Raw genomic sequence first — 288,358 nt, 5'->3', positions numbered from 1 at the left:
ACTCTTTGGCCAGTCAGATATGTAAATCCGCCCGTAATTTCTGTCGGAGGGAAGACAAATGTGTCTTCACATGCACCTGAACCCCCAGTTCCAGAGATATTTCTTCATCTTCTCCTCCTTCAGTAGTCGAAGGAAAACTTTTTGTTTTCAGACCAGCTCAGCCTCAATGTGTCATGTATGTTTTTCTTCAAAACATACAAACTCCTGAACACTCTCCATGTAGGAAATAAAAGCATTGACTCCTTTTCTCCTTTAGAATGTATCATGCTAATAGGAGGGTTATTCTGAGTAGACTGTTTTCTTTGATACCTCCTTGGCTCTGATCTTGGTGGCTGCCAATGCAAACAGGGCCATCCTATAAGCTACAAAGGAGTTAGTGTCTGAATGCAAAAAGTTTAGTTTATTGAAGTCAGGATACTGTATTCCATTTAAAAACTTGGAAAGGGATTTAAACCTTAGTTCTACATTCAGAGGGCAATCTAAAAGTGAGGCAGATCTTTCGCCATTCTTTCACACATACAGAGACACTGTCACAGTGGTTTTTGAGAGTAGAGTCCGGCTAAGTACTTCCATTGGCATTATTTGAAAATGTAACAATGTTAGTGCCTTTCTGATGTTATGTTGTGAGACATCCACCAGATAAAAAGCTCTGAGATGATCTTTTTTGATTTCTCCATACCAGGGAGAGAATTTGGACTGTGTAATTATATTTTTATCAATTAACGTATCACCCTTGAAGACCCAGTTGGGCAGGTCGTCCAGTTATGAAAAGGAAGAGTGTTGTGTGGATTACTGACTAGGCAACAAAACCAGTAGGTATTCTTAGGATTTGTTTTTGACGTTCAGCTTAGCCTGACTCAATATGGGCTTGAAGCCCATCAGCTTCCATATGTCATATGTCACACTTCCATGTCTGATTTGAAAGAATGTAATTGTTTCTGGAAGGATACTCTGCAAGAGCATTCTTCAAAAACCTCTTTCAGCTCCGCCATTTTGCACCATGGGGCCTATTTAGCAAATGTTGAAGTGGAAAAGGAAAAAAGTAATCAACCCTGGACCTTTGTCGATTTGGTGAATTAAATTAGCATGATCTTGCACCATTAAAAGGCTTTTAACACTGTCAAGTATTGAGAAGAATTTTAATTGTTGATTTTATACTTCTCTGTAATGTATATTGGGTTTTTTAAATCTTTTTTTCTATATTATAAAGACCTAAGGCTATACAATAAAATCTTTGATGATGGTGGTGACGTTAACTAGACTATCACTGTCAGTGGGATTTATCTTGTTGGGTCTTGCTTAACAATTGTCCGTCACACACCAACAATTCAGTCAAAGGACATGTTGTAAGCTGAATCATAAGATACATAAATTGTTTCCAATGAAAACTAGCTTAAAAATCTTAACACACCTGTGCAGATTTGTTTCCCTTAATGAATCACAATGCAGTCAAGTATACATTTATATCTGTTACATACTTCATTTATAAGGTAGCCTGGAGCTTATTATAAAAGATGCTTAAGCTACTGGATCAAAACACATTTTAACTGTTTCTGGAGACTGCTTTCTGGGAATCTTTTATAGAACCTTCTTCAAATAATCCTTGACACATAATGATGAATATCCTTCCTGGCTGAGTTATCTTTTGCCAGATATCCAAGGGATGTGAAAACATGTGCTGCTTCTCATAAGTAAGTGATACGAGGTCAGCACCAACTGTTTTAAAAAGCCATTCATGGGTAGAAAGTTTTGTCTGCAGCTGGAAGTTGATTTCCATGGTGAACATGAAAGATATTCACAATGATGGGTGCCCAGCTATTTCACTACAGGAAAAACTCAGCATCTAGCAAAACAAAATAATATATTACATTTCAGGAAATTTAGTTTTCATCTTTAAAAATAGTGACTCTGAGCAAGGATTTGGGCATAGTTGAAATATGGAGACAGGAAATTAGATTCCTTTAATTACCTGCTTTTAGGGATTGACTTCAAGTTCTCAGGCACTGGGTTAGAGCATTCACTTTTGACATATTTCCCACTGACCCCATACACCCTCCACAGAGACAGCACAACCGCTCAGAATTGTGCCATTGTCCCATGTTATGAAATTAATAAAAGCTTATAGATTTGCAGTTCAGGTCTGCCAGGTTGATAAGCAGGGAGAGTTATTAATATAATACAATAATGAACAAATAACTGACCCTTCATTTAAAATTAGGTAATATGTAAAGAATGTAACCTGGAGAACTGGGTTTGATTCCCCATGCCACCACATTAAAGGCGGTGGGGTGACCTGCAGCAAGTCTCAGTTCTCTCAGAACTCTCTCAGCCCACAAAGAGGCAGGCAATAGCAAACCACCTCTGAATGTCTCTTGCCTTGAAAACCCTATGGAGTTGCTATAGGTCAACTGTGACTTGATGGCACACACACAGAGAGAGTATATAAAGTGGTTAATTTTTGACTTGGCATAGTGATTACAGTCTTCAGCTGGGCATAAGAAAAATGCAGGTCTCTGCTCTTCTCCAAACTTACTATGTGACCGTGGACAAACCACACAGTTCTTTGTCTAGCCTAATCTGCCTCCTAGGGCTGTTGTGTATGTGAAGCAAAATGACACAGAATGATTTATTCCACACAACAAGCATGTGAGAGTTGTCCAAAACTGCTCTGAAAAAGAACAGAATGTAATCAATAGGCAACTGCCTGGTCTTGATTTTTGGTGTTTGCAATGGGAGCTGTCTGGACACCAAGTGAATTATTTCCACTTAACCTGCATTGCAATAATATTTATATGATTTTCTCTGTTTACTGGAATGTGACTTTTCTTTTAAAATGAAACCTGAGAATTCAGGAAATCTAAACAGCACCTTAGATGCTTACTTTGGCTCTGCAACATGGCAGCAAAATTATTGGACGTTAATGTGGTGTTATTTGGACCTCTAAATGCAGATGCCACAGTCTATTCTGATGCTTACTTAGAGATGATTGGGCTTGGAGTTGTGCAGTTTGACAATTCTGTAACTATTTATCTCAGCTAATTGTTTAAAATCATTTTGCAATGGCCAAACAAACAAAATTATACCTTGGACGCCTGGAAAAATCTTTTTACTGGCCGAAGCCAACTGTGTCTTCACACTAGTTCTTCACGGAGCAGGCTGTGCATGGTTGTGTTTGAAATACAATCCCAGCTTCATTTAACAGGTCTGCTCCTATAAGATGTGCAAAGACAGTGTTTTGGATTCATGTTCGTGCAGGTCCCTTCACATTACAGGGGCAGCATAATTTAGAAGAGACAGCACCCGTTAAAAGGAAATAACTCTGCTAAATATCTTCGACAATAGTTGGAAAGACATTTATTGTACCTTGGTGACTGCTTTATGTCATCAGTGACATTTCTGCAGCAAAAATGATGTGTTTGAAAATAAAGTAGCATACCATGCTCACTGCTGAATTTAAATAAGATAGATTCCAGAAATAAGTGTGGTAACTACATCTTAATTCAGAGAATGACTTGTAGCTGGGAATGCGCAATTCAGATTTCAGAATGCGCCAAATTATACCGCATTGGGAATATTCCAAGAGTCCAAATATTAGACTTTCAGAGTCTCAGAAGCATTCTGAATATGTGGAAAGATGAGCTGCCTGGAAAAGGGAGTGAAACCTATCCCCCAGACAGCTTGGCAACAAGGGGTTGTGCTTACACTAGTCCCCTGACTAGTGGTGGCATGGTATTGCCAAGGAAAGAAGACCTGGGGTGAAGACCAAGTTGTGATTGATGTCTGCCTATACTTACAGATTACTAAAGCAGGAGCACTTTAACACTGGTCCTTTCCAAATCAAAGGCAGGCTAGACTTGTCAAATCTCGAAGCTAAGCAGGATCAATGCTGCTATTTGGATGGGAGACCTCAAAGGAATACCAGGGTTGTGATGCAGAGGCAGGCAATGGCAAACCACTTCCAAACTCTTGTTTTGAAAGTCCTATGGGGTTTGCCATAAGTCATCTGTGTCATGATATATTTAAAAAAAGAAAGGTTCACAAAAGGAGCATCTTCTAGTCAGCAGAAGTTTGCCCAACAGAGGCCGGAGACAGTCAGTCTAGGGACAAGAAGTAGCAACAGTTGACCTTTAACATGATTGGTGAGTTCAACTGTGACTCTAGACCAATGAGAGGCTGTTGCCGGGGCAAGGGAAAGTATCCTTGGTTGAATGTATAAAATGCAAAGCATTGTATAAGCTAAGTTCAGTGACTGAGTCTAAGTTTAGTTCAGTGCATGTGTTCAATGTGTTCTTGCTGAAGAGTTCTGTATAGCTTTATAGTCTTGTATAGCATAGACTTCTGTAACCTTGCAACTGCTAAAGTAAAACCTTCCTATGGAAAGAACATCTTGTGTAGAGAGTATTCTTTTCCAAGAGTGGTAGAAGGCTTCAGTGAGTGCAAGAAGACTACTAGACCTTCTCATCTTACTAGAGTAGCTCCGCTTTAAACTCTGCTGATAATCTGTGACTTGACAGCAAGAAAGAAAGAAAGAAAGAAAGAAAGAAAGAAAGAAAGAAAGAAAGAAAGAAAGAAAGAAAGAAAGAAAGAAAGAAAGAAAGAAAGAAAGAAAGAAAGAAAGAAAGAAAGAAAGAAAGATTCTACTCTTGGGCACTCTGCAAAACTTATTTCTAAGAGACCATGGTTGACAATGGCAATTGACCCAGCTTTGTCACTTGTGTATGCATGCTTAAGTGTTTTCGTTAAGTTTTATTTCAAATATTTTATTCATACTTGTTTTTTAAAGACTTTTAAATGTTTGAAATGGTTTCCATGTTTGTTGACTTGGGGATCTGATTTTGATAAAACGTTTTTGATAAAAAGATTTTGATAAAAAGTTTTAAATTGAAACATGTACAAATGCACACACACACATAAATATATGTATTACTAGGGGGGCCCAGCCACGCGTTGCTGTGGCAATTGTCCTTCTCATCACAGTCCGCAACCCACACAGATGTCCATGCAGGTCCAATGATCCCCAGCATAGCCTTTTGGGGTGATCAAATGGAATCCCTCTTTCCCTTTTCAATGCACGCTGCTTATATAGGGAAAGGCTGTGCTTGTTTTTTTTTTAGTATAAGGTAAACCCCTTCCCATTCCACACAACGGAACTGTCCCAGAGTGTGAATCTTGCTGTTATCCATGAGGCTGGTTGACAGCGCACCCAGTCCTGGTTTGGGAAGGCCAAGAACTGGGAGCAAGCAAGGCCTATCTGATCCCAGTCTGGCAGCTAGAGGCAGAGTGAGTGGGAAGGGCACTCAGATCAAGAGCCAGCTCCCTGGGATTCGTAGAAGGCTATGTGCGTAATAAAGAAGCGGAGCCTTGGAATGAGTGTTAGAGGTTAGCCCCACCCCTGCGGGATCTTCTTACAAGAAAAGGTGCAAAGGCTCCAACTTGCTTTTAGTAAAGAGAGCTGTAGCGAGATATGGGTGAGGAAGTGGGTGAGTGAGTGGTTGGATGTGAGGGAGGGCAGAGTGAGGTGTATGAGGATGAGCTGGATGTGTGTTGTGTGGTAGCAGTGGGTGAGGCACAGAGAGTGAAAGTTACCTGCGTGTGAGGGGGGAACCCCACCTGACGTCTCACACGGCAAAGTGTGTATGACTGTTTCACTTCCACTTTCGTATTTACCTTAACAGTATTTACCCTCAATTAACTGTTTTGCTAGCTACTCAAAATACCTCAGCCCCATTTGCACGAACATTCTAAGCCCTCAGGCCATAGACAGACAGGCTGCACGAACATTCTAAGGGTGCCAGTTAAACAGAGGCAGCTTCATGGCCTGGTGAGCCAGGAAAAAGACGTTTTACCTGGCTCAGATATGGACTTTCAGCCATTTGAAGGTCCGAGTACCTGCCAGCAACAGGGAGGGACGTCCTGTGAAAATTTGGGGGCAATCCGTCCAGCAGCTTCTGAGGGACACCATCAGGGACAAACACACTGTTAGATTTTTATATATATAGATTGTGCTGCTCGTGGCCAAAGACCACCTAAATCCATACACCATAACAAAATGTAACATCTGGATGAATACTTAAATAGTTGCACTGTAATGTTCACTAAGCTATCCCACTTACATATTAAATATATATTTAAAAGTTACAGCACAAGTTGAGCTTTTTAAATGTACCTTTAAGTAAACATTCGATAGCAATAAGATGATCTCAAAGACAAAGCACTTTATAACATTTTTATATGCTGGACTCAAATTTTCATAACTGCCAGAGAATATGCAGTCCTCTTGCTTGTGAGGGAAGTAAATATTTGCACTAAGGTTTCCATTTGTGAAAGGTTGTAAAAAGAAATTTAATCCTATATCAGCTGTATAAAAGCCATGTTCACATAGTGAAGAATATGTCAGTTGCCTACTGCAGATCCACAAAAAAAACCCCCCAAACCCCACTTTGATTGACAGGTTAATGAATTCTCTTCCAACTTGTAGACAAACTCTGTGTCAGCAAGAAAGAATTTAAACAGTTAAACTGACTCATTATATAGAATCCAAAAGCCTATTTATGTAGTTTTCTAAATAAGGTAGGGTCATTAAAGTTCTTAGAATTTCCCCTGGTTCCAAATGTGACTGCCCAATTTTTGAGGGGGGTACCATTTGATCATACCCAGTCTCTAATCAAAGGCCGTTTTCGCAGGGCCAGCTGAGTGGGGGTGCATCGGCATACTTCATAGCACGGGCCGTGATGCACCTGAACGTCTCCTACCTCCTGTCACCTTCCGTCACTCTGTGGAGGCCAAGGGACACACCCCCATGGCCAGAGCGACATAGGAGGCATCCGAGAGCAGCATGGGAAATAAGCTGGCTTCCACCTGGTGCTGTTTGCTTGGCACCGGATAGAAGCTGGCGTTTTCCAAAAACCTCGCTCAGGGAGTGAGGCATAAAAACACCGGTTTTTGGCGAGGAGAGCAACGCTGCATTGATTTGGTGGTGGCGCCTGTGCAAAGCCCCCCCCCCCCCCCACACACACACATTGTTTTTACTGGGCCAAAATTGGTGATTTCAGCCCATGGAGAAATGGCCTTAGAGTTACATCCTTCTAAGTCAGGTAATGTCAATAGATTTTTGAGGTAGTGGAAAATCCTGTCAAATCATAGCTGACCGATGACAACTTTGTATGGTTTTTGAGGCAAGAAACATTTGGAGGGGGTTTGCCATTGCCTACCTCTGCGTGAGCTGAAAAACGTCTGACAGAACTGTGACTAGCGTAAGGTCACTCAGTAGGCTTCATGTGGAGGAGAGGGGAATCCAACCCAGTTCTGCGATTATAGTCCACCATTGTTAACCACTACACCTTGCTAACTCTCAATAGATGGGTAGCCAAATCCAGAGAGGGGGGATGAATCCCCCTTTGGAGCCGGCACATTCTGTGCTAGCATGACTTCCCATTCGACTAGTGTAAGGAGAAAATGCGCCAATGGGGGGGGGGGGCAACTTACCCAGGCAGCCAGTACCACACAGCTCCACAGCCCTGACCTGAAAGCATCCTCAGTCGTCCAGGCCCACTGGCACAAAATGCTGCACTACTGTGGCCAGAGGGGCATTCTGGGGGTGTTCCACAGGTAGGGCCAACCTTAGATGGCCTCCTCCAGAGCCCGATTTGCCCTTGTGCACAGGTGAAACTGCTGACAGAGCTATGCCATGATTTTTGTGGAGTTTTTCTATTCTCCCCTATGGAGGATTTTAAGGTGAGTTTTAAAAAACTTTCTCAGGCTTCCCACACCACAGGAAAGCCCTGTGGAGCAGGTGACATGGGACTGGAGAAGCACCGACCCAGCCCGCCAGCCCTGTCTGGATTGGGATGTTAGAAGGGTATTATTCTGTTTAGGAATGTACTGATCATTGCTTACCAAACTCTAGTTACAAAAGTAGCCACTGTTTTAAAAAGCACAGTGTAAATAAAAAGATACTTCATTAAAGTTTTTTTTAAATTATATAAATACAACTAAGTATTTTTCAGTTTGGAAGAAAATGCATATACCATAGTATGAAGAGCAACCGTTTAAAAACTGTTTCCAATTCCCTTCTACCTTCTTAATGCAATAGGGATGAGAAGTCAAAATACAGGAATAAAAAGAGTTCTGTGATATGACCCAAGAATTTCTGTTATTCCCAGAAGAAACCTGGTCTTGCAAGATTTCTCGCCCAGCTTTGCAGATACTAGATCCTTAGATAAGCATCTGTACTTTTAAAAGCTTGACCAAACCTTGCCCAGATTCCAAACCTTTGGAGAGTCATCAATCAATATGAATTTCCCCCATTATATGATTCTGACAGACCCCTTTAACCCTAACATTTTCAGAGGGATTTAAAGAGTTTAACCAGGCAACCCCCATGTAACTCCACAGGAATTAGGTGACTAAATTCCATTTCCTCCTTAGAAGTTAGGCCTAACTTTTGCTTCAAGAGGTGTTCCTGTCGTGAACTAACATACAGAAAGGGAATTTGCTGCTGCTATGCAAAAGTATGCTCTGGGCACCTCTTAGAAATTTTAGAGCCCCCCAAGGGCCATGTTTCAGGCAGAGAAGTCCAAGATGGATTTCTTTCAGCGTTGATTCTGCTTTGTAATAGTGGTATAATCAAAGACAAACAAATACCTCATGCCAGCCAGTATGCATATGAATAGCTATGATAGGAAATACATATTCATTCACTTTCTGAAAGGCTTTTAATGTTCTCCAACTATTGGGTCAGTTTTAAAGCAGAGTAGTGGGTTGTGTTCTACAAGGACACGACTCCCATTTATTTAATTCTATATTTAATCTTTTTCATTTGTTGTTTCTTATGTCCGTACTAGGTCTTAGCCAACTCCATTGCAAATCCTGGTAGGATTGAGGCTGAAGCTTAATGGACTGCTGGTACAAATTCACATATATGAAACTGGCTACATTTGTTTCCCAATGACAGAATATTCACCGCTGTTGAAGTTCTTCATTGTTTACAAGAACATATGTGACTTGTGAGCTACCCTTCAGTGGTTCTGATAAATTATGATTTATATCATAAATAGCTGGTTTTTGTTTTTGTTTTTTTCTTCTGCATTCTCTTTTTCCAACTGGCCATTGTTTTAATACCCAGTTTTTTACTTAGAAGTACTTCATTAAATGGCTCTATCCATTCTGAGATCTCAAATTGAGTGCTATGATGTCACGATGCCAATGAGTCAATTAGACTTGTGGATATATTGTCCATATTTGTAATTATGAAGGGAAAGGGGAGCTCATTGGCCTTACATTTTATGTTATAGCAATGTTTCTATTTCATATTTGAATGCTGTCCTTCAGCTATTTTTTGCTTGAATGAAAAACTTCAAGCGACGGAGGGCTGGAGAAGTAAATAATAGTATTTTCATTTCTGAAACAACTTGTTTTTGATTAATTTTCATATATTAAGTGATGCATAGCTTAAGTGTAGTATAGTGTCCCAAATTACAGACTTATCAGGGACCAGGTGAAAGGAAAAAAATCCAGGAATTCCTAACAATTATCTGAAGAATCCAAGGGTTTGCATCATCAAGGTCCTACATTCTTTGGTATGTGGAATTCTTCATTGACCCTCTGAAAGCCCATGAGTGCTATTCAAGGAGGAGGAAACGTACTTTGGAGGGCAAACATGTACACTAATTAGTTACTTAGTTATATTTATTACAGTCAATAAACCCATGTACACAAAACAAACCATATACCAAATATGTACAATGATTAATTATATTAAAATGATCTTTCTTGATCACTTGGATAACTGCCATTGAAGTAGCAAAACCTTGTGGCTTATGAAACACAACATGGATTAATGTCTTTTTCGACTGTATCATTGTTGCTGCAATACTAACATATGAGAATAACTTTAAGGCTCCATTAGTATACTGAGAAATATTGGGAATGAGCCCTTAAGTTTGAATTGCTAATTGGTATTCTTTATGCTATTGATGCCTCATTCTTTTGCATCTTTCTCCCCCAACCCCATTTGTTTTAATGTCATAGGTGAAAGGCTATCAGATTCAGCCTTGAGTGTAAGGAGATACAACTTCTTTCCGTATTTGTGGCTGACCTGGTTATTCCGAGTGATGTAAGCCGAGCTGGTTTCCTCTCTCTCGCTCTTTCTCTCTCATTTTCTTCACAGCTCAGGTTGCATTTTTGTGATGTGCAGCTGAAAGCTTCCCCTGTCATGCTGGAGAAATAAGAAAAGTCGTGCCCTTAATTCTCTAGGAGAATGTCATGTCACAGGTTTTGTTTATGTTTGCTAATATGTGTATAACAAGTGTGTATTACAGGGAAATTCCTGCTTTTTTATTGAGATGTGAAGTGATGGACAATAACACATTTGAAAGGGTGCAAACAAAGTAATGTTTAACCTGTTATTTATTTGTTTGTTTTTTAAAGTCTGACATTTTCATGAAGGTCCCTGAGATGACTGACACACTATTCAAAAAACATAGAATTGGATCCTTTCTGCTAATCCAAAAAACAGCCCCGCAGGATTGGATCCTTTCTAAGGAAAGAGTCTTTTCCTCCACTTCAAGACTCTTTCTGGAGCAAGTCTTGCCATTTAGTGGATAAGAGACATAGGAGTCAACCCATGGAATACCCAAAGGAATATAATACCTTTAAATATCAATAGGCTGAGACCTGCCAATCTGCTCAGGTAATGCAGCACTTTCTGTTGGTGTGAGGCAAAATCTTCTGATGCAGGAATCTATCGTAGCCATGGGGCCCTCAGAACTAGGACAAAGAGGCTTAGAGGCCCTCAGAACCATCGTAGCCATGGGGCCCTCAGAACTAGGACAAAGAGGCTTAGAGACAGCTTCTACTCTAGAGCTGTGGCTATGCTAAACTCCACTGCTTCATATTGATGTATTTGGGGCTGTGTAGGGATGGGTGGAGGATGATGATGTATGAGTCTGAAATTGTGTGCATCGAGGAATGCTGCTGTAAATTTCGTTGTGCGTGCACAATGACAATAAAATGCTTATGCTTATGCTTATGCTTATGGAATGTTGATGGAACATAGTTGCCCGTAGGTAAGTAGAGTGGTAGGATACAACCCACTAACAATACCAAAAAAGCTTGGGAGTCAGAATAAAACCCACAATAATCTTAAAAACATCAGCAGGTAAGAGTAAAAAGGAACAACAGGTCAACTGAGGTAAAACCCAGAAAAAGTATCTAGAAACGCAAGCCCACAGAAACATAAAATTGAGGGGAGGGGCTGCAAAAAATTCCTTGCAACAGTGTGCCTAGAATGACAGTTAAGTCTTGATTTGGCAAAGAAAACTTTAAAGATTCAGTACCAGGCATAGGGAGAAAGGCAGTCTGTAACTGAGAGGAGCACTTCTGTGACAGGACTACATTTGATGCCCTTGCCTCCAAAAAAAAGGAGGTAGGTGGAAGTTTGTGGAACAGGTTCCCTGGAATAGAAAATAACTGCTGATCTAGTTCATAGGAGAGTTGTATTTTGGCCTTGAAATGTCACAAGAAGCATTTGGCACAGTTCCAGGAATTCAGCCCATGCAGTTGTTGGAAAACTGATTTCTCTCATTGCCTCCAGTCAGGGATCTGGCCATTGCATTTTGCATTCACTGACATGTTGGAACCATCTTCGAAATTGGTTTTACAAAGAGTGCATTGCAGTGCTCTCTGCACTCCAAGCCTGCTTGAGCCATACACAACATGGATAAAGCATACGGGCTAAATCATAGGTAAAGGTGAGCAAGCTGGAAATACGCTTAAGCTCTGGCCCTTTCCGCATGGGCCAAAAGCAACATTGTCAGGCCAAGTTAAAAGCTTACCCGTTTTGGGGGGGGACTCCTTCGCGACATACGCTGGCTGCCAAATTGCTGCTGGCGGCGCTCCTGTTCCCGCTTTATAAAGCCCGGTAGCTTTTCAAACCTAAAGCTCGAGGAATGGAGGCGAGGTTTTTAGCAAACACCAGCTTCCATTCGGTGCCATGCAAACGGCACCGGGTGGAAGCCGGCATTTCTCCCCTTGCTCTCCCAAACGTTGCTTACCTCCAATCTCCTTCCATCATGTTGTGCAGGCCAGGAGACATGCCTCCTGGCCTCCGACTCCAGGGTCATCACTCTGGCCGGGGGGGTGTGTCCCCTGGCCTCCACAGCCTAAATGCTTGGAAGTTGAGACGTGGGAAGATGAAACAAGCGTTTGGGGAAGTGAAGCGCAGCTCCCCTGTCTTGCGAAGGCTGTGCCGCAGGCAATGCGCCCAGCAGGATTGTCTGTGCAAATGGTCCCATGGGGGTGCATCAGCATAAACTATGCAGATGCACCCCCGCAAGCTTGCCGTGCAGAAAGGGTCTAAAGCTGTGTTTTTAAAAGCTAGAAACTATAGAAGAGACCTGGGCCTCTTTCTGTGTACCTGTGTCTAACAACACCAACAAATTGCAAACCTGCTGTTTAGGGCACTATCCAGAATGGGCGGAATCCTCTATCCATAACAAACACCAGACAGTCATGTTACTGATCAACAGCACCTGTCTTATCTGTCCTCATTGTGCTGGAAAATCTGCTTCTTTGGTTGATACCCTACATACCCGTTGTGAGAAGGGAGCTGGAAGTTTGACAGGCTGTTCAGATTAATCCACGCAAATGTGGAGGTGCTTATTGGCATGATTACACTCTTTCTGGTTGGATAGCTTTCTCACAGCAGTCGCCACCACCTCCAGCACTCATCCGTCCCTGCCACAATTGTTGTCTGCCCATGAACCTAGTGACTCTTGTGATATGTTCTTGAGTTGAATAGACTGCATAGGCACAAAAGAAAGGCATTTATGATTTACGGAATGTTTTCAATGTGCTTACATGGCCTGAGCCTGACCTTGGTCAAAAAGGGCAGGATATAAATTTAATAAAATAAAATACTCCCAGCAGCCTCAATGGTTTATGTAACGAGCATGGGAGCTGTAATGAAACCATGAGGGATGCCATAGCCTGAATGCCATGGACCCAAAGGGTTTTTGTCCACTGCCACCTTCTGATTCTTGTTGACTATATAAAAATTATTTAAAATTCTAATTGATACCTCCCCTGTCTACCAAATGAAGATCCAAAATAGCATATTTGGAGATCCAAAATAGCATATATCTCTTTCTCACAATACTAGAACCAGGGGGCATACATTGAAAATGCTGGGGGGAAGAATTAGGACTAATAAAAGGAAATACTTCTTCACGCAACGTGTGATTGGTGTTTGGAATATGCTGCCACAGGAGGTGGTGATGGCCACTAACCTGGATAGCTTTAAAAGGGAGACTTGGACAGATACATTCCTATGGAGGGAGAAGTCGATTTATGGTCACTGAAATCTTGATCCCTCTTTGATCTAGAGATTTACGCAAATGTACACCTTAACAGTCCAGGTGCTTTCGGGGAGCAAGCAGCCGCATGAGAGAGCCATTAGCTTCGTGATCCTGCATCTGAGCTCCCAAAGGGGCACCTGAGGTGGGCTCATTACAATTGCTAGTAGCGCAGAGAGCTGGAACTAAGATGGACTCTGAGATTCTGGGATCCAGCTGGCTTGTTCTTATGTTCTTATGTTCATATATAATTGCCCTCTCTTTCATTTTATGCTTACAACTACCCTGTAAGGAAGGTAGGGTTGACAGTGTGTGACTGGTCCAAGATCATCCAGTGTCCATCACAGAGTGGAAATTCAAACCTGGGTCTCGTATCCTATTCCAGCAGTCTAACCACTACACCATGAATTAAATCACTAAAGAGCAGTGTCCATGTTACCCATTCCAAATAACCATTCCCAAACAATATTATGCTGAGTGGTATAAAAAGCTAGGCTACCAGCGTGGTGCAGTGGTTAAAAGCCTCAGACTCTAATCTGGGGAATCGGGTTTGTTTCCCCACTCCTCCACATGCAGCCTGATGGGTGACCTTGAGTTGGACCCAGTTCTCACAGAACTCTTTCAGCCCCACCTATCTCACACATTGTAAGGAGGGGAAAGGATTGTGATTTTAAGTCAATTTGAGATTCCTTTCGTTAGAAAAAAGCAGGATATAAAAAAAATATTTTTCTAAGTCTAGCCCAGTGGGTATATTTCAAACAAGAGGTGTCTTCCTTCCTCCAGTTTTCAGTTCCTGCAAGAGAAAAATCCCAAATCCTGTGATTTAATTAAACAAGGCAAGTGTGCATGTATTTACATATGTTTTCTCCTCTTAATCATAGGTGCAACTGATTAACGTGGCTGTGTACCAAAAAGCAAAACGAAATGGGCTATATGGGTCCATTAAAAAAGGATTTGCCGTCCATGTGGTCTAATTTGACTGCCAATGATAGCTTTGAAGACTGAGAAGGGTTTGGAAACAGTGTGTGGGAACAAGCAGAGAGACATTAATACTACAATAATACACATTCCTCTAGTTTTCAGTTTGATTCGAGAAAACCATCCATCATCATCTGATCTGCCAGCTGGTGGCTCTGGCCTCAATCCCAGCTGCAAAAAAAGAAAAAGAGGTGGCATGATACAATATGGCGGGTGTGGCCAGCTGTGATTGGTGATGCATGCTGTTAAGTTGGCACTGTAAGGGCACTGCCATGCACTGTTGACACTGTGGCTATGCTCTTAATTATAGCACGTCAGGGCAGGGAAGAGCTATTTAGGAACTCCGGTGCCTGTGCACTGGAAACTCTGATCAAATCCTGTGCTGGCATCTAAAATTTCTAAGGCAAAGTAAAATGATCCCGTGCCTCCCACCATGGTTTCCAGCTTCCTTGCATTGGAATAGATCCAAAGAACCGAGCAGAAGGGAAGGAGTCACTGACTGTAGGTTGTATAAGCGAAACATCTTTGGATTTAGTTTCCTTAGGAGTATGGTGACAGGAACTACACACACATGCACACATATGCATGTGCAATGTCATTGGAAGTTACAGCAGATAAAGTGATCTGAGGTGAGTTGACATTTTGGTTGCCCATGACAAGCAAGAGGAAGCAATGGGTCCTTAGGACTGAGAGTTCACTTTGTATCATAATAATAATAATAATAATAATAATAATAATAAGAAGAAGAAGAAGAAGAAGAAGAAGAAGAAGAAGAAGAAGAAGAGGAGGAGGAGGAGGAGGAGGAGGAGGAGGAGGAGGAGGAAGAATTTGGATTTATATCCCCGCTTTCTCTCCTGTAGGAGACTCAAAGGGGCTGACAATCTCCTTGCCCTTCCCCCCTCACAACAAGCACCCTGTGAGGTGGGTGGGGCTGAGAGAGATCCCAGAAGCTATGACTAGCTCAAGGTCACCCAGCTGGCGTGTGTGGGAGTGCACAGGCTAATCTGAATTCCCCAGATAAGCCTCCATAGCTCAGGCAGCAGAGCGGGGAATCAAACCTGGTTCCTCCAGATTAGAATGCACCTGCTCTAAACCACTACGCCACTGCTGCTCCTTACTATGCCAATCAAATAAAAAGTGAAAAGCTGAAGTGTCCCATGCCATGCTATTAGGGGAAGGGCCTTGACTCAGTGGTAGAACATCTACTTGGCATGCAGAGGGTCCCAGGTTCAATCCTCAGCACCTCCAGTTAAAAGACCAGGCAACAGGATGTGAAAACCCTCAGCCTGAGACCCTGGACAGCCACTGCCAGTCTAAGTACTGACTTTGATGGTACAATGATCTGCTTCTGTACAAAGCAGCTTCTTGTGTCCATGTAACTGCAGCAGAATGGATAGGAAGAGTTGTTATGAAGAAGAACGTTGGTCAAAGAGAAATTTCAAAATGTTTCTGCTACAGTTTCGGCTGGCTGCTGTTCTTTCATAATTTCTCATGGAGTGCCACTCCCCCCACTCCCAACACACACAGATCTGTGAATACTATTAAACTATTCCCTGTTTGGGACTGTTAAAGGCAACACAGCATTTTCAATTAATTAATCAGGAGCAAAAAATATATATTTGCTGCATTCCTTTTATATTTCCTCCATCTTTGCAAAGGTGGTTTATATTTCGTCCATCTTTGCAAGCTCAGTTTTGGGGTGTACACAATATTATTTTCCATGCTTGTGCAAGCAGAGAGATTCCTGACTTTAGTATACTGACTAATGAATTGCTTTTTTTTCTTGTGCTAAACAACACACACACAAAATTTTCTCCTGGAAACGTATTCTTTTGTTCACTTGGCCTTCTCCAAAGTGTTTCCTTACCAAAGAGTTTAATCCACCACATGTTCTATTTAATGGTGAGTTTTTCACCACTCCACTGAGCCTTGAGGGAGCTTTCATTTTATTTACAAAGCCGCCTTGCAAATTTTGTGCTGTAGTCAAATATCTCATGTACTTTTGTGAAATGTAAACAACATTTTGACAGAACGTTCTGAAATAACATCTTGAAGGGCTGGTGAATGTTCCTCTTCAGAATTTAAATCTGATTAACCAAATCGTATTATTTGACTGGATTGTATATATCAGTGTTCTAGGAAATTTTCTGCATAAATTGCATCAAGTTTCAAGTCTTCAAAAGATATCCAATGTTACATATTAATGCTTGCATTCTTTGGGGCATTCTGAACTTTTCTCATGGTCTACTCTGTTCCCCCTTTACTCTTGAAGCAAGAACTTCCATTGGAGCAACCAAAAGTTCTGAAATTCCTCTGTCTCTTTCTATGAATCCTTGGCCTTTGCTTCTCTCTTTGTAATTTATAATCTAGTTGAATAGTCTTTGTGTACACTACCAAACTATATGGTGATGCCAGAAAGCATAATCTCTGTGAGATGATCTGCCCTTTGGGAACAAGCCCTGACCATTTCAGAAGAATTGCGGTGCTGATCTCCTACAGACTCTCACATGCATCTGAGAATGCCAACAGACTAGGATATCTATCTCATGATGCCAAAAAATATTTATGCAGCAGACAAAGGCATGAACAGCAAGAGGCTTGTAGCAGGATTTATCTGGCATCAGGCACAGACAACAAATTGACAGCTGGCGATAGACCTCAAATTGGATGAGATTTGCAGGACCTGGGAGAGCTCCCAGTGATGTCTCCCATACAAGAAAGGTGTCCAACAGAATCCAGATGAGGTCCTAAATCAGGGGTCTGCAGTCTGAGGCTCCAAGAGCCAAACGTGGATGAGTACAGAACCAAACATGGCTCTTTAAAATAGAAAATAGCACCTCAAAGCAAAAGGTATATTTGGTGAGGTAGGTGGGGTGATAGAATAACCAATATGTGAAGCCACAGGCAGGCAAAGATGTTTACAGGACTAGAGTCCTAATAGAGCTCACGTGAGCCCAATTTCATCAGAGCCTGGAAGTTAAGCAGGGTTAGTACTTGGATAGGAGACCACCAAAGAAGACTGGGCTGTGATACAGAGGAAGACAGTTGCAAACCACCTCTGCTCATGAAAACCCCATGAGTCAGTTGTGGCTCAATGACAGACTCTGGAGTCCTATGCAGCTGCTTTATGCTGAATCAGACAGTTGGTCCCCCAAGATCATTATTATCTACTCAAACTGCCAGGATTTTGCCATGGTGAGTGCAGCCACAAAATGGCTGCCACAAAATGGGAGCTTCAGGAGGCTGAGCTGGCCACAAAATGGCTGCAGCAGCTTACCTTTTCTTTTTTAAAAACTCCATGGATTTGATGCCAGGAGTCTTCAAAGCTTAGTTAGAGACCTTTCATGTCATCTGCATACTGAGCACTTCTTTTAAAAACTGGAGATGTCTGGGGTTGAATCTGGGAGCATCTGCATGGCAAACTGGTACCCTACCACTAATCCACAGCCCCTCCCCATTTACTTGACTTAAAGGACTTCTCAGAAATGCTTTACAGAAAGAGAAGCTATAGAAGTAAACAGTTGCCAGCAGTCCAAGTATGAATCATGCGTCAGTGCACTGAAACAATTGCTTGGGGCGTTCCTATGTATATTTGTTACTCATTGTGAGGCCCTATGTGTGCCACTTCCTACAACTTTTGGTGTTTGGACAGTGGAAACTTAAGGAATCATTAATTATCAGTGTGACAATTATCCATACAGCTCTCCTGTAAGGATAAGCTATTAAGCTGTATAATTTCATTTATGCAAATAGGCTTTCTCATACTAGTACCTTATGGATCTCTTGCTCTGACTTTTGACATCATTTGGCTCTTTAATTGTTAAAGGTTTCAGACTTGTTTCCTAAGTGGTGAAATAGAAAATTGTGCATCTAAGTTTTGGTACTCTGCTGGGCATTAGCAAGAACATAAGGGAAAGAGGCCTAGGTGGAAGTCACGCACTCTGACATTGCTGGAGTCCCGCTAGACATGCCCCGGAAGGAAACCCCAATGAATTCTTCTTGTTTTGACTATCAAGATTTAATTCTCACAAGGTGTTTGAAGTTCATCAATCCTTCACATAGCTATACTAATAAACAGAGACATTGCAAATCACAGAGCCATGCCAAAATTTCAAACACAAGGAGAACATGTTGCATAGACACTAACGTTATTACAATATATTAAACATATTAATCTCACTCTGTCTAGACCTGTTCATGAAGAACTGAGAACATGATTGTTTGGTGTACTGAACCTGCCAAACAAGAATCCCCTGATCATTGTGGCTGTGAAAATAATTTATTTCTGTTATCCCCTCACCTGTAGAACAACATAGTTTAGCAAACCTTCATCTTGTTTAATTCAGTTTACATCTTTTCAGGAAAGTGCATATAATGAGGAAGTGAACACACGTGCAAACACAAACACAGGCCTGTACAGCCTGGGAATAAACTATATTGAGCACTACTTTCTCCCATATGAACCTACCTGTTCACTCCTGTCACCTTCAGACACCTTGCTTCAGTTGCCCTACCATCTGAGGCTAGACAGTGTGCAACACTAGAAACGGCTTCCTTGATTGTGCCACCAAAGTTCTGAAACTTCCTCCCTCAGGAAATTTGTCTGTCTCCTTTTATCAGAGTCTTGCTTTAGTCACAGTTCTCTCTGAACTCTCTTATCCCCACCTATCTTACAGGGTGCCAGTTGTGGGTAAGGGAAATGAAGGCAATTATAAGCTGCTTTGAGACTCCTTGAAGGTAGAGAAAAGTGGGGTATATAAAAGTCAACTATTCTTCTTCCAGTAAATGGAGACTTTTTTGTTTCATTGGCATACTCCCAAATATTGGCCCTTCTCCCTGTTGTTTTTCATGTGTTTTTATTGAATTATTTTAGAATTTTAAATGCTCTTTTTAACTCTCCAAGTTAAGCAAAGCAAAAGGGCCTAATAACAGAAGAAGTAGGTTGGGATGATTTCACCCAATTTCCTCTCCTTATGTCAGACCCCACCCCCACCCAGGTCCAAGTTTTCTCATCCATGAGGTTTACCCATCTTACCTGTGTCAGCTTTTTGGTGTACTCAGGAGGAGCAGGAAGAAGGGGAGGGCTGGGAAGCTCTGCATTAATGAGTCCTTGTGGCTTACAGTTCATTGGATCCAGGAATGTTTTGTTATATGATATATATTCTTCCTTCATTTGATGGATTCCCCTTTAAATGTAAGAAATTTCTGTATTAGCAATGGAATAGGGAGGATATGTCATTCATTGTGGTATGTTTTACATTACAGATATTGTATGGTACTACATGTTTAAATAAATAGATTAATTTTAAAAAGACATTCTCCAGGGATCTGCAAGGCAAGCTGGCTCCAACCTGCAGTGAAACTAGATACAATAATGTTTTACTTTTTTATTTAGAAAACTGAAATGCCACCTCTCTAGAGACCTAATATCATGATGCCCATCCCTGTTCTATACATCCGATCTTAGAATGTGAAGATAAGTATTCCATTAATTGATTGTCACATGTAATAGCCACTGAGAAACCAGTTATCCATTATTCCACAGGTGTCAAACTTGCGGGCCTCCAGATGTTATGGACTACAGTTCCCATCACCCCCTGCCAGCATCATGCTGGCAGGGGATGATGGGAACTGTAGTCCATAACATCTGGAGGCCCGCATGTTTGACACCTGTGCATTATTCCCCTCCAATCAACTTTTAAAGATGGACACAGTGAGTTGGATCCAACCAGTTTTTCCACTTGTCAAAGAAGAGAAGAGGTGGTCCTCTTTGACTATAAAAAAAGCTGTTCTGCACGTCATGTTACCCATAGGGAGAAAAATCAGTGGGACTGGGACTGCACTATGTAGGGAAAACAGGTGAGGCCAAATGAAAGAGCTGGCCGGATGACTGAACAATAAACATCTCAGTTATAAGTGTCTGGTCATGTCTAGACAGCAAGGGCTGACAGAGATTTAACAGGGCATGTTTTTCACTAATGATGTGAATGCATCAAGCACTTTAATATTATATTGGCTGGTATCCAAAAGTAGATTATCCTGGAGAGTATCCAAAACGTTGGTTGCTTATCAGAATCTCATTGAGATGTTGCCTGTCAGTTAATTAAACGAGATATCATCCAACCGATTCAAAGTTCCACAAAATTTCTGCCCGAACCATGCCCTGTATTTACATAATCCCCAAATGGGATACAAAATGGATAATATTTAAGAACCAAGTGAAATTGTATCTAATGTTATATTGTATTTCACTGCAGGTGAGAACTGGTAGATATAGAGGTGGAGTGTACCGAAGAAGGAAGTTCACTGACTTTCTAACCTCCATACCCTCTCGAATGTTGATGAGGCAGGGGGCCCTATTTCCTCCACCTGCACACTAGCACTGTGCAATACCAGATTAGTAAGGCACGAAACCACACAACTGTATGACCTTTGCTTGAGCCCATATGAGTAAACATTACTGACTTTGATGGGCCAAAGGTTGGATTCAGTGTAAGACAGATTCATGTGTTCAATAGGTCAGTACTTAATTCATCTAGATTCATTGTGTGCACTGGTGATTTGAGGAAGAAGTGATAAAAGGGAAAAATACTTGCATTTTGAAATAATGTGGATAGTTTGACCCCACTGAAGAATGTAAAGAACAATAGACTTTTTCATGTGTGACATGACTAGTTCCAAGTGAAGAATAACACTTATTTAAATGAAATGCCAGTTTTTTTAAGAAGAAGAAGAAGAGTTTGGATTTATTTCCCCCCTTTCTCTCCTGCAGGAGACTCAAAGGGGCTTACAATCTCCTTGCCCTTCCCCCCTGTGAGGGGGGGTGGGGCTGAGAGAGCTCCGAGAAGCTGTGACTAGCCCAAGGTCTCCTTGCCCTTCCCCCCCTGTGAGGTGGGTGGGGCTGAGAGAGCTCCGAGAAGCTGTGACTAGCCCAAGGTCACCCAGCTGGCATGTGTGGGAGTGTACAGGCTAATCTGAATTCCCCAGATAAGCCTCCACAGCTCAGGCGGCAGAGCGGGGAATCAAACCCGGTTCCTCCAGATTAGATACACGAGCTCTTAACCTCCTACGCCACTGCTGCTTTAAGTGCTCCCTCCAAGTGATCATTGCTCCCTCCACGTTTTGCTGCTCAAAACTCCACTATATTACCCTCCCTATCTTTGCCTAGCCACATTTCTTCTAGCCTCAAGGTAGGACTGAGGGGCTTCCTTAACATTTCCCTGCTGATTTCCTATCATATAAATTCAGCCACCATTTTGGTGGCCCAGGCAACTGGCTTAATTCTCATGACAAGAGGGAATCTTACAAGAGTGGGTGATATAGAAGGTTGATGCCCCACCCCAAAAAAATCTGAGGCAACTTAGGTTAACTGAGGCAACTGATATTAACTATCTGTGGTTGAGCTGTCACAGAATGTTCATCAACATTCCAACTGCTGAAAAAGGAAGAAGGATTACTGATCACTGATCAGTAGTGCAGGTGCTGTGAGAAAACAGAATGCAGGTTTGTCTGGAAGAAATACAGGCAATGTTGAAAGAACTGTTTAGCATGGCAGAGGGAACTGAAGAGAGATGGGAAGCTGAGAACTGAGAAAGAACAAAAGACTCAATGGAAAAGGGATGGATCGAGACGAAATGTGAGGACACTACGTCTAGGTTCACAAGGAGGTACTTACTGGTTTAGGGAATGGGTACAGATGCCTGAATGTCGCACATTAACACAAAATGCTGTCAAAACTTTGCTTCTAAGTCTCTGGTCTACTAGATATTTCTGTTGGACTGTAGAAATGCAGGCCTCCCATGTATGTATTCTTTTAGAATATCTGCTGAGATTGTTGGCCGAATATCAGGAAAGAGGTCTGTTATATATTTCCCTGAAGGGTCACACTGCATGATGGTTTTAATTTTGATAAACTTTCATGATTGTATAGCTCTCTTGAATTCGTGTTATGGAAAGATCTGCTTTTTTGTAGGCACACATTCTTTCACATGTTTTTACCAAGAAATTGTTTGAGGCTGACATGTATTGTATTCTGGACAATTCCTCTCACTCCCTAAGAACACAGCATGCTCTCATAGGAAAGGAGGTGGTAACCATCAGTTGGGTATCAGAGGATCAACCAGCCATCAGGATGAAGAAGTCGAGACCCAGACTGACATTCTGAGATACATCATTCTAGAAGCTTTTGGGCTTAGTTAATTCCAGGCAATTCTGGATTAGCTATACCAAATTTTGCAAAAGCCAGTGTACACAATACCAGTCTGCATTTATTTCTATATAATGAATATCCTTAGCTGCCATCAGACCCATTGTCTGTGTCTGGAGGAAACATTGTCTGCATAAACATTGTCTGTGTCGTCATGAATACACATGAAGCTACACTGAATCAGACCATTAGTTCATCAGGATCAGCATGTCTATCCAGACTGGTAGAAGTTCTCCAGGGTCTCAGGCAGAGGTCTTTCCCATCATTTACTGCCTAGTCCTTTTAATTGGAGGTGTTGGGAATTGAACCGGGGACCTTCTGCATGCAAAACAAAGGCCCTTCCACTGAGTCACAACTCTTCTCCATTCCATCTGGTTTGGTATGATTGTAGGGCATCTGATACTGTAACCTTACTAAAGCAAAGCAAGTCTGGGTATGACCAGTCTTTGGACTGTAAGACCTGAGGGAACCCTGTTGTAAGCTGCCCGGAACCCATGATGGAAGAAAAGATATGAGCAGAATTAATAAAACAATTTCCTCTGACCTGGATATTCATTACTTAAAAAGAGCCTTGCTGGATCAGACCAGTGGTCCATCTGGTCTAGCACATTGTTTCCCACAGTGACCAAGCAGATGCCCTGAAGGTCCAACAGTGGCCAAGCAGATGCCTGAAGGCCCAACAGAGGGCAAGGTGCTGTCTTCTCACACTAATATTCAAAGGTTTGCTGCCTCTGGATATAAATGTCCCATTCTGTCACCGTAACTTATAGCTATTATGAAACAATACATGAATCTGTTTAACTCACTTCCAAAGTCCTCTAAGATCCAGGCCATGTTAACTGTTCTGCTTGTAGATTGGGGTAGATACTTCCAAATCAGTATTACTCTTCACCATTATCATCCACAACAGAGGAGAGCAATTCTATGAAGGCCCCTTTCATGTGGATTCTAACTGGCCACCAGATATCTGATTGGGGCAGTAACTATGTAGCAGACCTAACTTTTATTGGATACAGACACTGATTTTAACTCTTGCTTTATTGTATTTATGTTGATGTTGTATTTCCATATTGTTGGAAGCCACTCTGAGAGCCCATAAGGAGAAGGGCAGCCTATAAACATAATAAATAAACATAATAATAATAACAGCAATAATAATTTTGCTTTCCATTCCACTCCTGGATTGTATGAGAGGGGGCTTATTTTTGTTACCCTGCTAACATTTCAAAGTTGATCCCAAACAAGATGCCAGCCCCCTGGAGGGACCCTGAGGCATGGACATCAGACATGCCAGCTTGTTTGTCCTAGGGTTGAAGATCAACATGTGGGAAGTCCACTTTAAGAACATAAGAACATAAGAACAAGTCAGCTGGATCAGACCAGAGTCCATTTAGTCCAGCTCTCTGCTACTCGCAGTGGCCCACCAGGTGCCTTTGGGAGCTCACATGCAGGATGTGAAAGCAATGGCCTTCACTTTGCTTCGATAACAGACCATAGCTGTTCACACATATCTGTAATCCACCTTAGCACATGGAAATAAATAATACCTTCCCATCTGTGCAGAATGAAGACGGTGGAAGACTTCTGGACTGCAGGTGCAGAGATTACATGCTGGCAAAAAAAATGTTATTTGCAGGGACTGTGCAAGCAGAATGTGAAATGATATGGATAGATCACAGAAGCTAAGCATAGTTAGTACTCAGATGGGAGGCCATCAAGGAAAACTCTGCAGAAGAAGGCAATGGCAAACCACTTCTGCTTCCCACTTGGTTTGAGAGCCCATTGCTGGAGTCACCATAAGTCCGTTGGAACTTGAAGGCACATGTGCATGTAAAATGTTAGTACATTATGGAAAGATCTTCTGTCTCAAAACACTTCTTGGTGTGTTTTACACCAACGAACAACAAGATGAGGGCAATTATAACAGCTGGGGGGAAGTTAAGAGTACCCTAACAGGATTTTGTTCTAGTATATATTTTTTAGGATGAAAGCCCACTTTCCTATATGCTATGTGACAACTGTGTGGCCAGAGTTATCTCCCATATGGGAAGAAAAAGGATGCTTTGCTTTGTCATTTGGGGACCAAATTGATCTGAATGCAGATTAATTCCACCATTTCTTTCAGGGGTTATAGTGAAGCAGACTCTTTTCCATAAATGATTAGAGGGTTGAAGTGGAGCTCTTTAAAGTGAAATTTTTGCAAGCTATACTGAGTAAAGGCAGAGTTTCCATAGATTGGTTTTCATTGCTCCCAAGGAGATAGCTACTAGCCATCCAGATTTTTTCTTCAGATTGTCACACTTCTCAGTCTTCATTATTTTTCCAAGAGGTCTGAAATTCAGTACAATGCACGTCACACCTTGGCCTTGATTAATGTGGATGGCAAAGTGGGGGTGGAGGAATGCAGCCCATGAAAAGCAGATTGTGTGAAAGTGACGACGAATAAGATCTGGAAAGCAGGAAGCTTTTATTGAAACATGAAGAATGAGCTGCAAAAATGTGTGAGAGGGGGAAACCGCAGGTCTTTGTGAGGCCGTTCTATTTCCATCATACAGCCCCCATAACACATCGATTGTTTATCTTTATATCAGATTTGATTAATGAGTTCAAGCTGGCGAGAAGTATCACCTACTAGGAGCACATGTTCACTAAAGCCGAGATGGAAGCTGCACATCCCAGAATACAGATGTCTAGCACACAACTCTACATCTGTTTGAGAACCCTTAAAAATTCTGCTTTCCTCACTTATAAGGACTCTCTCGTTCTCTTTGTTTTGGAGGGCCCCTGTTCATTAAGAAAGAACCCTTCTCTCTTCCTCCACTGAGATAGAAAAAAATACCATATACTCATGGAAGCTGGTGTGTATGAAAGCTCCACACTGGAGCTCCACACAGTTGGCAGACACCATGATGCCCATGGACACCATATTGGAAACCCCTACATTACAGCAATAATTCACGACTGGATTTTCTATTGTGAACAGACCAATTCAGTAGTGAATGCTGTAGCACAACAGCGAAATACCCAGCAACGTGGGGGTTCTGTCTTGGAGGCAAGAAATACTTGTCACTCAACATCTCCATAACTTTCATGGTCATCACTGTGACTTCTTGCTACATCTACATTAGAATATGCAGGTTCACTGAGAAAAGTGTTTCCATATCAAATTGTCCCCCACAGATTTTTCAGCCATAAAATTAAATGTTCAGCAGTGTGTCTCGGCTCTTTAGCATGAATTACAAGCCATCTCTCCTGTATCAGCATAAAAGAGGTCAGAAACCTCAGAGGAGTGATAAAATGGCCCCCACCATGCCAAGCTCCTTCGGCCATCCTTGTATTTCATTTCCAAGACACTGGCCTAATTGGGATATGCCCTGTGCCAAAATGACTTCTCCAGACCTAATTTTCATTAATCTGCAGAGATTTTGTTGATGCCGAGCGAACATGTGCCAGATTTTTACTAAACCAGATGTAACCAATGGTTAGCTGTCAAGGCATGCAGCCATTAAATGGAATATATTTCCAATATTTCTGGCTGTTTAATGAGAGGCAATCCCTTGATGGTAAAAAAATCTTGTTTCTAGGAGGTCCTGGGAAACCGTCCAGAGGGAACACAATGTACGTACGAAATGTCACAGTGTATCATCTATTTATTTCAGTGAGACTGTTAAACTTCAAGAAAGGAAACACAGCAACTGCTTTAAGGAACGTTCACCCGGCCTAATGGCTCTCCTCTTTCTTAAAGCAGGTTAATCAAATGGGGAAAGTTTAATCAAACTGTGTAAACCAGCAGGGGAGCCATTTAGGGGGAAAGTACCTCAAAGCACTTTTGTTCAACAAAAACTCTGCCCAACTCATTGATTCGGTACATTGGCTTGCATCCTACAATGTGTGAATAGAACAGAATTCATGGAATTCTGTCACCTTCCACTGAAAATTCCTTGTGAGGGTCAGGAGAAACTTACGAATGTCATAAGACTAGAGTAGTTCCAGATTGGTCAGTTCTGCAAGCTAACATCCATTTCAGTTCAAGGTTTCCTCCTGATTTTCTCTGGGGTTCCAATAAAGATATTGTTTTATACCTTCTGAATAGCTTTGACAATGGTTAGAAAACAGCTTTTGTTTCTCTTGCTTCATGCCACAGTGAGAATGATCCAAACACAGGCTATTATTTACTCCCCACCCCCCACTTCTTAAATTCACACATCAATTACAGTTATGGACATTAATTCTTTTTTTAAAAAACTTTTTTGTATAACCCTTTTTTATGGGGATAATTCAGGATCATCTTCCTTTCTGGTATATCTTTTTAACTTTTAAAAGTCAGATATCAAGTGAAAAGAGAAAAAAAACCAAGCTCTTTACTAGTGACTAAGCTAACGGTGCAATCCTAAAATGAGATACATCTAAATTCATTGAAGTTACCGGCGTAAAAGGATCATAATACAGGAGAAAATGTTCAACCGGCAGATATTTTATGTTCACAGATCCCTAAAAAGGGAATCAGCAGGGAGTGCCTAAGAACAAAACCACTAGATAGCCCCCTATTCGCATTCTAATCCAAATTATAGCTTTTTTCTTAAAAACAAAACAAAACCCCTCAACATTTAGACTTGGAATGCTGATTCCACTCTCCATTTCAATCTAGGCATTCTGAAAAAGAAACAGGACTCTGTTGTTCATGTTATTTGTTGACATATATATTACATTTTCCAGCATTCTGCAAAACCTTCTGGTGAAAGCAAATTTCCTAATACATAATAATAACAAACTGATCCTCTGGTTTCAGAAACAATGTACATTTCTTGTTGTATGCCTAAACAGAGGCAAAATAAAGACCTACTTTATTCTTCAAGAAGCATTTGAAATGAGAGTGTTTTTTTCCCATTTCAAGAGTGTTCTTTCCTATGTATCTGCACATGCATCTCTGTTTACACAATCTTTACATTGTATATTCATAAATATCATTAAAATATAATGGACGATAGCCTGGTTTGATTTTTTTTTAATGGAATGACTGAGCTGGGTAATAAAGCACTTCAGAACAAAGAGGATTAATCTACATTTTCCAATTCTATTTTTTGTGTCCTTTAATTAGCATTAATCATTGCAAAATTAGCCACTGTAGCCTGAAGTCAGAGATTTCCTTAGCAGGCTCATTTGACACATGAAGGAGAATGGGAGTCCATGGTTTGATTTTACAAAAAAACACACACTTTCTTTGGGCCTTCGAACAGCCTAACAAAATCAAACAATGGACAAAACCCATTTGGGCTACGACAGATAGATTTAGCAGCAGGTGTTAGCCAAGATGAATAAATGGGAGCTTCATGGTCAGAAGCAGGATACCACCGAGTGTCAGTTGCTTGGGGGCAGCGACAGGGCAAAGCTTTGGTCTCTGTTGTAAACAGGATATGGAGAACCATTGTCTGATTCCACGGGGATATTATTATGTCTTTACATACTTTCATATTCATTGGGCCCAGCCCCACTCAAGTCTGAGCTCCTTCAGTCACAAAATAAGATTTGGGTAGCCCTGGCCAAGCTGCCAATACAATACAACAACATATTGTCGAAGGCTTTCACGGCCGGAATCACTGGGGTGCTGTGTGGTTTCTGGGCTGTATGGCCGTGTTCTAGCAGCATTCTCTCCTGACATTTCGCCTGTGGCTGGCATCTTCAGAGGATCTGCATCTTCAGATGCAGGCGAAATGTCAGGAGAGAATGCTTCTAGAACACGGCCATACAGCCCAGAAACCACACAGCACAATACAACAACCTTTATTAGGCATATTAAAATAGGCTCCAGAGCATTACAGACATTTCTGAAGTACAAATCAAAAGTACATTCAAAACACAGACAGATAAACTGTATCTAGCATTGGCCATTACTTAGAAAGTTCTGTCACTTGTAAAAGAAATTTTGCTACTTTTTCCAAGAGCACGGCCTCTGTATTATTTAACAAAAGCTCCACAACAGAGTTGTCAGAGTCTCCTTCAGGTTTGTCTAAGACCAGTCCAGGAGAGAAATTCCTAATACCCACATATCTCAGACAGTCAAGTATAATGTGAGCAAAAGTCTCCACTTGGTTTTTACAGTGTGGACAGACCCGATCCTGGACAGGGATAGATAGGTAGCAATCCTTTGTAATGGCCGATGGGAAAGTATTGCATCTGGCCCTTGTAATAATCCATCTCTGTTGGGGTTCAGTTAATAGTTCAAGATATTTGGCTATGTGCCCTGTTCTGGTACTATTCCAACAGAAAGGGGTGAGCATGATTTATTTGCTGGCCAAGCTGCCATCAGGCAACCCGATGTGTGTGTGTAGCAAAAAGTGAAAGGCTGCTGAGCCATCCCCAGCATCTGTTTCTTCCTTTCTCCCCCTCAGGTGATTAATCCTGATAGACTGACTTTGTTGCACGCACGTACGGGCTGTCAAGTTGCAACTGGCTTATGGCAACCCCAGCAAGGGGCTTTCAAGGCAAGTGACAAGCAGAGGTCGTTTGCCACTGCTTTCCTCTGCAGGGTTGTCCCTGGTGGTATCCCTTCCAAATGCCAGCCCTTCTTAACTTCTGAGAGCTGACAACATCAGATACCATGCCACCATATAGATTATATGCCCGGACTCCACAATTGTAAGTCATGCTGCTGAAAACAGAGCTCCTGTAATTCATGGCAAACGATCAAGTACCCAGTTTTACTGCCTACCCAGAATTACAAAAGTAGACACATTATCAAGTGTTTTGCAAGTGGCCATATATCAATGATGTGTGCCATTCCTCTCGGTAGGAGCATATTATGACTAGTGTCTTGTCTTCAGCACTGATCTCAGGGGGCTGTACATGATCTTATGTCTATAGGAGTAGAGTTACTTCCTCTATACCACAGCCTTCAGCCGAAGCAATGTAGTTGTTGATGCAGGACCTGACAACATGGTGCAGCCAGAACTGACTGCTCATAAGGAAGAGCAGGCAGCAGCGCCAACTCCCAGCCCTTTCCTGCCTGATGCCGTGCAGATGGAAGAGCCTGCAGATCTCCCTAAGGAACCCAGTGATGAGCCAGCTGTGCACAGAAGGCTGAAGCAGAGGCAGCTGCTGCAGCAGCAAAGGAGAAGTGCTCGTCTTGCAGCAAAATATGGGAAGATAGAGGTGTCTGCATCTGAAGAGGATTAACTCCTTGCAGAATCCCAGCCCCATGGGCAAGGCCCTGTGTGTAAGCCTTGCCTTGAGCTTGGTTCTGCCTGGGTGCAAAGAGTGTGTTACACGTTGCTTCTGCGTGCCTGGTCTACCACTGATTCCCAGCCTGTTTGTTGGATCTCCTGTACCGTGACCTGTGGACTGTCTTTTGACTATGCTTTTGCCTGCTGCCTGCCCTGACCCAGTGGACTGTTCTCTGACTATGCTGCTATCTGCCACCTGTTTGGCCCTGCGAGGCTAGACCTGACCATGCCCTGCCTGCCAGCAGCACAGGAGCCAATTGGTATGTAGGATTGGCTGTTTCAGGTCAGAGAACTTGACTCACTGCTTCAAAAATCCTTTTGGGTTAGGAATGCTGGATCCAGAATTCAGAAATAAACAACAAATGCAGTATGAAGCACACAATTACATGGACATAAAGGTCATTACAATAGAGAGGGCTCAGGGCGAAACATGATGAGATACGAGGAAATCTGTGATTGGCTTGCCTGAGTGTTTTTCATCAGCCAATAGCAGCCTCAGGGGATGGGGAGTGGGTGTGATCTACTATTATGAAAAGTTTTAATGTCATTCTTAAAAATCCTCTAAATAGCATAACCACAAATAGAACAAGTAATGTTTAGATGTGAAAAGAAGATCCACAAGACATTTGTGAAAACTGTTCCCTTTTTTAAGGCCACTCAAAATTTGGGATCCAAATTTTTGTGAAATGAAAGCAACGTAAGCGGCCAAATCCTGAAATAATTCTTCACTTTTCACCTAGGCAGAGTCCCATTACAGTGACTTCCATTGCAGAAACAGCAAAAATAATAAAAAGGACCTCTACGGTCAGCTGAAAGCAAGACATGTAAGCTGATATCTACAGCATGCATGCGTAATCTTTGAAAAGGACCAGTGAGAATATATCATTGCATTTTGGCCCTGGCTGCATTTGATACAAGCAATGATAAAAGACCCCTGAGCAAATAGGAGGCAGTAATTTAGATGGAGCACTGCTGACTTTAAATCCATTAGTTCACATGGTTTAAGAACGGGAGCAATTCTCAATAGTGATTCTTCTATTAGCTCTTGTATTCTGTACTGGTACTGATAGATGGGGTTTACTCTGATTTCCATGCTGTGTCTTGTAAACAGTACAAAGATGGAGGATATTGGTCAGACAAAGATATAAAGAACCCCGTGACAAATTTCTTGTCACCGGGCTATTTGCCTGGAACAGAAGCAGACCATGCGACCCAATCGTAGCGACACAACTCACACTTGCACAACGTCAGTGTGAGAACTGCTTCCTAATAGCATTGTCCCTACAAACTTGGTACTATATAGGTATGCTGGCAGGGCCAGTTTCATGGATCCTTCTCACCTAATCATTGCCTGACTGAGAATAAGTCAAGGTGGGTTTACAGAATCCAAACTAACGGCTGTTTTTGTTGTTACCCCCACTTTTGATTGGGGTTCTAATATTGCCATAATAGTTTTAGCACAATCCAGAGGGCTGCGGTGACCAGGGAGGTTGCTGCTGCCACATCCCTGCCCCACCCCCAGAGGGATTCCAGGAGTCAGTGGAAAGAAGAAAATCCCTAGCTACCTGAAATGTCTCTGTTGTGGCAAACAGACTTAAGCTACTCTTTTGACTCCTGGACTGCAGACCAACTAAGTCAGTGGTGGGATCCAAAATTTTTAGTAACAGGTTCCCATGGTGATGGGATTCAAACTGTGGTGTAGTGCCAATGAGGCTGGGTGGGGCACGACGGGGGTGTGGCTGGGGATTCCGGGGGCGGGGCACTCCTAGGCGGGGCTGTGGCAAGGACGCAGCCGCTGTGCCGGTCCTTGGGTGGGAAACGAATACACACAGGTGCAGGCTGCCAGGCACGCCGGTGCACCTCCTGCTAGACTGCTTCAAGTTCTGTGCGCTACTGCTGAGAGGAGGGGCGTAACTAAGGCAAAAATCATGTGGCAAAATCACCAATTAGTAACCCCCCCCTTGGCGCACACAAATAATTAGTAACCTACTCTCGGGAACCTGTGAGAACCTGCTGGATCCCACCTCTGAACTAAGTTCAGCTCCACCCCCGGGAATGCCCCTAGCTTGTCCCCAGCTGTGCCAGAGGCCAGGTTTAGGCAGGCGCAGCTCTGAGGCTGGAGTCTGCTTCTGGGTTGGGCACCACAAAGCTCCACAGTGCCTGACCTCCTCCCTGACTGCCCTCCCCTGCTCCGCCGCCACCAGAGTAAGTACTATTTATGCCAGCAGGGTGAGCAAACATGCCAGCACATCCCTGCGCTGGTTCCAAGAGCCAATCCCACCACCCTGGATTGAGCTGCCTCCCTCATGAGGTGTCATTATAATGTGTTGTCTCTCACAAATACTGCCTGTATTATGTTTGTGTTAGACCAGTAGTGGTGAACCTATGGCACGGATGCCAGAGGTGGCACTCAGAGCCCTCTCTGTGGGCACACACAAACAGAGTCACCCCCCCCCCCCACACACACACATCTAAGCTGGCCTGGGCTGTTGGGCTCAATTATTAGCAGTGTAGGTAACCCTGTTAAGCGCTGTTAAACCTCACTGATTTTAATGCGAAGAACTAAAGCATGATCCTTTACCTTGGAGTAAGCTCGGTTGCTGGCAATGGGCCGTGATTCACCTGTTGGAAGAGTTGCATGTTTGCCTCAAAGCAAAACCACCGACTACCAACAAGCTTACTCCCGAGTAACGCACGCCTTGGAGCCAACCATTTTTTCTAAACTAAAACCTCAGTATTCAGGTTAAATTGCCGTGTTGGCACTTTGTGACAAATAAGTGGCTTTTGGGTTGCAATTTGGGCACTCGGTCTCGAAAAGCTCCACTATCATTGTGTTAGACAGTGAATTATAGACAGCAGTATGTTTGTGTAAGTCCATTGCTTTCCTCTTTGAAGCAGATCTGGAGTCCCACCTATGGCTGTATGAGCCTTATCATTTTGACAAGATAAATTATGAACAAGTCTTTAGGACTGGATCTCTTGCCCCGTTCTTGCTGTTATTTGTAGACCACTTTTTGAAGCACCAAGTCCCTTTCTTCTCATTTAGAAATATCCAGAGAAGCCTGTCTAGTGTTGTGGTTAGGTGTTAGAGGAAATAAATGTGAGAGATCCAGATTTGAATCCCCACTCTGCCATAAAGCTTGCTGAGAGACTGTAGGCCAGTCATTTTCTGTCAACCTAATTTACCTCACAGGACTGCTGTCATAAGGATGAAATGGAGTGGGGTGGGGAAAGAACAATGTTGTAAGCCACTTTGGATCCCCATCAAGAAAAGCAGGATATAAATAAACAATGAAGCAAAAAAGAAGTCTCCTGCTTCAGTGCATGGCATTGGTCCAGATGACCTTCAGCCAAACCATTTTAGTGTTCAAATGCAACCATAGGCCTCACAGAAATCTGGTTAGTTGCCAGAACAACTGTTTCCATCATTATTAATGAGTATGTTGAAAAAACTCTTTCAGCTCTATGTGTGAAGATCGATAAGAGGGGAATGAACTCCAGAAAACAAGAACCTTGGAGACCATGGAGCAATCATGGAATCTTTCCAAGCAAAGAACTGTTCAGAACTATGGTAGAAACATTTCCCATTCAACATGGGATTCAATGAAAACCATCAAAGACCATCAAAGAATGAGAAACAGGGAGGAGATCAGACACCACTGGACCACAACGCAAGGAACCCACCAGAAAAGGAAGTCTCCGACGTCAACATGTGGTGTTTCATGGCAATGGGGGTAACATACCAGTGGACCCATGCTAAGGACTCAGGATCAGAGTTCAGTGGCTGAAAGATTCATGCCCCAGCAGCTCCAGCTAATGCCAGCCAGGGAAAGAGATCTTTGAGGCCTCCAAGAGAAACAGTGGGTCAACATCTTAGGCTCCATCAAATGAACACATGAAGCCACCTTATACTGAATCAGCCCCTGGTTCCAACAAGGTCCATCCTGTCAACTCAGACTGGCAGTGGCTGTCCAGGATACGAGACAGAGGTATATTCTCCTACCTGGTTCTTTTAACTGGAGATGCCAGGGATTGAATTTAGACCCTTTTGCATGTCATGCAGATGCTCTACCACTGAGCCATGGTCCTTCCCCCATCAGGGGCATCCCACCTTTCCACCATTCAGGTTTTGGGATCTTCAGTGCTTGCACAGATGACAGAACATCAGAGGGGCAGCTTTTTAATGTGTAGTATTAACTGCTAGAATTCCCTCATCCTCCATAAATATTAAAACTAAAGATGTGTTGATATTAGACTTCTAAGCTCTGATATTAGACATCTGACTATTGCTGGGAGGACTATTAGCACTCCTATGGGTAAGCCACAGTTTTGTGGGCAAAAAAACGGGATTCAAATAGGGATTCTGCTTTTAGACAGTGGAAACCATCTGCTTTTAGATAGTGAAGGATTAAACCCCTTTCCCTTACCGGTACAGTCCTAAAATAGTCAGAGGCTACATGAGCCTGCAATTCGTATTATGGACAGAAAAAGAAATATAATCTTTATATGGTTTGTTCAAACCTAAATAAACTCAGCCCTAGAATGGACAATACCTGGCAGTGTTCATTCACACTTTTGTCCCCCGAACTTGAGTACTGTTGCATTAACATGACAGATTGCAAAACAGAACAAAGGGAAATGTATGGTCTTCTACCTAGTGGTGATACAGCCAGAGAAGAGATGACATTTTGGTACTACACCCACTAAAGTCAATGTTGTAGCCTTTGTACCATCCTCAGTACACAGGAAAAAGTAGTACTATATTTTCTTCATGACTGCATTTTGGAACCTCTATTTTGGTATATGGTGCCAATATACAAAGTATCATTTTTCAAAAGGAATCTTGTAATTCTGGCTTTGAGAATGATCATTACAAGATGTGTATTTAATATAAATATGACAATGTCAGGCAAGTTTGAAAATAACCATGGCATCTTTTTTAAAAAAACAGGCTGAAATAATTGTAGGGAATGCTAAAGATAGCTGCACTCTTTAATGGAGCCATTATTTACCTATTATTCTCTGAATGGTCACCTCTATTAAATTGTCAAGAACTAATATATGTTTCTGCATGGACATATTTCTTGAAGGCTCTCTTTCTGTATCTTTCAAATGGATGCAAAGCAATGAAGTGCTTCCGTTGGGATTACTCAGTGTTCAAGCTGGATGTGCACTGTTGATACCCCTATAAAGCACTCTGAAGATTTTCCCAGCACCCCGCCATCGGAGGAGGTCATCCAGAGTTCTGTTTCTTCAGAGGGTTGATAAATCAAGATTGAATAGTTAGTGGAATGAGACGCAGAAGAGAACGGCCAGCGATTCCCATCAACAAACGATTATTAAATCCCCCTGATATCAACCAATATCTTTATCTGGAGATTTATTGCTTTACATAGCTTTATATCTATACCAAATTGTTACCTACTGCATCATGAAGGCTCACAAAATAGATGTATACAAAATATAGATGTAAACAAATGGATAGCCTGTGTATAGATTAACAAATGTTAAGATCCACAACAGCTTCTCTCTGGCCTCCGAAGGCCATCTGCATTCACAAAGATGAATATTGCCATCTGTTTTAGGAATTTTAACATTGGGTTATAGCTTTTAAACTGTTTAAACTGTATTGTCGAAGGTTTTCACGGCCAGACTCAACTGGTTGTTATGGGCTTTCCGGGCTGTGTGGCCATGGTCTGGTAGATCTTGTTCCTAAGATCTTGTTCCTAAGTGTAACTATTACCCTTCCTCCATCTGGCTAAAGAAACACCTCTGCAGAAGAATCACCAGCCCACACCGGAAATGCAGAATTGAGAACGTTAGGGGAACAAAGGGTCCTCTACCAGACTATGGCCACACAGCCCAGAAAGCCCACCTGTCTGAATTGTATTTTATATTGTTATTATTAATCTCATGTAAGCTGCCCTGAGCACAGAAGCGGAAGGGTGACATAAAAATCTCATAAAATAAAATAAAAATAATAGAAAATTTAACATGCCTTCTTGAAAGATGCATAGACTTAAACTTTGACAACATTCTAAGAAAAGGGTACGTTGGTCTGGGAGTGGTTAGCAAGTTCATTTTTCCTACACATCCATCCCATTAGTGCGAGCATGGTCCCCTAAAACAAATAAAGATGCTTGCATATGTCTGTGGTATAAAGTGACATTAAGTCTCAGCTGACTTTGGTGAATCCATAGAATTTTCAAGGCAAGGGATGTTCAGAGGTGGTTTACCATTTTCTTTTTCTGCGTGGAGACCCTGGATTTCCTTGGTGGTTTCCCATCCAAGTAGTAACCAGGGCCAACCCAGCTTAGCTTCTGAGAGGTGACGAGATCAGTCTAGCCTGGATTATCCAAGGATGTTGAAGCAGTAACATGATGCACGTTAAACTCCACCCACATTGCAACTTGCTTGCCGAGTTCACGCTGCCTGCTGCTTCGGAGAAGAATGTAAAAAATAGTAAAAGATAAATGAATTCTGTGTAAATTTTGTTCTAAAGTGCTAACTGACTGGAATCCTTCTCTACTTGTCTGATCAAAGTTAGTGGCTGCCAGTAGGGAAAGATTCCCTGGGGTCATCCCAGGGGCCCAACATGTGGCTTTAGGAAGACCCTGTCATTCCCCTCCTGTCACAACGGCACTCTAGGAATGACACTGTTAAAGCTTTGTATTCTCCACCCTGAAGACCCACTGCCAGTCTGAGTGGACAATGTGGAACTCGATGGACCAAGTGTCGAGTTACTCTAAGGCAGTTTTGTGTGTTCATGGGTGCAGTATGCCTGTATCTGCAGGACTCTGCACATGGATATTGTTGAAAAAATCCTAAGGAAGTTGTCATTTTACACACAAACACATATGCAGAGGTTATAATTTAATTCCATGACCCGACTATCCATGACTCTGTGAGGATACTGATTTTATGTTGTAGAAGTGCAAAAGAAACCGCAAGCAGAAGACAATGAAACTCCACCACCACAGCAAGTGTACCACAGCAAAGCTGTGTCTGAGCTTGGCTTTGTAAAATGTCAAGCCAGTCCTGAGTTTAATTACATTATTATCTAGGGCTACTTTTACAACTGGCAAGGAGAACTCCTGCAAAATCCAATTGTTGTATTTTCTCTCGCAGAAACGCCTGCTCGCCCAAATGGAAAACAATACCACTGGAGATGTCATTCAGGGAGCAAGCAGCTTTTTCAAATTAACGGTAAGATATTGCAAGGCTAGTATATCTAAGCTTACACCAGGGCTGTCTGTCAGAGGTTTTCTGTCAACAAATAGGAAACTTGAGACATCAGGGCTGTCAAAGTTTGCATCTTTAGGGAGCAATAAAGATACATGAAATCCCAAAGGAAAAATAGACACAATGCTAAGAATGCTACCCATTTTTTTTCTATCTTAAGAAAACAAAAGGAAACTACTGACAAGGGGTCCCCCCCCCACAAGGTGGCCCTCCAATGCAAATTGCTGATTTACCACTGCAAACCATCTGCGAATCACCTCAAGCCCACCAATATAAAGGGAAACATCTGCTGCATGCTCTTGGAATAAACAGCCCTTTTCAGATGTTCTGAGGATAAACAGTGAACAGGATAAGGAGCAAGCTCACTGGAATATAAGTACAGAGCTGGTACACGTACAAATGTATGCATACGTGGTTCTCTCCACATTGCTAGGAGCTCAACTTGTTCAAAGTACCTGACTGAACAGACAGAAGTGTACACATATGCATGCACAGGCTTTTTTGCATGTATATTCCAACGTACAAAGCAGACCTCATAGGAAGGAATACCAGTGATGAACAAAGGTAGTAAGGTTTGGATTTATATCCCCCTTTCTCTCCTGTAAGGAGACTCAAAGGGGCTTACAATCTCCTTTCCCTTCCCCCTCCCCCACGACAAGCACCCTGTGAGGTGGGTGGGGCTGAGAGAGCTCCAAAGAACTGTGACTAGCCCAAGGTCACCCAGCTGGCATGTGTTGGAGTGCACAAGCTAATCTGGTTCAACCAGATAAGCCTCTACAGCTCAAGTGGCAGAGAAGTGAATCAAACCCGGTTCTCCAGATTAGAGTGCACCTGCTCTTAATGACTACACCACGCTGGCTGTTCAGACAAAGTAAGTATATGATTTCTGAGTCATGGAACCAGCCCTTTGAACTGAACCCAGAAACAAACAAGGAACTATTGCTCTGACCAAAAGATGAGCAGCTATATTCTATTCCAGCTGAAGTCCCTGGATTGTCCTCAAGGATGTGCACTGCTGTAGTCCAGCCTCAAGGTTAGTCCAGCCTCATGGTTAGATCGCAGAGTCAAGGAGAGAAGAGAATGTTCAAGCAAGATGCAATTGGAAGAAAGTATTTTTGTTAGCCTGATTTTGTTAAGAGTAAGACCGGTTCTAGAGGAACCTCTTTGGTTTCTTTGTTACAGAGTTGTCAAATGAGAAGATCATGTGCCATGAGGTTCATAAAGAACCAGATCTGACAGCAAAAAAAATATATGACAGGGACATTTACTAGAGACGCTCATGTGAAGAATTCAGAGGGATGCTCAGCTACCAGTAAGATTACAGCTCAACTATGTACACGTGGAAGCAGAGTTTGTTTGAGCAGGGACATCAACATGAGGTTTATACACCCAGCTAAAAGCTATTTTCATTATTATAGCACCACTCTTTTGAACAGCTACGTGTGAGTTATGTGCCATCCAATTGCTTATGGAGACCCTTTGAATGAATGCCTTCCAAAATGTCCTATCATTAACAGCCTTGCTCAGGTCTTGAAAACGGAAGGCCGTGGCTTCCTTTACTGAGTTTATCTATCTCATGCTGGGTCTTCCTCTTTTCCTGCTGCCTTCATCCTTTCCCAGTGTTACTGCTTGTGCCTAATTTTCCAGTTGCAAACAAAAGGAAATTACAAATGTTCAAGTTTGTATGCATCATGCTTTAAAATGCTCTCTGTCACTGAAAATATATGGACAATTGAGCTTGTGATGCAATTAAACTATTAATTTTACAAGAGTGAAAGTTCTAGAATTCATTTAGCCTTATCTTGCAGGTCACCGTGGGAAACGGGATGATGGACTAGAGGTATCTTTGGTCTGATCCGGCAGGGTTCTTCTTATCACCAAAGTCCTAAATACTAGGACAGTCGGCTGATTAAAGAACATTTGTAGAATAAACATTTTCCTCCAAACTGACCAGTCATTTAATTACCTGATTAAATGTAAAAAAAAAAAGTTTAAAAGGTTGTAGAGTACTTTCTAAACCGATGTGAGAGAAACCCAACAGAGGTTGAGAAGTATCTGTTTCAAGATAATGTGCCCTTTGGTAGGATGATCAGAATTATCTGTGTCTTTGGACAGGGGAGACATTGAAACAATGCCAATAGACAGCCAAGGAAACAGACAGAAGGATTATAACAAAACATGTGAAACAGCCATATAAACAGAGAAAACTGGGCTGGATCCAAGCAGCATTTCCACAGCTGAAGAAGGCAGAAGAGAGTCCCCAATGATCATCCAAGATCATGGAACATGCATGGACAAAAGCAATGTGGGACAGGGGCTGTAAGTAAGGGTAGGAATTGCATGCCACTGAGAGGGAAAATGGGCTGGATTCATCCTATATATGAAACAAATGGTTAAGAGAGTGGTGTAGTGGTTAAGAGTAGTGGACTCTAATCTGGAGAACTAGGTTCAATTCCCCCACTCCTCCACATGCAGCCTGTTGAGTGACTTTGGGTTAGTCACATTTCTCTCTGAACTCTCTCAGCCCCACCTACCTGGTGCAGGTTTTATTGCCATCTTTTACAGTTGAAGTTCCTTTAGTATTTATTGTTGGTTTTTAAATGGTTTTAAATTGAAATAGTTTTAATGCTTTTATAGTTTTGTGTTGTACACCGCCCTGAGCCCTTCAGGGGAGGGCGGTTTAAAAATTGAATGTATAAATAAATAAAAATAAACTAAAATACCTCACAAGGTGCCTGTTGTAGGGAGAGGACGGGAAAGGAGTTCGTCAGCCATAACAGCAACCCCAATCAGGATAACAAAAATAACACCCTGCCCCAAATCTGTATCTGAAGGAAATACACATTTTTTTAAAAATGCACACCCGTAAGGGATTCAGTGTCCAGCCGGGATATAAAATTTACAATAAAGACGAGGTAGATGATTTTATAGATCAAATGCTGATTAAAGAATTGAAGTGAGGGGTAAGAATAATTAGCTTGTTTTCACCTCATGGAAGATAAGCAGGGATTCTCCTCAGGATAATGTCCTATCATTAGCCGCTCTGAGCCCTTCGGGGATAGGGCGGGGTACAAATATAATTGAAATGAAAAAAAATGAAAAAGGATATACATTGGAACTAAAAGTATTATATATTCACAATTGGCACAAATGACCTGGAGTCAGTGAGGCCTGAACTGAACGATATACTAACCATATTCAAGGTGGAGACATAATATCTGGCAAGAATCCCTGATATGAATGTTGATCACTGCAGATGTTAATAGGCTATAAATTGTGGAAAGATGCTTGTTTGTGGTATGTGTATTTTCAACACCATGCCATAGATACCTTGGTTGGCAGCAGTGGCATAGGAGGTTAGAGCTCATGTATCTAATCTGGAGGAACCGGGTTTGATTCCCAGCTCTGCTGCCTGAGCTGTGGAGGCTTATCTGGGGAATTCAGATTAGCCTGTGCACTCCCACACACGCCAGCTGGGTGACCTTGGGCTAGTCACAGCTTCTTGGAGCTCTCTCATCCCCACCTACCTCACAGGGTGTTTGTGGTGAGGGGGGAAGGGCAAGGAGATTGTAAGCCCCTTTGAGTCTCCTGCAGGAGAGAAAGGGGGGATATAAATCCAAACTCCTCCTCCTCCTCCTCCTCCTCCTCCTCCTCCTCCTCCTCTTCTTCTTCTTCTAGACATGTGTAAACATATCAAATTCTATTTTTGTTAAGCTACCACTGATAGTTTAAATAAAATACCTTATTAAAATGTGCTTTCTTTCATATTGTCACAGCAACATATCAAATATAAGCAAGTATACGATCAATATGGGGAATATCGCCGCCCACTGATCAATCATCTAATTGTTTAACCGTCCCAATGAACTGATTTAAAAGAACTGAGGTGATGATCATTTTAATCACTCCAACCTCTTGGAGTGTCCTACTTGGACAAATATGATTCAGCTACTGAACCTGTTAATTCAGTACAACATTTGCCAAAACACTTCCTAAGAAAATATTGCAATGATATATGAATGAGAAGGGATGTAAGACCTTCATTTCATAACAACTTTATACATCAGGCTGCCAGAGAAATATTTACAGTTCACCCAAGAGTGAGCTGAACATATTGGTCTTAAGTGAGGAAAACCTTTTCCAGACACCAAGATTGTGAAATGTTTTAACCTTCAAGAGCTTGCTTCTAAATTGCATGGGTTGGAGAGGGGGAAGAGAAAAGGACAGACACTATTCTCGTGACATTCTGGATCAAACTGATGCTCTTATCACACTGAAAGTGTCTATAACAGCAGTTCATTTTTTTGCAGTTATACAATTTCAGGTTGAATAAAGTACTGAAAGGTATTTCAGAAGCTGCAGCACTGAACCTAACATCTTATGCTCTGGATTTTTGTGTTCTTCTAAGCTTCTTGTGTTTATGGGCTGGTTTTTAACTGCTGTAAATCTTAACAATTTTGCATTTTATTATTTTATCTTGTATGTTGCGAGCCTCATTGAGCAAGCCTCTGAGGTTGCCTCACGCCCTCCCATGGCAGGTAAACTCCTGTCCCATCCTCAGTTGTCTGCTTCGATCAGGTGAGAAGCAGGAACAAAATTGAGGGAGAAAATGACATCACAGCAATCACTACATTAACCTCCCCAGGAAATGATATCGTAGCATTTGTGACATTTTCCCCTCTCAGGGTCCGTTCTCCAAAAGTTCCAGGATTTGCTAGTCCTGCAAAATAGTGTCAAAATCCTGGATGGTTCTGTTTGCTTTCAGAGGGAAACCTTCATTCCTTCACGGTTCTTTTTTTAGCTCAGTAGATATTAACTGCCAGCAGAATGGAACGTGATATTGTGAATTCCCATTGCTGTCTCTTACCAAAGAGATAATTGATGTAGCAGTCCTCTCACTCTTATCTCCCGGGAGTGTTTAACTGCAAAAATTCAAGCTCCATTTTGATTTGTTGCAGCTTCATCTGGGTGGGCTGAACAGCTCAGGGGAAGGTGTTAACAACCAGATAGCCATTTCTTTTGTAATGCACAGAGACAAAATTGTTGTGAATTCACAGCTTTATTATTGCAACACGGCAATAGAGCTGTCTTGGGATTAGACTGGAAGGCTGTACACCTGACAATATTTGTTTTAAACAGGATTTGCTTTCCCCCTTGAAACACAAAGTACTTCCAATTCATTTCTATTAAAGAAAAAAGTAACTCCAATAAGATACTAACAAAGGGTGATGTGAACTAATCCAGCAAACTTAATCCGCATCAAAGATGCCGAGATAAAATTTATTTATTGTGCCATGGCTCCCCCCCACTTCCTCCAGCCCAGTAAACTATGTTAAAACATTGCTCAAGAAAGAAAAGGCAGCGATGATTGAGGACCGGACGGAGTTGAGGGCCAGGACGAGGCAGACAGATTGAGACCAGGCCAGGGAGACGGAAGAACTTGAAGAAGGAAGGAAGGAAGGAAGGAAGGAAGGAAGGAAGAAAGAAAGAAAGAAAGAAAGAAAGAAAGAAAGAAAGAAAGAAAGAAAGAAAGAAAGAAAGAAAGAAAGAAAGAAAGAAAGAAAGAAAGAAAGAAAGAAAGAAAGAAAGAAAGGCAAATGGGAGTATTTGTGCTCTTAAAGGATTCAGTTATTTAACACTGTAGTTAGTTACACTGTAGCAAACAGTTAATATAATTTAGTAACACCATTCACAACTGACAGAATAAAGAGTGATAACTGAGCAATGGAGGAAAAAGTGATTGACCACCCGGCCTTCTTCCATTTCCTTCTACTCCCTCTCCTCTGTTTTATCTCTCTGTCACAGCACCTGATCAGAAAAAGAGGCCATGAACATCTATTTATCAAATCCTACCCACATTTGAAGATGTGTGAAAATGTAGAGTAAGAGCCAGAATATCACTTACTCTGACCCCCTGACATGGTGTGGACCTCGGGCATAAAATGATGGTTTGTTCTGGGGTGAAGACCTGCACGGGAAATTCCAACCTACTGAAATTGGAACCGATATATGAAAACAGCTTCACTGTGCAATCCTAAGAAGGTCTACTCTGAATGCTACTTAAATGGGGCTGACTCCTAGGAAAGTGTCCTTAGAATTGGAAACCCAATTGACGGGAAGGGGAAGAATATAAATGTTTGAAACTGTTAATTAACTGTGGGAGATTTAAAGACTTTGCTCCTGTAGATCCATCTTGGCTGTGTGGGTGTATTCAATTTCTCATATTATTAGGAATTCCAGCCTCCAGGTGGGGCCTCAACTCCAGACTATAGAGACCAGTTCCCCTGGAGAAATGGCTGATTTTAAGGGTGGGATCTATCACATTGTACCCTACTGAGGCACCTGTCAGGCTCCACCTCCAAATCTGCAGGAGTATCTCAACCTAGATCTGGTAACTCTACACCCCCATCCCCTCCCACAGAGGCCAAGGGGGACCTGGAAATCCTGCATATATGTTTCCTTCATCCACAGATATGGGCATAACTCACAAGACTAAACTAATCTCTGCTCTTGGCAGAGTCATTTAAACTTCCAGTAGTCGAGAGAAAAGTCCTGATCTGGATGGTCCACATTAGCCTGATCTCATCAGATCTCAGAAGCTAGGTTGGCCCTGCTTAGTACTTGGTTGGGAGACTGCCAAGGAAGTCCAGGTTGCTGCACAGAGGCAGAAAATAGAAACCACCACGGAATGTTTCTTTCCTTGAATACCCTATGGCAAGGGTCTGCAACCTGCGGCTCCAGAGCCTCATGCGGCTGTTTCAGCCTTATACTGCGGCTCCGTGTAGCCTGGAGGTCGGAGGGTAGCGTGGACATGTCCCTCCAGCCCTCCAGAGCAGCGCTGGAATAAAAGGTGAGTGGAGGGGCCAAACCAGAGGTGGCTCCGTGCGGTGTTGCCTCTCCAGCTCGGTAGATCTTCAGGGCCGTGGAAAACGGGTCCAAATGGCTCTTTGAATGGTAAAGGTTGCCTAACCCTGCCCTATGGGGTTGCCATAAGATGACTGTAACATGATGGAACTTTCCACCAGCAGCCAAGGAAAGAGTCATGGACTGTCCTCCATCATCCATGCTGTGGTGAACATCCTCAGTTGCCAGGGGCAGCAATTTAGGACAACCCTCAAGTATCTATCTTCAAAAATTGCTGATTGATAATGCCAGGCATTTGAGCCATGTTCTCTCAACCTAACCTACTTCAGAGGGCTGCTGTGAGGACCAAATAGGCATAAAAAATAGGAAGGGCTTAATAAAGATTCAGTAGATGTACAGATGACATAATTGGTATCAGGTTCTGGAAAGATGGATTACTGTTATTGCTTCTCATAGGGACCTGAACGGCCCTGGTGCGCTTATAAAGGTCTAGAAAGGAAAGCATAAATAATCTGCCTCACTGAAAAAAAATAATTAACTTGGATCTGCTCACACTCTTTAGCTTCAAATTACAAAATAGACAGAAGCCGGGCAAGTGCGCATTATGGGTTTTAGTTCAGCAAACAAATCAAGAACATTTGAGCAATAGGTTCAGAGCTCACATCGAGCCCGTTGATGACCTCCAAGGGTAGGATTGGTATGCTGGGTGATGACAGGTGGGATAGTGACATTTGAGTCTATTAAGCTGGAAATGGAGTGATTGCTAGCATGTGTGAGAACACAGATAGAGAGCTTTGAACAGGGAAGCGCTGGGAAACAGGAATTGCTGTGGTTTCTTTTCTAGAACTGTAAGAAACAGGTTGCAAGCTATATTGGGGCTTGTGTGGAGTTCCTCCAGGCACATTTATCATGTTTGTCTACTAAGGTTCAGAATATTCATTGTTAAGAGCTGAACATTTTGAAAGAATGAAACAGCTGCAAAGAAAAATCTGCTTTTTGTAGTATTTACAAAAACACAATTCCAGTTAAGTCCGAGCACCAGGAATCAACTTGTCTTGGCCTCCATGAATCAAAAGGGCTGAACTGTTTCAACCAGCCTGTTGGCCAAATCCTCATTACAAAGTGTTGTTTACTATTCATTTTGTTCCACATCACGACAATTCTAAGAGTACTGGTAATGCTATTTCCTGATTTTACTCACAAAGAAGTTCAACCCAGATGCTGCGGCAGATGTGAGACAGAAACCGTTAGCCCCATATCCATTTCCCCATTTTCTTCTGCAGGGGAAGAAGAAGAAGAACAGGTTTTATACCTTCCCTCCCCCCCTTTCATGTGGGGCTGAGAGAGTTCAGAGAGAACTGAGACTGGTCCAATGTCACCCAAAGGCTTCATGTGGGGAAGCAAACCCTGTTCTCCGGATTAGAGTCCACTGCTCTTAACCACTATACCATGCTCGCTGCAATGAAGAAGAAGAGTTTGGATTTATATCCTCCCTTTCTCTCCTGTAGGAGACTCAAAGGGGCTTACAATCTCCTTGCCCTTCCCCCCCTTACAACAAACACCCTGTGAGGTGGGTGGGACTGAGAGAGCTCTGACTTGCCCCACAAGATGTGGGATGTGATGTAGCAGGAACTAGAGATCCAGAAATTAATTGCTCAGGTTTCTGCTTAGTATTTTCCTTGATATGCTAGATCAGGGGTCCCCAAACTACGGCCCAGGGGCCAAATGTGGCCCCCTGAAGGCATTTATCTGGCCCGCCAGGCATTGCGGCGATGGCTCCATTCAAGTGCAGTGGGGGCTCGAGGGAGAGGAGGAACCGGCCCCAACGGCTGTTATGATGGCACCCCCAAATCTCCATGAATTTTCTGACCCAGAGTTGGAAACCTTACATGTGGCAACGCCTGCTCCGCCCTTCCCTCTCAGCTACTCCATGTGTTGCTCTCAGGCTTTCTGTTCCACCTCACTCCCATTGGCATCAGCCAGGCTGGCGAATCGCTCGCTGGCTGCTAGGGAGGAAAGAACCCAGGAAGATATCTGATCCTGGGTTAGATGGAATGTTTCATTGGGAAAGTTCTGCTTTTTTTTTTTACAGGGGAAGGTATTCCACAGCCTCCCCAACAATATTTGGAGCCCACCCTGTACTTGACATACTTTGGTCACTGTTCTAAAAATAGACCATGACAGAAAGGCTGAAAGGTGAAATCAAACATTTTACAATCATTTGTGCATTGGAATTTGTTCATAGTTTTTTTTAGTCCGGCCCTCCAATAGTCTGAGGGACAGTGAACTGGCCCCCTGTTTAAAAAGTTTGGCGACCCCTGTACTAGATTTCTATATGCAAGTATTTTCTGAGATGGGAGGAGAATCTGAACCTAGCTTTTTAATGTGCAGTCCCAGGAAGACTGTGCCATGTGCCAGGAAGACTGTAACATTTCATTGGAACAAAAATCCCTTCCTTTTCCAGATACCTGCCAGGGTTAGGTTGGCCAATTACTTTTATGGGGGCAACCCAGGTGTCATGCCCCCACAGAGACCTTTGTTATTTCCCCATTAAGCTTCAGTTTCCCCATAGTTAGCATGGGTTTAGTTCATTGTAAAGTCTTCTAAGGGAGGGAATTTTAGTTAGCCCCTGTCCCTTTAAGACATTTTCCAAAAGGCAGTCTTTCTTCTTTACCCAGCAATCCCCTGTTTTAGCTCTAACCAGTCAGAGAGAGGTGCCAAGGGTAGCTGGACACTGTAATATTCATGACATATAGGGTGCTCCATAGTAGTCTATGGTGATATGTAGAGCACAAGTTGAGGTTAACAACAATTAGAACCAGACAAAGACTGAAAGAACTAAAAGAAGAAAGACACAGTGGACTTTCTTGAAAGCAGCCAAGAGAAGACACAGTCTACAGCTTCAAATCTGCTCACAACAAGCAAGTACTCTGATTTAGACAGACCCAAGGGAGGAGTTAGGGTCTTAATTCTCTTAAGTAACAAACCTATTGTTGAACTGTTGAACCTGGCTTGTGTCTCCCCCACTCTGTCCTAGCCAAGTACAGGGCACCAAAAACAAATTCACTTGGGGGGCAGAACACCAGGTGACCTGTTGTCCTAAGCTCCATACACCCCAAAGTGAGGCCAGTGAAGAAGAGCACAGGATACAGTGGCACTTTGTTTCATTGCTAGCATTTCCCTTTGCTGGTCCCACTGTAGCCAGGCCAGTGAGGAGGAACAAGGGCACAATAGAACTTGGCTTGGCGAAACAGCCAGTGAAGCCCACCATTCTTAGGCTGGTGAGGAGGAGCATAGGCACAGCAGTGCCTGGATTTGCCCTGCCTAGAGAGCAACAGCATGGCAGCACCCAACTTTGTCCTGCTGACTTGGATAAGGTATGGCCAGCAAGGAGGAGTGGTGCCTCCTTTCTCTTCAGCTGGCTTTCTGCCCCCCCCCCCCCATAATGTGAGGGGCACGTGGCAGCAGGATGGGGAATGGCCCTTTTCCAGGGCCATTTTTGCTTCCCGTGCCTGTTTTCTCCAGGTGTTATGATGATTTCCCAAAATGGAGATGCTGCCAGTATTAGAAAAGGGGCTAACATTTCTGAGGAAACAGGGCTGGGGCCGCTGGGGGCGCTGTCCAATCAGAGCTCTTGATTCAGATTAGCCCAATCTTGTCAGATTTTGGAAGCTAAGTACGTTTGGCCCTGGTTAGTATTTCGGTGGGAAACTACCACAGAATCCAAGACTTGCTACACAGAAGTAGGCCAAGGAAAACCACCTGTGAATGTCTCCTGCCTTGAAAACCCTACGGCAGTGGTGGTGAACCTATGGCACTCCAGATGTTCATGGACTACAATTAGCCATGCTGGCAGGGGCTGATGGGAATTGTAGTCCATGAACATCTGGAGTGCCATAGGTTCGCCACCACAGCCCTACAGGGTTGCCATAAGTTGGCTGCGACTCGATGGCAGAAAAAAAAATGCTTTAAAAAAGCACACCAGGCTTTTAAATTTGAAACCTTCTATTCCATACTGAGAGCTTGTTTTTAGAATAGGGAAGTAATCTGATGAAGAGAGGATCAGGGGTGGATGGTGCGCTGGCCAGTCCTTCACTGTTAAGATTGCTTCCAAGATGTCCATTAGCAGTTTTTTTCCCCTCAAGATCATAATCATCCTAATGCTTAAGTGATTCTGAAAATCCAGACTGAGCACGGTATCATTCTTGCAAGAGGTTAAAGAACTTAAGAGAGTTACAGTTCATATAAAAAGAGTTCTTATTACAAGTGCATAAAAGTTTTCAAACATTAACTATGCTTCTCATGTTTCTGATAGGAACAGTTCATAAATACTAACATGTTTGTGCCCTGAGCTGGATGGTCCAGGCTAGCCTGATCTTGTCTGATCTCTGATGCTAAGGAGGGTTCAGTCCTGGTTAGTACTTGGATGGGAGACCACCAAAAAAGGTCTTGGGTCCCTATGCAGATCCGGGTAATGGCAAGTCACCTCTGTGAGTGTTTTGTCTTGGAAACCCCATGGGGGTTGCCAGGAGTTGGGTATGAATTGCTGGCACTTTAGAATCATAGAGTTGGAGGAGACTCCAAGGGCCATCAAGTCCAACCCCCTGCAATGCAGGAACACATACCGGGAATCAAAGCACTCCTGACAGATGGCTGTCCAGCCTCTCTTTAAAAACCTCCAAAGAAGGAGTCTCCACCACACACACAAAGTATGTCTATAGCCATCTGAGCTTGGTAAAAGGTTTCTAGAGGTTACTTGATTATTTTTCATTCATGTTTTCAGTCCACCTAGATGCACAGTAGCTCTGCTCAGGAAAGAAAACTGCCTCGGGTCCTGTCTGCAAAGAATCCTTCTAGTTTCAGAGGCAGCTGTTCCTTCAGCGATGAGTAAGATGTGCTGTGCCTGTTTGCCCAGAGAATTTGCTATTCTTTGTCTCTGAACCAGAACGTAATCTAATTCACCCCAGGTGAAAATAATAATCCATGTTTGACAAGGTAATTCTGCCCTATTATACGTTTATTCGGAGCATTGGTTTCCACAATGGTTACGATTCAATTCATTTTGCTCCGTCAAGATGAACTCAAAAGGTATTAAAGCTTCCAGTAGCTTCTGTAGTAGTGTTTGGGATGCTCAAACATTATAAACCACGATCATGCTGAGTAAGTGTATAATGTTACCAATGCGGGAACAGAAAGATGGCAATTTGTCTTGGAAAACAGCCATTGCCTTGGTTCTTTATTGTGAAGGTTTCACAATTGGTTAATAATTTTAGTGCATAGGAAAGAGCCAGCTGTACTAGATTGCATGGTTTACATACAGGAGAGATCAAATTATGACACAATAGCTCAGTTCAGACATAACACAAAACCATTGTTTAGTGTTAACTGTGGTTCATTTGTGAAACTAGATTGCTTTGACTAATGTAGATTTCACCCTCTTTATTTTTTTCTCCATCTCTCCAGCTGTAAGACCTGGCTGCTGATGCATCCTATCAGGTACAAACCAGGATTATTCCAGGATGTTTTCATTCAATACATTACCTAAAACCACATTGAAGACTAATCGGGGTCAATAAACTATCTTCAAGCACTGGTTCCAGATTGAAGTTTGACCTACCACAGATAGAGTTTAATTAATTACACTGTGATTTCAGAAATATGGGGTAGTATGTAAGAGCCACTTGGATGTGGACTTTGCAAAGAACAGTTTTAAAGTAAGAGTGCAAAGAAGTCAAATGATCATTCAGAATCTACCCTATTTGAAACCAAAACATATCAAATATTTCAGGGGGTCTTACCCAAAATAGATTATTGATGGTTATGACGATTAAAAAAACAGAAAACACTGGAGCATGGGTTATTCTGCCTTGCACTACAGAAACGTATCTTTACAGCTTGTTTGGAGGTTCTAGCAGGGGAGGCTGACCGCTAACTATAGTCATTATACTCTTGAAGCCCGAGAAGAAGAAGCGGGATGAGGTCGATCTTCTTCCACCCGAGTTAAACTAGAGTCTTGGGAGGGACGCACATGGAGCGGTGAGGGAGGTAGGGGACACCTGCCTAGCCAGCCAGATCAGTCAAATCAACCCTGGCGATCAACGGGGTGACAGATGTCGCAGCCAGATCGCCCTCACATCTTTACAAAAGGACCTGCAATGCCAACTAACGTGGCCACTGATAATGTGTGGGGGGATTTTCAGTTTAAAAGCTACTATAGAGTTAAGATAGCTGAGTTTTCCTAGTGCTCGGTCATTATGAATAAACATTTACTTCAGTTGTACTATATCCCTGCAAAAAAAATGAAGAAATAAAAGTTCGGTGTCATTTCTGGAAGATGTGGAAATGCAGTTCTAAAGATATTCAGCAGTATTGCAAAACTATGCAGAGATATTTGAAGAATGTTTTTGAAGGAGCAGACTGGATCCAAGATCCTGCAGATGTGCATGGAGGGAGAAATCTACTGCCCAACTGCATAAGATTTTCTGTTTAAATAATCTAATCAGTTAACTGATCAATGCTGCTTACCTAACTCTAAAATTGTACCCAGGTTAACATGCGTTTTCCAAGACATGCCAAAAACAGCAGAGCAAAGTGAGCCTGTTTCAATAAGTAGAGCTGCAAGAATATGCAGGGAGAGATGTTTCCCCCTTTTATATACTGGGAAAAAAATTTTATCCCTTCCTTCAGAGCTGCATTTGGATCTTTTTTTTTGATCCAAGCTTGGATATTTCTTTGCCATAAGTCCTATAGCCTGGTGTCTTACTTCAGAGGAAATCTATTGCACAAGCTTTGCACTGTAAGGTCAATGTGTAAGTGCTCAAGGCTCATATCTGCGGTGATTCCAGTCATCTCCCTGGGTTTGGCTCAGGTTAGGAATTCTGTGCTATCTCAAGCAACACTCACTCCACAGTTTCCATCCCTGCTGCTATTTTATGCTGCCCTCCTAATAATCCCTAACACAGTTTGCCATTAAAATGGCAGTTTACAATTACGTTGAAGTTTACAGGGTTACTTAAGCAGCGCAGAATAGTGCAGAAGTCATTTACAGCCAGGTGGAATAAGTAAAGCTGACGTTATTTTCTTGCAATGCGATCATGTTGCAGCCTGAAATTCATCCCCTGGTTTTGTGCTCATTCAACATTTTTCACTTCATTTAAACCTGCATATTGTACAGTTCTGCAGATGACAGCACGCTCATGGCACAAAATAGCAAAGACTTGAAACAGCTACTGGTGAAGGTCAAAGCCAAAAGTGTCAATGCAGGATTATAGCTGGATGTCAAGAAGACAAAAGATATAACTTCAAGGATGACGATGAAGAAACTGTAAGTGTTCGAGATTTTCTATTCCTTGGCTGCATCATAAACCAGAAGGGAGACTGCAACCAAGAAATCAGAGGAAGATTGAGATGAAAGGAGCTAGAAGAGACCTCGAAGGGTAAGGATGTGCCACTGATGACCAAAATCAAGATGATACATACAGAGGCGTAGCGCCAAGTGGACAAGAGGGGACGTGACGCGCTGGGCAGGTGCCCCTGTGGAGGCATTCTGGGGGTGTGGCAGGGGCGGGACAGGGCATTCTGGGATGTGACGGGGGCAGGACGGGGTGTTCCGGGGGCTTGGAGGGGCACACGCGCACTGGGCGCACTTCCCCCTCGCTCCATCCCTGGATACATATTACAGTACTATGTATGAATGTGAAAGTTGAATAATGAAGAAAGCTGACAGGAAGAATTCTGATTCCTTTGGAATGGGATGTTGGAGAGAAGTTTTACAGATTCCATAGACAGCAGAAAAAACAAGTAGGTTCTAGATCAAATGAAGCCTGAACTCTCCCTAGAAGCTAAAATGACCAAGCTGAAGATACCACACTTTGGTCACATTGTGAGAAGAAAAGACTCATTGGAAAAGACAATAACATTAGGAAAAAATGAAGGGGGCAAGAAAAGAGGAAGGCCTAACATGATATTGATTGACTCTATAAAGGAAACCACAGCCCTTAGTTTGCAAGATCTGAGAAAAGTTGCTAATACTAGCAGGATTTTGAAGTAATTCATAAGGTTGCCATAAATTGAAAGTGACTTGACTAGTTAATGGAGGTGTTATCTTTTTGGCCCCTTCCGCACACACAGAATGATGTACTTTCAATCCACTTTTAATGCATGTTGCAGCTGGATTTTATTGTGAAGAACAGCAAAATCCACTTACAAACAATTGTGAAAGTGAATTGAAAGTGCATTATTCTGCATGTGCGGAAGGCGCCTCTTTCCATGCCATTTCCCCACTGAAGCATTCCTTCATAGGTCAGCATTAAGCCATGTTAGGGTTTAAAATAGTGTGAGGTAGCGAGATTGGGCCCATTTAATCCTGACTAGGTCCTCAGTAGTTGCTATTGAGAGGCATGTAGCAAGTGTTCTAGACGTGGAATTCCAGTACCATGTGTTGTAGACATCAGAGTGAACACTGACTCTTGCTCGCTTTAACTTTACAAAAGAAAACCACAGCATTGTCAACAGTTAAACACACATCCTCTTTTTCTTAAATCAAGAAGCTTCATTGTTAGGAAAGTTCAGTGGCAAACGTCGCTTATCATGCCTTCAAACTAGAGCATCAAAACCGCACTTCTTTCCCCTTCCCCTCCAGTTCACTGGAGTGCCTTTACAGCGAACTTTCACCCAAAACAAGGTATATATCCCCTAATGGCCCATTTCCAGAACACTGCAGGAAGAAGATTATCCATTATTTGTTTCTGGTTTATGTGCCTCTGCTCTTCTCTTGTCTGGCATGTTTATTTTTTTGTCCGATGCTGTTTATTTTTTTGTTAAGGATATTACTTAAAACGAAGCCAGGCCAATAATGTGTTTACACCAGTCGAGCATGTTTGCCGTTCCACATGAATGGCTTTTTATTGGTTGCCTTCGCTGTAATGCTTGCAAGGAGATTAGCAGAAATGGTTTAAATTTAGGTCCCTTTGCGCTAGCCTCTCACCATACATCTTGTCTATTCAGTTCTGTGTTTAGCTAAGAGTCGCATTGTATTACACTGAAAAGGGTTTGGCTCCGTTTCATAACATCAACACTACAAGGCTCATAATGCATTGATTTATTATCTGTAAGAAGATCTCAGAGAATCTATAGGAGTCCTAACGCTGAAGCCTGCTAGGACCCAGGTCTAGATAAGAGCATATAGAACACAGTGCTTGGAGTGCAACCAAAGTCTCATTAAGGTTTTTTCATTCCTTCTCCATTGCTTCCTTCAATATTCTTCATTACTTAGTAATCTGCAGTGTAATTAAAGGGAACAAATACCTTACCTTCTCTTCTTGTAACCAGAAGAGATACAAAACCCAAATCAACTGAGTAAGGGTATTTCTTTTGGTAGAAGAGTGAAAGAAGAATAGCTCCGCTGGATTAGATCAGTGGTCTATCTAGTCCAACATCCTGTCTCATACAGTGACCAAACAGTTCCTCTAGTAGTCCAACAACAGAGCGCAGAAGCTGAGGACGTTCCCTGATGTCACCTGCTGGCACTGGTATCCAGAGGTTTACTGCCTAAGAATGTGGAGTCACCATGGCAGTAGCTACACATGGACGTCTCATTCATGAATCCATTTAAAGTCATCTGTGTCTGTGACCATTACTACATCCTCTGGCAGTGACTACCACACTTTAATCACTTGTTGTGTAAAGAAGTATTTCCTTTGGTTCATGCCCGACCGCTTCATTGGAGGCACTCAAGTTCTTCTGGTATTTTGGGAGAGGGAGAAAAGTTCTCTTTGTCTGGTGAATAGCTTAAATTTTAGAGTTGTTATCTGAAGAACAAAATAAAGAATATTCTGGGTTGGCTCCAACAGATCTATTTTGCTAATAATGATGCCTTGAAGTGCCAGAAACTTTCTCCGATGCAAGAAGACTTCTTGCCCCAGACAGAATTTCCATCATTAGTGGGCAAATTTATGGGGTCCAGTTCACTGACCGTAAGAAACCAACATATTCTGTGGGTCATCCAGAGTCTTTTAAAATGACAAGTCACATAGGGACAGAAGCACGTTGGAAGGAGTGAAACAGAACGGACCCTTCTTCCCTAATGTTGTGTCTCATGAAAGCTGCTGGAAGTCCTTCTGGCACTTTCCTATTTATTCCAAGAACTTCCAGGTTTAACAAGGAAGCCCTGAAGTGATGGTTATAGGATGGATGTGGGTCAGTGAACTGAAGTTCAATCCGGACAACAGAGTTGAGGTGTTATTAGTCAATGACAAAGCTTCTTAAGAACTGAGGAACCAGCTTGTCTCTGAGCAGGTTGAACTCCTGCAGAAGGAACAGGTTCATAGCTTGGAGGTATGACTGGATTCTGGCTTGTGGTTGGAGTCTCAGGTCTCCTCAATGGCACAAAGCTTCAGCTGATACGCCAGCTGTGGCTATTCTTTGAGAAGGGTGTTCTGGCTAAGGTGAACCGTGCTCTGGTCACAACCAAGTAAGGTAACTCGTGGTCGGAGAAGGAGGAGAACAGTGAAGCACTCTCAGCATCATTCAGCTGAGGACTGCAGTCCATCCCACCTGAGATGCACATACATGTGCTTAATGGCTGAAAGCAGTGGTGGGATCCAAAAATTTTAGTAACAAGTTCCCTCACCAGCCCCCCCTCAGCAAAGGGGGCAGAGGCATACATAGGCTCAGCCCTGGGCAAAACCTGAGTTGGATGCCCCCCCATGGGCAGCCACCCCACCACGACCCCCCCCCCAAATTTTTTTGCACCAGGTCATTTCTAAATCATCATCACATTATAGAAAATGCCCCAACTCACAAATCTGAACACAGCAATGGTGAAACACACAGGTTCTTTGATAGAGACTGGTGAGATAAAAGGTACAAAAGGCTGAGAATCCATGAATTGCAGTACCTGAAAGGCATTAATCCAGTTCAGGGAGTTACATTATTAGTCACAATTGCTATATGGAATCTTCACGTTCAAAGGCAGCATGCCTCTCGGGGAGGCGAGGGCGTGGAGATGGAAAAGCGGACCCAATTAGCAACCCCCTCTCGGCGCACACAAATAATTAGTAACCCAATCTCGGGAACTGGTGAGAACCTGCTGGATCCCACCTCTAGCTGGAAGAATCCTGGCACCATGAGGAGAGTGTTTCTGCACAAGTTATGGACCTTTAAAGGGGTCTAGTAAAGTTGTTCTTAACACCAACCCAATGTTTGAGTTCATTGTGGGTAGCATGACATGGGGATCAGAAGGAATCTTTGCCTTGGGGCCAGACTAGCATTCTCATGGTTGCAAAGATTTCCACCCACCATCCCATACAGGGTTGCCAACCCCGAGTTGGAAAATACCACAAAATTTGGGGTGAAGATATGTGAAGGCAGGATTTGAGAAAGGAAGGGTCTTCAATGGGGTATAACGCTGTACAGTCCGCCCTCCAAAGCAGACATTTTCTCCTGGGAAACTGATCTCTGCAGTCCAGATATCAGGTTTAATTCCGGGAGATCTCAGGCCCCTAATCAGTGTGGTGTGGTGGTAAGGAATAGGTGAAATTTAATCTGGAGAACTGGGTTTGATTCCTCACTCCTCCACCTAAGTGGCAGAGGCTTATCTGTGTTTCTGCACTCCTGCATTCCTGCTGGATGACCTTGGGCTAGTCACAGTTCTTTGGAACTCTCTCAGTCCTACCTACCTCACAAGATGTCTGTTGTGGGGAGAGGAAGAGAAAAGGAGTTTGTAAGCCACCTTGAGAGAGGAGTTTGTAAGACACCTTACAGGAGAGAAAGGTGGGATATAAATCCAAACTCCTCCTCTTCCTCCACCTCCATCCTCCTCCTTCTTCTCCTGTGGCCTACAGGAACAGGATTTGGGGAAACTGGGGGTTTTGTAAGAGGGGGGTAATGAGAAAGTCATTCTCTGCTGGCAGAAATTCTTGCTGCTATGAAAAGTCTGGTCTGGTCCGCATCACGCCTTTGATATTTCTTCGTCCCACAATCCCAGATATTAATACAGCTTTTGGAAGCAAACCCATTTTGAGGTGGCTGTTACCTATCTGAGCTCCAGATGCAGCAACTTGGACATGCCTTAAGGCACGTCAGCTTAGAAGATCTGAGCATGGATCGTAAAGCTGACAGCACCAATTTACTTGCTTCACTCATTTGGAAATGGTGGCAACAGAGAAACCAGAAGAAGGGAACACCACTGTTTCCAAAGCGTCAGCTCACCCCAAGCAGTCTCCAATGAAGCAGGTCTCCCAGTGTGCAATATGAAAGTAAAAAGAAGCCGAAACAGAACAATTTCTTTACGGCCCCTGCCATACCGTATAAGCGAAGCGATAAAAAACGCAGGCTTTTGTTTCTGTTATTTCATCCTGTTACATCATGACAGAAATTGGAAGATGTTTCCTTCTAGCGCCATGTTCATTCTGCTCCATGAACCATGACTGCTCCTGGCAGACGAGGACAGCTAAATAAACCAAAAAGTATTAATAAAATTGAATTTGTCAGAGGTAGACCCATAGAGCACTTGTGGAAGTTCTAACAAGCCCAAGTCCTGGCAGCGCTCTTTGGCAAACACTGCAAATTGAGTTTGGCACCGGCATGGATTTCTGTCATAATTTAACTTGTCAGGCCCATCCTGCAGTGAACTTTGTGTACTTTGTTTTAAATTGGTTTATATCGTACTGGACACAAAATCTGGATCCAAGTAGGGGAAAACTCTTTACTACATGGAAGTAAGGATAGACTGAGGCAGCGGGACAGCCGGCCAAGCAGGTGATTCATGTTTTAAAAATATGCCAATTTCTTAGCAACTTGAAATGTAACTTCCTTCTGTTATGATATTTTGAGACAAAGACATACCACAGAGTCATTAGTGGATTATGTGATTTCCTTCGGCCTGATTCTTGCATCTGACAAGAAAGTTGTATGCAGCCCAAACTTTGGCTTCTCCAAGGAAGAAGAGGAGTTTGGATTTATACCCTCTAGCGTAAGGAGTTTCAAAGCCGCTTACAAACTCCTTTCCCTTCCTCTCTTTATCACAGACACCCTTGAGATGTAGGTGGGGCTGAGAGAGTTCTGAGAGAACTGTAACTTGCTCAGGATCACCCAGCAGGCTTCATGTGTAGTGCCAAGAAGTTTCCCTAAGCCAAGGGAACTCATAGCTGTCAGAACCAGCCTTGCCCCAAAGTTAGGAACACAACTTCCAACCAGCCCTGTAAGGTAGGCTCATTTGCTTAACTGGTAGAGTAGAACCAAGAGGTCCGTTGGATTTTTAAAAGAGCTAAAGTACACTGAAGAGACATTTATTAAGAACAAGAACAGTACAAGAACTTAAACCAAAGTTACAGAGACAGTAAGAAAACAAACCAAAACCTCCCTAGTCTCAACAGAAGACTTTGTCTAACACAGTACAATGACGAACAATAACAAGGCTTACAATTACCAGTCCAGCTCCTCCAAGCTTTCTGGACCAGCCTCATGCAACTCACAGTCCCCAACCCTCCAATCCAGGAAAAGGTCCTTGTTTTAATCCATGTTTTAAGGGCTTCACAGAACACACACAATTACAATGTGGAATGAGATATGAGGACCAATCAAGTCAACTGCTTCATCAAGGCAAACTTGCTGACTTCATTGTCTCAAGATCCCCCTCATAACAGGTGTTTTCCAGAGGCCAAGTGGTCCATCTCCCCCATATCAGAATGACCAATTTACATCATATGATTGGGAACAAAGCCAACAGAGGGTGTAAAGAATACCTGCTTGGCTATTGCATCCTGCAATTAAACATATGGTTACACAAGGTCACTCTTCACTACTTCCAGCCCCTTGTTATCTCACAGAAAAGACAACCTCCACCATTTTTACAGCTTACGCTCCAAAATGACTTCACAAGATTTTCCCCCACCCACTAATACAAAGTAATTGCAGACATTGAAAAACATGGCAAGACGTCTCTTAGAAAAAAAGGGACTTTGTGACCTGTAGGAGTGGAGAAACAAACCTCGTTCACCAGATTAGAGCCCACTGCTCGTGTGGAGGAGTGGGGAACACACAGAAATTTCCCTCTTTCACAATATTTAAAACTTGGGCAGGGTCACTCAGCATAAATGATGGACAGTAGGTTCCAAATAGGCAATGGGTTGGATCAAACCAGTTTTTTTCTGATTCCACCCTGCCTAATTCCTTTCTTTAAAACAGCATCTATCCCACAAGCTGTTCATTCATAAAGGTTCCATGACTCCCTGCATACTATAGCAAATATTTCAATGGTTAAATGTCTTTTGACCACCCGAAAAGCTGACTGGGTCCATTACGGTACTTCTTCACATATACAAGCTCTTAATTGACTTGTGGGATTCACTGCCATTAGATACGGTGATGACCATTCACTTAGATGGCTTTTAGAAGGTTTACACATATTTACTGAGGATGACTACTTGCTCTGATAATGAAATGGAACATCCATGTTTAGATGCAGTATATCTCACAATACAAATGGTTCAGTGTTGACAATATATTACAGTGATAGAATTATACAAAAGGATCATATACGGTAGGTTTGGAGTAGAGCTCATCTGCCTCCTGGTGGAGTCTGGGAAGAAAAACCAGGAGTTAAATGTTGAACCATGGTTAAAGGAATGGTTGCAATGAGGGCCTCTAGACCTGAGTTGAATGTGATGCCAATAAACACACACTGAGTTCCTTCATATGAGGGTGGAATCAGTGCTTTGGAGAACTTGCAGGATCTTTCTAATCCCATTAGGACAGCTGCATTCGACCATGGATGTTTGTAAGCTTTCTAATGTCATTTGGGAAACAGAATGCTGAACAAGAAGGACCTTTGATTGGATCCAGTAGAATAGTTTGTATGTTCCTATGCTCCAGGCATTTCTGTGTGACTCAGGAAGGGCTGCTCTGCTTTTACTAGCAAAGGCTCAGTGTCTTAAACAGATGCTAACTCTCTCTCAAAAAAAAGGAGGACCTTTTTCCTTCCACTGTATCACCACTTTCTTTGGTTCTCAGTTACTTCAACTTTGGAATTCCCCGGGAGACTCACAGTCGTGGGCCCGGGTTCCTCCAAAAAGCAACAAAAGACATTTTTCAAAATTCAGTGTTGACTCAATGTTTGCAAAACAGGTGGTTAAAAATATCAAACATACCTTGATCTTAATACACATTTGGTGTCAAATTGAGCAAGTTGTATGATTGTTTTGAGGAGCAACAGATAACTCACATCAAACTGCATGTTTGCCCAATCATGGCATTTAGCCAAGGGGTCACCACTGATATACAAGGTCTCATAGTGGCCCCCCCAGTCAGAAGGATCACAAATGTGATGGCATCAGGCGCCAGGTCCACCCATTTGTACTAACTTTTAAAGTCTCCAACTATCAGGCCATAGTGGCTACACAGCAGAAGATGCCCCATAACCTGGATGTTCTGCTGGAAGTCAGGAAAAATTTCACTGAGCCAGCAACCAATCACACAAAGCAGATCTCATGCTGTGCAGCCAAAGTCCCAAACCCCATTCCGACAGATGGATGTTGTCATTCCAGTACAGTGCTGGAAGATGAAAGAAAATGTCTAAGTGGGCAACACACCCACCCCCCAGAGATTGCACAAGACGTGCCACTGTCTTATTGGTCCTGGGTCTGGCCAGGTCCACTTTCTCCGGGGCCAATGCCCCATGCCATCCTCTTTGTGATCTTAAGCGACTCTCAGGCAGGTGGCTTCAGCAGGATTTTCTAGGCACAAATGGGCTATGCAAAGGCCCTCCCAGTTTCCCAAATGTGGACATTCTCAGAAATCGTTCGTTTTGTAACCAGGACAAACACCTTCACTCTGGCTCCCTAACTGTGAGATCCTAGATCACTTGGAGATTACTTTTGAATGCTGTGTGTGGGAAAGTCCTCAGTTTTTACTATCTGGAGGGTGTTGTGCAAACTATCCCTTATCCCAGGGGTAGGGAACCTGCGGCTCTCCAGATGTTCAGGAACTACAATTCCCATCAGCCCCTACCAGCATGGCCAATTGGCCATGCTGGTAGGGGCTGATGGGAATTGTAGTTCCTGAACATCTGGAGAGCCGCAGGTTCCCTACCCCCGCCTTATCCCTTTCTAGCCCTCACAGGCATGGTTCAATGCCCACATGAACATGTCCAGTGGGTTTTTTTTCGCCCACTGGAGTTTTGCCTCTTAAAAACACGTAGCCCAAAAAACTTGTTGGTCTCTAAGTGTTGCTGGACTCAAATCTGGCAAAGAATCAATCCAAGCTCCTCCTGATGATTTTTGCCTCTTCTTTACCTGTTAGAGGCAGCGTGCTTTGTCCCTTGAAAATGAGTATTCACAATATCTTCTGGCAGATGCCATAGATCCTAGCCCGTTCAGCCAATACTGGAAATTAGCCTTAAATACTATTCCCATTAGCCATAAACAAAGCCTATGATTGGCATCTCTTCTCCCTCATGGCTGGCAGCCCTTCAAAGCACGCTTGCAAAAATAACTTTGTATTAGAGAAATACACTCTTTGCCATTCGCCTGTCCAGACAGTATCTTTGTTTCCTGTTATTTTACTTGCTGGCACCATAATCAACTCTCTGTCATTAATCCTGTTTTCTGGCCTGGAATCATTAAAAACATATTAGCAGAGCGAGGTAGGTTGGTAGCTTGGTAAAGGAAGATGTGTATACAGAAACCAATCCACACGGAAAACTACTGATTCAGTGCTTGCCTGCTCACTGGCTACGTGGGCTGTGAAAAATTCAGCCATTGGAAATATGGCACATAAGGCACAAATTCTGGTTTTGCAGTTTGCATTGAATAAGGAAAGTCTGAATTATGAACGAAGGTCGTCATTTCAAAATACATCCATTTCTAAACCTAGCTGCAGAGTGCAGATCAAAAAATCCACATTGTGGGCACCAGGTACAGAAATGGGGAATCCTTCTCCAAACTTGGGGGAATCTTCAAGTGTGGAAAATCCCGCCCCCCAAAAACCCAACAACAACACAACCAGTTTAAGCCTCCCCAATGGAGATGTGATGTCTATGCTCCTGCCTTTCTCTGACTGAGATGAAAGTGCCTTGCTAGCCCCCTCTCACACAAATGAACACATGTGTGCATCCAGTCAGCAAAAGTAAACTTCATGCAGATTTGTTCACGGCCATTTTTTTTTAAAAAGCTTTTATTAGACATCAATTCACCATTAGAAGGAAGGAACAATGTTGTACTACCATACGTCAGTCCATCTATTGGCAACTATGTCCTGTCACCTTTCCAACCTGTCACCTTTCCAAGGCAGAGTTCATTTCTTTTGCTGTGGAGAAGGACCATAATAAAGCCATTGCGGAGAATAAATGGCACCAGGCTAAACAAGTGCAAAAATAATATCCCTCAGACCCATTAATGCCGCTGTAATAGTAAATGAAAAACACTTGCTGATCCACAAGCAAATGATCATGTCATGGTCACCCCTGTTGTACCTGAACTCTGAAGATAAACAGTGTTAAGGCAGACAACAGCATATTCCTGCAGAATGTAAGCTGAGGCTGAGGAGGGAAGAATACAATGTTGAGCTAGTTCTTCCCAAATGTTGAAATTCTTTCCTTTATAAGTTTTAGAAAAAAGAGTTGTTCCTCCTGGTATTTATACCTTAAGACACCTAATAAATAATGTATACTTCCAATGTCTTCCCAACAGTCCATTCAAGCTACATGTAAATTTACAGACACCCACAGATATACATTTAAGTAGATATTTATTCTCACTCTGCTGTGGCATTTTATCAACATTCTGCATATGAAGAAAAGGGTTACAGCAGACTCATTTTTTGCTGCAAATGGCAGAAACTCCTCATCATTCTTGCTTTCTATGAAACAAGTGTCCTTGGAAATCTGTAACATTAAAAGCATCGAGATAAAACCCTGGGGTTCTCATATCGCCGGCTTTCTAATGTTTCTCAGATCCATTAATAAATTCTATTGCTGTGTGCCTTTATGTGAAAGAAAAGAAGAAAGCATCCAGGTTGCCTGAAATCTAATCTCCAGTGTTAGAAAAGTCTGGAGGGATGCTATGAAATGGTTCTTAAAATCAGAAAGGTTTTTTTTAAACTACAAAACCTCAAAGATATGGGTCTGGGAAGTTAATGGACCATGCAAAGTCTAAAAGGAGAACAGTGGTTGAACTCCAAAGTCTTCAGTCTGCAGATCAGATTACAGACTTCCACTACATGTACCTTTGGTCACAATTGCCTTCATAATGCAAGCTGCCGTTGCTTATAAGTGGGGGGAAAGATGGTAACCCAACACAGAAATTGCATTGTTGGAAATTCTTGTCTTCCTTTTAGATTGTTGATGTTTGTAGCTGAATGATATCCGCTTAAAAATCTGCTGGCAAGGCGCTTGCTACAGTTCGAAAGCTCTTTCAGATCATATAGCAGGGAATTTGGGCATTAGCTCCTGAGAAGGTTTCTTTTATCAGTTCTATTGAAAGGAACCCTTGCTCTCCAGTTGAAAGACACGTGACATATTTGCAGTGTATTAACCCTTTCAGTTTGCCCTACTACGAAATTCTGGTAATCCCCATGTTAGCCAGAGGTATCTGGTGAAGAGACATTTGACTCATGAAAGCTTGGCCTTTAAGGTACCACTGGACTAGAATTTATGAAGAGAAGTTTCACTTTCCACATTCCTGTTCAGTTTGGCTCTTACTAGCAGCCAGTTCACTCCCAGTTCATTACAGTAAAAGTACTGGTTGATTTTGTATCTTATGTGTGGTCTCCTCATCATGATACTTCGCATTCTTCCTCAATGAAAGTTTGTTTTACTTATCCATAACAATTCTGACAGGCACTGGCTGAAGATTCTTAAAGCTGGTAGACAGGGGGGGGGGAGCAAAAGAAATGGAAGATTTCAGAGCTTTCTCCAGCTGTATCTCATGCCAAATTTGCAAATGTAAAGCGGGTTGCAGGCAAGATAAATGAACCTATCATAGCCCCAAGCCGTTCGCATGGCTGGGGGTCCCATAATCAGTGAGAACATTGGCCGGGGCAAACACATTCACATGGAAGAGCTTTTTTTAAAAACTCACCTCCCTCCGCTGTGTAGCTACAAAGCCTGGCAGGCATGGACCTCCACAGCTATGCTGCCATCCACCTTGTGCCCCTCTGTAGCTATGCAGCAGAGAGACGGGGACTCTCCTGACAACCCTGGAGAAAATGGCTACTTTGGAGGGTGGACTCCAGGTTATTATACCCTGTTGAGGGCCCTCCCTCAAACACCAACTTTCCCAGGCTCCACCCCAAAATCTTCAGGTATTTTCTAATTCACTCCTGCCAACCATAATGTACTCCCATGTATGTCCCAATGACTCACAGTGATCCAAACATTTGTCAAACAATCAACACATGCTCAGTCCCTGCCTATCAGTTTTCTTGTATTCTTCTTCCCAGTCGTCTTCTTCTTCTTCTTCTTCTTCTTCTTCTTCTTCTTCTTCTTCTTCTTCTTCTTCTTCTTCTTCTTCTTCTTCTTCTTCTTCTTCTTCTTCTTCTTCTTCTTCTTCTTCTTCTTCTTCTTCTTCTTCTTCTTCTTCTTCTTCTTCTTCTTCTCCTCCTCCTCCTCCTCCTCCTCCTCCTCCTCCTCCTCCTCCTCCTCCTCCTCCTGCATAACTACCTTGATGGGATTAGCACTTTTCATTGTCTTCGGATCTGAACCAAAACATTGAAAAACTATAATTTCCTATCAATGCCAGCAATCCCTTCATGTCTGAGCATGCACCAAGGATGGCAACCAGCTGTTGGTCTGATAACAAATGCCGTCAACTGCACAGTGCCAAAAGCGTGCTCATTTAAACAGCAAAAGACCCATTAATGAGAGTGGATTATCAGCTCGTCTCAAGAGCAAATGAACACTGCAAGTGGGATTCAATTCAGTTTTCCAACCTGAGCTGTGCGAGAATTACAGGATCATTAAGCCACAGAAGACAACACAGCCAGATGCCAACTAATTAAAATAGCAGACCTGTGCATTTTCTACTCAGAAGTAGATCTTACCATTTCAGTGAAGTCTTACTTCCAGTTAAGCATGCACAAAACTGCAGCCTTAAAACTGTATGAAGAAGGGAAGACTTGATGGCTGAAAAGAATCAACCTACTCAAGAAATCAAAGCACAGAGTTATTTTAATCCCCCATGTTAATCCCCCATTCAGCACAGCTCTGCCTAAGTAATATTGTTTTAATGCTCCTGCCAACTGATGCCTTGCCAATATTTTCCCAGAATGTTGATAGGGCTTTGCCAATATTATATTAAGAAGGAACATCTAAGAAATGCAAACACGTTGTAGACTTTTATTAAATGTGATGTCTGTCCAGTATCTCATACTAAAGGCCTAAAAAAAGTCAAGGAAAATAAAACTAGACCTCTGGACTAGTTGTTGTTCCCTACTGCAAAGAAATGTCTTCCATGGCTTAGTTAAACAGCCACTGTTTGTTAGCACTGTTATAGATGAATGCAAAATGGTAATAGGTGTCCCTCTGGCAAAGTGACAGCGACAATTGTTTTCCTGTGAAATTCGCAGACCAAAGCAAGTTCAGCAGCCGATTCACGCGGCAGCCACAGGGAAGGATAGATGGGCAGACATAAGGCTGATGGCAGCCAGAGATAGATTAGCAAACAAAGAGGGGTCTTGTGAAAGCTCATCGCGCATAATACACAGCTGGCAAATGAAGAAGACTGTAGTATACATATAACCTTTGTTTGGAAAGCAATAGGTTAGCTACATATGACCAAAAAATGGACAACAGCTTAAAAAAGGAGACCATTTAGCCCAAATTTGCATATGCTGATTTACATTTGGAGATGCAAATATATACATGATTCAGTGTGTGTACGCACGCATGCGCATATGTGGCTCATCAAGTCACAACTAACCTACGATAACCTTGAAGTGTTTTCAAGGCAAGAGATGTTCAAAGGTGGTTTGCCATTGGTTGCCCCTTTATGGGCTAAGAAAGTTCTGAGAGAACTGTGACTGGCCCAAGGTAGCCCAGCAGGCTCCATAGAGAGGAGTGGGGAATCCAACCCAACTCTCCAGATTAGGTCCACTACACCACCCTGACACTCTTGTTGTATACATGATTACTACACTTTAAATTGAAATAGAATTGTCCACTCCACAAGTCCTAACTGCTGATGGAAAACATTTTAAGGCCAGTGCTGGAGGTATACAGTGCTGAAAAGATTTCAGGGACCAATCTTTTCATTAGCTCAGATTTCTGGGTTGGCCTGTTACCATTCCAAATTCCCACTAGTCCCCATGGAGGATAAACTGGGTTGGGTGTTTTTAAAGGTAATATCACCAAATATGTGCTGGAATGTAGTTCTCCCTGTACACTAAAATGCCCCAAGTTTCACAGGAATTGGACAAATATAATTGGACCCCTGAAGAAGATACCTCCCTCATTCTTGTCTCCATAGTTCAAAAAACCTTTGACAAAAATAGTCTTGCTACTTTTCCACTTCCAAACTCTGAATTTATGCTTTAGAATTTTGACTTTGCTGGGAGCCAAATCACTGCTCTGAAAAGTAGACATAGCAGACATTCTCCCACTTACATTGTCTACAGAAAAACAGGGGAGTAGAGAGCGTGTGTCTGTGTATGTTGCAAGCAAACTGACTTGTCTTGACAACCTTCCCTTCCTGTAAATTAGGGGGGGAAACACCCAAGTGCTATACACCACATCTTCACACTGCTTTGCCAAACATCTCTACACCTCCCTGCTGTTTGTGTGTGTGTGTGTGTATTTTAAGTGTCATCAAGCTGCTTCTGACTCATGATGACCTTGTAAATCAAAGTCCTACAAGACCCTATAAGCCAAAGACCTCCAAGACGTCCTTTGCTCAGGCCTTGCAAACTGAGGGCTCTGGCTTCCTTTACAGAGTCAATCCATCTCGTGTTGGGTCTTCCTCTTTTCCTGCTGCCTTCAACTTTTCTTAGCATTATTCTCTTTTCCAGTGACTCTTGTCTTTATGTGACCAAAATACAACAGCCTCAGTTTAGTGATTTTAGTCTCTAGGGACAGTTCAGGCTTGATTTGATCTAGAACCCACTTATTTGTGTGTGTGTGTGTGTGTGTGTGTGTGTGTGTGTGTGTGTGTGTGTGTTAGCAGTCCATGGTATCTGTAACACACTCTTCTAACCCCAGATTTCTAAGGAATCTACTTTCTCCCTATTATCTTTCTTCATAGCCACACTTTCACAGCTATACATAGTAACAGGGATGCTCAGGTTTATTATATAGACTCTTCTGGCTGGGCACTGACAACTTGCTGTGAAATAGAGAAGGAGGTTCTAGAGGAGCAGGCAGTGGTGGTTGCAGCACCTACCTCTGAAGCCCCACAGACAGTGGAGGAAGTATTCTCTGGGGCTCCAGCAATTCCACCGGTGGGAGTCCTGTGGACCTTTTGGTGCTGGGAGTGGTGAGCCTAACCACAGTAGCATTACTGGAGGAAGAGGAACAGTGGCACAATATGTAACAGTGCCTTGCCTTGTGTACTTTGGGGGCATTTGTATTTACTTTAAGGTTGTTTCTGTGTGATTAGCCAGGAAGTGCACTCCTGATAGGCTTTCCCATGACAATGGTGGAAATCTCTTGCTGCCAGCGACTGCTTCCTCCTGCTGCTCAGGTGCCTGTCAAGGGAAAAACTGGAGGGAAACCAGGGTTGGCATAAGCAGGGTTCCCAATGCACTGGCATCACTCTCTGTATGTCTGAAAGTGATGTCAGTGTATCACTGGGGGACACCAGAATTTGAGCAGAAGTCTATGCCAAAGCATCCACATTAAAATGAGGTCATCACTTCTAGGCACACAAGAGTGACATCACCATAAGAACATAATAGGAGTTTTGCTGAATCAGACCAATAGTAGATGTAGGACAGCATCCCTGTCTCACTCAGCAGCCAACCAGTTCCTCTGGAGGTTTGACATCAAGGCACAAAGGTCAAGACTTTCCCCTGATGTTCCCTTCTAATACTGGGAGTCAGAGGTTTACTACTTCTGATTGTGAAGGTTCCCTTTAATCACCATGGCTAGTAGAAATTGACTGACCCAGAATGCCATCTGCAATATCATTACATTGCCAGCAAGATTAAATCTCCCATTGGTTGCTAGGGGGCACTGGAAACCCTAGCTCCTGGTCATTCCTACAGATCTCATTGGAAGGGGTGGGGGGAAGAGAGAAATTTATATCTCCTTGCCTTGGAAATCAGGAGACTCAAAGAAAAACAAACAGCTACTAATATGCCTTGAATCGGGAAAATCAGGGGGAGTATTTCTGTAATTCCAGACAATTGCAGAATTGTGGTCAACAGTTGGGAAATCCTGGTCTTGTCCTGAAAAAGGTACATTGCTCAGTATTTTTTCAGTTTGGGGATTTCCAAATGCACACCCCTTGCCTCCTTTCTCCCTTCTTATGGCTCATCATCTTAAATTCTTCCAAAACCCAAACAGCCTGGTTCACTTTGACTTTCTTTAAACTTCAGCTTGCCCTATGGCTGCTCAGGATTCTAGCTTCCACAGGCACTGCAGCCAATTTATCTGGACAGGGCCCAGACTTTTCAGAGGGCAGGCCTCCAACAAAAAAAAAGATAAATGAGGAGGGGGGTAGGAACACATCCTTCCCTGTAGATGCATTTCAAGCTGCAGTGTGACTGCAGGGGAATAGATAGGGTTGCCAAGCTTCAGGTGGTGACTGGAGATCCCCTTGGGTTACACCTGATCTCCAAGCAACAGAGACCAGGTCACCTGGAGAAAAGGGCAGCTTTGGAAGGTGGAATTAAACACCATTAAGGTTCCTCCCCTCACCAAACCCCACCCTCCTCAGGCTCCACCCCCAAATCTCTGGGTATTTCTTAACCCACAACTGGCAACTCCAGCAATTGGTTGCTACTCAGAGGCAGTGAACAGCAAACCACCTCTGAATGTCTCTTGCCTTGGAACCCAACAGAGCCACCGTAAATTGGGGGGAAACTCAATGGCACTTTGCACCAATATAGAACTCCCTGGTCCTGAGTTGGGTGGCCCAGGCCAGCCCAGTCTTGTCAGCTTTCAGGAGCTAAGCAGGGTCAGCTTTGGTCGTTTCCCCACTTACCTGGGTGAGTGGTTGCTGCGCTCTACTGCCAGTGAGTGTCATTTCTGATGTGCGCCCGGGCTTCCCCACGAGTCATCAAAAGGCGCCGTTTCAAAAGGCGCCAGGAATGTCGCACGCTGAGGGGGCGCGACAGCGGCAGCGTCAGGGCGACTGCGTTGTCGCTGCCCCTGTAATGGGGAGTGCCGGGGGACCCCGCGCTACTTGCCTACAGTAGCGCGGGGCAGAAGGTAAGTGGGAAAACACCATTTGTTAGCACTTGGAAGACCGCTGTCAGTCCTCAGAGGCTCCCAATGGCAATGCACTTCTGTTCATCTCTTGCCTTGGAAATCCTATGGGTTCACCATAAATTGGCTGTGACTTAACAGCCTTATCGCCATTCATTTCTACTTATATCATAGTAAGTGCTAATGGATGTTCCTATGTATTTATCTGCATGGGAGCAGCCTTTAAATTATGAATATAGCCAATAAAAGTCATAGTCCACACAGTGAATCTTGCTGAGGACTCTTTGCTCTTCCCTTATCCTATAACAAGAAATGACATTCCGAGGTCAACTCCCTGACCCAGACCTCTATCCTCAGACCCATCTTTCAAATCAATAATGAGTACTAAATTATAAGTGAATTCTGTTATAAGTGTATTTCCTTCCTTGCTTTTATTCATCTCTCAGCTTTCAAAAGGATTCATATGGTTCCAGTCTCAGCTGTTGATTCTTTATTAGGGGGCATATACTGGAAAGAGACCTTTGAATGGAAGAAGCTATTGTTCTTTTGCAGGCTTTTTGCCATTTGGACTTGCTTGGTTAATTCTTGCGTGGCTGCCATGTGCCGTTTCTTAAACACATAACATGACGTTGTCAGAGCATCTAGGGGTTTGGATTTCCGTGCCATGCATAATTTAAATGCTGCTAATAAACTTATAATCAACTTCTTCTTGGGCTAGAATTGAATTTTATTCAGCAAGGAAGTAGGGGAAAAAAACACAAAAGAAGAGTTGGGTTTTATACCCTGCTCTTCTCTACCTTTAAGGAGCCTCAAAGCAGCGTACAAGCTCCTTCCCCTCCCCTCCCCATAACAGATACCTTGTGGGGTAGGCATGGCTGATAGCGTTCTGAAAGAACTGTGGCTAGCCCAAGGTCATTCAGAAGGCTTTGCGTGTAGGAGTAGGGAAATAAATCCAGTTCACCAGGCAAGAGTCTGCAGGCAGGGGCGTGGCAGGGGTGCAGGGCACGCACGTGCCTATGCACAGTTCCCCCTTGCTCCGCTCCTGGTTCACACTGTTCCTATTTTTATTTTTTACCATTTTATGTGCCTTTAATATGAATTTTACTTTTTGTTTTAACTGTTTTTATAAATTGTTTTTGTAATGTTTGTTTTAATTGTTAGCCACCTTAGTGGCCTTTATTGGGGAGTGGGTTACCAACTCTGGGTTGACAAATTCCAGGCAATTTTGGGGGGGCGGGGGGGGGGTTGGAGTGTAAGCTAAAGGACAAGAGACAAAGGACTTACGGCCAACAGCTCTGAGGCTGTAACCTCCCATGAGCCACACCAGCAAAACAGCACCAGAGTGCAATGTCCTTGTATTATCACTTGCTTTACCATTGTGGTTGGGGACAATTTGCTGGGCTTTTGGCATTGTCAGTTAAACTGGTGTGTATTTAACTTGACTAAATCATATTGAGTGCTCCCTGAGAAAAAAAAAAAAGCAGGGCGAAAATATTTCAATAAATAAATAAATAACATTTCCTTGAATATTGTTCCCCTGCTTCTCAAAAACTCACAGCAGCTAATGAAAAGTCAACCTGTTTAACATAACTTATCCATATCATTGAAGAAACATCTGCCAAGACACTTAAAACGTGAACTTGGAGAAACAGTAAACAATCTGCAGGGTTTTCAGTCTGAGCTTCAAGTGCTCTCTTAAACAACATACTCCAAACAGTAAGGAGGGACAGAACTGCTCACGCTTTTCCTGGCAAACTGCTTCACAGCCAAACACCATGACCATAAAAGAGTGTGCCCAGACACTGGTCAGCTGGATTTGGCAGCCAGATGGAACTATTAAACATGGTCTATAGGGTGGTCTAAGCTGGTAAGTGAGCATTTTAAAAAAAAATGTCAGTCATTTTTTTCCGGCAAGCTCAAAGTGGCTTCCAAAACAATATAACAATAAAATATAAACCAGAAAACCATTAAAACACAATAGTAAATACCATTGAACACAAATGAGAAGAGAACAGCTGTGCCAAATTAGTTCTTCAGTAGCTTCTTTTTTTTAAAAGGCCATTTAAGAAAAGTCACACCAAGAAAGAACCATTTTGTTGGCTTTCCGAAAGATGAGATTTTTTTTTTAATCTGCTCTGTTAAGATGGATGGGGGCATACATGTATTGGTTGCAAGCATGTCGGGGCCGCGTATGCCTCTTGGATCAAGAGCCCGTACATTTAAAGCAGTGTTTTAAATCAATTTTTCAATGTCCTAATTCACGCATTTCCTTAAAAAGCATGCACACTCATTGGTTGCTAAAGAGAGTCTTTATATAACCCAACAATATAATTTAAACACTCTGGTCACGTCTCCTATGTGTCCTTTAGTACTATAGGATTTAAACTGCTTCTGAGAGCCAGCTGTGAAATTAAAGATTCGTGTTTGGCTCTCTACATACATATTTCAAAGTCACAAAGCAGATCACAATATTTGAGGAATCAGGACCAAGCCAACTGAGATGCTGAAAGATCCATGACTGGACCGTCAACGTAGATTTCTTACAGAAATAGCACGATGCCCAGTTGATCTTGGGACCATGGCGTGGTGAATGGGATAAGTCATTTTGCTCTTGCTGCCAACCATGTGACTTTGTGGAGCTGATATTTTATCTATTGTGGGAAATATACACATGCCATACAGCAATGTTTGCGTCTCACCCAATGGGTCACCTATCAGTTCAATGGGTAGCTCTGGATTGTAAAATACCTGGAGATTTTTGAGCAGTGGAGCCTGGGAAAAGTGGTGTTTGGGAAGGGGAAGGACTTCAACAGGATATCATGCCATAGAGTACACCCTCCCCAAACAGCTCACCCAAATCTTTAAAATTCCCCAAGCCAAAGTTGGCAATCCGACCTACTACCTGGTATTTTTAAATGGAGATGCTGGCGATTTAACCCGGGACTTCCTCCATCAGAAGCAGGTGTTCTAGCACTGAGCCACAATGGAACCATAATAGGCTGCAAGTACCAGGTAACTTTGAGTTGAACCAGCCAATGAAGTTGAATCTCCCATAATCACTGCTCCACGAGCATTTTAAGAGGAAATGGATCAATTAAAACAGAGTAATCAAAGAAGGCCAAGGAAGTTTTGGAGGTTTTGGGAGGTTTGTACAGAATTAGTGGGATATTATAGACAAACTGACTGGCCCTCTGGTAATGAATCATATCTGCCACTTGCTCGCTTGAAAAATCCCAACTTGCTTCGTAATAATGAAGATTAATTATGTATAGCTCCCCGAATGCCAGCCCCGAACTGCTGAGGTTTTGTTTTTTAGAACCGAAGTCTGCTTTGCTTCCCCAACAGAAAGGATGTAACAGTGATTAGTTGTCTTGGGATGAGATGCAGATAATGTCATTCTTTCCAGTCATCAAATAGGTATCTCCACCAATGGCAATTGGACCTACCACCGAGAAGAGAGTTCGGGGGAAAGAGAACAGGAATTTCCCCTTGATTCTCAAAAAGGGTGGATTAAAATGGTCAGAACGGGACCTGCTTCTGGCCCTTTGGTTGCCATGGAGCATAAGGCCAGAACACAGATACGTGGCCACACTAGACGAAGCGATGCCGATAGAAAACACACGGCTTGCTGTGCCTCTGTCCAGCCTCCAGGGTGACGATGAGGATGGGAACTGGAGAATGCCATGGCCCAATTTCTGCCCCTCAAACTGGGCTGCCAATCTGCAGGTGCCCGCTGGAGTTCTCCCAAGATTACAGCTGATCTCCAAGCAACAGGGATCAGTCCCACAAGAGAAAATGGCAGCTGCAGAGGCCAGCCTCTAGGAAAGAGGTGTCAAACTCACGGCCCTCCAGATGTTATGGACCGCAGTTCCCATCATCCCCTGCCAGCATCATGCTGGCAAGGGATGATGGGAACTATAGTCCATAACATCTGAAGGGCCGCGAGTTTGACACCTGTGCTCTAGGACATCACGTTCTGGCTATCCTCCTGTTCTCTCAAATTCTGCCTTCCCCAAATCTCTAGGAATTTCATAAGCTGCACTTGGGAACTCTACTTAGCTTTCTTTACAGGGGAGAGGTTGGAAAGGAGAGCGCAGCAGCTCTCCAGATGTTCATGGCCAATTGGCCATGCTGGCAGGGGCTGATGGGAATTGTAGTCCATGAACATCTGGAGCGCCGGAGGTTGCAGACCCTTGGCATAGACAAAGCAGCTTCAGAGGGCAGACTCTTCGCTATACTATATACACTAGGTAAAATCCTTCCCCAAATTCCATAGGCATTACCCCCAAATCTCCAGGAATTTCCAAGCCACAGTTGGCAACCTTAGCATCTTATGCTTGGCTTGCCTTCCCTGTCTGGAGGGCATTCAATATCACCTTCTGCTGCACAGATTGTTCTAGCTTTATCCTGCCCTCCCCCCCTCCCAACACTCCCTTGTGGTTTCCACTTGATGCCTAATTTGGAAACAAAGTTCCAACACATGAATGCACAATAAAAATCCTTTCTGGGGTTCTGGACAGATGCTCTGTAATCCCAATGGCAAAAAAAGATGCAATAGTAAAAAAAGAAAGAAAAGAAACCCTCCATTGCTTTTACCAAATCACAAATTAAAACCACACAAACCCTTTGTGTGCGTGCAATGGCCTGTAGACCTAGGAGTGGGTTTGGTAGAAACACATTTTCACCACCAATTGTAGCATGGCGCCATCTCAGCAACTAAATGTGTATTTTTAAACTTTAAAGGGGCCTTGTCTGAGATTAATCACTCCGACACTGCCCTCTACTGACCGGTTCATAGAACACCAAACATTGTTTCTTCATCTCTGACGTCCCCTTAGATTAGTAAAAGTAGGGAATTTGCAGGGATGTCGTTTAAGAGCGGTACACAGACTCACGCTGTCCACTTATTGGAGGCTACATGGGATTCTTCCTCAAGAGGACCTCTTTATTTCGCTTTTATTCCATTCTTCCTCTAAGGTGCCTTATACAGCATGTATGGCTCTGTCACCCTCCAATTTATCCTGACAGCAACCCTGTGAGGTAGGTTAAACTAAAAGAGAGAGCGACTAGTCAGTGCCTGGCCTATCCTGTGGAGTTTATGGCACCTGAAAGGCTGCCAATTCCAATGCAAACTTACCTGACTGCTAAGATCATCTGCTGAGACATTCCTTCAGGTGCCTCACCTTCTGAGATTAGACAGCTGGCAACCTAGTGTTGCCAATTCCAGTCTGGGGATTCCTGGAGATTTGGAAATGGTGTCTGGGGAGGGCAGAGTCTGGAGAGGAGAGAGAACTTAGAGGGAATGTGAAGGGAATGTGAAGTTTAGCCTCTGAAAGTACCATTTCCTCCATGAAAATGGGTCACTGTAGTCTGAAGATCAATTGACATTCTGGGAGCCCTCTAGCCTCTCACGGAGCCTGGCAACCCTATGGCAACCCAAAAGGGCCTTCTCAGTCACGGCACCCAAATTATGGAACTCTCTCCCCATCCTGCTGCCATCCTTCAGACTCAGGTGTTTGGTTTTTTTAGGTTCAAAAAGTTAAAATTACATTTTACAAAAGTTAAAAAATACAAGATATCGTCGAAGGCTTTCACGGCTGGAATCGACTGGCTGTTGTGGGTTTTCTGGGCTGCGTGGCCTTGGTCTGGTACATGGGCACACAGCTTAGAAAACCACAACTGTCCATTAAACACACACATATTTGCAAATGCATGCCATTTCACACTTAGAGCCTGTCGCCCCTGAGAGAAATGACTTGGACTGGACACTTCTCCAACAAGCAAAGGTGAACATAATCATTACAACGGCTGCATGAAAAATCACAGCTGTATAGGGCAGGCTAGCCCAGGCTTGTCACTGCTCAGAAACAAAGCAAGGTGGACCATGGTTAGCACTCAAATAGAAGACCAGCAAGGAAGACCGTGGTTGCTATGCAGAAGAAGGCAACGGCAAACCAACTCTTAAGATCTCTTGCTTTAATAACGCCACAAAGGGTCACCATGAGTCAGTTGTGACTTGCCAGCCCTCAATTGTTATTATTATCCCATGAAGATATCAGCGAGAAGGTGGGATTTCTGCATAGGAGAAAGAAAAGAGACTCTTGTTGTTGACTAATCCTTTTCCAATTGACTTTGATTGTCAACACAAGCCTTCGTCCCTCCCCAGCAGCATCTGACCATGAGAACACGGCTGTTATTTCTCTGTTTACAGCGTGTGTTGTAGCAACAACCACTGCGGGTCAAAAGATCCATTCCATTTGCAAGGTCCATGTTATTCAGCTAGTTAACAAGGAGCTCTGGGCAAGAATATTTGCTGGCTTTTTTGGAAACCACCCCAACCACGACAATGAGAAGTGCCAAGAAGATGGGAAGAAATGCTCAAGAGTTCTTTCCAAAACATACTTCAGGCAGCTCTCCATCAGCTTGGCCCTAAGATGCCAGATGTGGGCGGGCGATGGGGGGGAGGTATTTTCATCGATAGCTATTTTCCACCCTGAAGTGTATTATTGAAACCTGAGGCAAGAAACTTAGGATCAAATGGTGGGGGTGGGGGGAGGAACTAGAAGATCTATGACTAGATATTCCCAGCATTTCTTAAATAGAAATAGCAACTTTGCTTGTTTTCCTAGAAGCAGTGGGGGGATCCAAAAATTTTAGTAACAGGTTCCCATGGTGGTGGGATTCAAACAGCGGCGTAGCGCCAATGGGGCTGGGCGGAGCATGACGGGGGCGTGGCTGGGCATTCCGGGAGTGGGGCATTAATAATTTCTCTGTTACTGTAAAAAACTCTTACTGTAAAAAAAAAGTTCCTAATTTCCAGCTGGTATCTTTCTGTCCATATTTTAAACTCATTATAGCAAGTCCTATCATCTACTGCCAACAGAAACAACTACTTCTCCTCTAATTGACTGCATGTCAAATACTTAATACTTTCAAATACTTAATTTTGTTTCTAGAAATCAAAAGAAGGATACTTTCCTTAAACAAGGAACTTTACCATATTACTAAAACATGTTTTTAAAACAGCCCAACAGGGAGAATTATCCCGTTTTCTACCTTCGCTAACCAGCCACAAAGGAAACAACAGGACTTGATGATTTTTGGACCTAATGGAATTTCTAATGGAAAAGCAGACCCAATTAGTAACCCCCACCCCTCGGCACACACAAATAATTAGTAACCCACTCTCGGGAACTGGTGAGAACCTGCCTGATCCCACCTCTGCCTGGAAGGAACAGGGCAAGCAGAGAGGCAATTTATTCACATCCTCTCTTTGCTTAACCTACCTCACAGGAGTATTGTGAAGATATAGTGGAGAAGGCTGCTGTAAGCCCATGGGAGTAAGCCCATGGCAGAAGGGGGAAAGAGTTGTGAATAAATTGTCTCTCTGCTTGCCCTGTTCTTTCTAGGATAACAAGCCTAGCTCAGTACAGTTGGGTTTTCATCAGAGAAACCACATGGGAGAAAGGGTTAGTCCTTCTTCCCCGATACCGAGCTCCTGATTGAATTTGGACCCTGGATGGCTGCTAGTAAAAATGCTAATCTGTTCATGGGTCTCTTTTCATCTCTGGTCTGATCCTTAAATGAAAACTGGGATTCTCAGACTCTTGCCTTCCATGTCTAATGCCAATTTTTCTTCTTGCATGATTGCAGACTAAAAGTGGGCATTTGGCTAAAGCCAAACAGAAAAAAACTAACCCAAAATACCTTATTGGTATTTGAAGAGGAGCTTTTTCACCCAAAAAAGGTGGCAGATGAAAATTGGAACATGGTATCCCTGGGTTCTGGGCCTCTTCTCCAAAGTCGTTGCCTTGAGGAGGTTAGCACTGACATTTTCTTCGCCAAATAGCATCCTCTTTAAAATAATTTGTCATTAAATCACTTTGGGAATAAGTAGCAATTTTAGAAAAACCACTCAGTGTCTTCCTTCCCCATGTATTGGTTTCTTGTCTGCTTCTGAACTGCACATTTTAGGTTGTCAACTAATGAGGCTCAGCGTCCACTTGTATTATCTGGACATGTTCAGGTTGTGTGCTATTTAGGTGTCAGTCAATCTTCTTAAGAATAAGGGATTCCAGAGAGGAGATTTGCCTTATCCTTCAATTCCCCCATACCTTTAAGGTAGAGACCCTGAACACAGTTACTAGGATTAATACCCTGTTGAGCTCAGTGGGATTTACTTAGGAATAAGTAGAATTAGGATCAGGCTGTGCATCACTTAAAAATATGCTAAAAGCCAAGACTAGAAAAAAAGACGTTTTTCACTCGTAGAAAGTTCCAGTGGGCAGATCACTCCTTCCATCCTATAGTATATTCCCTAGATCAGTGGTGGCGAACCTATGGCACTCAGACCGCTCTCTGTGGGCACGCACGCCCAGAGTTCATCATGTGGGCGGCGTGGAAAATCACCCCCCACACACCTAGACTGGCCTGGGCACAGTCCTTTACCTGGGAGTAAGCTCAGTTGCTGGCAATGGGGCTTGCTTCTGAGTAAACCATCCTAGGGTCATGATTCACCCATTCAAAGCATTGCATGGTTGCTTTACCAGGCTTACTCCTGAGTAACGCGCACCTCGGAGCCAACCGTTTTTTCTAATCTAAAACCTCAGTATTCAGGTTAAATTGCCGTGTTGGCACTTTGCGATAAGTGGGTTTTGGGTTGCAATTTGGGCACTCAGTCTCAAAAAGGTCCGCCATCACTGCCCTAGATGCCAAGGCAATGATTCCATATTTAGGGAGTGTACAAAGGGAGCCCTTTCTGAAATTATTTAGCCACAGACACACAGCCCGGAAAACCCACCACAACCAGTGGAATCGGGCCGTGAAAGCCTTCGACAGTATGTTTTTCTGTTTGCACGGTTTTCTCATGCTTCAAAATCCTAGTCCTGCTGCATTGTTTATTGGCCTATCTTTCAGTGCAATATGCATAGTTATGGAGAAACACTAGGCTGACAATCCCCTGGGGCTCTCTAGGGTGGCCCTATGCATCATGCCGTTTCACCCGACACTAAACCTGTTCTCAGTAGTCAGAAAGCAAATCCATGAGAGTATGGAAATCCTAAGAAGCCCTCTTTAATTTGGGATCTCCATTAATGGAATCATGTTGTCGGGTATCTAGATGATTCCATTAATGGAAATCCCAAATTAAAGAGGGCTTCATAAGATCAGAGTCAGCCCCAGGATCTGAGGTGGGTTGAAAAACATGGAATTCATTATTGGACTATCAACCCATGCAGGTTTTTTCCTACAAGAACCTTTCCCCTCAAGCAAATGACACAAAGCCAAGTCATGCGAGCCAGCCTAGTGAGATGGCTAGTGTCAAACTGAGAGCCAGAGTTGGGGTCCTACTTTGCCTTGAAGCTCATTGGACGATCTTGTTCCAGTCATTCTCTCTCAACCTAACCTCCATCACAAAGTTTGTAGTGAGGATCAAGACTGAAGAAGGAACCCTGTGTGCTACACTGAGCTCATGGGAGAAAGATTGTGATGAAAATGTTCTACTTTGAGCTTGAGATATTCTACAAGTCCCAGCCAAGGAACAAGCAGAATTAAGAGGATCAGAAACAAGACGGGTAAGAAAACAAATCAGTGGAGGAGCCCCTAAAAATAGTACAACTATTTAGAAATGTATAGCAAGGCAGGAAGAACACCTAAGATGCGGGAACAGAAATTCTCTGACAAAGCTTTTATGTTGAGCCAAAGAATGAGAATTTGTTTCAGCAACCATGAAAAGTTCAAGGAATTCCAACAGAAGTATGTTAGCTGCTAAATATTAAGCCTGTGGAGGCTATCCATCAACAAATCTCGTACTTCATTGGCCAGTTTTGTACAAACCTTGTACAACAAATATTGTACTTTGGGCAGAAAGTTCAAATTTTGAATTTAAAGTTTAAATTTAAAGTTTAAATTTAGAACATAGCGGCTTTAGTGCAGATATTGCCAAACTCAGTGGGAGGATATGAAGGATAATCTTTCTGACTGTTCTCAAGGAATGTTTTTTGGGGGAACAAAGTTCTGCTGGAAATAATTCTAGTCAGTGAAGCACTTTGCATTGTGGGTATCTCTTGTATTAAGGATGTCTCGAAGCGGAATATTATTATAAGCCACTGCCTGCAGTTTGAAATTATTATTATTATTATTATTATTATTATTATTATTATTATTATTATTATTATTATTATTAAATTTTAATAACAGGTTCCGATGATGGTGGGATACAGACAGTGGTGCCACCGCACACACGCACCTCCAGTCCCTATTGGGCAGGGAGGTTGGTTTAGTAACCCCTTCTCGACACTCAGAAAAAATTAGTAACCAATTCTAGAGAAGTGGTGAGAACTGGTTGGATCCCACCTCTGGTTAAGACTAGGTGTCAAACTTGCGGCCCTCCAGATGTTATGGATTACAGTTCCCATCACCCCCTGCCATCATCCATAACATCTGAAGAACCATGAGTTTGACACCTGTGTTTGAAGCAAGTGTAGGGGCCGTGGCCAGTAGAGCATTTGTCTGCACACAAAGCATCCTAGGTTCAGTTACCAACATGTCCAGCTAAATGGGTCAAGTAGAAGGGGGGATGTGAAAGATTTCTAGCTGCAATGCTCAAGAGGCACTGCCAATCTGAGTAGACAGTACAATGGTCACGTTCAGTACAAAGGCACTTCTTATGTTTAAAATGTCACAGAAATGGACTATCCTTTCAGCACTTTCTTGAGCGTCAAGATTTAGTCCACCCTTGATTGTACATCTTCCCTATCTCTCTGATTGTGGCAGTTGCTCCTCATAGCGTTTGGAAGCAATGATCCGTGTGCCATCTGGTGGAATCATGGCCACATAAATCCCACCATTTCTCAGCATTTCCAAATGGAAGGACTTTCGTGTCGGTGAGCTGCCAGCTTCCTCTGTCAATGGCTTTCATGTCCCTTTGCTTCCCTTGAAGATGTGAAGTTGCTCCCAATAATCAGTGAAGTCATCCCATGTTCAAAACGTGACACACTTTGTCATACATTTTAAAACTAACTTCCAGCATCAAGATTGCAGCATTCTCATTAAGAATACAACTGCTTCAGCACCAACAAGAAGATGTTCTGGGATTTCTAGGCCTTTAACTGCGGCAAGGAGATCTCCTACTAGCAGCTTTTTTTGTTCATTGCAGCTCTGAGAGGTGGGGGGAGAAAAATAAATTTAAAAACACCTGTTTTGCCTGCACTGCTACATTGTTTTGGGGGAAACCCAAAAACAATAAAGGCTACTTCTAGGAATTGCGGGAAACTCTATGGTTTTACTGTAGTTTCTGACAATTCTGAGAGCTATTCTATGTCACTTTTTTGCTTCTGGGCTTTCTGAGTTTCCCCAGAAGTGACATAGTCTAGCACAGGATGTCACAGTCCTCAATTACCCAACCCCCAACCCTCCTACCAATTACCAGCCACAACCTAGCAAACATAGGATGTTCTGCATGCCAAGAGTCCTACCAAGATGGCTCTCAAAATGCTGAGCCCCCCCCCTCATATTATGCTTTTTAAAAAGCACTTAATTATGATTTTTAGGTTTTTTTATTTGTTGAGTTAATATGTTAAAATCAACCAATGATAGTGGCTGGTGGTGTTGCAAACTCTGACTGATGGCTGATCTCCAGGGTCACAGTCATTTCCACATGTCCACTACTTGAGATGATTTCAGCCAGAGGATGGAAAGGAAATCTGAAATAGGCAGAGCTGTAGTAATTGGCCAAACTTAGTGAACTTAGTGAATCAGGCTCCATCCCTGAAGACTGGAAGATGGCCAATGTCACACCAATCTTTAAGAAAGGATCTAGGGGGGACCCGGGAAATTACAGGCCAGTCAGTTTGACATCTGTTCCTGGTAAATTAGTAGAATCTGTCATTAAAGATAAAATTATAAAACATGTACAAAAAAAAGCAAAACCTGCTTGAGAAAATTAAGCATACAATAGCATGGCTTTTGCAAGGGAGGCAAATCCTGGTCTTACAAACTTTACTCAGAGTTCTTTGAGGGATGTAAACAGGCATGTGTGGATAAGGAGGGAACCAGTTTGGACATTGTCTACTCTTTGGATTTCCAAAAGAGCTTTTGGACAAAGTTCCTCACCAGAGACTCATTGAGAGAAAGCCTCCAGCGTAAATGAAGGAATAAGAGGGGAAGTCCTCCCATGGATTAAAAACTGGTTGAGAAACAGGGAAGCAAAAGAGTGGGGTGTAAATGGGAAATTCTCTACAATGGAGAGAGATGTGGGGAGTGAGTGTCCCCAAAGGATCCGGGGACATTGGGACCAGTGCTCTTTAACCTATTCATAAAATGACCTGGAAGTAGGGGTGGAAGTAGCGTGGTGGCCAAGTTTGCCAGGTAGATGATACCAAATTATGTAGAGGTGGTGAGAGACCACCAAAGGATTCTGCTTGAGGAGCTCCAAGCCGGACCTTGATAATTCTTAAGGGTGAGTGGGGCTCAGAAATGGCAAATGCAGTCTCAATGTAAAGCAAAATGCAAAGTGATGCACATAGGGGCAAAAAATCCAAACTTCACATACATGCTACAGGGGGTCAGTGCTATCAGTCAGCTAGACCAGGGAAGAGGGATTTGGGCGCCTGAATCTGATAGTTCCATGGGAATGTCAACTTCAATGTATGGCAGCTGTGAAAAAGGCAAACTCTATGCTGGGGATAACTTCAGGGAAAGGGAATTGATAATAAAACTGCAAAGATTTGTCATGCTCTTATATAAAGCTGTGGTGCACCTACACTTGGAGTATTGTGTTCAGTTCTGGTCACCTACATCTCAAAAAAAAGGATATTGAAGAGATAGAAAAAAAGTGCGTAGAGAAGGAGCAAACGAGGGATGATTGAGGGACTTGGAGCACCTTCCTTATGAGGAAAGGCTGCAGCGTTTGGGACTCTTTAGTTTGGAGAGAGGAGACGTCTGAGGGGGGATATGATTGGAAGTCTATGTGTAAAATGTATGCATGGGGTAGAAAAAATGTATGACAAGCGACAGAGGAAATTTTTCTCTCTTTCTCACAATACTAGAACCAGGGGGCATTCATTGAAAATGCTGGGGGGAAGAATTAGAACTAATAAAAGGAAACACTTCTTCACGCAACGTGTGATTGGTGTTTGGAATATGCTGCCACAGGAGGTGGTGATGGCCACTAACCGGGATAGCTTTAAAAGGGGCTTGGACAGATTTATGGAGGAGAAGTCAATTTATGGCTACCAATCTTGATCCTCTTTGATCTGAGATTGCAAATGCCTTAACAGTCCAGGTGCTCGGGAGCAACAGCCGCAGAAGGCCATTGCTTTCACATCCTACATGTGAACTCCCAAAGGCACCTGGTGGGCCACTGTGAGTAGCAGAGAGCTGGACTAGATGGACTCTGGTCTGATCCAGCTGGCTTGTTCTTATGTTCTTATGTTCTTATGAACTGTTTGACTGAAAGGGGATTTGAAGCTGGGACTGCCAGCTCAACACTCTAACCTCTTCTCCATCCTGGGTCCATCCATCAGGAGTATCAGTTCATGCATCCTTCACTACCAGATTTCAAAATAATTAATGGAGAATGGCTTCAGGCATCCATTCCATCAGAAACACCCCCCAAATAGCAGCCTCTGCCAGCTCTTCCATGCTATTTGCATAATCAACCACTAGATGGCAGTAGAGTACATGATATTCACACTTTTTCCCTGGGAAGCCTTTCATAGCAGCTTTAAGGAAATGGGTTTTCCCCCCTCAAAGTAGTAAATAATGACATACAGAATTTGCAGCCTACTAATAAAAACACATCGTATGCAATCAAGTATCATAAAAATATTGGATTTCAGTGATTGTGTATCAAAGAGCTGATATACATTGGATAAAGTGTATACCAACATCAAGGATGCCTACAAGGTGATACAATTACCACACTTGGGTCAGTCAGACCATTTGTCACTGTTTCTGGCACCAGCATATATTCCACTTGGGAGGCGGGTGTTGCCTGTAATAAAGACTGTAAAATCCTGGCCTGATGATGCCTCTAAACTACTTCAAGATTGTTTTGAGACAACAACAAATTGGGATGTTTTTCTACCACCCAGATCTGGAGGAAGTAAGTACCACTGCAAGGTTCTGGAAAGTTATACTCACCTACCGTACAGGAACACGTCTTACTGTGGGATAAGCTGCGATCCGGATTTACTCCAAACCATAAAACCCTGGATGACAAAGGGAGGTTCAGCGACTTTCTTTGTACGATGACTTAGGAATATTGCTTTCTAGATCTGGTGATGAGGCAAAGTATAGTGCTGGGCGAGAGCCAGTCTCAAGAGAGGCATCTCTCGGACAAGCCAAGAGATGAGTTATAAGAGAAAAAATTGAAGCATTATTTTAATAATAACAACATGAGGGCAGGTGTGGCAGGGAATTCAACAAATTCACCAATCATAAAACCAAACAATGACATTTCTGTGGATGGGGATTCTTCTCTGGCAGAGGGAGGAGCCTAAACTTCACTTTTTTTGCCCCTGGGCTTTGAAACAGAGGGTCTTATCAGAAGGCTGTGAGATGACACACAGCCACTAGGGTGATTGCAGCTCACACCTCACCGTGGAGGAAACATGAGGGTGAGGCAAGTTTTGAGGGCTGTGAATCCAAGGAAGGCTTGCTGGACCGGGATGGTATTCTGGTCGAGATTGTTCAAAGGGAATGTAAGCTAACCAACTGGCTGGTAAGTGTTTTTACTCGGGATCTTTAATCGATCTTTATCCCAGTCCACCATCTCCATCTTGTTCTTGAAAGCTTCCACCCATTGTTCCACTACTCAAAGAGAGATTTCCTGCTGACAAATCTTCAGGATTATAGACCAGTGGGTACTCACCCCCATCATCGCATGAAGTGTTTTGAAAAACTGGTCCATAAGGCATATTAGATTCTTGGCTCTCCAGATACATTTTGATAAACACTCAGTTCGCGATATCGGACTAATAGGATCTACGGAGGACGCCATTGCCATTAGCCTCCACACAGCTTTGACGCATCTGGAACACCAGCAGGGGAATTATGTCACGCGAATGCTCTTTATGGACTTTAGTCTCCGCAAGATTTAATACAATCTCGCCACAAAGACTGAGTGGACAAAACTCTGTGGATCTTGGACTCTCTAACATTCAATCTGTTTGTTGGATTAGGGACTTCTTGTCTGGATCGCTCCCAGAGGGTTAGACTGGGAAACTCGGGTTTCCTCAGTTCTTACTTCTAACATAGAACGCCTACAGGGCTGTGCTGTTGAGCCCTTTTACTGTTCACCCTTTAGCATACATGGATTGTACTCCTCAGTCTATCATAGTAACACCATTATCATAAATTTGCCGAGTATTGACACAACGGGTGGTGGGGCTCGTATCTACTGGAGGGGATGGAGTCTGCCTATCGGAATGAAGTGGACCGACTTGCCCTCATGGTGCAGGGAAAATAACTCACTGGTTCTTAACACTTAACAAGACAAAGGAGCTCATAGTGGACTATAGAGAGGAACAAGCTCAGGAAGATTCAGCCCCTTGAACTAAGGTAAATGGAGATCAAGTGGAAGCGGGTGGCTAGTTTTAAATTTCTGGAAACGCTATGATTAAAGAGGATTTGGACCTGGGGAGTACAGAGACTGTCACAGGTGGTTAAGAAAGGTGCCCAGCAAAGACTGTACTTTCTGGAGACTTTTAAGGAAGCAACAACTTAGATGGAAAACTCTCTTGGTGTCCTTAACAGCTGTGCTATGAGAGTGTCCTAACTCTACTGCATCTGTGTATGGTTCTCCCAGTTGCACAGTGGCGTAATAGGAAGGCGCTTCCAAAGGGTGATCAATACTGCACAAAGGATTATCGGGCTGCCCTCTCCCCTCCTTGGAAGAAATCTATATAATGCCCGAAGTTCCTGTACAATAAAGCCCAAGAATATTCCTAAGGGGATCCGGCCTCTCCCATCCAGCACACTCTCTTTTTAAACTGCTACCATCTGGCAGATGATACAGGGCCCTCAGAACTAGGACAAAGAGGCTTAGAGACAGCTTCTACTCTAGAGCTGTGGCTATGCTAAACTCCACTGCTTCATATTGATGTATTTGGGGCTGTGTAGGGATGGGTGGAGGATGATGATGTATGAGTCTGAAATTGTGTGCATCGAGGAATGCTGCTGTAAATTTCGTTGTGCGTGCACAATGACAATAAAAATGCTTATGCTTATGCTTATATGTAGAAGGTCACTTCACCTGTGGCAACTAGTCATAGAATCCTAGAATCATAGAGCTGGAAGAGACCACAAGGGCCATCAAGTCAAACCCCGTGCCATGCAGGAACACACAGGCAAAGCGCTCCTGACAAAAATCATGCACAGCAGTGTCTTGACTGTCAGGCATCTCCAGCTGTGTCTTTTCTTTGGCCGCAGCTGTGATGTAGATGGATCATTCCCACAGGTTCAAAGTCAATACTAAGCAGCAACCCTGTTTTAACAGCTTTCCATACCTACTTTGAACCCAGAAAGAACCCTGTGTTTGAGAGAGAGATCTGTTCTGATAATTGCAATATAATGAGGGTGCTAGAATAGATGGTTTTGTTACTGACCTCAGACAGAAAGTCCCCCTCAGAATCTCATGTTAAGAGACAAGTTTATAACTGATGACAAACTACTGAAAAAACTCCTAGAAAACCCCAGTCTCAACAGGTAATTGATCTTTGCAGAACTAAGCTTCTTCTGACAAGTGCCCAGGCCAGAATCTGCTGTTCTTGTGGACCAGCTTGTCTCTGCTGAATGGACCTGAGATAGAAACATGGAATCGTAATGGAAGAGGCCACAAGGCCATCTAGTCCAACCCCCTGCCATTCAGGAACACATAATCAAAGCACTCCTGACACATGGCTATCCAGCCACTGTTTAAAAACCTCCAAAGAAGAAGACTCCACCACACTTTGAGGCAGAGCATTCCACAGATGATAGACTGTACTATCAGGAAGTTCTTCCTGATGTTTAGGAGGGATCTCTTTTCCTGCACCTTGAATCCATTGCTCCTAGTCCTAGTCTCTGGAGCAGCAGAAAACAAGCTTACTCCATCTTCAACGTGACATCCCTTCAAATATTTAAACATGGCTATCATGTCACCCCTTAACTTTCTCTTCTTCAGACTAAACTAAGGAGCAGCAGTGGCGTAGGAGGTTAAGAGCTTGTGTATCTAATCTGGAGGAACCGGGTTTGATTCCCAGCTTTGCCGCCTCAGCTGTGGAGGCTTATCTGGGGAATTCAGATTAACCTGTACACTCCCACACATGCCAGCTGGGTGACCTTGGGCTAGTCACAGCTTCTCAGAGTTCTCTCAGCCCCACCTACCTCCCAGGGTGTTTGTTGTGAGGGGGAAGGGAAAGGAGTTTGTGAGCCCCTTTGAGTCTCCTGCAGGAGAGAAAGGGGGGATATAAATCCAAACTCCTCCTCCTCCTCTTCTTCTTCTTCTTCTTCTTCTTCTTCTTCTTCTTCTTCTTCTTCTTCTTCTTCTTCTTCTTCTTCTTCTTCTTCTTCTTCTTCTTCTTCTTCTTCTTCTTCTTCTTCTAAACATACCCAGTTCTCTAAACCTCTCCTCATAGGGCATGGATTCCAGACCTTTTACCATTTTGTTCTCCCTCCTTTGGACTGCACCTGTAGTGTTTTCAAGGCCATGGTTTGCCATTGCCTGCCTTTGCATAACAATCTTGGAGGTCTCCCAGTCAAGAACAAAACAGGACCAGCTCTGCTTTTGCTTCTGACAAGATGGGGCTTGCCTGGACCATCCAGGTCAGGGCAAGGATGAAGCTGGGGGATAGAATGTGTCGGTTCAGCTGCTTGGAGGACCGGCAGGCTAAAATATGTACTAAGTAAGAGGCTGCCAAATTCTTTTCAATATACTGTAGGTACAAGAACTCAAGAAATGCTCATCTGGGCATGGAGTCTCTGGCTCCTTCCGCACTTGCAGAGTAATGCACTTTCAATCCACTTTCACAATTGTTTGCAGGTGGATTTTGCTATTCCGCACAGCAAAAATCCAGCTGCAAAGTGGATTGAAAGTGCATTATTCTACATGTGCGGAAGGGGCCTCTGAGCAACACCCATTGGGCCTCAGACCCAAAGAATCCCTAATGAGCACAAACAGTTGTGCCGGCGTTTCAACAGCAACTTGACTTGGGTGCCCCATTCATTCAGACCTCTGTTCTGAAACTGTTTGAAAGTGCGGTTGATTCCCACAGATCTTTCCCAGTTATGCTCTATAAATGTAATATTTGTTTAAATAAGAACTGGTTCTCTTGACAACCGAGTTTTGTTTTAAGTCCTGTGGGTAGCACTTCATGTCATAATTAGAATAGTCAACACAGACAGCAACCCGATCTTCCGAGCTGGCACAAGAGCGGGAGTGCGTGTGCGCATTTTTCATTTGCTCCTGTGTAAACAGATAAAAATTAGAGTCAGCTGTCAGCGTAGGCCAAATTAAAGACCGAATGCGACTTTAATGTCAAAAATTGAATCCAGATAGATATAAAAAGAGGCAGAAACAAAGAAGCTCATTATGTCTTTAAATGTGTGCTGAAAATGCATTATAACATAGAGGTCTTTTCCCCCCATGCACAGCTGGCCACAGATTTTCACAGTGGTCAAAACTTTTGTCTTGGAAACGTTTTCTGGGTAATCAATCTGCACACCCCCTTTTCTAGCATTGTTTTTGAGTGTGTGTGCCCCCCCCCCTTGCCTCTTCAGTTGCATTTATTCCACATGCTACTGTTGAAAATGTATTATTCATGATTGTGGGATGTGCTGTGGAATATGCTGCCACATATTCCATATTGTGGAATATACTGCCACAGGAGGTGGTGATGGCCACTAACCTGGATAGCTTTAAAAAGGGCTTAGACAGATTTATGGAAAAGTCGATCTATGGCTACCAATCTTGATCCTCTTTGATCTGAGATTGCAAATGCCTTAGCAGACCAGGTGATCTGAGATTGCAAATGCCTTAACAGACCAGGTGCTCAGGAGCAGCAGAAGGCCATTGCTTTCACATCCTGCATGTGAGCTCCCAAAGGCACCTGGTGGGCCACTGCGAGTAGCAGAGAGCTGGACTAGGTGGACTCTGGTCTGGCTTGTTCTTATGTTCTTATGATGTCATCTTTGACATAGATCAACCCTTTTGTTTTGTTTTGTTTTGCGCAGGCGCTCCAGCATTACTGTGTCATTTCATTTTGAAGAGGCAATTTAAAAAATGTCTTAGCCCCCATTTGTACTATTGAGAACTACCAACCCAAAATGGAAGACACAACAAAATTCAAGGATGAAGCCATCAATGTGAATTCCGCAGTATTTGATAAAGTCCATCCCTATTTGATAGACGAACTCTGATTTTCATGTTCATGTTACGTGGTTACAATTCTTCTTCCACTTTGTCGGTTCATGTTCATGTTTTATGTCTTGCTCAAAAACGCTTATGGCCACTTTTCGTGTACATATATCAGATAATCATATAAGTTTATCTGAGTTAGTTGCAATTCTCCAATCTGCTAAGAAGGTGCTCTGTCCAACATGAGGCTAAGATGCAAAGTGATATCCTATTTGCTAAGATAGAAAGGATGCAAAGGATATCTGAACCTGGGTCTTCTAGATCCTAATCCAAAATTCCACCGTACAAAACCCCCAAAGAACTTCCCCCCTCCTGCAAACTACATCCCAATAAATGCCCTCTGTTTTTTAAGGGCTGTCAAGTCACTTCAGACCCATGGTGACCTTATAAATCAATGTGTTTCAAAATGTCATATCATTAACTGCCATGTTCAGGTCTTGCAAACTGAATACCTCATCTTATGTTGGGTCTCCCTCTTTTCATGCTATCTTCAACTTTTCCAAGCATTCTCCTCATCATGTGACCAAAGTATGATAACTTCCGTTCAGTCATGCTAATGTAACCCCCATGCTCAGAATGGGTTGACCCAGAAAGGGGTGGGAGACTCAAAGCAGCAGGAGGCTGCAGAGCTCATGTAGTTTGGAGGAGACAAGGCTACCAGACTCCGACCTTGATTTGTATAAGCCCTTAACACCTTGTTAAGGTAACTGCAATGTTGTTGGGAACTAGTGGGAAGGTAGTTGTTTGTTTTTGCTATGTTATAAATGTTGGAGTTTATTGTTTCAGGGTTTCTTTTTGTGGTTGTAATGGGTGAGAGTTCTCCTGGAAACCTTCATCATGTTGAATCCTGTTCACCAAGCCCTTGGAGTCTTCAGGAGCCAACCCACTTGCAGGAAGAATTGGACTTGGGAATATCAGAAGACTGTAACTAGAAGACCTTGAAATGCAACCTGAACAGGACCTTGAAGTGTGATGTTAAATGTTGATGTTTGATGTTATATGTTAAGAAAGTAAACCATTTTGTTTTTAAAATTTGTTGTTGCAACTCATTCCAAGTTCTGCCCCACAGAACCTACAGATAGAGGTTACACTAACCTCTAGATTAAATGGCCTAGTCAATAAAACTATATTTGCTGTGCCTCCTGAAAACTGTGGGACATGACATGCGTATCACCATACAGGCTCTGGTTGATGCCAGGCAGACCATCCTAAGTGAGGGAACATCCAGCAGATAGCAGCTTGAAAAGTTTGAGGACTGATAGTGGAAAGTCCTCAAGTCACAGTTGCCTTATGGCAACCCTGTAGGGTTTTCATGGCAAGAGACATTCAGAGGTGGTTTGCCATTGCCTCTGCTGCGTAGTAACCCTGGACTTCCTTGGCTGACCTTGCTTACCTTTCAAGATCTGAAGGCTAGTCTTGGTCCTCCAGGTCAAGGGAGATAACAATAGATGCTGCTTATCATGATCTGCTCTTAGCAAAACAACCTCTTCAGAGAGCTGGTCTGAGTGTGGAGGTTGTGCATATGCTGGGAGCCCAAATATTCTTTCATATATTCACCACACTTACAGTCTTTCAAGTCATTGGTAGACTCTTCTGGAGCTAATGGCTATGCCCCTATGGGGCCATATGGCTTCAGTGGAGGCATTTAAAATTTCAAGGCCTCGTACTCTGTGGGGAATCTTTCTGGGGCTCTGGAAACTGTTTTTAAGGCAAAGGGACAAATTTGCAGCATAGCTGATGTGGGTTCTCCTTACAAGAACCTGAGGGTTTGGTAAGATTAAGTAGTGGGGTCTGATTTTATTGGCTCCCATTTCTTCCTCCATTTGCACTCCCAGACCAAATTTTTACCAAACTTGTGGGGAGGTTCACCAGCTGATATGCTGCAAATTTGGTAAATCTACCTGTAAAGAAAAGTCTCCTCAGAGCCCCAGAAATATTCCCATAGGCTTCAGTGGAGGCATTTAAAGGTTTCTTTTGAAGCCTCTGAGGAATTTTAAAAAACTGAAGAAAACTGAAGTTTTCAGTTTTCTGATTTGGCTTTTGTTGGCCAGATTAAGGGCACTATTTTTGGCTTTTTAAAAAGCTGAAAATTGATTTTTCCGGTCGGTCGGTCGGTCGGTCGGTCGGTCGGTCGGTCGGTCGGTCGGTCGGTCGGTCGGTAGGTAGGTAGGAAGGAAGGACGGTAGGACAATGCATACCCGCCACACCAGAGTCTCTGAAAACACTTCACTGAAGCCTGTATGGCTTGGACCCTAATATAGGCAAGAATGTTTTCTCTTATAGAAAGTCCAGGAGAGCTCCTATGAAAGATGCAGAATGGAATGGCTATCATTTGGATTTTTCCAGATTTACTACTAAGCCTAAGGAATTCAAGGTAATTCAAGGTGCTAATGATACCTGGTCACACAGCAAGGATTCAGATCTCCTCACAAATAGCCAGTAGTCCAGGTACAGATAGTCCATGTATCCTTGGAGATGTAAGTACATTACTACCACAGCTACACACTAAGTGAAGATTCTAGGTAGCAAGCCCCGGTAACACTAGCATTTCTTTGCACTGGAAATGCAATTACTTCTTGCCTCTGAGTGGGTAGAAATGTGGACTCACAGAGGAGGTACAGGACTGTTTTATATCTTCAGTGGGGCAAAGAAGCTGGGTTTCAGGGACTGTAAAAGTTTCCTCCCTTTTCATTGGAGATGATCTCATGATGGCTTTTTGGAGTAAACTGCATGTCCATAGAATGTGTTCATCCACTTGTGCCATGTTGGTCCTCTATTTGGTGCAATTTTTCAAAGGGCCATCTCAGATGTCGAACCCAGGCCGACTTATTATTTTGTCCAATGATTTTACCAATGACAGAAACAATGAACAGCAAGATGATAAAAAAATCTTCTTTCTGGCTTTCTCCCCACTCTCTTTTGAAGAGAAAAATTCTCCTCAGAGGCCAAATTATTTACTTCAGAGGAGATAAAGAAAACACTGAACCACCTGCTTCCACCTAGCAGAGAAAGAACTGAAGGAAAAAGTACTCCACTCCCCCAGTCACATGACAGTTTAGGAGGAAGAATCAGTCCAAGCTATGGGGAGGGCTGCCCATATGTGCAGAAGCCATGAAAATGAACCAATTAATTCTTCTTTCTCAGGAAAAGTGATAGTGGAAGAAGCTGGCTTGGAATGACTTAACCCACGTCAGGAATCTTTCTGTTGCCCCCAAACATATCCCCTGTTAGCATTCTTTGTTAGTAGAGAGTTGCAAGCTTGGGAAAGAACAGGGGAAGATGCGCCAAAGAAAGGGAGATAAACTTCTCCCCATTTTCTCCAACCCGCTATTTGCTTGGCGCTGACAAGACCAACTTCAGTTTAGAACACAAACCTCAAATCCAATTTAAAAGGTTTTCAATTCAATTTGAATTAAGATTGCAGCCTGGCCAGTGAATAGGGTCATTTTTTTTCCTCATAGAGGTTTTAGGATTTGGGGGCTGGAATTTAGTATGAACCTTCCTGCTTGCCAATAAGAATATGGAGGCATTAAAAAAATTGTGAGCTATGTGTATTGTCCTATGGAGTTATTCCATTGAAAACAAATTACATAACTATGACAGACAGTAACTTTCCACAGTATGCAGAATATGTGTTTTTAATTATTCTGGGAAAGCTTTTGGAATAATACAACCCAGTTCAGTCTAAAGTTCAGGAACTGATCTGGCCAAAAGTATAAACCCGGTTCCAGGAAGGCATGTAGAAAAGACAGTACCCAGAGGCCCATAACAGGTTCATCTGGTTTGCTGGGGGAAGATTAAGAAGGACAAGAAAGCTACACAGAATGTAAATTGCTAACTTTAGTACAGTTTAAACCAAAGCTGGGTGTTGCAAAGCTTGACAATGCAAAATGACCGACTCACCTAGGACAGTGTCTATCACAGACCTGCTAACGTTTGAATTATTTGCAGACGCGATATTGTGTATGTTTATCAGGTGAGAATTAGCGGCAGTTCAAATATTAGCTTTGTGCAGGAATCCCCAGCATGGTGCCGGGGGTGGGGTGCCAGGGCACCTTCTAATGCCCAGTGTTTTTAGAAAGTGAGTAGGGCCAGGGGCAGAGGTGGGATCCAGCAGGTTCTCACAGGTTCCCGAGAGTAGGTTACTAATTATTTGTGTGTGCCGAGAGGGGGTTACTAATTGGTGATTTTGCCACGTGATTTTTGCCTTAGTTACGCCCCTCCTCTCAGCAGTAAAGCGCGACAGAACTCTTGAAGCAGTCTAGCAGGGAGGGTGCACCGGCGCGCGTGGCAGCCTGGGCGCCTGCGTGCGATTCGCTTCCAGGCTAACCCAAGGACCGGGCGCAAGCAGTGTCTGGAGTCCTTGCCACAGCCCTGCCCAGGGAATGCCCTGCCACTCGGAATGCCCAGCCATGCCCCCCCGGCCATGCCTTCCTCTCGGGCCCAGCCCCATTGGTGCTACGCCACAGTTTGAATCCCACCACCATGGGAACCTGTTACTAAAATTTTTGGATCCCACCACGGGCCATGGGGGGCTCCTGCCCTGTAGGACTCCTGATTGCCCACTGGAGATCTGACCAGCTCAGTAGATTAAAATAATATTTCAGCAACAGCTGATTTTATTCCGTCTATGTCTCCTCTTTCCCAGTGTACTTTTAAGTTTTACTCTTCCGGTTCCCTGTACTTGGTCTTCCTGTGTGTGTGTGTGTGTGTGTGGTGTGTATGTTCAGTCACCTCTGCCAAATATGTTTGCCATTTTACAGCCATCTCCCAAACTGGCTGTTCTGTGGTTTTATCTACTGCCCTGTGTCATAATTCCAGAAGTGCCCACCAACTTTTAAAAGTTGGGGACTCCTGTCTTAGTGGCATTGGCTTTGTGGAAATTACATATTGCTCCAGTAATCCCAGTACTGATGCATCAAATAGAATAGCATAATTGTGTGATTACTTATGCCACCATTTCCTTTGTTTGTTTGTTCAGTCTCAAGCAGGACTGGTTCTTACCTCCATGGGGATACGTATCTTTCAGTGAGAAGACATAGGCTCCAAAACTAATGATGTGTGAATTAAACAGCTTATCAGAAGGCATTGCAGCACAATATGCTACAAAAGCAAAGTGCAAACAGCAAACTGAATCAGATGCATGACGCAGGATTACATATGAAAATAATGGATAAAATACCAGGCAAACATGGCAGCAGAAACAAGTGATCCCTGGGCCAATTCAATGCTGGTGTATATGTAACCCCCATGCTCAGAATGGGTTGACCCAGAAAGGGGTGGAGACTCAAAGCAGCAAGAGGCTGCAGAGCTCATGTAATTTGGAGGAGACAAGGCTACCAGACTCGGACCTTGATTGCTATAAGCCCTTAACATTTTGTTAAGGTAACTGCAATGTTGTTGGGAACTACTGGGAAGGTAGTTGTTTGTTTTTGCTATGTTGTAAATGTTGGAGTTTATTGTTTCAGGGTTTTTATGTTTGTAATGGGTGAGAGTTTTCCTGGAAACCTTCATCATGTTGAATCCTGTTCACCAAGCCCTTGGAGTCTTCAGGAGCCAACCCACTTGCAAGAAGAATTGGACTTGGCAATATCAGAAGACTGTAACTAGAAGGACTTGAAATGAAACCTGAACAGGACCTTGAAGTGTGATGTTAAATGTTGATGTTTGATGTTGTATGTTAAGAAAGGAAAGCATTTTGTTTTTAAAATTTGTTGTTGCAAACTCATTCCAAGTTCTTCCTCACAGAACCCACAGATAGAGGTTACATATATACGTTAAATACTTTAAGTATTTAGAAGGTCTGCATGGTGAACATGTGGGGTCTCTGGGGCCACTTAGGTTGGGAAACTGCCACCGGAGGGAAGCTTAAGTCCATTCTCCTTGTGAGTTGCAGTCCAAATCCAAATTGGCTTTCTTTGTATCTGGAAACCCCCCCATCAAAAACTTGCGTGAATTGGCCCTTCAATTTCTTTACCGTGACTGGACATCCTGCTCCGTATTTAGTCGGTGATTTTCACATTCTTACCCTCCTTACCATCTACAACTGAGCACATCGGATGTTTTGGGCCTCCTTTTCGGAATGCCCTTTGAATGGAGAACGCTTTCCTGATTTCAACACATACCAGGCCTACCAACAGCAATGTTAGGAAATATATACATATAAAACCACAAACTCAAGCCAGCTTTTCCCATCACTGCATGGCTTTCATAATTAAAACAAAAAAAGTTTTATGAACTCCAAGCTGTGATTCTATTAGGGACTGGGCAGACAATTCCCCTCCACACAAAGAGGCCGCTGCCTCAAGGGCATTGCCACAAAAGTGGAAATGAGAGCTATTCTGGGAGGGAAATTCGGTTCCAGTTAATTCACTTCTCCCATGTGTAAGTTCGTTTTTCAAACTGGAAAGCTGTTTGAGCAAACATTTGCAGAATCTTGTTCCCTGACTCATGACAATTAGTAACAGGTTGACCTTGTTAACCAGAAAGTACATTTTAAACGTGGCTCCCCATATGCAGGATACTAAAAGAAGAAAAGCGTAAAAACCTCCCACAGAGAGTGGTAGCAAGTAACAAGGGTATATAGCAAAGCAAACACCCAGAAAGTGTCTGCATGATACCAGCCATGACTACCCTAGAAGGTGGTTCTTGCCCAGTTGCTATATACTGGGATATAGAGAACATACGGATAATTAGGGACTGGAACCTTGCAGTCTTAAAATCTCTCTTCAAGACAGAAGGAACATGGTCACCATAAACACTTCCTTTAGGGCCAAACAACACAATAGGGGTACTGCTCTCCAGGTGATCCCCCAGAATTACAACTGATCTCCATACTACACAGATTGATGTCCTGAGAGAAAATGTCTCCTTTGGAGGGCGGACCCTTTGACATTGCACCTCACTGAAATCCCTCCCCTCCCCAACCCCTCCATCCCTAGGGCCCTAACCTCAAAATTCCAGGAATTTCCCAAATGAAAGTTGGCAAGTATCTTTTTGGCACGTTCTATTGGAGTTCCCTGAGTTCATGTTCCTCACAGCAACTGCCGGGAAAGGAGTTTTAAAAGTCCACAAGAATCCAATTCTGCTTGAAACCACAGTGTGCGGGAAGGAGAGGTTCCTCTTTGCTGAATTCCTGAATTGAGGGCCATTTCTGTTCAGGAAAATGGTGTGGAAGAGAAGGCCCCCACTATTCCCCCATCCCCCACTATTCCAAGTGGATTGGGTTCCTGGGAACTTTCAAAATGCCTTTTCTTGCACCTTTCCCCCATAAAAAGTCACATGTAGTTTGGCTAGGACTGCCAGTGCCCAGGTGGTGGCTGGGATCTCCCATTATTACAACTGATTTCCAACTGACAGTCTACTTGGAGAAAAGGGCCACTTCGGAAGGTGGGCTCAATAGCATTATATCTCTCCTCCACCAACACTCCCACATTATCTCTCTCCTCCCATTATCCTCCCTCCTCAGGCTCCACGCTCCAAATCTCCAGGTATTTTCTAACCTGCAGCCGGCAATCCTAAATTTGGCCTTACAATAACAATCCTTATAAAGACTGGGCAGAAACTGCCACCATTCTGGAACATGGCTGCCAGATTACTGGCTGGAGCAACCAGAATCTCCTTTTTTGTATCTCAGTTGACACCTGTTTTCCAGACCCAATTCAAAGAGCTAGTTTTGACTTTAAAGCCACCAGAAGAGCCTTCCGGGATCAGACCAGTGACCCATCTGGTCTAGCATCCTGCTTCTTGCTGTAACCAGCCAGGTACCATCAAATGAATAAGCAGGTATCTTTGGACAAAAGTGCAAATGATGGACATGCATTCCATGAGTTTTTCATTGTTTTTATGCATATTTGTTTTTACTGGCTTGTTTTTATGCAGTATTTTTTTTCAATGGCTTGTCCTTGTGCTGTGATTTTTATGACTTATTGTTACATTTTATGGCTCCTTATACAGTTTCCCAACTTACGCGTGGCACACTGGCAGGCTCTTAAAAGCTTATTCAAAATATCCAATATTACTCACAATGGATCTCCCGCTAGTTAGATCAATTCAGTTTTTTATATTTCGTAATTGTTCAACAGAAACCCAGTGCTGCACGTTATTACAACATTATATTTACAAACATAACTGTCATACATAGAAGAAGAAGAAGAAGAAGAAGAAGAAGAAGAAGAAGAAGAAGAAGAAGAAGAGGAGGAGGAGGAGGAGGAGGAGGAGGAGGAGGAGGAGGAGGAGGAGGAGGAGGCGGCATTGTCTTTTGGATTTATATCCCCCCTTTCTCTCCTGTAGGAGACTCAAAGGGGCTTACAATCTCCTTGCCCTTCCCCGCTCACAACAAACACCCTGTGAGGTAGGTGGGGCTGAGAGAGCTCTGAAAAGCTGTGACTAGCCCAAGGTCACCCAGCTGGCATGTGTGGGAGCGTACAGGCTAATCTGAATTCTCCAGATAAGCCTCCACAGCTCAGACGGCAGAGCGGAGAATCAAACCCGGTTCCTCCAGATTAGATACACGAGCTCTTAACCTCCTACGCCACTGCTGCTCCATAACAACTAATCATATAATGAATCAATCTCAATCTGTGCTTATAATGTCCAGCTATACCATTCAACACATAGACTTGTGTCTTATGTCCTTTACAACTTGGAAAGAAGAACGATGAACTCGGAGTTGCTGTAGATTCGCCCTCTGGCTGTTCAAGGTAAACTCCGTACTGGAATCCAAAAATAAATGGAACACCTTCGCATATAAGCGTTTTCGACTGTTTATACAGTTTCACCTGCAATCTGTCTCGAACAGGTTGTGTCTTTTCTAAATAAATAAATTAAATTGTTTTCAAGCCATCTAGGGGTTTTCGGTGATCTGGGATCCTAATGGTTTTGGACCAGGGCATCTGAAGAATTTTCTTCTCCCATAGATACCACCAGGACACTAATATATCTTTAAAAGTTCTTCTATAATGTACCTCAACTGTTGGAGCTGGGGTGGGGGAGGTAGAAGAAAGGGATAGCAGTAGTGACTGGGCTATAATTATATCAGAAGACCTCCCACTCAAGGCCCTATCACCCCAGCTGCTGCTCAGTAGAGCTGCATGAGTAAATTTGGGGGGAACAAGTATTGCACCAATGCCATAAAAATCTAGCCTGGTGCTCTACTCTGAGGAACAAAATCTAGCTTGATGCGCTATTCTGGGAATGCAAACATTTCCTTGCTAATTGACACTTCTTGGTTTGCCCAGGTGAAAGATCTTTTGTCTTCAGTATTACTGGATTTTTCAGAAAGGGTCCTTATATTTAGGCAACATTTTAACAATGCATAAGGGAAGGGATAGTGGGGGAGGGGTATGTGTAAAAAAGCATCTGCTGATGACTTCCTCAATAGGATGTTTTCTGACCACAAAATTTGTTTTTTAGCATCCAAAGGAAGCGCTGGTCAGGTCAGATCAATCCACTAACTAGGAGCCATGGTTTATTACGAATGCCAGCCTCTTTGCACTTGGATTGGACTCCTGGTTCTGGGAAAGGTGGTTATTATAACCCCCACAGCACTTCTTCTATTGGAAATGTACTTTCTGGGATGCTTTAACCCAGGGCATTTTGCTGGCAGGGGCTGACAAAATCATAGTCCATGAACATCTGGAGTGCCAGAGCTGGACACCACTGTTTTAACCCATAGCTTTCAAAGGAAGCTTTCCTCACCCACACAAAATCATGGAAATCCTGGATGAAATGTCACTTGACTATAAATGTGCATATGTATATATAGGATTGCATTGGTGCATATCAGCCTTAGTTACGAACTGGATTTTAATGGCATTCAAGACTGCTCAGTAAATTTTCTCTGACTTGTGCTGTGCTTTTTCTGTTTATCCTTCTGATTGGCATTCAGAATTATTTTGCCATTTTAGCGTTACCTGCAAATTTAATTTACTATTTAATATTTCTACTAGCCCTTTGATGAGGATAAAGGAGAATATGTTCTCTGCAGCTCCTCAATAGCAGAATTAAACAGAAACCATCAAGGAAATGTTTAGCTGTTTTGTGTCAAGCTGCTTCTAAATTGTAAGGGCACTATCAGACAATTTCAAAGCGTACTGTGTTGGACTGCAGTAGAATAGCTAGATTCCAATTTCAGCAGATCCTTTGAATCCAACAAGATTTTGGGAGTCAAAGCTCCCTAGTTGCATAAACCACGGGTGTCAAACTTGCGGCCCTCGAGATGTTATGGACTACAGTTCCCATCATCCCCTGCCAGCAGATTAATAAGATGCACTTATTTACGGCCTTTTCTGTCTTCTTCTTTTCCTTGTCTCCAAATTTCTGGTTTTTTTAAAAAAAGTGTACACATGTTTTGCTGCTAGATTATTTCCCTGCGGATTCAAGCAGCAACTTTTTACTCTTGATAAAATCGGGTGTGATATCAAATTGACCACTAGAGGGAGAAAAACCCTGCCAAACTAAAAAAAAAAAAAAAGGAAAAATGCCAACATGAACTTGAAGACAAGGGAAAAAAAACATGGAAAAGCCTAGCCTCTGGAGGCCAGTTACAAAAGGAGACCCAGAGGGGAGATTTTGGCTTTTGTGCCTCTATTGTGGGCCTCCTGGTGCAGATGCTTGGCCACTGTACGAAACGCAGTGTCAAACTAAATGAATCACTGGTCTGATCCCTCTGGGATCTGATATTCTCAGTGTACTTCAAATTCTGTTTTGGTCTCTGATTATCCCTTTTGCACTCTGTGTATAGGAAGAACTGGAGTATACCCCCTTATGAAGCACGGATAGTAATTACACACGACAGTTTTCTACAAAACCAAAAATAGCGTTTCAGTAAAACCTAAACATTTACACCACATCCAGATGCTTCACACCCCCAAGGCTTCTCGGGTCCAGCCCGTTCTTTTGGCTTGCTGTGAAGTGGGTTCTCTGCAATGTCAAAGGGGATTTTGTCGATTGACAATCCTGGGTCTGAAGCACATTCTGGTTAGCAAGTAGCAATCATAGTGCAGATCTTCCTGGTGTGATTCATTCAGCCAAGCAAACAGCTCATGAAATGAAAATATTTGTTTCAGGGCAGAGAGGAGAACGTATGAATTAAAGACTTGTGACCTTTCTGAGACCCAAGCAGCAATTATGAAGGTAGCAGTCATCTAACATCTGACTCATCTCGTGCTCATCTAATTCCGCCAAATGTGCAACGCGATGTGTTCAAGTTGACTAGTTTGAATTTAGCAGAGACGTTTTCAACGTTTTCTTTATCCATGTAAACTGCTTCCTTTAGAAGGATATGTTTGGGAGGAAGACTTTGGCCCAGACGCCAGCCGATCCATCAATAATATGGAAAATCTGGGATCCAGATTAACAAATTGTAAAAGATTTTTACACACTAAGAATTAATAGCTCCTGAGTTATAGCAAGGAAGTTAATTCAACGAAGGTTAAAACCAATGTAATATGGTAATGCGACGACTGTAAATGGTTTCATCCATGGTATGGAGTATATGGTTGTGTTATACGTATATGTAAATATTAATAAAAATTTTAAATAAAAAAATGATATGGAAAATCTGAAGGAAGAACACTGGACTCTCTGTTATAATGAATACTATGAAATATCCAGGAAATAGGGGCAAATGCCAGCCCTTGTACGTAGTAATTTTGTGATCAGTAGAGGTAATTTCCCCCTTAAAAGTAAGAAAAGACCTGGTACAAAAAGGCCTTTCCACAGTCATTGAAGAGCTCGTTTTTATACCCTGCTTTTCTCTACCTTGAAGGAGTCTCAAAGCGACTTTCCTTCCCTACACCAGGCACCTTGTGAGGTAGATGGGGCTGAGATGTTCTCAGAGAACTGTGACTGGCCCAGGCTTCATTTGAAGAAGTGGGGAATCAAACCCAGTTCTCCAGATTAGAGTCTGCTGTTCTTAACCGCTGCACCATGCTGGCTCTCAATTATCCTCAACAGGTGGCCTAAGGGCCAGTTCTGCCCCTTTCCCATGTGTTCCAAATCTTGTTGTAAAGTGGTAATACAGATGGTGGAACCCTGATAGACTATTCCACTTCACACTAATGTTATTTAACATTCCCTTGTGACAACCCTCACCCACCCATCCAAACCTATCTAGTAGTCCAACATATCAGGGAGAGCTCTAGCGCTGCTGTGCACGTTTTGGTTTCCACAAGGACATACATTTGAAATTTACCCCCCACCCTTCTGAATAAAATGGTATCGTTTTCCTGCCTTAGGATTCTATCACCTCATTCTGCTCCCTTTAAAGCCCCAGGCTGATCTCTTGTCTGTCTCCCCACTTCTCATGCATGCCGATAAACTTGTTGGGGTTGAAGTGTGGTCAAAGGCAATCACGTCTGGGTTTTCCAGGCTTTGTGGTCACAGTCTTGTCAGTTTTTGCTCCTAATGTTTGGCTGCCAGCGGCCAGAGATAGATCTGGACAAAACATCAGGAGTGAAAACTAACAGACCACAGCAACACCACCCAGAAAACCAACGGCCTGTTCTCAGTGTTGCTTCCACTGGCATTCAGCACCCCAGTCCAAATACTATGGGATAAACATGCATGACAATGGACTTATTGGGTTGCATAACAGATGACACTATTACTCACCTTCAGAAAAAAGATCACACAAACTGGGCTTCTACTTATCTAGGTGTCTATGAGGAGACTCCACATCACGTGGTATGGGAAGAGGGGCCTGCACCCCCATCTCCATTATAGGACATCATCTGTAGATGGCCACAGGTTGTAGGAACTGCAAACACCTATGATGTAAAATACACTGATGATGATACAGGATAGCCTAGGTCAGTGGTGGTGAACCTTTGGCACTCCAGATGTTATGGACTACAATTCCCATCAGCCCCTGCCATCATGACCAATTGGCCATGCTGGCAGGAGCTGATGGGAATTGTAGTCCACAACATCTGGAGTGCCAAAGGTTCGCCACCACAGGCCTAGGTAAGGTGGTGCAACGGGCTTACCTGTACGTTCCGTTACCCTTGATGTAATCATAACATGGGAATTTTATGGAAAAGATAGTTGCAGAAGGCGGGAAACTGCATGCTGATTTTCCATGTGGAATCCGGGCATGTGCCATAGTTGTCAATGCTATAATATCCAGGTTCCAACAGCCAAGTAGGACGCAACAACGTTTTTAGATTGTGTTCATGATGACTTCTGGTTCAGGGACAAACCCAGAGGTAATCATAACGACACAGAGCTGAATGAGCTGTTTTCATAGTAGTAATTTTGACCAGATTCTCAAGCTGTTATCAATAGTATTGAAAATGGCAATTCTAGCACCAATACAGCTAGAGTGAGCCGCAATGAAGTCTAGTCCCACACAAGTTTTTTTTCATATGCAAGTGGCATTAAATGCAGCAGGACTGGCTCCAAGTAAATAATCTGACGTCATTTTGAATTATGAATGAAGCTAAGGTGCCTATTTAAAAGTCCAAGAGTCATTGATCAAAAACAAGAAATACAGATTCAGTCACAAAAAGTTACAATGTGATTTAGTGACAAATGGAACCCTGAACATGACACTTGTTTCAGGCACAAGGGTTACATAAACATGCACCAGTGATTAATGAAAGGACATGTTACATTATATTAAGATGTGGCCAATGTAATAGCAATTTAGGTAGACAGAAGACAGTTAGATTCTTGGTCCATCAGATGCTTCTCATGAAGTTTCATACGCTACAGTGAATGTGTTTGTTTTTAAGGTGCCACAACTCTTCATAAACATATAAAGGTCCTGGCATCTACTCATCTGCAGCACCTGGTTGCTTGGTTGGTTTCTACATGTGAACAAAGGCCCTTTCCGCACAAATTCCCCCCCCCCCCCAAATTTCTAAAATGTTTTCAGTCCCCTGCCTTTTACCATGATTTATGTCTGCACTTATCTCCTCAAAACGATTCCTGGTGGCTATTTTGTGATTCTCTCTCACACACATACACACACACCTTTGTTTTAGTATGATCTTGATTCCTGGCTTCTATGTTCCAGAGCTTCATGGTGTAATTCTCTGCACCTTCTGTGCTGCATCTGTTTAAGAACAGCCTCCGAAAAATAGCAAACAAACAGAGAAAGGCTTCAAAAACAACAGGAGAGGAGGAATGAAGAGCGAGCACAGAAAACAGTGCTGAGAAGAAAATCCAGGGACTGCAGAGAGGCATGGGGAACTTCTTAAAGAGACTGCACAGCAAATGAAGCCATTTTAAAAATGTTTCAGGCAAAGAATTGTTTTAAAAGGAGATTCATTTAAAACGTTTTGAGGCTGCAAAATAAAACGTTTTGGGGTAAAAACAATGTGGAACTCCATGGAGGTTTTTTCCTGCCTCAAAATGTTTTGAAGTTTCTGTGTGTTTCTATTTCCCCTCCATCCAATCTGCCTTTTAGAAAGTCACTGGCTGTTAAAATCTGCACATATACACACAAACAGTTGCATACCTAATAGGAATTTAATAAATGTTAAAAGCAAACAAGTGCCACACATATGGAAAACAGACACACGTGTATTGTAAATATGTTTATTTATATCTAGACAGCATAATATGTACACATGGGAACTGCTGGGCTCCTGGAATACTAAGCAGCAACTCTTGAAGTATATCACTTGGGAGCAGTTTTGCTATACAACTGTTCCAATATAACAGGTGCTGAGGACCAAACATGGAGGGTTGACCCAAAGTTTTGTCAGTGTAGCAGATTTGCACAAGTGGTTCCCCCTCCCCCTGCCTTGAGCCTTTCAAAATGCTGCTACTGGTTGTTAAAAGATCTCTAGAACAGGATCCTATCCCTCTTCTTTAAAGGTGTGACACAGTAACAGAGGTAATGTTCACAGAAAGGCCATTTCCACTGGACGCCCCCCCCCCCCCACATCTCATATCCTGTTCAGAAGGGCCCCTTGATGCTCAGCCATGGCTTTTGAGGGGGGGCACAGGAGGAGGGAAAGAGGTAACCCGTGAAAAACCACTTCCACAAATTTGCCATGTTGACCTAACTTGGGATTCCACCCATTATCTATAAATATCTGCTTAGTGTTATTTATCCTCGAAAAGTACAATATGAGAAACAAAGGCCATAAATGCAATTCTAACTCCCCCCATTTCTTCTTCTTATATAAATATGCACAAGTCCGTTACTCCACGGCGACGTGCAGCTTTTGAGAGACTGCTGCAGATTTCCATGCCGAGAAGTGGGCCATCTCCATCTTAACAGGCACTGAATGAAAACAAAAGACAACAGAAAGCCCTGGACACACATACACACACATATACACTGATTCAACTCAGCGTACTTCTTCTGCCTCTGTAGTCTCCAGGGTTGGGAAAAGGTATCTTTTATATATAAAGTATAAATAAACACACACAAACAAGCTTGTGGACATCTTTTTTTTTCACAAGTTATTTGCAACCAATACTGTCAAAGCAGCTGAATTGCAGTGCAGGAACAGGCAGCAGCTTCGGTGCATTTTGCAAAAATACGGACAAACAAAAATCCCCACAAGGATTCCCACATGATAAAAGTCACTATTGACCAGCTCAGTCTGTGCCAAGGAAGAGGCTGTGCTGCTTCTGCGCTCTTTCCATTAAATTCTTTTTCTTCTTCCTCTTATCCTTCGTCTTTGGTGTCTTCTTTCCTAAAGGGCGGAGCGGACAAAAAAGTCAGAGATTAGCAAAGACGGGAGAAATTCTGTATATTTTCTTGAGCGTGAGACAGACGCCATAAATTACTTTCCACCAGCACTTAGCTACAAATTAAATCAGCCCCAAACCAATTCTGGCCCTTTCTGCACAACACAAATAAACGTTTTCAGGTGCTAAATAAAAGGTTTCCTTCACAGAGTTTTGCATGGTTTATAAACCAAAACATTTTATTTCCTGCTGAAAGCATTTTATTTGTATGCTGCTCCCCAGTGATTCTTTTTTGAAAATGTTTTGAAAATATTTTACTTGCTGTGTGATCTCTTTAAAATGCTTCCCATGCCTCTCCGCTGTACCCAGACTTCCACATTAGCATCATCTTCTGTGCTCGACCTGGTCATTGTGCACTGTCTTTCCTTCGGTTTTTGTTTTAATTTGGGGGGTTGCATCTACATAGTTATGTAGACATGACTCCTAGAGAATCACAGTATGAGGCTCTGAAGCTTAGTAGCTATGAATCTAAGAAGAAGCTTTTTAAAAACGGAGAAGCTTTTAAACGGAGAAGCTTTTAAACGGAGCCCTTCGGGGATCGGGCGGTATATAAATTTAAGAAATAAATAAATAAAATAAAAACTAAAACAACCACAAAATGCCCAGAAAGTGTTTTCAAGGGGGTTAGTGCAGGCAAAGGTTTTTTTTAAAAAAATGTTTGCAAAATATTTTCAGGGGTTTATGTGGAAAGGGCACAGACACAACTGTTTTGAATCCTGGTTCTCCAAATGTAGCAAATGACCTTTTGCCTTTTTGACTGATAGCCATTGTTACCTGAAATGGTGGCAGTCGATCCCTTTTAGAGTGGGGGAATTAGTGAGAGCAGATTCTCAGCTTAGCAAAAGGTCGTACAAATTTGAGATCTTTGTTGCCTATGTACACCTAGGTCAGCTTTTGTAAGAATCCGCAGGAGAGCAAAACAAAGTTTTACAAATGTATTCAGGGATAATGGGAGTATATAAGCACACAATAATCAAAGCAGCAGAAGACACACAGTCCCAGGATATAAGTAGCATTGAGAGGTTAGGTTTGGAACAGATGAAAGGAATTTGGGGAGAAAGGGTTATAGGTTTTGGAGATTTTGGATTGCAAAGATTTTGGAGTGCAAAGGTCTGATGAACAGAGCTGAGTGCTTAGTTCTGGTAGAAGAAAGATCAATGAGTTGGGGACAATATCAGAGATGTCTGGAGCTATTGAACACTGGCTACTGGGACAGTGGGCTTTTTATAGGGAAAAAGGGACCCTTAGGGTTATGCAGAGTGACCTCTAAACTCCCAAGACAAAGGAGAGTCTTGCCTTTTCAGGGAAAGACAAGAGGCAGAAATCAACTTTAAGTGTTGAGATGTTAAGCTAATGGTTTGAGTGCTTAGCCTGATGGGCCAAGATGGGAGTGCCTGAAGGTGGACAGAGTGCTTCCTTAGTCAATAATAACAATAAAACAAGAGCAATGCAAATAAGGGGGTCATTACAGAGAGATTAGTCAGAGGAAGAAATTTTGGGTTAATACAATACTGGCAGGAACATTTGAAACAAATACATTAGCAAGTCCTTTGTCTTTGCAGGGTGCATATTCCAGGGCTGGAGGTTGGAATGCTTTCCAATGCAGGAGCATTGTTTTTTTTTCTTAATCCCTTTAGGAAGGGTGTGAGGAAGTGGCAGATATGGGTGAGGGCAAGTCCAGGCATGCTTTTACTGTGTCCTTGTGGGTGCACTAGCCAATACAGAGAATGAGCTCCCCATTTTGGCACTGCGCTGCTGGACACCCCAAGGGTTGACAGGATGGGGAGAGACACTGTTGTCTTAAAACAGAGCCCCACCCACCATAGATCAATCTGGTAACATCACTGGGAAAAGAACCATACAAGAATATTTAAGTGCTGTACTTATATAACAACATACAAGTCTAGAACTGTTCCTCACACAGTTCAGAAAGTTTCATAAATTACAGTGCTATTCAAACAACTGAGTCATCTTACTGTGATGCTCCAAGCTCCATCTGGTGGCAGATAGTGAAGTAGAAGAGGATGACAAGCAAGACTGTGGAGGAGACAGCCCGTTTTGATACTACTTTATCAACAGAAAATGGTCCAGCAATGTTATAATTCCAATGTTATAATTCCTGTGAACAAAATTCTACCTAACATAGAGTATAGTCTATCTATAACTATCAAGGCTGTTGTCCTACAAACCAATCATGTCTGCTGGGCTAAATCTGAGAAATGAAGCAGGGACAAGCACTATTGTTTCTTTTGCCAACTAACATGGTAAGAGTGCGTGAACTCTAATCTGGATAACTGGGTTTGATTCCCCACTCCTCCACATGACAGATTCTAATCTGGAGAACTGGGTTTGTTTCCCCGCTCCTACACAAGAAGTCTGCTGGGTGACCTTGAGCTAGTCACAGTTCTTTGGAATTCTCTCAGCCCCACCTACCTCTCAAGGTGTCTGTTGTGGGGAGAGGAAGGGAAAGGTGGCGGATTCTAATCTGGAGTGGCGGACATGAGTGGCGGATTCTAATCTGAAGAAGTAAGTTTGTTTCCCCACTACTACACAAGAAGCCTGCTGGGTGATCTTGGGCTAGTGACAGTCCTTTGGAATTCTCTCAGCCCCACCTACCTCCCAAGGTGTCTGTTGTGGGGAGAGGAAGGGAAAGGAGTTTGTGAGTTGCCTTGAGCCTACTTACAGGAGAGAAAGGCGGAGTATAAATCCAAACTCTTCTTCTTCTCTAATACTGTTGTATAGCACAATTCAGAGTTGTCAACAATGCAGGGATGGTGCCGCTCCATCCCCTCCAAAGTGGCGTGGGAAGTTGCAAAAATTAAAAAAACCACCAACCTTTAAATCCCCTTAGGGGAAAGTGGAGATGTGCTACAGAAAACGTAGCATATCTTCAAGGAGGGGCCTGCTGGTACAAGCAGGCTAAACAGGCAACGGAACCTCCTCGCCATGTCACCACATCCGGGGGCAGCGCAGGAGTGCTGATGCAAGGCCCAGCACCACAGCTGGAGGGTGCTGTAGCAGCCAGGTGTTGGCAGATTTGCCCCTCTGCCAGGGTAAGTGCCCCAGAAGGGTCAAATCTGCCAGCTTAACCCTGGACCATCTCCGGAGGGGGACCCCCCCCCCGGATTGGGCTGTAAATTGTTTAAATTTGAATCAGAACATTTTGAATTTGAATCCTTTAATCCCAAATCACTGATAGAAACCAAGAACAGGCTTTTCAATTCCTCCCAGAAGGATCTGGCTCACCTGTTACCAAATTACACAAATTTTGTACAGTCAAAAGTGTGAATTCTTTTTGTATATGTTCCCAAGTACAATGCAGTTTCCTTTCTCAATGGTTTCCTGAAACTGCTACCTTGTTATCTACCAAGCAAGTAAATGAAATCTAAATAAGATTTTCTGATCATCCCAATGCCTCAAAATCCAAGGATGTCATTGTTGGGGGGTAGCATTAGGTAAAATAGTAACTTCGTTTCATTTACCCCTTAGCCTTCCATGCAACACTTCTCTATTTAATCAAGTCATTACATCATCTATTTAATCAAGTCATGACATCACCATATTACTCCCTGTTCTATATAATCTCTTACTTGTCTTTTGTGCCTCTTATCACATTCTATAATTTTGGCTTTTCTTCCTCTAATATATAATGCAATTAAATATGAATAAAGTTTTATTTCAAAACAGAATGTGTGCATGCACACGTGACTTGCAGAACAGTGTTGCTGTATGTTACAGAGATGGATTAATTATGGGGCCCAGATAAGAAGATGATGATGAACAACTTGGTTGGAAGTGGAAAAGAACACCTACAAGAGAGGTTTCACTAATGGGTAGTCTGGCTAAAAATCAGGGGAGAGATCTTAAGCAAAATGGCATGAGCTGAACCCTCGTAGCAGAATAATATGAACTTTCCCCCATTGTAATTCTTTAAACAAATTAAGCAAGAAATTCAGAGCTAGGTCTCCCCCATCTAATTATCTAAGCATTCTAAAGTCATTTTAGCCTCCTCTGCGTGAGAGCCGGATCGTATTGCCAGCATGCTTTCGAGAATGTGTAATATCCCTGGTGAGAGAGCAATGAAATGTAATAGACTGAAGAGATTCGGTGTCGTTGACTGTTCCAGCAAACAAACAGAGAGTTTGATAGGTTTCTCCTGTTCTGCTCAGTTCATGCTTGGCTGGTCCACACACCCCTGCAGCTAAGACACATGTTTCTCAGCACTGTGGCAACCAGTCAGGGGCCCAGTAACTCATTCCTACAACCATTCTTGTCAGAAAGACTACCCATCAGCAACATGTAGCAGTCTGGAATACAGAGGTGGAGCCACATTTTCCACAAGGCACGCACAGTCTGTGAGCCCAAATACAGCTCACTTTTCCTAAAATGAAGGTCCTCAAAACTTGAATGATTTATCAGCCCAACCCAGATGGGAGGGAGCGCTGTGGCGGCTGGGGACAGAGTAGGGAAAGCGGTGCGGCAGGCAGCACAGCAAGCAGCAGGGAAACACCCACCTCCCCCTGCTGCCTGGAAAAAACTCCACTGGAAAAAATGAGTTATGGCCTGTCTTTCCAAGCTGCGCTGGGGCGTTCCAGGCTGAAAGCCCGGTGGAAGATGACTAAAGTTGGCTCTGCCCCCAGCAATGCCCCCAGCCTGCTCCCTACTTTGGAAGGCCTCTGAAGACCATCTGAAGAACCTGACAGATCAAGCAAGATGCTATGGGAAAATAAATGTATTTATTATCTTTCACTCGGAGAATCCTGTGCATTTCAAATGCTGTTGCGTTCAATGATCAATATATATTTAAAAAAACCAGATTTCAAACACCTCCCCCGAAACATACAGATACAAAAAACTAAAAAAAAACTTAAATTTGACTCAGTGTAAATTGAGCGTGGCACAACTATTGTACAGGAGCTACACAATGAACTGACCCATTCAGAGATGGCATCGTTAAGGCATTTCAGCATAACAGGCCCACATATAGACAGACTAAACTATTGACATATGTTTCAGAACTTTCAGATTAAAAAAAAGTTCTCCAAATTTAAAGATCTGGTTAATTCTAACATAGCTTTAGGATTGCCAGCGCTTAGCTAATGATCACCAAGAGTAAAGCCCTCCCCCCAAACCTCTGGGATACCACTTCCTGTTTTGGAACAGGAAGTGACCTGACACTAGGAATTTCAAAAATACCTATGCTTTTTAACCATAAAGATCTGAAAACTACTACTGCCGTGACATAACTCCCTGTTCAAAAACAGGAAGTGACATCTAGGCTCAATCAATGGCATTCTCTCCATTCCATGTCTGCTTTATTAAGTGAAGATGGGGGACAGGGAGCAGTCTCCTGCTTGAACCGGTAAGTGGAAACCCTAGGTAGCTTCATGTGTAGAACGATGCTGTGTTTCCAACACATACACTTGATTGCAACATGCGGTTAACTACTATTTGTAGCTACTGTTCAGAGACTTGGAGGCTCACAGAAAAAAATACTAAATTGATACACTGTTCTAAAAGGTTATTTGCATAACAACTAGATGTGTATTTGCAGACGATATTAATTAATTTAGGGTCAAATTTTCCAACTGTTGTTGGTTATGAACCATGATACTTTGCCCACAAATATGGCTTGTGGTGTGCTCTCAGTGGCTGGGTAGAGGCAATCTAAATATGCCATTTTCTGGGTGTCTATTCCACTCCCATCATTTTAATATGGATTCTGTGGGAGCATGTCAAAAGTTCCATTTTATTCAATGGGGCTTACTCTTGGAAGAATGTTCTTTTGAGCGCCACCCCTGACTGATCGTTATGAATTTCCAGCATGGTTTGTTCAATATTTTAACAAAGTTACATGGAAAAGTTTTCACTGGAAGATTTAGCGAGACAACTGCCACTTTGATGGTCTGTAGTTACTTAAAGGCACTCATTAAGATAGTTAGCAACAACTAGCGCATCTGGAATATTGTTCAAAACTTCAGTAAAACCGCCATTTGAACAACAGCCGTCCAGTGAACTACAACCTTGTGATGCTACCACTTGGAATGTGGAGAACTTCCTCATTACCATATATATCTAGGAAAGCTGCCACTTTCTCCAGTTCAATCTTTGCATTAGATCTTGAACGGTTTTCTGAACAGCAGGTGAAAGCAAATACGCAGTAAAATAGGGTGAAGCTGACGATCCTGACGCTGATAACTGATGGAAAAATGATGGGATTTGGCAAGTGCCAGTCACACAATCCAGTAATGAAGGAGTTAATTGTTGCATGCTAATTAGTTAGTGAGGTCAGAAGTCAGTGACCAGGCAATTGATACCTATTGGTTGGGTGGGCTACATGCAGGTCTGCACATAAGCTTTAGATATATCTTCTTTGTGTTGCACTCTGCACGTGCTCACTCACTCAGTCAGTCAGTAAGCTCAGTTCAGTCTATAGCTTAGTAGCCATGTAATAGTCTAAGCAGCAGGTGGCTGTTGGTGCTAGCTAGTAAGAAAGATGTTTATTGTTTTTCTTCCAAGTTTCCCTTCCCTGTAGTAAGTAAACTTTATTTCAGTAAAGCAACTGGTCTCTGCCTCATTATTGCATTAACTCTGCTAAATAAGTATTTGTCCACACAACAAAAAAAGAATGACTTTGGCAGAGTTGCTTCTTTTCACTCAGGACAGCAACACCTGACAAAAGTCCCTGTATTTATTGTTCATGAATGGTGATCTGATTTGTAGAAACGATAAGCTCTTCGGAAGGCACTGCACACACCTCAGCATTTATGAACAGTTCTATTGCACCCTCTTCTGTTGCTGCATACAGGTTATTTCCAACCACTGGCGCAAGACAGTCAGTATAAAAGTAACAAACTAGGGTCAACCCAAGTATGAAAGTGACAAACTCGGCAGCCAGTCGGTCAACATTCTCTACTGATACAACTGGTATAAAGAGCGTGATACTTTTGAATTCGGGATGTGCGGAACCACCACAGGAAATGACCCTGGCAATCCATGGGCAGATGCGGAAAAGAATCAACATGAGCCTCAAAACAGTTTCCTTACCACACTTAGGCGAGATAAAACCTATCAGTTGCCACATGTAGCAAGTCTGAATTTAAAAATGACATGCTTGAGCCACATGATGGCAGTAGATATTTGAGTTTACAACCGGATTTGAAAAATCTGTGTGGCACGACTACACCTATTTGTCAGTTCGCTAAGTTTCTAAATAGAAAAAAAAATGTATTTGCATTTGATTTGGGATTTTTATTTATTCATTCAGACAAGTCAAGCTGACACATCTAAAAGAGCCCTTCCCCAATTTTAGCCTTATATCAACTGTGACACAGTAATAGGGTGGAGCTAAATGAGGAGCTAAAACGTTAAGAATATAAGACCATAAGAAAAGCTATGCTGGATTAGACCAAGGTCCACCAAGTCCAGAAGTCTGTTCACACAGTGACTAACCAGGTGCTTCTAGAAACAGCACAAATAGGATGACAGCATCAGCATTAATCTGCCTGTGTTCCACAGCACCTAATATGATAGGCATGCATCTTTGATGCTGGAGATAATAGGTATGCATCATGACTAGTATTCATTTTAACTAGCCCTGTTCTCCATGAACATGTCCACTCCCTTCTTACATCCTTCCAAGCTCACCAAGTTAGACTCATGGCAAAGTAGAGCACTATAACTACTGTACCACACTGTCTCTCCAGTTCCTATGGGACTCCGAAGTCCTCAAGTACATGCTTAAAACTTCTACTGAAATCAAGTTGCCTTGAGCAAGTCTCTCAACAAGCAGCGTATTAAGAAACAGTCAAAATAAATAAGAGAATTTGACTGCGTTTAGTTTATTCTATCTTTTTTTAACTCAAAAGATTGTTCATAAGGACAAACGTACATGTCTTTATTCGAGTTATCTATATTTTATTTTCTTACTGCTACACTTTAAGAGTTTGTGGCACCTTTGCTTGTACAACAGCAGAAGAGGAACTCTACTGAACTAATAAGGGTTCCTCAAACTGCCAGCTTTTAAAAAAGCTTATAGATTAATCAAAAAACATTTCTACCCTGACTCACTGACAAAAGCAGTTTACCAATAAAACCAACGTTTAAAACAAGTAAATATTAACCAAACACTGCCACAAACAATACTGATTTTTTTTCTAAAACCAGCAACAGCAGAAGAGAAAAAAAAGGACATGTTCACACTGAGAACTCAAATCAGCCCAAATCCTGAATAATAAGTCTTTCAATTGTGCCAAAGGCTAACAAATCGGACTCAACTGAGCAGCGGTGGAACAGAGTTTGAATGCTGAGGTGGTCGGTCTGTTGCAGTGTTTTCTTGGGTACCTCGGGGGAGACCTCTGGAAACACTCGGAATTAGTGTTGGGCTGGTTCACAAGGGAACAAGCAATTCTTCAAGAGCCTGGCTCACTTCCTCCCACTCCACCACATGAAAATACTCTATGCACTGCCCCTTAAGTTAAAACATGGATGGCAAAAACGAATGCTCTGAAGAATGCAAAGTGTTCCTAATGTGGCCTCTGTTATAATCTTCCTAGCCAGCCACTTAATTCACAACATCCCCACCCATTATGTATTTATTTCTATGGAGGTTTAGAAAAAATCTCTGCCGGTCTCCTGACCCAGTAAGAAACAACAATAAAATTAATACAAAAGTGATTGTCTATTAAAATGCTGAATTACCACAGATGAGCTGCAGCCAACATTTTATAACCTTCAAGTAGGCAGACAAGAAAATCAAGAACTGAGTCATGCTGAGGTAATAAAATCACTGTGTACAAGAAAATAATCAACATAAAATTATGAATTAAAAACAGAGAAAACAGAGGCCAAGAGTTGGTTCCTATGACTCCATTCTGCTTAACTGGATCCTGTGACTCTCTTCAGCTAAGACTTTCTCCAATAGAGAATGACTTTTTCATGATTAATAATCTAATGTCTTCTTTTGCTGAAAGAAGGGCTTGATTTGAATGCAGAAGCACTTTACTCACCAACAAGATTAGGGAGGGGGTATATGCTTTCGAGTTAAAACTCCCTTCCTCAGACACAAGTGGATTTTTTTATTATCAGTCCCATAGGTATAATATCCAGCCTGCTGCATTTGGTAAGGAAGAGATCATTTTTTAAAAAAAAAGTTTTAATTTTTTTATATAATTACAAAAATACCAGATGGTGAACCAGCCACCCTTCAAAGAATTAAACAATAAAGATAAGAAAAAATAGCATCACCCACAGTCCCCCAAACATTTATCTCATTAAAAACTGACAACAATGAAAGATAAGAAAGGATAAGAAAAACAGATTACAGATTAAAAAACAGATAAAACTACATGACTCCCACCTTGCCTTCATCATATACAATACATAGTATATCAAATGATCGACATCTCTTATACCAGCTTTCTATTTCTTAGGAATTGTTTTTCTGCACCCTTTGTTTTATTACCTGATTACAAATACGTGCATAAACAATTTTATTTATTTATTTATATTTTGATTTAAAATCTACTTTATACCATTATCTCTTCATGCAGAATTCTGATCACACACACACACACACACACAGGTGGGATTCAAATAATTTAACAACCGGTTGTTTACAAGTACCAATTTAACAACCAATTCTGCCAAACTAGCGCAAACCTGCTGAATTCTCTCTCTCTCTCTCTCTCTCTCTCTCTCAACCTGGTCTTCTAAACAACTTCTGCTATTTTTTTGAATATATTTTGTAAATAATTTCAAAAATTCCCTCTTCCATCATATTTTCTAAACCTCCAACTTCTTCATCTTGATATACTATACTTCAAAAGTCTTTTTAAAATTTAAAAAGATGAATTTTCTTGCTTCTTGTATATCAGAGATCTTCTGTTGAGTTCCGTTGAAGGTAAAAACCAATCCTTCTGGCAGCCACCATCTAAATGGAATATTTTTTCTTCTTCAGCACCTCTGTGAGGAACCTGTATTCTTTTCTTTTCATCAATATCTCCTGTGGCAGCTCCTTCATGATTATCAAGTCCTGCTGCAGATACTGCATTCTCTTTTTAAAATGCATGCAAAGTATATCTTCTTTCATGGCTCTTAATGTCAAATACATCACGCAGTCTTGGAGTACCTTTTTATTTTGTGCAGCTAGTGATTTTACACAATATATTTTATTTACCTTTGCTTGCATTTCTGGAACTGGAATAGACATATATTTTGCTAGCTCTGGTACAAAGTCCTTACAAAGATCTTCTCCATCTAATTCTGGCAGAGCATGAATTCTCAATACAAATTCCTTCTATCTTAACGCCAGACCAATTAATTTTTCAGCCTGGCATTGTATTTCCTTCTGGTTAACTTCCAGTTTAATTTCTATGGTTTTAGAGTCATCTGAGACTTTCTGCAAATCCTTAGCCAGACATTTAAACTCTTCCTTCAATTCTGCTGCATCTTACATGAATCGGTCAACTTTATTAATCTTATACTTCATTTCTGATATATCATTCTGCATAGATATATATGGATTTAATTCTCTGCATTTGGTCTGGTAGGGCTGTTGGATCTGAAATGCCCTTTATTTTGCATTTTAAATCAGCCATTGTTTCTCTAGGGTTTTCCCACTAAATGTCCTCACCACTCTGATAGTTTGTTATTTTCTTCTCCCTTTCTCCTATATCAGCTATTTCCAGCTATATCAAGTACTTTTATTCTGGATGAGTTATCAATACTTCTTAAGCTTTTACTTGTTCAGATTGTGGAAGAGTATTACAACACTGTGGCACTAGCAGACCTCTATACAAAGTCTCTCAGCATGGCGAAATTTATGACGCAGTTCATAAATCAGGCATAAATCAGTTCAAAAATCAGTAATCTTGTCTATTTGCAAGAAGCAAATTCTTGATGGGTGAACTATATGGTATCAGGTGAGATTCCTTTTTCGCTTCTTGTTTTCTTCAGAAAATAAGCAGCATCGCTTAGCATTTGAAGTGGTTTAAGATGCTTCTTTTCCTATTGCTGAGATGGTGGTGGGCAGGCTCTGATGGGTGAAAGGGATGGGGCTGCTAGCTTTCAACCAGTGCCTTTCACCCTTTCGTTCCCATCTCTCCAGAGCACAGTGCCTTTCTCTCTTGTACCACGTTTCCCGGAAAACAAGCCCTACCCCAAAAATTATCCCTACTATGATTTTTCAGGATTTTTGGCTTAAAATATAATCCCTACTCCAAAAATAAGCCCTACCAGTAGTTACAGGTCAGGATGGTGCGATCCAGCAGGGTGCTCCCTGCCAATGAGGATGCAGCTTGCATCACATGTGACAGGGAAGCAACTGGGCTGCCGAGAGACCGCCTTAATGAATTGTGAAGGTACCGTATTGCCCCTAAAATAAGCCCTACCCGGAAAATAAGCCCTAATGCATCGTTTGGTGCAAAAAATAATATAAGACCCTGTCTTATTTTTGGGGAAACACAGTAGCTCCATTTAACCCATGGAGCTACAATTGCTGGAAAGGAGCACTCAAGTGAAAAAGAGACAACAGGGTCATTTCTCCCTCAGGAGAGAAGCCACCATTCAGGGTGCTGGAAGCCAAAGATCTTCATGTTTTACAAACCTGGGTGATGCAGTCTGGCAGGGCTTTCTGGAGAGATCTTTCTATTAAAGGTATTCCACAAACCCTGTTCTTAAAGAGAAGCTAAGCTTCTACCTGTGGTGAATGTCACTGAATCAGGCTTCTCCAGATTATCTCAGGATAATGTGGGGTCAATTTGAGGCAATCTCTTTATAGCCCCCTGACCAAAACTCTTTTGCATGCTTGATACTGGCAAAGAGGCAAGCCTATACTTTCCTTTTCAGAAAACTTTATATCACAACCTAGATGTGATTATTTTTCTAAAAAACCACCAAACACACTCCAAAACTGGGGGGCTCAACAGATCCCTATGTAGCTCCTTAAGTGAAGCTCTTCAGAGCTTCAATGAAGATCAATAAAGTAAGAATGGAGATGAAAGACCCGCCACACCATGAAAGCATTTATTAGTCTACTTTGGGTCGTTACCTTTAGGAAACTGCCGAGGTGATTAAGTGGACTGTTCCAAACACCAGCAGTGATCACAAGTCCTTTGTGATTACCACACAGCTTCGGGGGACTTCTCTGAAAGCAACCACTACTTAACAGTTGTAAAAATGTTCATCCCTTGCAGCGGCACACTAAATTAAAAGCCAGCGCCTGCTGATAGCTCAGCATCAGTTATACAAGCCTTCCGCCTCAAATCAGAAAGACGCACAAAATCTTTCTTGCATTAGATCCACAGCTCTGGCTTAACCCTCTCTTAAGTTAATGCTTCAAAACTCAATAGCTTGCTCTGCCCTGCTTCTTGTTGGCCTTGGCTTTTGGTATTTTTTTTTCCCCAAATGCAGCACAGAAAAAAAATTCTGGCGCCTGCAAAATTTAATTTCCACAATGCAAATTACATTACTTTCCATTAAGGGGCTCTCCTGTAAAACATCTAATATTGGGAAGGTACTTGTCTTTAGCCAAGTTCGCTTTTGCAGTGCTCTACTCACTTAAAAAAGCTCACTTGAAAATGCCTTTGCTGATGAAGTGAGAAACTCACACTTTGTTCCTGTAAAAGGATGAGTCCTAATATTTTGTCACTGAATGTCAGTGTTGGAAAAGACTTAGCAAGTCACCTCATCCCAACTTCCTGCTCATTGCAGGACTGTGCAACTACAACAGTGGTTCTCAACCTTCCTAATGCCACGACCCTTTAATACAGTTCCTCATGTTGTGGTGACCCCCAACCATAACATTTATCCATTTTACAATGGAGAACACTGATGCAGAGAGTCTTAGGGCGTTTTCCCACTTACCTTTTGCTGCGTGCAAGTAGTGCGGGGTCCCCCGCGCCTCCCCACTACAGGGGTGGTGACAACGCAGCCGCCCCAACGCTGCTGCTGTCGCTCCCCCTCAGCGCGTGTCATTCCAGGTGCTCTTTGCAACGGCGCCTTTTGATGGGGAAGCCAGGGCGCAAGCCTGGAATGACGCTCGCTGAGAAAAGCGCGCAGCAAAGCAGAGGCGAGGTAAGTGGGAAAACGCCCTTAGGCGACCCCTGTGAAAGGGTCGTTCGACCCCCAAAGGGGTCCCGACCCCCAGGTTGAGAACCACTGAACTACAACATCCATGACAAGTAAACATCTAATGAAGAAAAGTCCACTCCCAAGGCTGTCTGTTCCACTACTGGTTAGGACATATATCCTATATTTAACCAAAATCTACTTCCTACTAGTTTCCATCCATTAGTGCTAGGAACGTCTTCTGGAGCAAGAGAGAACGACTCTAGCTGTAATTTTCTACATGATAGCCCTTCAGACAGCGATCAGCTCTCCTCTTGTCTCTTCTTCTCCATGCAACAAATGCACACCTCTTTCTCTGTCCTAACCAGGGTCTCTGTATAAAATGAAAGAGAAGGCAATTATGTAAACTACCTTGGGTCCCAATAAGGAAGAAAGATGCAGTATAATTGAAGTAAATAAATAAATATCCATACAAGGAGGCTTAAGGAGCACCACTCCCTTCCAAACTAAGAGCTCACCACTTTCCAGATGCAACAGGACACTGATCAGCCCACTTCAAAAAAACTTGCGAATACTCCCTAGTCCTGGGTCTCCTGTTGATAACTGATAAGGGTTGCCTTGCACCAGCTGCAGCCTTTCCTGGGCAGAAAAGATCTGGCCAGTGTGCTGCACGCTCAGCTGAATCCTCAATGTGCTCTACATGCGGCTGTGTTTGAAGACTGTCTGGGAGTTACAGCTGGTACACAATGTTGCAGCCCAAGTGTTGACTAGAGTGGGTCATAGGGAACATGTCACTCCAGTCTTTGTTCCACCCACGCTAGCTTCCAAGTTGCAGGATCCATTCAAGTTGATGGTATTGACCTTCAAAGCTATGCATGGGACAAATATGTGTTAAGGACTGCTTTCTTCCATATGAACCTACTCACTTACTCCAGCCCTGCTTTGGTTGCCCCTGCATCGGAGGCTAGATGGGTGACAACCTGAGAAAGGGACACTCCATTGTAGCACCAAAACTTTGGAACACCGTTCCCTGGAACATTTGTCTGTCTCCCTCTATCAGTGTATTTTGTCAGCAGGTGAAAACCTTTTGTTATGTCTGGCATACTCCCAATAACATTACTGCCCCTCCTTCTAGTGCTGTGTCTTTGTGGGTTTTGAACTGAATTTTATCATTGTAGCTGGACTTTAAATTGTTTATATGTTTTAATGTTTGCCACTTTGTAGTCCATGATTGGGTGGAAAGGGGGCATAAAATGTTTTAAATAAAACAAACAAATCACAATGTTTGACTAGATGAGTAGTAGATTATAATCTGAGAAATTAACACAGTGCAGAGCTCATCTGTCTGGAAGACTCAGAACAGAAGATATATGGCTATATAAATCATAGGTGTCAAACTCGCGGCCCTCCAGATGTTATGGACTACAGTTCACATCATCCGGCAGGGAGTGATGGGAACTGTAGTCCATAACATCTGGAGGGTCGCAAGTTTGACACCTGTGATATAAATGAAAGCACAGCAAGGAGTAAATAACAGATTAAACTTTTAAAATAACTTGCAATTTTTATGGTAATTGCACCCTTATGATTGAAATTAATAAATGTATGTACTAGTGTGAATATGGGGCGTTGTTATACAGCAAATGCAAAACTATTACGCATCTTTTGGCCATATGGTAAAATTAAACTTTTTGGATTCTAATCTTGGAAACGGTTGAAGAAACTACTGGACATTTAATCCCGCTGGACACAAGAATTGGACTATTGCTGTTTGTAAAGAATACAGCAACAAACAGATTGTAATGAGTTTGTAATTTGTAAACAACTGCAGCAGATATGCACATTAGACAAACAATGGAAATTATCTAAAGTACCAACCCGCATGGAACAACTCAGGAAGATCTGGACTGCAGCACTTCCAACCAAAATGACATATTACAAAAGAAAGGCTGAAAATATTCGTTTAGATAAGTTTGTGGAAGGATGGGTTTTATTTATAAATTACTGGAATTATTGCGTTTGTAGATCATGTTCAGACATATGTTTTATCTTCCCTGATTTAAAACAGTTGTGGTATTCTCTACTATTATAATAATAAAAACAACATTTTGGAATAGTATAACATCACCCATTTGTGCTGAGTGGATTCTATTACTAAAGTCAAGGTTTCTGAGTCCAATAACTGTGAGAACTTCGCCATGCCAGTAAGAAGTCCTCAGTAATAAATGCAATATACAATTTCTATCATATCGATAGTGCTTGACCTCTTTTTGCATATAAAGTAGTCCTTAACTGGATACAATCCTAAACAGCATTATGCCCTTCTAAGTCTAGTTTTAGATATGCTTAAAGCGAGATTTAGTTATTTATTTAGAAGGAAGAGGAGGAGGAGTTTGGATTCATATCCCCCCTTTCTGTCCTGTAGGAGACTCAAAGGGGCTTACAATCTCCTTGCCCTTCCCCCCTCACAACAATCACCCTGTGAGGTGGGCAGGGCTGAGAGAGCTCCGAAAAGCTGTGACTAGCCCAAGGTCACCCAGCTGGCGTGTGTGGTCGTGCACAGGCTAATCTTAATTCCCCAGATAAGCCTCCACAGCTCAAGCGGCAGAGTGGGGAACCCAGTTCCTCCACATTAAAATGCACCTGCTCTTAACCACTATGCCACTGCTGCTCCTTTCCTTGCTTCATTTATACTCCTGCCTTTCTCCCTAATTCAGACTCAGGAGAACATTCTCATCAAGCCTCCCCCACAAGTGACTCTACTGAAAGTGAAGTAAGATCAAAACTTTGCACTAATCCATTATGTGGAAAGGAGACGCCTTCATCTGACTTGCTTAGTCTACGGTGCCTCCAAAAATCTCTGCCTATAAAGACTGAAATGAAAACAATCTTTATAGGGACAGTGGGGTTGAATCTCCCCAGTCTAGGAATCAAGACTTGCAATCTCTATTGCAAACTGGAAACCTGAACAGTAGCCCAGAAAAAAGATACTATACATTCAAGCGGCCTGATACATTCAAGCGTCCAATGTCTGTGCACCTACAGGGAACCCAGACAATGATTATTCTCCTTCAGAAGAGCTAAAATGGTTTGATCCTATTTTTTCACCCCCAAAATCCAGGAAGAACATCATAACTGATGATTTAGTTGATTCCTGCTCATTGAGTCATGCTCATTTAGTTGAGTCATGTTCAGATATGACACAAGAGACAGCAGTAGGATTAATCATACCTGAAGCAGCACCACCTACTTATGCATAGGTGTCAAACTCATGGCCCTCCAGCGTCCACCCAGCAGAGCCCCACAGGAGAATGAAGCTCGGGATGGGGCCCTGCTGAGCTGTAGAACATACTCGTATGACCAGAACAGACCCATGCTTAGCCTCACACTTCTGCTTAATAAAATGGCTATGGCCAATTTACTACCCCAGCAAGTGAGTGGTGTGTGTTATTGGTAAAGGGCCCTACACAAAAGAGATCCCCCCTCGGACAGCAAAGACGCCAGTGAATCACCACTAGGCGCTGCTGCTGCTTGGGGTGGGGACAGGCGGGACCAGCCAATGCTGCCCGTAAGGGCGGAAGGGGAAAGAAAGCCACGTGGGAAGAGGGCAAGCATCACCAGAGGAAAGGAGGGGCGAGCGAGACTAAAGTCGTTCTCCTTTGTCTGAGCCATGTTATGGACTACAGTTCCCATCATCCCCTGCCAGCATCATGTTGGCAGGAGATGATTGGAACTGTAGTCCATAACATCTGGAGGGCTGCGAGTTTGACACCTGTGACTTATAGGGAGGCATCCAACTGACTAAGCAAGAACCAATGGGAGCAGAGAGCTGGAAATTCTAATAGGGACCTAAGTATACATTGTTCTACTTTCTTTCATTTTACACTCATAACTCTGGGAGGCAGGTTTCACTGAGACTCTGTGACTGGTCCAAGGTCACAAGTGGCAGAGTAGGGGTTCAAACCTGGCTGTCTAATTAGGCACTTTAACCACTATACCAAACCTGGCTCTTACCTGCTTACACAGGATTACAGTGTAACAGACAAATGCCAGTTTTTATTTATTTTGTATTAAATTTTGTATTATATTTATGTTTCATTTTAATCTAATTTATTATCAGAGAAACTTGCTATTGTTGAAAGGTTAAAAAGTAGATGTAAATCAAAGAGATGTAATTTAATTTACATAATAAATTGACTTTTTAAAAAAGTATTTATCCACCCTGCAGGAAAGAACGTAACGTAAGCCACCTGCTTGCTAGCATGACATGCTGTTCTCATGTAGTGTAAAACAAACGAATCCATTTTCAAGGAATAAGTCTTGAATGGCCTGTTTTCATTACCATATTTGAGGCAGTAGCTCCTCTGCACACTAATTTCCTGCTATGGGTATCACAGGGTATGGATCTGATTTTTAGCACGCTGCTGAAAAGCCATTTTTTAAGTTACTTGCAGAAAGGCAATAGGGCTGGAAAATCAAGATATGCAACAGCGTTCCCTCAAATGAATATAGCCCAAGAAGGAAGAAAAACCACTTGAATGCTCTTGAGTACATAAACCAAGGAAATACTCATACATCGATAAAGAGAAAAGAGAAACTAGGAAACCTTGCTGACAATTATTAATGTATTAATTGCAATGTGGAGGGAAAGCGCTGCACAGGCAACCTGCCCTTCGAAAATTATCCCCCCCCCCCCATGAGATTAAAATCAAGGATCAAAAGAATATCTCTATGGCTGCAACATCAATTTCAAACCCTGAGAAAATATAGTTGGGTGTGTGGCCATACGTGCGGTTTTGATTATCCTGGAAGTCTATCTATTCATTTCACTATATTGGAGAAGAATGTGATTCTCGGTTTTTACGAGGATATAAGAGGCTCTTCTCTTTGGAAAAGGTACACCCGTTCTCTGACACGCTCCCATTTGGGATTCTTGCGTGCTGAGGAATCGCTAAATAGCGATTATTCCTACAGGTTACTGTGCAAACAGGAAAAGGAAGATAATGTGTACAGCCAGCAGCTATTTGTATTATTATTTGTTTAACTTAAAGTCTGCCTTTCTCCCTTATGCCCTGAGCCTAGAGCTTTGCTGTACTTCTGGCCCAGTGTCTACAACAGCATCTGGCACCGTGACATCGCAATGGGGAGGAGGTCCACATAATGACTGGATGGGTCGACATGAAAACTTCAGTCATGGCTTCAGAATGACTAAATCAAATGTGCTTGAGATTTCTACAAGTTTGACAAACATAAACACCCTGGGTTTGTTCTTTTTTTAATGGGATGCTAGGCAAAAAAAAAAAAAGATTGTACAGATGTCCATGGCCACGGGTAAAACTCACTAAGCGTTGACACTTTACAACTTGTGTTCCAAATTCCACATGCTCAAGGGAGCCCTTGTGAAAATTTAGGACAGTCAGGAATTTGGGGGAAGTTGCGATTCTAGCAGCTTCACACACTATGGCCCCTTCAGCACATGCAAAATAATGCGTTTTCAAACCGCTTTCACAACTGTTTGCAAGTGGATTTTGCCATTCCGCACAGCTTCAAAGAGCACTGAAAGCAGTTTCAAAGTGCATTTTTCCGCATGTGCGGAATGAGCCAATGAATAATGCACATTCAATACACTTTGCACCTGAATTTTACTGTGTGAAATGGCAAAATCCACTTGAAATTGTCGCTGAAATGCTTCTTCAATCTGAGCTTTCAAGATGAAGAAAGAGAAAATGCCCAAGGAAACAGATAACAGCTTCGGATTTGGTTAAATGTTTACCTATTTTGATTTACCAGACAGGCTTGATTTATTCAAACTGTAATCTGTACTCATATATTTCTGTCTTCTGGTGAAGGATTTAACCCCAAACGAGTGAGGTCTTTTAGCTCTTCAAGTAACTGCCTGCTTTATTCATTATCTGTAGACTTCAGGAGAAACCGAGAATGAATTTGGTCAGTCTACTGAATTTCTTTCACTATTCTGGAAGCTCAGCCGATTTCCCAGTCTCATTCTTAACACTTGTCAGACAATAAATATTCAGAGAGATGACGAAACTGATGGTGAAACTCTAAGCATATATGTTTGCAAGTAAATCACGCTGAAATAAGTGAGAAATTCCTCTAAACATACTTCAGGTTACAGTTTTACCTTCAGAGCAGTGGTGGGATCCAAAAATTTTAATAACAGGTTCCGATGGTGGTGGGATTCAAACAGTGGCGCCACCGCACACACGCACCTCCAGTCCCTTTTGGGCAGGGAGGTTGCTTTAATAACCCCTTCTCGGCACTCAGAAAAAATTAGTAACCACTTCTAGAGAAGTGGTGAGAACTGGTTGGATTCCACCTCTGCTTCAGGGTTCAAAAACATAAGTTAGCCATAGAAACAGTACTGCTGTATCAGTATCTTACTGTTTGTCTACATGACTCTTCTGCTTAACAGTACCCTTTTAATGGTTCAATCTAACCAGCTTTTTCATTGTTGAAAAAGATAGGAGGGGTCCCCTCCTCCCCACCCCGGCAACCACCAAAAAGCTTTGCTAAGGATCTTGGGATCTGCATGGAAAACATGCATGAGGAATGGGGATTGTGCAGAAAGAAGATGAGCTAAGTGGCTTTAAGTGAAAAATTTGGCTGGATCCACGTGAACACCGGCACATTCATTCTAAACATATGCTGCTCCCTCCAAGGTGAACTGGCTGCAGGTAGACATCATGAATAAACAGAAGTTTAGTTAAATTATGACAATGAATCTTGGCAGTTTTCAGGCTGTTTCTCCAATGCAAGACGGGGGGGAGGGGGCACACCTCCAGACAGCAAGGGGAGATCCATCTAGCAGCCATTGGACTTGGGAAATGATGGGTGTTGGGTTCAGATGTCAGGCTGCCCAACAACAGGATCCACCCCCTGTGCTGTGCCTCAGCTTCCTATACCAATAATCAATAAAACTGGGCTGCAGCCAATTTCATACCACAAGAATGTCATGTAGTATGTTTATTCGTGGACGCATACTACCTGTCCTTTCCTTGGCCAGAAAATAAGATCTTGTCAGGTTTTGAACCAGTTGCTTGGAGGAAAAAAAAATCTTCCCCCCAGACTTAACTGGCTGTTCACCTCACACCTATCTCAAAATGGCTGGGTTTCATCCCAACGGACTCCTCTATACCCACTCCAGACTCTGCAGCCATTCAAGTCTCAGTATAGCCTTTTTCAGACTTTACAATGGTGCATATACTGAAAGGCCCCTTCCGCACACGCAAAATAATGCGTTTTCAAACCACTTTCACAACTGTTTGCAAGTGGATTTTGCTATTCCGCACAGCTTAAAGAGCACTGAAAGCAGTTTGAAAATGCATTATTCTGCATGTGCGGAATGAGCCAAAGTGTACACCAGCCCTGATTCACATGGATGCCACAATGTCTCAAAGTGTGTATTTTGCAAGTGTGTATGGCCTCCATAAATGATACACCAATGCATGTTTTCCCCCCTAGGGCGGTGTAGCAAGTACTGAAGTTAATAACCTACCCATTCACCTTTTAAATCTGGCATATTAAAAGGATTTACTTGCAGTGAAAGACCTCATTGTCCGAAAAGGAGTAATTTTCCATTTCCATAGTGTCCATCCTATCTGTGACATCTGTGACATCCTTGGGGGTTGGACCTCAAAACATTCGGGCCCAAAATTAGTGGAATGAGAGCTTGTTGATCATGTGGCTGAAATGACTCCCTTTCCCCTCTTGTATATGTTAAAGTTGGATCAGCCAGCCTGCCTTGTGTAGGATGAGACAGGTGTTTGTGAAAACAAGTATGCAAACAACAAATTAAACTGGACTGTTAATAGAATTCATCACTTGCAACACCATAAAATAGCAAGTATGAGGCAACTTCTGTTAAGATTTAGCTATGACTTGTTAATTACTAAAGAAATTATCATCAAAACACATCACTGTGGAGCAGTGGTGGGATCCAAAAATTTTAATAACAGGTTCCGATGGTGGTGGGATTCAAACAGTGGCGCCGCAGCACACACGCACCTCCAGTCTTTATTGGGCAGGGAGGTTGCTTTAGTAACCTCTTCTCGGCACTCAGAAAAAAATTCTCTAAAAGTGGTGAGAACTGGTTGGATCCCACCTCTGCTGTGGAGTACCCAGCAAATTTTAAATGGCATTTATGCAAGTGGGTATCGCCTTTATGGGCTGTATATAAAAGAACATGACGACCCCCCCAAAAGGAGCAAAAACAACATAATGGCCCTCTAAAATGCTATTTTCCACTTCGTTGCTTTCACAGACGGAAAGTGCAAATTACTTTTTTAAATCTGACCCCAATCTCGTTGCTTGACTCTATGTGTGCGCACGCACACACACAAACATGGATATACTACTTTTACACAGGTCCTGGCTCAGAAATTTTATTTGGCAACGGACAGTTTCTGAAAACTGATCTCTTCTCTCTCCCTCTCCCAAAAAGCAATGTTTACTGGTAAGGAAATTAATGTCTCAGAAGTTAGACAGTAGATCAAGTTTAAAATCCTCTGCCCCTGCTCCAAGTGCCATGCATGCTCCCCAGCCATGCTCAAAGCAATGAAAAATACACACATCCATAACAAAAGAAGGCCAACAGCTGCTCTGTGACAGGAGCCAAGAAAACATCAAGCTGATCCAATCATAGGAGCCGTTGCTGGCTGCAAGAACAACTCCAGTTGTAACCAAGTAAATTTATCATCTCAGAGCTGACATTTTACAGCCAAAAACACTTATTTAAGGAATAGGAAGATTTGAACCCTGCTCTTCGGATACAAAAGGTTAGCATAACAGCCCACTGAACCAGCTCTTTGACACAGGATCCAGCAGAAACCTCCAGCGCCACTGGGACAAATGTCTCTGCGGTAAACATTCATGTCTCCATTTCAGAGATCAATTCCCAGCCACTGCTTAACCATATGGACTTAATACTTTATTATTAACAATTTTGTTAGGATTTCTGCAACTGATTATTCTTAATACCCACCACTGCTTATCATGGCTGCTGCTACAATGCCAGACGCATCACGCATTGGGTTTAATTTACATCCCAGCCTAATCTGACATATCTAATGTTCTGGCCACCTAGCTACTAGCTCATGTTTGCATTGACAGCCTTCTAATTCCATGGCACTTTTCAATTCGTTTTCCCTCACGCTTAGCCCCCAAATAATCTTTGCACATTTTTATTCATGCATGGTTTTCTTACACCCTCTTATCAAATTTTCACGTGGTTTTTGAAAAAGAAAACCTGCAAAACAAGAAAACAAATGTATTGTCGAAGGCTTTCACGGCCGGAATCACTGGGGTGCTGTGTGGTTTCCGGGCTGTATGGCCGTGTCAGGAGAGAATGCTGCTAGAACACGGCCATACAGCCCGGAAACCACACAGCACCCCAAGAAAACAAATGCTCTGCACAACCCAATCTGGGGAAGGTGGGGAGTGCATCCTGGAAGCTGCATGGGCTCATGCCAATGCGTTTGTCCACTCTGCCAGTATAAGTGGCATTCAATCCAGAAAAGCCTGTCTCCCCCAGAGCTGTACCAGCGTAATAGAGGATGCTAGCAGAACTGGGGGTGGGCTAGAGATGTTCCTGAGGGGTGTGACTGACTTTAGTCGACTTCCACCAGGTTTTTGACCCAGTAATGCCCCCCTCCCTGGTTGCAGACTTACACCACTGAAAAGCATGGCATAAAGCTATTTGGCCTATGGGGATGGTGGTGGGAGGGGGCATGTTTACCTGCTTCCGGCACCGCCTGAAACCCCTTTGGAGGCAGTGTGGCACTGCCTTCGCCATGCCGTCCCCAACCATTTCAGAGCTCTCCTCCCCCAACCCCAGGTCTGGATTAGGCTGTAAAAAAATCTCTATAGCAGGTCAGTCAGAAAGATCTACAGAGCAGAACATGTACTTGTCATACCACTTGACCTTTGACAAAGAAATCAGGAACTGAACTTCAAACAGTGGTCGTTCCTGGAATAAAATGTGAACACATGTGCTTTCCTCATATTAGAGCACTGGCCCTTTAAGCTTAATACTGAGCAGAAGCTCCCCAGGTCCTCCGTAACAGGAAGATGTTTCCCAACACCAATAACCACTAACTGGATATATACGAGTGACTGAACTTGGGACTTTAGATATGCAAAGTATGTACTCTGCCCCTGAGCTGTGAGACCTCCTTGCATTGAGACCATGCAGCATAGCACATGAAATACAGCTGGCATGACAACATATTAAAACTGCAGCTGCATTATATTTACTGTACTGAGTATACTTCATGGGATAAAGTTTCCTTAAATGCTTCTTTTTAGGATGTAACAAAACATTACGTAAGATGTGAAGCTGCCGCTGAAAAATGGCATCCCTGCATTGATGCTTGTTTCCTGACTCCAATTCCACTTTATTTGCTGCTACCAGCAGGGAAATACAGGTGCCAACATCTGGGGCAGGGGGATAAATGAGATAAATAACATATGATGGATGAAGAAGGAGGGGGAGGGGGAGAGACCACTTTTGCTGAAAGGCACTCTAATTGCAGGTAGTCACAATAATGGAAGCAGTAAAAGGTATCTAAGGGCCATGTGATTATGCACAGAAATCCTAATGGTGATAATCCTTAAAATGAAGTGGAACACAGTGATTTCAGAACAAGTGATTTCAGCCTGGAACTGCAGGACATCTTTACAAAAACCAGCAGAGAATTCTATGGCATCTTAAAGACTATTTTGTTTTATTTGACCACAGCTTTTGTAAGCAAGTCTTTGCCTTCGCCAGGCAGTCCATGAAGTGCCCGGCTAAAGCAAAACAGAAGCACACTGCAGGACATTGCCCACTGCTACAAGAGATACACGGTGCCAAGATAAGCAGAGTTATATCTTTCTAAGCCTGTTGACTTCAATGGACTTCTAACGCTGTTAAGTCCGTTTAGGACGGCCCTGTAATGCAGCTACAAGTTTAGAAATCCAAATAATAAAATGAAATCTAAATGTTTATAACTGTTTGCTGGCATTTCTTTCTGCATAGACCGAATGTACTGTGGTCTGAAAGTATGAATTTCTGCCACCAGTGATTTTTTGATAAATCTTTGACAGAAAGGACCATGACAGACCACTATAAAAATGTGCCGCCAAGCTATCTTTCCTCTCTGCAGGATGACTTCCAGCTCTTGGTAACTGCAGTGGCTACAATGAAGAACTGTGCCCAAAATCAAGGCAATGTGGGAAAAAAGGATCATTCCCCATGCAAACGTACAATACAGCTGCCTTTTCTTTAACTTGAGTTATTGTATTGAAATTTACGGATTGCATTAACCTTTCATTCATTCTGAGGTCGCACTGTTATCCACATTTAGAAAAAATAAGTTACACATTACATAACAAATTAATGCAGGCAATATGAATGCTATAAAAACATACAGAGAAATGAGTGTGAAATATTTTTGTGCACTTCTCCAGACAGGTTGCTGAACATCAGCACAGTAACTCAAATGAAAATGCACCAAATAAATTGCATATGCAGGGATGTTTTGATGTTCAGCATTCTTGTTAGGCTAACAAGAGATGCAAAGAGGCAAGGCATGGCCAGTATGACTTTGCTTCTCGGGTCAACAGAGTGATGTCACTTCTGGGGAAAACCGGAAGGTGACATGACACCTCTCTAGGAATTGCCAGGAACCATGGTAAAACCATAGCATTTCTGATTATTCCTAAAGATGACTGACAACCTGGAGATCAAAGTCCAGTATCCCAACTAGCTCCTGTACTTGCAAAGTCACCTCTTTCTAAATACTGTCAAGAGCTCAGGTGGATTGAACACTGCCTCCTCTGGGTACTTCAGAAGAGCGCTTGGATCTTCATAACGTCCACCAAACGAAATGTATTGTTGAACGCTTTCACGGCTTCATTCAACTGGTTGTAGTGGGTTTTCTGGGCTGTGTGGCCATGGTCTGGTGGATCTTGTTCCTGACGTTTTGCCTGCTTCTGTGGCTGGCATCTTCAGAGGTGTATCACAGAGGGAAGTCGGTTACAAACCCACCACAACTAGTCCACCAAAAACAGTTTCCACCATCATAGTACTTCCCAGTATTTTATTATTGCACCAGCCTCCATAGCAGACATTATGATATGGTGCCTATTCTCAAGAATCCCCAACTTGCCCCCAGTTCAAAAGGCCCCCAGGGTAAATAATACTGACCTTGACAGTTCAGTATAAGGACACCTCGAGTATGTGTGTGTTAAGTGCATTTATCCCACTTTCTCCAAGGAGCTCTGGCCAATATATATGTTCGATGTTATCCTAAAAACAACAACACCCTGATACGGTAGAATAGCTCAGACTAATCTGAGCTCATGGGTATTTGTACGCTAAGCTGGATCAGCCATGGTCAGTACTTGGACAGGAGACCACCAAGGAAGAGTGGAAGATCACCCAGTATTTTCATAGCAGGCAAAGATCTGGACCTGGGTTTCTCAAGTGGTAACCCAAACACTCCAATTACTACACCAAGGAGCTTTACTTTCACCACCAGGAGAGATGCCTTTGGACCTTCTGCTTCAGTCTTCAACATATCTTATCTAAACCCAGATCTGTGGGGAAATCAGTAATTGCCCATTTCAGTCTTATGATCTCCGAAACGGACCAATTTAGCACTTAGTCAAAAGGTTTGTGGAATCTGGATATTGGAGTTTGAGGGGAAACAGCCAAAAGAGACTGGAATTTGTCGGGCTTCCTACTGATGTGATTGCTTGGCCACATAATATCAGGTTGTGGATACCTTATTCCAGTAGGCCTCTGATAAAAGCCCCAAGGCTTCTCCCTTCCCTATGCTTGTCGCAATGTTTTTCCTATTAGCCTTTTCCACAGCTAGACTTTCGTTGGGCCACAAATCCTGCTTCAATCATCATTTTTCACTATTTAGCCCACTAAAACCTCTTTGATACCTGATGTGCACTCTTGCCTTGTATATCTTTCCTAGGAAGATCAGGCTTCTTGGCCCAAAAGCCTCTCTGCAGGCAGTGCTGATCAAAGGCCCCATCTCTCCCTCTGCTGTAACCCAACCCTATGAGTCTGATCCACATAACAGCCCCGATCAACATGACAGGCCTCTAGAAGAGTCCGCCAAAGGGCTGGCCTCTTTATGTCCCCAATCCAATTTATAAAATTCCCCTCTCTTTCTCCTTCAAATTTGGGCTGTGTTTAGCTTGCTGAACAGAAAAAGGTCAGTATTACCTTAGGGTGGAGATGGCAAAACTGTGAAATACAAAAACATAACTCCTGAGCTGCTCTAATTATACTTTGTTTCTGTTGCTACTAGTTGTGCGTGTATCTAGCTGGAGCCACAGAGGGTAACCTGGAGCAAACGGCCGCTGGGTTCACATCCTGCATGCCCTCCCCCCCGCCCGCCACAAGACAGTTAGCAGATAACCCAACGTATTTAAATATATGGAACATCAGCATCATAGATGTACTTGGTTGGATCCAGCCAGTTCTTTTCATTCACTTCCATCTAATTTTCCCTCTTTATTACTGCCCCCATCCCATATGCCTTTGGTCCACAGAGATCCCATGATACCTATCGTAACAAAGAACACCCCCGATCCATTTTATAACAGGAAACTTGGTTGAATCCAAACCATTATATAGTTTACTATCTCGTCATTATGAACTCATGAACACCCATCAATGCTACATAGGTTTTAAAAAACCCTTTCAACTATTGGACTTCGTAACCACCAACCCTGAAGGTCAAAGGTCAGTCAGGCAAAAACTTGTCTGTCAGTTAATCCTTAGGAAATACAAACCAAAGTGTTGGAGGCTTTTCAGCCTTGGGAGTTCCTGGACGATTTAGCCACCTCTTACCCCCTGCTTTACACTCCTGCAACTAGAGCTGAATGTGGGACAACTGATCTTTAACATGAATGCGTAAAAGTTAAGCTTGGTCTTGCAAAGTTCATAGAACTTCACCAACATTCTCACTCAGCAAGAAGGTCAGCGTTAGAGTATCTGGGCCGAGAACAAAAGATTGTGGACTTCTTTATACACGGTGGTTCCCAGTCTTTTAGTACGAGACCCACACTGGCAAATTTAGTTGGTATGGTGACCCACTTAAATAAAAAAAATCAGAGCACATGCAAATCAATCAAACTGAAAACCTTGGGAACCACTTTCACAGGCCTCACAACCCACTTTTCGGTTGCGATCCACTGGCTGGGAAACTTTCAACTAAGCGGTTGATGGCTACTTGATAGGTGATGTTTAAGCTAGGAACAACACAGTCTTCCACTAAAGTTACAAAATGTTTCTGAGGGTTTGAAAACAATTTTTAGCTTTTTGAAATCCTTGCTAGAAGTAGAGGTCCCCCACCCACCACCCACACACATACACGCACGCGCACACACATATAAAATGAATAAAATAAATAAAATAAATCTATGTTATGCTACATTTCGGATTTTATTTTTAGAATGCTTCTTTTGTATAGCTACCATCTTGGCCATTACTTTAAAAAAATGTACACAAAATTTATAGAATTCTGTAGTCGAGATTAAACAAAAGGGCTGAAAGATATATTTTGGCTCAGGTTCACCAAAATTAGCTGGCAGTTATTTGGTTTTATTAAAAAAACAAAAAAAACCCCAAAAAGCTGGGCAAGTGCCCAGGATAAATTAGTCACCGTTGTTCCCCCCGGCACCACACGTTTTAGCTCAAGTTGTATGAAACAATTTTACAAACGCTGTTAACAGCAAATGCTTCAAATGCACGTCTATATGGGGATAAAATCATAATCAAACAAGAAAACCCTGCCAATCATTTTGAAATGTGTGGTTTCTGGATAATAGCCACCATGGATATTCTCAGCCAGCATTGATCAACATGGAAATGTCAACCATCGTGAAGCTGCTTGGCAAATATTCCTCCCAATGTGGGTGTCTGGAAGTCGTGCCCCAAGCTTGAACTTCTCCATCCAAGTTCAGAACAAACCCGACACCCCATAAAGCAACCGCTTCCAGGAGCACCCTACTGCTGCTGTGGGCAAATCCGTGCAACCAGATACCTGAACGCCTGTCTGCTACTGAGCCGTGTCCGACTCCACACAGGGTTCTTAGAAATTCAGTTCAACTTTTTCCCCCCTACATGCACGCGCACACACATACACACACACACACAAAACCCACCTGGAGACTTCAGTACGTAATTCTAGGTTATCAAGAAAGAAAGGTATTTTGCTAATGCAAGCAAAAAAAAAAGCCTCTGCTAAATTATTTTTCTTGGAACCCAAACAATGCTTATACTAATGGAAAGAACCACATCCAATCTTTAAAAAAATATTACAAATGGAAAGAACTTTTAGCCGTTCCAGTAAATCTGTGATATTGACAAGCTAGGTGAGGAAGAAAACGGTGCTGCTCTGGCCTGTAATTGTTGTTCATTGAGTTGTCTTCTGTGCAGTCCCATGTTTTGACTGCACACACGGAGATAATTTTTTAGCTTCTGTGACTAAAAGGGGACGCCTCGCACCTGTGTGTGTCAGCAGCTTTTCCTGTTGAATTGGAGTGTGCCTAAAAGGAGAGTCACCCCCTTTTTTTCAGTTCTTCTCCCACCTGTTGAGCAAGGCCCCCAAGAAACAACTAAAATCTCTCAGAGAGTTCACAGAGGGGCAGGAGGGAGTGAATGTGTACCTGCAGAGAAGACAGTCTGACAAACAAGTTTCAGGTAAATACAATGCTGTCTTCATCTTTGGTTTTCTGCGCAGTCCCACATTGTGAAAATAACAAGCTATTCACCAGGTGGAGGGCGCTGAGCTTTTAGTCAAACAGCTAATACAGGACCACTTTCCTAACCACTGCGTTTTTTCTGGCATGTGTACCCACAGCATAAAGCTGAATGAATGTGTCTGAAGACCATCATGTGGCAGCCTTGCAGATGTCCTGAGAGAGAAGCTACTGTGGAAAGCAGCAGAGATTTCTGTGATCTAATGGTGTGTGCTTAGAGTGACCGAGGGCAATCCATTCAGCCTGTTGGTAACAGAGTCTAATTGTATACATCAGTGGTTCTCAACCTGCGGGTCGGGACCCCTTTGGGCATCGAACAACCCTTTCACAGGGGTCACCTAAGACTCTCTGCATCATTGTTCTCCATCTGTAAAATGGATAAATGTTAGGGTTGGGGGTCACCACAACATGAGGAACTGTATTAAAGGGTCATGGCATTAGGAAGGTTGAGAACCACTGGTATGCACAATCCAACAAGACAAAACCCGAGAAGATGCTGACTATCTAGTATGCGGACCAGAAAAACAGAGAATGGCTCTTCCTAATTCTTAGTGTGGTGTAAATAATGTAGTAAAGCCCTCTTAATATCCAAGCTGTGCAGTGTCCTTTCTGCAGAGGAAAGGGGGTTGGGAAGGAACACAGGTAAGGATACTGAGAGATGGAACCCAGACATCACAATTCTGTCTAAAAAAGAATTACTTAAGTCATTGAGTAAAGATCCTTTTTAATTACCGGTATTGTACCTTGTATGTAACTGCAAGAGAAATCCACCTTTTTCTTGATAACGCTCCTGGGGAATGCAGTATCTTTTGAAATCTTTACAACAACTCTTCAAGGTTGACCAACGTTACTATCTCAGTATTGGGGGGGTGGGGGTGGAGCTGAGAATGCAGCAAAGCAAATAATGTAAGGCTAGTTAACTGGGGTCTTCCCAATTATAACTCATGTTCTTAATCAGAACGCAACATCCTGTTTAAGGCATAAAAGACTCCTTTGCTGGTCTTGGTTTAAAAACTAATTATTCTCGAAATTGCCATGTGTGTCTTGCAGCTGGTGATAACAGACTGCTGCCTTGTTCCAAGAGACGCTGCGGCGTACACTGTGTTCCTCTTGCGAAGCTCGCTTACACGGCGTGGTCAAAAGGTGAAGCTAATTGGGCAGATCCAACGATGTCACATGCAATGAAAAAATAGCCAGTGATGGATAATTTCAGCCAAGAAGTCTAATTCAGACACTCATGGATCAGCTACAAGTGTGTTAAGTACCAGAAATTCAATATGGATTAGCATCTGGCTGCCTTTCAACCTTTGTTTTAAAAAAAAGATTGACAATGGCAGAATTGCTCAGAGACAGCTCTAAAACTCGTGCTCTGGTCATTTGCAGAGATTTTCATCACTAGTAGTTAAAAACAGAATGGTGGATCACATGATTGCTATGTACTTCTGAAAAAAAACACTTAACATACACACACTCACACCAGCATAAGAACAGTCCTGTTGGATCAGACCAGTGGACCAGCTAAATCAGCATTCTGTTTCATCATGGCCAACCAGTTCTTCTGGAAGGCCAATAAGCATAAGCATAAGCATTTTATTGTCATTGTGCAGGCACAACGAAATTTACAGCAGCAATAATAAGAAAATGAGTTTGGATTTATATCCCCCCTTTCTCTCCTGTAAGGAGACTCAAAGAGGTTTACAATCTCCTTGCCCTTACTTCTCCCCCACAACAAACACCCTGTGAGGTGGGTGGGGCTGAGAGAGCTCTGAAGAACTGTGACTAGCCCAAGGTCACCCAGCTGGCATGTGTTTGAGTGCACAAGCTAATCTGGTTCACCAGATAAGCCTCCACAGCTTAAGTGACTGAGTGGGGTATCAAACCCCGTTCTCCAAATTAGAGTGCACTTGCTCTTAACCACTACACCACACTGGCATATATACACCAAGGCTTTCCCCTGATATTGCTGCCTATTCAGATGTTTACTGCCTCTGAATGTGGAGGTTTCCTTTAGTTGTCATGCCTAGTTGCCACTGGTAGACCTCTCTGCCATGAATCAGTGGAATCCCCTTTTAAAACTGTCAATGCCTGTGGCCATCACAACATCCTCTGGCAGTGAATCCCTCATTTAACCACTTATGGTACAAAGAAGTGCTTCTTTTTGTCTTCCCTGAGTCTGTTACTCATCAGCTCCATCGGATGCCCTTGAGTTCTTGTATCTTGGGAGAAGCATAAAAGTTCTCTGTCAACTCTCTCTACCCTGTGCATAATTTTTAAAACCTCTATCATTCCCCTTCTTAGTCAGGTCTTTTCTAAACTGAAAAGTCCCAGAAACTGGTCTAATTGCCCCTTATCTACGCAGGTCCCTTATGCAGCTGCAAGGTTTATTTTATAAGATGAAATTAAGAAACACAGCTGCACAGGAGATTTGCAAATGTGTAACTGCTGTTAAATGTACTCAATGACACAGATCCTACACAACTGTGAAGTTTTTTTGTCTCACTTCCCCCCTTTTCTCAGCAGCCTCCCAAGATCTCTGGGAAATGGATACTGCAGGGTGTGGAAGCCAGGCAGACGGAATGCCATAAAGCATGAGAGAGGAAGAAATCATGGCCATTTCCTTTTTCATGATTCTTCCCCCAGCACCAGAGGCTCTACTGGCATGCAAAGGAGGTAAGGGCAATTCTGTCAAACTTCTCTTCATGGCAATCCCTATGGTGTTTTGGATGCTAGGCTTCCTACTCTGCTGCTGCCCCCCTCCCATCAGCTTTCTGCAGTTCTCTTCTGGGGAAAGGAGAGAAGACCCACCAATGGAGTTTTCGTTGTCTCCTTCTGTACCCTCAGACCACTTATTCCCCTTCTTGGGCGGCAACAGGTTTTTACTCAGTTCTGTTTCACCTGGTTCGTCCATCCATAAGCAATAAGCTGTTTTACGCCAAAGGGAGATCTTGTTTTCAGGATTCCACAGAAGCTTACAAGCCCGAAATCCATTCTTAAAACAAACAAGAAGTACATGGTGCAAGTGGTAGATCTGCCCAGATGTCCTTAAAAATCAGAAACTAAACTTATACTAACTTTATTATAAATTGGGCGGCTTCCCACATTACCACAGGGAACGTGTGTCATGAGGTTTTTAAAGCTCATCAGGGGGCCACCACCATCAGGGTTGATTTAGCCAGTTGGTCATGCTGGCAGGGGGCTGATGGGAATTGTAGTCCATGAACTTCTGGAGCACCATAGGTTGGCCACCCCTGATTTTAGTGTGTTTGGTTGCCACAACAAGACACACCCACTGTTTTTAGGCCTCCGTCAGGTCCAACTCAGGCAAGAGGTCAGGAGTTTGGCTTAGGGCTGCCAACTCAGAGTTGGGAAATTCCTGGAGATTTGGAGGTGGAGCCTCGGAAGAGTAGTCTTTGTTCAGGGAAGGAAGCTCAATAGGGACATAATACTGAGTCCACTGAAGCTACCATTTTCTCCAGGGGAACTGATCTCTGTAGTCTGGAGATCAGTTGTAATTCCAGGAAATCTGCAAGCCCCACCTGGAGATCGACAACCCAGGCTTGGCTTGGCATTAGTTGTTGGCAGTATGGGTTCAGGAGGGAATGCCAGTGATGTCTCATGCCACCAAAGACTAGGGGCAAGCCGAGCACTTGCAGCGTTTCAGAGCCCTCCACATCCCACCCCATCTCTTCTGTAGCTTTGGCCCTCCAGAGTGTTGGATAGAGAGGTATTTCACATCTTCCATAACCGGACCCTTTAAACTGGTCGTGCCTAAAACATACGCCCTACGAGTGCAAAACAGATGTTGTATCCCTGCACTACAACCCTATCTTTAAGAGGGATAGTGTGCAGTATCTATGCAAACCTCAGAAACAACCCTTCATGGATGAGGTCAGCATAGAAATGGCACAGACTGCACATCATACTTTTCAGCTTTATTAGCCCAGACTATCCTGTTTTCATTCAAGCTCAAAAGCGAAGCAGGATCAGTACTTGGGTGGGGAGAACACCAAGGAAAACTCTGCAGAGGAAGACAATTACAAACAATGTATCGTCGAAGGCTTTCACGGCCAGATTCAACTGGTTCTGGTGGGTTTTCTGGGCTGTGTGGCTGTGGTCTGGTGGATCTTGTTCCTAACGTTTTCTTAACTCTTCTTCTACTACTACTGTTTTGCCTGCATCTGTGGCTGGCATCTTCAGAGGTGTATCACAGACTTCCCTCTGTGATACACCTCTGAAGATGCCAGCCACAGATGCAGGCGAAACGTTAGGAAAAAGATCCACCAGACCACAGCCATACAGCCCAGAAAACCCACCAGAACCAATTACAAACTTGTTCTTCTCATTTACTTTGAATGGCCCATGAGATGGAACCCCATGAGTCACACCTCATGCAGTCACTATTATGGGTTGGTTGTGATTTGACAACACACTTCTCCTTACCTTAGATCTACGGTTACAATGGTTCCCCCTCCCCACATTGTACTCATGTGTGCATATATTCGTACTGAAAATACACTTGAACATCTAGCTTGAATATCCAGCTTATGACTGTGGGCCATGAAAGCTTATACCACAACAAATCTGCTTGTCCTTAAAAAGCACGAGTCTCCTTCTTAGCTTTAGTTTTGCTGTGGCATAGCTATCACTCAGTAACGGGGGTCTCCACGATCCCAGTCCAGCGCTTTGAAGGGATCTGACACCAAACGTGTGAGAGTGGCTCAATCTGGGAGTTATTAAAAAAGAAACTGGTTTTTTCTCATTCTTGAGGAGACTCCATTTGAGTCAAATCAACAAGGAACGAGGCAAGTACTTGCTTGAAGAGATCACGTAGTTTTACCAACATCCTAGAGCACTTTTCTCTTGTCTGCATGACGAGGCATGAAATTGATTAATGAACATAGATTAATTATTGAAAATTCAATCCAGGCAGCAGGCATTGCCTGATATGTGATTACACAGTCTTAGAGCAGATTATCCAATTAATGGAGTGTTGCAGGCATGGAGAGATGAGTCTAGAGATTGCTGAGCCCCAGAATTATATCCCTCCCATCCTCACATTGTTGTTACTGGTGATAGGATCTAACCATTAGCTATGCTTGCTTCCTCCTTACAAGAAGAGTGTAATCCATCCTACAGTCTCGGTTTGGCTTTGCCCTGTTCAAGAATTTATACTAGGCAACAGCTTTATAAATTGTGCCATTGTGGGCAAAGATTATAATCAGCTTTTCACTGACTAATTTGATAATTTTCTTTAAATTTTCCAGATGAAGTAGAAATAATCCTTTTGATTCAGTAGAAGATTTAAGAGGTTACAGTGCAGTCACAGAACAGGCTAATGCAACAAGACCTTCTATGTACGTGTGCGGGTATGTGTATTTTCATTCCTATCAACATGGATAATTTCTGGGGCCTTCAAATTTCAGGTGTACTTAAAAAAAAAATCCTCTCAATGTTGAAGGGTACAAGTTCCAAAACACTGCAACTTAGATCAGATTCAGGCACAGTGAGTTGCTCTCACACAGGCTAGGCTATATGGGGAATCTATTGTTCTTTGTTCAAGTGATTCAGCAAGGTATATAGCTATGGCAGCACACAGATGGATAAAATCTGTGGCACCCTTTCATTGGTCGTCTGAGACCACAGTTCTGTTTGTCCTATGTGAGGTTCATATAATTATGGAACTGGCTGGTACTTTTTTGGCATAACGCACCAGCTGCCTTCACAAACCGTGCCTTTAAGTCTAGCAGGAATTGTTTTCAGGAGTTGAGGCCAGGTCAAAATACATGCTTTCATTAAGGATATGTATGCCTAAATTTTTTTAAGCTGGATATTCACTTGCTTAGGTTGAATCACAGTTAGATTAGCAGCAGAATCCTACCCTTGAGTTTTCAGATTCATGCAAATCTACACACATCCAACAACTGCATTTAATGTATTGTCGAAGGCTTTCACGACCAGAATCACTGGGGTGTTGTGTGGTTTCCGGGCTGTATGGCCGTGTTCTAGCAGCATTCTCTCCTGACGTTTCGCCTGCATCTGTGGCAGTCACAGATGCAGGTGAAACGTCAGGAGAGAATGCTGCTAGAACACGGCCATACAGCCACACAGCACCCCAATTGCATTTAATTTTTTCCCCCTAATGCAGTTCTGACTGCAGCCACTAGGGGCGCAGGGAAGGCAGAGAGCATCGCAGAGAGTACTATCTGACTGCTGTCGTGGCCTTTCTACAAAGTTTACTATGAGATCAGGTTCCATTTCACCCATCAGCCAAACCACCTCTTGAGCAAAATAAGACCAGTCTTGACTGGATGCATCCTTCTAACACAGTGATTATCTATGGTTTCCCTCTTTCTTTAGTTCCACCCAAGTCCTGCACGGAACTTTCAAAGGGGCAGTCCTATTAGTGTGTGGTAGCAAAATAACTGTTGTCTTTTCCTACATTTCTCTAATTATTTTTCTTCTTCGTTTTTCTCTCTTTTTTCATAATCTACCATTCATCTATTCCCCCTCTGTCTCTTTCTCCCCCCCCCCCAATTATTTTTTAAATCTCAACTCCTCATCCATCCTGGTTTTCAACTTAGAATGTATTTGATAGTAATATAACAGTAAAATTTTGTTAATATTATGAACAGAAGGGAGGAATTAATATCTCCCCATAATCTATCAAAGCAGTAAAAGGAGATTTTCCCTTCCTCCTTTACACGCATGATAACATAATGTTGATCAGTCTTTTTGTCAGCAAATGAAGAAGAAGAAGAAGAAGAAGAAGAAGAGTTGGATTTATATCCCCCCTTTCTCTCCTATAGGAGTCTCAAAGGGCCTTACAAACTCCTTTCCCTTCCCCCCTCACAACAAACACCTTGTGAGGTGGGTGGGGCTGAGAGAGCTCAGTAAGCCTTTGTATTGTCAAAGGCTTTCACGGCCTGATTCAACTGATTGTTGCAGGTTTTCTGGGCTGTGTGGCCATGGTCAGGTAGATCTTGTTCCAAATGTTTCACCTGCATCTGTGGCTGGCATCTTCAGAGGTGTATCACAGAGAGAAGTCTGTTAGCACCTCTGAAGATGCCAGCCACAGATGCAGGCAAAACGTTAGGAACAAGATCTACCAGACCACGGACAGCCACACAGCCCGGAAAACCCACAACAACCAAAAATTCCAACATCGATTTGTTTACTTTATATCTTGCCCTTCTCAAAGGGAATCCAAAGCAGTTTACATTGTTCTCCTATCCTCCATTTTGTTCTCACTACAACCCAGTGTGACAAGCTAGGCTGAAAGTATATGATGGGCCCAAGGTCACCCAGAAAGCTTCAATGGAAGAGTGGGGATTTGAACCTAGGTTTCCCAGATCCTAATCCAACATTTTAACCACTACGCAAGCTTCCATTGCAAATACGATGAAGGAGGGGGTCTGGGGATTCATGGTGGCTCTCGGTTGTTCTGCATTCATGAACTTATTAGGTAATCTTGGACAAAACTACTAAACCTGTTTGCATTCACCGAAACTGCAACAGGCTAAAACTGACAAGAGCCATTTGTTTGACTAACAAGATAATGCATTTCTTTGTTAGCCATTATAAGGTATACTGCCAGAACAAAATAGTTCCATATTAGGTTACTGGTTTTCATCAGGCAAAACTTTAATGTGGATGGCAGCACACTCCTGTCCAAAACATGATACCGAAGGAAAGTGCCACATGATTGCATATCATGACCACATGAACACTGGACAGACACAATAATTCTTACAAAGAACTGAAGATGGTATGACCATGTATGGTTCAGAAGCAATGACAAATGAGAGTTGATCGTTAAATGAACAAGTCTGAGGGATCCTTGGTTCCTTGTTCTTCCATCATCTTCCCTCTTCTTGAACAAACATTAATCAAACGTTTCTGTATTTGAGGCAAAGCACAGTTGATAATTATGTTGCCACCACAAACTATGGTCAGATGCCTGCTCTTCAGACCAAGATTTCAAATTAGGCTGAAAACATGGTTTAGATTCCCGGTATGAGGACCAGAGAACAAGCCATACTTTGTAGTTTGGAAGAAATGACAAACTGTGGTTAGTTATGAATGCTGAAATATTTGATTATGAAGCCACGTGTGAAAAGATGAGGAAGAGGAAGAGAATACTTAAGTCTCATGTTCATGTAACAACAAAGCAGAGTTTACAACTTTATCTGAATAAAACCAGTCACTGTTATTCACATAAATACTCTGTCCCACTGTTGTGAGCAAACAAGTTCTGTATATTTAACTGCTTTAAAATTATTTTTTTAAGCATGAATATGAAGCAGAATGAACATGTTCACTATGTACAAAAAAACTCCACTATCACTCACTATGAAATTAGATCAGGTTCAGGTTTAATATTCAGAATCAAATTAGATCGGATTAGAAGAGCATTAAATTAAGCAGGCTTAGGACAGCTATAAACAGAGGACATATATGCTCTGTTGTATAACTTTGTGACACTGAAGATGCAACAGTCTTGTGGTTGCTGATTAGAAAGCAAAATTAGATTTAAATGTATTTGCCTTTACAATGGGGGGAGATTAGGAAAAAAATACTGCTCAAACCAAGATTGTGAAATTTGAAAACTGGATTAATGAAGCAGCTGGAGTCCAGAGAGGAAAGGATATCCAACAGGTTGAAGAATTCTGTTGTCTGTAAGTTGCAACATTGCACTGGAAAACAGACTGTATGTAAGGCTGAGAAATACTACCGGTAACACAGAAATATTAGCAATGCCTGGATAAAAGATAAAACTTGACAGCTATGAAAGATTATGGTGGTTCAATGCCATAAAGGGATAGGATTTGCTCAAAAATATGCAAGACTGACCACCATGCAAATACCATGCTATTAAGTAGGGCAAATACCATGCTATTAAGACACCTTTCCAGTGCCACCTTGGAGTCTTTTTTCATTCACTGCTACAGCACACAAAGGGCATCATATTGCAGGCAACCCTTATTCAAGGCAGCTGGTCCAGAAATCAACTCCAGGAGATGCAACAGCTCAGTTTTATACTTTAAAATCATTACAGAGAAGATGACAAGGGTGTGATGCAGTGAGATAAACTGGAAGGGTAGATGATCCCTTGTCACACTACAAAGGCACCTGAATATTCATCCGTACGAAACTCACCAGAACAAAAACATACATAGTGCAATAGTCTGCCTTGAGTCTCAGTGAGAAAAGCAGGCTACAAATGATGTGAAGAAATAAATAATAAAGGTTCAGGCCTCGCTCTTTTCATGCTCTACCAATGTTGCCACTTAAAGGGAATTATTAATGAAGGAAACTTGGGGAAAAATAACTCCTTACCAAGGCTAAAATGTATTATCGGCCTTTCCTCCACATCAGCCCTTCATTTAGCTGCAGGAGTAGACAAGGCAGAAAATGATGATGGCAGAACAATGAACACTCACATTGTCTATAGATGCTCTAAGCATAGGTGTCAAACTCAGGCCCTCCAGATGTTCATGGCCTACATTTCCCAGCAGCCCCTGCTAGCATGGCCAATTGGCCCTGCTGGCATGGGCTGATGGGAATCATAGTCCATGAACACCTGGAGAGTCTGAGTTTGACACCTATGCAAGGTAGAGATTTTCATTGGTGCAACCTAAACACCAACATATTGGCAGCTTTATGGTTGTGGTACAAAAATGCTGAAAAGTTTTGAAAAGTTTTGAAATTAACCACCATGGGGATTTCAAAGAAGGCAGAAAAGCAGCCATTTCAGAATAGAAATATTTTTTTTCATTACAGGAAGCCCCATTACAGGAATTTCCCCTATCTCTGCCTGATCCTTCTTACAACCAGGAAGAACTAGATAGAACCTTATTTGATTCCACAAGAATGATTCCATTATAATGAGTTCCATTATTTAGTTCCTCTGAAATAAAAGGTGTTCCACTCATTGCTATCAGTTTGAATAGTAAAGCTGATGGTCGTACGTCTATCATGTGGACGCTGCCCTCACACAAGGTAGGGATTTCTGAATATTGGAAGGATTTTGCTAGGAATGCAGGAAAATATCACTTTGCAAATTCAAAAACAAAGAGGATGCCATCACTGAGTGGCCCAATACAAGCACATCCACTGCCCCCTATGAAGAACAGAATGTTGAGGGTACTTGAGGAGCTATTTAAACAATAAATAAATAACAAGAAATTTAACTTGGCCTGATAAAGTCTCTTACTGGTTACAATATTCTGGAAAGGGAGATCTGTGCTGTGAAGACATATTTCAGTCATTTATTTGATACCCTGTGATGAATAAGAAAAATCTTGACATTAAAAAAAAATAGCCATGACTTATACACAAGTTTCCAACCACTTATTACCACTGCCTATTTGCAGACATATGCACAACTTACAAGAATGTTTTACTCTAAAATGTCATCCATAGAGAAGAGACTAGTTCAGCTCATTTGTTGAACAGTTCCATACTGTATAGTCTTTGAGATGTCATTTTTAAAGGTATACTTAAAAGGTTCAAAAAGTTAGGGGGGGGGATTGAATGTCATAGGCATGAAACAATACTTTCCAAAAAGTTTACACTAAAAAAAGTACATTACCATCCTAAACAGAGTTACACCCTTATAAATCCACTGGCTTAGATTTAGAAGTAAGCAAGAGGGGGGAAAATAAGCTTAGCACAGTTCTGTTTGCACAAGATCGCATGTTAACATCTAGTGCTTCTCTGCACATAGTGCTCAGAAATTGTTTGCACAAGATTTCATTCAAGTGAGGATACAATAATTCTTGACTTAGTTTTTTTTAACCATTTTGAGCACACCAGAACCTCCCCTTCATTCAAAAATACGACTAAGAGGGAGAATGACAGACACTGATAAGATTATTGGTGATGTGGAAGGGGAGGAGCAGCAGTGGCGTAGGAGGTTAAGAGCAGGTGCACTCTGATCTGGAGGAACCGGGTTTGATTCCCAGCTCTGCCACTTGAGCTGTGGAGGCTTATCTGGGGAATTCAGATTAGCCTGGGCACTCCCACACCTTGGGCTAGTCACAGCTTCTCAGAGCTCTTTCAGCCCCACCTACCTCACAGGGTGTTTGTTGTGAGGGGGGAAGGGCAAAGAGATTATAAACCCCTTTGAGTCTCCTACAGGAGAGAAAGGAGGAATATAAATCCAAACTCTTCTTCTTCCTCCTCTCTCACCTAAGGTCCATGCCCAGCCTGATGAAGGGAGCTTTGCCTCTCGAAAGCTTATGCCCTGGAAATCTTGTGCTCCTGGACTTGTACCTTACTTTTCTACCGCAGACCGAAACACCTGATCCTAGAACTCAGAGTCAACTTTGCAAATTTCTGGCAGTAGATTTGGGACAGTCACTTCTATTATACAATGTGTAATTATCTCACATAATTCACTAATTCAGGACCAGATGAAACCTTTTTTTAAAAAAAAAAGCCAGAAAAAACTCCTAAAAATTAAATCTGCAGAAAGTCTGGAAGACATAAGAACTACATAACTGTCCATTGGTAACCAAGCTACACCCAAAAACAGATGACTACCCTTAAGCGGGATGCTTTCACCTGTGAAATGGAAAAGGGTTTTGGCTTCACTCACATGGAGTCATCCATTGACAAAGCAGCCAGCATTTTGAGCAAGCTGGAAGAGAAGAACCCAAAGGTTCTGTTAATAGCAAGAGCTACGATGTTAAAATGAAGATAGGCCATTAATCCAGTTAAAGTGTTTTCTTCCCAACGAAAATCCTTTCTTGGATAACATTCAAAAAAAATCATCACTTTAGAAAGGTTTGGAACAGATGAAAAAAGCATTAACTGATTTTTTTTAAAATCAACATTTCATAGCACTCTGAACTATCTGTTGACTGAGAACGTGAGACATTTTGAAACATTACATATATCCTGTTCGGTAGAATTTTAATGTTATAATGTTAGGGCTGCAGAGCTTTGCTCAATGGGATAGTGTGTGAGGAAGATATGCCATCCCTAATTGGATAGAAATTAACATTTTAAAAAGCCGCCAGATCAAAAGACTTTCCTAGAGAACTACAACTTGTTTCAGTTCTCTGTGTCTGTCTATCAAAATCTCATGGTGATGTGAGAGAAGTTTTGAGCCACTGATTCTCATGTTGAATGGTACTAAGAATGAACAAATAAAAAGGGAATATTGACAAGACCAAAGTAATGATGTTCAGGAAACGTGAGGTCTAGAAGGATATTGTGCTTTTTACTTTTGCTGGGTTCAGCTGCCCCTTTCCTGACTAGGGATTATACTGGACCCAGCATTACTGCTAGAAAAGCAGTCAAACACAGATGCAAACAAATGCTTTCAACACAGTTTAGCACAGAAGGCGGCCCCTACCTTGACTTGGCCAATCTGGTCACCTGGATCCATGTCATGGTAACATCAGGACTAGACTACTACAATATACTCTACATAGGTCTCTCCTTGAAGTCCACTCAGAGACTCTAATTGGTGCAGAAGCTTGGTTATTACCAAGAGCTACCTGAATCACGCATATTACACCCATTCTTCAATCGCCCCATTGGCTTCAGCTACTGGGTTCAATTAAAGGTAGTCGCTATCACATACACAGACCTTCATGGCCTTGGACTCCCCCTATCTGCAAGACTGGGTCTCCGCCTATGCTCCACCACAGCAAGTTCACTTCACCAAGCAGCGACTACTGCAGGTACCACTTTGAGAAAGATCCACAACTGCCCATACACATACGTTCTCTGTAGTGTTCTCAAAGTAGGGAACGCCCTGCCAGGAAGGCTCTCGTGCTTCTGACATTCTGCAAACTATGTAAAATAGAATAATTCTGAATGGCATTTTTATAAAAGCAATATGGCAACGGTATAATGGAACGGCTCAGTAGATGTTTCGAGGAAACGAACAGGTCTGCGGATTTTAGTGCTGTACATGGTATATGTTATTTGTTGCTCTATGTTGTCATTTTGGGCCCTTTGTGCACTCACCTCCTAAAGTGCAGCTGTGAGCCTCGTGTTGCGGCTTGCTTTGCATGAAGGGAAGTCTCAGCAGAGAAGTGTCCCCTACCACGCAGATCCAATCTGCCATTTTGGCCACTCACCTCCTCCAGTCCCCATTCTAGGCAGTCTCCCTCTGGAAAAGTTGCTTGTCACTTTTTTTTTTAACGCCATCTGTTGTCCATTGCAAATGCAATAAACCAAAGAATTTTTTGCGCGAAAATACCAAAAACACCTCTTTGATCCTGGCTGAAAGCGTTGTTTGTGGCAGATTTTGGGGACGTACATTCAAGAATTCAGTTTGTTGGAAGTATCGGTGACCTTTCCCCAACCCTCATGCAGGTCATTGTCCTTAACAGCATTCCTTTCTCCTTGATAGATCATGATTGGCCTTCCCCATTTTGTGCTTAAAACCTGACATAAATATTTATCCCATCTATACCTCCATCTGCCCCTTTCAGAAATCACTTAAAAAAAACAAGTAAAAAAGAATGCTGGTGCAATCGGTGTTAGAAGAAGGTGCTTCGCACATGAAGGCATTTCTGGAAGAGCGTAAGAGCTTGATTTTTGATTAACAATTTAACAATAATAAATATCTATAGCTTTGCACTACAGTGATTGCTCAGGGGCTTAAGGCCAGGCTACAAATATCTGAAGGGTGAAAATTGCTGAAGAAGAACAGGAATATGTATTGTGGATCCCAGAGGACAACAGTATGAATAATGGGATGGAAAGGATTCTGGCAGCTAAAACTGATTTGTGGGGGAACCTAAACAGGAAGATTCACTAAGCTTGTAGAATATCCCTGCCTTGGGAACACAAGGCAAGCTCCATTGCTAGAATTCTTAAAGCCAAACAGGAAGAGACACACCAGACTAATGGAAAGGGGTATGTGAATATTTAGCAAGGAAAAGAGGTGGCAAGGAACGGGAAAAGGGAGCTTGCTTGTGGGCCGTGCTGAAAAAAATCAAGGCTCTTTGCTGGGGACCCTTCTGGATGGTCCATTAGTAAATAAGAACATAAGAAAGAGCCTGCTGGATCAGAGCAGAGTCCATCTAGTCCAGCACTCTGCTACTCGCAGTGGCCCACCAAATGCCTTTGGGAGCTCACATGCAGGATGTGAAAGCAATGGCCTGCTGCTGCTGCTGCTCCTCCCAAGCACCTGATCTGCTAAGGCATTTACAGTCTCAGATCAAGGAGGATCAAGATTGGTAGCCATAGATCGACTTCTCCTCCATAAATCTGTCTAAGATTCTTTTAAAGCCATCCAGGTTAGTGACCATCACCACCTCCTGTGGCAGCATAGTCCAAACACCAAGCACCAATCTAGCCACTGGTCACTGCATTACAGCATCATCATATTGAACAGCAGTTTATAAAAAAGGACCTTGCCCATGTGGAGTTGCTTTGCCCTAGAACAGTGGTGGCAAACCTATGGCACTCCAGATGTTCATGGACTACAATTCCCATCAGCCCCTGCCAGCATGGCAGGGACTGATGGGAATTGTAGTCCATGGACATCTGGAGTGCCATAGGTTCGCCACCACGGCCCTAGTAACAGCATTATTCTTTCTGAAAGGGAAAGTGGTACTGTAATTGAGAATTCTTCCAAAGCCACATGCAGTAGATAGGATGTCAAAGTAAAAAATCTATGCCTGCTGACACAAATGCAGCTCCCGCAGTGATCACTGTATGCAAGGCAGACCACATAAATAGCAAAATGAAACATAAACAAAATGAACAGAAATAGGAAGCATATGTCTATAACGCACACATATTTGACCCCAGATCACCAAAAATATCCTCGCTTCTTGTTCTCAGTTTAATCCATCAAAATCCACGAGTGTCTTTGGTTACACCATCTAATACTTACCCTACACGTAGCTATAAGTTTATAGACTATTAGGAAGGGAGGTTATCATCACCTCATTCAACATATTTATAGAGATTACTGTTCTTAAAGTCACTGAACACAGCATTTCCCTTACTACTTCCATGAATCTCCTCTACAGTTCAAAAACACCCCAATTGATCAGAGAACAAAAAATAGACTGAAGTTGTTTTGTAAGCAAGATGGTCAAACTGTGTTTGACTTCATTGTTCCAGAGAGGGCATGGAATAAAGAGCATGACCTAGCGCCATAACAAGGTGATCAGGAAGCTCAGGTTGGAGCTGTGTGTCCCATGACATGAACAACCTGCACATTACAAAGGTGCACCTTTGATCCTGTTCCTGCTCCGTTTCTTTTGCTCAGTACTATCAAAAACTGAAAAGCAGGGCCTTATCTTACAATGGGTTCGATCCAGAGGATCCATTGTTAGCAGAAGAACTGTCCAGCAATAGGAGTCTTGTCTGATGCAAGACAGTTGATTGGGGAAGGTTCCTTTCACTGAAGGAAAAGTGGCTCTCCAAACAGAATAGAATCCAACCAGTTAACCCAAAACCAAGTTCCACAGGTCCTGACCTGTATAGTACCAGGCTAGCCCAATCTCGTCAGATCTCAGAAACTAAGCAGGATTGGCTTTATCTAGTATTAGATGGGAGACCTCCCAGGAATACCAGAGAAGGTAGGCAATGGCAAACCACCCCTGAACATCATCTCTTGCCTTGAAATCCCTGTGGAGTCCCCGTAAGTCAGATGTGACTGAATAGCCCACATTTTTTTTTCCTTAGGTTGTGTCAGCATTCAGCCTGAGGCAGTAGGTTCAGGTACCAACAAATCAAGATGGCAAAAGCGACCAAGGGCTTGTCCAAGTTTTGAAAAATAAGACAATGGGAAAAGAGCCCATCAAAATTTCTTTGGCATTCAACATGCTTACCTCCAGGACAGTGCCTCAGCGCCATTTTACATCTTCTGGACTCTGCAATTGTTGGGCATGGTATCGTGTCCTTTGCTGGCTTTTTCACAATTTGCCTTGTTCTTGTTTCCAAACCCCACTTAAATCCACATGTCTTGTTATTTCGGCTGCACGTTCCCCATTCGCTCCATGGACCCACTTCGCAGCCTTCTGAGGAAGCCAACAAAAACACAGGCGTAAAAAAGTTAGCCCCTTTTTGGTGCTGGAATTCCCATGTTGGCCTTCAAAAACACATAGAAATACAGTTGGGAGAATCTCAACTTCAGCAATGGCGGGTTTCATGATCTTGTCACATAGTAGGGTGTGGCCTTAAGGTAGCATAAAAAAGACTCTCTCAGAATTCAGTGCTGAAACAGGGTGGAAATGTGACCTCTATACTTCAGTGACATGTTAATTCGTTTGCTGTTATTTCTATCCTTGCTTTCAAAACCAATCATTTTATCATTCTAATTCCTGTAAATTACGGGAAATTATGATCTTGCCTCTATTTCCTCGTTGAAACCAACACGGGGATGGGGAGGGAAGACTGCATGGTATAGATGATCTTGTTAGATCTCAGAAGCCAAGCAAGGTTGGCACTTAGGTGGGAGTCTATTAAGGAAGGCTCTGCAGAGGAAAGCGCTGGCAAACCACCTTCGCTTTTCACTTGCCCTGAAAGCTCTTTGCTGGGGTTGCTGTAAGTCAGCTGCAATTTGATGGCCCAAGCAAAGGAAAGCCAGCTCCACGTTTTTGTGACTATGTAAACTAACAGTCTGTGGCTGATGGGAGCTGGGGAGTAAGAAGAAATTGACAAGGTCTCACAGCCGTAATATGGGTATGTGCAGTTTGTGCAGGCCAGGCAAGGTCAGAAATTTGCTGCCTCGGAATGGGCGTGTAAACATGAAAAGAATATGCAGCAATATGCATTCAAAATCCATGGCTGAACAGTCAGAGCTTTTTCCTAAGTTTGTAAAGTTTAAAACTGACTTGCAAGTCACCAAACTCCCAATAACTTTTTTTCTTAAGAGGTGATTTCATAAAGAGATGCTACATGGTTTTCTTTTTCTGTTTTAAGTGCAAAGAAAATCAAAACAACTAGGCAGTGGATTGCTTAGAGCATCCCTGTGATTTACTTGGAAGAAAGCCATCAGGTTTCAGAAACCAAGATTCCCTGGGAACCATTACTCTTGATTTATTAACGGTAAGAAGATGAATTGCATTGCTCTAACTTAATTATGGCACATTAACGGTTTCCATCTATCTTATGCACCAAGAACCCTAGCCAAAGAATTTATGCAGTGACGTAATAGGTGAACTTGTAAACCTCAGCTCAATAACCAGAAAGGTTAGAAAGTTCACAGGAGACTCATACAAAAGGCATTACAGCCCCCAAAAATTATACACAACCCAACTGGGCAAAGCGGAAAATAAATTCAGACCGCACTCCAAAGTCACCCAAAGGCCGCACCACAAAAAAGAAGCTGTCGATTTGGAGTCCATATCCTACAAGCACTTACCCACACATTCCATTGTCTCCTCTAAAGGCGCAAAGCCCTCAGGGCATTCCTCAAAGCATCGGCCCCGGTAGCGATAAAATCCAGGTTTGCACTTGGTGCAAAAGTCTCGACTAAAGCAAGAATCACAGTTCTCTATTCTGCATCCTGAAAGGGAAGGGAGACAAAACACACACACAAAAAGGTCAGTTTTTCAAGCTCTTTTAGCAATAAAATAGCATTGCCGCCACCCCGGAACAACAAAAAAACATACGGAAGGCTGCCAACTGAGGAAGGAGCAGGTCTTGACAACATGCAGGACCAGGGCTTCCTTCTCCTGGAATTTGAGGCTCTGACCTACCTCAATTCCATTCTCTCCTGATGCTTGGGATGGTGCGGAGAAATGCACAAAATGTGAATGGAGGCAACATGAGATATAGTACTACACATTAGAGAGGGAGAAAGGGGAGAATTCATCAAGGGGATGCCATTTTTGTTCACAATATTTAAGTCTGCCCTCAATACCATTAGTGGTGTCAACTAGGAAAGAGAGTAGAGGTGTGGTTCAGTGGTAGAGAACCTGTTTTGCAAGCAAGAGTTTGATCTCCAAGAAAAAGGATTATGTAGAAGATGATGTAAAAGACCTCTAATACCCTGGAGAGCAACTGTTGGTCGGATTATTATAAAGCAACGCATTTTCACATATTCAAGTGTCTAGGTAAACTGAAATTTAAAGTAAGATGAAATACCGTTTTGATTTCCAGAAGCCAAATTTCTAACTTGCAAGATTTTAGGTTTTAAATTTTAGTGTATGTTAGTGTATGTTATGTATGCTACTTCTGACTATGTAAAATGGTACACAGTGCACACCTTGATCCCAAATCTGTGGGAAAGCAACTGAAAAACCACATAAACAAACAGCCTGCATTTAAATTGTTAAGGAGCAGCTGCAAAACATTCCTAATTCACAAGTGAGTCAGTTCAATAAAAATGGAAAAATTATCACAGAATGGTCCTCTATCATTTCCAACCAATACTAATATGCGCACGAAGTCATTTGCTAACCATTGCTTTCAATAAGAACATAAGAACTAGCCTGCTGGATCAGACCAGAGTCCATCTAGTCCAGCACTCTGCTACTCACAGTGGCCCACCAGGTGCCTTTGGGAGCTCACGTGCAGGATGTGAAAGCAATGGCCTTCTGCTGCTGCTGCTCCTGAGCACCTGGTCTGCTAAGGCACTTGCAATCTGAGATCAAGGAGGATCAAGATTGGTAGCCATAGATTGACTTCTCCTCCATAAATCTGTCCAAGCCCTTTTTAAAGCTATCCAGGTTAGTGGCCATCACCACCTCCTGTGGCAGCAGATTCCAAACACCAATCACATGTTGTGTGAAGCAGCAATATTAAAGCAGCAATTGGAAGCAGTGTGACCCCTGCACCATTGCCACCAGCACCACACAAAGGGGCATGGACAGTGGCGCAAAGGCACTTACCTCAGCAGCAGGGCACTGTGCAGTTCTGCAGAACCTGAATCCAGACATTTGCTCCCACACTGTCACTTCTGGGCCACAGGAGCCAGTACCAGAATGGAGGGGGTATACATGGGGGCGTTCCCAGGGGGGTTAGTGGTTTCAGCTTGGGAATGCTCCTTTTTTGTGATGTGGACATACACCATCAAAAAGTGTGGCGTAGGTCTTTTCTGAAGATGGGCTTCCCTGGGAGAGAAAAGGATTTCCCCCTTCTCTCCTGTTGCCCACCCTACTGATGGTTCCTTCGGAGGCAGTGGTGAGGCGCTATCCCCAGCTGCAACTCTCCTGCCCCACCCCCTCTTTTGATTGGGGCTGCAAAACATTTTTATCATGTGTTTTGGCTTTGCCTTTATCATCTTCTTGGGTGTTTGATACAGCCCCCTTTCCCATTTTTTAACAGTCTGGAACAAAAAGACGTATTTTGTTTTCATTACCTGCCATATAGTGAGACATAATATGATCTTTTGCTGTGAACTTCCTTGACAACCTTTTCTCTCTTTTTTTGTGCTTGCAAGAATTCCTATTGACCGGGATGTTCAGAATTATATTCTGTGAATTATATTCTGTGAAATGTCAGTGGTTCCTTTTCATTTAGTTAGCATGGGAACTGGAATTTCAGCTTTCTTTGTGGACACAGGTCTGAACACCAAAGGCTGTTTACATGTAAAATCAATTGCAAGGCAGAAAAGAGCAAAAAAAGAAAAGTATGTATTCCATCTTCTCAAGCTTTAGGGCCAGTCTTTACTGTATTTGAGGGCCTTCTTGACCAGAAAGCTCCATAAAATGCTCAGCTGATATAAAGCAGTTGCTCTTATCTTTGACTGAGCAAGGGACTACAATACAATACAATATAACTTTTATTAGGCATATCGGTGCAAGGGATTACGGTACTTATTTTAGTGAGAGATGGTTGGGGACTTCTGGACTATCTGTAGTTTGTAATATCCAGCAGAAAATAACGGAAACAAATATGGACGTTTACATTACGGACCAAATCTGCTAACTCTAAATCAAATTCCTAGAGAATTCTGTACCCCAGGACTTGGCACTCAGAATAACAGCAGTAAAAAAATTTAAATTTACTGTGGATCAGGATTGATTTCTTCATATTTGTGGCTGTATGTAAAATTCTGTTCTGTTGGACACTAGAAATTGGATCCCCCTGTGCACAGTGGGACAGAAGAATGAAAAGATGATTATGGAAATAAAACTGTCCATCATTCGCTGGAAAAGCTGTTGTCTTTCCCCAATATGTAAAGTATATAAAAATAAGTAATAGGAACATGACTTTGGATTTTTTAAAAATTTGGGATATGTTTATTACCAAAGACATTTCAGAAGTATAAAAAGACATACTGACTGAAACAAAGCAAACAAATTAAGACTGAGAGAAGTGAAATATGAAGTTTTGTAAGCAGAGTCAAAAATGATCCTGTTTCTATGGGAAGGTAATTATTTTTTATAACTAGTATGGATTTTTTAAAACTCAAGGAGACCTTAAATACTCCTGGAATCACAGTATGAATTCTAGCTATTTGCAGGTATCACTTTGCCTCTTTCAAATATAAAATTGACTTAAATTTCAATGTCAAATCAAAACTAAATCCAAATAGATGAAAGCAAGAGAGATTTTAAAGTATTCTGATTCCAATGTGTAAAGAAACAATTTGCAAATCTAGACTGTTACTATTAACCATGGAAAGCAGACAAAATATAAACTCGAGTTTCTTTCCCAGCAATTAAGTTTTCAGAACAACAAATGTTTGTTAAGTCAGGCATCAAAACATTTTAGGGCATTTTTAATGATTCAGTTCAATTTACTGGTCAACTAAAGACTTATTAAATACTTCCAACAAGAAGCCACACAACATTAAAACACTGAGCACAGTGAGTTGGATCCAACCAGCTTTTCTACTAGTGAAAGAGGGAGTAGAGGGTCCGCACCATCAACGAAGAGCTAAGGAAATTACGGTTATTACATGAAGATTGTAATAAGGAGGGAAAATAGGCAAGATAGAGTAAAAAGAGAGAGCTGGATCCACAGTCCATCAACTTCATGATCAACTACATAAATCTCCTTGAAAGTTTCTAGGACACACTAGTATTATTGGATTGAGTTCCAAAAAATATTTTAAGTTTTAGGAACAAGTTTTTCTGAGTTCAAACAAAACCCAAAAGATCATTTTTATTTAATTAAAGATAGATCTGTTCTTACATGTTACCATTTAGGCTCTTTTCAAGGCAGGGATCACCAGTAGATTGTTGTTGGCAGAGTGGCTTTCTGAGGAAGTTTGAATTGGAAAATTTTCCAAATTTAGGTATGGAATTTAAATATTGTTAAGCCAACTTTATATTTGCCTGCCTTCTTTTGGTAACACATCTAACATGATGCATTTGCAGCACAACAACCCTGGCATTTATAGATAAATAAACTATATTTCCATACATGGGGCATAAGATCATCTATGAAAAAAATAAAGAATCGGAATATTTTCCTGAAAAATTATTGTTTTGGAAAATTTTCCACCACACAACACTGTATATCACTTTTCTATTAAAGCAGCTCATGCCCCCATCAGTAAGTCAAGGAACAGTAAAATATCAAGGAAGGTGTATTCACATGGCCCTGCCCTGGCCCAGGAAGAAAATGGAAAACCACCTCTGAACATCTCTTGCCTTGGAAAATGTACTGGGTTGCCGCAAGTCGACTGCAACTCTTTATATTTCACACACACAGATGCACATGAAGATCAATCCTCACTGGGAAATGTCACCTTACAATTTTCTTTAAAAAGGGAACCAGATGGGTTTGGGTCCCCTATAGAGGTACCAACTTGAGAAATTCCAGGAGATTTTGGGGGGGATCTTGGGAAAAAGAGGAAAGATAGCATGCATATGAAGCCACAGATTCCAGCGGGGTGAAGTGGTTAAGAGTAGGTGGCCTCTAATCTGGAGAATAAGGTTTGATTTCCCACTCTCCACATGACCAGTGGACTCTGATTTGTTTCTGTTGTGGGACCTTAAGCTAATCACAGTTCTCACAGAACTCTCTCATCCCCACCTACCTCACAAGGTGTCTGTGATTGGGGGAAGAAAGGAAGGCATTTATAAGCATCTTAGAGAAAAGGTGTGGTATAAATCCAAACTATTACTCCTACTCCTCTCCAAAGCAGTCATATTTTCCAGGGGAACTGACCTCTGCAGTCTGAAGATCAGCAGAAATTCCTGGAGATTTCCAGGTTCCAACTAGAAGTTGGTAATTCTAGATCCTTTGCAGGCTGTGTGTGCCCCTGCTCTCAGTCCATCGAGTTCCCTTCCCCCCCTCCACCCCAAGACCCTGACACAGGGAATAATTTCTAATACCATAAAAGCAGAATCCAAAATCTGCAAAAAATGTTTTATACCATGGCCAATAAAGAGTTCATCTCTGTTATGGTGAAAGCTGGCTTTGAGGATACAAATGCTGGTAAAAAAATGTAAATGCCGTCAAAACAATTATTGTGATGGATTCACTCATTCTATCATACCCCAATCAAATCCTCAGCTAACAGTTAATGTTGCTTTGGGCAGAGATTAGTTTCCTTCTACTAGCAGAAAACACTTTAGGCAGCCGTAGAGATAAAATTACATGACACTGTAAGAGGAGGAAAGAGAAACAATCCTGCAAATTTGAGATGCCTAGAATCAACAGCTAGCGGAGAAAATTAGTTTTGAAATGCAAAATTTTTTAGATTTCTGGAGCTGCTGCATTTGGCCGTACGGCATTTCGCAGCGTTATGCTTGGCACGAGTTGCGCTTTGAAAATCCATGTCAACATTTTCTGACAGATGTACGTTCTAGCACTTCTTTGGTGCAAGGGGACGGGGGGCATTCCAGAAACAAAACCGCTGAAGATTCTTACTTTTAAAAATCAACTTATCTAAGCACTTCCTCCCTCCCCCACCCCCAAATACGCATGACAATCAGTAGGGATTTTAAATCTAGCCAGGCATTTTTAAAATAGAGTAAACATGGTCAGAGCAAAAGACAAAAATTTAAAAAGTTCAGAGTCAGACAGAGTATCCAACATCAATCATGATGAGTTTAATAATAGCACAGAACATGAAGGGTCTGGACCTCTCCTCTCCAGGGAGACCTGCTTGTCCTCTTCTGTTGCCATCTTCCACCAGCAAGGAAAGATTTTGTTGTTTTGTTTGGCATTCCCTCCGTGATCCCACCCTCCTGCTGAATATTTCAATTGCTGTTTTTGTATGTGTATTTTAACTTTGTTTTTAATTGTTTTAGTGATGTATTCTGGTTTGTTTTAAACAGTTTTACAGGCACCTTTTATATTATTTATTTTTTAATTTGTTAGCTGCCTCAGTGGCTCTGATGAATGCAGAAAGGCAGGCTATACATTTTGTATGCAAGTAAATAAATAAATGTCTATCGAAAGCTGCTCTAACAAGTGGGGAGGGAGAATAGTTCTGCATTCTGCATAAGTTGCACACAGGTTGTCGCTGATGCCCGCCCCCACAAATAAGCAAGACAAACTCAAGCACTGGCTATTTTGCCTTACTTTTCAATCAAAGAATTATCTAGATTGGGAGAGTGCACAATCTTCCTTTTCATTTTCAGTTTGATTTCGTTTTTAAAAAATGTCACTAGCTTGTTCTCCGCCAAGTTTTTATAATTATTATTGGTTGCTTTTACTCTCTTCCTCTTCTCACCATTCCCTACACAGCAAAGCTGAGGATGCTACAACAGAGGCCTGTGGACCAGTTAAAAAATCCCTTCCTGCACCATTGTCTGCCTTCAGCACTCTGAAGCTCTCTGCCTGGGGTGCACCATAAACAATGTTCAGGGTCCTGGTGGGTTTTCCGGGCTGTGTGTTCCTTGTTCCGGGCTGTGTGTTCCTTGTTCTTGTTCCTAATGTTTCCCTTGCGTCTGTGGCTGGCATCTTCTCTTCAGAGGTGTATCACAGAGAGAAGTATTCAGGGTGATGGGCGAGACAGATTTATTTTTTGCCTGTCAATCTGGAAGAGGTGGCCTTCAGTTTCAAAAGGCCTGACCAAGTCTGTTAATGAAAGGACCCTTTGGAGATTATTAATTTCATGGAGTTGCTATAAGTCAGAACGTAACACACAAGATAGCACCTAACACACACACCCCTGTACTAGTCTCTTCTTGAGTTGACCAGCAGTAGCCCAAGCTCCAATTCCAACCTAGGCTGGGACAATAGTTAGCAAACAATTCACCCGTTTTTTTCCCCTCCCTCAAATCTCTGTAATCTCTAAAACAGACAGCTGCATACCAGAATAACAACAGAAATACAAATATGAAGCCCTACATTAATTAAAATGGGTTTGTTTAAAATTAGGGATGTGCCTTTAAGACATTAACTAATCAAGATCAGTATCAAACATACTGACAAACACCTACCTGATTTCATTCTAGATAGAGTTGTTAACTTGGAGCAATCTTATTGAATTGAAAAGGGACAGTTGTCAGAGGCACTCTATATTTAGAACATAGGTGTCAAACTCACGCCCCTCCAGATGTTATGGACATCATCCTGGCAGGGGATGATGGGAACTGTAGTCCATAACATCTGGAGGGGCACGAGTTTGACACCTGTGATTTAGAATTATTTAGGATGGTTGAATGAAGCTACCACTGGACAACTGGGGAGGGCCCACAGCTCAGCTGCAGAGCAGCTGCTTTAAATGCAGAAAGCTTCAGATTCAATCTCCAGTATCTCCACTTAAAATGATCAGGAGGCAGATGTGTGAAATGCCTCCAACTCAGAGGCCTATTCTGCGCATGTAGAATAATGCATTTTCAATCAACTTTCACAATTGTTTGCAAGTGTATTTTGCTATTTCACACAGCAAAATCCAGTTGCAAAGTGCACTGAAAGTGGATTGAAAATGCATTATTCTGCATGTGCAGAAAAGGCCAGGTACTGGACAGCTATTGCCTGTCAGAGTAGAAAGCAGATCTTCATGGTCTGAGGCAGTTTTATTTATTAAAATATTAAAACCTTCTAAACTGTATGACACCGAGAAGTAGGGGAGAGAAGAGGTCAGACTGATGGAAAACCATAGCATAATGCTCTTTGGGGGGATGTATCGGGAGAAATAGTCCCATAGGCACATTGGCCCCAGACGGTTTAGGGTTTTGAAGGTACTTTCATGCATGGCCAAGTGGTGGTGGTGATGAAAAACAGGAACTATTATCAGGAATCCTACTCACAGCTCTCTGGCTGCAGAACCTGTGCATTTTACTATCTGAACTCCCACAAAAAGAGCCATTGGGTTGGGTTTTTTTTTTTGGCTGATCTACAACTCTACCACTGAACTCAGAAGTTACCCATCTAGCAGGGGATGATGGCATAAGGAGTCAATCACTTCCTGGCTCAACTATCACTTTGTTTCCTGATCCGCAGCCCGGAGTCTTGGATCTTTCCAAACAAGCTCCAGTAAATCAAACCAATGCCCCACAAATTACATGATGGTAAATCACCCTGAAATCAATGGGATTTATTTCTACCTAATGTGTACAGGTATGGAGGAGGGGTGAGGTTTGCAAATCTTTACCATAAGGACAGCACCACATGCCTTTAATTAAGATATTTTTCCAAGCTCCCCTCCCAATTCCTTAGTAGTAGTATTATTATAATGCTATGCTATCTTGCACCAATATTTGGATATACCTTTCCAAAAAACGTATTTCCACAAACATGAGCAAGTGATAACAAAAAACAGCCCAGAGAATAAACCCCGATCTTGCAGAGGCGGTGGGGGTGATTGTTAAAATGGAAAGAGTTTCTGACATCACAATTAAAGCACACAGAGCTTAGGCCAAGATTCCAAAGTGCTTCACAAATGAAATATAGGAACGATACCCTGGGATCATTTTCATCTCTCAGCCGCAAGCAGCCACATGGTAAATATTAGGCAGTGTGCAGCAACACGTGAGAACATAAAGTGAGGAATATCACCATCAAACAGATACTGCAAGTTTAGTGAAAACAGGCAATATAAGAATTACATATCTATGAACTTGTGCAGAATATACAAGCTAGTGTTCATTGTCGTGGCCTCTGTGCAGTCCCGTGTGGGGACTGGGTTCATGCAGGCCAGCCACTGAGTATTTTAATTAGCTTTAAAAGAGCTTTAGCCATATAAAAAGTGCTCCCCTCCCCCAGTCACACTCGTGGCCATTACCTCTGCATGCAGAGTCAATGATTCATGGATCCTACACTGTGATCCCCCCCCCCTTTTCACAGTTGGTTTTCTTTTTTCCTGACAAGGTAGCCCTAACACGACACCTTGAGCATTTACCTCAAGTGGGGTCTCAGTTTCACCTCTCACATGGTGTAGTGTTTCTTAGGGAACCCTCAGTCTTGTGTAGAGAGAGCAATGCGCTCGGGAAGTCTTGCGAAGACAGGGCAATGTACTCCCTGGATGTACACAGGCCACTCTCTCAAATTATGTTGACGGCACTAAGTCCTTTAGGAAGGGCTTTGCAACGTCTGTTTCAGAGGTCCCAAGAAGTGGTCCATTGTAGTTATCCCCACCTTATCTCATTAGGTAACATCTGCTATTAAATTGGCTGCCACAAGGCTAAGGTTCCTGGCCCAACTGCCATCAGGGCATGTTCTACCTAGGCCCCAGTTGCTTCAACAGCTTCAACTCACATGTGGATCTTAATTACACCTGTAAAGCAGTGATGTAGTCCATGCCATTGACTTTATCAAGCACGACGCAGTGGATGTTGATGCTATGGCTGATACAATTGTGGGTCAACCTTGATTGCAATCTTTGGTTCCCTGCCAGCTCCACACATGCCTCTACTTGCCATTCTCCCACATGCCATGACAATGCAAAACAGTGTTGGTTACCTGTAAAGTTGGTTCATCTAGTGGTCCTCTGTGCAGTCACATGTCCCTCCCACCTTCCCTGCTGTAGGCTGTCATCTAGCAAAAGTGGTGGCTTACAGTAGTGGTAAAGAGAGAACCGGAGGGACAGTGCACCCCTCCTCCGGTCATGTGACCCTGTTCGGGAAAAGCAGCAAGCCCAGGAGTGTGGCTGGGGGAGGGGAGCACTTGCTATACGGCTAAAGTTCTTATAAAGCTAACTAAAATACTCCACAGCAGGCCTGCATGAACACATTCCTCACATGAAACTGCACAGAGACCACTAGATGAATAGTTACAGGTAAGCAACACTGTTCTTCCTTTTTGAGGAGTTTTAACAACTCCACAAGACCTACAAATGCAACATTTTATCTGAAAAACAAAAGTTTTTATGCACCTCACTGCTATGTTTTGTGGATGTGCTGAGTTCCACTTCACAGCAATGCCACTGTAATTATGTATGACTCCTATGACTCCAAAGCCAAGTTTGGCTCAATGTGGAACCAAATATGGCTAATCTTTTAAGAAACACAAAATATTTAAGATAAGGAAGTTTCAAGAGGGTAGTTGTGTCGGTCTGCAGGTAAAAGAGCTAGATTCAAGTCCAGTAGCACCCTAGAGACTAACAAGATTTTTGGGGTATAATCTTTTGTCAAACCCAATCTAGGTAACTTTGATTCATAAAACCTGATATTCCAAAAATCTTACCTTAAATTTAGGTATAGTGGAAGGGGACATGGAATGCTAGAAAAGGGCTTCTCAAAAAATCTTTACTGAAAGAGAAATGACAGTGGCAAATAGTTGCCAATAATCTAATAATTAAGCCAGCAAATAGCACAAACATGAAAAGAAATATGCATGTCAAAATCATTCTGATACACATGTAGATCTGCAAAGCAATATGAAAAGACCACAGATGTGCACACTGCTGGTATTTTCCAGCTAAGCAAGAGATCTCATAAAGCAGAATGTTATCCTTTACTAGGATGGCAATTAAAAAACAAACACAAGGACAAACATAGAATCACAACTAGGAGATAAAGCTACATCACAAATTCTTAACACAGAACTGCACAACTCTCTATGAGAAATGGCTAGGATTCAGCACTGCAAACAGAAATATAAATGGACTTGGCACAGTTCCTCTAGCACAGGATTTTGTGTAACACCAAGAACTTTCCTTCTTATCTGTGAAAGTGCCCGGAAATTGGTTCTAGATCTTGCTCAAGAAACTCAAGGGGAGTAACAATAAGTATTGGGTTACTAGAAGAGGTTTCTCTAGTCTTGTCAAAGGCTTTCACGGCCGGAATCACTTGGGTGCTGTGTGGTTTCCGGGCTGTATGGCCGTGTTCTAGCAGCATTGTTCTGCTAGAACAATTGTGCTGCTAGAACACGGCCATACAGCCCGGAAACCACACAGCACCCAAGTTTCTCTAGTCTTTTTGCTTGTGTTTCTACTCAAGTGCTTTCGCACAAGTGGACATTTTATGCTGGAACCATAAAGAAGGGTATTGCAAAGAGATAGTTAAGGTATAGTGCCCATGGAGCACAACAGAGAACAGGTGTGTCCATTAACAGTTCACTGCTTCTTTTCCAACAGCCACAGGAGAGCTTTGCTTCACAGCACTTCACAGGAAGACAATGGGCAAATGTATTAAGCAACACATTCCATAGAAGATAACCAGTGATTCCTTCAGGAAAGACAACTTGCAATGACACAGCGTTACCAAAGGAAGCATTACTGTTATGTTCTCCATAGCATACTGTAGACTCAAAAAAACAGAAAGCAGATAAAACTCACTTGAACATCTGTTCATATCTGGGGCCCGGAGACCATAGTATCCTGGAGGGCAGGAATTCAAGCATTCGCCATACTGCCTCATTCCTTCTCTTCTAAGGGAGAAGAACAACTTATGTTGACACCGGATGCATCCGTTGTCTTTGGAGCAAGATAGGCAACCTTTGCAGATGGGATTTGGTCCATAGTTAGCTGTAATTTTCAAAGAAAAGAGATAGATTACTAATAAAAACCAAGAAGGACCACAGAATTCCCCCCTTAAAAAACAGTGTTAGAGAAATCTTGTGTAGAAACAAGAGTGAGATGGGAAATTTGCTTTGGAAGGGAAGTTCCATTTCTTTATTACCATGTGGTACGATTTAGCTAGCTAAGATTATTAATAAAATGCCTGATATTAAATACAGCTGGAGATCAAAACAAAATTAGCCACAGTTCTGCTAAATGAATCCAGTGAACTACATTTTAACGATAGTATAAATATTAATGTATCCCTTCTGCCAGCAACAGAAGACAAATGGGTTCAAATGGGTGAAATGTCTTTATTTTGTCAAAAGCTCCCCTGTTATATATTCGACCATTTATTAATTGCAACATGTGCACTGGAAGGGAGCAATCTTTCTATCTGAAAAAAAAACCATAATATGATTTTAAGACATTTTCTTCTAAAAAAATTAAGTTTACACCTGTGCATATTATTTCAGGAACTTGCAATCTCCCCAATAGCAAACAGGCAAGTCACATGCAACCGCTGAGAATGGAAAAGAGCAGACAGAGATTTGAAGCTCATTCCCTAGTACAGTTGTGACACAAATAAAACATTTTTTAAAAGAAATTAATTAACATCCTAATTTTCCTCCTCACAGCTAACGACATTAAAAATACAACAAACCAGCCTACAATGCAGAAACAGTACAGCTCAATATAGTTTTTAAACATTACATTTTATATGAGCCCTATTGGGAAGGGCACGATATAAATTTAATAAATAAATAAATATCACTTTATTTACAGCCAACCAAATTCTTCCACAGCCTGAATAAAGAGCAGTCCCCCTCAATCATCTGAAAAGGGCAACCTCCCGAAATTCATATACATATCCTATTACAGAAACAATTAACAAAACAAAAAAAATCAAGATTACTGAAATAATATTGAAGTATAATGCAGTATATTCACTACAGTATTACACAGTTTTTCCTTGTGGGTCTCCAGAGCTAAACTATGTACACTGGACTTCACAACAGGAGCTCCAGACAAATTATTTGGCTTTAAAAATGCAGCCATTGATTGGGGGGGAGGGGAGAGAGATCAGGGCCTAAATGGGCTTTTCCCCAGTTGGGTTCGGGCGGGTTAAAAAAATGGCATGATACAGGTATCAGTTGTATTCTATGCTAGGATTTGGAGCAGCCTGGAGAAGTTATTTTGATCAGAGAAACAGCATAGGTAGAGTTATTCCCCTTCAAACCAATTATTCAAACCTGGTTCCTCCAGATTAGAGTACACCTGCTCTTAACCACTATGCCACTGCTGCTCCCTCAAAGGACAAAACATCACATCTGGCATTCCTGTCACAAAGCTTTAACATCAGGTGTAGCTTGATGTATAAATGCAAGAATGTGATCATGTGTGGTGTAACAGAATGTTAGGCTAGGAAGATCTGGGTAAGTGTCCCCTTCTGAATCCAGTGAGCCCAGAATGGTAACTGAGGACCACACTATGATGACCAAACATTTTCTCTCAGCTGAACTGACCGCATGGTGTTGTCTTGAGGATAAAACTATGCAGGCCACCCTAAGCTCCTTGGATAGAAAGCCAGGTAAAGGCATAATTGTGTGAGACTGACAACTAACACGACTGTAAAACGAATAATCTGAGGGATGTCAAGTAATATTTTTAAATCTCTGAAAAGTAACAGCACAGTTACTGGAGAACTGTGTAACCTGATGTTAGATAAGTGTCAGGAATCAGTAATTTCTAAGTCTTTATTTGCACAGTTTCTGTCCTTATTCATCAGTCGTATTTAACACAGGCTTTCATTTTCTACTGACCTATGTTTATACCGTGAATTTATCTTCTTAAATAAAAAAGGTTAAAGATTTCCATCCAAAGTTAAAGATTTCTGGGAACTACCAAGAGGTTGTTACATACAAGTGGCAGCTTACTGTAGTCTACAAATAGCTTTGCCTTTATGATACTAAACAAACAAACAAAAATCCAGCTTGATCCCAAAATACTGCAATAGAATTCAGTCCTATTGACAGACTGAGCCAGTTCTTACGCTGGTTTTTGAATGAGCAAAACTGCCAAAAGTTTTATTACTTTTGTGTCACTTGAGGAGTCACTTGTTGACACAACTATTTAAAAAAAAAAAAAGGAAAAGAAATGAGGCCTCAATGTATCACAATAATCCTTTACGGATAGCTCCTTGGACCAAGCAGAAGAGTTTGTGGAACAGGTCAGCGGGATAGCTCTTGGCCTGTCTTCCTCCCCACGACAAGTAGCCTGCTATTCATCCCTAAGAGCCTCACAGGAAAAGCGTAGCGCTGGACAGCATGTTGCAGCAACAAAGAAGAATCAAGTTAAAGTGCTTCTGGAAGTGATTTTACTCAATTCCCCTCACTGCTGCTGCGCTCCGTGCTGTGAGGTGTTTTGCCAGTGAAGGACTTGTCAGACAAAAGCTGTGGGATAAATGACAAGCTGCCTGAGGTACACGAACCGCTCTGCCAACTCCTTCCATAAACTATTCCACTGGACCGAGTCGACGTTCTTTTGGATATGGCAAGCTCCCCACTTTACACTTTGGTATTGATTTATACAAGTGGCTGAGGGAGGATTAAACTGGGCTGCTGATAAATTCCCGCAAAGCAGAAGGTTTCAAGTGCAACCCAGGCAGCACTACAGCCCATCCTCTAGCCCTGCTTATCTCCCTTCTTCTGTCAACTAGAGATGCCAAACTGTCAACTTTGGGTTGGGAAATCACTGCAGATTTGAGGTAGAGCCTGGAAAAGTCCGGGTATAATGCCATGGCGTCTGCCCCCAAAGCAATTATTTTCTGCAGGGGTACTGAGATATGTAACCTAGAGATCAATTGTAATTCTGGGATCTCTCCAGGTCCCACACCTGCAGGTTGGCAACCTACTGTCAGTGCACTTAACATTTTGCCCCCTCTCCCACTGTTGAGTCCCAATGCACATGGCTATTAGTCCACACTTGTCCCATGATCCCCACAAGAAACTTTCTCAGGATCAGAAAAGGCAGCTGGGTGAAAGTGGAAGACGAGAAAAGATCTGTGACTCATGAGTCCACGGACAGAGGGATCCAGCCCAAAGGACTGTATACATATTATTATGAAACAATTACCATGGGAAAAATGACTGCTGTGTGGGTGAAACCAGGAAAATTCAGGCTTTGCCACTCACACAATAGCCACCTGGTCTTTGCTGATATCTTTCTCACAGCTGGAGAAAAGACAGGAAACCCCTGGGAGGTACGCAAATGCACCACAGTGTTGTGCAGAAGTCAGGGGGAACACTTCCCAACAACATTGAACTCAAGGCAAATAACCCCACTGAAAACACCCCATAAGTATATATTGGTATTGTTTACATGATCACAACTCCTTTTTAAGTTATCTCAGCTGTCTAAACAAACTACCTATACACATGGATGTTTTCATACATTTGTTAAGGAAAAGGCTGAGGCAATCTTAGTCCATTTTCTACTAATATTAGCTTTTCAAAAAATATGAAAATTTTATTCAAATTTTATTTATAACTTCTTTCATTCAATTTTTTCCACACCATGTGGAAAAAAAGACTTCTTGAGAAAATCTAAAGAGAATTTTCCCCCCAAGTTAATAGTTTGGCTTTTATCTCACCATGACCCACCCTCCCCCATATCCATTTTGAAATATTTCAGTGTCATTTTTACTGTCAACAGTAGCAATGAATAGTAAATGGGAGTGGGGGGGGGGAATCCTGTCCAATTTATCCTACCTGCTTATGTTCCTGCAATTTAGATAAGGAAGCTTTTATATAAGTACTATGATGGACTCTAGAGTAGTAAGGGACAGTAGTAAAGGACAGGGAATCAGTTGCAGAAGTATACTCAAAGACTAGTTGTCAATGGTATTGCATCTGAATGGAGGGAGATGACCAGTGAGGTGCCACAGAGCCTGGTACTTTTCAATATTTTTATGCAGGGTCTGGATGAGGGAGGTGGAGGGACTACTCATTACATTTGCACATGACACCAAATTGGGAGGAGCGGCAAACACACCAGAAGGTAAGAGACAAAAGGGGTCAACCCCCTAATGTTGTGTTTCTTTCTTGTTAACAATGGCTCACTTTTTGTTAAGGACATAACGAAAAAGTAGGATTTCAACCCCTACATGGGGTGAACAGCAGGAAACACTTCTCTGCAGGCATGTCAGAAGATATTGCGAGCAGGGAAAGAGGTTATCTACGACCCCAAAGGCCTGACCTGGATGACTTACGTCTGATCATCTCATCTATGCAGAGGCAGGCAATGGCAATGGCAAACCACCTCTGCCTCTTGCCTTGAAAACCACTTTGAGACAGCTGCAACTTGACTTTACACCACAAATTTCCAGATTCCCCCATTTTTGTAGATAGGCAGCTGTTTGGTCCCAGTTAAGAAGCACTGTTCAAACCAAATGTTGTCACCGTCATCTCACCTAGTCATGCTACTTAAATTCTTTAGCTGAAGATAGCAGAACTTAAGCCTCACACCTAATACATGGAAATTGGGATGCCTCAACAAGTGATGGTCCATGCCCAAAAGGATTTCAGAAACTGTTTGGATTGAGGGGAAGATAAGCAACTCATTTCTCTCATTTTAGATATTACTGGGGAAGAACAGGATATGACTTAAATACCAGGAAATGTTTGGTCAGGAAGACACTCCAGGCAGCATGTTTTTGAAGAAGATTACTATACTTCTTGGGTGGCTACAATGACTTGGTCATAAGGTTTGTGCCTTTTAACATCAGAGACATAATATAATCACTCAGAAATGCACCGGCTGTCATTACATTTAATTTAATTGCCTGCACATGCATACTGAGACATCGAAAGATACACTTGCAACTCTATCCTAGTTGGCAGAACCTATAACTATTGGTTGTTGAATCTCTTTATTCCCCACACCACCGCTTTTTTTTACCACATACTCTGCTGACTACAGAACACTTCATTCTGTGCACGGTTGCTGTGAACTTGTGTTTCATATATTGAAAACTTAATTTGTTTTTTTGTCAGTCTTTTAATATCTAAAATATTTCAGCTTGCTGCTCTGGACTAACATTAGTCTCCTAGGCAGGTGAATAAACAGAGATTTAATTTTTCCCCCTTTGATGGCTTGTTTATTTTGTCTTTTATTGTAAGTTTTAACTTTTTCCAAGCCCCGAAATCTGCAGGGATCCAACCACACGGGATTCCAACACAAACACAGGCCTAAACCCAGATCCACCCAAACAGCCAAAGATGAAAAAAAACAAGTGTTTCAAGCATTAAAAAAAAGGGGGGGAGAGACTAATGCTTAAAGAAATGGAGCAGCATATAAAGGAAACCTGGTAACAGAAATTGAGGTCAGATACCGTTAATCATAATAATGAACGAGAGGGCTGGGCGGGGGGTGGGGATCCCAGACAGTTCAAACATGATTTCATAGGCACCTTGCTTATCCCAGTTTAAGCTGATAAAAAGACAGCAGAAGGAACAGGAAAGTTCTGAGGATCTCTGCCTGTGCTGTTATTTGTACTTCAGCTCTTCCACCATTCCCAGTCCAGTTTGCAAACTCATCACTGCCAATGCAAAAGTTCAGTACAACTTTTTGCAAACTTCCAACACTACAAAAATAATTGAGTCTATAAGTATCTGAACCCCCTCTACTTTGTACAACCAGGAGAACTGTCATCTCTGCAACGATCCTATACATCTTTTCTTCGGGTATTTACTCCCTTATCAGTTCACTTGGGGGTAGTGGCCTCAATAGACCACATCTCAAATATCCAAAATGCTTTGTGTTGCCTTACTGTAAAGGTAACAAAGGCCAATGATGACCATATTGCACTGCTTAAGTTTGATGCGAGGCAATACAGTTTACTCTAGCATCAACCATCACTTGAATGCTTGGCAGTACAAAATGGTGGAGCCTGGTGGAGCACTCTTCCTCCAGCTGTCCAGACCCCTCTTGGGATCTTGAGTGGCAATTCCGCGGGGCCTGTAGGAACTGAGTTGTTCGATCACAGCCTTTGGAGCAACCAGCACTGAGTATAAGCCCTTTCGATTACATCTAGATTACCCTCCTATGGAGGAGTCCGGCCGCTCCCTAGGGGAGGGTTTTAAGGAAAAGGGTTTACCGGGTGCCTTCTACTATGGTATTACCGCTGTTTTTAATGAAATTTAGTATATTTTAATGATGGAGCTTCTATGGGTTACTGTTGTTTTAATTGTATAGTTTGCTCCCGAACTTGTGTTGTATTAGTTTTGTTGTACACCCGGGCCTAGGGATGAGAGTGATTATAAAAAAAAAAATAAATAAATAAAAATAAATAAAATAAAGAAATTCATAAATCAGCTATTATATGATGGCATTCTTCATTTTTAGTGATTAGGATCTCATCAGACATCTGATATACTGAAGTGGCTCGGAGATCCACCCAACAGGAAGCAACAGGGGAATGCTACACAGATTAGAGAGGAATGAAAATATTAGCCAAAAAATTGAATACTATATTATGTGGGTATTGCTGGAGGTGTAAAGTCTTGGCAGCGAAGCAAAGGGGAAGCCAACAGCTCCTGGCTCTTAGCCTGGAGGCCCTTAGCCAATAATTCAGTCAAGTTAGCCAATGAATCCAAGACTAACCTGGGTTGCTCTTTTTCATTTTGCTTTGTTTACTGTTTGTTTTTATATTGGGTCCCTTTGAGAGAAAAGCAGAACATACTTAAATATAAACTATTCAGCTGCCGAGATCTGTTAAAAACAACAGAGAGAAGAAATGTATAGAGCTGATTTGCATCCCAAAGCACCTCACTGATGATTACTTCTGAAACCACAATCCTTTATTTTGAGTAGTCTCACACGTAATCTACAGAATGCATATAACAAACATCCATTCTTTAAAACCGTAAAATTAAAAGGATACCCAACAAGGACTCAATAACACTTATACTGTACAATGAGAATGGAAGAACTACTCAAGGCACTACAGCAGCCCAGTAAAAAAGGAGTGCATAGCCAACATAACTGAATTCAGATATGTGTAAAAGTTGGAGTAATTTTTCCTTTGCTGTATTTCCAACACTAACATCCTAAGCACATTTATATACACCTATACATCAACTGAAATCAATAGGCTTAGAGGGTATAACTTGGTGTAGATTGGCACTGTGAGACTCCTTACTGAAGGCCAATGTCTTGCCCAGCTGAAAATCTTGGAGAAAAACTAACAGGTTTCATGGGGAAGGGGGGATTGCTTCGATCAGCTACTTTTTACAAACTGAAGATGCATATACCTGTCCACCAAAACACAACTGTCTTTCTTTGTCTGGTACAAACATCATGGCAAGATTGTTTCAATACAATTTAGTCAACACAGTATCACAAACAGTGAACTTCTGCTATGGAAACATTAAAATTTTGTACAGTTTTCTTTAATTGCCATTTTAAGCTTGGACAAATTGTTTCAAGCTCCATTTTGAAGTTGGAGCAAAAGCTACACACCTTTGTTTGACAGTTAAGTAAACCAAAAGAAGAGTTGCTTTCCTCCACCACAAGGAGTCTCAAACTGGCTTACAATTCCCTTCTCTTCCTCCTTCCCCCTACCCCCGTGGTGGCGAACCTTTGGCACTCCAGATGTTATGGACTACAATTCCCATCAGCCCCTGCCAGTATGGCCAATTGGACATGCTGGCAGGCGCTGATGGGAATTGTAGTCCATAACATCTGGAGTGCCAAAGGTTCGCCACCACTGCCCTACCCCCTGCAACAGGCACCTTGTGAGGTAGGTGGGGCTGAGAGAGTTCTAACAGAACTGTGACTAGCCCCAGATCACCAAGCAGGCTTCAGGTGGAGGAGTGAGAAAACAAATCCAGCTCAGCAGATTACAGTCAGCTGCTCATGTGGAGGAGTGGGCAATTCAGCCCAGTTCTCCAGATTAGAGTCCACTGCTCTTAACCACTAGATCACATTGGGGCTCTTTAGTTTGGAGGAGACGTCTGGCGGGGATATGATTGAAGTCTGTAAAATTATGCATGGGGTAGAAAATGTTGACAGAGAGACATTTTTCTCTCTTTCTCACAATACTAGAACCAGGGGGCATACATTGAAAATGCTGGGGGGAAGAATTAGGACTAATAAGAGGAAACACTTCTTCACGCAACGTGTGATTGGTGTTTGGAATCTGCTGCCACAGGAGGTGGTGATGGCCACTAACCTGGATAGCTTTAAAAAGGGCTTGGACAGATTTATGGAGAAGTCGATCTATGGCTACCAATCTTGATCCTCCTTGATCTCGGATTGCAAATGCCTTAGCAGACCAGGTGCTCGGGAGTAGCAGCAGCAGAAGGCTGCTTTCACATCCTGAATGTGAGCTTCCAAAGGCACCTGGTGGGCCACTGCGAGTAGCAGAGAGCTGGACTAGATGGACTCTGATCTGATCCAGCAGGCTAGTTCTTATGTTCTTATGACTATCACACATAATAGAGAGAAGACTTTTTGCTGCCGCAGAGAGCAGTATGAGATCTAACCAGCTTTAAGTTACAGGACAGTAGACTTTGGTTAAACATTAGAAGGAATTGGTTCCACTTTGATCCATTCTTATAGATACCTAGAGAAGGTGCTGGGCTGTCTGTCACTTGATGTCTTAAAGCTGGGGCTGGAATCCATCTGTCAGCCATACTCTAGCTTTGAGTTTCCAGTATTAACCAGTAGAGTGGACTAATTTGCCTATAAGTTTCCTTCAACTCTTGGAATATGTGACATCTTCCCAGTGCATCCAGTACCTTCACTGGCAACTAGAAGTCCTTCCTAGTTTAACTGAGAAGCTTCACCGTATAGTTTTGCTGGAAGGCTCTTTCTTTCCATCTGCACCATCCCTAGGCATGAATGGACAATCATCTCTGCTCATCAATCCGAGGACTGCTCTCTGGGAAAGGCTGTCATTTCTTTCACCGACAGATTGCAAGATTTGCTACAATACTTAGATTTGGAGTGAGAGATGGTCAGCATGACACCCTTCCTGTTTCTTCTCCATGTTGGAAGCCACAAGATTTGGAGCCACCTCAGAAATTTTCTACAAATAAGGGGTAGATAGTTAAGCATCTATAAGCTCTGAACTCCAACTGGAAGTATATCTGTATCTTGACAGTGTACTTTGCCTTAGCCAGCGAAAGTTACTCTAAATGGTCTAAGTACCTGAAATTCTAGAAGGTGGAAACAGATAATTTTTAAAAGGTTTTGGACTCTTGGCTGAGTTATGAGAGAGTATATGTGAAATATGGGAGAGTATAAATGAAATATGCGTGATATATGGGCTGAAAAAGTACTCTGCATGCCCCTAGAGGCTGGCCAGCCGTAGTTCAGTAACATCATTTTGCAAGGTCTACCAGATGTTTTTAATTTCAGCAGGCTTTTGACTAGTCAGCTTCTGAACATTAACTTTGATCTGTTTAAATTGTGTATTTTATTTATGTATCAACTGCATTCTAAACTGACTTTGTGCACCACTTTGAGTGATAGAGAGGTGCTATTTAGATGATTAATAGATTTAGTGGTATTTCACAATACTGTCACAGGAAAACCTATCGAAGAAAGCTATGTAAAACACATGTGAAAGAGGCTGGCTCAATTTCATAGTACAGTTTTGCAGAACGAGCCATTGTGAAGATGATGTTTGCTATGTACTCAGAGTGCTGTCCACTTGGTTTTCTATTCCCTTGCTGCAAAACATACCCATCTTCCCCCAAACCAAGGCCCAACGTGCTCCCACTAAAAACTAGACCCGACATTGGTAGAAGTCTTCCTATATTACAGAACTGTACAATTCCTAGCGTTAGGAAGAGCTGGCTTCTTGTGCCTCCGCGTCTGCTGCTGAAGTCAAACACCAGAACAGACAGCCCCTGGATTAAGAACATAAGAACATAAGAACTAGCCTGCTGGATCAGACCAGAGTTCATCTAGTCCACCATTCTGCTACTTGCAGTGGCCCACCAGGTGAACACAGTACTCCAAGTGCGGTCGCACCACTGCTTTATATAAGGGCATGACAATCCTTGCAGTTTTATTATCAACTCCGTTCCTAATTATCCCCAGCATAGAGTTTGCCTTTTTCACAGCTGCCATGCATTGAGTTGACATTCCCATGGAACTATCAACTAAGACGCCCAAATCCCTTTCCTGGTCTGTGACTGATAGCACTGACCCCTGTAGCGTGTATGTGAAGTTTGGATTTTTTGCCCCTATGTGCATCACTTTACATTTTGCTACATTGAACTGCATTTGCCATTTCTTGGCCCACTCACCTAATTTATCAAGGTCCGTTGATTAGCCGTGGGTAAACACTGATACAATTCTCCAATCTGACCATAAACTAACACTGGTTGCACTGTCCTGACCACAGGTCACACCAAACCCAAACATACCTTTTGGAGAAAACAGACTCAAAACTGTAATTATATCATGACTAACAAATCATCCCAGAATATTAAAAAAGATCAGGCAATCACCTATCACAAAAATATTAAACTGGCCTTTAATATTTGTGTAGTCTGGAGATGAGTTGTAATTCTGAAAGTTCTCCAGGTCCCATCTGGAAGCTGGCATCCCTAGGTGTTGTCGAGGGTAATATTTTCATGTTTATACGTTTTATCTAGATATCTGCTGCTATGCGGGAGGGAAGAGGCAGGTTTGACAGGGTAAAAATAAATCAATCACAGAAGCCAAGGAAAATGTTTAAACAACAGCTATTATAGCTTAATTACAGAACAACACAGTGAAAAATGGGCAGCAAGTAAAAATGACTGACTAGGACAACATTTTTACTTGCTACCCATTTTTCACAGCATTAACTGCTCCCTCCCTAAGAAGGCCCGGGTCCCAACGGGAAATTTAAGGCACATAGTTCTTTTTTTTTTCTCCCCAAAGGTTTTCTGGTTAAGTTCAAAGTATGTATCAAAGTCAGGCCGATGTAGGACACTTTGAAACTCCTACCCCTTTTCATTTAAAGTATAATTATTACTGCTTTGAAGCCAAATTCCGTGGACACAGAAAGCATGTACGATTTCCCTTTGGAACCATATTCCTTTTGAACTCTCTGCTGCCTCCTGAACACCAGTACTAACACAGAAGAAGATTTCTGAATACAATCTATAAATTAACATAGAGAAGGAAAAATCCTTTGAATTTTTGGGTTTTTAAGACAATAGTTCTAGAAAACCTACATTCGAGTTCACTTTAAATGCTAAGATTTGAGAACGCTCAAAACATGAACACAAGATTCTCAATGCGGAAAAGCTACATTAAAGGAATAGTGTCTCTTAATAGCTCTCCGAAGCCCTTATTTCCTAAAAGAAACAAGGCTCTAGCCAACTTTAATTATACTTCCCTCCAACTGGAACACTCCATAAGTCTTAAATCCCTTACTTAAGTTTTATTGCCAGTAATTAGGCAGTGCAGAAGTTGCTTTTCCAAAAAGACAAATACTGTTTAAACATTAGCAACTGTGAAGCAATAGATACACCCACTTCAGCTGACACACAGTCCAGTCAATGTTTTATTCGCTGAAAATCTATGTTTTCTTTAAAGGAGGATATTTTTGAACCAAGATTAATCTCTGATAAAAAAGCATCAATGGCCCCTTCCGCACACGCAAAATAATGCGTTTTCAAACCACTTTCACAACTGTTTGCAAGTGGATTTTGCTATTCCGCACAGCTTCAAAGAGAACTGAAAGCAGTTTGAAAGTGCATTATTCTGCATGTGCAGAATGAGCCATTGTCGCTTACAGTTTCAGGTGGAGAGATGTATTGGTCTGCAGTAGAACAGCAAGATTTGAGTCCAGTAGCACCTTATTGACAAACAAGATTTCCAGTTTATAAGTTTAAGGCTTAGGCCTTAGGGAGTCAAGGGTTCCTGATGTGTGGTTGCTTTAAGAGCACTTCCCAGGCCTGTCCCCACCCCCAGTCTCCTCCGCTACAGCACTGCTCACCTGAAAGTTACATTTAATTTTAAACCAGAGGCTTTTTTTGTGACGTTGGGGGAAGATGTGGACATTCTGCCGCTGAAACTCCCTCTTCTTCCCTTTTATCGCCCTCTCCCCCCTTTTCACTTTCTCTCCCCCCCTTCTCTCTGGATGGGGGATACACTACTGAGTGGCAATGTGTGTGAACAAGATCTTGGGGTACAGGGGGACAGTAAGTTAAACATGAGATCTGGTGTGATGCAGCAACAAAAAAGGTGAACGCGATCTTAGGGTGTATTAATAGGGGCATGACATCCAGATTGCTAGAGTCTGGGGGAGGCACAGTGTGAGAACTTGCACTGGGTGCCATCTTCTGTAGATATGCCCTAAGCCTGGGTCTGGGGGGAAAGAACCTTCTACCCGAATACCAGGCTTGGTCATTTATCGTGCAATGTCCCTCTTCCATCCTCCCTCTTTCCCTTTTCTTCCATCCTCCCTCTTTCCCTTTTCAAGATTTCAAGTGTTAGTTAAATAAATGTTTTAAAAATGTATATGCAATGTAGTGTTTATGTTAATTAAGTATTAACCTGAGCTCATTTTGTCTTCTGAGTTTTGAGTGTAAATAAATATGTTTGTTTATTTTATTATTCCATTGCTTTTAATTCCATTATTGGGCCATTTATTTTATAAATCTGAAATAATAGCAGCTGTATTGATTATAAACATTTTGCTAAAATGGGGGTACAACTTGAGGGAAATGGGTTGTCAGGGGTTACATAAGTGAAAAAAGGTTAAGAGCTACAACAGTAGAAGAAGCTAAATGTGCCTTTATTTACCCTTTCCTGTGTTCTCTACCAATGCCAACTTTGACATATCTGAAACGATGCAATGCACTCAATTTCAGTGGTGGTCTAGAAATAAACTCAGTTGTGTGTCACATATGTCTGAATCTTGCTGTTGTTTTCTGCTGGCACTCCAAATCTAGTTTTCAGCTAATTTTCTACCTATTACAAACTTGGATACACATTTGGATTAAAAATACAGGAAAGGGTAAAAATCTCGACACCCTGCCAACATTTCAGTACATTAATCAGGGGAATCTGGCATGGTAAAAACCCATTAGTTGACACATCTCTCTTTCAGGTTGAGCTTCTAGCAAAATCAAAAGGGTTTATTCCTCAAGCCCATAAGACAAGACTTTGCAACCATCTGGTTGTGGAGTAGGAAGGGTTCAAGCACTGGGCCTTGAAAACAACACTGAGATGGGTTTTCAGGCACAACTCATCTCTTCAGCCAAAAAGAATATGCAGCCAAGCTCAGTCAAACTGGAAAATAATAATCCCACAGTCATATGTCCAGCTCAACAGCAGGTTGTGACTGAATAGCTGACAAAAGCCAAAATGTCAGCCAGACTTGGAAGAGCTGAAGCCATGTACGACAGATGTCCTGAAGGAGCTGCCGAATGTTGACAGGAAGCAAGGCAGAACATGAAGAGCATGGCAAGGAGGCGGCATGTGCATAAGAAAGTGAAGAAACCCACAAAGCTGAAAGCCAAGAGGAAGTGGAAAGCAGCTGAAATACATGAGGTGCCATCGTTTTATTGTTAATAGGTCAATCTCCCTTTTCAAGAAGCCTACTAATGGGAGCAATCTGTGATAGTCTTGAGATGCCTGAATATGCAAGGCTGCCATTTTTTGTGAAGAGATCCATGGATTTTCTGTTGTCAGGGTTTCCTACAGAATCTATCAAAGCTCTTCTGAAAATCCATGCACTGTGGTCTTCATAAGGAATGGAAACTTACTGTATCACAAAAGCAGAGGTATAGCAAGGGGGGAAAGTGCCCGGTGCACTGGTGCGTCCTCCGCCCCCGCCCTGCCCCCTGGAATGCCCTCACCACACCCCCACAGGAACGCGCGCCCGGTGCGTTGTGCACCCACCCCTATCCCCTTGGAGCTACGCCTCTGCACAAAAGTCCAGGAGTACTGTGGGAAGCATATGCTTCTGTTACACATGGCTGTAACATGTGGAGGTCTTCTATATCCTGCCCACGGCATCTTTTTTAAATGCAGTAAACCTGCATGCCAAGCTCCTCTAAGGACCAAGAACAAAGTATCTACCATCTCAGTCCACAAACTGCCATTTGCCTGTGAGGCACTGCACCCGTACATTGACAAAGCTGGCTACCAAACCTCACAACCCGCGTTTCATATGTTCTGTCCATGTTTGCAATCACAGTTAGCAACGGAGTGCCTGCTGCTTCAACTTATTTCCGAAAGCTCGGCATGCAGACCAAAGATGGTGGCACTACTCCAAGTCATCTCTCTTCCACAAAGGGTTTCGGAAGGGGACAAATTCTGTATTAATTTGGGCCAGGTTTTGGGGAAGGAAAACACAGCTGAAATCCTCACAGGGGCTTCCATGCTCAGTGTTTATAAGGAAGGCAAAAGTAGACTAGCTCATTCTTTTGGAGGATGCGACAGCCAGGCTTAAAAAAAAAAAAAAACCTTAGATTTCCCTCTGTGTATGCCAGATGACTCCAGGTAGGAAAAGGTTTGTGGCACTTATGAATACTATCTGGCTATTAAAACAAGCCAAAAGCTATGCACCCCTTGGAGATAGTCAGCCCCCAAAAGCCAAACGTTGGTCATAAGGATGTTTGTAAAACATAACTTAAAGAGATTTTGACATGAGTTAGTGAGGAAACATTGGCAAGCAACAAGAACATGTCATTAGACTTTAGGGTGACATACAAAACTGAAGAAAAATTGCTCCTCTTAATCCAGAATAAGCAAACGTAAGCATGTGACACTGTATCACCACAGCCTCCCCAATGAAGTTGACAGATGCAACGCCCGGGCAAGTGCTGCCAATCCTGGACTGGATATTTCAGTAGAGAAATGTGTTTCAAATTAATCCATCCCATGGAGTGGCTCATTACCTTGTGAAAACTGATTACTGTCCAACAGGAGAAGCCTTGCTCTTGTAAACATACTTTGTCCACATTTGCAACCAAAGAATAAAACAAGAATTTATACAATCAAATTCTCTATTGCAAATCCAGTATCTTGTGCCACTGAGAAATTTCTACATGTTTCACACAAGCAAACACAGGAGTATTCTTGTACATGCTGATTGATGGGTTTTAGGTTTGAAGGATATAAAGATATTGTCTGCAGGACATCCCTAGTCTCTTATTCAGGGGAAGCAAAGAATGGAGAACCTGATTGGCCATTCCTGTCTCTGTCTTTTGAGGTTCATCAACCTCTTTGTAAACAAGCACAAAGTATGAAAAGATAGGGCTACTGGATTCTTGTTTCATAGTCAAGGCCCTTCTGCCCAAGCTCCCACCTGAGACACTGAACATACCTTCAGGCACTTCACAATGCTCAACCTTCTCCCGTCATGGTGTCTTCCTTCAACTTATCTCCTGTAATATCTTTTAGAACTTGGAAAAGAGCCCACTCAGTCCTCGCAAGGGGACTTCTTACAGGCTACTCCTTACATTTGGCTGCTCTTGGCCTGGCTTTTATACTTTCTTCAAGCTAGAGGAAAGCCCATCTCTGCTGCCTCCAGTTGCAGCATCTCACTTCTAGCACAGGGGTATTCACCTCAAGGTGTCACCACTGATCAGGCCACTGAGAGGCTGGACCCAGTCGTAGTTCAGTGATAAACCATCTGCCTTACATGCAGAAGGTAACAGCAACCCATGGCACCTCCAATTAAAACAATCAGAAACTTGGTGATTTGGAAGACTTTTTACTATAACCCTTGGACAGCCAACACCTCCCCTCCTCCCCTTGTTCTCTGTTTGTTTGAATTATGTGGCCCATTTTAGTGGGGACCTTTTTGGTTTCCCCGGGGGGGGGGTCGGTTTTAGTTCTAGGATGCTGGATGTACTGCTGTTACTGGTTTTAATAAGGAGAAAGGGCTTGTATTATATTTGTACTGGTTTTAACCTTCCCCTGTCTGTATATGTTTATTTGTACACCGCCCTGAGCCCTCCGGGAGAGGGTGGTATAAAAATCTAATGAATGAATGAATGAATGAATGAATGAATGAATGAATGAATGAATGAATGAATGAATGAATGAATGAATGAATGAATGAATGAATGAATGAATGAATGACCACCAATCAGAGTAGATCACATTGGCCTTGATAGACGGAAGGTCTGATTCAGTGTAAGGTAGCTTCATGCATGGGTAATGCTCACTGGTTGACTGTGGGTCAAATGTTGTCTTATCAGCCTAATGTATTTTACAGGGTTGTTGGAAGGACTGAAAAAAAAGAACTGGACTAGTCAACTGTTGGAACTGTTCCAGCTGAAATGTTCCACAACAGCTGACTAGTCAGGTGCTGGGCCTGTCTAGAAGCTCCTAGCACACCTAAGATACCTAGGCTTTGCTGCCACGGTTCAAGATAGTCAGTATGCACCAGGATGGATGACACACTTGCATGAGCCCTCCTGGATCAGCCCAAAGGGCCAACTAGTCCCAGCCTTCTTCCTTTTCCCCAAGAGCCACAATCCCCAAACAAGAGGGGAAAAGAACTGGGGGAAATAAAGCATGCTGCATCAAATTCAGAAAATCTTAGATTCAGGGAGGAAATGTGGGCAGGATGACTTTTGCTAGCCTAACCCAACTGACATCTGTCAGTGCTGTTTCCTTGCTGTGGCAGCTGGACTGGCAAGCTTCCCAAAACACATGCTACGATCCTGACCACAACCGCATAGGCAGAACGTCACTGAATTCAACAAGGCAGCTGCACAAAGTCTCATTCCCAGGATCATAGCCCTTGCGTGCAAGAGATCATCGCTCAATAAAAACAAACCATTTGAGTGTTAATCGCTGGCTACGCTACAGCTTTCAATCTGTATCCAATATTAAACCACTTCCTCACCCTGCAAGATAAAGGCTTCTCGAGGATGGTAGCGTGTGGGAGAAGATGGTTTTTCAACGAAGCTGAGAGAGAGGCCCTGATTATTCAGCCCTGCAGCACACTTTGCTAATAGTAAGCAATCAGCACACACCAAACAAATAACTGTGGACATCTTGCACACAGCTGTGCAGAACTGGATACGTTCCTACCACTTTAGCACTGATTACATCTTTGGCATTCCATTTTTAAAAAAATCTAATCCTGCATTCTTAATTTTTTTTGGTTTTAAAAGAAAGTGATGATTCACAAATAGCTTCTGAGAGAGAGGAAGAGGATGGGTGTTTGTTATTTTAAAGGGCTTGGCCCAATGGGCATTGCCAGTGGTAGTCCAAATACCCACAACTTTTAACCATCTGCAGCCCCATCTATTTTGATATCTGGATAAAATGTTAATGCATCACAGCAATCAGCAACTGCTAATTGTCTGTCAAGTCATTTGCTACAAAAATAGAGTTTAACTATGGTGATAAATTCCAAATTCACCCTCAACCCTGTAATCCAGCCTGCTGTGGCCAAAAAGTCTTGGGTATTTGCGGGGGTGGGGGGTGGGGTGGGGTGTATGAATCAATGGTCGATTCCCCATAGGGGAAATAACATGTGATAGCCCTGGTAGGTGTCCTGGGACAACAGGAGAACTCCCCACGGCTCCTGGGTCGAATTCGGCTCAGTCCCATGCCAGCCCTGCAATACCTCCCTCATTCAAGGTTTTCCAGAAACTGCCTTGAAGATACATCTTTTCTGGTGTTTTCTGGAGAACACGGGATGAGCCTGGTATCGTGGGGAATCATTTTCCCACCCTGAGTCTCCATTCGCTCTGTTAGCCAACCACAACTAAGTCTTCTGGGCATGCGCAGAATGGAAGACTCAGGGCAGGCAGGAACGCACTTTTTTTAAAAAAATTTCTTCTTGCATATGAAGCCACAACCATGCAACTAACAGGCACATGTTTGTGTGCTGTTCTTGGCCACGAAGCTCTATGCTTTGTGACGACATAGCTACATAACCGTTACGTTAAAAAAAAGAGGAATACTCGGGAATGAGGAGCAGAAGAGGTGCCAAGATGATCCCGGGTTCTGATCACGGTTTCAACTCCAGACCTCGGTTGCCAGGGGGAGTGACAGACCAGGATCAAAAGATACTGTACTTTATGGTCCCGGTCCAATCCCAGGATGATTTTCCCCATGGGAAATCGAGCAGTATTTACAAACGTCCTTTCTAGTTCACCTTCAGCAGTGCTGGCATATACAGAGCAAATTGTGAAGTCTTCCTCCAACCAAAACTTTCCTCAGCTTGTGGCCCCTCCTTCAAAAGAAGAGCCACTGAGGTAAGATCCGGCCCCTTCGGCTGCAGGAAGGAACTTCTGTCAGCCTAAGGCTGGATTCAAAGCATTATAATGAAAGAACAGAGAATAACAGAGTTATTTGCATTCCCAAATTTGCTTCAGCCCACCAAAAAAAATAATTTACAATTAATTTGCGTGCTTTATATTCATGTTTCTATCCATAAATCTCTAGCTAGCGAGAATCCCTGTAGCTTTTCCATCTTTAAATTAGCCAGGAATCCAATGGCACCTTAAAGAATTTATTCCAGCACAAAATTTTGAGTCAGAATTTACTTCCTTAGATACCTATATCCATAGGCAAGAGATTCATACTGAAAGAAAGAAAAACAACTATAAGCAGCTATAAAAAGAGTACAGGTGGATACTTATTCTAGTTTTTTAAAAAATCTATCCATTCTGATTTTTTCCATTGTAAGGTTTATCCCTCTTCACAAGTTAAGGAGTACACAGGTTAACTATAGGTTTCTGCCCCACATCAGAAATAATACACTCACACTTAAACTGAGGTTTGTCCTCCATTTCTGCACATATAGGGTCTGGAAACAGCCCAGGGGGCGGGGGGTGGACAGATGGGTTAGAAAATGTAGCAGAGGGGAAAGCTGAAGCCCTTTCCTCACATGCAGCATGTTCCAGATCCTAACTAGGTATACAAACGGAAATTTAGCAGAATCCATATCCCGCATGTTACTGCGACATATCTGACACAAGTTGAGGACCTCGCCCAACCTGTGGACTCTAATGTATGAGAAGGAGCTTTGCTTTATTGCTCTTTTTGAGACCCTCCCACCCAATCAAAATTTCAGTAGGATGCAGCAGTAGGGGGAAGGGGGAGAATAGGACAATCCCTCCTCACAAGGTCCAGTCTGTGAACAAATCTTGTTATGAAAACTACGTCTTAGGTTTAATGCTAATAATCGTGGGTTCCGGTTCCGGCAGGCGAGAGGGAAGCACGCCTTCATCTTCTCCTCCGCAAGTTTTTATCTGTTATTTGCTATTTTACCAAACAATTCTCAAATCTTGTTATACCCTTTTCAGCAAAAAGAACTAAGTAACTTCATCCGCCATGTGCTGGACGGTCTTTGTTTAAGAATGCTCTGCTTGGGTCCTAGTGCCTACCTAGGCATTAGGACTCAAGCGAAGAATTGTTGAAAAGGGTATTGATACAGGCCACCTACACACAAACACCAGGATAGGGCGGGGGCTGACCTTCCTGCAACAGGCATATCCTACCAAATAATTGTGTGCATATTTTATACAAATTACATGGCAACAAACTTGAGCTTGTCATCAAGTATACAGCCAACTACATCTTTCAGCAAAGTACAGGTGTATAACACAAAGATTCATACTCACATGTATTGTTTTCTAAATACCCTTGAAACATCCTAGGTGCATGCTTAAAAATGTGAGGGATACACGAGGCCTCCTAAACATATGCTGTGCAACATGAACCTCTCCAATTATTTCAGACACTCTCTCATGGCCACACAGATGGCCCCCAACAAGATCAAAAGCAGAGAAGGCTCTGGAGTAGGGAACATCAAGGGAGAAAATGGCCACACAGAAACACTTTTCTACAAAGACAAAACAACAACAAAAAAGAATTTCATACTAGTTGTCAACACCTCACATTCTGAAGTCTTTCAAGTACTCCTAGCAAGAGTGCTCCCTTGAGCCTAGAGGTAGACAGGGAAAGGAACCTGTTTTATTGAAGGATACAGTACTCTAAAAAATAGCAAAAAGTTCTGTTGGTTTCCAAATTGTTTAAGGCCTTCCTTTTTTAATTGAAACTTTACTATGTTACATTTAACCACCTCGGTTTCCAAGAATGTCTTTGCTGTGTGGGATAGAATCTTTCTCCACTCATCACCTATGGATACATTGGGATCCCTGACACATCAAATAATGTCCTCAGTACCTAAAAAAAATACCGGAAAAATAGATAATAGTGGACAAAAATGGCACCTTACATGAATTAAAATATTATCAGCATTATACGAACACACACACACACACACACACACACACACACACACACACACACTAGCGGGGCCCAGCCACGCGTTGCTGTGGCAATTGTCCTTCTCTTCACAGTCTGCAACCCACACAGATGTCCATGCAGGTCCAATGATCCGCAGCATAGCCTTTTGGGGTGGTCAAATGGAATCCCTCTTTCCATTTTCAATGCACATCGTTATATGGTGCTGTCTTGTTTTTTTAGTATAAGGTAACCCTTCCCATTCCACAATGGAACTGTCCAGAGTGTGAATCCCACTGTCCATGGGGCTGGTTGACATGCACAGTCCTGGCTTGGGGAAGGCAGAACTGGGGCAAGGAGGCTATCCCAGTCAGGCAGCAGAGGCAGGGTGGTGAGGCCAGCTCCCTGGGTTCTTAAAAGGCTATGTGCAAAAGAAGTGGAGCCAGTAGTGTTGGTTCGCCCCCACCCCGCAGATTTTCTTAGAAGAAAAAGGCAAACTCCAGCTCGTTTTTAGTAAAAGAGAGCTGTGGCAAATATGGGTGAGAAAGTGGGTAATTGGTGGTTGGATGTGAGGGAGGGCAGAGTGAGGTATGTGAGGATGAGGTGGATGAGTTGAAAGTATGTGTGTGATGTGGTAGCAGTGAATGAAACACAGAGAGGGAAAGTTACCTGCGTGTGGAAGGGTCTCACAGGGCAGCCTGGGGTCTCACACGGCAAAGTGTGTATCTGTTTCACTTCCAGTCGTATTACCTAACAGTGTTACCTATTAACTGTTTTAACTGCTCATCTCTGCCCATCTGCGCGAACATTCTAAGCCCGTGCTGGCGAACCTTTGACACTCCAGATGTTATGGACTACAATTCCCATCAGCCCCTGCCAGCACGGCCAATTGACCATGCTGGCAGGGGCTGATGGGAATTGTAGTCCATAACATCTGGAGTGCCAAAGGTTCGCCACCATTGTTCTAAGCCCTCAGGCCACAGACAGACAGGCTGCACGAACATTCTAAGGATGACAGTTAAACACAGACAGCTTCATGGCCTGGTGAACCAGGAAAAAGACGTTTTACCTGGCTCAGGTAGGGACTTTTAATGATTTGAAGGTCCGATCACCTGCCCGCAACAGGGAGGAACGTAATGTGAAAATTTGGGGGCAATCCGTCCAGCCGTTTCGGCGTTAGGGAGTGACTAACAAAGTCACTGTTTGCTTTTTATATATATAGATAACATAATGATGTGATGTCATGACATTATAATGTTGATGTTTCTTTTATAACGAAATAACATCACATCATTTCATAACATCAAATAACAGAAGCAACAATAATCATAAGGTCATCATGTTGTAACAATATATTATGCTATATAAAGTAGTTATAGTGCTTTTATAACCCCGTTGTAACGCCGTTGTAACGCCATTATACTTTTGTAATAACCTCATGATGTGATGATGTTATAGCATTATAACAATATAACATAATGATGGGATGTCATGACATTATAAGGTTGAAATTGTTTTCTTTTATAATGAAATAACATCACATCATTTCCATAACATCAAATAATGGAAGCAACAATAATCAAAAGGTCATCATGTTGTAACAATATATTTATGCTTATATATGAAAGTGAAGTTATGGCGCTTTTATACTGCCGTTTGTAGCATGGCTTGTAACGCCCATTGTAAATGCGTTGCGCTAGCAGCCATTATAGCACTTGTAATAACCTCACGATGCTTGATGATTTTATAGCATTATAACAATATATCATAACGATGTGATGTCGCTGACAGCAGTGATAATGTTGATGTTTTTTTATAACGAAATAACATCACATCATTTCATTACATCAAATAACGGAAGCAACAATAATCATAAGGTCATCATGTTGTAACGGCAATATATCATGCTATATAAAGTAGTTATAGCGCTTTTATAATGTCGTTGTAACGCCGTTGTAACGCCGTTGTAACACCCTTGTAACACCCTTATAACAACTCTACAATGGTATTACACCGGCGTTACACCGGCGTTACACCGGCGTGACAACGGCGTTACTCAGGCATGACAACGGCGTGACAACGGCGTGACAACGGCGTTATAAAAGTGCTATCACTACTTTATATAGATTAATATGTAGTTACAACATGATGACCTTATAATTATTTTTGCTTCCGTTATTTGATGTTATGAAATTATGTGATGTTAATTCGTTATAAAAGAAGCATCAACATTCTAATGTCATGACATCACATCATTATATTATATCGTTATAACACTATAACATCATCACATCATGAGGTTATAACAAAAGTATAATGGCGTTACAGCGGCATTACAATGGTGTTACAACAACGTTACAACGGCGTTATAAAACGCTATAACTACTTTATATAGCATAATATATTGTTACAACATGATGACCTTATGATTATTGTTGCTTCCGTTATTGGATGTTATGAAATGATGTGATGTTATTTCGTTATAAAAGAAACATCAACCTTATAATGTCATGACATCCCATCATTATGTTATATTGTTATAATGCTATAACATGATCACATCATGAGGTTATAACAACACTACAATGGTATTACAACGGCGTTACAACGGTGTTACAATGGCATTATAAAAGTGCTATAACTACTTTATATACCATAATATATTGTTACAACATGATGACCTTATGATTAGTGTTGATTCCATTATTTGATGTTATGAAATGATGCGATGTTATTTCGTTATAAAAGAATCATCAACATTATAATGTCATGACATCCCATCATTATGTTATATTGTTATAACACTATAACATCATCACATCATAAGGTTATAACAACACTACAAGGGCGTTACAAGGGCGTTACAACGGCGTTACAATGGCGCTATAACTACTTTATCAGTTTCTACTACAATGCTTGTATCTTCCTTCTTCCAATGTTTAAATCAGTTTAGTTCTGAAATGAAGCCAAGTATTAACAGTAAGCTGTGTTCCCTTACTGCATGGGAGTGTAAGTATCACAGAAGTTTTGAGCAGTGAGTATCCTGCTGCAGAATAGATGGGCTGCACTATACTTATTTACTCATTCCTCATATCTATACCCTACCTTTTTCCAATGAGCTCAAGATGGTATCTGGGTTTGGCTGAAATCAGAGGCAGAGCTACAAGGGGGCAGGGAGTGCGCCGTGCACCGGGCACATGCCTAGGGGTGAGGAAAATTGCCCCAGGCCCCTCCTCCTTCCCCCACAGCACCCCCTTGTGGCGCCCCCCACCCCCCTTCCCACACTTACCTTAAATCCTTTCCTTTTCCTAGAACTTTTTCAGGCTGAAAAAAAGGCCTGTTCACAGTACAGGCTAAAAACAGCCTGAGGAACTACAGTTCCCAGGAGACCTTGGGGCTCACAATGTCTCCTGGGAAGTATAGTTCCCATCAGGCCGTTTTTAAGCCTGAACTGCGAATATGCCTCTGGAAAAGGAAAGGAACTAAGGAAAGGAACTAAGGTAAGTGTGGGAAGGGGGCGCCACGGGGGGAGGGCGGAGTGGAAAATATAGACTGCGCACCTGGCGCAGTTTGGCCCAGCTACACCTCTGGCTGAAATGATGCCATGTTTTTCCCCATTACAACAATTCTGAGAGACTGTCACCCAGGGTCACCCAGCAAACCTCACAAGCCACGTTGAAGTCTCCAGCCTTCTAATCACTGTACCACACTGGCTATCTAGATACACCCTTAGGCAGACTTGCGGTTCAGTCCTTGACAATATCATTATTGGCAATGGAGTGAATAAAAGTTTCTGAAATGCTGGAACCTTCTAAGTTGTCATTAGCTTCAAATTTCACACTGAATAATATTTTCAGAGATTTATTGGATGAAGAACCTAAACTCTAAGGCACCATGATCGGTCAAGGGCTTCACACATATGCCTGTGAATTAGACCTGCTCCATTTGTTACCCAGCAAAACAGAGACAGAAACATGACAACCTAGTCTCAGACATAACAGAGGCATTTCTTAAGACCTGGTAGGCTGCCACAGAGAGAATTGTGTGGGTTGGGTTACCCATAGTGCAGGCTTGATTTGTACACACACGTTTCAGTTGTGTGGATCAGGCTACTGAGGCCTTTTCCTTCTCAAATTGAATTTCCTGGCTTGTGATGGCATAAGGGGGTCCCTCTGTGTTCAGTTTCTCTCCGCATTCACGTATGCATTTCAAGTTACTTTACTATGCCTTATTATAGGAAATGAGGCGCTCTCACTTACAGAACACCGGCTTCTTGTTAAAACCCATGAATGCACCAAACAAGCATGTCTTTGTCACAGAAACCCAAGTTCAAATGCATACGGCTCAGATAATGATTTTTCTTTCAAAAAGTATACAAAGCAACATGCTTCTACTTAGATAAGAAATGATTTCAAAAAGAAAAAAAAGTCCCTCAATCATATGCTCAGAAGCTAAAACAAACCCAGGAGGTATACTTAGATTTTCTCAATGAAAATGTATTTAATCATTGTAAGCATATGCACCCAGGAGACTAAAACTGACACACAAAAGATCCCCAGATTCTCCAGAAAAAGTTTTTTTTTTAAGTTTAAGGTGCCATCAGATTTCATTTTGATTTCAGGGCAACATACTGATGTCACCGGCCCTCTGGAATTATCAGCAGAAATTAATACATGATGAGGCATCTGTGACAGTATTCTGGTGAGACAGATTCACTACACGATACATGAATTCCATATCTCAGCATAACATTTCACCCTATCAGATCTATGTATACATCTTCCAAACTTGACCTAGTGGATATTTGGGATTATACATCCCAAAGCAGTCTTCCACTGGAAGGTCAACATGGTTTTTCGATTTACTACCTATTTCAATTCTGATTGTGATAATTAAGTAAAAGTTTTTTTGAAGAATCTCCTTCGAATCCTGAAAAGCGTATTTGCTCTTGTACATTTGTTCAATTTTTGTTCTAATTTTAGATGACCGGGGGAAATATCTTGATATAGATGAAGTCAAACAAAACCTTAAACTTTATTCAGATGTAATATTTTTGATTACAAAAAGAACAGGATTAACATCTCATACGTTTTTATCACTATTCTGCATTTGGTTAGGATTTCAAATGACACTTAAGAAAGGATTATTTCCCCTTATGGTACATGAAATGTTTGCAGAGGGGGATCTGAAGTATTAAGGGTCAAAAACAAAATAGTTTCGAGCAACAATTTACTATCCCAACATCTTCACATTTTATTGCTTGAATATGTTAACAGGAAGTGGTGAACTGTCAGAGGTATGTGTAACTACGTCTAAATTATAGCTCTAAAAACCAGCTACCCAAACTCTTAGAGAACTCCTAGTTAGAACCTACTCAGATTTCACAAAGATAATAAAAGGGAATTAAGCTCGGAAGCCAAAGGGTTCCTTTGCCCACACATTAAACATGAAGCTAATTACCAGTGTTTCATGGAACGACGGTCTAACAGTCCCAGCACACTTAGAAAACAAAGACGATTTATTCGGCTACGCTGCAAAATTCTACAGTGCCGAAATAATGACCGGCATGCTCAGAAGATCAGTTTTGAGTCAAACAAAATGGCACCAAAAAATGAATAGTTATTACAGTGCTCATCATTGGGAGATGTTATAACTATCTGCCAACAAAAATAAATTTTCTTTTTTTACCTTCAACCCTAAATTTCAACCAGCTGCAGGATGACCACCTCTGGAAATACTAAATTTCTACACACTGTTAGGACAACTGATGCATCTTTGTGTATGGTTTCCATTAACAATTTTAAGTTTGCAAAACTAAAGATGACAAGGTATGGGGATCTTCTCACCTTTTACGTTACCCCGCTGTCCAATGACTTCATTTGTAGTGTTTTCACTCACATTATAAACATTTACAACGTTCTAATTTTAAATCTCCATAGTCCATATTTTTTGGTCACCTTCAAGTTGGTTTCCATATTTTGTAACAGCCAGGGGTCACAAGCAGATATGAATGAATTGATAATTTTATTCAGTAGTTTTTGGTGGGGGGAGGGGTTTAAGGTACCAGCACTCATATATACGGTTGTGCTGATTTCCAACAATTTCCCTCTCCCTCTACAATGCCACACTAGGCTGTTTCTGAGGGTTCCTCTCTTTTTCTCTTGATGAGTGGGACAGACTGGCAGATGAGGGTCAGGACTGGTCAGAGCCCCCCAAAAGGTGACAGTACTGGTAAGTACCATTGCAAAAAAAAAAAGGCCCTGGTTTTATTAAAAGAGGTTTCATGACAACAAAAGTCAGTAGCTCTGTCCCCATGAACACACGAATCTACCTTATTTTGAATCAGACCCTTGGTCTATCAAGGTCTGTGTTGTCTACTAAGACTGGCAGCAACTCTCCAGGGTGACAAGCAGCGGTTTTTCACATCACTTACTACTTAATCCTGTTAGCTGGAGTTGCCAGGGATTGACCCTGGAACCTTCTGCATGTCAAGCAAGTCCTGCGTCACTGAGTGACAGCCCCCTGACAGTGAACACACATACAATCTGTCTACACTCAATTGTTCTTTTTAGGCACATTGAGTAATTCTTATACTGCAGTCAGTGTATGGACAGCTGAACAAGTGATATGAACACCACATCTGTCTAGTAGTGCTGTTTCATTTGTGATGTGAACACCTATTGACTCTTACCTTATAAAAAGATGCACGCAAGTACAGGGAAGATGTATGTGTATCGCTGTAATGTGAACAGGGCCACTGTCTGCTTAGCTTGAGGGTCAGAAACTAAATAGAGGAGGAAGATCTGCCAGCAGGGGGAGAGAAAGACAGATAGAAACACCTGCTAGGTTGTTTTCTTAAAGCCCTTTCCCCTTTTCCCACTGTTTGATTGCATTTTTATTGTATGATGAACCACTTCAGGCCCCCAGGAGGAAGAAAGGGGGGTATTTATTTATTAGTAAGCAGCACGAGCCCACGTTTGGATTGAATCCATGCTTCAGGAGAGAGGAGTTCAACCTTTTCCATCCTGCATGGTTTCTGTTCTCTAAAACCAATCTTTCTGGGGCTATTAGTAGCCTAGGAAGGGGGAACGGACAGGCAAAGACAAGGGGCCTGACTCTTTTTTGCCTTTTACCATTAAACACAGACCAGGAGGAATTATTATAAGTAACTGTTACAACTGTTTCACACCCAACCCCCAACTATTTTCCTACAAAAATGTTGGGAATATCAAATTACTTGTAAACAGCATCTCATCCACTTCGGTTCAGAGCATGCACTTTTCCTGTTCAGTAAGTGCTAAGCTGGGAGGAAAAATGGATGCACTGATGCTATCCAGCTGTGACCAATCAGCAAACAAGGGATCCTAACGAAAGAGAAGGGGAGGGGCACAGGTGATCAGCAAGACACCTGATGGGGAAGGAAGCCATGGCTTAGTGGTAGAGAATTTGCTTGGAATGTAGAAGGGTTCAATCCCCAGCATTTCCGATTAAAACGACAAGGCAGTAGGTGATGTGAAAGACTTCCGCTCGAGACCCTGAAGAGCTGCTGCCCGCCTAAGTGGACAATACTGGGCCTTGATGGACCAATGATTTGATTCAGTATGAAGCAGATTTACGTGTTCATGTGAATACTGGGGATCAGCAAATCCCCTCTAAGCATCTCAGAGCCAGGAAAGATTGGAATAGAGTGAAAAGATATTAGAAACACTGACGTTTCCTCTTGGATTTCAAAAATGTCCAAACTTTCTGAATATACAACACACACAAGTTTGTGGCTCTTCTTGAGATCACAAGATCCCACAGACTTGCACACATCTATAGTGTCAGCATTCACACCTCATTGGCCACAGCTGCTTTATGGCTATTAGTTACAATCGTCAATAAATACTTGTACTTGGTAACAGGCCTATAAATAGCTAAAAACAGTGTTTTTCTCAAGAGCTAAGACTCCCTACAGGCTGCAGCCTCCAGTCCCATACAATTGGCCAAAATCCCCAAGGGTAGCCTCCCAAACCAGCCACAGCTTGATTATCTTGCTAAGTAGTACAAGGATTTTTACCACACACCAGGAAAAGATAGGCAGTAAAAGGATTGGCTAGATGGGAGTCACATTTACCTCAGAAAATTTGGAAAACATTGGCCTTCACTGTGATTTAAATAAACCTCCTCCAAGAAAAAAAACCAATGGGTTTTATTGGGCACAAAATTGTAGGCTTCTTCTGGAGCAGCTGAGCAGGCAGATCTACAAAAAAATGACTTCAGGGGCTGCTTGTATTAAGTGAAACACATTGCATTCCTGCTTGGGTTTCTGCTTGTGCAATCACTATAACACTGGATGTTGCACAAGATCTTGTGCAAGTAGAACTGAACTGAGTAAATAAGGGGTAAATAACGCCTCTGCCCAATATTCAATGCATTTAGGAAGCATATGGGAAGGCCTTTCTGCTCAAAAGAGCTTTTGTTCCATTCAGTAGTTATATTTTCTTTAATGCCATTTTAGATTCTGTTTTAATATCCTAAATTACCTTAAAAATTGGACATATTACATCAAAAAGGTCTTTCTGAACATCTTAGGTTAACTTATATATGATTCACAGCGGGACTCCTATTGAAGCAATATTTAGGATCAAACCTACTAAGCTTTAGGGGTAAAACTTCTGCTACAGGTCTTCAGATCTCTCACACTTTCAATACCCACTGTGCATTTTTTTAAAAGAAAGGACCAAAACAGTAGTACACTGCATTAGAATGCAACGTTATTATAGGACGAGGAAGAAGAGGAAGGTGCATCTGATAAAATACTATGTGGTATCTTGACACCATCCTTTCTGGTTGATTCCCCACCGGAAAAATTAATGTAGATACTAACTGGTTTGGGAAAAACCAGGACCTTTTGAGCATGGCTTAAGCGTCCCCACAGCAACTTTTGCCTCACAAATGATCCGTGTTCCCAGAAACGCAGCAGCAATGAAGGATTCCCCACTGAGGCGGATTGAACACATGATCCGCTCAGGGGTTATCCCGATTGGCTGCTGCGTTGTGTTGGGGTGGGAATTTTTTAAATTTTTAACCGTGCAGATCCACGTCTGCGCGAGCATGCGCAGAACAACTCTTCGCGGAGACGAAGAAACGAGTGATTAAAGCAAAGCCCTGTTTCCGCACACCTCCATGTAGTCAGATCCATGTGGATACGTGTAGCACTGCTTTGTTTTGCCTTCTACTCAGTCAATCAGTCAAAACCAGCCTCGTGTTGCTTTGTATCCACATGGATCTCCTGGCCGTGAAATTTTTAAAAAGGCTGTGCACGCATCGCGCACAGCCCACTGCATTCTCATTGGATGGGAGGCTCCATGTCACTACCAGAGGCGGGAGAAACGAATCCGGATTCACCCCCACAACTTCCCCACCGCTCCAGATTCACCCCCACAACTTCCCCACCGCTCCACGCGTTTTTTGAAAAGGTCTACTTCCAGGTTCTAAAATAACATGTGCTGAGGGGAGGGGAGTGCCAGAAACGAGATGAAAGCGTGTTTGGCGCTGGTGCAGTGGGGAGTTCTGCTGGAAACCTGGATATTTCGTGTGATGAGAATGCATCTAATCCTCAGTGGGGAATCGACCTCTGTTTCTGACAGAGGTTATTTGCCTTTAAATAACTGCTTGGTAGATAAGAATTCCACAGGTACAGATGGGACACACAGCCAGCTGCTGAATGCTGACCTATCAGACTGATAGTAACGGGGTCTTTGTCAGGAAAAAGTGCTAACTGTGTCTTTAAATAACTAATTGCTCACAGCAGTTATTTCAGATGGCCACAAAAAAAAACCTACTGAGAAAATGTGACGTTTTATTTTCCCAGGTTGCCAAAAGTTGTACAGTTGCAGATTTGTGTACCTGCAAGTTAAAATAAAGCGAAAATCGCAACCAGAATCCATCCTTTATCAAGTAGCCCAAAACAGATCCCCCAGGTTTACAATGCAAACTTCAAAACTCCTTGCATTCCCATGTGGAAATACTGGTACATGTGACATACGCAAAGGAACTGGCTTTGAAGTGGCTATGCATTAAGAAGCATTTGAAACAACTGTTTCCAAGTTTAGTTAATAGTATACTCAATTGCAAACTGTTTGTTGCCTCTTTTTTGTTTTAAAAAGTGCTAATTCCTTAAGGAATTATGAGCTGTTTGGTTCAGCTGCACAAGGCATCCAATCCTTGCCTGCTTGCTGCTGGCTTAAATCTTGAGTGAATTAATCTAGGATAGAAGGGTGTCTATAAAAGAAGGCACTTAAAAGCCCCCAAAGATGTTATAGTGCTGATGGTTTACCATTATGTGGTATAGCAAAATTTTATCCTGCCATTACTAAGAGCGTACATATGGAGACCATTAAACCCCTTCCTTTCTTGTGGCACAACCCCTGAATGGCTGCATTATGCCACTATTTTTTAAAAAAACGATTTTAACCTTCACCACCAGTTTTTTTAAAAATAGCTCTGCACATATTTGGCATGTCACGAGCAGCACAAGAAATTTCATCAGCACCCAAAAAAAGCTGCAAAATTCCTACCAAATGTTTTGTTAAAGCAACTCAGGTAAGTTTGTTTGCTTCCTTTAATATATATCAGTAACACATAAAAGTCAACAGTTTAAAAACTCCAAATAAGACTGCCAATAATAATAGCTAAATCAATCCAAATGCAGTCCTAAATAAAACTGCCTCCAACTGCCTCCTGAAGATTGACACTTGAAGAAGGGTTGGCACATCTGTCTGGGGAGTTGTTCCATGATTGTGCTTCCTTTTCTTCTTCTCATCCAAAGCTAACCCACCTTTAGCAGCTCGGTTCTTCAGTTTTCCTTCCTTCCCTCCCCCAGCAGCCTCTCCCCAGGAAATGACTGGCCTAGTAAAGCAGTGAGAAGAAAAACAAGGCTACACCAAGCAATGCGTCAGCAAAACAAAACAGAAAATAAAGATACAAGGTGACTGGTATAACAATTACTAGCACTTAGCCTTAGTTTCTGCAAGAGGACTGCAGACCACAAAAAGTTAAGTCAGGACTGCTTGTGATTGGCTGGCTATGACGAGCAGAATGATAAAGTCTATGTAAGGAGATTTTTAAGAAGTTTGAATTCGAGTGCCAGAGTGAATGGATGTGTGTGGGTCTCTGTTCTCTGGTGGCTTGGGAATTAGTTTCAGAGTAAGCTTATGAGCAGGTGTGTGCTGATTAGGCTCCATTCTAGTTGGTTAATCTACTCTGTTTGAGAGACTGGAGGGTCAGATTAAAAGAGAATCTGTACCATGGCCCTGGTGTAAACATAAACAGTCCTCAAAATAATTTTGATTGGTTGTTTGATTGGTTTTGTCTCTGAGGAAAACTCACTCAGATATTAAGTAGGAAAGCATATGAGAGCGGTGACAGAGGCAAAAAAAAGGGATTGACTTCCTGAAGGTTAGCTGAACTTCCTGCTCTTTTAAGCAACATGTGGGCTAGACAAATCTAGTGGAGAGGATTGTCTGTACGTTAGTGTTTTAAGGAACTGTTTTTGAAATACTTACTTGAGGGTAAAAGAAAGGTCTTTTAAAACCAACATTAAGAACAGCTGAATACAGAATTATTTAAACTGGTGTGCTTATATATTTTAAATAAATTGAATGTAGCATCTTGAAAACAATAACCTAGTGGCCCAAGTCAAGCTTGTAGAACTTATAAAGAGAGATACAGTAACGTCTTGTGTATAGTAACCACTCAATATCAGTTTCTTGTTGATTAATATTTTGTTCTTTTGTCAAAAACAGTTTTCTTGGTGTCTAAATACAATCATCTTGTTCCATCTTTTAACTTTAAGAGACTCTGGTGCCTGTTTTCATTTTCTGACAGAGGGAAAGGGTTTGTTTTTGTGTTCCCTCAGAGCAGATGACTCTACCTGCCCAAGAGGTGCCCAGCTGAACACCCAAAGACCATATTTTTACTGTTTATTATAAATATAGAGGTGGGAAATCAAGTAAAATCACCACATTCACACTATTTCATCAGTATAAAAATCAGTTGGTAGCTGCTCAGGGAGCCCTGAAAGTGACAGTCATAATTTTTGAGGGAAAATTCCTCAGAGCATCTTGCTTGGGCAAGATAAGGGAAGTTGTCTTACAACTGGTGACAGCTTTATTGTCATGTTCAGCCCATATGTGTTTTGCTGTTTAAGCTATATCGGGGGATCAGAGTTCTTTATGCTGAACTGTAGTAGCCCAGTGGCCACCAGGCTGGAGCAATTTGTACCAGTTGAGTCTCTGGTGGTCATCTTTGGGGACATTCCTAGAGAATCCTCCTCCATCAGTAGCGGTGAATAGGACTGATTTGGTCTTCACATTCATCCTTGTTATTCCCTGTCTCATGGCTTTGGTTTACAGGAACAAAACCTTCGAAGACACAGCAATATTGTTTTGGTTGCCTAGCAACCACCAAAATGACAATTGAGAGCACAGTGGGCATTATTTTCTTAAAAACTAAAGATGCTGCTTCTATTATTTTGGGGAGTTTTAACCTCTCAATATATTTTTAAAGCTCCTTCATTTTTCAGCAAACTTCAGACTTCCTTCAGGTATGTAAAGAAATGCCCGATCTGACCCTTGCTTTAAATGAATATTGATTAATCCAGACACCATGGTCCAGTTCAGAATGTGAGAGACACTGGTACTAATTGATGTGAGAGACACTGGTACTAATTGCTTCCTAACACCATGGCCCTTCTACAAATGGGAGAAATCCTCGTAATGGAAATCTATCGTAATCCATCTATCAGTATCAGATGGATGCCTAAGCGACTACCACATTCCTACATCTCATTCATTACATTTTCAATGCACAGTTAGAAGTGCTGTCATATGTTTATTCCAATGTGGCTGTTTCACCTAGCCAAGCAACTGAATAGCATTCTCTGTCAATTTACTCAATTCAGCAAGAAAGAAAAAGCACTCTGAAAGTTAACATGATATGTGCATGCTTTAGTCACAATCACTGAAAGTTACTACTGGGGCAACGTGCCAAGAGTAACCAATCTTAAGTACCTCATCACTATATGGTAACTAACAAGGCTCTAGATCAAGAACATAGTATGCTGAAAGAAGAGATCTTTCATCATTCTCGCCAGACATGCCACTGCTTGGTGAGGCAGAGGCTGAGGATGGAACAAAACATTATCAGGTCTGGGGAGCTGGAGTGAGGAGACAGTTTTGGCAGGAACCACCCACCTTTCCTTTTCTGCAAATGGCACAATGTTGCAGTAATTAGTGCCAGATTTAGATGAAAGAGAGGCCCTAGGCTATTCAACTTGTGAGGCCCCTCCTAATCCCCCCACCCTCACAACTAGAGGAAGATGGGGTCCACAAAATGAGTCCCTTCAGTGAAGTCCTGGAAGGACAAAATCAATATGGCAATCAATGCTAGTGTCAAGTCATTGACTTAAGGCAGTATTATTCTGAAATGGAGTGCAAGGAAAATGAGTGAAGGGTGGCTTAGAGACTACAGTGCATTATGACAGCATGTGTAAGAAAAGGTCTATGTCAGTGTCAAAATATTACACACCTGGCTGGAGGGCCCCTAGATCTGGAAGTCCTAGGCTTCAATCTGCCAAGCCTATAGGTAAATTTGGTACTGGCAGGAATGGAGGTAAAAATTGCAGGGAAAGGGTGTAAAGTTCCTGCCAGGCCTCCTCCTTGATTCAGCCCTGTACAGCATATATTTTAGAAGAATTCTTCCATGGAGTACAAGAGGCTGCTGGAAAACAGGGAAGCTGATGGGGGCGGGGGGGGGGAAGCAATACTGGAAACTTCCTAAATGTGTACAACTTTAATCCAACTTTATTGGGGAGGGGACTGAATCAACACTGAAGCCATTAGTAGAATATTCATCACCTACAATCAACAACTAGGCAGTTACAATTTTTTAAAAATACATAAAGCAATAAAACTGCTGGTTGAACTAAGTTAGGAGGGGAATTTATGGGAGGTGAAAAACCTCAGGATCTCCCTCCTCACCAACGCAGGCCATGACAAATAAGAATATCAGCTTAGAATAGCACCTTCTCCCTTACAGTAATTTACCTTAAATGGAAGTTTTATAGCAGCTATAAAGAAGAGGCCCCAAGCTCAACCCATTTCCCAGTGAGGGTTCCAGTTTTAGGGGAGATACTTGGAATCCATGCAGTAGCCTTTGCAATGTTTTTTCATACGGTGGCAATAATTATATGAAGTCCTTCATGCTATATTTACCTCCTCATTTTTTTAAAAGGAGAGAGGAGAAATGGCTGCTGAGGCTCCAACTGGAATGGGTAAGAATGGTTTTCGTATTAAACCTCCCCCGGCGAAGCCACTTCCCTCTGTTACTACTCGGGGGGGGGGGGGTGTTGTTGTTTTTTGTTTCATTTTGTTTTTAGCTGAAGCATAGATCCAATCCACATAGACAATGTTGGGAAAACCTCCAAAGCCAAGGGTTGCAAGCACTTCTGGGAGCAGCAGTGGCGTAGTGGTTAAGAGCAGGTGTATTCTAATCTGGAGGAACCGAGTTTGATTCCCCGCTCTGCTGCTTGAGCTGTGGACGCTTATCTGGAGAATTCAGATTAGCCTGAACACTCCGCCAGCTGGGTGACCTTGGGCTAGTCACAGTTCTTCTGAGCTCAGTCAGCCCCACCAACCTCACAGGGTGTTTGGTGGGAAGGAGGGGAAAGGAGATTGTCAGCCCCTTTGAGTCTCCTAACAAGAGTGAAAGGGAGGATACAAATCCAACTCTTCTTCTTCTGGGCTGAACTGTCTGCATAACTGTCTGAATTTATGCAAAATATTTCAGAGTATCATTTAAAGAGAACACCCAGAAGACGTAACATCATACCACTCTAGGATTGAGAAAACTCAATGGTACTATAGAGTTTCTGCTGAATCCTAGTGTGGCAAGACATCACTTCCAGGCTCAAACCATAAATGGAATCATATTGTTGCTATGACAGAATCCCTTATGTCTCTGCCATCTCCGTGTCCAATTACTTTTGCTAGAAGAAAGTGCCAGCTTCTATTTTTGAAAATAGATTGTGTTTTTAAGGGTTTTGTAGGATACATGTGAGCAACTCCAAAGAACGACTGTCTACTGTGGGATCTCATGGTGTTCTGTGCCAAAGGCATTTGTGCAGCATGAAATTCGAAATATGAATGGAAGATCCTCATTTTCTGTGATTTATTCTTGTAATACATTAGACCTAGGTTGATTTTAGATCCATAAAACAAGGTAGCATGAAGTTTCAGGTCTAGGTATTTTCTGTCCAAATCAGCACTGACACCATACTGGCCCTCAAAAGCTTACTAGATTGGATCTTACCAAGCTTACTGCTGGTAGAAGAGTTAAGATGAATCCCTAGTGGGCCATCAAAAAGGATGTGCTGATGTTCGTGGCCAAAATCTAGGCAGGATGCTTGACTTGAAACTTCCCAACATTCTATGATTGGCTTCAGCGCCCATGGAAGCCATGAAGTACCCAACCAGATGTTCTCAACATTCTACCGGTCCTCATGGGCTCATGCAAGTTGGACAGAACCCATGCTTTACATACAGCCATGAGTAAAATCAAGAAAGGAAGAAGCCAGGAAATAGATAATATAGGTGGTATTCCATACAAAAAAAAGATATCATTTCCTACAGCTTCCTGCAATGAAGAAGAGAGCACCAAGGCAAGTGATACTGACGAAACTCAGCTGTTCTGGCCAGACCAAGAAAAAACCCAAGCCATCTTCTGTGTAGAACTGATCTTTACATCAAACTCCAGAAGCTGACACTGGCAGCTAACTGCCCAACCGTGGTGACTGAAGAAAAACAACAGCCGTCTGACAACTGAGCTGTTTCCTTATTGCCTCCTGTACACCATTCAAGGCGTTGATTTTGACCTAAAATACTCTGAGTAACTAAGGTCCTACACAACTTAGGAAGCATTAAGATAGCAGCTTGTCCAGTGACCGGAGCTGCCTAGTCCTTGTTTAGCATATATTTTTAATGGCTGGGATTAAGAAGGTATAGGAAATGGTAAAGTGTTTTGGCAACAGGATTTTAAATTATTGGTTCTCCTGATCTTTAAAAGGCAATCTATCCACCAACTTTCAAGATGGGGTCGGTTAGAACTGGGGTGGGGAGGGGCAGGCGGAGGAGAGCCATATAAAATTGGCTCTTGGTTTTTGGAATAAGTTTAACCATGTTTCTTACTGTTTCATACTTCCTAAGAAAACCCCAGAGTTTACAGCCCGAGAAACCTCTTGGCTTCCATACCAGCATCTTCTCCAATAAACCATCTGTTTTAATGAAGGCACTGGAAATAAAACTTATTCTCTCACTCCACTTTGCTGTAGGTATTTTTCAAGACAAATACGGCCTCTTGCTGGTTTCACACGTTTGCTCTGTGGTTCTCAATGTTTTTTACTGCTGGCATCTTGCATCTCATTTATGAAGTGCCTTACACCAAAGCAAACCGTTGGTCCATCCGATACAGCACAGTTACACAAAAGAAAACCATTGGTCCGTCTAATACAGTGCTATCCACTATGACTGGTGGTAGTTTTTTTAAGAAGGAGGTTTTCCAGGCCTATTTCTTAAGTCACCTTAGACAAAAGGACAGGCAGGGTAAAAGTATTTTAATGAAACAAAAAAAATGTCTTTTGCTGAGAAGTACCAGGAATCAAACTTGGGACCACTGGGATCCAAAGTATGTGCTTCAGCAAGCTATGCTCACTTTCAGTGGAGCTGTAAAGTTGCCACTTCTCTCATTATAGTTTCACTTTCTTTATATTTCCTTCTTCCTATTTCATGAACAGTTCTCTCAGCACTGGCATTCCCTTCTTCTGGATAATCTACTTTTACAGCAGGGTTCTTAAAGATGGTTTCCTTAGCAAGTCCTTAAATTCTTGCCCCTGGTCTACTCAGGACTTGCTACGGTTCAGAAACAGATTCCATGAAGACTCGCCAAGGTTATGACCATAAACTGCCAGACCCATTTTGATTATATGAAGAGCACAACTACACGATAGACCCAAATTGGCAGTGGATCAAAACAGATAGTTTCTCTTGAAGAACAGTACATGGTACTTAACGTCCGTTCCACAACCATAAATCCCACACTCACTAATCGCATAATTTATAAGTGACAACCACATGTTAATGTACTGCAAATGTTCTCATGACTTTTATCAATTGTTTTGTTCTTAATTTGTGGGATTCCTCAAGAATGTCATCACCACTGTAATGATAAGGCTAACTTTAGAACACTGGAATTGTCCCATCTACAGAGACACAGTGCAATCCTAAAACACTTTCATGAATCACAGAATCATAGAATTGGAAGAGACCACAAGGGCCATCAAGTCCAACCCCCTGCTATGTGGGGACACACGATCAAAGCATTCCTGACAGTTGGCCATCCAGCCTCGGTTTAAAACCTCCAAAGGAGAGTCCTCCACCCACCCAGGAACTGTTGAACAGCCCTGAGCATCAGGAAGTTCTTCCTAATATTTAGATGGAATTTCTGTTCCTGTACCTTGAATCCATTACTCCTTGTCCTAGTCTCTGGAGCAGCAGAAAACAAACTTGCTCCCTCTTCAACATGAAGCTGAAGTAAATTCCATTCAGTAGACTTAAGTAGGATTCTAAGCACACCTTAGGAGTTCACTGTTGAGAGAGTCTCATTAGTGCAAAAGTCCTCATATTGTAATATGGACATGGACTGGTTCCATCCAAGTTCTATAATCTCTATTCCAGTGACCTGCGTATTAAAAGTCTCATCTATTTCACAGTTGCCAAATGATGGAGCCCCACTCCAATAGAAGCTTCCAGTTCAAGAAAGGGCCATGCTTTCCCCTGCACAGCCAGAGGATTTCCTCAGTAAACTTTTATAATCAGATGTCAATCAGAAATTGTTCTTCTAGCACTGCATCATTTCTTGGTTGCCTCTATTCACTTCAAGTCTTGAATGGGGCAACAACACAAAGCCCTTGCAGCATCTCTTCTGCCTAACAAATGATCAGCTCTACCAGTAAATGAAATCTTCCTGTTCACAAGTGTACACCTCTGAATGCCAGTTACAGGACAACAGCAGAAGGAGAGAGATGCCCTCCTTCTGAGTTTGTGGGCTTCCCAGAGGAACCTGGCTGGCCACTCTGAAAAATCGACTGCAGGCCTAGATGGACCTTTTTCTGACACAAAAAAGGCTTTTATTGTGTTCCAGTGGGAGGGAAAATCTGCTTTTTTGTTGAAAAGCTGTCAGAATTTGCACACTTACACACTGTGTGGGCCATCACATTCCAAAATTTAAATGCAATCCTTGCCATAAAATGGACAAATTAATGTTGCTAAACCACTTCAAAGGGTGAGAATGTCTTACAGAAATCTCCACACAGGCCACATTTAAGTCCACAGGAAGCTTAGTAATAATAATTAAGAAAGCATATACACTCAAGACTCAAACCAAAAATGGCACATAAATACAAGCAAGACTGGCATGGGTTCTCTGACAATGGTTCGGAACGACAGTAAAACAAAAAAGAAAGCAACCCAAACACTGGGTAAATAGAAATAGATGCCTCTTGGTGAAACATGCCAATACACATTCTTCAGGAAACTGAATCCACAGTTCTTGGTTCAAACTAGTGCCACTAAACTACTTCTCTAAACTGATTTGTTGATTTTTAAAATTTTATTTTATTAAGTTTATACCTCCCCTTTCCCCAGCGAAAACTGGGCTCAGGAGGGCTTTCAACAACAAATCCAGTCATGGTGATTTACAAGGATTTCCAAGTTAACAACACTTCAAATTTATAACAATAAAATCACTCCTGAACAACAATAAAATCATTTCCAATTAAAACTCAACATCTTGTTCCTTTCATTTCTATGCAATATGATCCTTTCAATATCTTAGTCAGATCTAAGTTTCAAGGGAAGATAAAAATGGGATACCAAAAAACAACTGGGTGGGGGCTTCATTTGTTTGTAGGGTCCAGCAAGGAGGGGGAAAGGAGGGAAGGAAAGGGAAAAGGAAGTGGGGGGAGAAGGAAAGGTGGCATGGATGGGGGAGGAAGGAAGAAAGTCAGAGAAGGGGGCAGCTTCTGTACAGACTGTTGCTGTAAACAGCCAGGTACAATGGCTAATAAGGAAGGTTATACCCAGCGATCACAGTGGGTGTTAACATGATCAGTTTCCCTCCCCCAACATAAACCAGACTGATTTACTCTAAAAACAAAGTTCAACCAAACGTGAAATAGTGCCCTCCCCAAAGATCACATAACTCCGTCTCAAGGGACACATAAAATGTCCATCAGCTCATTAGTCATCAGTTCCAGGCCCTAAATCATCTCCGTTACTGCTCTCTAAAAACTTTTATAAGCACAGTTGTTCCAGCCAGCTATTTGGCTCAGTCCTGCCCAACACCCCCTTCTTGTCACAGCCCCTGTCGAGCATGACTTTTGTCCATACAGCCTCCATGATCTCCAGCACAGCATTTTCGGGTGTTCAAAAGGGACCTCTTCATTCCTTTTTCAGCAGTTAAAAAAATTGACTAGATTCAACTCATTTAGCAAAACAAAACTCAGCACCTTGCTCCCTGAACATTTTACATAAATGTGACATTTCTATGAAAAGGGCAGAAGAGTGATAGGGATATATTTATCTAAAAAAGCAAAGAATGATGAAACCTCTTAAAGACTAACAAGTTTATTCCACTTACAAACTAAAATGGTTACTGCTCTGGAACTTTGGCTGGACCCATTGTCCATACTTCAACATGTATGGAGGAAGAGTATATACTTTCACCATGCATAACAGTGTTACACATCAACATTTTTTAAAAGTCGGTGTTACAAGTTGATTTTCTCTCAGTCAGCACCATGATCTGCTGATCTGCTGCATGCTGGTTCAAGCTTGCTGCTTCTTTCCCCACACAGCCCTGATCACAGTTCATCTAATGGCTGTTTAACTGCCAGCTTCTCACCAACATTCCACCACCTCCCATTGGTCATCCTTAGAAAGAGGTGGAACCTAACCTATCTGTCACAGTTGAAGTCACTATACACTGTCTCACCAAAAGATCCAAGTGCGGTCCGTAGTTGTTAAGCGAAAGTAGTGTGCTTCTACCGTAGAAAACATTCCCAACTGCACTTAGTCCTTTTGTTGGGAAAATATTCCTGGCAGGGCAGCAAGTCACCTGCTGCACCACCAGGCTTGGCACCAGCCTTCCACTTGTGTACCTAAGGGGGTGAGGGTACATTTGATCCAGGTGCCATATGCCCACCCCCCAACTGCCCTCTCACTCACTCACCACTTTTCCTCTTTGCCCACGGCTTCTGTTGAACTCTCTCAGACCACCCCCCCCCTGGACCTCACAAAATGTCTTGTTGTGGGGAGGGGAAGCAAAGCAGTTTGTAAGCCTCTTTGAGACTCCTTGCTGTGAAGAAAAGCATGGTTTAAATCCAAACTCTTCTTCTACAGATGTGTTTTCATTATTTACGTTTTTAATTTGTTATCTGCCCTCAGTGCCCCTGATGAGGGTAGAAAGGTAGGGTTTAAAATTTGAAAATAAGCGAACACACCAACGTACAGTCTTTGGCTACTTCTTAGCACTGCCACAGGAATTTGGTGCAGATAGCTTTAAAAAGATGATTAGGTAAATTCGTGGCAGATGAAAAACTTCTCCCCATTTGACATTCATACAACACCATGTAGACCTGTAACTAGCATGGCCGGGAACCATAAGGGACAAATGACATCCTGTCTACTGTGTATTCATTCCATACATGTGCCTTTCTGAATGATGATCCCAGGAAGTTTGACTCTTGAAATCATTACCACATTTGACCAGACTTTTACCTTTAACCTGGTTATTACTTGCTTGAGGAATATGGTTCAATGTGAAGATTAAACCCTTTCCTAATTTTAACAACTCATCGTGTTAACTAGATATTGCAACAGTTTAATGAACATTGTTAGGCCAGAACCAAAACCTCATGTAATATATTTTATTATGACCAACCAAAATTTCTCAAAATAATATGCAAGGTTTTGAGTTCTACAGAACTTATCAGGTTGAATAGTAACACACTAAAAAGGCCAGGGGGAAATGGAAAAAAATTGGGATAGGATTTGGAGGTGGCTTCTTTGGACAGCCTGCATACTTAGGAGATGCTGAGCAGAGTTAAATATTAGCTTGCATTCTTAGCCTTTTGGGAAAAGATATGTGAGATAACATGGCAGCCTCCATTATGAACCAGTGGTTAGCCAAATATCTCTCTAACACCAGACAGAATGAAAATGAAAACATTTTGCACCCACTATTAAGTCCATTCTAGCTTCAAAGGAAGCAATGCCACAATATATTTTGCCACGAGTCTTGCCAATATCGGGTGAAGATGAAATTAGGATATTAGCAACACCACCAGCCCCCACAGAAAGCTGACTGAACGCCACCAGAGAGGCTACACTCCTCCTTTTTCAATGGAAAAAAGGTATCAGTTCATTCCCCCCAAAAGAATCTCTATTTGCCATGTGAAGGTGAGTACGTGATTACATTACCAAATGCACAGTCAGCTTGTGACTAACACCTATGTAAGCTTGAAAAGTGAAACAAGTTAACCTTATTTTACCTTTTTGATTTCTTTTCTGTAGTTGCCATGGTTCTCTGATGTAATTCCTGCTCTAGTCAGGATATACATGGTAGAAAACTGGAATGCCATGAAGCGGCTATTGTGTATTACGTTACCTCTGCTTGTTGGGTCTCTCTGTGCTTATCAGTAAAAAGACCTCCCAAGTTTTAAAAGCAATTCCTGTGTAACGAAAGGTCAAAAATTGTAAGAAGCCACCTCACATTCCTAAACTCTTATGAGGGCAGAAAAGCCGGATATAAATTTTGTAAAATATAATACAGGTTCGGTGATGTTACAGCTCTAAAGCCTGGTCTCCACATGCAACAGAAATGGATCAATCGCTAAAGACAATAAACTGCATTTCTCTAAGATCTCCTACATTAATAGTTCGAATGAAATTGGTAAATTAGCCCAGCATAGATGAGAACCTCCTTTTCTGCTATGCTAATGCAGTGGTACTTAGTTCGCAGTTTGCAGACAGCCACCTTCCACATTACCATCAACTGAAAGAGTCACATTTACTTTCATTTCTGACCTGGGGCCTGCACTTCCGGGAGGGTCGCAACTTATCCTTTCCTCTAGGGAAGGCTGTTTCAAGTTTGGAACATGGTGGCAGCTAATGTTTAATACACATTAAAGAGTTGGCAAGACTGAATGACCTAGAAAGCAGATTCAACAATTAGTTTTACCAACATTTATCAACCATGACATCTAACCAGTCACCCTATGCAGAGATTCACTTCCTCAGATAATCTGGTCAGCCATACTGGAGACAGGATGCAGGACTAGACAGATGATGGTCTGACCCAACAAGGTAATTCTTGCAACCTCAAGCATTGAGGGTTACCAAGAGGCTGATGCTATACATTAAAATTCCTCCATGACATAGGAAATAAGGTAATGGTGGCTTCTTCTATCCACTTTTCAACCCCCTCTCCTACCTGCTGTGAATCCTGGGAAAAGGACTGAGGTTATGGCTTCCTTCTTCCTCACTGTTTAAATTCCTCAATGCAGTCATAGTGTCAAATCTCCATGTTGTAATTCAATAACCACAGAACCCAAAAAAATGCTTAATAGAATCCAGAGGCTTACCAGACTTTCTAAGAAATTCCCAGGCCTGGTGGCCACTAAGAAACTTTTGGAAAAAGAGGCAGAACACAAAACCCAAAACACAAGGCACTTAAACCAATTTCCCTTTGTTGCAGCACATTTTTTGCATGCAAACGTTGTCACTCCTAATGCATCAGTCGAGATTTCAACACCCTGCTAGAACAATGATTCCAAACAGTACAGATCCCATGTACAGATCTTAGGGACATTCATAATTGTCAGGGATAATGGGGGAGAATTTGGGATTCTAGACAGCCCCTTCTCCCTACCTAAAAGGATTCTGGAGCACATCTGTTATACTGCAATTAATAAGCAAAGCATATAAAAGGGCAGAGATGCAAGTGAGTTATTTTGTAGAACTTTACTAGACAACAAAATAAAGTTACACTAAATATAGGAACAGCAAACTCTATCAGTGCAAGTGCTGGTATCAGTGCCTGTATGTCTACCTCTGCTCTTTTGCTGGAAGAAGAAACAAGAGATCTTTCCAGAAGCTCATGTGATGCTATTCACGTGATGCTCTTGCTCGACTGAATGAATGTAAAATCCTAACAACATCCCTAGCTATTCCAGAAATGCAATGCCACCATCTGAAATTACTTTCTTTTGCAATGGAATGAGAACGGGCTTCACAACATTTCAGCTGCTCTGAGCAACTCAGGCCCCTTCCGCACATGCAGAATAATCCACTTTCAATCCACTTTCAGTCCACTTTGAAGCTGGATGGGGCCTCAGACATGTGATCCAAGAAAGACACTGCTGTCTATTTTATAACCGGGTGAGGTAAACTCTAGCCAGGGGCTATGCCATCGGCATCGCAAAGAATACTGCCCTTATCAAGGTTTGCTTGCACAATTAAGACTGTTACTCCACAGGTTTGCTTCACACCAATGGCAAACTTAAGACACAACTACAGGATAGTCTGACGTGCTGTGAGATCACACATCGGGGAAACACACCTTAAGAAGCTCTCGGTGCTGCAAGGGATCACTGTCAGAGAGGAAGGAGGTTCCAGTTTCCTCTCACCCGGTTTTCACTCTGGCTTCATGTCTCCTTCCTAGGGCACATGAAACCAGGGGGAAAGGGCAAAAAGCCCCCCCCCCCCAGCTTTTCTGCTAGCAAAAGCAGGGTATGGGAACACTGGAAGCTATTTCTCCCTCCTCTCAACACACCCTCACAGGGCTGAGCGAAAGGGCACTTCAGATGTAACTCTGACTGTCAGCTGGGCTATGACCCAGCACGTCAGGAGTATCATGTAGTTTGGCCTCCAACGTCTACTGCCAACATAGCAGCAATATTCTCAACATCCTTACCTATTTAACATCGCTCCATCCAGTTAAGATAAGTATCAGTAAGCAACGCCAAGTAGTCCAGCTTTAAGAATTTCTGCTTCAAGACTCCAAAATAAAATGAAGACCAGATGAGCCTTGTCAACAATTTGCTAGTTGCTTACTACATTCTGACTACCATATTACAGAATGCACACTCCATATCTGGTTGGTATTAGAGTGTGTAATGAATAACATATTTACATCCTGTATTTTTCCAACTCTATCCACTACATTATAGGATTAATGAGTCTTGAGTTCACGTCAGAAGCCAAATTGTTCTAATAAAATATGAAGCGGTGCTTATCTGCTAAGAGGCTAGAAGGGCACAGTTCATATGGTTACCGTACTCCACAGTTCACTTCCAAATCAGAGGAAAATTCAAACAAGACCATGTTTGAGGCGGCAAATTTAGAGAGGACAGGTTGGGTAAGATTTCTCGTCAATATAAACTTGAAGGAAAAGATAAGGCTTTCTTAAGAGCTCAGGCAGTTTGACTGCTACTGTATACAGATGAATGGACTGAAAACTGAATACTGCTAGTGCCAAAGGAGCGATGAAGAAATGGAAGGATTGGGGACCTCACAATGTCTGGGATCTTGTGAGTTAATTTCACATTGGTACACTTTCCCACAAAGCGTGGCAGCCTGTGATTACCACATTAAATCACTTGGAACACCATCAGTCCCTTAACCTTAAGTTAGAGAACTTCTGAAAGACACATGCCTTCACTTTGCTAAATCTCCATTTACAATCTAGTTTCTAAAAATTCTTAATTTCTCCATCAGCCAAGACTTTGTTCAAACAGCTTCAGAAAGGCTTAGCTGCAAAGGAGTTAAGGCAGCCCCACTTCTAAGAACATGGAATATGAAGATTCCATTTCTACGCAACAGATGGAATAACACTGTGTCCTTCATCCCTAGTTTCTTTGGCTCAGTCTAGGACCGTGGTGGCGAACCTTTGGCACTCCAGATGTTATGGACTACAATTCCCATCAGCCCCTGCCAGCATGGCCAATTGGCCATGCCGGCAGGGGCTGATGGGAATTGTAGTCCATAACATCTGGAGTGCCAAAGGTTCGCCACCACTGGTCTAGGAGCTTCTTCCTACTTTATATGTTACCACCACAGGAGAAACAGCACCAATGTGACAAAGTATAAAGCTGTCTCCCTTACATTCTGAACTGCAGTGGCAACCTCAGAAAACATGGGTGTCCCCCATTATCCCAAGGGTTCTATAGCATTGCTTGTAATCTTCCAAACCCTTCCCAGTTGGAAACTGGGGAGAGTCACTCATCAACTTTCACTTAGTACTTGCCATTCTTGCAGGAATACCTGTAACATCAACCGATCTAGTCAATAATGTCCTTTTCGTAAGGAAGCCCAGGAGCTATAAGTAGGCAAGTGATTTCTGTTTGAGAACACTCAGCTCTTTCTTCAAACAACAATTTCCAGAATCTGGTTATTCAAAGTGAGGAATGAAGACAGTTATTCTGGAACAAAAGCGGTACAAATTTGTAATGTTGTCACACAAGTCGGTTTGGATTCAACACTGGAACACGGACATCGTTAGATATTTGAGACATCTTGAACACAAATGCGCAGGCTACATGTGTAGCAGCCCAAAAGAAGGGAAACACTTTTTTTTCCAGCTCTAAAACTGAATAAAAGCCACAGAATATAAATTGGGGGGTGGGGGATGTTAAGACTTTTGTAATTAGAAAAGGCCAGCTGCAGCTAATAAGGAGAAGGAATGTTAAACTGTTTTTTAAAGACTTTGCAGCAATTGAGACACTGAAATTATGGGACACTTTTACTGTATGAATTCTGGTAGAAAGTTACAGATGGAAAGAAATCGACACAAGGAAAGAATACCAAGAGCTGATCTGCTAAGAACACAAGTTTTAAATGGAGGTCTCCCATTCAGGTCAAGCTCTAGCAAAACGCTAATCCATCTCAGGTGACGTTTCTTGTATTCGACCACATCCAGTTGATCTCCTCAAATATTTTCCTTCCTCTCCTCCTTAATCTTTCCAGAGTGTGTTTAAGTAGCACAGACTAATGTTATTTTACCCAAAGAGCCTCAGATTACACCCAGCTGAACATGCCGTAAGTTTCACTTACTGGCTGCCTCCTAAAAGCTATTAAGAGCAAACATCACGAGATCAGGGCCGCCTTTGGATTCAGGTTGAAGAAAAGGTTGCATTTCAGTGCCTTTCCAGAAACTGTGCATTTACTTCTCTGCTTATATTTCAGTTAAGTCAAAGAAAGGTTGGAAACTGCTACTTTTTCCAAGACATTTGACAGAAAGAAGTTTAGGGAGAAGTTTAGAAAAGAATTCCAGCTCCAACTGATGAGACACAAGCATTTTTAAAGACAGTTGAAAACTCTCTAAGACCCCTTCCACACATGGACCCTTTCCGCACGGGCACTGGGGGGGGGGGTGCATCGGCATAAACAATGCCGACGCACCACCACCACCTCCCCCCCGGGGACTGTTCATACAGATGATTCCAGTAGGGGTGCAGGGGAAGGCGGAGACTTTGCACAGGCTGTGCCTTCCCCAACTGGATTACCTGTTTCTGCTGGCTCCCGTCGCGTTGTGGAGGCCAGGGGACACGCCCCCCCTGGCCAGAGCGACGGCGCTGGAGACGGAGCCCAGGGGGGCGTGTCTGCTGGCCTCCACAATGCAACGGGAGCCAGCAGAAACAGGTAAGCCGGCTGGGGAAGGCGGGAGGGAAACGCTGCCTTCCAGCCACTGCCATTCGCATGGCAGCGGTTGGAAGGCGCCCCTTTTGAATAACCTCGCTCGTGGAGCGAGGTTCAAAAGGGGCGTTTCCGTGCCGCTTGGGCGGCGCGAGCACAGTGCTGCTGTGTTGCAGCAGCGCCTGCTATGCGAACGCCTCCCCAGGGACAGCATTTTTGCTTGTGCGGAAAGAGCCATGCAGAATAATGCACTTTCAATACTCTTTTCACAAGCTGTATTCAAGGCTATTTAGGTACAATACAGAAAAGATATCAACATGTGAGAGCCAAACCTCAAGACTCCATCTGCAAATACTTATGCATCCTCACCACTATAAATTTTACCTCAGAAGGCCACCAAAAAAATGGCCATAGCATAGCAAACTGTCCTTGCAATATTTAGAAAGTGCTTGTCGAAAGCTGAGCTTGCAGTAAGGTAAACATATTCATTATTTAACATATTTTAGATCCCACCTTATCTCCTTAAACTCAAGGCGACCAAGAAGCAAGAAGAGTACACACACAAATGTACGTACGCAAATGGTCCACCAAGATAAGAACAGGGCTTAGGTTTAGCTCACAGCCAAATCTGAAGCCTCTTCTGCACACGCAAAATAATGCGTTTTCAAACCACTTTCACAACTGTTTGCAAGTGGATTTTGCTATTCCACACAGCTTCAAAGAGCACTGAAAGCAGTTTGAAAGTGCATTATTCTGCATGTGCGGAATGAGCCTGAGAGTTTGGTGAAAAGTGTGGTCATCCACAACAGATTTCTGACAAGGGTTTCAAGGCAAGAGACAAACAGAGATGGCTTGCCACTGCCTGCCAATGCACAGTAACCTGAACTTCCTTGGTGGGCTCTCATCCAAGAACGAACCATGGCCAGCCCTGCTTACCTTCTAAGATCAGACTGGACTAATCTTTGCCTCCAAATGTCCTCTAAAATAAAACCCTTGTGCATCTTTTTGAAAACAGCCAGTGAAAGGGCTCTTCACACCAGGGTGGCTAAAAATAAATGATTTCTTAAAAATTGATTTAAAAAAAATTTAAATCAGATTTTTAATTTAAATCAGATTTTTTTAAAAAAATAAAAGGCTTTTTGAGAAAAAGTCTTTCTTTTTTTCTGTTTAAGATACATTATGTTCCAAAAGTTATTCATTATGAAATAAGAACTAGTTTTTGAATATGTAGCACTAGACCAGTGATGGCGAACCTTTTCGAGACCGAGTGCCCAAACTGCAACCCAAAACCCACTTATTTATCGCAAAGTGTCAACACAGCAATTTAACCTGAATACTGAGGTTTTAGTTTAGAAAAAAGGTTGGCTCCGAGGTGCGTGTTACTCAGGAGTAAGCTTGGTGAAGCAACCATGCAACGCTTCAAATGGGTGAATCACGACCCTAGGACGGTTTACTCAGAAGCAAGCCCCATTGCCAGCAACCGAGCTTACTCCCAGCTAAGGATTGTGCCCAGGCCAGCCTAGATGTGTGTGTGGGTGTGATTTTCTGCTCCGCCCACATGATGAACTCTGGGCGTGCATGCCCACAGAGAGCGCTCTGAGTGCCACCTCTGGAACCCATGCCATAGGTTCACCACCACTGCACTAGACTGTATATTCATACCCTTATTTTGTTTGGTAAATGAATACCATTAATCCACTCACAATATCACGCTCTTCTAGAAGTTTCTGTATGATTATTTTGGGCAGTTTTTCTATCTAGAAGATATTATCACAAATGCTTGGTTTTGCAGTTCTCATAACTGTGAATTTATCTGTGCAGAAATAACACGCCTCTTCTTCACAGCAAAAATGTAATAAAATAAACAGAATTGAGAAAAAGACCTTAAGCCCATTGTTCCTTTGCAAATCTGTTTATACAGAATCGACCCCTTACGTCTTAAGAACAGCTTCACGCAACATAATTAAAATCTAATCCTTATTTCATGATGAATAACTTTTGGGCTATTTTGAACAGAAAACTATCTTTAGACAAGGTTTATCCTCAAAAAGCATTTTATTTAAACAAATTAAAAATCGGATTGAAATTTTTAAAATCTAATTTAATATTTTTTTAATCCATCCCGCACTCAGAACATCTAAACACCGTATGGATTGAATCTGGGATTTTTGATATCTCTGCCTTTCCTTTAGTTTAAAAAGTTGATAAACTGCACTTGAAATTAAGAACACAAGACCTATTGGATTAAATTAAAAAAAATCCTATCCAACTAATGTAAAGAGGAAAGTTGTGGCAACCCATTCTTATTCAACAGTATTCCAGTCCATGAGAAGAAACCACAACTGTTGTCATCTCAACATCCAGCTGTATCAATGAAAATTAAGTGCATTCAGATGTCTCTAAATGCAATGCTCCCAAGATGCCTTTGATTTTGAAATAATCTAATATACAATAGGAATTTCAGGGTACACCAGCTTTCCAGAAGGCATGTCCTGGCTGAAATCAAACAATGGAAGACTTCTGTGTACCAAGAACAAGCAGAAAGAGCTAAAATTACTCTCGTTGCTCCACTGGGGCCAAGTGAAAGCAGTTCTATCCCAGCTACCTTTTTTTTTAAATGCACAAGACATAGTCCAAGGTACGTCTTCTCACAAAAGTTCAAATCCAAATTAAACGAAATCATGTGAACCATCTGTTGCACATTCCATTACTCCATATGAAACACTGTTATTCCATTAATAATGTATCAAAATTCTACATGCTGCTGCAGTCATGTCACTACTACTTGCATGAGCAGAACTGTGCTAAGTTCATCTTCCTTTCCGCTCATACACTGCCGGGGTCAACCCGTTTTTCTGAAGACCTGGGACTTTCCTAGAGCTTGCAGGAATATCCCCTTGTCCGTGCCGAGCTCCATTTTGCAGATTTACTGATCATATTATCCATGGGCCTTGTTCAGAATTAGATATAATGATTAACACATTCCACTAACTACAAATCTTTCTACCTTGCGCTCAAGGAAAACTTAATGTATTAACTCTTGTCTTTAGGATTAAATGTAATTTGAACTTCGCTTTAATGACGCACGTTCACATTATAATAATGTATTTTTAACTGTATCATTAATCTTGAATGCTGCCTCAAAAATGACAGTTATGAGTATGGGCAATAAAAAGGAAGAGCTATTTGTTTAAAGTATTCGACTGGATTATGCAGTGGATGGCACTACTTTTTTTAAAAAAAAAGACTGGCCATGTTCAAGCCTTACAATTGTAATCCTGATATGATAGGAATTTATTGGGCAACTTCATTACCTGAACCACCCAGTAAAGTGGTTGGAATCCCAGTCTTAAATGCTTTCCCTCACATTATAGCAGGCACTGTGCCATTGGGTTTGCATCAGTGAAAACACTTAAGGGCAGGTTGCTAGCACATCATCTCTTGGGATGGTACTTAGGATGGTGAGATGCATAATGTGCTCCCTCAGTCCATTATCATCAGCGGTTAGGATATCTGCACTCAGCAATGGTACACAGGCTTCTTGGAGAGATACCTCTTTAGAAGTGAACCCAGTTGCCCAGTCGGTCTTATACAAAACAGAACAAAACAAACCAATTTATTTGTCTTTTGAAATATTTTAACATTTCCCTTATAGCTGAAGGCATAATTCAAAGCTGAAACCATTAAATAATAGAACAAATCCCCATAACCTTTCCCCCAAGAAAATACCTCCTGGCATTGGTGTAGTGCCAATGGAGCAGGGAGTGCAATGCCCTGGGCAGAGGCATGGCAGAGGCACGGCTAGGCCATAGAGGGGGTGTTCCGGGGCAGGGGCGGGTGGCGTAGCAGCAGGGCAGGTGCATGCATGCCCCGGGCGCAGTTTCCCCTCGCTCCACTTCTGCCTCCTGGTCTAATGTCACTATTTTGCAAAACATTTTCGATTCTCCCTGTTTGTCCACACTTACCTCCTCGAAACAATTCCTGGTCACCATTTTGTGGGTTTTCCATTTTAAAAAAAATTCTCAGTGGAATCAATACTTCAAGTGCCTCATTCAAGTTTCAGTGCCTTGCACTGTAATTCTCTGTAGCTCAGGTAATTGAAGCTTCCACGATTTAAGCCCCCGCCGCCCCACAAAAAATTAGACAGAAATGATGAAAATAATCAGGTGAGAAGGAACAGAGTGAGCTCAGCAATGCAATAGAAAATGGCACTGAGGAGGAAGTCTGGGAATGGAAGAGAGGAAAACATTTTAAATTTCACAGCAGTGAAATCTTTTTTGAAAATGTTTCAGGCTAAAGAACCGTCTTAAAAGAGGATGCATATAAAATGTTTCCAGGCTGAAAATAAAATGTTTTCAGAATGCGAGTGGGGGAAAACCATGCAGAACTCCACAGAGCAAACATTTTATTTTCTACCTCAAAACTTTTTATTTTGGTTGTGCGGAAAGGGCCACTATGGCATAAAGAATATGGCTTCTAAGAGAGCTCCCCCTTTCCAATGAGACTTGAGAACCTGAAGACATATCAAAAGTTCAACTTTTCAAGAATATGGTTACTCTCCCCGTATGGGAGCATATGGAGGGTAACTGGTTGCTATGGGAAAGTATAAGGAAGAGACACACTGCAATGGGCTTAGCATCAAACACAAATATGAGAATTAACTTGGAGACTGGGAAGAACTTAAACAATGGCTTAACACAAGCATGTTTTTTCCTAGTTTGTATGATGGATCCCTTTGAATTCATGCTCTGAAGTATCTTAATTGCCCAAGGAGAGTTGTATATGCATTTCCTGTCACAGGTTTACTATCACAAAAGCACACATTCTGCAACACTGTGGAAATGTTTACAGGTTACGACCTTCTGTGCTGATAATCTTTTAGATGTAAGTCTGTTGTTCTTGGTCCCTTTTAATGTTTTCCAGGTTGGATCCTGCAATCCACCAGTGGTTCACCAACCTTCTCTGCTTTGCTTTCCTTTCAGCAGCCATTTCTGACCCTGGGAAAAGTGGCTACAGAGGGGAAGATGGGGAAATCACACCCTCTTGAGCAAGAAGAGCTCTGTAGATGGAAGAAATGTGAAGTGAGCAATTTCACTCTCTTTTTCTTGTCCCCTTCAACCTTCTGTATTGTGAGCCGCCTCGAGCCCTTTGAGGGTGAGGCGGCCTATAAATAAATAAATAAATAAATAAATAAATAAATAAATAAATAAATAAATAAATAAATAAATAAATAAATAAGGGGGGAAGAAAGCTAGAAAGATGGGTATTCTTGTGTGGCCCTCACATGGTCCTTCCACTGAATCCAACCCTCTGATTTTATGATGGTGTGATGGGAAACACGGCACAAAATTCAACCCAGACAAAAAAAATGCTTCTCTGCTCCATTCAGCCTGTCGAATGTGTTGATAAGAAGGATGGGGCTTCCCAAGAAATGATTCAAACTATCCTAAAAGCAAGCCAAATAACCACTATCCAAGAATGCATTAGAAGCTCAAAAAGGCATCAGTGCATTAACCATCTTGGAAAGCACACCTCTAAAAGTGCTATCAAAACAGTGTTGGAAAATCCAGAGGGCTTTTCCTGGTAATTGGTCTGCTGGCTTTCAACCCACATAGAAGCTTGGGCTGAAAGTGGTTGGAGCGGTCATACACCTTCGAGCACTCCGGAGATATGCTGACGCTCCTGCCCACAATGCCAGCAAAATACTACAGATATTAAATTATTGGAGGCCTTTGTACACCACCTTTTCTTTATAGCTCAAACCGGCTTCCAAATATAACACAACACAATATGCCATAAAACCACTTAAAGTTTGAGAAGGCCATTAAAAAGCAACCACCAGAGAATTTAAAGCTAGTAATGAAAAACCCTCCCGAACATCTGTGCCTTACAGACTCTCCTAAAAGACAGAATAGATGGCGCGGCCCTTGCCTCACTGGACAGCGCATTCCAAAGAAGTGGAGCTGCTGCAAGAAGAGACTCCGTCAAGAACTATCTGTACAAACCTGACCAGACAGCACATCCAATTCCACTGCTACATGATCTGCGGATGAATCAGAGAGATTTCATCCAAAAGAATCCACCAGAATGCTCACAGTTCACCGCCAAACCACAATCTTGCCTTGGACTTGGCTCAGCCGTGGTGTTACCCAAATTGGTCTTGGTGTGCTCCCTTTTAGTTTGGGGGATGAGCTGAGGACAAACCTTGTGCTGGGGGGAAAGGGGGTAACTGCGATCTTTACCACCAATTTATACAGGGTTTTTCCCCTTCAGAAATCTGCAGGAAACCAGAATTTAAGTGAAGTTTAACAATTCTATTAAAGAACAAAAATAATAAAAGGTACACACACAATTTGGCAAAACACACAGAGAGTTTCAAGGAGCCTAGGATATAGATAGAGATGAAGGGCAGATTGGGAATAGCAGAGGTGTTGAGGGAAGGGCGATATTTACTGATCTAGCAGAAGGTCCTAGGAAGAGGGATCCAGCGCCAGCACTGCTCCTAGACACAATGGAGCAAGGCCCAAGGTTCAAAGGAGAACAAGAGACAGCGGCCAGCAGTGCTCACGAACCTAAGGCTCAAGACACCCAAGTGCAAGTTGTCATTGATCTTGGGATTCTATTTATTGGAAAAACTGACCCTCTGGCAATGTTAAAGAGAGGCGACCTTCCTAGACAAAGCGGAGTTCCATCCTCAGAAGAAAACAATACAGGGAAAATGGCTCAGATGAGTCAGAGCCAGGGACAGTCCAGTTTTCGATTAAATTTTAGGTCCAGTTGATGAATTTACAACTCAGGGTATTCCAATTCAGAGTAAGGTTTGATGGTTCTCCAGTAGTGGGTCAGAATAATTTGGTTCTCCAGTAGTGGGTCAGAATAATTTGATACCAAATTATGTAGGGTGGTGAGAACCACAAAGGATTGCGAGGAGCTCCAAGCGGACCTTGATAAATTAGGTGAGTGGGCTAAGAAATGGCAAATGCAGTTCAATGTAGCAAAATGTAAAGTGATGCACATAGGGGCAAAAAATCCAAACTTCACATACACGCTACAGGGGTCAGTGCTATCAGTCACAGACCAGGAAAGGGATTTGGGCATCTTAGTTGATAGTTCCATGGGAATGTCAACTCAATGTATGGCAGCTGTGAAAAAGGCAAACTCTATGCTGAGGATAATTAGGAAAGGAATTGAGAATAAAACTGCAAAGATTGTCATGCCCTTATATAAAGCCGTGGTGCGACCGCACTTGGAGTACTGTGTTCAGTTCTGGTCACCACATCTCAAAAAGGATATTGAAGAGACTGAAAAAGTGCAGAGAAGGGCAACGAGGATGATTGAGGGACTGGAGCACCTTCCTTATGAGGAAAGGCTGCAGCGTTTGGGACTCTTTAGTTTGGAGAGGAGACGTTTGAGGGGGGACATGATTGAAGTCTATAAAATTATGCATGGGGTAGAAAATGTTGACAGAGAGAAATTTTTCTCTCTTTCTTACAATACTAGAACCAGGGGGCATTCATTGAAAATGCTGGGGGGAAGAATTAGAACTAATAAAAGGAAACACTTCTTCACGCAACGTGTGATTGGTGTTTGGAATATGCTGCCACAGGAGGTGGTGATGGCCACTAACCTGGATAGCTTTAAAAGGGGCTTGGACAGATTTATGGAGGAGAAGTTGATTTATGGCTACCAATCTTGATCCTCTTTGATCTGAGATTGCAAATGCCTTAACAGTCCAGGTGCTCGGGAGCAACAGCCGCAGAAGGCCATTGCTTTCACATCCTACATGTGAACTCCCAAAGGCACCTGGTGGACCACTGCGAGTAGCAGAGAGCTGGACTAGATGGACTCTGGTCTGATCCAGCTGGCTTGTTCTTATGTTCTTATGTTCTTAGAATGGGTGGTGATTAAATCAACTAGGGAAGAAAGGAATCAGGAAAGCTGATTGTATTTAGGCTGAGTAGTGCTTGGATATCGTTTGTGGATTAGAGAAGAGGTATGACTTTTCAAGGCTTTGTCATCCAGGTGGTATCAGTCGAACCTGTAGAAAAGTCATTGCTCACTACTATAGTTGATTAGGGCGTGGGGTAGAGAGGAATGTTGCAAGCAGAGGCCTTTCTTTTGGTATCGAAGTCCAGAATTAAGATTTGGCATCCATCTCAGTCTAAACTGTCTATGACACCAATAGAGGAGTGACTGGTAGGGCACTGATCAGAAACAGGACCTTCTGTCTAGCCATGGGCTTGCATGCTAACAGTACAGCATCTGCTATGCATGCAGAAGATCTCAGGTTCGATCCTTAGCACCTTCAGCTAAAAAGACCCGGCAGTGAATGATGTCAAAGATCCTGGAGAGCCACTGCTGGTCAGAGTAGACCATAATGACATAGGTAGATGGATGACCCAATTCAGAATAACACAGCATCATGGGCTAGTTTTAAATAATTCAGCTGGATATAATTGGGAAGACAGTGGATTGGATCCCAACTACAATTTCTGTGTGTACAAGGAAGGGTTAGATTTCACCAACAACCTCCCCCCCCCCATGCCATAGGAGACATCTGACCCCCTTCTCCCAAGCTATTGCTGTGCAAGTCCCCTTCCCCTACAAACAGAATTCCAAGGGATTGTTGAGGGAGTAATCAGCAAAAATTGTCTTCCCTCCTATGTGGAAATTTTAGGTGGCATATAAGCTACAGTAGCAGTGAACAGAGCTTCCTTAACTGCTGTAACTAACAAATTACAGGCTATGAAATGTGCTTCATGGCATGCTCTCTCTGAAGCAGCGGGTTTGCTGCAAGTGACACTCAAAATACGTCCCTTCTCTAAGCTCATCAGTATATAGGATTACCCTATACTATGTCCACACAGCAGGCAACCTCCCAATCCAACCCCAACTCTGGATTGATGGAACAGCAGAGGCAAAAGGGGAAGGAATGACAGAGCAAACACTATGACATCCTATACCCAGAAGTGATGTCATAGTGTGCATGACACTCAAAAATTCTGCTAATCTTTTATGGTAAAGACCACAAAGACTGTAGGAATTCCTGAAGTGTCATTGACTCTGCAAGATCACTTCTGGGAACTCCACTGGATGTATCGCCACAGTAGCCATGTTGTTTCCTTCTACCAGGCTCTGCCACTGAAATAATCCCAGGGATCACTACCAAACGTCCAGCAATCCTCTCAGTACACAATGGAGGACGATCTCTATTTGAGCAGGAAAGAAGATTGCAAAGAGTGATCCCTTCATGGCCTTCAGATGTCTGTTATTCCAGACTCTTCTATGTTTTCTGCTGATGCTGTCTTAATACATGCTAAGTCATATGGGCAGGGAAGAAATTTTGTAATAAAAGGTTGCTGGTATGAAGACCATTGTTTGCAGCCTTGACAAAAGATCCTTCCTTTGAAATGTAATGGGAATTACTCCCAAGAGTACACAGTACAGGTGCCACAGTTAGCTCTCATATGAATACATGTAGCCCAAACCCTACTTGTCTAGAAATTTACCTCACCATTCCACAGAAACTTTGCTCCTGCTGTCTACTGAGCAATGCATTAGGTTTAATGGGGATGCTCCACAATGAGTAAGTTACAGATTACGCCCTTAAGCAACTTTTCCTTTTCCCACCTTACTAAATCAAAATGAAAATATTCTAGGTAATATGTCTAGAACACACATTCGACATAAAAATGGAGCTCTCCCAGGGAGGTCAGTTTTCATTCTAAGCACCAAAGCACCAACACCACAAGGCTCTATTCATGAAGAATTAAACAAGCATGAAAAGACACGGATGGGCAAGTTCTAACAGGCATGAAGCAGTCGTTTAGCATTAAAACCATTTTTATATACTAGAAAGACCAAGCTTATTTCATATTTGAAGGGATCTCTCTCTCCGTCTCCCTCTCCCTATATATATTTGTTCTGTAACTGCTGAGCACACTTTGCCAGTTCAGAAAGAACCTCCATGCCTGCTAACTGATTTCTGAGAAAGTTCCAAGGGCTAGAACAGTGCTGCCAGGTGAATCAGCCAAATTCTTGAGATCTTCACCAGAGGCCTTTCAGAGATCATAGAATCATAGGGTTGGAAGAGACCCCAAGGGCCATCAAGTCCAACTCACTGCAATGCAGGAACACACAATCAAAGCACTGCTGACAGATGGCCATCGAGCCTCTCTTTAAAAACCTCCAAAGGAGACTCGATCACACTCCAAGGTAGTGCATTCCACTGTCAAACAGCCCCTACTGTCAGGAAGTTTTTCCTGATGTTTAGGTGGAATCTCTTTTCCTTCACTTGAACCCATTACTCCTGGTCCCGGTCTCTGGAGCAGCAGAAAACAAGCTTGCTCCCTCACCAACATGAGATTGGTGCGACAGGGATGAAATGGGAGACACACAAATTTCCTATCCCATCCTGTTGAATATCCTCAGTTGGTGTTTCCCTTTTTTTCCATTTCAGGTACCAGGCGAACCCATTTTATTTTCCCAGGCTCCTGACAACATTTCGTATCATTTTGCTCTGTTGCTCTTTTTTGCGGCTATGGCATAGTAAGTCCTGCTCTACTATTTGGCTGTGACTACTGAAAATTTAAGATTGCTAAAATTTTATGATTTGATGTTTGATTTCGTTATGTTGTTCCTGAGCTGGCATGATTACCTTGGTTGCAATTATGAGCCTCTGAAATTACATCAATTCTGGAGGAAGCTATTTAAAGTGGGAAAGCTAATTAAAATGCTGTTTTACCTCTATTTATCCAGTCTAAATTTCCTCCTGCCGAAGCAGCTTTAACCAAGCAACATGTAGTTTACCCTACGTTGCAAGTTTAATCATGCAGTGCTATTCGCCATCGTAAGCACAGACGCACAACAAGTTTTAAGGATATGAAGAAAAACGAAGTCCCTATCTCATACAGTTCCATCTAGAAAGGGAGGATTATTCAAGAAATCGTACGCAGCCAGAACGATATTTGCTAAAATCCTGTCTTGGGCATAATCAATGTGCAGCATATTTTGCTTATGTTCAAAAACTGTATTTTAATACCCATTAGTCAAGGGAAATGGTAGATTTGGTTGCCATTCTAGACTGGATGCAACTCCACAGAGGGCTCCTCCTATGCCAGGAATTTTATTTAATTTAGAAAGTGATATTATGGAGCATCTGAGATCACATAAGAGACACAACAGAAGGCCAGAGAGGTTCTAACTGCCAGTACCCCACAGTGCGTGCCTGATTATTTGCAGATGGGATGTGGGCCGGGCGGGGGAGGGGGGAAGAATTGTTACAGGAATTTTAATCCTGCATTTTGGCTTTACACAGTCAGCATCACATATAACCTCAGCTCTATGCACGGATTATCCATTAACATCCTAGTGGGCATTTCGTTAAATTAGCTGAATAAGCTGCATTTTCCACAGACCGCAATAAAAGCCCAAGAGTGACAGCACAGACTAACTTTCAATAAGTCAACTGTCAACACCGATTCTATTTAGCCAGTAGCTGAATGTCCGACAGGGAGTTAAGCGGGACTTGGTCTCTTTGGGGCAAGCTGGTTGTCCCGCAAGGACAACCGTTGCTCTAAGATCAACTGGAGAGCATGAGCTCAATTAAAAGCAGCTTATGGGCTGGGGAGTTGAGCGGGAGGGGGGATAATTCACACAACGTGAGTGAGATCTCTATTCATTTCAGTTTTCCTGCTACACAGTCCTTAAGCTGTCTTGCAAAAAGCAGAAAACATTACTATCACCCTTCGCTGTCTAGCCCGGCTTCTAAAGTAGTTCCACATTTAATTAAAGACACACTATAGCTTTTGTCAGCACAGATAGTTTGGTCAGTCACCGGAGAGAGAGAGAGAGAAAAGACTGATGTCATTTTAGCCACACACCATAAAATAAAATTCTGAAACCATCTGTTGGGAAGTAGAGAGCTAGAAGGGAGGGGGAAGAGTGGAAGAAAATGAGAACTTGTAGGAGAAATGTCTACACAAATACCTCTGTTCCTAAAGCAAATCTTACTCGGGATTTGTAGCTTTGTCTATCACTAAGCAATATTAATGCAACACCTGAAAAGCTCTGCTTTTTTATTTATATTTATACTATGCTTAATTGCTCACAGACCACTTTGCAAAATGTAGGCGTAAATATGAAGGGGCAGAAAAAGCGAATTACGGAAAAGACGACCATTGTTATTTAGATGAGAGGAGAAAAGCATTTCTATAAATTGTTACAGAAGATGTGGGCAAATTATGGTCTGTGGGGGCTTCTCATCTCAAGAAACTCACGAACTTCTCAGAACTCTCTGCCTCCTGGACTTCAGCATCAACTAGACAGCTGATAGAGATAAAACTTTTAACCATTCAAGGGCTATTAATAATAGTTTAAAACCCACATCAGATTTTCCATCTAGAGCCTACCACCAGAACTGCAAACAGAAAGAGCCAGCATCCCAACTTAGACATCTCAGAGGTTGAGAAGAGACCATGGCAGAAAAATCCCTGCCATTCTCTTTGCTACAGGATTCTCAAAAACAGGTGAGAAGGTGCACAAAGAATACAACAAAATGTATGCTTACCTCTAATGAGGTCTATAACACCTTAAAAGTTAAACTCCTTGATTGGGAATTCCAATCATTGATAAATGCAGTCAAAAGGACCTGTTCACCCCTAACTTTAGCAATCCCGCCCCCTCCCCCCACTCAAGGCCAAATAGCTGATTATCTACCTTGGTTAATCCAACACATAGATGAGTCCTGGCCCTCGCCAGGTTCAACAATCTTGATAAAGTGCAAAGATTATGCTCCTGCAACCAAAATCACAGCCCATTCCCTCTTTCACTGCCCGAAAACCAAGGGAGTCAGAGCCAGATATGCAAATTCCATCCCATTACTCGCTATGGCCCTCGCAGACTCGGTTGCTATTCCATACCTTTTCAACAATTCTGATTCTACATTTACTGAGATTGTTGCAAATTTTCTTATTGAAATAACTGACAGAAAATGATTCACCAAACCCGCTTGTATCTGTATGGATGGAACGAATGTATACAACCCTTTTTTCCTTTTATTATTTCTATTAGTATTTTAACATCTTATTTTAATATTCTGACATGCCAATAAAGGCTTCGAATTAGAGGCAACAAAACATTGTTCTCTACACTTCCGCTGATGTAGGAAAATTCCATTTGATCCACAATCTACAGTTTTTGTAGACTGAATCACACCATGAAGCGAGATGGCAACAATAGTAACACAATAACTGATAGGCATGTCAATATTAAACCAAAATCTCATCTCATCACGGTTTTGTTTACAATGCAAATGGGGTTCACAAGCGATCTCTGATGCCATTCTCCAAGCCTTTCAGGCAAGATTTGCTTGAACAACAGGTGTAGGCCTTGCTCAGATGCTGGACAACCATCCACATGGAAACCCCTATGGAGGGCGTAAATATATCTGACCCAACAGAACCACACCTGACTGACATCATTTACCAGCATATATAGCTATATGTCTGGGTTTCCCAGGAGAATTCATATACTTTTGTTGCCTCCTCCTGTATTCTTTTTAAGGAACACACTATACTTCGGTAGCAGCCGTCACCTCAGCAATTCAGGACTTCTTTCATGAAGTCATCACCAAAGGATCACTTGGAATGGTGGGATTTTGAGCACTAGGATAAAGGGTTGGATCCAATCAACTTTCTACCAATGAAAGACAGGGTAATGTGGTGGTACCCCAGCCCCTTTCCCACTATAGCCTTCTGACTCCCATGGGTTTTTATCCACAAGGATCCATGGCTCCTGGCATTACTTCTAAGGGTTATATAGTGTTGTGGAGATAAGGGTCGAGTGCAGCAGCATCAAAATCCAACATAAGTATCCTTTCCATGCATCTAGAGACACAACCGTTCAAGTTAATGTAAGAGCCTCGCTGGATAAGACTAGTGGTCCTATCTTGTCCAGACTCCTGTTTCACACAGCGGCCAGCAGATGCCCTAGAGCAGGGGTCTGCAACCTGCAGCTCTCCAGATGTTTAATCCCATCAGCTCCTGCCAGCATGGCCAATTGGGAATTGTAGTCCATGAACATCTAGAGCCGCAGGTTGCAGACCCCTGCCCTAGAGGTCCAATGAGCAAAACCTAGAGGTTCCTCCTGGTGTTGTCTCCTGGTGTTGTCTCCTGGGATTCAGAGGCTTACTACCTCTTGATGTGGAGGTTTGAGTCACCGTGGCTAGAAGCCACTAACAAACCTCTCCTCCACGAATCTTTTTAATCCCCACTATGTGGCCTCACCCTCAAAGCCACAGAGAGAAACCTATCCCTGCCACCAAATCAAAGGCTTAACCAAAATCCTATCTTCAGGCATCAACATTCTACGGAGAGTGACGTGCGTAATCCAAATTCAGCCCCGCTTCCTTGGCCAATTTTCACACTACCAACAAGGAAAGAAACCAAGTACTCTTTCTTACCCAAAGAATACATTAAAAAAAAGCAATGACAAAGTTCTTACACAAAAATAAATAGCCACTTAGAGGACACACATCACAAATGAGAGGTTTCACAAGTAAAGCTAAGGTATACCAGAATGAAATGGTTCAAAAAGATGTGCATAAGCAAAAAGAGACTGTGGGCTATACTCTGTACACAGGATGTAGCATCTGGCAGCTGAAGGTGCTTTCCTTGCACTCACCACATTATTTTCTGCCTCGCATATGCACTCCATATTATGTCTAAAAACTGTACACTTCTTTCAGATTTATCTAATTCTGCTCCTACTGCACTGTTTAGTAGAGGTGTCATCCTACAGATTTCATCAACTGACACTGGGTAATCCACCTTGAGTTTCCTTGAGATAAGCAGGCTATAAATACAGTTTAAAATAAATAAATAAATAAGATGGGAAGAAAGAGGAGATGCATCAAGTCAATCCTCACAGGCAGGAAAAGAATCAATATGGAAATAACAATTAGGAAATGTAGAATAGCTAGAGGTGCAGTCATACCTGGCCTCTTAAGAGCATTCCTCCAAAAAGCATAGCATGAACCAATCACCTCACTAACTAGATGAGACATTTACAGGAAGAAGGTATTATCCTAGCATCATTAGTGCCAGTTACTTCACTGCAGTGTTGTGGAGTTACGCCAGCTGTGGCAGAGACTCCAAAGGATCACCCAGAAATCAACATCCTATCGGAAGGCAGGATCCTATAAAAATCAGCCACACCTACACAGCACCACACTCAGTAAGGGCAAGCTGGATGGGTGAATGTGCAAGGGAAGAACAGGAAGCATTCCCACTTCCTGCTTTCACACTTAATTGCAGCATATCAAATGGAAGCTTGTGACATATTTCCTGAGAAAAGATGCATGTGTTCCCAATGTGAGGACAGCTCATGCAAGCCCTTACTCCCGGACACAAATATAAATAACCAGCCTTCCTTTTCATACCACACACCCCCATGCAATTAGTGAAACTTCTTTGTTCAAAGGAAACAATAAAGTGGGTTCCTGGAAAATCTAAGTATCATTTATTTAATATCTCTTCACTTGGTCACCTGGGGTGAGTTCAGAATTACATACTTCTAGGTGACCAGCTGGAAAAACCATTGTGAACTGAAACAACTGCTTTCATTTTTGTTAATCCTCACTTGGGCTGTTGAAATACCAACCCAAAGACAGTCACATGGACAGGCAAACTAGTACATATATATGGAAGTTGGATGAAGCTTTTATTTTTATTTATTTTATTTTGCAAAAATGCTTCGGTAAAGTAAACCTGGCAGTTCAAGTGAGCAAGCCAAGCTATGATTGAAAGAAAGAAAGAAAGAAAGAAAGAAAGAAAGAAAGAAAGAAAGAAAGAAAGAAAGAAAGAAAGAAAGAAAGAAAGAAAGAAAGAAAGAAAGAAAGAAAGAAAGAAAGAAAGAAAGAAAAAGTTTTTTTGAGGAAATCTGGAACTCCTGCCCTGAAATGTACCTGTATGAAAACAGGTATGAAATGTACCTGTATGTCCCAGAAGTGATATCCATGTGGGTTATTAGCACTGGGGTCGCTGCTGATGGGAAGCAGATATTTTCCTGCTTCCCCACAGCATTGTGGTGGATTAATACATTTTCCAGGGCTTCCCCTACTTTCCTCTGATCTTTCTCAAACTTGCTTGACGGCAATGTTTTGTGATAAATCACAATAAATCCTGGTTGGCTGTGGTGTGGGTGGGAAAATTCAGAGAGCCTATTACATACATTGTTGTATCCACTGAACAATATTCACTGTATCAGCACCTGCAATAGGCAAGAAAGAAATCACACAAGCCAAGCCTCCTTGTCAAAACCACTTTAAACCATGACATTTTCTCCAGAGTCAACTCTGTTAATGAGACCCATCAGATCCCACACTGCCTCCAGCTACCTTTAGAGAAACAGAAACTTAGTTAAACTGCAGTTGGTGCCACAAATGTGGGTTTGCCTGCTAGGGGTAAGTGACAAAGCCCTGCTTGCGCACAAACCCCAGTTAACCTCCTCTCTGCCTTCCAACAGCAGGAAAGACATATTGCTCACTGTCTCTAAGGCCAGGACAGCACTTTTGAACAAACTGTTGTTTGAGAATTTAGATGAGTCACACTTAGTACAAACTGCTGTTGGATTGAAATCCAAGTTCTGTACTATCAGCATTCAGAGTTCACCACTAACCAAGGCTTGATCAAGAAGCATTGGTTTTAATGCCTGCATTGCAAAGGGGAGGATATGAAGAGCTTGTTTCTCTCTCTCCAAACTGACCAAGCACGAAGACAATACTTTTAGTCTAGACACTGCAAAAGGGAGAAGAGAAAGAGGTCCTTTCTCTCCTTTCCTCTGCATCCCAAGTCAACAGTTCCGAAGAAAAAGGAATCCTTATCATCCCTCCATACACGTTAGCTGCATCTCAGTCAGTCTGGGCGGCAGCAAAGTTGTCAGAATGGGAGATCAGAAGAATCAACTTCCAGGTGATCAGCCAGGGGGCTCTTTATTCCTTCCCCGCCCACTACCCACCCCCACACATACTTTTTTTGCTGGGTACGGTCAGTGGCAGGATTCAAATAATTTAACAAAAGGTTCCGGTGGTGGGATTCAAATTATTTAACAACTGGTTGTTTACGACCATTTTAACAACCGGTTCTGCCAAAGTGGTGCGAACATGACGAACCCCACCACTGGGTACGGTGCCAAATTTCCCCAGCAGGAAATCAGAAGCTGACTTCCAGCTGATTACTCACCTGAAGGCTCCAAGTTTCCTGCTCCTGGGAATACACACAAACAGGTTGTGAACAGCCCATCAATTCATTGGTTGCTTAATCACCACTGGTGAACAGGAAGTGAGAAGAGGTGGCAGGTGTTTGAGCATCCCCAGTTCAGAGTGGGGAGGGAACAATCAGGAGTAAAAGTGGCCGTGGCTAGCAGCTTAATACTAACCAGTTTAAAAGGGAGGACAACTGGTTTGCAAAATTTAACAGGGAAGTTAAGACTCACAAAAAAAATGGAGTCACAAGTTATCAAGGGAGAGCAATTTTCAGCTGTGGCCATACAACACAGGACATGCAGTCTTATTGCCACTGACCTCCAACAGTGCAATTCTAAGCACCCTTCCTATGTAGCACACCCCAATGAAATCAACAGGTCTTCCCAGTAACCCTGCAAAGGTAGCCAATATACTGAAAGGAGACCTCTTGCAAAAGAGCGGATTTGCCCTGTAGACACTTTGATCTCGATATTTGCAGCATCAGGCCTTCTGCATCTTCCTCTCCCTCGCAGTCAAAAATAAAGACCTTTCTGAATGAGGCTCATTGAAAAACTTGACCTCTGCTATTTCGACTAGTCCAGAGGGACCGGCTGACAGGGAGGCCTGGAACTGTCGACGCGGGGACATCTAGAGCAAACTTATTATCTGTAATTAGCTCAAATTTCCGTTGCTTGGCTAGAGCTGCTCATGCGCTTTCAAGTTCCTGTATACAAACGCCTGCTTCCATTCCTTCATGCAAGTTTACCTGGACCGGCTCTCATCCCCTCCTTTCATTCCCTGCCGAGACTAAAACATAGCTTCAGCTTAAGCACATGGGTCACGGAGGCTAGGCCGTTCTACAACTTTTTAAAGCATCCAGTTTGGAGGCAATTACAGCAGCATGAGACAGTTCAACAAGCAAGAAGACTATTTTCAAGGACAACATGCATCTTTACAGTCATATACCTTGCAGGAACATTTACTCCGGAGTAAGGACTATTGAACTAGGATGTTGTCGGTTTTCCAGTTTGTATGGCTGTGTTCCAGTAGTATTTTCTCCTGCTGTCTCGCCTGCATGCAGGCAAAACGTCAGGAGAAAATATTACTGGAACACGGCCATACAACCCATAAAACCCACAACATCCTAGTGATTCCGGTAGTGAAAGCTTTCAATACACTACTGAACTCATGGGGCTGGCTGTCTGCAAGGGATCCAGCAGCGTTTTTCAGAGAAGTGCCTGGATATGACTTGATGCAGACTGTTTCAGAGGGCAGTTGTCGGTCTGCAGTAGAGCAGCTCCACCTAAGACCAGTAACACCTTAGGGACTAACAGGCGTTTCAGGGCATAAACTTTCAAGTCGAAGTTCCCTTACACAGACACTCTACCTTGAAAACTTACACCAAGAAACTCCTGTGGGTCTCTATAGTGCTACTGGGTTCAAATCTAACCAACTCAATAAGAAGACTGACTACATCTAACGGACTTAATAAGCAGACTAACCGACTAAATCTGACAGACTTAATATGTATTCAGTAACAGGAGCAGAGACTCAAATGGGGACTGCCTAGGAAGGACTTACATTTACAACACCACCCTAAACAGCACTCTGTTTAGGATTGCACTTAGTCAGATACCCCTATTAGGGACAGGACAAGCAACCTGCCAGAGAAAAGAATAGTCCCTTCTCTTTGGTGGAGAAGGAAGAAAATGTTCCAGGGTGATGCTATGAACCTTGTTAACTCCCCCCCCCTCCCCCGTTGAATCCGCATTAAAGCTAAGAACATTACATTCATCGCCACTTGTTCTTCCCAGATTGGCAGGTTCGAGACCCAGGGGGGCAGCCGGGCAGGAAAGGGACAGCCGGGGGAGTCGAGGGTGGCCCGGCGCACTACTGACCTCTCTTGCTGCGCCTCCAGCGTCCGCTTTGGCCGTGACCGTAATCCATGCAGTTGAGGATAATCAAGGCGCAGGAGAAGAGGCGAAACTGCATCCTTCGGATCCGGCCCGGGGGGGCTCGCAGCGGCGGAGGGAAGAGGGGAGCGGGCGTACTGGCGGGGGTGGGGGGTGGGCTACAAATCGGCGGCGGCTCCGCGCAGTATGCGCAGCCCCTCGGGGATCGCCGCTCACGCGCCCCTCCGCGGCTCCCGCAAAGTCCCGGCAACTTTTCGCATCTCCTTCGACCTGGAAGGGGGGGGGGGGAGCGAGCGAGAAATAGAAGCAAAAGCGAATTATTTCCACCCAGGCTGCAACCTCACAAGATCAAGTCGCTTAGAACTTAACGGGGCTTACATGCGAGTAAAGCCGCCGCTGTCACCTCAGCTTGAGGACCCCGAAGGCAACACTGATTCCCCAGGGATGAGGCACAGGATCGGGGAGGGGGGCGCACGTGGGTCCTGACTTTATGTCTACCTACTCCCGAGTAATCCCGCCCGACTCCACCGAGCCAGGGACCGCGCTTCTGCGTTTGCTCAGAAATAAGCCCCGAGGATGGATGAGCTGAGTCCCCAAGGCGTGCGGTGCCTACAATCGCGCGCGGTGACTTCAAGCAGCCTCGCCGTCGACCCACCCGCGGGTCCAGCGGAGCGACTCCAAACGCGCACCTCGCAGCCCGGCCGCGCCGCCTGCAGATAACGGCCCCGCAGGCAGCGCAGCCGAAGAGACACCTCCGAGGGGGCGCAAACGCGGAGCCAAACGCCGCCGCTCTTACCTCGCCCCGGCCGAGCAGCCCCTCTGAGCCGCTCCCCCGTCCGGCAGCCCGTCCGGCGAGCGCCTCGCCTTCCCCTGCCGGAGTGAGCTTGCAAACACGTGGGCCGCCCAGCAAAGTTAGGGGCTGCTGCGAACTCGTTTGCGCCTTTGCGCGCCCTGGCAAGCGGGACCCGACCGACCCCAAGAGCCCCGTCGCCGGCCGAGGGAGTCCCGCGCAGCCTTTCCAGCCACTTCTCTTATACCAGCAAATCCCAGCCCGGCTGCTCCTCCGGGTTATTCCGCAGGCACCTCGGAAGGGCCTGGAGGCGGCGGTAAGTAGGTGGCGCTGTGCGCCGCAGCATTTCGGAGCCCGCCAGACCCGAGGGCCCCGGCTCCAGGGCAGGTTGAAGGAAAGGCTGCTGTACCTTTACGAAGAGCTGCCGCTGTTCAAGGGCTGCAGGGCGGAAGAGGCAGCTTTTCCCGTTGGATTTCTGTCTGTAACCGTGAAATTGCGCGGCCTCAAGTCTCAGCTGCTGCCCCAGATCCTAAATGACACTCTAGCCTAGGGATGGCGCACCTTTTGGGCTCGGTGGTTGCCAAATTCGAAACATGCCCATCGCACACCCACACAACATTCGGAGAATGCCTCATGCACTGCACACCCACGCCAAACAAAAGAGAAACGATTCTTTGCATAATAATTTATTTCTTAAAAATACAGTCCGGTCAGGTGTGGCACAATGTGTTATTTAAAAGTTACCAGGCAGCGCGGTAACATTATCTAAAGTAGCATCAAATAATTACAATAATGACTCAGACGGAGAATAGTTTTTGGTGAACGCTGGCCCAAAACATCATGGCGTAACACACGTGTCCTAGGTTCGCCATTGATGCTCTAACCATTGTTACATTACACTGGCACTCTAAAGAGAGTGCCTCTGAGCATGCACAGAATGAGCCTTATCAGATTGGAATCACCTATCACATCCATGGAGGAAAAAGAGGGAAAGACGCAGGGCATCTTCTGGGTTGATTTATGAATCATACTTGACCTCCTGGGATTTCAGTTCCATCATATGTGACAGTCCTGTGATGTCCAGACGTTGTTGACGCTCACCCAGTGTGCATTTAGTGCCGATCCAAGATATCAGGCTTGTTCTGTTCCGCCTTTAGAGTGAGATTTTCTGTGCCGAATTCCAGCAAATCCATTATTAGCAAAACTTGACCCCTGCATCTCAACATAATGCCTGGATTAATAAGGGAACAACAGTGTGGTAACTGAGCATGTTAAAAGTGCAGATGTGGTGAGAATGGAGGACTTCCAGAACAGAGGGTTTAATTTTTAGGCAGGCCACATTCCTGAGTTTTTGCCTGTTTAGAAACTACACACTGGTTGGAAATGTAGGATTTTGGCTTGTACGAGTTGGGTCAAAATAACAAGTGTTGTTTGTTTTTGCCATCAAGCCACAGTTGATTTATGGCAACCCCTGCTAGGGTTCTCAAGGTAAGAAACACGTGGAGGTGGTTTGCCATTTCCTGCCTTTGCAATAATAACCCTACTTAGTTTCTGAGATCTGACAAGATTAGGCTAACCTCGGGCTATCCAGGTCATAGCAACAGAAAAATGGGAATAAATAAATAACTTACTGTTCAGTGAGAAGGAGCATGCTAAAGATTATCAATCTTTAAGGAATGTTTGATAATCTATTCCCAGTCATTTTCTAGCAAGAGAATCCCTTGTATTTTCAGGTTACCTCTGAGCAGCTGGAATGTTTGGGTACATTCCGTAACAGTTCAGCAGCTAAGCCAATGAATAGGGTGGTTTCATTTTAATCAGCCTTCCCAGCCTTCCCTTCTTGTCAAATGTCGCTAGGTGGGAAGGTGAACAGGGGAAACTGCTGTTCTCCGCATCATTGTATTCAAATTTTGTTTCATTCATCCCTGTGTGGCGACCTTTGTGGATATTGCAAGCTAACTTTGACTGTAACTGGTAGATACATGCGTGTTCTTACCCTGTTGCAAATAAGCCACCTCATAGATTTAGCAGTGTTTAAAGGTTTGCTGTTGAAGGCACCGCTCATTAAAAGACTGAAGACACGTTCAAGGCTCATATTTTGAAGGCACCATTCATTAAACAGGATTTCAGGGGGCAGTTTGGCCTGCCGTTGGAGAAGGGAGACAAAAAAGTCACACTCTGGTGGAAATTCTTCCATTTATGGAAACAGTGTTGGATCCGAGTCAGTATTTAAAAGCCCCTGACTCAGGACTACTTGATACTACCGGCAGTTTGATAAAGTATTGCAATTATTCCAGTCCCCCCTCTAATTTAGTTGTTTTTTTCTTTAAAAAACCCAACCTTTTCCGTGGTTCCAAAACATCTGGACATTTTAAACTCGAAGGGAACCTTCTTGTGACTTTCTGCAGAAAAGGGAACATACATTCTTCAAAGAAAAGGAATAAAAGATTTTCAAATTAGTCTAAAATTGTTACTAGGGGAGACATAGGCTTGTGTTTTTAAAGGACTATTTTATTTTATCACTTTAGGAAATGCACACCCATTAAAATAATAAAATGACAATTAAAAGTCAGCTCCAACATCACACAGCTGTGGAGAAGAAAGTTCTGTTGTCACAAGAACTATTCGATAGGTGCTCATGAGAATAATATAACAGGTTGCAGGTCTCTGGAGAAGCAGTATATTATTTCTCTAAGATAAAATAAAGCATTTGCACAAGTGTGCAATTTTTCCTAATTTATTTTAAGAAGAGTTTGGATTTATAACCTGCTTTCCTTAAAGCAGCTTACAAATTCCTTCCCTTCCTCCAACTACCACAAGCATCTTGTGAGGCAGGTGGGGCTGGGAGAGATCTGAGAGAACTGTGTCTGACCCAAGGTCACACAGCAGGCTTCATGTGTAGGAGCAGGAAACAAAACCAATCCACCAGACTAGAGTTGACCTGCTGTTAACCACAACATCACACTGGCTCTCCAGAGTTATGTGTTTTAAGGCTGAAAATATTTATTTATTTACTTCATGGATATCCTGTTCTTCCTGCCAATGGGGCACCAAAGTTGCTTATATAATTCTCCTCTCTTCCGTTTTATCCTCTCAATAACCCTGTGAGGCTGATTGGCCAAGCTCAGCCAGAAAACTTGCATAGCAGAGCGGGGATTCAAACCTGTTCTCCCAGATTACAGTCTCAGAGGTGGGATCCAACCAGTTCTCACCACTTCTCTAGAAGTGGTTACTAATTTTTTTCTGATTGCCAAGAAGGGGTTACTAAAGCAACCTCCCTGCCCAATAGGGATTGGAGGTGCGTGTGTGCGGCGGCGCCACTGTTTTAATCCCACCACCATCGGAACCTGTTATTAAAATTTTTGGATCCCACCATTGCCAATACTCTATTAACTACACTGTACTATGCTGACTGTATAACTAATGCACTTTGTTATTGTTTGGCATTCCATTGGACCTCTTTTTTATGTAACTCAGCGTTGAGTCCCAGTTGTTAGGTGAAGGGCTTGTAAATATTCTAAATAAATAAATAGATGCTGTCAAGAAAAGAATCCTACTTAATAATGTAATGTTAAGAACACCTTTTCAGGAATAAACTTCACTGAATAGACCTGAGTAGGATTCTGAGTGGACTGCTTAGAATGGATTCTGGTTGTGGTCCAGTTAATAGCAATTTTAAGAAGTAAAGAGAGAACTTCTGGGTTGTATCCTGGAAATACTTAAATAGCCTTCAAAGTTGCACCAAGGGAGTTAGAAGTAGTTATTTAATGTGCTCAGTGTAAAGTATTAGAAATGTCTGGGCCAAAATACTCCTAGTCTGAAACAGAGTAGTTGCAATATATCATGGGACTGTGAAATGTGACTCTCTGCCAAGTGATAATAAAGAAGGGAGTTTAGTAGGAAACTTGGACAAATAACAATACTTAGATAAGCTCTTGACGAAGTGTTTTTTTACAAAGTCTGAGCAGTCACTAGGTGGGTTGCCAATGTGTTTTGGGGCTCACATGGCAAGTCTGAGAAACGTGACAACTCCAAACACCTCTTGAACCTTTGCAATAACTTTCTGGGCTTGTTCAAGCTCTTTGGCTCCATTTAATTGTTTATTTAGAGGCTTTATGCTGATGCTTCAGGGCAAGGATATAAAAGAAAATATTGCTTCAAAAGCATACAAACAAAATGTTTTTTAAAAGCGTAACAAAACTGAGCCACAGACCATCCAAGTACACGAGAGTTTTTGAACTGCAAATATTCCAACACACCATTGGCTTCCACCATTGGATATGAACCTACAGAGCTTTTCTGTGGCAATACTGACCAGCACTGAGTACCGGGGCCATGTTGCGGGGTCAGGGATGTGGTCTCACAAGTCCTGAGGGGAGAACTGGTGAAAATCAGTCAATCTTATATATGAATATGTCAGTTTTTAAAAAACAAAAAAGCACCCATATCCAGGTTCCTAGAGAGCTAATGTCCCTAGAGAGCCAGCTTCCTAGAGAGCCAGCGTGGTGTAGTGGTGAAGAGCAGGAGAGAAAGGTGGAGTATAAATCCCAACTCTTCTACTCTTCGAGGGCCCCCCTCTGACTGTGACCTGAAACAGAGGTGTCTGCCCTGGTTTAGGTTGGGGAATTAGCAGAGGACAGACTTTAAAGTGCGAAAGTATGGGCTTCAGGATCTCCACCAATTATACCAGGGTTTTTCCACTTTAGAATGCCACAGGGAACTAGAATTTAGAAGTTTTGACCTTACACACACAGGTTGGCAAAACATGCACACACAGAGGTTCGAGAAGCCTAGGATTTAGATAGAGGTGAAGGATAGATGGGAATAATAGAGGTCATTGCAGAGTAGGACAATATTTACCAGATCCAGAAAAGGGAGGTCCCAGCAGGCAGAATCCAATGCCTGCATTGAATGCAGAAAAAGATGACGTGGACGCATTGTAACAAAAACCAAAGGTAGTCTAGGAAACACGGCACAGTGTAACCACACTAAAGGCACAGAAAACACTGGATAAGGGGCTGTGTTAAGGCAGGCTAGATAATCAAAAAATAGACTCTCTGGTGAAGTTAAGAGAGACTGTTTTCCCAAACAAAGCTGAGTTTTGGTTCTCAGGAGAGAACAATAGTAAGGACAAGGGCTCAGATGAGTCAGAGCCGGGGATGGTCCAGTTATTGATTAGATTTGGATAAGAGTTGATGGATTTACAACTTCGGAGTATACCAATCCAGAGTAAGGTTGGATAGTTTTCTGGTAGCTAGACAGGAAGGGCATGATAGGATTAACTAGAGAAGAAGAGACTCAGGAAAACTGATTGAGTTAAGGCTAGCTGCTGTTCATATCCTTTGTGGGCTAGAGAACAGGTGTACCCTTCCCTGGGCTATGTCTATTTTCCAGGGTGGTGGCTACTGTTATCCAGATGGTCGAAGCTGCAGAAAAGGCATTTGCTGGCTATGCTGTACATAATGAATGGGAGTAGGAAACGTATTCAAGCGAAGCCCTTCTATTGGTATCAAAGTCCAGAATTCAGATTTGGAATCCATCTTAGTCTGAACTGTCTATGACACCAATAGAGGTGACTGGTAGGGCACTGCTCAGAAACAGGTGCCCCTGTTTTGCCATGGGCTTTCCTGCCAACATGACGATGAACTGATTTCTTCAAGGGGAGCGCAACACCATCCCAAACTGGTGATACCTTCAATCCTGGGTCAGACCTTTCACTCACTGATAATGTCTTGTTTGCATTAAGCTTACGTTTGTTAGCCCTAATTGACTCTAAAACTGCCTCCAGGCACCAGTTCAGGGGTCCTACAGCCAGAAGCATAAGAAAGAGCTGAGTGTCCTCCACATATTGGTGACAATCCACCCATATCTCTAGGTGGCCTGATCCAGAAATTTCATGTCGTTATTAAAAAGCATAGGGGACAGCATCGAACTTTGCAGCACCTTCTGGAGTACACCTTTTCAAACCACGGGGGTGTGAAAAAGTATAATTTAAAAAATTGCCTCTCTATAATGATTTCAGTGCTGCAAAAAGTACAGCATATTTGCCTCTCTATAATGATTTCAGTGCTGCAAAAAGTACAGCATATTTGCTGTCTTCATGATGTACTAGTTTTCCTAATGTAGGGATTTAAGTTTTCTCTTCAGAAATATGGCCATGTTTATGTCTGAAATGTGCTGGTCTTATGCTGACATTTTCTGTGCAGTTTCTTGGCTTTTCCCTTACAACCACTGTTACAACAGATCCCTTGGACTACGTGTGAAGGTTATGATGTGATATCCCCAGTGTAAGGTGAGCCATCTTCTTGCACAGTCTATAGCAGAGGTCTACATTGCAGCCTATGACTCTAGAGCCAAATGTGGCTCAGCATAGAACCAAAACAAAATCTTGAAAGCTAAGGCAGGGATCCCCAATTTGGGACTTTCCTGGCAGCCACCAACAGTTCTTAGAAAGTTGTTTAGGCCAGGTGGAGCTTTTGCCAACCACAGCTTCTGATTAGCCGCTGGAGATTGGCTGTGCAGATTTTTTAAAAGTTGTTTAAGCAACTGCTGCTGTAGTTTTATTCCTTCTCACTCCTATTACCCATTGTGTTCCCAGGTAAGTAGGAGAGCATTCCCCCTGGAAGACAGCCTTCACTTACTTCATATGTATCCTGCCTTTTGCTACAATGGAGATTCAATTAACTTCAGTGGCAGAATGGAGACCTGAGCCTGGGCCTTCTAAATTCTAATCTAAAACTCTAGCTACTATACCACAGTGGCTTTTATGTGTTGGCTGCTGTTGGATAGCAGCAAGAAGTTGGCATATCCAGTGACTGTTGCTGGGTCTGGCCCAATAAGTCTGCCCACAAAGCTCAAAACAGGCCTGGAAAGGTCTTGACCCCTCCGCTTTCCATCAATGTAAAAGCAAAACCTTGGACTTCCAAAGGTTACGCAGCATGTGGTCACCACAACTTCCAGCTTTGACTGAAAAACAGAGTCAAAAGTCAAGTACTGAAGTCCCATTCTAGTTGTACTTTGAGGCTTTTGAAGGCCAGCAATTCCATCTGAGAGATTCAGTTCACATTAATGTGAATGCTAATTGCTTCGCTTTGAAATTGAAAGAAATAAAATGGTTGCACCAGTCACAGAAGATAAAAAAATAAGGCCATTAAAACCCCTCAATTAAAACCCCCAAGCATTTCACCAAGAAATTTCTTCAGGAGAATCTGTTAGTCTTGCTGCGATTTTCCAAAAAAGAGTACAATTGGAAAATCACTGTATGACTAACAGAATCCCCTGCGGCAAAACAAGTAGTGAAATTTGGAGATTTTAATGTGGTAATGAAAATATATGTTTTACCTTACTTTGCATCATCGGCCATGGTCTTATTTTTAGAAGAGTTGGATTTATATCCCCCCTTTCTCTCCTGTAAGGAGACTCAAAGGGGCTTACAATCTCCTTTCCCTTCCCCCCTCACAACAAACACCCTATGAGGTAAGTGGGGCTGAGAGAACTCTGAAGAAATGTGATTAGCCCAAGGTCACCCAGCTGGTGTGTGTGTGAGTGCACAGAATAATCTGAATTCCCCAGATAAACCTCCACAGCTCAAGCGGCAGAGCGGGGAATCAAACCCGGTTCCTCCAGATTAGAGTACACCAGGTCTTAACTACTATGCCACTGCTGCTCCTTCTTAATCTTCATCTTAAAATTAAAATAATCTTCATCTTAAAATTGAACTGAACTGGCTAGCTCAGGCTACTTTTATGTACTGAAAGCTCAGCCATGATTCGTATGTTCTGAAAGGCCTTCCCAGAAATGGGTCACAATTTTTAATTAATAACTTCTACGTTCTGGCTCTGTTTTATTTTGGAAGCCACCTTGACAGGGTTCCCTGGAGAGGCAGCAATTTTTTTTTCTAAATAAAAATAATACATTGATTCACAAATCGAACATTTGTGCTGAAAAGGTGGGGATGTAAAGAGTTCTGAAGTTATGTGTGTGTTAAGTACCGTGAAGTTTCTTCCGACTCATGGCACCCCTATGAATCAGTGTCCCCCCAAATGTCCTATTGTTAACAGCCTTGCTCAAGTCTTGCAAACTGATGGCCGTGAGCTTCCTTTATAGAGTCGATCCATCTCATGTTGGGTCCTCCTCTTTTCCTGTTGCTTTCAAACTACCCTAGCTTTATTGTCGTTAAAAGTAGCAAGTGCTAAATACCTTTCTAATTTTTCCAATAAATCCATGATGAGAGGATGCAGGTGGAAGTCAGGCCAGATGGTTCTAATAGATAACATGAGAATGAAATTTTCCATGCAGTGCACAGCAGGTCAGTGGAAAGTGATTGGCTCGTGGAGGTTGCAAAAGCCAAAAATATTACCATCTACACTCATTTGCTTGTAAATAAATGGTTTACTGAACAATACAAACACCCCTATTCCCATTGATTATTTTGTAAAATAAAATGTATTAAGGAGGAACAAATAGAGCATCACATTGTCCTCTCCCTGACTGTTTCTTCTTTCCCTTCCCTAAAAGCCCTTATAGCATCTTTTATTCTAGCATCTTTTATTCTAGCATCTTCTACTATAGCATCTTCTATTATAGCATCTTCTATTCTATTCCCTAAAAGCCCTTATAGCATCTTCTCTCCTTCCCACCCACCCACCAGCCAAGCTTACTTTTATCTGCCACTCTACCTTGTTTTCAGCCTTCTCTCCTCCAACAGCCTCTCCCCATTTGCATGGTGAGGAACCCCAAGGATTTGCAAGGGAACTTCATTTTTCCCCTCCCCATATTATTTCCTCTTTCCCTCTTGGCAGCCCTCATATCCTCAGCTTTCCCTACTTCCTTCTTGCTTACCGATCAACCTGTCTTTTATTTTCAGCTATGTGTATTATTTACTTACTTCATTTATACCCTGGCTTTCTCCACAGTGGGGAGTCAATGAATTTCAGGGTAGAATGGGATTTGAACCTGGACCTTCCAGATCCTAATCTAGATCTCTAGCTACTATACCATAGTGGCTTTATGTGTTGGCTGCTGTTGGATAGCAGCAAGAAGTTGGCATATCTAGTGATTGTTGCTTGGTTTGGCCCAGTGTCTACCCTCAAAGATCAAAAGAGGCCTGAAAAGCTCTGGTCCCCTCCCCCTTCAATTTACTGATGGAAACCAATGCTTGAAGGCTGGCAATACTGTTGTGGTGGCTTAGCAAGAGCCAAAGGGGCATTGTTATTTTTAAAGCTACAGATGCTGCTTCTATTATGTGGGGGGGTGGGGGTTAAATACTCTATTATATTTCTTTTAAGATTTCAGAATTTTCTGCAAACCTGGGCTTTTCTGGGGTTTGTAGAAAGCTCTGTCTTGTCTATACATGGCACTTCAGATTTAAATACCTACCAATGGTGCTTTTTGAGCATCAGATATATGGTATTGCTTACCGTTTTCCCTGCCTTATCTTTCTGTTCCAAATCTACTCCTTTCCAGTAACATCTCCATTGCAGGATCACTCATATACATGCGTAGGACGAAGCTAGAATTTTTAAAAGGGTACATCACTGTTTGATGATTGTGTTACTTCCATAAGCCTCTGAGCCAGAATAGTCAATAGATACAACCCAGGTATTCTGGTCTATCTGGAAAAGGATCTTTGCTATATCAAAGTAGCGATTCTTTGATCTCTCCAGATACCGGCCTCTGCTAAGAGCGAGGGTAATAGGAAATAAACCACTGGTGTGACATGTTATAGCAGGTCTTATGCAATATTGCATTAGCCTAAGCTACTAATACTCTCCAATAGAGCATCTTTGTAAGTATGATATATTCCAGAAGCTGGAAGTCAGTTCCCTGCTCCAGTTGGGGAAAAAAAATCTTTTGTCTTATAGACTCTGTTTTTCTTGCTTATCGTTGTTCTGAGTAAAAATCCATCTCCACACACTCAGGAATCCATTTATAGTGAGATCATGCATTTCTAAGCAGCAGACCATTTTCTGCACCAGATATCTTAGCTGAACTGAACACTGACTAAGATACTCATCACTGCACTGATAACTCATTAGATATAGTTGGGGTTGCTCTGTATTGTTGGGGATTTTCTGTGGCATTTTCTCCCCTTTGAAATTGGCAGCATCTTCTCAAGCTCAAGTTAAGCAAAGATCATGGTATTGCCAGACACTGGTCTTCAGCTCCGTCTAAAATTGTTGGACTCCAATAAGATTTATAATAAGTAGATCACTGGCCCTCAGGGTTTACTTTTGTTTCTGCATTAAGTTTTGTAGACCGAATCACAGTATCAGCAAACTGTCAATAGGGACATTTCATTTGAAGCAGAGTAGCAGGTATTTTAAATGCAGGTATTTTAAATTTAAAATATATCTTCCAGCTATGCTAAGATAACATATCTGATTTATTTGCTTACATTATTTGTCTGTCTTTCTTACTGAGACTTGAGATGGATTACACAGCATAAGTCAATACAATCAACAAGATGGGTCAACCAGTAAACAACGCAACAAGATTTTGATGTCAAAACTCTGAAACAAGCAGCAATCTGAAATGCAACTGAAGCCAAGCCATAAGCATTTGCACGGCACGTTAAATGTTGCAGAAATAACATCGTATTTAATTTACTGAAAGTATTTAATGTGGTTCTGGTGGGTTTGCCAGGCTGTGTGGCCGCAGTCTGGTGGATCTTGTCCCTAACGTTTCGCCTGCATCTTCAGAGGTGTATAACAGAGGGAAGTCTGTTATAAGAGAAGTCTGGACACAGTGTATAACAGACTTCTCTCTGCGATACACCTCTGGAGATGCCAGCCACAGATGCAGGCGAAACGTTAGGAACAAGATCCACCAGACCACGGCCACACAGCCTGGAAAACCCACCAGAACCAGTTGAATCCGGCCGTGAAAGCCTTCGACAATACAGTATTTAATGTTTTCATGTTTTTGGTGTTTGCTGCCTTTGGGACTATTTGGTCGGAAAGGAGGCATAGACATATTTCAAATAAATAAATAGCAGGACATTTTATACACAGTAGTATAGTCCACAATTCCTGTACCTTTATCAAATCATCTTTCCAAATCATTTCATTACAGTATAGCCCTATTATCTATGTTAAAAAGACCTCTTGCATTATTTAGGTTTGCATATTTTCTGGTAAGCCAATAGAGTGATGCTTTCCTGACCTAATCAGGCAGGCCATTCCATGAGATAGAGGGCATAACTGAAAATGCATATTTGGACAGTTGTTGATTTTGCCATTTGCAGGGGGGCTGTTCAGATGAGTTAAGATGTCATGCAGATATTTGGGACCCAGTCCATGCAGGGATTTTTATGTGACAGCCAGTACTTTGAGTTTAGCCTCTTAACTAACAGGCAGCCGATAAGTCAGTGGTGGGATCCAAAAATGTTAGTAACAGGTTCCCATGGTGGTGGGATTCAAACAGTGGCGTAGCACCAATGGGGCTGGGCGGGGCACGACGGGGGCGTGGCCAGGCATTCCGGGGCGGGGCATTAATAATTTCTCTGTTAATGTAAAAAACTCTTACTGTAAAAAAAAGTTCCTAATTTCCAGCTTGTATCTTTCTGTCCATAATTTAAACTCATTATAGCAAGTCCTATCGTCTACTGCCAGCAGAAACAACTACTTCTCCTCTAATTGACTGCCTGTCAAATACTTAATACTTTCAAATACTTAATTTTGTTTCTAGAAATCAAAAGAAGGATACTTTCCTTAAACAAGGAACTTTACCATATTTCTAAAACATGTTTTTAAAACAGCCCAACAGGGAGAATTATCTCGTTTTCTACCTTCACTAACCAGCCACATAGGAAACAACAGGACTTTATGATTTTTGGACCTAATGGAATTTCTAACAGAAAAGCAGACCCAATTAGTAACCCCTTCTCGGCACACACAAATAATTAGTAACCCACTCTCGGGAACTGGTGAGAACCTGCTGGATCCCACCTCTACGATAAGTGATTGTAGAATGGGACTAATATGCAAGTTTTCTCTCGCTCCTAATAATAACTGATCTGCGGCATTCTGAACCAACTGGAGTCTTCAGAGTTGACTTTGAGGGGAGACCTACATAAAATGCATTAAAACAGTCTAATTTTGATGTTGCCTGGCATGGATCCGGGTGGCCACATCAAGGTATAAGGCCACTTTCTGGGCTAGACTGAGTTTGAAGATAAGGTTTTTGCTTGTTTGTTTTTGCATCTGCATTAGCTTGCTTCTTCGTTAGTAATGTTGGATTTCAGATAAATCATGGGCCCTTAATTGAGTCAGCAAGGGTTAGCTGAACTTCATTAAAAATGAGGAGCAATCAGCATTAGGAGCAGCAATGGCGTAGTGGTTAAGAGCAGGTGTACTCTAATTTGAAGGAACCGGGTTTGATTCCCCGCTCTGCCGCCTGAGCTGTGGAGGCTTATCTGGAAAATTCTGATTAGCCTGTACACTCCAACACATGTCAGCTGGGTGACCTTGGGCTAGTCACATTTCTTCTGAGCTCTCTCAGCCCCACCTACCTCACAGGGTGTTTGTTGTGAGGGAGGAAGGGTAAGGAGTTGGTAAGTCCCTTTGAATCTCCTATAGGAGAGAAAGGGGGAATATATATCCAACTCCTCCTCCTCCTCCTCTTCTTCTTCTTAATTTCAGTTTGTTCACTCTTACCCATTTAACCACAGAAGACAGGCAGCGATTCAGGACCGCTACGGCTTCACCGGGAGATTTGGATAAAGAGATGCAGAGCTGGGTATCATCACATTTCCTGATTGCTTACTAGACCTATATGACAATCATTAAGTGTTGTACCTTATGATTCTTGACAAATGTATTTTTCTTTTATGTACACTGAGAGCATATGCACCGGAGACAAATTCCTTGTGTGTCCAATCACACTTGGCCAATAAAGATTCTATTCTATTCTATTCTATTCTATTCTATTCTATTATTAAAGTCAACCACCACCCCCCCACCCCCCCCACCCCAAATACCAATGATTTTCCTAAGGGCTTTACACAAAGGCTGAAAAGCATGGGGGCTAGGATTGTGCTCTGTGGAACCTCACAAATAGGCTCCACATTTTGATGATAACTGGTCCCCAGTGGCAATCCTAGGAGTGTGGTCTGTGAGGAATGATTTGAAAAAAATCCAGTATATATCCCCCTGAAACATACTTTTGCCTCCATGTGCTTCAACCAGATGGTATCAAACCAGATGGTCCATTGTATCAAAAACTGCAGATAATTTCAGTAGGAGCACCAGAGATCTTTGTCTACATGCAGATGGAACTCATCAGCTGCATCCACCAAGGCTATCTGTGTCTCATATCCTAGTATGAAGCCAGACTGAAAAGGATGCAGTTCAGATAAATTATCCAACAAATCATAGAGTTGGTCTGCTACAGCATCCTCAATCACTGTGCATGTAGCACAAATTGCAGGCTGGGTGATAATGGCCACATCATTTTTTAAAGGATAGTTAATGAATGGCTAACTCTTTATGTGGCTGATGGAAAGTGCCCTGATTCATGACACTAAGTGCTTATCCATGTGGTCCTTACATGGTTTTAGCAGGTGGTATAGGCAAGAACTTCGAGTGATCCAATGGCCCTCACAAATCCCAAGATCTTGTCCCATCACAGTGATTAGGTCAAAATGGTCCATAAAGATACCAGGCAACATGTTAAGTGTTTGTTCTGACTTACCTATGTTACTACCGGCATCCATATCAAAGCATATTTGTGAAATTTTGCCATCAAAAAACGTGGTATCACAATAATCTATCCGTAAGACAATAAAGGCTCAGATTTAGGAGTCAACAGTTGCTGACTGCATCACCCAGTTGGTATGATCGTGAACTAGCTGATGCAAAGCTAGCAGAGAAGTGTCACCACCGCATTCATATTCCAAGCTCCCACTGGAACCTCAATAGAGTGTGTATGTGGAAATCTCCTAGATCATTCTGGAATCCATTAGGAGTCATGTCTCTCTACGGCTGAACCTTTTCAACTAACCTCCCTTTTCAGTGGGGTGTCAGAGCAACAATCACCTTTGCTTTGAGTAAATAGTGGTGAGATCATGGTTGAGCCAAATCTCCAATTGTGAAAAACAGACTTTCCCTCAAAAGCTCAGTGCAAAAATTAAGCCCAAGGTCTTCCATGAGTTGGGCTCATCATGATATGGGACCCAAACCAGTCCAAGAAGCTATAAAATCCTGTTCTGATCCCAGCTAGGTATCTTCAGTATGAATGTTGAAGTCCTCCAGAACAATCAGTCTAGGTATGTCCAGCACCACTCTGCCAACTCAGATAAGAGTGCTTTCCAGAAGACCCTAGTTATCATTTACCTTGTTCCCAAAGTAGAACTGACATAACAAATATTGTCCATTGGGTTGGAGCCAGGGAGATTTTTACCAGTCTCACCTGATTGTCTTCCTTACAACAGTCATAAGAACATAAGAACATAAGAACTAGCCTGCTGGATCAGACCAGAGTCCATCTAGTCCAGCACTCTGCTACTCGCAGTGGCTCACCAGGTGCCTTTGGGAGCACCAGTCATCCAGGTCTTCTCCATGCAAGTCCAGTGATTTCCATCACAGCCTTTTTGGTTTTCAAAGCTACCCGCCCCACATTTCCCCAATTTCTTTTTCAACAGTTATAACCCCCCCGGGGACATTAAGATCTGGAGCCAAGGGATTCCTTATTACACCTGGCCCGCGGGAGGTCTGTTTGGCCTCAACGCAGGGCAGGACCTTTTCGACCTTGGCCCCTTCCAGGTGGAACAGTCTCCCAGAGGAAATCAGGGCAATGCGGAATTTCACAGAGTTCTGCAGGGCTGCAAAATGGAACTGTTCTGCCAGACATTTCTTTGAGGTCGATCTCTGACTACCAGTCTCCCCTGGGGCTATGTGTTTCCTTAGCCCAAAGGTAGGTTTTCTTCTGCTCGGTTTTTACAGCTTTCAGTGTAGTCCGGTTTATTAGCTTCTGATTTTATGGACTATGTGGGTTATTTTATTATTTGGATACTGTTTTGCTTTTAAATTATGGGGTTTAGTCGAAACAGCTTTTATATATTACACTGTTGATTGTACATCACCCCGAGCCAGATATGGGAAAGGTGATTAACAAATCAAACAAACAAACAAACAAATAAAGGCTGGTTGGATGCAACCCATTGCTTTGTTTTTATTTTATTTCTAACAGTGCCATCTTAAGCAGAGTTAACATCCTTCTAAATCCATATAAATCAGAGGGCTAAAGTGGAATGCTTAAAACTGGACTGCTCATGGCCCCCAGCACATGGTTCATGTGCCGTTCTTTCAGCACATTTATACATGGGGAATTCTACATTAACAAGGCACACGCATGCATGGAAAATGCTGCAAGAAAGCAACCTTGGTAAGAGTGTACGTATGCTTACATCAAGGTTAAACATACTCGTCTAATGTACAGAACTTTTTTGCAGGTCAAAATGGTCAAATGTGCAGGGAGATGGAATGAAAAGATGAGTCAAATCGCACATGCACCAATTCTGGAATTTCAGAACTATCCGAGTTAAGCCAGAAGGAAAAAATACAACTATCTTTGAAGCAAAATTCTGTAAGTAGAAAAGAATAGAGAAGGGACACTTATTCATTCCTAATTCCTAATTTGTTTACAGACTTTAAATGAGGAGCAGTAAGATCCAGATATCTTGAAAGGGCAGGTTGTTCCACTACAGAAAATTTTAGGATGTGTGTGTGTGTGTGTGTGTGTGTGTGTGTGTTTGGTGTTCATATTTTCTCCTCCATTTGCATAATTTTAATTTGCTGGTATTCACACAATTTGTAAGGAGAGGTCAATTTCTGAGTTCATTTGTTCTCTACATTTTATCTCCATAAGAATTCCAGCAGATTTTATATATGTGTGTGTGTGTGTGTGTGTGTATGTTTTTTCCAAGTTAGTGGTGCTCTCTCACAAAAAGCTACCATTTGAGAAACCTTCCATAAAAGCAACTTATTCCACAAATGCTCTGCTAGTTGTGGTATTTTTTAACTCTATCTATTGGTCTTGCATGCCACCCTTCTCTGACGGGCTCAGGGTGGCTCACAATATTTGCATAATATGTGACCATAATCATTTAAAATATAAACAATTCAATACATTTAAAGACAATATAAATACTTTAAAAACATGAAAATCAGTTCAACCATTTTTAAAAAATATTAAAACCATCTGACTTTATGGCACTGGGAAAGAAGTATCAGAGGGGGTAGTTGGGAGGCCAGACTTATGGAAAATCATAGCTGCTTCAACTGTATGCCTGGTGGAACAGCTCTGTCTTACAGCCCCTGTGGAGTCTTTCACCAGGTTGGGGCCAGGGCCAGAAAAGCCCTGCCCTTGGTTGAAGCTAGCCAGACATTGTCAAAGGCTTTCACGGCCAGATTCAACTGGTTGTTGTGGGTTTTCCGGGCTGTGTGACCAAATCACAGAGGGAAGTCTGTTACTGGACACAGTGTGTAACAGATTCCCTCTGTGATACACCTCTGAAGATGCCAGCCACAGATGCAGGTGAAACGTTAGGAACAAGATCTGCCAAACCCACAACAACTAGCCAGACATCTTTGGTGCAGGTATCACCAGTAGATTTTCGTTTGTAGAGTGTAATGCTGTTTGTGGGATGTATCAGGAGAGATGGTCCTGTAGGTACATTGGCCCCAAACCATTTAGGGCTTTGAAGGTAAGTAAGTACCAGAACCCTGAACCTGATCTGGTACTCTACCTGGAGCCAGTGTAGCTGACAAAGCATCAGTTGATCCAGTGCCCACCACAGGGTCCCTACATTCTGCTCCAACAAGAGCCTCCAGAGAAGGCCCAAGGGTGGCACTGCATACAGCGAGTTGCAATAATCTTCTTCTGCCATCCTATTGTTCTAGCTTTCTTGTGCAATTTAAGGCACTGAGCGTCTCCACAAACCAACCTACGCATTTTCTAAAGCTTGCTATTTATGGAAGGAGGGTAAGACAAAGGAAGGTGTGCATCAGGCTGACTCACCTTGATTATGCGAGATCTCCCGTACATCCACATAAATAATTTGCAAGATGTACAGCCAACCCCAACGGAACAAATCCATCAAGGCACTTTTGATGCATCTTGCCTCTATAGTCTCCAGCATGCACAGTCATTGTTTGGATGACTTCTTGTGGTACAATCCTCAAAGCTCCTACTGGGTAAAGTTCACAACCTTCTCCGGCTCTTCTCAGAAATAAGAAGTGTTCTTGCAAGAACATAGAATCAGCAGGGGCCATACAGACCATCTAATCCTACAGCATCCCAGACAAGTGTTTGTCCAGCCACTACTTAGACTGCCAGTGGGGGGAGAGGGGCTCATCATCTCCCTAGGTAGCTGATTCCAATGTTGCATAATTTTTCCCTAATATGTGGCAGGAGCCTTTATGCCCATAATTTAAACCCATTATTGTGAGTCCTATCCTCTGCATCCAGTAGCTCCCTGCCTTCTTCAATGTGACAGTCATTCAGATATTTAAAGAAAACAATCATGTCCCACCTGCACCCTCATCTCCAAACTGAACTTTTCCAAGTCCTTCAGTCTTTCCTTATATGGCTTGGTCTCCAGGCTCCTGATCATCCTCATCGCTCTCCTCTGCACCTGCTCCACTCTGGTCACATCTTTTTGAAGTGATCCCTCCAGAAGTGTACACAATACTCCAGATGAGGCCTGACCAATGCTGTGTACAGTGAGATGATGACATTCTTCAATTTGGATATTATGCTTTTGTTGATACACCCTAAGATCACATTAGCCTTATCTGTTGCCGCATCACATCGGCTGCTCGTATTTAACTTACTGTCCACCCATACCCCAAGATCTTGTTCACACACTGTTACTTCCTGGAGGTTTGTGCCAAAATTTAAAGCAGTTCTGGAAGATCAGGAGCACGCACTCATGAGACATTTTATGGGCAGCAATATTAAGGTTCCCGTTAGCATGTCCTCTTCTTAAAAATAGTAACAGCATTTTCAAGGCAGAGACTATAAAAGGTGCATTAAAATGTATGACCCGTATTGTTCAACTGCTATCCGTGCTAATATATTACAGGAGCTGGCTTTGCACAGGCTGTCTCTTTCAAAACACTCAAACAGAAGCCTCTCCAAAGCTTCAGAGCGACTCAACTAACCCACCACTCATCACTAAAAATGACTCAAAAGAAAACAAGTTGAAGTGGCATTGTCTCTGATTCTCCATTGTGGATTCGCACCTGAAGATCAAAAGGAAAAGCATGGTCTCTTTAGAAGTGCTTTACATCCTTTATCAAAATGAAAGTCAGCATTCATTACAGGGTGAATATATTTAGAAGCGAGCAACTATTTGAGAGGGAAAATATGTTGGCAGTTTCCCTTGGTGTTTATAACCAGCATTCCAGTTTAATCTCCAGGTTTGGGGCAGGGGGGAATCTTTACTCAAGAATGTTTTTGTTGACAGTCTTAAAGAGTGATGGGGCCATTACACAATCTGGAGTTGAACTCACATTTATATTTTTGGCATTATCTAAGTTCTAAACAAATGTCATCCATGCGCAGGAGAAAACAAAAGACAGTTTAGTTTTCTTGTACCAATCCTGCTGCCAATTAAGTTACTTTAAAACATGTTCACCAGTAGCTAATAATGACTAAAGGGGACCTCTACAACTTCTAAATACCAGTGCTAGAAGGCAACATTGGGGAAGGTTCGTGAGCCCTGCAGAGCAGTAGGCTGGCCACTATATGAAACAGGATGCTGGACTAGATGGACCACTGGTTTGATTCAATGGGAATCTTGTGATGTTCTAAACAAACTTGTCTCTATAACAGCAAGAACTGCTGCCACAAAAACCCAATCAACTTCTTTCCCACATGTAATTTATTTGAGTTCAACTTGGGTCATATCAAGGACTATTTTCTCCAATGTAAGTTTAAGGCAGCAAACATTTAGCTAAAGAAGAGTTTGGATTTATACCTCCCCCCCCTTTCCCTCCCGTAAGAAGACTTGAAGAGGGCTTTCAAACTCCTTTCCCTTCCTGTCCCCACAAGAGACACCTTGTGAGGTAGGTGGGGCTGAGAGAGTCCTGAAGAACTGGGACTAACCTAAGGTGCCGCACAGGAATGCGTAAGCAAATCTGGTTCACCAAATAAGATTCTGCAACTCGTGTGGAGGAGTGGGGAATGAAATCTGGTTCTCCAGGTCAGAGTCCACCTTTAACCACACTGGCTCTCAGATAAAACTAGCTTTCATTTGCAAATACCTTCAAAGCAACGATGAGGATGCCATATGTGAACTATACGACACCCACTTGCAAAACAGATGCATCTTGCTGTTTGAAAAGTGCACCCAGAACTTCTAACGACAGATAAAATGTAGGAGAAATCAAGGGTTGAGCATATCTCCCCTCAAACACCTTAGCCCAACTAGTGACTGTCAAGGAGATAAAAATCAGGTTAGGTGTTTAGAATATTTCCTGAACTGAACATCCTGTTTACTTAGCAATCTTCAGCTGTGTATCGAACATCCCTTGATCCTTAATAACATCAGTGTGCTCTGTTTCTAATTGGGATTCTCCCATATGGCAAAGCATTTAGAGCTAGTTCTGAACCATTTTACAACCAGAATTCCTGCTTAACATGGCCAAAGTGTCTTGGGCAGAACAGATTTAGAAGTGCAATGGAAAAAATTAGGCGTAAGAAATACAGTAAACCTCAGTTTCTTTCCCCCAAGTTGACAGCAAAGGAATCACATTTTTATTGCTAAGAATGCCAGATAGTATTGGCTAAAAGCAGACTTGCATACATTTGCAGTTGGAGTACTGCCATATGCTGTACATGGGGCTGCCCTTGAAGACAACCCAGAAACTATTGGTCCAAAAATGCGGCAGCTTGTTTATTGTCAGGCTGGCTGCCGAGAAACCACTACATTAGGTGTCCAGCTGTTTCCAAGTTCAATCCAAGGTGCCGGTTATGACTTTTAAAGATCTTCACAGTGTGCGAGCCACATATTTAAAGAACGTTTTCCTTCAGCATGCCCCTGTGCACCTACCATAGCCCAATTATTTTCCATTGGGGGGAGGGGGAGAAGATTTGGAGCTTACTATGCTTTAACTGGATATGTTTTAAACTATTATTGTAAGCCACTTTGAGCCACAAGATAAAAGTTTTAATAAACAAATTTGTTGTCAAAATTAATTAGTAGTTGTATGTTAATAAGAACCCATGCCAGCTGCAGGCTTCTTCTCAGTACTGTAAAATAAATTAATCTACGCAAGCTGTCTACTCCACTGTTTATCTGTAATGTGTAATAACAGGAATGGTGCAAAACAGCAAGAGCCCAGTGAACACGACTTATATCAGTTCCAATCAGCAAGTCCTTATAAAAGTATCACCAGGGTGGATTTCAGTCCTGGCACAGTATACAGCAGCTAGTCAAATTTGCAGCCAAGTTAGCTGTAGGAAATCGGCTGCCTGACGCAGTCAGAAAAAGGGATCATGATATGGTTCTGGTGGGTTTTCTGGGCTGTGTGGCTGTGGTCTGGTGGATCTTGTTCCTAACGTTTCGCCTGCATCTGTGGCTGGCATCTTCAGAGGTGTATCACAGAGGGAAGTCTGTTACACACTGTGTCCTGAGAGAAGGAAATGTTTGGGGTATCTATTGTCCATGTCCCAGGGCTGTGAAAGTCTTCGACAATACATAGATCACGATATGGTTTCCTCTAGTTGGAAAAAAGTTCTCCTGAATTCAGACAGATGCCTTTTCCAGGCCTACTGACAGAGATTTATATCTAGGATTGCACCAGGGACTTTGTTTTTGCACGCAATGTTTATGCTTTACCACTAAGCTGTAATGCATGCAAACACTAGTCCAAGTTTACTGGGATGCCTTGTCTATGGAAGCTAAGAGTGCCCTTTTGTCCTAGCTAGAGACAGACATCCATTCTCTACCTATGCCACTTACTTCACAGTAGCAGTCACTGATTTATGCAATATATAGGGTTCCGCTTCAATCTGCTGCCTGGCAGTTTAATAAGCAATTGTTTTCCCCAGTTCCTCTTCCACCCTTTGACTTTTGTAAGCTCCTAAGGCACGTTTTTCTAATCCAAAGTAACCTTTTACCCTATCCAATGTCAGCTGGAGTGATGAAGCGGTTAAGAGTGGCAGACTCTAATCTGGAGACCCATGTTTGATTCCCCACTCCTTCGCGTGAAGCCTGGTGGTGACCTCGGGCCAATCACAGTTTCTCCCAGAACTCTCTCAGCCCACATGGAGTCAGGTAATGGTGAACCGCCTCCAAATTTGTCTTGCCTTGAAAACCCTGCGGGTTTGCCATGAGACGGCTGTGACATGATGGTACTTTTCTTTTTCAAAATACGGTTATGTGCACAGCGTATTCAATGTAGTATTTTAATGCCAAGCAGGAAAAGCAACTGTCAGGCGTTTACACTGCCTCACAGTAAAAATTTACACTGATTCTTGGTTGTGCAGAGAAATGGATCACAAGACAATGGCAACTGCAGCCAAATGCTGGGTGCTACTTTTAAGTTCAGCTCTGGAAGGACAAGAGGTTACATCCACTGGGAGGCTGATAAACAAGTAGCACTTATGTGGATCAGTTCATGCTGAGTTTTGATACTTCATGGGAATCTCCAGTGCAGGCTTGCAATTCAACACCTTTTAACAACCGCAACTTGACGTTTAGAAGAGTCGCGTAAAGTTTAAATTAGATCTCCGCTGCTTTCAAGGAGCATCTCGTTTTAATGCACCGAACAAAACCCTTTTTATAAATCCAATTACAAAGATACACAACCATTCAATTAGAAGTAGCCAATTTTATTCAAATCGTGTGCTGCAAAGTTCACATAATTACCCACCATCTTCAAAACAGTACATAATTGAAGTATGCTCTTATCAAATGGAAATGGTCTTTCTTCTCCAGAAGTGTTTCAATAAAAGCCTGAGTCTTGAGTAGCCCAGTTTGGTGCCTTTAGAAAGGAGAGGGGAAAAAAAGCAAGTGTGAAGATTAGGACACAAGAGAGGCGCGTTCCCAACTAATCAGCACAGCGGTTACTAGAATCCAAAAGTCATTTTACAGCTACCCTAGGCAGTGCTGAGAATGCTGTTATTAGTAAGCTGAGTGAGGATTGGGTATTTCTGAATCTTTCTTCAAAGCCATTAAGGTCCCAAGGTTGGTTTGAGAATGGCCTAAACCCCATGTACCATCTGCAGATAAACTGGAACAGCAACTGTCTAGTGCAGTGATAGCAAACCTTTTCAAGACCGAGTGCCCAAACTGCAACCCAAAAACCCACACTGCAAAGTGTCAACATGGCAATTTAACCTGAATACTGAGGTTTTACTTTAGAAAAAATGGTTGGCTCCGAGGTGTGCGTTACTCGGGAGTAAGCTTGGTGGTAGTCAGTGGCTTTGCTTTGAAGCAACTGTGCAACTCTTCCAATGGGTGAATCATGACCCTAGGAGGGTTTACTCAGAAACAAGCCCCATTGCCAGTAACTGAGTTTACACCCAGGTAAAGGATTGAGCTTTAGTTCTTCACATGAAAATCAGTGGGGTTTAACAGTGCTTAACAGGGTTACCTACACTGCTTCCCCAAAACTAGATCTTAGGTTTAATGCTAATAATCAAGCCCAGCGGCCAGGCCAGCCTAGATGTGTGTGTGGGGGGCGGGGGGGACTCTGTTTGCGCGTGCCCACAGAGAGGGCTCTGAGTGCCACCTCTGGCACCCGTGCCATAGGTTCGCCATCACTGGTCTAGTGTTACGTTGACATGCTCTGAAAACCAGCATGGCTGGCTAGAAACAGACTATACTGGAAGAAGGAGAGGCTTAGTTTGTATCCAAAATCCCAGAGCCAGTACACAAACATATTCTCCCAGTGATCAGTGAGAATGAAAAAGAAATCTCGCCTCATCTTTTTTTTCCCAGCCATGCCTACACAATTGGGAATACGAAATCTGGAGCCAGTCATAGTTCTCTCCATGCTATAAAAACACCGGTCAGGACACCCTGCTGCCTCTGCCCTTTTGTTTGAACACACCTTGACTTTGTACAGGGGGCACTTCAATGGTGTGGAGCTCTGGAGAGAGATCCCTTTTCAAAAACCACTAAGGAGGAGGACAGAACGCGCCTCAAAACACACACAATGGCTGTGAGCCTCTACTCCTGGGGACACAGAAATGCAAGCAAGGGAGACCTCCATGCTTCAAACTCAGTTGTGCCTCAGGCTAGGGTTGAGCTGTCAAAGTATTTCCTCAATTATTCCAATTCTGGAGACAGATGAGCAATTGAACCAGTGGACACTATAATGCTCACCTCAGACCTACTGCCCTGGTTCAGTTTTTTCTCAATATTCATCGCCAGCATTTGACTCCGGAAAGACAAGCTTTTCGTCTTCTCAATCACTTGCTGATAAGGTGACACTGCGTTGTTCCCCATCACGACATGACCCTGGACATTCAAGAGAAGTCGTTAAAGTGGATTAAATTGGATTATATCATTGACATCCTTGGGTAATCCCACTCTCTCCTTTTATGTTCACCATCACCTAGAAAAGCCACAGAATCCACTTCACATCAGGAATGGTCTGTGACTTGCATTATAGCTGGGCTTCAGGCTGACTGTGCAACCTGAACTTGCTTGAATAGTCCCAAAATGTCATCGAGCTTCACCCCCGCTCTATCCTGATTAAAGGTGCACACAGCGCAACTAAGTCTTCTAGCATTTATTTGTCGCTTCCCCAAACTGTACTGCCACTTAACCCCCACCTGCTCGATAATCGGAAAAATACGGAAGCAGTCTGCGAATACACAGTTCTCATCACAACCTGTTCCTGGCTGTTTATGGACTGCAGAAATGTTGTCATTGAAGATACCGCCTGGCCTTCTCAATCACACCCTTGGCCTTCCTGCTTTGACAAGTGAGGCAGACCTGCCATCATGGACAGCATCTGCTACATTAGTCCCCCCCGCCCCCCAACTTGACTGCCAACCTGAATTAACAGCATCCCTGGCATGGGAGGCAACACTTCTGCACTGCTGTCTCGACCTACCCTGGTGGCAGCGTATGGACTGATGGAAAATTGCTGTCCATTCCGTGCAACAGCCTCCCAACTCTATACCCTTGTTGCTTACCGCATGGGATTAATAATGGTAACTTTGTGTGCTGATTCCCTGTAGTTCAAAACAAAAATACTAACGATAAACACTATTTACTGTTCTAAATTGGTCAAGTTGCTTCTGCCCTGCACAGATCTTGAGGTGGCACACACTTTCCTAATGCATCTTGTGTTCCAGGTATCACAAACCAACAGCTACACCACAGTGAAGAAGAAACACAGTAGCAGCACTTTTGGACTTCTTGTAGCTCACACCAGCTGAGACCCAGCTACCAAAAGACATTTCCACTCCCACGAGGAGGCGCCTCCAATTTCTGGTGCATAACATACCATTCCGAATAGGCTCTTAATGCTCAGCAAAATTGTGTGGGTGCCATGCAAACGAGGGTGCTGGGAAGGGGAGAGATCCAGCATACAAGTAGGATCCACTTTACAGTTCTTAAGAGACAACGAGATGATTTTCAAGAATGTTCTGAGAGATAATTTCATGCAAGTGTGTATATGTGTGTGTGTGTGGAGGGGGAGCGGGAGAAGGGAAACTTACCAGTTTTGAATCTATCTTGGCATCCAGCCTTGCATTTCGAATTAAATTCACAATCCATCGTTCAGCCTCTTCTGGCGTCATGTTCAGCTTATCTGCCAACATACTTCATTTGGGGGGGGGGGGGGGGGGAAAGAGAAAAAAAGGACCTGTTTTTAATAAAATTTGTTCTTGCCTCAACCGTTGCTCTGCATTTGTACTGGCCAAAGCTGGAATAATTAGATAATATGCTAAATAACTGAATACAGAGAGTTCTAACTTTGTTGCCAGTTTTATAAAGGGGTCTTGTTCCGGATCTCACAGATCTTTTCCATTAACGGAGGCGCCTTCCTCTGGCAGAAGAAGCCCTCGCCCAATCCAGGACTTGCTACTGACATCTTCCTTTCAGGGAGAAAGCGCTTTCCGCCGGAGTAAATCATCTCTGATAATGAAATGGATCCATGGGATCCAGCCCCTTATCACAAGCCAGCTCTACACAACACGGTATTATGAAACTATTTAAAAAGGAAGTACCCATGGCCAGCTTTGTTCTATTAACAGCTGGAAGCCACAAGAAGGGGAAAGTCCTGGAAAGCAAAGCGGCTCTATACACATCTTCCACACAACAGACACGGCAGCCAGAAGAGAGTCAGCCAGTGATGTCTGAACAATCTCTTGTCAGGGAGTCTATAAATCAACCACTCAAGATGCTTAACACATAAAAAAAAGCTAGTTATGTTCTAGACTGGAACCAGTGTGACAAGTACCAAACAGACGCTTAAATCAAGTACCAATTGTGTATAATTAATATTCTGTGTGGACATACATCTTACTGGTGAGCTATTACTGTTTGTAACTGTGGTCTGAGAAATCTGAGTAAAGGTTCAAGACCTACTGCAGACTCATCTGCTTAGTTCCATTTATACACGGAAGAAAAACAAAAATCAAACAAGGGGCAATCACAGGGGGAAAGAAGCTGATGTTGTCTTCTTGATTTATCCAAGACACTTTATGGTTTGTCTGATTCACTGTAAGAATGTCCCATTGTCCAACACATTAGAAATCGGAATTCATAGTACCTAGTGATTTTGTGCGCATTATTCAAAACCAAATCAAGATGCTTCAATAGATAAAATTTATGTTATGAAAGAGAATCGATGAATTCTAAGAGGATCATTATACTCCCACAGTCCAGACGGATTTGAGTTTGGTTAGCTAATGATGTAATTTTATCACAACATCCAGCAGCCAAACACACTACAAATGGACCATCTGAGCTACTTCTCATTTGCTGAACATCTGTCTAGCTTCTGACAAAGCCATCTTGCCAAGGAAGTGTTCCACTCAACTAGCCATAAAGCACAAGGCAGACAACGCAGCTCTTTGATGTCCCATGTCAGACCACTTGTTTCCGAGATTGAGGGTGACGCAGAAGATTTGTGACAATTGGATCTTTCAGGGATTGTGTCCAGACATCCCAATTTCTTCTCCTCTACAGAACAAGGCAAGAGTCAAGAGTCACTGTTCTATCAGCAGGCACTCGGCCAATGGCTTTTCCTGTGGCTTTCTAACGAGTTCTCAGCATTCTCCAGTGGTGCTTCACTCATTTCAGATGCATAAACTCTCCAGACTTTTGCTAATGCTTCATGTTCTCTCCTGAAACCTGGCCAGCACAAAACACTAAACTCTATGTTATGCCATTTCTCATTGAAATCTCTACTCTGGCTTCACCCCAGGCTTAGCTTCTGACTCTCCAGGTGCCTCTATTAAGACAGCATCCAACTTGTTAAATATGCAGTCTTAATTACAATTATCAACTAAATTAGAACTTCAGTTCAGACAAGTATGCTACATGCAGCGTTAAAACTATATTAACTGATTTTCTGATAAGCCGGCGAGAGCTTCAAAATTGATTATTATCCCATCCATTTTATCAGACATGGCTCTCCCAAGCCCTCAAGCACCATTCTTTGAAAACTAGTTCTCACAGTAATAGTTGATTTGGGGATGTGAATGTGTCATTGGAATCATCATTCAATGTGCCCCATTGTGTGAGAGCGGTATTGTGCCACAGCTGAAAACAAGTTTGTGGGAGTTTCCTGCAAAGGCTAGAACGCAGCTGGGTTACAATAACTAATCAAAAAGAAAGGCCCATTTATCAAATGCCCTTTCCTCCTCGAGACTGCTGTGATTCATTAACGTTCCTTCCCCAAAATAGTAACATTCAGAAACTGAAGTAACAGCATTGGATAAGACTATACTGAACACAGTGATCTAATCTACCAGAACTAGTTTGCTTCCAGATTGACCATAAAAGTGGCAACCTCTGAAGGAAAGAGAAGATCTGGAACTCAGGTTCTCCCAGGCTGAGATCTTCTCAGTGTTTGAAGCAAATTTAAGAAAGGAGTAGCTTCCAATTTCTCTGTCAGATGTACAAGCCTCTGAAATATTCAAAGACACAATGCTTGAACTCTGTGGTGACACCACACACATACTGGCCCAGTTAAGATGAGCAACCATTTTCAGGAATTTGTTAAGTAAGAAGGAATCATCAGACACACAATTCATATTCTACAACAACTTTAGATACATATTTACAAAGGTGTATATATGCCATTTCTGCAGAGACCTGTTCAGGCAGCTCACAAGTCAAATAATTATGACAAAACCTTACGCCCATAGCCTAAACACAATCCACAATATGGAAGCCACAGAAAATAAAGGTCAACAGTCCAAGTGAGGGCCATAAAGCAGACTAGAGGATGACCACAAGAATGTGTTAAAAACAGAACTCCTCAATTAATATACAGGGCAAAAAACAATGCTTGGCTTGGGACCTAGAGACTAAAGCAGGCATAGCCAAGTCTCAATTTACAATCCACAGATCTAAAAGAAGCCACTGATTTCAAGACTTGTACTTCCATTAATTGTCTATGTGTATCTGGGACTATTAAGACAAGCATCTGAAGGATTGACTCCATCCATATTGTACAGCCCTGCAGTTAAGGTCTGCCTGACAAGCCCAGCTTTCTGTGCCACCCCATCTTCAAACTCATCCAATCCCCCTTCTTAATGCAGTTCCAGATCTCCATGGCTTTTGTCCCATAATCCCCGGCACAGCCTTTTGTGGAATCAAAGGGACCTCTCCTCCTTTTCTCATCAGAGGGAAGGCTAGTTGGATACAAACCAAGGACATGGTGCCTTTTATCAGCTTAGGCTGGTATGCCAGCTTCAGCCGATCTGGCCACTCTCATCAGTGTTCAGATCATGTCCAAGTTAGATGACTATACTGCACTTTTAATGGAGCTGCCTTTGGAAACAGCCTAGAAACGTCAACTGGTCCAAAACGCAGCAGCCAGGTGACTGTCAGGGGCTGGGTGTCATGGCCGTGCTGAATGATATGCACTGGTTACACATCTGCTTCCAGGAGCAATTCAATTAGGTGGTTCTTACTTTTAAGGCCCTCAACAACTTCAGGCCAAGGTACCTACAAGGCTATATTATCCAGCCCACTAAGTAAGATCTGCTTTTCAAGCCTCATTCACTGAGTCCCTGCCTTTAGAGATGAGGAGGGTGGCAGAGACAGGGCATTTCCTGTGGTGGCATCTTGCCACTTGAGGACTGCCCGGCACCTATTTCGCTGTCATGACGTAACAGCGCCCCATGGCTTAGCAGTGACTTGGTGTTTGTACAGCGGACTACCTTTAACTACTATTTATTGAGCCTACACACACTTTTCTCATATATTCAAGAGCTGAAGTTAATGTCCCATTTTGTATGCTAATTCCTTTCGTTTCTTACTCAGGCAGAACCAAAGCAGCTTGGCCACATCATCTCTTATTGCAGTCACCGGCTTTTTTTTTTGCCATGACATATCAGTTCTATGGCGGCTACAGCTTTACTTACTTAATGCTGATACACTGGTGAATGCGGCAGAAAGTCTCAAATATAAAGAGGCGGGCATTTTCAATGAAGTCTTCAAGGCAAGCCACTAAGAAAAAGTCATTCACAAGAACCTGCAAGACAACACGCGGGAATGGTAGGGAGAACAAGGGAGAGAAGGAAGCACAGTAGGGTCACATTACTAGCCAGCAAGCAAATAAAGCTTCTAAAAAAAGAGGGGGGGGGGAAAGGACCCAAATTACCATCCAGTCAGCCTGACATCAATACCAGGAAAGATTCTGGAGCAGATCATTAGACAGACAGTGTGTAAGCACTTAGAAGGGAACAGTGTGATCACTAAAAGTCAACATGGGGTTCTCAAAACCAAATTATGCCAGACTAATCGCATCTCTTTTTTTTTGACAGAGTGACACGCTTGGTAGACGAAGGGAATGCTGTTGATGTAGTATACCAAGATTTTAGCAAAGCCTTTGATAAGGTGCCCCATGACATACCTGAAAGCTAGTAAAATGTGCACTGCACAATGCTACTGTTAGATGGATTTGCAATTGGTTGACTGACCAACCCAAAGTGTGCTCATCCATGGCTCATCTTCATCCTGGAGAGAAGTGACTAGTGGGGTGCCACAGGGTTCTGTCCTGGGCCCAGTGCTATTCAATATTTTTATCAATTACTTGGATGATGAAATAGAGGACATACTAATCAAATTTGCAGATGACACCAAATGAGGAGGAGGAGCTAATACCCCAGAGGACAGAGTCAGGATTCAAAATGACCAGGACGGGTTAGAGAGATGGGCCAAAGCTAACAAAATGAACTTCAACCAAGATAAATGTAAGAAAAAATGAAATGTACAGATATAGAATATCTTGACAACACTACATGTGAAAGGGATCTGGGAGTCTTAGTAGACCACAACGTAAGTCAGCAGTGTGATGCGGCAGCCAAGAAAGCCAATGCAATTCTGGGATGCATCAACAGGATTATAAATGGTTGCAGGAAGAAGAGACTCTTTTACGTCATTGTCCACATTGCTGGGTGGGTGTGTGTGTGTGTGCGCTGCACCCGACCCTCGTAATGTGGGAGGGAGAAGTGTACTATGTTTGTCTTAAGACTACATTTGGAAAGAAACTCTTACTGATTCACATTCTCTCAGCTTCTTCTGTGCTCCGTCGAAGTCAAAGTTCACATATAAACACTCCACAAACTCAGTTATTGGGTCCTTGTAGGTATAGGATTCCTGCACAGACATGAGTAGAATTTCATGTTATTTTGTCGATCTGTATGCTACCTTTCTACCTTGTTCATGTCACCAATGCAGCTCACATTGGATATAATAAAAAGTAGACCAACAATAATTGAGAAGAACCACACTAGAAACCCCTAACGTAGGTACAACAATGTGTTAGGAGTTCCCAACAATGTGTTCATGCAAAGGCTTCCCAGAATAATAATAATAAACAAAAATCAACATTTGTCAGACTCAGAAGGCAGCCCTGTTGGGATCCGCATGAATACTAGGCTGATACGTTACAACCTGGATGAGGCTCAAATTGTGATGAAAGGTCAACAACCAGCTGGCAGCTGTGATATTAAACAAAATTAAATAATAGTAAAAATAAAGGTTTCTTCAACCTCTTCCAGAAGTGATGGTGTCAGCCTTAGTCTCCTGGATAGGAGAGACTCACTACTGGGGGACAGCAGCTGCAAAGCTCCTCCTGTGAGAGGAACCCCAGACAACAAGTTCCTCGAGGAAGACCTCATCTTGGAAAACTCAGGCAGAGTATATGCACTAAGGTGGTCCTTGGGCACTTTGGACCCAAACTCTTAACAGTTTAAAAGGTCAAAAACATCTTAAATTGCACCCCAAACACACCTGATACTAATGTTGTTGAGAGAGGTCTGGCTTCAATCCAGAGAAACATTTCTGCCAAAAAAGGGGAGGGTTTTTACCAACTTTCTCCTCAATTCTATTTCTAGGCCATGGGGAACTTCCTGTCCCCCAATAACAGCATTTTGGAGGTCATTTTGGACTCCAGTGGGAAGGAACATTTCAGTCAGTAGTAATTTTCAGCAGGATCCAACCCACTGGCTTTATGTATTTGTAAGATAAGGTTTAGGCTGAATCTTGAGTGTTGCTCTTTGTACCAGGCTGAAGTTTCTGGATCATCTTCAAGAGCAGCTTCACAAACAGCACATTACAATAATCCAGTTTGGATGTTATCAAAGCATGAGCCCCAGAGGTCCGGTCTATTATCTGCAAGAACAGCAACAGCGAGCAAGATCTTCCCAGCAGCTTCCAACCTAGATAGAGAAGTGTCCAGGAGGACTCCCAAATTGTGATTCTAACGTTTTCAGTACAAGCAATAGTTTCAAACACAGTTTGTTAGAATCCTTTAAAGCAACAGCGATTCAGTTTTAAACCGCTCTAAAACATTTCAGACTCAAGCACGCAGGCATCGTCAGCATGTATTGAACAGTGGTTGTCCTACAATAAAGTCTGTCATAGTACAACGTGTGTGGGTTTGTGTAAAAAAAAAGCAAGTGTGTCGGTCCTGGCATGAACTCAGGGTGATTAGGAGCAGGAACAGAGGTAGACCATGGTGTGCGTGTTACACCATTCTCTTGGTTTGTTAAGTGACTTGCTAGGGCTACAGATCAAAGGGTCTATTTTTCTTGTACCCTGTCACCTCCAAAGTGCAAGCAAATGGACGGGCCAGGCCTGCTAGGCCCATCTCACAACAGTGTGTGCGCACACATTTAAGAATTTCAGAGCCATTGCTCCTCTTACTTGTCTCTCCCACCGCACCTGAGTCGATTGGGACAGCTGCATGCATTGGCAGAATGTCATACATCTAGGCCCACGGGACCAAAGCTTCAAGCCATCAGCAATCAACGTGCCTCTGGACTGTCTCTTTCCCTTTTCGACTCCTACCCCTGCAAAACCTATTGTGCTACAGTTCCAAATAGGCCAACGCAGTGAACTGCCTTTTGATACTTGATCATGTAGCGGCAAGATTTCCCAGGAGTTTCAGAACAAGACCGCACGCTCCCAAATAGCACATCTGTATTTCACTCTCAAATTCTTCAATGTGCAAGACAGTCACTGTCCTCCTAAGATCCCAGGCTAGCCAAAAGCATATGCAGGTTGTGATTTTAAAAACAGAAACCTATTTCTTACCTGCTGAATGACCTTGACTAAGTCTTTCAATACTTGTCTACGCTTTCGAACATCTTTGTTTGTTATCACTGCTGTGGTCAAATACCGAAGAATATGTGGGCACATTGTCTGAATAGCATTAAGATACCTGGAAAAAAACAAATCCTTATCTTAGACCAAGAAGAAAATTAGAATTCAAAACAGCCAAGGCCCCTCTCCTGGCAAAAGAATGTCAGAGTGAGAAAAGACTTATCTGGGGACGCCATACGTAAAAGAAGTGGAACAATAGTAAAAGTCTGACAGAACCTCATGCTTGAACTCCAAGTCCTGCTCATTTCTATACAACCAGGATCTCAAACCTTTCTGAGTCTGCAGGCACTTGTGGGATTCTGAGGCAGTGTGAAAGACACCACTACAAAATGGTTGCCACAGGAGGTGGAGTCAAATATCCCCTCCATTGCTCTGGTGCTGCCTGCCCCAGTGCAAGTCCTGTTTACAGAATCCTGGATCCTTCTCAAATGAGCAGTGTGGAGAGTCCAGGTGAAAAGCCCCTTTATTTGTACAAAGGCAGCCACTGCAATGGCCCTGCCGACTTTTTTGAAGCACACGGTGGGCCCCTGGGGAATTGCCTATGGGTGCCATGACACCAGCCATGTTTACGAACCCTGCTCTAAACAGGAACTTGCAGGTTCTGGTCCCTGCGAAGCCCCAGCTGAACAAGACTCATCAAACTCTGTACCTGTGGAAGTACAGAGTGTGCGTTCAAAGCCATTATGCCAAGAAAGAATTTCACTTCGAGTCAAGAGTTACAGATGGAGAAAAAAATGGGTGCAAGCAAAAGTAAAGCACTTGCCATCGTAGTAAAAGGTGAGCTTAAACTACTTAGAAAGGGGTTGGGCAGGCATTTGTTCAGAACAAACTATTTACACATACTGCTTGCCTGTAAATAGTAGCTTCAGCAGATGACTCATATGCCCTTGAAGCACAGCAGAAGACTGCAACGGATTACCACATTACCTCATGCAACACTGACATCACCCCCTAGTTTCACTGAAATAGATAGCCTGCGTGCCGAAAAATCTTCGATAAATTTTAAATGTAATACAATGCCAGTGACAGCATACAAAAATGAAGTTATCCAAGAAATACTGCCTCTTCCAACTCTTTTAAGATAATTACAACAAATGGAAATGCAACAAATGGAAATACATAATTCCTTCGGCATTTGCTGCCTCATAGTATTGCATGATGTATTACAACCCCGGTGAAAGATTAACCTTTAAATCAGCTCTGACAGGCTAATGTGAATAAGATGCTGCTCAGCAATGCTGCCAGTGGCACTCAAAAGAGACTGCTCTGATGCCCGGGTCCCTGCAGACTTTGGGAAGCTACAGTAACGTTCCAAGGAGGTCTGCTTAAGCTTTTCAGCATCCTCCCATGTAGAAGAAGAGGAAGAGTTGTAAGGAGACTCAAAGGGGCTGACAATCTCCTTGCCCTTCCCCCCTCACAACAAACACCCTGCAAGGAAGGTGGGGCTGAGAGCGCTCCGAAGAACTGTGTCTAGCCCAAGGTCACCCAGCTGGCGTGTGTGGGAGCACACAGCTTAATCTGAATTCCCCAGATAAGCCTCCACAGCTCAAGCGGCAGAGCGGGAAATCAAACCCGGTTCCTCCAGATTAGAATGCACCTGCTCTTAACCACTACGCCACTGCTGCCTTTGCGGAAGCTGCCTTTGTACAAATAAAAGGGCTTTCGGTCCTAGACTCTCCCCACTGCTCATTTGAGAAGAATGTAGAAGAGTGGACTTTGATTGGCTTCGTGTACATTCCTTTTTGGGGAGTTTTGGTTTGCTTTCAAGCACAAGACAACTTACTGGGGCTGATAGAGGAAGAGGTCGATGATGTTGTCTCTGCCTTTAGGATGGTTGAAGAAAACAAAGAGCGACCAGTGGATGAGCCAAGTTCTCTGCTGAAGAGACTGGAGTGGAGAGCTGACTGACTGGGAAACAAACAAACAAAAGACACGTTTCAAAGAACTCCAGGGCACACATTCGCTGTATTTTTAAAAGCATTTTCCATGTTTTCCCTCCCAGACCACTTGGACTCAATGCTTCAAAACAAGGGAACCTGGTCTGATTCAGCCCAGCATGACTAGTCTTTTTCTGTAATCTGCCACTCACCTGAGGCAAACTGCAGTCACTGCCTCTGGCCAGCAGCTAAACAGAACACCTACTTCAGTGCCAGAACTGGAGAAAGATACAAAATGCTTTTGCGCCTCCTCAAGCAACTTGTGACCCTGAACTGCATTCCCCTGCTTATCAGCAGAATGCCAGGAACTAAGCAACCTTCCTCTCTGCCACACCTGGCAGGCTCCACAGTAGATTTATCAATGCAATGCTGGGACAGGGGGAGAGATACCCAAACGGTTTGTCTGACTGCTGCAGCCAAACCTCGCCACAGAAGTTTTCATCCCTTTCTACCCAAACCCAGCTGCTTCTTACGCTTTCCCAGACCCCTTTGCCATTCCCCTTCTTGAAATGAGAAGGTGCTTCTGGGAGCCTGAAGGAATTCTCTTCTCCACACTTTTGAAAAGATTGAACAGACCAGCACAAGCTCTTTCTAGTTTATACGGGCCTTCAAGAACTCTGGAACTCTCCCCAGGGGGATCTGTCTGTTCTCTCTGTTGAGATCTTCTACCAGTGGGTGAAGACATTATCTCTTTGGGATTCCCTCAATGACTGCTCCTTTCTAACCAATATTTTACGTTTTGCGTGCATTTTATCTTTATCAAAAAAAAAGTAAAGTAATTTTAACTAGGTATTTTTGGGGAGAATTTATTTCAATGGTTCAATAACATAATTTTTTCATGTATGTTTTAAATGGTTGGCCACCTTGTAAACCCTTGTAAACGCCGAAAGGCAGGATATAAGTAATAATATTCCTCCTCCTAGTTAACTGAATTCATATGGTCTGCACTCTAAACAACCTCTCTCTCTTCTAGTGTATTCTTGCAATATCACTTTGTACCATTTGTAGTTTCGAGCCATTTGCTATTGAATCCTGAAAGTTAGGTTCCCAATAATCCTCTCTCAGCTATTAAGGACCATAAACTCATGAGCCCATTTATCTCACTTTCCAAACTTGCCAGAACTTGCAGATGTTTTCGACAACGGAAGACTTCTGATCAGTGATGTTGGTAAGGCGGGAGCTGGCACAAAATGTTAGCTGTCCTCTTCCTGACTCTTTGAGATGCGAGTGCGATTAAGAAGGGAACTCACGTTATTATCGATGGTCTCTTTCAGTCGTGTGAGGTCCTCCATAGCAGCATCCCAGTTCTGCATCAGAATTTCAGATGCCAATTTCCCCCACAGAGAACTCAAAGCATTTCTATCCGTTGACGGAACCTGTTTTAAATAAGTGAATCCAATTACCAGAACCGCAATAATTTAATATTTCACTAGGTCAAGCATTTTGATTAGAGACTTGCTGGCACTGGTTGAGAGAGAATAGGCCACTGACACGCTTGCTCCACAATTTCAAGAAAATGAGCTGTGTTTCATTTAGAAAATCAGTTCTGATTTTCTGGGACACAAATCAGCAACAGTGGGCATTTAGTCGAATATTTTTTTAAAGAAAAAAACGCATCAGCTTTTGCGCAGATCTTTCAATGCAAGCAGTACGAATCCCCTCATTTAAATGCTGCAGCGTAGTCAGGAGCCCTCAAGGTTTTCATGCACTAATTTAAAATGGTTTAAATCTTAACTAGTAAAACCATCTCGTCTACTGAAAACTGCTGCAAATTAGGAGGACCATCGGGGGTGGGGGAGGCAACGATGACACAGCAGGCGGAGTCATCTAGATTTAAAATGGGCTGTTGAACTGCAGACATAATAGCCTTCAGGTAATTCCAAACAAAGATATTTTACACAGGAAACGCCAGCCTGTACAACTCCAGCAAGTAAATTTTCAGGGTACGGCTTTCAGTTCAGTAGAGGGATCGTTCAACAAACGCGGCAGAAGAAAAATAACTTGATTACTACACGAGACAAGACGGTGCTTAACCTGTTTTATGTTTTTCTCTCCACCGGAACTGATCAAGCTCATTCTGAGTGAGGGTAGTTCTGAGGTCAGCCTGCCTTAGTTTAAACAGGACTGAGCCACACTAGGCCATTCAGAGAGCACAAATCTCAGATTTGTGACAATGGTTCTTTCATAGCTTGTGTTTCCCCAACGAACAAATCTTTGCTCACATTAAGAGTAGCAGAGTTTCACGGCAAGCCCTTAACAGTCACATATTTAACCTTTATTCTACAACTGGCACAATATATTTAATCATCCCTTAGAAGACATGGTTCAAAAGGCACTAATATATTTAAGCCACCCTTTAAGAAAGGAGACCGCCAGAAGCTATAAGGGAAAAACAAATCTGTTTTGGATCCCTCTAGCCTGCAACTGCATTTCTTCCACAAATTTCTGATATATCAAACAGAGAGGCGCTCACTGTCATTGTGGTTTGAAGTCTAAGTTGAAGGGGTCTATTAAGCTCTGATATACTCCAAGGGTTCAAGTGAGATTGGAATCATGATACTCGGAACACCCATAAGGAAAAATGTCAAGTTTGCTTGACTGGAGAACACGAGAATCCCGGCCACAGACAGCCTCTTGCTTCTTTGGCTCCATTCCAGACAGCATCATGTGGCACTGCACAGTAACCTGCTTTCAGCAATGGATTTATTGGAGGAGTTTCTGGATTTTTACTAACACTAGATTACCAAAATAAGATGCCCCCTCAACACGGCAACTATAAATTTAGCGTGGTACAACTGCAACGGCATCTCCTCTCACAAAGTTTACCCCTCCCACACACCCTCTACTTAATGAGCTACGTGAAAAGTCAACTCTTCGTTCTGTGAATTAGCTGTGGCTGCACGTGGGTGGCTGAGGCAGAATTCAAGCTGTGGTCTAAGTCCTTGGTGGTACTGGAGGAGTTCCAAAAAGCAGTCTTGAAACCCAAATAAGCTCAGAGGTAGGATAAGGTATTCGCCACGATTTTGTCCAAGCCTTAGTTTACAATTATCTGCCCTCTAGAGGCTATGTTTTCTTTATTCCACACTTGCTCTACAATACCACGCCGAACAGGCTCCAGGTGGCTTAAGCTATAAAACCACAGTAACATAAGATTAGGAACAGGGAGCAATAAGAAACATCCACACTTAACACTGTTGAAGAACCACCCGCACTCTAAACAAGATCTCAGCTGACATTTTGAAGGTCAGAGTGGAACTGGGCTTCCCTAAGGCAGGGGTGTGCAACCTGCGGATCTCCAGATGTTCATGACTACAATTCCCATCAGCCAATTGGCCATGCTGGCAGGGGCTGATGGGATTTGTACTCCATAAGCATCTGGAGAGCCGCAGGTTGCAGACCTCTGCCCTAAAGGCACCAGTCCATAGGTAAAACTCCACCAGTTAGAGCTGAAATCCATCATTATGAAGTCCTCAAACCAGCTGCTTTCTTACAATCACTGCTCTAGATGACCATTTCTTTATCAGATTCAATTTCAACTGAATCGGACAGATGTATTCGCATCTGCATCAGTTGAAGACAGTTTCAGCTGAAAGACTCTCGGATGTTGCTTTAAAGAAGGAAAGGGGCCAGTGGAGAAGCCACTGCTGCCATCTTAGCCAAGCAGGGCTATCGCAGCCCCCAGTCTCATGGGGCTGCGTACATCAGGCGGGAGGTAATCCCACTGCAGCAGGCGGGTTGGTCACTACGTGGAGGATGGGACACCTCTCGGCTAATCTCACAGGTCCTCCCACTTATACCCTCTTAATACCAGAGAGCTACTATGGGGATTTCCATTTTGCTCACTAGAATTGATCAGATAAGAGGAATAACTGCCTGCAGAATTATCCATGGCAGGCTGAGTAGATAACAAATCAGGATGTTTTCTTACAGCGTACCCTCTTGTAAAAGATGCACGTATTCTTCAGTTCCAGAAGAAATTAGTAAGAAAAACCATGCTGACACCCAGTTTAAGGCATCGAAACATTTAAAATGTCTTAAATATAAAACAAACTTACCAACACTCTAAAAAAGTAGAGGTATTCTGCTGCTCCCGAATAGTTGCCACATTCATACTGGAATTTTGCATACCTATAAAGCGTGTCTAGGTATTCTTGCCTAAACTGAAAAACAAATCAAGAGTAAGGAACATCCTTTTGTGATTGTGCAAGTGTGCTCGTTTAGAGTCAGGCTAATACAGGGGATGCTGTGTATCAGAACACTACAATGAGCTTTATTTATTTTAGGAGGCAGGTGTGGCTTAGCGGTCCAGCATCCTGCTCTGCATGGTCTCGGGTTCCATCTTCTGCATCTCCACTGAAAAGGATCAGGTAGCAGACAATGTGATGGACCGTGGAGAGCTGAGGCCAGTCAAAAATACAGAGTACTCATCTTGACGGGCCAATTACCTAGACCAGAGGTGGCACTCAGAGACCTCTCTGTGGGCATGCACACACAGTTTGTCATGAGGGGGGAAATTGCCCCCCCACACACACATCTAGGCGGGCCTGGGCCGCTGGACTTGATGTGTGTGCACCCCAGCGAAACTTGCAGGAGGCTACAGCAGGCTGGCCCCTGCTCGAGGGGGTTATTCAGGTTAAATTGCCATGTTGGCACTTTGCGATAAATGAGTGGGTTTTGGGTTGCAATTTGGGCACTCGGTCTCGAAAAGATTAGTCATCACTGGCCTAGATAGAGGCGGTTTTGTAGACTGGATGGAATCAAGCCTGTCATTCTAGTCACCACTACTGCACAGAAATGTCTCACCAGGTGACCAGGAAGTGACAGCTCATGTCATATTCTACCAGGTCAAACCTTTCAAAACACTTTCCTTTTGGTACCAACTGAACTGAATTCTCCTGCTTGTGCTGCAGAGGGGTCAACTGTTTGCAGGTTGTCTTTTTTTAAAAATTGATCAAACCTTCATGACTCCATTGGTGAACTGATTTTGCTCTGCAAATGAGCGCTTCTCTCCTCTTTTTACCTTGACCCTTCCCTCAGGATAAGGCCCAGGGAAAGGTGAGCTTCTGCAGGTTGGTGTTTGTTGAACATGCTGTGGGTTAGCCTGCAGGTCTAGGGGCCGGAGTCAAATATTCCATGAAACCAAGAATCCAAGACTCCTGGCAGGGAGGGCTGGCCCTTTAACTTAAGAAATATTCCAGGGGGCTAGTAGAGGCCATGAGCAAGAAGAGCCAAGCCCCAGAAACCTCTGCCAGCATCTCAGAGATCACCTGGCTCAGACTATGAGCAACAGTAATTAGTGCCAGATCATCTGTTGTCTCCTGCACTGCTTCCAGCTTGAACGAGAGAAAAAAATGGGTGAGCTAATGCCTGTTGTTGGCACTATTGACCGGTGGCCTCTACAGGGGTTACTTATACCACTGCAGGGACCCTCAGCTTTGCTCGATCCAGGGCCCCTTCCACTCCCCAGCCCACTTCTGACTTCTAGCCCTGATGCCATCACTACCTACCAACCACCAATCTTTTCCTAATGGCCTGTGCTAATACTGCAGACATCTCTCAACAGACCTTAGATTGTTTTTTAAATTAAAAATAAATGTTAGTTTGCCCTGGATAAAAAACCAGATAGAGATATCCAGTAAAACAGTCCACATCTATAGAACCTTTACCCAGCATTCTTAAAAGTTACAACTCATTACTATTACCTTAAAAGCAAACTTTACCATTGAATATTCATTAGCCTAAGCATCAAACCTACTGATCCTTATAGAAGGTTGAATCAGGAGGTTCGTCAGACAGAAATCCATTCCAGCTCCTTGCCCCACAGCTGTTCACTGCTCCTCCCCCAAAGCAATTGTCAGGAGTCCTGCACCAACAGTACTGATGATGGCATTGGGGGCTGTGAGGAAGGACTGGCAAAACTGACAAAAGTACACTCACTCACACCCTGCCCCAGAAGTACATTTCTGCTGACAGAAAATGAGCTTTGGGTCCAACCCAGTGCCTTAAAAAAAACTGCTTTTGAAACTGACCAGTCTGAAGTCCAGCCTGAAAACTGCTTTTATATGTTGGATACAGAACTATTTCAGGTTACTTCATTAACAAGGGCACACTTGTAATCCACGTGGGCAACAGAAATGTGTGTGTTGCCTTTATAGCCCGACAGAATCTGTGAGGAGCCAGTTCTGAAAACCTCCTCTGAAATTATGATCGTGCCACATCACTTGGTGCTCTGCTGAAGCCACATCATGAGTTCAAAACAGATTTAAGAAGTCACTCTCATTTCTTACAGCTGTGTACTTTAACCTGTGTTTCCTAAGGTTTAACACTGACAATTAACTGATACCTACACCATGCTTGTCGGCTAAGTAGTCAAAGAGCATCCGACCATCCCTGTAATAAAAAAGAATTATAATTGTAGGACTGTAAGTTGCCAGAAAGCTTCAGAGATAGAAAATGTGACTGTCCAATAAAGACCGAATTCATTCCAATTTTCAATCCCAGAATATCTGACTTTGTGCAACCATGAAAACCTTGTGAAAACAAATTTCAGTAGTATTTTCAGCTTTTAAGACACCCTTAAGTTACACAGGGTGTACACATTAGTCATTTCACATATGGCTTTGGCATGCATGCCCAATATGCCTAAAAAGCAGGATATGCTATCCAGTATGGGCTTTAAAAATTATACACTGAAATTTTCATCAAGTTGCACAAATTGTACAGAAATTAAAAGATCCAGCGTTCTGTGGAGGAAAATACTCTCATACAAATGGAGTCATTTAACCTAGATAGCCTCATTTGAAAACAAAAAAAGTTCTCTAACTGAATTGAAGAAACAAGACTGCATTTCAACCAGCCATGATTTATTTCTACAGCATGAGAATACTCCCTCCCCCCTGTGCGTTCGTCATCCGAGGAAGTCGTGCTCTCCTATAAGAGGCAGGAACGTTACTGGCAGTTACTGGCCGTTAGGAGGAAGTGAGCTAGCAAAGAGGAAGTGGAAGAAAAAACCAGTGAAGTCCTGCCTCCTGAGTAAGGGACAAGAACAACCCATAGAGATGCCTTACGCCTCCAGGAGAAGGCAGGATCCAAAAGTTTACCTGGTAGACTGCATCTGCCGGGTAGTTTCTGGGTCTTCAAACATCTTGACAATTGGTTCAGTTTCCAACTGAAGTTGTTTTAGCTGTGCAACAACTGTGGTTCTCTTTTCACGCAATGCTAAACATAAAAGTAAAATGTTTAAGCTTTCTCTACAAGAGAAGTCAGCAATGATTCACTAGGATGGAATAAAACCAAGTACTCTATATTTTCAACTACCGTATATACCGGCGTATAAGACGACTGGGAGTATAAGACGACCCCCCCACTTTTCCAGTTAAAATTTCCAGAGTTTGGGATATATTTGCCATATAAGACGACCCCAGACTTTACAGATGATTTCCCAGGGTTCAAAAGTAGTCTTATACGCCAGTATATACAGTAATCTGTTTCAGAAGGGCATATGATATTATTAGCCAAATAAAGCCAAAGATGCACTTAAAGCAGTCAACAAGAATCTCAAACAATTTTTTTAATTCAGAAAGTAATTTAAAGAACAACAATGAGGGGCCTGGATTTTTTTGGGTTGACTATTATACTTTTGAAGTTGGTCAACCTGGAACCGGTAAAACAGCATCAATGTGTGAATTCAATTTATGTATGAGATTTGCACATGACAAGAAAATTATTTTTAGTGCGGTCTTCCGGAAACTTGAGTATTCATACCAGTAATGCTATAGCTTAAATCTCAGAAGCTAAGTTTAATGTGCACAGTGGGGGAAAAGTGAGTCACTAGGTCTCAGTGGTAAGATTTTAGATCCAAGAAAGTGTGATCAGACCCACTGGTGATGAACAGTTCAAGGTATACAGTTGGAAGAGATTTTTCCAGGAAGCCCTAATAATGAGCCATAGAGTTACACCAAAATAAAATACATGCATGAAGTTGTACCACTTAACCCACTGTGTCTACACCCGAGAACCATGACTTGCCTGACAATACAGGTTCCAGTACAGATGAGGCACTTCTTGCTTTAGGGGGATGTTGTAATTAAGAGGAGGAAAGGGGGGGAAGCCATTTGGTTAATATCCATCAAGAGTGACAGGTGGGGGGAAGAAATGGAAGAGAATTCCAGGTCCTCCCCCAACCCCACATCATGTGATTGCGACCACTGGTGGAAGCCAGGCAACGACTGCTCTTCCAGGTTTAGCCCTGTTTCAAATTCCCCAAACCCAATCACAATCCTTTCTTGATTCAGTAACGTCAGTAGCTTGGGAACAAACTCGTCCCCTGCCCCTCTTTATTCTCAGCGGCTAGACAGAAAAATAGACACCCCTCCACCCACTTCAAATTACAGTTGTTCAATGGAAGCTGTTGAAAAGCACCAACAAGATAAGAGTATTTTAAATAAGCCAGCAGCATCTTCATAGCCTAACTTAGAGCTCTGTTTCTTGGTCAAGATAGAAAGGAATCAAGAACTAGGAATTATAGTGCATTTATTTTATTTTAGTCCACTAGGGAATTTATATGCCACCTCCCTGGAGAACTACTCATGGCATCTATTCAGATTAAATTCACCAAATCAACTCATTTCAATTTAAACTGCTCTGTTGGCAAGTCTTCTCCATTCACAACCAATCAGAGAAAAGCAAAACTGTGGAAATTAGTAAGAGAGAAACAAGAGGCTGGCCAGAATGGATACACTTAAGTTTTGAGCAAAGACTTTCAGCGTACAGTCAAAATATGAAAAAAAAATGAAAGTCCTGTAGAGAATATTTAGGTTCTAGAAGCTCTAATCTTTCCAGTAGACATGCCTTCAATTCTTTTTATGGTCAAGGAGCTTACCATGAGGGATATCATCAGAATACAGGTTCTTGTAGACATCCATAGCAAAATCCACCATGTTGGTGTCACTCAGGAGGTCCAGTTTTCCTTGAAGTAATTCCTTTTCATTGTATATCTGAAGTAAAAAACATAGTGAATGTCTAACAGGTTTCTGACATAAGAAGTTGAAGTTTATGAAAAATGACTACACTTGCCAAAGATCTATGGTTAACAGCCCAATCCAGAGATCCAGCAGCAGGATGAAGCAGTGCTGCGATGCTGCCCTGCCGCCTCCAGGAGGGCTTCTCGTTGGGGCGGGGAAGCAAAACAAAAAGCCTCCCTGCTGCTGAAAAGCCCTCCATTGGGTTCCATGGGCTCACACCACCTAAAACAGTGATGGTGAACCTTTTCGGGACCAAGTGCCCAAATTGCAACCCAAAACCCACTTATTTATCGGAAAGTGCCAACATAGCAATTTAACCTGAATACTGAGGTTTTTGTTTAGAAAAAACGGTTGGCTCCGAGGTGTGCGTTACTCAGGAGTAAGCTTGGTTGTAGTTGGTGGCTTTGCTTTGAAGCAACCGTGCAACTGTTCCAACGGGTGAATCACGACCCTAGGAGGGTTTACTCAGAAGCAAGCCCCATTGCCAGCAACCTTGAGCTATACTCCCGAACTGAGGGATCGCACTTTAGTTCTTCACACTTGAGAAATCAGTTGGGGTTTAACAGGAGCTTAACAGGGAGTTACCTACATTGCTTCCCAAACTAGGTCTCTTAGGTTTAATGCTAATAATCGAGCCAATGATGGCCCAGGCCAAACCCTAGATGGGGGGAGCACTCTGTTTTGCGTGTTGCCCACAGAGGAGACTCTGAAGTGCCACACCTCTGGCACCGTGCCATGGGATTAACGCTTCATCACTGACCTAAAAGGGTGGCATAAGTCCAAACCTCCTATGCCAGCATTTCAGCAATCAAAGGTTGGTTTGATTGCTGAGTTTGCTCCCCCCACGCCATGCCTCCGGAACACCCCCGGGATGCCAGTGAAGGATGCTGGGACACAGTAGTGCCAACTTTGGCTGTGTCTGCCTGCCTGCCATGGAGGTCCACGGTGGCTGCAAATTTGCCCTTCCACCAGGATAAGTGCCGCAGGGAGGGTAAGTCTTCTGACATAGCCCCGCGCCACCTCCATAGATGGACACCCTCCACCCACCCACCCCACAGATTGGGCTGTTATTTTACTGAATGGTCATATAGCTTTGTAAAGCACCACCAAACACAGTGCTGCAGTTTTAAATACAAAGAGTTTCAGACATGTCAAGCCAACATTAAGTTTGAACATGCATGAGGGTGACTTTTTGTTGAACTATCATGCCCTATTACTCCATCTCATGCATACTACAATAGGTGAAGCCTGGTTTAGGACTGACATCCATTACATCTGATAGTTGGGGGTCACAGTCTAACTGGGTACATTTTGCCAACAACCTGGGATTCTACACTATAATTAAACTCTGAGTGGGGAAAAATTAATGTGGGTTAATTTAAGCCCCAGCACATATTCTGAGAGTTAGCTTCAAGCCAGGACTGAATGGAAGGGGTGAGAAAGTGAGGGTAAGTGTGTAAACGTGACAAAAATCCAGGCTCTTTCTCACTGAAGTTTATCGTCAGCTTCATGTAGCATCTGAACACAGCAGGCCTTGACAGCAGCCAAGATCTCTACTGCAGCTGGTTCCTTCTTACTTCATCACACTCAATTATGTGATCATTCATAGTTAACAAGTACCAGAATCAATTACAACTTAAATAATATAAGAAGTCAGATTCAACATGAATAATTAAATCAACCACAACAGGTTTTTTTTTATTTAAACATACTTTATTGAGCCAATTTGTATTGGTAAAGAAGTAAATTTGAGTTTCTCAAAATACCTACACACCTTCACCTATACAAGAAGCTAAATAAAGGGCACTTGCTTGAAGCTGTTTGGTGTTTTAAAATCTCTGCAAGAAAGTAAAATACTGACAGGTATACTGAGAGATGTACTGAAGATAAACACCACCCGAAATCACTAACTGCTCACATGTGTTTAGAAAACCACATCCAGTTCCACAGCAAACACTCCTTCACAGACTCAGAATGACATCTACTCTAGAAAGGCAACTGTATTTGATTGGAACCCAAAAAAGTCTTGTGCCATCTTCAAGACTTGTGAATTTGTTGCAGCATCAGCATTTGTGAGTTGCAGCCCATTCAATCTGTTCAGTTCTGCGTTACTTTTAATATACCTACTGGTAGACAAACATAATAACTGCTTTTCATCAGTGATGTCAATTTTCTTAGGAAATTTGATTCAGATAATTTTCTGATTCAAATTTAAATTAATAATTAAAATTTCAAATATTGTTTGCAAAATTTAAGTAATGCTAACAAAAGAAGGCAAATACAAGGGGTCTGTCTATCCTTCACATCCCAAATTTATCCCATCTACCATGATTTGCAGCATAATACAACTATAGATTAACAGCCTATATTTACACAGGATGGGCAGAACATTTTCTATGGAAAAACACTACAGTGGAAGTGTTCTGTTTTGGAAAAATTTTAACTCCACATCATAGTTTTTTGTAACAGAGTACATAGTATTGTTGAAAGTTTTCACGGCTGGAATCACTGGGGTGTTGAGGATCATCTGAAGATGCCAGGCACAGATGCAGGCAAAACGTCAGGAGAAAATGCTACTGGAACATGGCCATGCAGCCCAGAAACCCCACAACACATAGTATTTTGAACATTCAAGTCTCTTTAAGTTAACAATAATTAACATTTTAATTTTTACAACATAATTACACAACACTTTGGGGTTGAAAGGGAAAGAAAGTGGCTCACTTAAGGCTATCTAGAGTAGCCGAGACTTAAACAATCTTACAGTACAATACGACTAAGTATTATACCCTTCCAAAACTGTATGGATTTTCTAAATGTGTGACTAGGTTGATGATTATACTGCCAACCTCTGCTCTACCCAGCTCTCCAATCCAAACAGTTGTTGAAAAACCAAATAACCTAATAAAAGAACATCCTAATTTGAAGGACAAAACGCAATGCAAAAACAAAACTAAGGGTCACTGACTCAGACCACACTTTATTAATTGCCAAGAACTCTCCAAATTATGTTCAACACCAAAGCTATAGTTTGAATGAAACGGAAACAGGGAAGGAACTTCTTCAACAGGTAAAAAATCAGCTTTTACACATGAGACTGCAGTGGGTGTGACACAGATGACTTGTGGAGACCTCTCAGGGTTTTCAACGCAAGAGACGTATAGGACTGCTTTAGTTAAATGCAGTCCTGAATAAACTCCCTGATTTTAGATTTTGCTTTTGCTTTTTAATGTTTAATGTACTGTGTTAATATTGCAAGCGGTCTTGAGCTCTGCAAGGAAGAAAAGAAGCTAACAAATATTTTACATAATTAATCCCCAAATAATATTCTGTTTCTAACATTACACCTTGTTGAGTTTGACCTCTCAGTTTCATACACACATGCATATATGTTTCAATGCACATTCCAACATTTTAAATAATACACCACAATGATACTTAAGATGTGTATTTAAGTTACAAACAATGTAAAGGCAAGAGGCTGTTTGTAGCTTTCGGTATAAATCAACCTACATGTGTTCAGTTCATGCATGTGATGAAGTCACCCACAAGTTTATTCTGGAATAAGGTGTATTAACTTTTAAGGTGCCACTGGAATCCAGTCTGGCTTTCTTGCAACATCCCAACATGGCTATTACACTGGAACCCCAAATACAGGTTGCAAGGTATCCACATTGATCCAAAGCAAAAATTCAGAAACTAAAGTCAAAGAGTATCTTTTATTTGAAAGAAACAGAACAATGCACCACAAATCAAGTTTCCCAGACATATTCCTGAAGCAGGGTACTACACACACATTTATTCCTGATTAGCCCTCCAAATTAGTTACAAGTATTTTAACAGCTATGTTAAGCCAACCGTATTAAAGCTTTTATTCATAGTGGCAATCTGGCCACGTACAGAGACGCTTCTGTTTGCTAAACCATATTTCAGAATGTTAGCTCAGAGCAAATATTCCCATGATCTGGTCTTGGACCAAAAAAGAAGCAGCAGCAAGCTCTCTGCGGCCCCCTCCACAAACTTTTAACGAAATAAAACGTCAATCCATCTTGCTTGCCAGTCATGGACACATAAGGATGGCATGCGCACTACCCTCAAAGCATGACACGCGCATGCGCACTACCCATAAAGGCGCTGTTTCGCGAGAGAGCCACACTAACGGCTAAGCGTGCCGGTAGAGAAACGGAGGTTCTGAGGCTCACCCCACTTCCCAGGCTGTCACAAAACGCGAGAACCGCCCTCACCTCTTTCACGGAAAGGAACTCGAGGAGCGGGAAGACCAAATGCCGGTCCAAGAAGTGCGCGATGCGAGTGGTCAAGTCGTATTCCGCCATCTTGAACGCGAGGACGAAAGGAAAAGGCGGAGCTAAAACCCTCTGCCGCCGTTTCCTTCGAGGCGCATGCGCGGCCGTGTAGCTCGCCGCTGACAGGGTCAGATCACGTTAAGGGAGCTAGTGACCCGTCTACGCGTGCGCAGTGGGTTTCCTAGGTTACACCGTTCCAAACATGCATCTCCCTTCCCGCCTCGCTTTGCACACATCAGCCGTGCCTCTCCCGAGGCTGTACCTGCCCCTAGGCGCATGCGCTCACAGAGTTTTTTACCTTCTCTTACCTTGAACCTGAGGTGAAATAAGCGTATCTTGTATGGAAGCTAATCCTTCTGTTGAACTCGGTGGGACAGACTTCCTTTTAAGGAGAACAAATTCAATTATCTTAAAAGTATTTTATTTTTTAAAAGATCTGATGAGATTGGGCTGGCCTTGACCATCTAAGTCAGGACATGTTCATATTTAGTTAGAAGTAAATTCCACAAGAAGCACTTCCAAATCAGTGTGTTGTTACTGGATTGCAGCTTGCATTGTCCCCCTTTCCAGTGAGGCAGGTTCAGCCACAGCAATAAATAATTTGGCTGCATAAGGACAGTTTGCAAGAGTTGTGTGGCACTTATTAGATGTGATCATTTGTTTGGCTTAAATCTTCGCATTCTGCCAGGGACTCATAGTGAAAATTACATCATGCTCAATATGCCACTTTCACTGATTTGCTAAGTTGCACAAAATTCATACATAATTTTGCTAAGTTGCACAAAATTCATACTACATAATACAAAATTCATGAGAAATAGCCTCGGGAAAGGGATCTTTGGCCCACCTCTGGCCTGCTCCCATCCCTGTCCCCCCAAACAAGGGAGAAAAATCCTCCCATGTCTTTCAAACCTTATGTTACTCCATCTTAGAATTCTTCATGCTGCAATAGGCAGGGCTTTTGCTGTGGTGGGCCCAGAATGGCCTGCCAAAGTAAGTGCAAAGAGGATGTTCACTCTTTACAGTTAGGAAGATGCATACACTAGTTCTAGTTCAAAGACTAGATTCGTATTGACAGTTTTGGCTGTATTCATTTTAAATTCAGTATGTTTTAATGGGGCGTGTGTGTTTACGTGTTATTTATTAGTGGTTTTAGATTAGTAATCTGAACATTTTTCATTCTCTATTTTTAATATGTGAATTGCTAAAATCTTAATTAGACTGCTGTGTTACCTGTCCTTGTCAGTAAGACTGCTGTGTTCCCTGGTGTCTTGTCAGTAGCCACCTTGAGTCTGAGGAGGTAAAGAAGGATATATAAATGTTTAGAATAGATTAATGTGGGGCAGTCTACCTCAGCTGGATTCTTTTCTGAAATGTGGTTGCCATGAAATCAAGTGGGTTTGGTCATTCTGTTCTTCTGTTCAATTTTAAAACGTGTCGGTTTTTTTTTTTAAAGCTTTCTTCATAATGCAGGATACCCTGCTTGGTACTCAAACCAAAGACTTGCCTGGCTATGCACCTATGAAGTCAGTTCAGTGCAGCATTGTTTACAACAGCGGCCAGCCCAATGTCCTCATATTTGTGTCTCATGCTCCAGGGTATGCTGCCTGTGCACTTGGAAGCTTCATTACACTGTCATGGTTAATTGCCATGGACAGAGCTGTGGGCCATTTATTTGTCTAATCCTTAAAAAAAATAACGTACAGAAAGTGGAGGGGCATTTAATCAGAAGAACTGATCTATAACAGACCAATCATGGTGCTAATGACAATGTGGAAGTGATGTATACAAAGGAAAATACATGTGTGAAAAGGGAAGCAGGAAATTCAGATATTATTTATGATGTGCTAGAGGAGGGGCTGTTCACTTTGGTTCTCTCGCTGTGCTAAATTACTTCAACATCTACTTTGTAGGCAGGGGACTCAGGAACTGGATTATTGCCTTGTAAAATGTGCCGCCTTTCTGTTACCTCTGCTTAAATCCTGCAGCTGTTCAGAACACTACCAGATAAAGAGGATAACTGGTTGCAAATGTCACTTCTTGCTATCCTGGCGGTACAAAAGTGTGGGCTTCCTTTAATTTGTTCCGCAACATGTTTTATAAAATAGGCTCTCATGATTCAGAAGCAGAAACTCCCCGCACTACTGTAAATAATGTTTGTGTCATCGGAAAAGAGGGATGGCTGAAGCAACAAGTGTTTCATGTGCGGAACTGGTGTAGGCTGAAAGAGGGAAGGGAAGGAAGTCAGTCTCCTTTCGCTGATGAGTTTTTACGGCGAGCATATGGATCCCAAGAGCTATTTTAATCTCAAGGTGAAATTTGCGTGACGGAAGGGGCCACAGCTTCACTGAGTAAAACCTAGACAGATTAATGAGTGAAGACTAGTGCTGTACAATGACTTGGCACAGGTTGGGGTCCTTAAACTTATCAAACCATATCACCTACTTTACTTCCATGCTCAAGCTATGCTTTTCAGAAAGCTTTCTCCTGGGGTTAACCTCTGCAGAGATTATGCCACAACTACTGTTAGGTCATAGATGTTTTCTGTGGTAGAGCAGGTGAAGAGCGCACCTGCCATTAGGACAGCATGGACATATGTGCCATTGAGTAGCAACTAGTCCCAACAAGGCAAGTGAGAAGCAGGGGTGGTTTGCTGTTGTCTTCCTCTGCAGCAATGGTGGGATTCAAATAATTTAACAACTGGTTGTTTACAAGCACCATTTAACCACCAGTTCTGCCGAAGTGGTGCGAACCTGCTGAATCCCACCTCTGCTCTGCAGGGTCTTCGTTGGTTGTCTCCCTTCCAAGTACCTACCCTGTTTATATCATTTTCAACAAAAAGCCATGAGTAGAATGTTCCACTTGAGTCCTAGTATCTGCCCAACAGAACCAGGTAGGCACTAGGACCCAAGTGGAGCATTTGTAAACCAAGACAGTCCAGCACGTGGTGGATGAAGTTACAATTCTACTAAGTTCTTTTTTGTTGAAAAGGTTATAGCTTCTGATACCTGATGAGTTTGGGCTATACTATCTTGCAGCTGTAACTGCATTACAGTCTTTATTTATTTATTCGTTTATTTGTTTATTTACTTTGTTTATTTTATTGTTTATTTTATTGCATTTTTAAACCACCTTACCCTAAAGGGCTCAGGGCGGTGTACAACAAATAAAATAGGCAACCTAATAAGCTAAACTCATGTAGTTAAGCAATTTAAAACTAACAGCAGTAAAGAATAATAAAAATCAGAACCATTTCATAAAAGCGACATACCCTCCCACCCCCCACTCCTCCCTTGCGCCCACAGGAGGCCCAGATGGTATTGGGTGTCATCCTCTGCCTGGCTGGCGAAATGCCTGGTGGAACAGGTCCATCTTGCAGGACCTGCGGAAACTCTGCAAGTCCCGCAGGGCCCTGATCTCCCTAGGGAGCCTGTGCCACCAGGTAGGGGCCAGGGCTGTAAAAGCCCTGGCCCTTGTAGAGGCCATCCAGACCTCTTTCAGGCTCATTTAGCAGCTCATTAAAGGATGGGACTGCACAGCAAAAGACGCTTCTGGGTTCTAGAACATAATCTGGATATTAGATTGATTTCTGAGAGTACAGTAGCCCAAAAGAACATCTCATATGGTCCAACAATTCAGTTTTACAGCATCTAGTTCAGTGATTCTTTACCTTCAGTCCAAAGCGGCCTACCAAGTATGTAGCATTATCACTGAGTGTTCACCAAACCCCAAGTAAAAAGAAAGAAAAAGTAAAGATGAAAATAGCACTCAGGCAAAACAGCATTACTTATATAGGAACCTTTATAATATATACGTATGATATGCAGATCTTAGGCATATTGTCAACAAAACCTTTGTTCATTTTATTTATTTATTTATTTGTTTGTTTGTTTGTTTGTTTATTTAATGTAATTTGTAATCCGCCTTTCTTGTAGCGACTCAAGGCAGATTATACATAGTGCATCTATACAGTCAATAAAGTGGGGGCATTCAACAACCAACACAATAGGATTTTAGAAGTCTGGAACAACCAGAAAGGATTGAAACATGGCATAAGTATTCACATGACACATTCGGCAATGTAAAAATTACATAATAGGATTCCACTTACAGTAAGGTATATGAAGCAATATACAATATAGTCCTTAACCATTTATCTAAGTCAGTTCGTGAACCATTTTGTACAATTATCTGTGCAGAAAAGCCCTCTTGAGTAGTTCAGTTTTGCATAGTTTGCAGAAAGCCAGGTGCATAGGAGCCTTCCTGACCTTGTTGGGCAGGCCATTCCACAAGGTGGGAACCACAATTGGGAAATCACAGATATGAGCCTGTTTGCAGGTTGGCACCTGCTGCAGAACACGCTGCTGAGATGAGCAAAGCTGGCATGTCACAGTCCCATAGATAAGAGGGAACAAAGCCATAGTCCCATAGATAGGAGGGAACAAAGTATGTGATATAGCCAGTACTTTAAATTGATCCCAGAAAGAAATGGCCAGTCAGTGGAGTATCTTCAGAATGCAAGTTGTATGCATGTTCCATCCAGTTAATTCAGAGGGGAGACCAATATACAACTGTACATTATAGTAATATCATCTCACTGTTACTGTGGCATGGATCCAGGTGGCTAGATCGACTATATCAGGGTAAGGGGCTATCTTGTTCATGTTGACCATCAGTCAACTTGTTGAGGTTAGGTTTGAGCCTAGTTTTCTATATGCCTATATTTTTAAGGGTCTGGGAGAGAAGCCTAGAAGCTGGCATTTTACCTTAACAGAGAGATAAATAGATCCACTCGCCTCCTCTGGCTCTCAAAAACTATTGCAAGGGGGAGAAAGGGCTGTTAGAATCCTAAACTTCACACATGTATTTCCCAAAGTCTGAATGTCCATCGCTTCCTGAGTTGGCTCCACTTTCTTGGCTTAGCACCTGACTAGTATCTTCAGTACTTCGGTTGCCTTTTGTGCTAACCAATTGTAAGTCCTGAGCTGGTGAGGAGAAAGATGGGCAGAGAAATATTTTAACTAAATAGATGTTGAAAAACCAACATCCCTGCTTTCTGTCATATTGCGTAGGGTTTATCACATGTGATTTATGTGTATTATTTTTGCATGCATCAGTGGCTTCTAAGAACATTAGGCATATTTTATACTCTTCCTTGCCTGGAGACAACCTCACACCTTTGGTTGACTGCCCTACTAAATCATATTTGGTCGGGGCATCTCAGGATTAGCATTCCTAATGAGAAAGGAAATAATTAAAACCTCTCCGCCTACAGCAGTTCTCCCTGGGAGATGGATCTTCTCAGAACTTTTTCAGGCCTGCACAAGCTTTGTTTCTGAATGGGAACGGGAAGAATATAAAAGTTCAGTCCTTGACCTCCGTTGGCTTTTATGCTGTAGAAAATCTGTGTATAGAACATGAATAGACTCAATGTGTTTATTATTATAGAATGTTTTCATTAGGTAGACAGCCACTAGAGTAGCCTTTAATTTCCGTGAGACAAAAGATCTCTGTGCCTGTCCTTCGGGGAGCATAAAAATGGCTTGAAAGGAAGGTAATTAACTAAGCCAGTCAGTGCGGCTTTTTAGATTCATATGTAATCCGCCAAGGGGAGGGGGGGGGAATAATTTACAAGTGGGTGATCTGATTTCTGTATTTTGCTGAACATGTGGGTTTTATGTCAGCAGCAAACATTAATTTTTATTTCAGAGAGGGAATAGCCTGCCCTGTACCGAAACAGCACCTTGGAGAATAGCTGATGGTTGATTTCTTGATATCAGTTCTGAAGGTGAAATGGCTTCAGGGAATTATTCTTGAACAGTTGGGCAGCTTTTCTGAGAATAAAAGAAGTTTGCAGTATACTTAGGGATACATATGTAGAGAGCTTTGGGCCTTTCCCCACTTACCTTAAGCCCCGCGCTACTTGAGGAGAGTAGCGCGGGGTCCCCTGGCACTCCCCACGACAGGGCCGGTGACAGCGCAGCCGCCCCGACGCTGCCGCCGTCGCGCACCCTCAGCGCGCGGCATCCCAGGCGCTCTTCTTAAGGGCGCCTTTTGATGACCCCGCATTGTGGGGACGCCTGGGCGCACGCCTGGGATGCCGTGCGCTGAGAGCAGCGCGCGGCATAGGGGGGTGGAAGAGCGTGGGGAAAGGCCCAAAGACTCCTTGCAGACACTGAGGTGAAAAATATCCTGATTAGGATTACATTGTTAGCGGTGACACTACATAACGGTGTGACAGGATCAGAGGCGTAACTAGGCAAACTGGAGCCCTGGGCAAAACCTGAGTTTGATGCCCCCCTAGGCACGTGCCCAATGCAATGCGCACCCCCCCTTGTAGCTATGCACAGTGGCGTATCTAGGCAAACTGGAGTTTGGCGCCCCCCATGGGCAGCCACCCTCCCCCACTGTGACCAAGCAATGATTTTTTACACCAGGTTGTTTCAAAGTCACCATCACATTATAGAACATGCCCCAACTCACAAATCTGAGCACAGCAATAAGCCATGCCACACAACAGAAATAATTTTTAAAACATTTTCAAAATGCTTTCAAAATGTGTTATTACTGCTATGAAAACATTTTATGGTGTTGTATCCAGTCCCCCCAATTGGGGGAACAGCATCACTTTCAATGTTTAAAAGGAGAATCTGGGCTCCCTAGTTTAAACGATGCTGGAATCCACCCCCAACAGCATCATTTTCACTGATGTTTAAACTAGGGAGCCCAGATTCTGCTTTTAAATTCTCCTTAAAGGGAGAATCTGGGGTTCCCAGTTTAAACAACATTGGAAGTGATGCTATTTTGGGATTGATTCTCCCCCACCCTGAAACAGCATCACTTGCAATGTATAAACTGGGGACCTCAGATTCTCCCTTTAAATCCATGTCAAAGGCGGGGGGATTTAAAAGGAAAATCTGGGGAAATTTGGGAGGTGCCTGCTGGCAGGGGTGCAATTGTTAAGCTAGCAGCACCAAATTTTCAGGGTATCTTTAGGAGACTCCCCTAATGATACCACCCAGGTTTGGTGAAGTTTGGTTCAGGGGGTCCAAAGTTATGGACCCTCAAAGGTGTAGCCCCCATCTTCTGTTAGCTCCCATTGGAGACAATGGATGATTGGGCACCCCCTTTGGGAGTCCATAGCTTTGGACCCCCTGGACCAAACTTCACAAAACCTGAGTGGTATCAGTAAAAGATTCTCCTGATGATACCTCCCAGGTTTGGTGAAGTTTGGTTCAGGGGGTCCAAAGTTATCGACCCTCAAAGGTGTAGCCTCATCTCCTATTAGCTCCCATTGGAAACAATGGAAGATGGGGGCACCCCCTTTGGGAGTCCATAACTTTGGATCCCATGAACCAAACCTCACCAAACCTGGGAGGTATCATCAGGAGAGTCTCCCAAACAATCCCTGAAATTTTGGTGCTGCTAGCCTAAAAACTGCGCCCTCTGCAGGCCACAAATGGAAAAACACTGAAAATACAAAAAATCCCACAAACAAACCTGCGCCCCCCACAGGGCTGCGCCCAGGGCAACTGCCCACTTTGCCCAATGGGAGGGACGCCTCTGGACAGGATGCAGCTCGCGATGTACACAAATATAAGTCAGATTAATATAAGACAAATATAAATGGAAAGTATCAGCAGAGTTTAAAGTGGAGTCACTCTGGTAAGATGAGAAGGTCTAGTAGTCTTCTTGCACTCACTGTAGCCTTCTACCACTCTTGGAAAAGAATACTCTCTACACAAGATGTTCTTTCCATAGGAAGGTTTTACTTTTGCAGTTTCAAGGTTACACTAGTCTGTGCTATACAAGACTATAAAACTATACAGAACTCTTCAGTAAGAACAAAGTTGAACACACACACTGAACTTAGACTCAACTCAGTCTATCTGAACTTAGCATATACAAAACTTTGCTTCTTATCCAACAAGGATACTTTTCCCGCACCCCGGTAACAGCCTCTCATTCGTCTAGAGCAGGGGTCTGCAACCTGTGGCTCTCCAGATGTTCATGGACTACAAATCCTACCAGCCCATGCCAGCAAGGCCAGTCAGTCATGCTGGCAGGGGCTGATGGGAATTATAGTCCATGAACATCTGGAGAGCCACAGGTTGCAGATCCCTGCTCTAGAGTCACAGTTGAACTCACCAATCATGTTAAAGGTCAACTGTTGCTCTTTCGCCCTAGAGTTACTGTCTCCAGCCTTACTGTGTTAGGCAAACTTTTGCTGGCTAGAAGATTACCCTTTGATGAAACTTTTTTTATGTATATATCATGACAGAAAGAGGTGTCAAGTCACAGATGACTTATAATAACTCTGTAGGATTTTCAAGGCAAGAGACATTTAGAGATGGTTTGCCATTACTCGTCTGTGCATAGCAACTTTGGATGTCCTTGATGGTCTCCCATTCAAATACTAACCAGGGCCAACCCTTCTTAACTTCAAAGATCTAGTGAGGTCAGAAAATATAAAGCAAGATTGTTCAGGAAAATGGTGTTGTTTTTGAAATCTATGGAAATGTTAGGTAGTTTCTATTACATTGTCTATATAGCATGTTACACATTTTACCCCATTGTTTTCTGACCGTAATCTAATTAAATAAATGAATAAAATTGTGGCATTGTCGCTTACTTGTCGCTTATTTGGCAGAAATACTTCACATACTAGTAAGAATTTTTCTGTATTTCCAATAGCTTACAAAACCAGTTTCCTAAGAAGAACATAGTGTATGCCTGTTGTCAATGCAATTTATTTTTTTCTTTTTAGTTGAGTGACGTTGACTCATTGCTAAAAGCCTTTTCCAAAGAAATGTAAAAGCACTCAAAAACATGGGATAGTGTTGCCTGCCTAGAAATGTAGTCCAGTTTGGCAGGTTCTTTAACTGAAAAGATACGGAGTGCTTTAAGGACAACCTTCCTAAGCAAGAGTTCATATCACATTGGCTGCTAACATTTTTGGGGTGCATAAGAAGAAAAATTCCCCTGATGGAGCAAGGGCTATAAAGTGTAGACTAGACTGAGACTCTATTAAAATATATAGAAATCTCCTTCAATTAGATAACAAATAGTTACAGTGGTGTCCTTGTGAGCAACTGCTTTGAAAATTTGCAGATGCACCCCCCTCTCCTGCCTGGGCAAAAAAAAATCCAACTGGGAAATTTTGAGTTAGAAAAATGGCAAGAACCCTTTCCCCCTCACAGTTCTGATCCAAATCTGGCCCCTACAACACTTCAGAATTGTTCCCACAGGGAATTTGCAGCTGGACTACCGTGGCAGTGATATGTTAAATGTAGTGTGCAGTTTGGGCCTAAATCTGAAGAAACAATTTGACATGTGAAAAACAGGCAGTTTAAAATGTGCTGGCACTTGGGTTCTGAGCTGATGGACGACCGTGCAGCAAGGACCATTTACACTTGCATTTCAAGCGTTCGGTACTTTACAATGCACATGTGGTTTCAGTTCATGTATAGCCAGCTGGAAGTCAGTCCAGATATTCCTTTCTCTTGAAAAACACTACTCCAATGCAACCATTTTGCCGCTGTGTGAAACAGCTTACTGGATGACCAGTGGCCTGATCCTGCTGGATTCTGGTTACGATCTTATTTTGGGTCAGAGCCCAGCTAAGGACTTGAGCCATGCTCTTTGATAGTGATTATATTACTACACGTTAAAGTGAAACTCTCATTTTTATGCAGCCTGATCCTTTCTGGACATTAACCAACAAATTCAATTGATTGTACTTCTAGGTAAGGGCATGTGTTGTGAAGACGACAGGATGGTACTCATGGTTTAACTCAGGTTTATTTACAATGAGCAAGGGAACCATAGAACAGTTAACACGAAGAAGAAGAAGAAGAAGAAGAAGAAGAAGAAGAAGAAGAAGAAGAAGAAGAAGAAGAAGAAGAAGAAGAAGAAGAAGAAGAAGAAAGAGGAGGAGGAGGAGGAGGAGGAGGAGGAGTAGTAGTTTGGATTTATACCCCACCTTTCTCTCCTGTAAGGAGACTCAAGGTGGTTACAAGCTCCTTTGCCTTCCTCTCCCCACAACAGACACCTTGTGAGGTACGTGGGGCTGAGAGAGTTCCAAAGAACCGTGACTAGCCCAAGGTCCCCCAGCAGAAATGTAGGAGTGCGGAAACACATCTGGTTCACAGATAAGCCTCTGCCACTCAGGTGGAGGAGAGGGGAATCAAACCTGGTTCTCCAGATTAGAATCCATGCTGCCTCCACGCTCTCTCTCCAGAAACTCTCAGTCTGGATTCCTCTAAGTCTCTACTACAACTGCTTTCCCCAAGTCTCTTAGCTCCACCCATTAATTCAAACACTTAAATTCTTAGGCATATAATTACATCATACCCTTTTTTGAACATATATTAAATTATAGAATTATCTAAATATCAACATTAACAATTACTTTATATATATACAGGTTAACATCCTAACCTGAGGTGATCAGTGGACTATCATGCACCTCAATAGAATCTGGGGATTATTCTGCCCTCTATTAGGTTGTTATTACTATCTACACACCAGTCTCTGTATCTAGCAGGTTTTCTGATCACTCTACCTCTTGAAGTTACAGTCATTATGGTTGGCAAAGGAGAGGAAGTGGTCATTACTGCAGGCTGAGCTTGAACTGGACTTGGTGTTGGAGTCTCAGTGCTGATTGGAGAATCTGATTCTGGAGTCTCTGGTTCTGGAACTAGCTGGAGGTGTTTTCTATTTCTTCAAATAGTTCCAGTGTTGGTCTTAACGAGGTACCATCATGGCATTTGGAATTGTTCCATGACTACCGCAGGGTTGGACCATTCTTTATCATCAGCCAGCTTTACTCTTAATTGTGATCCCTTTGGCAGTGATGGTAATATGTGAACTCCATGATGCTGGTCATAATGTCTTTTGTCTCCTGCTTTAGCTTTCTGGTCATTAATTTGAACAGTCTTCAGATTTGGCCATTAAGGGTGCAAGGCTGTCTCTAAAGTCGCAAGCAGTGTCCAGATTTGATGGCCCATTATTAATAGTTGTGCAGGGCTGTATTCCTGTAGAAGTTACTGGAGTAGTACGGTCGGCCAGTAAAGCTAGGAATGAATCTTCTTGCTTTAGGATTTTCTTTGCAGTTTACTCAGCTCTCTCTGCTTCTCCGTTTGACTGTGGGAAGTGTGGACTGCCTGCGATGTGTTCAGACTGGTATGTCTCTGCAATCTCTCTTCCTGCAAATTGAGGTGTGTTGTCGGTCATCAGCACATCTGGACAACCCCATCTGGCATATAGGTTTTTGAGACAAGTGATGATTGTGGGAGTTGACACGTCTGATGTAAAAGTGGTTTCTATAAACCTAGAAAAATAATAACCAAATAATTTCAACCTTCCAGTTTATACACATCTGCAACAACACTTTCCCAAGGTCTGGAAGTTAAAGGAGTAAGCAACAAAGGTTCTTTCCTTTGCAAAGGTTTGTGTCTATGGCAAACTTCACAGTTCTGAATGAAAGACGTAAGATCTTGGCTAATTTGTGGCCATCCACCACACAGAAAGTAGTGCACATTTTCTGCATTTGGTAATGCCTTGATGTACAGTGTGAAGTTGGTGTAATATGTATTGCCTTTTCTCAGTGGGAATAACAGTATGTTCACCATGGAAAATGAGTAAGATGTCCACACTCTGTGAATAAGGACTAACTTCTCCAGGTAGACAGCATGCTTTTTTTTTTACATCCTTTGGACACGTTGTTAATAACTTTCTGCAACTCTGCATCAGAAGAAGTGAGGGTTTGTAGCTGATGAAGAAGTGGCTTTATAGTAAAGTGGTTTCATAGCATTCAATTTCTTTGATAAGTGCAATGGAGTCAGCATCCATAGTCTTCAGTGGACACCATGACAGTGTATCAGTAATGACTGGAGTTTTACCTGCACCGTACTGTGCTTGAGGGTTGTAGCTCATCAAACGTAGAAGGGGACTTTGGCATCTCATTGGAACTTTATCCAAATATTTGCCGTTTATCAGTGGTACTATAGGTTTGCGGTCAGTGAAGAGTTGAAAGGAAGACAAACCAAACAGATGTTTTGAAAGCTGTTTACAAGTCCAAACTACTGCTAAACATTCTTTCTCAATCTGAACATATTGAGTTTAGTCATCAGGGAAGGTTCTGGAACAAAATGCAATTGGTTTCATTTCACCATCATGCTCTTGGAGAAATACTCCACCGAGACCATAACTCAGGGGCATGCCACCCAAGGGAACATATGGAGTCAAATGTCCCCGGGCTGTGGCCATTTAGTCACGTGGGGGTGGAAAATTGTCCCCTACACCCCTCTTTCCCACAGGGTCCATACACTGACTTAAAGACCTGGTGCAAAAAAGTTGTTTGGTTGTGGTGGTGGAGGGCGGCTGCCCATACAGGGTGGGGGGGGGTGTGGATGTGAAAAACTCAGATTTTGCACTGGGCTACATTTTCCCTAGACATGCCTCTGCCATAACTACTTGCATCAGCACAGATAACAGTAGGACAATTGACGTCACAGTATGCTAGTGCAGGTGCATTGGTTAACAGTTGTTTTACTTTTGCAAATGACTCTTCTTGTTGCGAACCCCAATGCCAGGCTGCATCGGACTTTAACAGGCCATTCAAAGGATGTGGGACTTCTGCCAAGTTTGGCAAGAACCTGTCTATAAACCATACCTAAAAAGCATTTCAGTTCTATGGTGTTAGTGGGATGATCATTTCTATTTTCTTCAAGTCGGGCTTAATACCATGTTCATCAATGTAATGTCCTAGATAGGTGAGAGACTTTTGGCATAGAAGACATTTAGCTTTGTTCAGCTGTAGACCTGCCTTTTGCAAGATGTGAAGGACTTTGGTCAAGCATCGTGCTGTTCTTTTGTATGGCCATAGACCAAAATGTCATCCATGTAAACGAATACGCCTTCTAAGTGCTGTAATGGGCTGATTCATTTCTCTCTGGAATAACTTTGGAGCACTAGAAATTCTAAAAGGCAATCTGTGGAAGAAATGTTGGCCAAAAGAAGTAATGAAAGTAGTTAGTTTTGCACTTTCAGACTCCAAGTGAATCTGCCAAAATCCACTTGCAGCATCCTGCGGTGAAAATACACGGACACCAACTAATCTTGGAAGGACATCGTCTATGATTGTAAGAATAAAGTGTTCAAGCTTGACAGCTTTGTTCAGTTGTTTTAAGTCTACTCAAATGTGCCCTGAACCATCTTTCTTGGGTACTGGAACCATCAGAGCACATCAGTCTGTAGATTCTGTAATTGGTTCAATTACTCCGCAGGTCTAATTCAGCTCTCACTTTTCGAAGCAGTGCCGACAGTGTAGGGTGTAGCATTGTCTTTTAGCCTT

General features: G+C 42.6%; 2 protein-coding genes across 5 annotated transcripts; both read right to left on the bottom strand.

The window, feature by feature from the left end:
- Positions 1–102,146: 102,146 nt before the first annotated feature.
- Positions 102,147–228,275, bottom strand: RSPO2 (R-spondin 2). Of its 4 annotated transcripts, none has more exons than XM_048508315.1 (6): positions 228,172–228,275; positions 227,120–227,404; positions 160,731–160,919; positions 149,523–149,666; positions 147,988–148,176; positions 102,147–103,272 (listed from the first exon to the last, which is right to left on the bottom strand). In XM_048508315.1, exons 2-6 carry the CDS (start codon positions 227,211–227,213, stop codon positions 103,175–103,177), a joined length of 714 nt encoding a protein of 237 aa, XP_048364272.1. In that variant the 5' UTR covers positions 227,214–227,404; positions 228,172–228,275; the 3' UTR covers positions 102,147–103,174. The 4 variants fall into 4 exon arrangements, with proteins under 4 accessions (XP_048364272.1, XP_048364271.1, XP_048364273.1 ...); XM_048508314.1 differs by lacking the exon at positions 228,172–228,275 and adding an exon at positions 227,931–228,161; XM_048508316.1 differs by lacking the exon at positions 228,172–228,275 and adding an exon at positions 227,790–227,893.
- A 21,473-nt stretch (positions 228,276–249,748) lies between these two features.
- Positions 249,749–275,092, bottom strand: EIF3E (eukaryotic translation initiation factor 3 subunit E). Its single transcript, XM_048508003.1, has 13 exons — positions 274,942–275,092; positions 270,556–270,670; positions 268,775–268,892; positions 268,022–268,064; positions 265,730–265,834; positions 262,925–263,050; positions 261,521–261,645; positions 259,669–259,795; positions 257,626–257,727; positions 256,491–256,600; positions 252,609–252,711; positions 251,263–251,397; positions 249,749–249,916 (listed from the first exon to the last, which is right to left on the bottom strand). Exons 1-13 carry the CDS (start codon positions 275,029–275,031, stop codon positions 249,878–249,880), a joined length of 1,338 nt encoding a protein of 445 aa, XP_048363960.1. The 5' UTR covers positions 275,032–275,092; the 3' UTR covers positions 249,749–249,877.
- Positions 275,093–288,358: the final 13,266 nt, after the last annotated feature.

Source organism: Sphaerodactylus townsendi, linkage group LG09, assembly GCF_021028975.2.
Source record: "Sphaerodactylus townsendi isolate TG3544 linkage group LG09, MPM_Stown_v2.3, whole genome shotgun sequence".
NCBI classification, from domain to species: domain Eukaryota; kingdom Metazoa; phylum Chordata; class Lepidosauria; order Squamata; family Sphaerodactylidae; genus Sphaerodactylus; species Sphaerodactylus townsendi.
The sequence above is the reverse complement of the archived record's forward strand: the minus strand, read 5'-3'. Positions and strand labels throughout refer to the sequence as shown.

Coding starts and splice junctions, on each gene's coding strand:
- RSPO2 (XM_048508315.1), bottom strand. CDS start 227,213: ATGCAGTTTCGCCTCTTCTCCTGCGCCTTGATTATCCTCAACTGCATG. Junction 160,920..227,119: donor CTGGAGGCGCAGCAAGAGAG/GTCAGTAGTGCG, acceptor TGAAAATTACAG/CTAACTATGGACCAAATCCC. Junction 148,177..149,522: donor GGAGACAATGGAATGTGTGG/GTAAGTGCTTGT, acceptor TGGCTTCCTCAG/AAGGCTGCGAAGTGGGTCCA.
- EIF3E (XM_048508003.1), bottom strand. CDS start 275,031: ATGGCGGAATACGACTTGACCACTCGCATCGCGCACTTCTTGGACCGG. Junction 268,065..268,774: donor CGGCAGATGCAGTCTACCAG/GTAAACTTTTGG, acceptor TTTTTATTACAG/GGATGGTCGGATGCTCTTTG. Junction 259,796..261,520: donor CTCTTCCTCTATCAGCCCCA/GTAAGTTGTCTT, acceptor GTTTTTTTCCAG/GTATCTTAATGCTATTCAGA.